The sequence below is a fragment of the Penicillium argentinense genome (assembly GCF_028826775.1).
Source record: "Penicillium argentinense strain IBT 30761 chromosome Unknown utg000001l_segment0_segment0, whole genome shotgun sequence".
Taxonomy (NCBI): Eukaryota; Fungi; Ascomycota; class Eurotiomycetes; order Eurotiales; family Aspergillaceae; genus Penicillium; species Penicillium argentinense.
Genome location: NW_026622660.1, coordinates 473,174 through 720,382, shown reverse-complemented (window position 1 = coordinate 720,382; position 247,209 = coordinate 473,174). Strand labels below are relative to the sequence as shown.

Here is a 247,209-nt window from a genome sequence, read left to right as displayed (position 1 = left end):
TTGACTAGTATTAATTAAGTTTAGCCAGGGTACCAGCAAGATCCTTGCATTACATTTTCCTAATTAGGTCGCACCCAGAACATCTGTAACCCGTTTGGGCGTAATGTCATTTTCAGTCGATACGAAGCGTGGCTTGTTTTTATGTGGCAATCGTCCAATCAGAGTGCTGCGTGCGAATCTTCAGGCTTTATGTTTACTGGAAGCTTACAGTCGCTATTGCTCTTCGGGATTCATACTTTTTGTGGTGCGGCTTCTCAAGAACACTATTGGTAGGATTTTGGTGGCTGAGGTGGCTTTGGGAGCGAAGGGTTTAGGGCACTTCCTCATTTTGGTGGTGATTTAGGGGCTGATTGACGTGGTTTGTAATCTTGTTGCACTGATTCGAAATGTGGGATTAAGAGATGTAATTTTGTCAGTTGCTCTTCAGACCTGGATTTCAGGAGTTGGGCGCACCATACACTGTAAAAACCGAGGGTCTGGCGATGATCAAGCTTGAAGGAGGCTCGGCGGTCAATGCTGCCTGAGGCTCCAAAATGCAGTTGGAAGGCGGTGGAACCGCATATGTGATGGCAACCAGTGGATGTAGATGAACAAGTCTGATTTCGAGTACAACCCCTGAGCTAACAATTTGTAAGGGGTAAAACAAATTACTAATTTATGATGTTTATCCAGAACCACCCACTAATATCCTGTTGAAGTTGAGGATGCCCTGGTAGTGATATTCAGGGGGTGGCGATCAGGTTATATTGTTGATCATGTGACCCATGAGTCGAATTGGCCACCGACTAATGCCTAAAGTGGACATCTAGTGCGGCGACAAGGTTGGTCACATAGAAAGCGATTCTAATGATCATTGACAGGAAGTAGGTTGAATCTCTATTTGTGCTTGGAGGCAATGAACGTCCTAACTAGCTCGAACTTACTGGCAGGGCATCAAATATATGCTGAGCTGAAGCGTCTGAGCGTTTTCCGTCTTACGGCATCAGCATCAATAGCCAGTCCCTCATCGTTTTCTCATTAACTCTCAGCGGTCAGCCCGAGTTATCCATCAAGTCGCCTGCTGACTGATATACCACCCTTACCCCTCATTGGGAATTGTCGCCACGGGTGACATCGTCGGGAGGCAATTGCGCTGAAATTAAGACGATTTAATGTTGCAACATCCAGAATCGCTCGAAGGCTTTGAACGAGGGAAGAGATTCTCGACGGTCGGGGCAGAGTGTTCGTGTCCGCTCAGCTAGCTAGTCATTAGCCTTTGCAAGGTCGCCGCCATTTCCGAGCTGCATGGCCAAGGCATCGTGTCAAGTTCAACTTGAATGCACGCAAAGCCCTTATACTCCCAGGGGCAGCTCTTCCACCGCGCCCAGAAGTTTTGGCTTTCGACCATGCACACAGTGCGGCGTGGAATACAATAACAGGCATCCATCTAGGACATAGAGTGTCCGAAGAACTGGATGTTCCCAAGAATGCTGACGTAGAACATCTTACAGCTACCAAACACTCCCACGAAGACCATCGTGTTACTTCACAGTATTCTGCTTGATGCATTGAGCCTTGATACGTTTGCCATCTCGGCAGCACGTCCCGACGCGTCCTTCATGAGGCAAGATGTCGTGATGCTTCAAACTTATTGATAGGCTCTATATCTAGGTATTTGTGAAGCTCAATATACACAATGCTGGTTTTCGTTCCTGTTCCCTGAACGATATGGTACCCCTTCTACAATCGTTACAATAAAGGATATGTTATGGGGGAAGTCACACTGCGAAGAGCGATTTTGCCCTGCATGTCCACCCACAGTCGACAGTAGCTGAACGATTATCTTTGTGCTGGTAGATGTGAGACGGTATTGAATAGAAACATCTGATTTAACTAATCTAGGTACCCTAGTACATTCGACATAGACCTTAAATGACACTCGGTACCGAGGCTGCCGTAGTCTCTCCTTCCATGATCCAACTCTGCAAGGATACCTTCCAACCTCCAATATTCGCTCATAATTCCCTCACAGCAAGAAATCATTTCTGAAAGAATAAGACAGTTGCTTTAGACAAGAAGTGCCGCCTGATGAAAGAAGAAGAAAAAGTAAATTCGGCTCGGCGGTTTTGCGTCAATGAGGTATGACGGGTAGGTTCACGGGACTTTCAGCTGTGAGTGCCGCAGATGAACTTGCTCCAGGTTCCAGGGGTGGCAGACGGGAGGTTGAGATTGCCGAGCTAATACGTGAACTTTAAGCGGACGATGTTCTGCTGTTGCCACTGCTCCAGACCTCATCCCCAATTGGCGTGTCGGCAATGTCCGATTTGACTGTATCCAGGGAGTCCGTCCAGAGGTTGAGACCATTGAATAAAGTCATATTGTTATCGTAGAGGCCCGGAATCTTGTAAGTAACACTTGGAGAGCCACTGCCGGAGCCGGAGACTTTGACCTGGGCGCAACTGTATAGCCTGGTCAGATCATATGTGTTACAATAGTTATAGTATCACCTACCTATAAAAGAACTCAGCCTCATTGTTCTGCGCACCATGGAGACCGACATGTTCAGCACGAACGAGGTACTCGCCGGCTGGGGTATTCTCAGGAATCTGGAATTCGAATTGCGACATTCCGTACGCACACCAAGCATCCGAAGTGAGATCGCCGCTTTCCTCACAAATAGTCGTTTCCCAGATCTTGAACCAGTCACCATCCCCCTCGTACTCCTTCACATTGCCGGTAGTTGCCTTAGACATGTCTGCAAAACCAGATAGTCAGCTTCTAGGGTATAAATAAAAAGAAGAATTTGCACATACAGACTTGACCAGGTCCAGGGTGCGCAATGGTACCATCGTAGAATAGCTTCATGCCAATAGTGTCACCAGCAGCGACATCAGCGACCTCGGTCTTGGCGGCATTACTAAAAGAGCCCAAATTGCAACGAAAGTCGGTATCGCTAGGAGTCAGATTGTCGAAAGTGGAACTCCACTTCGTGGGCATGTAGCACTTGTCCCGAGTGGTCTCGCGGATGTACTGCCAATCCTCAGAAACTTCATTGTCCAGAACGAGTTTGCTGAAGATATAGTGCGCCGAAACCGAGTGCAACAGTGCACCGGTGATAGTAAGAAAGGAAGCGAAACTCTTCATGTTGATAAAGAAGGAAGGTTTTAGCGTAACAAGCAATAAAAATGAAAGAGTTACTGCCAGCAGAACTTGGAAAATAGGACGAAAGAACGTGGTGTTTTCGAAAGGAGGTTTGGACTGTGGATACTTCTGGACATTTATGCCCATGTCAAGAGTGCATCTTGGATTGTCTCTCCAGCGAGAATTCCGATTCTCTGAAAACTCCTTGAAACAAAGTTGATTGATGTGGCTCCGAGTGGGGCCATATTGTCCAGCTTTGCAGGGGGGTATTAGCAACGCCAAGATCGCGATGTTTCATGGCTTGTTTTGAATATCAAACGCTTTTCAATGTATCACAAGCATTTTGCAGGGAATTATTGTCAACGCAACACGGAAGCAATAAATTGAACGGTGGTTTGAGACTCCCTACCGCTTGCGAGAATGACTCGAACTCAGCTGGCTTTTTTTGGGTGATTTTGCAACAATTCTAGAATTGAGCTTGAGGGAGAAAGAGGTCCTGAAAAGAAGGAAAAGCTCGGTGGGTTTCACATTAATGTTGGCCCTGATCAATTCTGGCCCATGGTGGCTTCGTTATGTTGGACGGCTCTTTTACGGTTTCTGGAGAGTGGACTCTGTTTTATTTTTGGATGGACTTTATTCTTAGTCTCAGACTGGTATATTTAGTTCAATTCACCAAGGGAAACTAATTGGCATGGCCGTCAGTCTAGATTCATGGCCTTTTGCTGCCCGATTTTATTTGCGATTTTTGCCTCAAGTACAAACTGTTCAGTGAGCGACCTAAGAAGCAAGTACCTTGAACCGCAAAGCTCACCAATTATCTCCGATTCGGTTATTTCGAGTCGCAGTAAAAGTTCATATCAAAGCAGCATGTCACTGAACTCAAAACGCGCTATCATGTTCGGCAAGTTGGGGTTCATTTATGTGGGTTTTCGGCGACGAGGGGGTGTGGAATTGTGGAGACCCTGCATTGATAGGAGTTTCATCGTTTCTGCGCGCCAGTTTTTGACCCTCAGCACACCCATGTTCCTCCCTCGATCTTTACCTTTCGTCTTTTTTCTCGATGTTGCGGTTATGGGGTCCGGGTGACGAGCCAAACGGGTCATTCGGCCACTAGCAACTATGGGCTCAACTAGAGGCTCCTTTCAATGCCCACAATGCCCCGAAATTAGTCTCGTATTGATCATCTATCTCGACACGCCTGCTCACGTGAGTCCCATCAAGGCCTTCTGGCTCATTACTTGACATCGACGATGCTTATTACCTGATGCTGGCCTTTCTGATGTTAACAGACTTACGGGTAAAGTCGTATGAATGTTCAAACTGTCAGCGAGGATTTAGGAATCAGTGCTTCCACACTCCCGCTCTCTTGGCTTTGCGCCCCAAATTAAGCTCCCATTCTGCATTCCCAACAAAAATTCCGTGCTCTTGTTCACTTCTCTGAAATCAAGAGCATCCTCATATTCCGATGTAAAGGTGGAGATATTAGTCTCATAACCTTGCTCCTGGACTGTGTCCCTAGCTCTAGAACCACGCATCATCTCAATGAATCGTAATCTCCATTCGACTCCACTCCCAGCCCTTTGCATCACTAGGTCCATCGCCGTTGCTCCATCCATACGCTTCTGCTCCGCATCAACATCGCCAAGCGGAATCCCAGCAAGCACTTCAAGGGCCTCTAGACCACTGTAAATGGCCAGATAGTGCCAGATGGTAGCATGGTCTTTGTCTGGGGCAGAGTAATCTGCACACCAAGCCTACAGCGCTGTAAACTATCTATGACCACTTGTCTTTTCAAAAGCTGATTTGGTGATAGGCCAAGTTTGCCCCTTCCAAAAGCGAATTCCGGCCACAACGAACTGGAAGGACCCCACACGCCTACGCAAGCTCAATGTCCCTCAATGGAATAGACGAATCAAGTCAAGCTCAAGGCAGGGTGTACCCCTATTAAAGGAGAAAGAGGCATATCGAGTATTCAAGACTGATAATATTGGAATGGCGTGACAAAGAATAGACGGGGTTCAATGGCGCCATTCTCTGCTATAGGGTATGCATTTCCAGAATCGGTCGGTTCTTCGCGGAAGCTCTCAGTTTTATACCCTGCCTACCCCACTTGTTTCATAACTCCTTGTGATGGAAAGTCATCTTGTGAACATTTAAATTCACTCTCACGCCCCAATAAATTGTCAACCGCAAAAGAAAGACGACCTTCCGTCTTTGCTTGTCATTAAGCTGACAACCTTGCAGCGCCTAAATGCAAATCGCACAAAGTGATCGTACGGTGAGTAAAGAGTGTCTTCAACTGTGACTAGGCTCTAACATAACGAGGCTTCCCGTCTAGATGATGACATTCTACGGGGGCCTGCCGAGATAGCTGTCAAAGAATTATTACATCTGAGAGCCCAGACTCCATGTCTCGCTAGTCTTCACCAAGGTTCTCTCAGTCAAGATGCTAGAACAATTCTCGGCAAGTGCCAGAGTGTACAGAGCGTGTTACAACAACCACCGATAAACACCGTGCTAGACGGTTACGCTCTTCACCATTACACCTTGCTTGTGGAGAGGTATTAGAGAGAAATCGTGCAAAGTGTCAGTTATAACACTCGTTTCAAGTTGTCCCTTATCGTTTCGCATTTCAATGCCCCGCCTTGCAACTCTTCCCAAGGGCATGTCGAATTGCATTTCGATGTCTCGTCTTATAAATCTCCCCAAAGGCTCCTCTCGTTCCTCCAAAGCCCAATCAGGAAGACGGTGTGGGTAACACTTCATGCCAGGTACCAGGATTATATTCGTCACCATGTCCTGTATGATGATTTCATACACTCTTTTGATTTTTTGCTATCATCTCAGCTGCCCTGTTTGCAACAGGCCGGAAAGCATCCGAATAGTCAACCAGAGTTTGGGACTAGCCGATACTTGCCACAGCCTCCTCAAACTCTAGCGAAAAAGAGGATACGATCCGACCCATCTTTACTACAGAGCTATTCCATAACGCCAGTCTATTCGAGCTTTTCAACTTCCCACCGCCTACAAACTTTAAGGACGGACATACACAGACAACCTTAACAACTGTGGTCGATCATATCCAGTTCACCATAGACAGAGCCTTGGCGCTCCAGTAGCGGGCAAGATAGGTGCCGCGTTAAGGTCAACCCACAGTCACAGTCAACCAGTCCACTACCGGAATTGCATATGTCTGTATCGTATGCCGCAACACAGAGCAATCCATCTACAGGAACAACATCGCACCATTCTTTGCCTTATCAGGATACTTCGTGTCAGGAACCCGGCGAAAGTGGAACTCGGCCATATCCTCCCACTCTGCTTCCACACCGGGGCGTCGCACCGTTCAAGTGTCGCGAAAAGAAGAGGCCTTTATATGACAAGTGCTAGGAATCCTGGAATGCCTGTTCGAGTGCACCTTGTCGCCTCGGCCCTCGGATTCATTATTGGTTAAATGAGTGATCTAGCCAGTGAACAGTGAAAGAGTCCATTTAAACTATCTGGGCTAGCTAGAGAGAAGGAAGGAAGAGAAGAAGGCCGAGTGGGTGGAGAAGTGAGTGGAGTGGGCGGTGGTGGGACCCACCGCCCTGGACACACCACTGCCTACCATTTTCTCAAGCAATTATTAATGGATATAGATGTTAAATTGAACTTCTCTTATGATACCCTCTGGTACTTCTGGTCTCGAAAGGCAACACTGAAGATCTCCTGCCATGACCTATCGCCATTTCTGTTTCCATCTAAGCACCCCTTCATCAAGCGCAGGGGATGAATTATTGTGACCGTCCAGCTCCTCGATATAAAACCAGATATAATGAGCTTGAAAGATCACATGTATTGAAACAAAACTAAAAAATACCATAATTTAAAGAAAATGCCAGAAAAAAACAAAGACAAGAGCACAAACACATATTGCCGGGCCAAACATGGCCTGTGGCAAAATAGGAACCTGTTCTGCCACCGGAGAGAACACCAAATCATTTGATAGCTTTGTCTCAGTTTCATTGATGCATGGCGCAGAATACTCATGCATAAGATTGCTCAAAAAGTGGCCCAATCGCTCAGTCACTGATCCAGAATGCAACCCAGTATCAAGCACGTCGGACACTTCGAAGGTTTCATGCTTTTGATTTGGGTGCAATGGACTGTGGTAGGGGTACCTCCGGACGCAGGATGAGCATAGATCGACACAGGCACATTTCCGGCAGACAGAAAGGGGACCAGATATCCACTGATCACACCTTGTGCAGGCAATTTTGAATATGTCAGTTTGAGGTACTGTCTTCTGAGACAAATGGAGCTGAAATAGGTAGTTCGCGTTGTCTTCATCATCAAGAAACAAAAGATAGCGACCTAATTGCCGCACAAGAGGCCATTCAAAGTTTGGTATAGATCGGAGAAGTGTCTCTGACATATGAAGAACTGATTGACGGAGAGTCGTGTACTGAGCGTGTTTGGGCGTCAAAAGTGTCTGAGCGCAATGGGGTTGAATTTTGTGCATCAGTATCCGGTGTTCTTGTACCCAGTCCACGATGTTTCTGCCATAGCCGTCCAGAATAGAAGGATCTGCACCAAATTCGAGCAGTGTGACAGCAGATGTGACGTGCCCTCTGTAAATGGCTACATGGAGAGCGGTTCGTAAAAGCTTATCCCGGTTGTTTATAAGTGAGGCGAGAAGCGGAAACCTAGGTAGGATGTGTATCACATTGCTTGAGGCAGCAGTATGGAGGGGTGTCTGTCCAAGATAATTTGGAAGTAAAGGATCGGCACCTGCGGTAAGAAGAAGGGGGATCTGATTAGAATGACCCTTATAAAGAGCCGCATGCAGAGCACTACCAAATCTACCACCCTGGGCATTGACATCGGCGTGAGCATCGAGCAGTATTTGCACTATGTCAGTGCTTCCTTTATAGGCGGCAGCCTGTAGGGAATTGCCAAATCTACCACCATGGGCATTGACATCGGCGTGAGCATCGAGCAGTATTTGCACTATGTCAGTTCTCTCTCTGACAGCGGCAGCCTGTAGGGCATTGCCATATTCACCACCCTGGGCATTGACATTGGCATGAGCATCAAGCAGTATTTGCACTATGTCAGTTCTCTCTCTGACAGCGGCAGCCTGTAGGGCATTGCCATATTCACCACCCTGGGCATTGACATTGGCATGAGCATCAAGCAGTATTCGCACTGTCTCAGTGTTTCCTTCATAGGCGGCAGCTTGTAGGGCATTGCCATATTCACCACCCTGGGCATTGACATTGGCATGAGCATCAAGCAGTATTCGCACTGTCTCAGTGCTTCCTTTATAGGCGGCAGCCTGTAGGGAATTGCCAAATACACCGCCCTGGGCATTGACATCGGCGTGAGCATCGAGCAGTATTTGCACTATGTCAGTTCTCTCTCTGACAGCGGCAGCCTGTAGGGAATTGCCATATTCACCACCCTGGGCATTGACATCGGCGTGAGCATCAAGCAGTATTCGCACTGTCTCAGTGCTTCCTTTATAGGCGGCAGCTTGTAGGGCATTGCCATATTCACCACCCTGGGCATTGACATTGGCATGAGCATCAAGCAGTATTCGCACTGTCTCAGTGCTTCCTTTATAGGCGGCAGCCTGTAGGGAATTGCCAAATCTACCACCATGGGCATTGACATCGACGTGAGCATCGAGCAGTAATTGAACTATCTCAGTGCTTCCACTGATGGTAGCGGCCTGTAGGGCATTGCCATATTCACCACCCTGGGCATTGACATCGGCGTGAGCATCGAGCAGTATTCGCACTATCTCGATGCTTCCACTGAAGGCAGCGGCCTGTAGGGCATTGCCAAATACACCACCCTGGGCATTGACATCGGCGTGAGCATCGAGCAATATTCGCACTGTCTTAGTGCTTTCTCCGAAGGCAGCGGCCTGTAGGGAATTGCCATATTCACCACCCTGGGCATTGACATCGGCGTGAGCATCGAGCAGTATTCGCACTATCTCGATGCTTCCACTGAAGGCAGCGGCCTGTAGGGAATTGCCATATTCACCACCCTGGGCATTGACATCGGCGTGAGCATCGAGCAGTATTCGCACTGTCTCAGTGTTTCCTTTATAGGCGGCAGCTTGTAGGGCATTGCCATATTCACCACCCTGGGCATTGACATTGGCATGAGCATCAAGCAGTATTCGCACTGTCTCAGTGCTTCCTTTATAGGCGGCAGCCTGTAGGGCATTGCCAAATCTACCACCCTGGGCATTGACATCGGCGTGAGCATCGAGCAGTATTTGCACTATGTCAGTGCTTCCTTTATAGGCGGCAGCCTGTAGGGAATTGCCATATTCACCACCCTGGGCATTGACATCGGCGTGATCATCGAGCAGTATTCGCACTGTCTCAGTGCTTCCTTTATAGGCGGCAGCCTGTAGGGCGTTGCCAAATACACCGCCCTGGGCATTGACATCGGCGTGAGCATCGAGCAGTATTCGCACTGTCTCAGTGCTCCCTCCGATGGCGGCGGCCTGCAATGCGTCTCCTCCTATAGCAGATACTCCAACCATAGCTCCCTCGCGCAGGATCCAGTCGATGAATTCCAGATGCCCACGACTAGCTGCCTCAATCAATGGTGTTATCCCATATTCATTTTTTGCGTCGCAGTCTGCGCCTCTTCCTCGGAGAATTTTGCCTGCTGTTATATGGCCCCGTCGTGCTGCTAGATGTAGAGGCGTGTTCCCGCTTTCGTCTTTCGTCTCAACATTATCATTTCCTTCTAACACAAACTCTATGACATCAATCAGGCCTGATGCTGCAGCCATATGTAGGAGAGTTGTGCCGTGTTCAGGACATTCGGTGTTGTGCCAATCTAAAATACCGTAAATCTGGACCCAAGGACCAATCACTTGCTGCAGGACATCCTTTTCATTGTTTAATACACCCGACCGAGAGCTGGCAGCCTTTCCCGCATGGATGAAGAGGTTGATGGTAGCATAGGCCAGTAGTGGGTGATCCTTGATGATGTCACTTTTTCTTGAAGGATTATTTGACATTCTCCAAGCCGTCTTTGCAGTGGCTAGGTAAACTAGGCATGATCGGTAGAGATTTGCCTGGCATCGAAATAGAATCTGTTCACTTTCAATTGATGAGGTGGCACCGATTTGATAAGACATATGTCGAAATCCTTTAGTGCGGAAAAAGTCATTGACAGACTGATGCACCACCTGTATAGTCTCAGGGCCATCCCCGCTTAACACTAGCTCAGTAAGTCCACCAGAAAGAGCATTGATTCTTCGCTTCATATAGTCGTCGCTTTTGACAAATCCGAGGATATTCTCCCATGCTTTAGGGTGTGGCGATATCTGGGCATTCTCAGCCGCAAGAGCATAGCGCATTTCCGTCACAGTTAGGGGTCGTTCAGCTAAACACACCCACTGGAACAACAGGAATGACTGCGCCCGATTCCTTTCCTGTATCACATTGTTGAGAATGTACACATACACCTCTTCTAGGTCGGCTGGAACCTCACGCAACCAGGAATGAATGTCGTTAAACGATTCGCCTTCAGTGATCCTGCGCCTAACGAGGGGCATTAAGAGATGAATCCATTGGAACACACCCTTAGATTGACAAATCAAGTCCTCTACCACAACTTCTCTTTTCTCTCGATCAAGACTGTCTCTGGCCACCAGGCCAGCAAGGGCGTCCTTGACGTAAATAGCGATATCATCATGGTTATGTTTTTCAACATGTATCTCAACAGCCCGGGCATCTTCCATGATAGGGTAGTGTCGACATGAGATACAAATCTGAACGGCTGCTTCCATTTCTCCTGCAAGGGTGACAATCTGATGAAAATATCCTGCTAGATACTGAGCGGACTCGGATCCCGCCTCATCGAGAGCATCCACAAAAACCATCACCTGCTGCCGTTTGGCCGATAGCAGGATCATATTTGCCAGTATCTGCTCTAGCGTGACCCGTGACCATTGCCAGTTATTTTCACTATATCCATACCGCCTGCATCGCTCCTCGTAGATCTCCCGAACTTGAGGACGCACGGTCTCATCATGGTAGAATATTTGATTGACTAGCGATCGGAGCATTCCGAGGGGTGTGCGTTGTAGCTCAGTGCCTCGAGCGCTAAAGAAAAAGTCGAGCCGGATGCCTTGACTCCCGTCATGCGATTCCTTGAGTTCGTCATGCAGGAATGCCATTAATGTCGATTTCCCCGCACCTGGTTTGCCTTTAATCCAGAGCATACCGCGAGGCTGGCTCTTCCAGTCCTTGAAAGCATCTAAGTCCAGAATCCACTGGCAGGTATTGGTATGGCATGGCTCGATATTGTCTCTTCGATCTAGCATCTGCGGGAAAGCAAGTGACCTGAGCACACCTGCGACTTAAATTAGCGATAGCCCCTTTGGATGCGACAGGGCGAGACCAACCGCTGTCTGTACTCTGCTGGTGGGTTTCCTGTCGGCCCGGGCCTGGGTCCCGCTGTCAGTGGATTTCACTTCGCTTCGAAAGGGTAGCATGACACATACCGTGTTGGAGATTGATTTGTCCGTAATTGATGCCAACCTGAGGGCCCTTATTCCCGTCCCCAAAGGATATCGAGCCCATGGTCAGAAGAACGTGCACGTCATGTGCTGTTATCGGCAGAGCGCAAATTCCAACTCCCAGAAAATGGAGGCCCAACCCAGCCCCCACTCAGGTGACGATCAGCCGCAGTCTTGGCACGGACTCATGGTTTTGGGGGGCCAACAAGGCACCCTACAAGCATCTTCCGCAAAACACGTTACCTTACACGCCCGTGCCAGGTCATGAGCTGCCGACCATATAAGTGTGTGGGATTTGACACCCAGATGAATCGACATCCCCGCCTTCATCACAAGGGCCCGGGCCAGGCTGAGGCGCAGTTCTTTCCACAAGATGTCCTCTCGTATATCCAGCGAATTCCCCGGTACGTCCGATCAGCGGAAGGCCTGGCGCTCTCATCGTGGCAAATCGCCGTGTCGCTCAGACGAAGGCTCCATCGCAACTAGGAGCACTACCGGCTTCAGCACGGATGGAGAGTCCACCCCACATCTGAACGGTCGACCGCCGTCGTTCCGTGGACCCCTGTACGAAGCTAGTAGTTCATACCTTCCGGGTTCAGCTCTCAGCGATTCGCTGTTTCACCTCCCCATCTGACGAGAGTGGCATGCACCATCTCCCTACGAGATCGCCCACCCCACCCTCGAGCCAGCCAGTTGCGTCTAGAGTTTCTCCGGCCGACCCTGAGCTCCAGGATAGCGCCGCCCGTCGACATCTCCTACTCGGTTATGATCACACGGCCATCGTCACCAGCCCCAGCCTCAAGGCGCCAGGCTCTGCACTTTTTATGTGAGTACTGGAGAATCTAAGCTCGCTGCCTAACGAGTCGATTTGTATGAGACTGGTTATGTTTCTCTCGAGCGATTCGCCTAATATCGCCGGGTCCTGAAGTATGCAAAGAACTAGTCATAGCAGAGGAATAAGCCTTTATCTCTACGCAAACACCCACAAGCTGACTGATCACCTTCCCTTCCTGCTTTGCTTGGGAGTTGCAAGTGACTAGCGTAAGGATCTTCTAGGCAGCTTCTCCATGAGGACATATCCAACACCAAAAGTGTTCTTTTCCCAGCCTTTCGTTGAAGCCTGAGCAGCCTTCACCCATTCCCACAAACCCTCGATTTAAAGAAGAGGTCTTACTGTCTACCGAATGGCAGATCAACCGGTCAACGGCGTCGGCTGCGGCAACTGGTGTATCGGACTGCGTTTCGTGGGATGGTCGGCCGACGCGGATACAATGAGGACCGGACCCGGACCGGACCCTTGCGTGAATAACCGCTGGTATGGAACTTGGCGATGATTGTGAGTGACGAAGTGGCGAATCTCTTGCTGCCGGACTGGCTTGGGGCGCTCGCGATGATTGACTAAAGAAAACCCGTGCTCCTCGTGCCAATGATTTTTTTACCCCCTTTATCAATCGGCATATATATTCTTCGCATATCGAACATAATAACCCGTCGTCATAAACAGGTATATCGGAGATGTGGTCGCCGATTGCTATGAGCGATATTGGGTGGCTCTTCTATATGATCCCACTGCTGGACCATCGTTTGGATATTCTGGGCATAAGAACGGCGCAAATGGTGATCAGTGCTGATTTAATGATTTCAAATTTGGTCCCTCCGGACGGCACTTGCATTGATGACAAATGGCAACCCGAAGCTCAACATTGACAACATATATATCATGGGCTGCGGGACAATCGGGCATATTGGATGTGGACATGTATTGTGAAAGATCGTGGTATATGATCTGGTACTGGCCAGGGCTCACCTATGTATGACGTGGCCGACTGGATGTAAATATAATAAAACTGCTGAGAGTATTTGATGGGAGCCAACCTCACCCTGAAATTTCCCTGGAAAATATAAATACCCGTGTGGGTTAGGAGACACTATATTATCTGAGAACGTATCTCCGCCCAACTGAAGCCCTTCAAGAGACGAGCGCCCGAGATCAATAGCTTTAGAAAGACTACCTATTATACTAGCCTCGCTACACACCAATAGGCTAAGATACCAGCCTACAATCACACAAGAAACCAGAGAATGTAATAATATTAATAGCCCTTAAAGAACAAAAAAAAAGCAGAAACACAAAAACAGGAAAACTGGTAAGAAGAAAAGTCACACCCATTCACCACCACGAAATCACCATGAATATTTCGTGTATTTGTTCAGTCAACCAACTTTTCGACTAGAGAAGGCTCAGGGATTTCGCCAGCATTTGACGAGATATACCGACGCTCGTGGCGGTTCCCAAGCGTGCATTGGAAATATGATCATGCCATTGGCAATTAGCGCATGCACCTTTGAAGGTGTCAGGAAGGCGTACAGCGACGGGACGCGTTTTTTGATGGGGTTGACCGCTCGGTGGTAGTTGACCGCTCGGTAGTGGATTAAATCACGTTAGGTTATCCAGTCACATATTCTTCTCCCTTCAACCCTTCGCCCTGACAGTCCGTTCCCCATGGCAGATCCCCTGCGGTGCTGACTGAAGTTTTTTTGTCGCTCGATTATGTGCTAAATTTTGAAAAGCAATGGAGGAAACAATCGCTCAACTACGACGTCAGCTCGACGAAGAGAGACAGGCGCGTGAAGCAGAGGCCAAAGCGCGAGAGGAGGCAGAGCATCGCGAGGAGGAGGCAAAGCAAGCGCGTGAAGCAGAGACCAAAGCGCGAGTGGAAGCCGAACAGCGACTGCAGCCCAATACATTATTCAGCCTTCTCGATCGCTGCCATCGTTCTTTGTCTCAAGCGATACGCGTTGAGTCTAATGCGGCCCTCACGACCCAGGGCGATGCGACCGACCCAGTCAATCGGCTTTACCCAAAACGCATTGTCCCCTGGCTTGACTTCCCACAATTCCAAGAGCAAATCTGGCAAAAGTTTGATCGCATGGCCGCCTTTACCTCGCACCCCCTTTTCCTATCTGATACTCAAATAGATGTTTTCGTTCAGAGAATCCAGAACTGGCCGATTTATTCGGAAGCGTCCCTTCGAAATTTTGAGCGAGACACAGTGGATTATTTTGTCGAAATGGTTATTGAGGCGTTGCGAGATAATGGACATCTTCGTCACGAGTTCGGAATCCGGGGGCGAGTTGCTTTCTACGACCGTGTGAGCCCGTCGAAATCTTCACAGGAGAACAGCATAGAGCAAATGAATCTCCAGGACATGCGGACACCCCAACACCCAGTGAACACTAGGTATGGAAGTGGCAGAGGAAGAAGGAGACAGAAGAGGACTAGCACTGCACGAAGACGCAATCGCCGCGCCGACCAGTTCTGTGTGCACCTTATAACTAATGACCAATATATACCAGCGTATGCAGTGGAGTTCAAAGCACCGCACAAGTTGACAATCCCTGAATTGGTAGCGGGTCTACACCAGATGGACCTAGCTCGCGACGTCATTAATAAGGATGGTGACACATTTGAATTTTATACCACCCGACTCGTTGCTGCCGTGGTCACTCAGATATTCTCATATATGATCGTCAGTGGAATTCGATACGGCTACATCTGCACAGGGGAGGCTTTTGTTTTCCTCCATATCCCAAAGGATGATCCCACAATTGTTCAATATTTCTTGTCTATCCCGAATCAGGACGTGCAGGCAGATGATAAATGGTGTCTCCACAGGACTGCTATTGGACAGGTGCTTGCGTTCACCCTTCAAGCACTAGTTGCTGAAGGTCCGTCTCAAGAGTGGCACGATACGGCACACAATAATCTGTCGACCTGGGAGGTCGAATATCTAGATGTGTTGAGAGAAATTCCTGAAACTCTCCGTAAAGACCCACCGGCCTCAAACTATCGGCCCTCGCGCTGGAAACAAGATTTGAAAATACACAACACACGCTCTCGCGCCCATTGTCAACCTAGCACATCTACACCGAAGCCCTCGTTGACGGAAGGCAGCAGTAGTGAGGAGGGATCCTCCTCACCATCTATCGCAGCAGTATCAAGCAGCCGATCGAGCCGCAGCCAGGGCAATATACATCAATCAACTAGGGGAAGCAAAAGGAAACAAGCTGGCCGGGACAACAAACAGACTTCTCGAAAAGACAGGCAATCTACACGACCATACTGCACTATTTCCTGTATCCGCGGGATAGTCAACCGAGATCCTCTGGATATGAAATGCCCTAACTGGAAATTCCACGGTCACCAAGGTCACTCTATAGGGCCACAGGAGTTCACACGCCAGCTTCATCATCAAATTACCCAAGATCGAAATCTTGGGTTCGAGCAGCTGCATATCTGTGGTCGGACAGGATACCTCATAAAAGCCACTCTCCTATCACACGGATATACCGTGATTATTAAAGCAACAACGGTGGAAAAGCAGCATCGCCTTCAAGTTGAAGTGGAAAATTACCAGCGCCTCAGGAGCTTACAGGGTCGGCAAATCCCCGTCTATCTTGGAGAGTTTAAGCCTCGCATTGCATATTGGTACCACGGCAAGTTAATGGCCCAGATGATGATCCTTAGCTACTCTGGAATGCGGCTTCAGCATACTGTTAATGATCGGAATTCCATCTTCCTTCGCCAGGAGCGCGAGAAAGCTCTGGCTGTGCTCCGATCGCACGGAGTTGTCCACAATGATAGTGAGTGGCGCAATATGTTGTGGGATGACCTCAGTCGCCAGTTAGTGGTCATTGATTTAGAGGACGTGAAATGGTTGAAAGGCCGCCAGTTCCTAAAACCAATATCCGGCGTGCGCAATACATCGGTGCTAGGAGAGCAGGCAAATACTCTTGTCTAGCTTAAGAGTTGCCTGCACATAAGAGAAGTTTTGACCTACACACCACCATGTTAGTCGACTTCATTGATATCTGTACTATCGGATCACGGGATGAGAAGAAGTATGTTTACAGTTTTCGCTAAGTTATCACATTATGCATGATATTTATGCGTTCCTGCAACTCGCACTCCGTACACCGAACTGGTTTGTTGGTATGATGAGCACCCTACCTTCTTGAGATGATATTAACCTTGTGTCGACGTCCGGTCATAGGGAATATCGGGCTGCGTTGGGCTGCAGACAGGAGGTGAAGATCGTATTGTCTTCATAATATTCAAGATCCCGATCATCCAGAAAGCGTACCACATCAAATTGTTTCGCGATCTTGAATATGCGCTTGAGCTCTTGTCCAATACATACGGGCTCTGTGGTCAACAATACGCTCGTCCGCGGAGATCTAGCTTCCCCTAGCACGAGCATTTGGCTGGACAGATCACTAGGTATTTGCCTTACTAGCTAATAAAAGTTGCAGGTTGAAAAATGTGCTCAGATCAAGAAGTGGAAGTATCTCGCTCCAGAGCGCGGATGCTAGGTTGGCCATACTAGTCAGCTTGAAGGAATAGTCCACGCTGAATTTCATCTTTCTCGTCTCCATGGACCTGCTCCTGAAGTTGCTCCGCCTCTTCCCAGCGGCCGCATAGTGAGTTTGCATCTGCCAACATCGCAGTACTCGCAAAGTCTTCTACTCGGCGTCTAGTAAGTTCACTCTGTTTTTGATCTCGATGCCATGTTCCATCTACGATATTCCTTTTGAATGTAATACCATGCACCCCAATAAAGTAGTGTGACCCATTTTAGAAGATAATCTTCTGATTCTGGCCTTTGAAACATCGCTGACAAAACATAAGGAAAGAGCAAGCGGCACTTCCCCCATTCTTCATACCGACCTGTGGGAAACTCTTCGAACAGACAATTTCTTGATGAGAGAGATGCAAAAATGTCAACATTTCTACCTACCACCTTCAATCACATAAAGCTATGGTGAGGGAGACGGGAACTTTCAAGGTCTCTGTTTCTAAGATGACTGAAGGTATGAAATGTAGGAGAGCTGGTGCCGGGGTTGCCTTAGTGGTTTTTGATGTGGGGTTTTCTAGCCCAGTAGTGTTTCCGCCCCACTTAGCCCCGGGCCTCCGATCGATTGGCCTTGGTGTGCTCCTCTTCCAAGCGCAGGATCGGTCAGCTGCTGGCTGTCACTGAGGGGCAAGGGCATTGGAAACACTGGTGAATGCGACCTCTGAGCTGATCCTGGCACGATCAACATATAGAGGTCGCTGGGAAATCGATTGGCCAGTAGAAGGAAAAGAAGATAATGTGATTACCGTAAAGGTAGACCTCGCAGATGCGGGGCTTTTCAACGTAACATCGATAAAGCAACACATTACATTCTGAGTAAGTCGGACCACATCGGCATCCTGGTCATAAGCTGTTGGTGGGCGTAGCTGTTTGCTGACCAATAACGCCGGGTTTGTAGCCGCCGTTGGAATGTAAAGTTTTCGGGTGGACCCATTAATTTTGCTTCCCTGGGCTAAGTTCCGGAACGCTGCCGCTCGGAAGGACTTCCCCGACACTAGTTCGCCCGCTTGGACCGTGACATAAACGAGCCTGTTGTCTTCTGGAGATCCTTTGTGAGATCATGCGTAATTTACAGTGTATCTAAACAGGTTTGAAATGGAGATGTAAAGTATGAAAAAGCAAAAAATGCAGACACATTCTGAGAGCGAGACCTGCTCGTCTAAGTACTCGATACGTAAATAGCAAGACAACATGAACCCCTATACCTCAAGTGCGCTAACGCCCCCTACCTTTATCCATCTTAAGCCGTTGCAATTGTTCTTTCAGAATGCGGATCGTTTCGTCTTTCGAATCGCCTTTCCTTCGACCTCGCGGGGATCTTCTTGACCTAACACTGATCCTCTTCACGTGGTCTGATCCCGATTCGTTGCCCTGTGTATCCACGTCGTCCTCAGAACGAGATCGAGCTCTTCCACGGTAGCGGGCCAAAGCAGGCATTTGCTTTCGTCTCCGATTGGAATAGCGCAGTGGGCCATCACCGTCAGTCTCAGTATCGGTTTCAATTCTAGTCCGATGTTTCACATTGCCATAATGTTTAGGCGATTTATTATCGTCAGGGTCAATTTCACCATCAGATTGGTCCCAGCCATGCCTACGACGATAGGCAGTTTCAAGCACTTTTGCTTTCTGGTAGATTACTTGGTCGCCTTGAAGAGAGGAGCCGTTCGTGATACGTCTGATGAATTGCCTGCCCTCCAAGGTGAAGATGCCATCTTTCCACTTGACCAAGGCTCGTGTTTACGGATACACGGAATGAGGAACCGGTTGGATGAATGACAAGGGGTCGATGCCTACTTCGTCATCGTCTTCAACCTTCCAACCAATGCGCGAATATCTTCGACATGCTGTCGACTAAACCGCCACTCCTCGCATAGGATTCCATTCTTCATGATTTCGACCTTTTGACTACCACGAGTCTTCGTCGTAAGGACCTTTTCAACGCGCTTCTAGTCATACATCTCGTGAGATCCAGCTGTGATTCGGTAAACTGGGGCAGAGCGATCTCCGTAGCGGACAAATGTTTGCGAGCCAGTGCCTTTAGGCCACCAGTAGAGAACCTTCCCCCCATTGTGCCGACATTGCTCCTTGATTGCCCTGGACTCCAATGAATCTAGGCTTGTCGGTCTTTTTTCGATTGAGATCTCAGGATCATCATCCGACCCCGCCCGAAAACTCATCAGTAGACTGCTGCTCTCGTCTCGCATCATCTCCAGTTTGGGGTTCGTCCTCCGATGTTTCGCTTTCCTCGTCCGAAGGTTCACGGATTATCGGATCAGGTCCGCATAGCCTTTCGCAACAGGAGTGGTGAAAGTTCCACCGCCTGGGTAGGTGGTGTCGTCGATTGACCTGCCTAAACCAGCCAGATTCTATCCAGATGAATCTACACTATCTATAGCTAATCGCTTCAGGTGTGCTCCATGTCCAGTTTCAAGACACCAAACAAACAAACTCAGTGACATTCAACCATCCGACCTAAAATCACGCCTCCGCACACCAACAACGCAACCATATGTAGCCTAGCTGTTTCTATCATGGGTGATTTGAGCAACAGGCTTGGAATTAGTCTAGAGTTACCTCCGATTCCGACACCAGATAGAGAGCATGAATGCGCCTGTTGGACGAGCGCTTTGTTTTATAAGCCGAACCCGCCCACAGAGAGCATTCGATATTACAACCCCAAGGCTCGACAAAGCCTTCCGTAGAGTCCTAAAAGTGGTCAACGCTCGCGCGATAAGTGGGGGAAGTTGGATCCTGGAGATAGCTTCTGTCTGGAGTACCTTGGCCTCCTGGCCGATCTAGTATGGCATTCGAATCGTTTGCCCCACCCGTCCTATTTTGGTTTAGAGTCATAGGCTAGTAAAAATTTGGGAGTTTTGTTTTTATTGCATGAGTTAGGTTGTTGAGATAGTAGGGCCGTTGATAACAGAATTCACTTAAATCACAGAAAGAAATATCACTACAAATAGTAATAACTGCAGTCTCGTTACTCAATACATCGGTAGTCATCCACACATATGCCTCCAAAAGGGCAATCATAGACAATTCAGAAAACTAGGCATTTTCGTGGTGGGTAGTCACTGCGCCTTGACCAAGTTTCTCGTTCTGGCGGATATCCTCTTGTGCACGGTCATGCTCCTCGGCAAACTTCCTTCCGTAGAGACCAATCCTATACCAGGGAAGATCAAACATTTTGTCGATAGTCTCGAGACTGCGACCCGCGGCCTCAGGCACAAAGAGCCAAACCCATACACCACCAAGGACGGAAACGACGCCAAAGAAGTAAAAGGTCCCCGCAGGACCGAGGCCCTTATCAACAAGCAGCATCTCAGGCAAGGCGCGGTTGACGGCGTACTGGCAGACGAAATGCATGGCCATGGTGATAGACGAACAGATACCACGAATGCGAAGAGGAAACAACTCAGATGACAACAGGTACTGGCCACTGTTCCATCCGAGAGCCCAGCCTGCACCAGAAATGTAGATAAACGCAATGGCGGCAGTCGAAGCTTGATTCTGAGATTTGTTGGGCGAAAAGTCAGGGTTGTTGGCGATAGGCACGATGTTGAGGAAAATGGCGATATAGAACATGGCAATGGTTTGTAAAACAATGCCAATGATAAGAGAACGTTTCCGACCGGCCATATCGACAAGGAATAGAGCACAGATTAAAGAAGCAACAAATTTCACGACTCCAAAGACCACAGTGGAGAAAAGAGACTGCTCCTGACCGGTGATGCCGACAAGTGTGAACAAATCAGGGGCGTAAACTGTAATGGCGGAGCCACCAGACCAGCACGCCATGTTTTGAGCGAGATTGGTGAGGAACAGACGGTACGAGTTCCTCTTGATTCCAAGAATCTCCTTGAAGAGGCCCTTCCATCCCATGCCGAGGGTAGCCTCCATCTCTTCCTGGAAAGCAACATCCATTTCGGTCATCTCATCAAGGACGTATGGGTGGTCGGCTGGTAGGCCACGAAGGCTACACAGAATCCCGAGTGCCTTCTCACGATGTCCCTGCTTGACGTAGAAACGGGGAGACTCCAGCACGAAAAGTGAGAGTATAAGAGTGATACCAGCAAACATTAGATGGATCGAGGTGGGAACAGCCTATTTGGAAAGTGTTAGTTAACCCATCGGGGCTATGGCTACAGAGACCAAGACCTACCCAGCGGTTGAAGGTATCCCCCATATGAAGCTCAGTACCCCAGTTGGCAAAATAGGCAAGCATGATACCTCTAATCTCAGCATTAGCATCGCATCGTGTGACACAGAGAGTACAATGATGGACTCACAGGTACACAGCACCAGTAAACATACACGTGCAAAGACCACGGATAGGAGCGGGGGATATTTCTGAAAGGTAGATGGGACCAACAACACAGGTTTGCCCAATACCAATACCAGCAATGAAACGACCGGCATATACGGCAGCCATATTGCCATTGTTCCCTATGAAGATGGCGATACCGAGAATCCAGAGGATACAAAGCTGACGAGTAGCCCAAACACGGCCAATACGATCGCAAACGATAAAAGCACTGCAATTGAAGCATAATCAGCATACGAGTCGTGACGGGGATTGAAAGATGAGGGCAATGTGTTTTCAAAGTGAATACTTACAGCAGGGCACCCGCGACACTACCGAGTTGAACCATCGAGGAAACAGTACCCTTGACACTGGCCAGCTCATCCTCGTTGAGATCATCAATTCCGAGAGACTGCTTGAATGAATGAGAATTGAAGACACCTGTGATGAGGCCCTCATCGACTCCACGGGCAGCACCCATGATACCAAACGTGAACACTGCAAACCATAGCCTCCAGTTTAGTGTTTCTTTAGGCAGACTTCCTGTGTTAAACTGGAAGACATTGATAGCAGCACCACCCGCCATGATGGGCGATGTTCTTCGTTTAGTATGGCCGTGGATCTAAACCAGGGGTCCTCAAAGTTGGAGGCGAACTAGGAAGAAAATATGAAGAAGATGTTCTAGCCGAAGAAAAAGGTGTGTAACAACAGGGGCACCGATCATTAAATATTAATCCCACGCGGCGGGGCTCAGATACCGACAGGTACCGGCCTCATGAATGGACCACTACTATTAGCGGGGGTGGCTCGGCAAAGAGCTACTTTAGTCTCGAGTATTGCATCAAACTACTTCGCACGATGTTGAGTTACAAATTGTCCGGTTATCGGGCAATGATATCATGGTCGCTAAGCTTAGAGTTCTGCGCGTACCCTACCTGGTATGAATTAGTTGTTCTTTTAAGTTCATTCGATTATTCCGATGCAGAGTTAATGAATATTACGACTACAAAGCACGCCCTTCTCAATTATATTAGTCAACTCCCTGATGAGAAAACTAGAGAGGTGAGCACTACCGGAGAAATCCCGAGCGACGTTCCCAGGAAATCAAGATGTATACCGAGAGAAGCCATGCTGCTTGGCATAAGTCCTTTCCGCGGCACCATTTGTAGGACACGAGGAAGCTTGCAAAGCGTGTCCATGCCAAGCCCCCAAGTGCGTTACATATTCTCTTCCAGGTTGGCAAGAGGGCCCTTTCTTCTTTTGGATAACTTACCGTTTCCACTAGGTTAGCAATGAGGCTGAGCTTTGGCCTTTGCCCTGCCAAAAGGAGTATCTTATTAGCATATCACTTTTATCTCCACAGCTTGTATGCACCCTGCACATGTCTTTATTGCACTAGGTGCTTAAAGGTATGTCTACAAACCTGTTTTCGGCAATTGAAGAGGTGGAGTTGGAGGGAGAAGCCCGTATACTGACTACTAGTAACCAAGTTTTACAAAGAGCTGAGACGAAGCGAGAATGAAGTGTAACTATGAACTGCAATAGGACTGCGGGCCTGACCCTACCAACAAAAATACGCTTAGTCTGATAGGACGGGGGCGGGGGATAACCCTCTTCAAAAGATTCGAGACACCCGCGACATCAGAAGTCAAAAATGTGGGCTGGGAATTAAGGTCCCATTGCCGCCGTCCACTAGGCAGGGCCTGGGCTTCCGGCGTTTTGGCTCCAACCATCTACGGTTCGCGTGGTGGCGTCCCTCCACGGAGAAACACCGAATTCTACCCCAGCTTGTCCCCGCCACCCGCCAAGGACTACTTCCCCAACTTCGTCTTGGCGAGCGAGGGCGAAGGCACGTGGTCGCGGGATGTCCCCAGTTTTCAGCCTTCTCCTGTCGGGCGTCGGCTTTGATTGGTAAGTCGCACAAACTTTCACGGCAGTCCGAGCCAATCTGGTGGCGTTGGTTTGGATTAGTTCCCATCACCATCGGGGCCTGGCCGAAAGCTTCTTGGCCGCATCCTTCTATCGACTTAAATCCCCTTGATCTCAATTGACGGAGGGGATTGTCGGACTAACTCGGGATGTGGTCAAATGCCTCACACGATAAAAAATAATACGTGTCTGAATTAAATTTTTGCTCTGCGCCACAACGATAAATGGACGGTGAATCAGGCGCCGAATATCGCTACTTTTTGAGGCCAGGCCATTTATCGCCGTCCCATCTTCATGTAAATCAGAGAGCGGACACTGCTCTGCTCGAATTTCCCCGTTTGTGTTCAAACACCAAGCTAGGTGGCCGTACTGTCACTACTAGATCCCATTTTCGCCTACCATCTGAATATGCATGTCAAACCAACCATTCTCCAGCTTGTGCATCTTTGCGCGATTCAAAATCCATTCCATCTTGCCATAAGTATCAGTACGGAAATCGAAGTCCATACTCATACTGGGTATTGATAAGAGAGAACACCATCTAGCTCGCTCTTCTGATACTTCAAATGGATTGGGGGTAGGTCAGGTGATGCCTTCGCGGAGATTGAGATCGAGAACCGAGAAATAGCGAGGGAACGGGCGGAGACTGCGCGGTCCACGTCTGATGTGATTGAGTATTCGGATGCCTCGGGGTTTTGAAAACGTTTTGAAAACCATCTAGGCGCGGCCGTGGTCGCACTGGATAAAAATCTGGAAGTCGTGGAATCCGAACAAATGCAAGTCGGGCCGATGGACCGTTGGTTAGTTCACGCGACAGAGCTAATAGGCATCTTCTACGCCATCGCGAAGAGAGTGTAGCACTGCAGACTAGGCCTCTCCAAAACCGACCCTCCGCCCGAACCCCACGAAAATCGAAAACCCGTGGGTTGGGTCGGGTCTTAGTCAGCAAATCCGTGGGCGGGTTGCCATGTGGGCATCCCAACCCGAGACCCAAATGGGTACCCGGTATAGCCCAAAGCCGCCCGTCGAACCGGATGCTATGTAACATTGTAATCGACAACCCGCTTGCGGCAACCGCAGAGCCTCGCGTTTCCCACAGACTGAACGGCAACCGATATACACAGGGCGACTGCTACATATGCCTACTAATAAATGCTTTTCCTTGGCCAGTCGGTTGGAAACCTTCTCCATTGGCGTCTCGTTTCTACGACATGACTATCTTCTCGAAAGGGCGAATCTCAGGCGCGGTGTTCGAACTGCAAAATAGGTACCTAACCTCACCGCTCTATCTTGGTCAGCATACCAACGGAGCGATACAGATACCATACAACTCGGCCACTAGCTTCAGGGAGCTACGGGGTTTTATGGTTGGTAGCCTTCGCCGAGAATCGTATTCTCCACGGGTCGGCGCAGCTTGCTAAAACGGGACAGTTCGGCATTCGACGAGATAAACCGCGAGTATGTTGAGATTAAGAAGATACGCAAGAGCCTTAGTTTCAAGGAATCTACAGAATGCATTTACCGGGAGATAAGGCTTCTAAAAGATATCCAGCACGACAATGTAAGCATGCAACACCATGCTAGAACAATCAAGATGCTAATATCCATACAGGTAGTTAATATGACGGATACCTTTATTTCTCCCTCGCAGCATGTGTACGTGTAGTAGTGCTAGTGTCATGACTTCGGTTTCTGATGGCTGCGGCAGATACATAGTGACAAGTCTCATGCGCACAGACTTGCAACGGTTACTTAAACAAGGGCCTTTAGAAAATGGGTAAACTCAGTTCTTTCTCTACCAGGTCATGGTACGCACATGCCTTGAAGTGGCCTACTTTTACCGACTATCTACAGCGCGGACTCAAGTACATCCATTCAGCAGGCATTGCTCACCGCGACTTGAAGCCGAGTGTGATCTTTCTACCCTTATCCTGTATCTTATTTCTTTTGTTACCTGCTATTTCATGCCTAGACAGTTCCGATCCTTCCCGATCGGCGCTGCTACCTGTATAAAGACCTGGGTGCTCCCGACCCTGGTCCTGTTCTGCCATGCCCTGACCGCCCCTGTATATACAGTGGCACCGCAAAAGTACTTTTGTCAATCAGAGGATGTTTGTACGGGCTATGCTAGGTATGGCCAATAGGAAGAATTATGTTGGTTGATGAAATGAGCGACCACCTTGCTGACCTGTTGAAATGGTCTCGGAGCTAGTGTACTGCGTGTTACGACACAGTTCTTCTAGTATGACGCAATTTACCATACAAAACAATGGGCAATGTGGGCGAATGCTGAAAAGCCATATCCAAGAGTGGGGTTATCCCCGTATAGTTCTCCTTTCTGGATTAACAGCCTTATCCAGTCTGATCATGTTTCCTTTTCTTAGGTGACTCTTTCCTTGGGTGCCAGCAATGAGTATCCATAAGGTGATAGATATGCTTAGCAGCTCCTTGCCATCGAAATCAAGTAAACAGGACGGATGGGTATATTTAAAACTGTTCAGTTCTGTTAAGTGGCCTTGAGTATGCGAATGCTGTGCTGGTGGGCTTATGATAAATTGGAACATTCTTCTCGAAGAAGAAAGATTCTTGTTTCCCAGGCAAAAGGGACAAAAGCCTGCGTTGATGGCAGCGTTGCGAAAGGTCAAAGGATCACAGCGAAGTAGTGTTATCGGCTTTTCAAGATGTTGAGAGCAGTGAGTCTCCCACTCGCCCGCATCTGTGAACCGGATATCACATTCAAAGCACATTTCTGTGAACTGCAGCTTATTGTGGCGGCTATAATAAGCTTTGTGGCATCTATAGAGGTAAAGCTATTATCAGTGTGGTATATAATGTAGTGGGGAGACCCCTCCCCCTACTACATGGGTGCCATCCAGACTATGTGACATAGCCGGCAGTATACAGTGGCCGGATAGCTAGTTCTAGAATACACCTTCTTACACCTCCCCGACCTGACCCCTACATTTGGGCTTCTCGCTGTTTCCTGATTGCTACGCGTGTGTTTTGTGGTGGTTTTTCTGCTGAATCGACCCGCACGTCTCAGCGCGTGCTGCCATCGAGCGTTCCCCTCTTCAATAACTAAACAATTAGCTTAATATTGATATTCTCTTCTGTAGAGTCTTATTTATTAGGACTCTACAAATATATTTACCGTTCAAGCCAGAGCTCGCTGATAGCCATTTTCTGTCCGCGGTAAGACATAGCGACGTATTTCCTTATTGTCGATGTCGTCTAAATCGATTAGAGCAAAACCTCGATCGAGTGTCATTATCAGGAAATCAAATTATCAAGGAGAAAAGCGATGTGAATAAAAAGATTTTGGTAACGAGGAGCGAAAATCCCCCATTCTTTGTGTCAAAAAGTGCTCGATGGGGGTCTCGTTAATTCTTGCCCTGGTGAAAAGGCGCGAGTGTACCTTTTGGATGCCAGTTCCGGTGGTTCAGGTGAAGAGGTGAACAGACCCTGAACCCGGGCCAGATAGGGCGGCGAGCCGTCTTAGACAGAATCGTGGGCGCTAGGTGACCACCGACATACAAACGCTATTGTATGTTTTATGTTTTTGTTTTTTAAACACTCTATTTTCGACTCATGTCTTTCCATCGGAACTTTTCCACCAATTTTTTGAATCTGAATTGTATTCTACGTATTCTACATTGAGTTGACCATTCCCGGACTCAGACTCTCCATATCGGTCTTCTTTGCGTTTGACTCCTGACAGTGAGAATGAGATATGGTGTATCTTGATGGAGATAGAAGGGTATTAAATTTTGATCTAATAGTCGCGAATACCTATGGGTGGTGAACTGTCACGTGCCATGCGCCTGAGGCCTCACAGCAACGTGTTTGTGTAACCTACTTGTCCCAAGCCCAGCCTCTCTTCACCTCGATCTGTGCCCATACACTTGCTACGCATTTTTCATCTCGTAAACAGACAAAATGGCAATTAAAAAAAAGGTGGTCACTGTCTTCGGAGCGACTGGACTTCAAGGCAACTCTGTCACTTGTTCACTCTTAAGAGACCAAGTCTCCAACTTCCAGGTCCGGGCGATCACCCGAAATCCCGAATCTGAGAAGTGCCAAGTGCTGCACAAACTCGGTGTTGAAGTTGTTAAAGGAAATGGGTGGAACAAGGATGACATGCAGAGGGCCTTCTCTGGTTCCTGGGGAGCGTTCGTGAATACCAATTCCGATGATCCGGTAAGTCGCTAATCTATTATCCTCATTCCTTGTGCTAATAGCATCACAGATCTTCAGCCAGCCCGATGGGCCTACGGAGTTTGATCTCGGAAAGATCGTTGTTGACGGTATGGTTGCCGGTGGAGTGAAGAACCTTGTTCTCAGTTCCATGAGGCCGGCTGGAGAAGCAACCGGGGGAAAGATGAAGATCAAGACAATGGACAGTGAGTGATACTACCATTGCTAGAGTACACTAGCCAAAGTTGACAAGATCATATGTCATTCAGTGAAAGCCTCTGTTGCGGAATATGCTCAAGAAACGGATCAATTTGAAACGATCGCCTTCATCCATACAGGGTGGTATTTTGAGCTGTTTCTGTCTGAAAAGATGGCCAAGCTTCACCAAGGATTTCCTTATTTCCCCGATGCCGAGGGCTACTTGAGTCTTCACTTGCCGAAGTGGGGAAATGACAGCGGTGCGCCCTTTATCGCGATCGTGGACGACTTTGGTGACCTCGTCCATGGAATTCTGCTTGACCCGAAACGCTGGAATGGCAAGACAATTCAGGCTGTGAGCGATATTCAATCTCTGCCTCAATTCGTCCAAACCTTCTCCGAAAGTATGTGGATATTTTCAGAACCACCCAGGGATCTCTCTGACTGTTTCCTTCTCGTCTAGGTACTGGAAAGAAAGCACGCTATGTCCCATTGCCATCTTGGCAAAGCCTTGGCGAAAGCATTCCTGAGATGGAAGATGGCAGGCTGCTATTTGCTTATGGTGAAGCCACTAACGGCCGTTACTTTGTTGAGGACTCTTGCACCGATGTACCTCTGGAATTGAAAAGGCTCGCTGCTACTGCTCAAGGAAAAGATGCATCAACTGTAAGTTTGGCATCATTGAGTTCGTGGTTTGCCAAGAAACTTGGCACATCTCAGGCCTGAGAAGAGGTTCACTGCGATGTACATCGATGCACTCACTATTCATCAGAATCCCGACGCGTGGTCCTGGTTAGACCTGCGCAGAACCCATGGGCCCATGGGCCGAAAAATCGATTTTCTGCCCATTCATGGGCCGGCCCATTCGGCCCATTCGACCCATTTTAGGGCGAAAACTAGTGTACATGTGACTTTCATAATTTATGTACTTTACGCGTGCTCTTGGCTGTAATGCCTTGGTAACAAGAATGATTGATTGCTCTTAGTTATATACGATATTCAGTTGAAAGAGGGCATTTTGATATTACTGTAGAAATCAACTATATCTCATAGCCATCTAATAACCTTGAACGCTTTCGAACCTTTCCCTGAAACACGCTGTGTTTTTGCTCAGGCAAATCAGGCTCCTCAGGCTCAGACTCCCCCTCAGGCTCTTCGGCAGGCTCATTAACACTCCTTCGCCTCTTCGAATCATATTGCGCAGGGCCTTCTTCATTATCACTAATCTCCAGAATGCCCTCCTGCGTACGCTCATCCATCTCTTCTTGTTGGAGTTCTATCTCAGTCTCAGTTGCGTACTCCCGAACGAAAGCAAGCTGCTCCTCTTCTAGATCAAATCGAATCCCACACATAAGAAGCATTAGATCCTGAATAGTACTCGATTGTAGTGAGCCACGGCGATAGTGGCAGATATCACGCGCGGAGTTAAAGAGATGCTCTACGCCTGCGCCAGTGGCTGGGACGGAAAGGAAATCTCGAGCGAGAGCTGCGAGTACTGGAAATCTGTGTTCATGATCTCTCCAGAATTCGCGCGGAGGCATTGATACCGTGCCTGTTTAAGGTATTTAAATTAGAAAGAGTGTTTGGTTTAAGAATAGAAGACCACTTACTACTCTCCAGATACTGAGTGAACTCAGGGACTGGGGCAGTAGGCCGACTACCACAAGCGAGTAGTAGATCAATCTCACTCGTAGGCTTCACAGTCTGTAAACCTCCAGTCTGTGAGAGAGAGCTATATACACTATCCTCGTAGTGCTTAACTCGGGCTTCGAGAGCTTGTCTGTATTGGGCAGCAAAGACTTTCTCGTCATCCCGCCAATCTGAGGTCTGGAAGAATTCAAGCTTATACTGCGGCGCCAAAATAGTCCCAGTTGAGTATATATCACTAAGACCTTCAAGGTCAGTCATCATATAATAATCCCTGAGCTTACTTTCGGCTGCTCTCAGAGCATCAAGCATTTGTCTTTTCCATCCGATCTTCTTCCGTTGTAGCTGGCGGATCCGGCTCTCAAGATGATTAAAGAGACGATTGTAAATACTGAAAACAGTATGAATCGTTATGTCTTTTGTTTTTGAGAGAGCAGTTGTGAATCTGTAGAAAGGCTGGGTGATACAGATCAGGTAATCAACCCGCCGCCACTCATTTGATGTGACCTGAAGATGAGAATGATGAAATTCGGAGCAGAACGTATCAAACACAGGTTGTAGTTTCTTAGCCCGGCGGAGCATTAAGAAGGTCGAATTCCAGCGCGTCCTGACATCCTGGATTGGGAATAATCGAGGTGTATTAGACTGGAGGTTTTGGAAGGATTCACGGCGCTGGGGGCTTGCATTGATGAAGATAGCGAGGTTTCGGATCTAAACAATTGTATAATTAGTATATGTTTGATAGGTAGAAAGAATAGTTTGAGATCAAACCTTCTTAAGTGTATTCGCCATACTATACTCTCTTGCTGTTTGGCGAGCTATTTTCGTATGCTCTTCAGTCCAGACCGTATCGACATTCTCATTCACTGGGTTGGCTTTCATTTGACCAAGGAGCTGCTTTAGGCTCAACTGAATCACATGGGCGAGGCATGGTACTCGGATAATAAGAGTATCAGAACGAAGGCCCTGAGATTGAAGAGAGTCTTGCAGAGATGAAATAAGAGTCGAATTGTTAGACGCATTATCAATTGTGACAGCTAACACTCGCTCTTTGATCCTATGCTTTTCAAGCAGGTCTAGAACAACTGTGCTTAGATAAGCCCCAGTATGAACACCAGACAGAGGCTCAAATCCTAGTAAAACCTCCCGATATTCCCAATCAGCGTCAATAAAGTAACCAGACACTGCCATAAAGGCCTGTTGGAAAGGGGAAGTCCAACAATCTAAGCTTATTGAGAGCTTTGCCTTTGGTGGAAGCTTCTGAAGTATTTCTTTCTGCTGATCTTGTGCTTTTGTTTGAATTCGACGCTGTAAGGTTCTTCGAGAGGGAAGGCTTATAGCTGTTGGCGATTTCTGAGCTAGTTGTAGAAGCTTAAGGAACTCGGGATGTTCAACAGTCGTAAAGGGAAGTCGTAAGGTAGTAATTGTAGAAACTAATTGGTGTTCCCAACGGGACTCGCTGAACGGCTCTGGTGCGATTTTTGCCTATTAAGTAGCAAAATTAGCTTTGATCTAGGAATAAATAAATGAGAGACTTGCCTGCTTCTGTAGTAGCCGCCGGATGCTTGATTGACCCTTTGTTTTACATATTGCCCGTTCTAGGTGTCTTCGTAGAGCAGTTGTTCCTTGCTTCCCTGCCGTCCCTGCTTTGGTATGAAATAGAGACTTCGGATGGTTCAAAATTGCTCCGCAGTTCTTGCACATCACCTTAGGTTGTCCAGTAATAAAATGGGCAACCTGTTCGAAGTCGGCCCATATATCTGCTCGCTGGCCCTTTCGATCCCAGAAAGTAGATTGGTGCTCAGAGTGCCCACTCTGGGTCTGGATCCACCAATCCACGAAATCCTCTTTATTCATATCTTCGCATAGAACGTAGGTTTGTGCTGGATCTGTGGAGCGTCTGAGAGAGGTGGGAACAGAGAGAGGGGGAGGAAGCTGCGTTTGGCTTGCAGAGTGCTCGGGCGCGACGCTATCCGTTAAAAGATAGGATGAATCATCAAATTCCCCACTCTCTGAAAAGGGTACTGAGTAGATATCCGATAGTTGAGACATGATAGTTTGGTAAGAAAGCTCAATAATCCCAACGTTAGAGAGAAATCATCGTTGACTATAAAGAGGAGATAGGTTGGCCTATATTTAAGCTAGAATACAGAGTCCGTAGATAGCCTGGGCTATCATGCCAGGCGCAGAAAGCCCGGGATAACGCGTCTCCAATGTTCGCGATAATTGGCTATTTAGTCACTAAGTCCCACATCTGAATATCTTTTATTAGTTAGTCCCATGGGCCGGCCCATGGGGCGGCCCATTTGCCTTCGAAATTCGTGCTACGGCATCCCCCGCAGTTTTTATCTCATCGACAACTTTTTTTTCACCCTTCCACGTTCACTATATAAAAGATTTAATCCATCCCTACATCTAATTCGTAAACAAGAAAGCATTTAAACATACATAAAGTTATATTTTATTATACGATACTTTAAAAAATCAAGCAAAAATGACCTGCGTCGAGATTTCAGAAAATTAACATCAAGAGCAGAAGGACAATTTGAATTAATTGATCGTGAACACTTCGATATATATATTCAAGTTATTACGCTGTGCGTAATCTATTCTGTAATTCGGTATAAGATTTAAGACAGCTATAAATTACGCTAGTAATTCTGGATATTTTATATATTGAAGAGGGGAACGCTCGATGGCAGCACGCGCTGAGACGTGCGGGTCGATTCAGCAGAAAAACCACCACAAAACACACGCGTAGCAATCAGGAAATAGCGAGAATCCCAAATGTAGGGGTCAGGTCAGGGGGGGGTGTAAGAAGGTGTATTCTAGAACTAGCTATCCGGCCATCGTATACTGCCGGCTATGTCACATAGCATGGATGGCACCCATGTAGTAGGGGGAGGTCTCCCCCACTACAATATTTATTATGCAGATTTGGGGGCCAAATCGTGGGCCGACTGACCCATTCGTGGGCCAGCCCAAATGGGCCGACCCACGAGGTTTTTGTCCATAGGCCGGCCCATGCCCAGGTCTAGTCCTGGTTATCCTCACGTTCTAGTTCGCTGTCTATATGAGCCCCTTTTATCTGAATTCTGATACATACGACCATAGGGTGTGGAGAACAGGGCTTCCCGTCCGCTCAGCCGTACTTAAGCCACACGCCGGCAGGTTAGTAGTATGGTGGGTGACCACATGCGAATCCCTGCTGTTGTATGTTTTTGCTCTCATAATTTTTTTTGGCTTATTGTCCTTTTGTCTGATAATTTTTGTTTTCATCTTATAGTTACTTCATTAGGCTCTAATGCGTCTGCGTCTACGGCCTCTGATTGGTCTGGCGCATTGCACGGAAACCATCACGTGATTTGATGCGACAATGGCTGTTCCATATTGGATCTACACAAAAAGGATGCAAACTGCGTTCGTATGGCGATATACTTCCTCAAAATCCCGTTCTAGGGGGTAATTCATTTATTACCAGCGGCATATCCCCCAGAGTGCATTGGGAATTGCACATATTCGTTCGCTCCCATGTTTCAGCACCTAAATCATTACTCGTTGCGCAATCTTCCCAATCGCCAGCCACGTCTGCACACAACACAGGAACCATAAAGTGGTCATCGGTCGCATGAGCATCACGATATTGAGGATGTTTCATCAACCTTATCATTGAGAGACGCAGATTTGGACACGAATCATGTCTTCTGACGCCTGTCTGAAGTCCAGGGCCAAATTTCTGGGGTGACTCCTGGCCCAGAGTATCGCGGTAAAGTACCATCGGCTGCCATACGTTCCGGTACACACTGTGTACGGCACCACCCAATTCCAATAATAAAATAGTTCTCTTCTTTAAGCGGGCGAAGCGTTGCCCCAATTTTGGCATGATAGTGCAGATCGAATCGAGCGTTCATTGACACTATAGTTGTCGGCGGGCAGCGACTGGAGTCTGGGAACATGCGGGTAAGGATTGAAATGTGTTGTGAATACATTAGGATTTGTTGTTCTCGGATACATTGAACCCATTAGCGGCGAGCATGTCAATACATCGTTTTGCGGTGGGTATATCCGCGCTGGGGATCCAGTTTGTGTACGTCGCAAGGTTCACATAGGGGCAGAAACCCTTGAATGGATCTGGATTTGTTGCAACTTCAATTCTGTCTCCAAGAAAACCCCAATGGGCTCCCAATTTAATTCCAGATTAGTGTGTCCCTATACTCGATTGATATTTCTCATACCATTATGATTTGGCCCATGACACCATGTGCAAGGGCCTCATCGCCACATTTCTTCCAGTATGACCCAGCATCGCACTCCGCCTCGATCATTCGTGTTGGCCCATGAGGAAAGAAATGGACGGGTGTCAGTGCTGCGCGGTATTAGCTTGGGATTTTTTCGATCCATCTTACCAATCTTCTGAGCGAGTATGATGGAACAGTGCCATGCCACTAGAGAACGAGAAAAGACTTGATATGTCATTTCAACCATCATTCCCAGAAGTGCGGCACGGCGACAGCTTTGAATTGTTTGCTAATGACAATAGTTCGTCTATTTTTGGACTCTGGGTAGAGAGGATTCAATTAGCAAACACGATTCGCGGATGCCGTCACAAATCCACTTGTATACTTGGCTGCCCGCCCCACAAATTGATCTGAGCGTTGCATTCAAGGATGAACATGTCTCGATGCCTCCAGGGTCCAGAACCACTTTCTGTGGCATTGGCCAACACCCGACATAGATGTAAAACACATCTGCCCTATGGAGCCTGCTTTCCAGAGTGCCTAGTCTTTAATCGCACTGAAATTTGCCGATTCAATGCGTCTGTACACAGTAATTAGTGAGAGATAGCTGAATGTGGTGTCGGGTGTCACGGAAGGATGGCTGCATCGCCGCAAAGTCGTTCCTTCCTCCGCTGCGGGCTATGGCAAACATCCTTCCACCTCCCGTTTGTTTACCCCGTCTTCTCCATCCCCTCTCGTTGACACCTCTTTCCCTCACCCTGATCCAGATTTCTATTTCGCATTTTTTCGTTTTGATCGCTCAACATGCGCATCTCCGTCAGGCTCGGCATTTCGATGCTGGCGGGGTATGCCCTCGCCGCTGTGCCAAACATTGAAATCAAGGCGAGTCTTGCGTGCAACTGGAGACAAATGCGATACTAACATGCTGCTTTCCCAGGGGTCCAAGTTATTCTTTTCGAACAACGGAACTGAATTGTGAGACTACATACCCCCCCCCACCCCCTCTTCCACCCCATCGTCAGTGACTGCCTGGTAACGTTTCAACAGCTTCATCCGAGGCATTGCCTACCAAGGTGTGTCATTCAGAAAATCATTCTCCCCAAAGCCAGGGCTGACAAGATCGCAGAGAACTACAGCGGCGGCGGAGCAAAGGGAACGGGTCAGACCAGCCAAGAGAAATACGTCGACCCGCTCATCGATGCCTCCAAGTGCGAGCGCGATATTCCATACCTGCAGAAGGTGCGCACCAACGTCATCCGTACCTACGCCATTGATCCTTCCAAAGACCACGACGACTGCATGAGCAAGCTCGCCGACGCCGGCATCTACGTGATTAGCGACTTGTCCTCGCCGGACATCTCCATCAAGGCTGATGACCCCGTCTGGACAGTCAATGAGTATAAGCGGTACACTGCTGTAGTCGACTCGCTCCAGAAGTACGACAATGTTATCGGTTTCTTTGCAGGCAATGAAGTCGTCAACCGTGCCAACCAGACCAACTCCGTTGCCTTCGTGAAGGCTGCCGCGCGCGACATGAAGTCCTACATCAAGAAGAAGGGTTACCGCAAGTCGCTCGGTATCGGATACGCTGCGACTGATCAGAAGGAGATCCGTCAGGGTATGACCTCGTACCTTAACTGTGGTGATGATCTGGCTAGTGCGGTTGACTTCTACGGTTACAACATCTACGAGTGGTGCGGTGACAATACCTTTGAGAATTCCGGCTACAAGGAGCGGACCGACCAGTACAAAAACTACTCGATCCCCATCTTCTTCTCCGAATACGGATGTGTCACCGGCGGAAAGCGCAGCTTCAGTGATGTTCCCGTGCTGTACAGCAACAAGATGAATGATGTCTGGAGTGGTGGCATTGTTTACATGTACTTTGACAGCGGCAAAGATAAATACGGCCTTGTCACTGTCTCCGGCAGTTCCGTCACTACTGCATCCGACTTCAAAGATCTATCCACCAAAATTGCAAGTGCTACTGTCACCGGTGTCAACAGCGCCAATTACAAACCGACCAAGTCTCCCCAGTCCTGCCCGACCGTCGATGAGACCTGGCTGGCCAAGGCAAGCCCCTTGCCGCCAACCCCTAACTCCGACCTTTGTGACTGCATGGTCAAGAGCCTGGATTGTGTTGTCAGCGAGGATCTTGATGAGAAGGATTATGGTGAGCTCTTCGGTCAGGTTTGCGGCTATGGAAAAAACATCTGCGATGGCATCGCCCACAATGCGACCACTGGTGAATACGGTGCTTATAGTGTTTGCAACAGTAAGGACCAGCTGTCCCAGGCCCTCAATAGCTACTACCTGAGCCAAAACAAGGTCTCCTCTGCCTGCGACTTTAAGGGCAAGGCGAAGACTCAGTCTTCGAGTGGATCCTCGGATAGTTGCAAGTCGTTAATCAGCCAGGCTGGTGGCACGGCTGGGACTGGGACTGTGACGGGTGGTACAGCTGCAGCGACTTCGACTTCCAAGGGAGCCGCGGGTCATGTGGCCTCGCCTACGCCGGTGCATGTGAATGGATGGCTTAGCTTCGGTCTTCTCGTCGCGGCGGCCATGGTCGGTTCTTTGATGCTTGTTCTTTGAAGGGTTCCGTGATGATTCCATCACGACTTTTGTTATTCAATCTTCTTTTGTTTTCGCCATTCAGACCTAGCAAGGGGGCTTCTAGGTATTTTACTAACGCCAAAAATCAATGAATTTGGCAATTTGCTTTCTACGCACATCAAGCTTGCCTCTATATCTTGTACACGGAAGCTGACACCACCAAAAAGATACTAGCATGACATCTTGAGAGGGTCCCTCAAAGCTGACAGCTAATTTTAGATCGATAGCTCTACGATAGGTGGGCCTCCAAGCCAAAATCCCAAGCTAATCCGCAGACCTGGCCATAAGCCAACGATCGTTTCTTTTATTCGCTCGCCAAATTTGCCTGAATTTTCTGTGTACCTCTACCCATTGCCACTCAGCACATCATCATTGCCATTTAGCCTCCGATTTTCCGGAGCTTCCAAGAATTGGTACATGCTGGCCACCAATCACGCTTGGTGTGAAGTAAGCCGCTTAATTGTCCCACGGCGCGACCTTTGAGGGCGGCTTACTTGCATATCGAGCTCTCTACACTTTGGTAAACGTATCAATTTCCTACTACGCATGTCATTTGAAAGTTGTTTACGATTTTCGTGAGGCCAGATTATAAGTATCAGGCATTATGCCGTTGCGACGAGCTTTATTCCTGAAATCCCGCTCCAGTTCTTCGGGTTCTTCAAAGAAAAATATATATCCTCTATATACCAGGGTCAAGTTACACTTAGCAAGACAACATGCCTCTTCCATCCAACCCAGAGACCGTCGAATCAGCTCGTCAACTCGTTGACGTCTTCCACAAATTCTTCGGTTCCCATCCCAGTTTCAGACCCGGTACGCAGAACTTCGAATCCCCACCTCCACAGACAAATAACAATCAACCCAAGCCCACGCAAAAGGCATCCTACTCAAAGGAACGTTCGAACCAACCCCAAACGCCTCAACCCTCTCAACGGCCCCGCACCTTCAACGCCCAAGTACTCCCATCATCGCCCGCTTCTCCAGCTCAACTGGAATCCCAGATATCCGAGACACAAATCCGAACGGAAACCCCCACGGCTTTGCTGTCAGATTCATGCTCGAAGAGACGCCCCGCCGTGTACACACTGACATCATCACGCACTCGACACCCTTCTTCCCGGCCAAGGATGGACCCGACGCATTGGCGTTCTTCACGGCGCTGGCGAATGGGACTATTGTGCAGCATCTAGAAACTCATCCTGCTGCGAAGGCGTTTATTCAGGCGCCGAAACCGTTCCCTGTTTCCTTTGCGACCGAAGAATACTTTGGTATTCATGCATTCAAGCTTGTGAATGGAGATGGTATGGGGACTTTTATTCGGTATCGCATTTTGCCGAGGGCAGGCAAGGCTCATTTAAGGGAGGAGAGGATTGAGGAACAGAGTGGAAATTATCTTTTTGATCAACTGGAGGCTACTTTGAAGGATGGGGCGGTTGAATTTGATCTTGTTGCCCAGGTTGCGGAGGAGGGGGATGTTACTGATGATTGTACGGTTCACTGGCCTGAGGATCGGGAGATTGTTACTTTGGGGAATATCTCATTGGAGCAGATTTTGGAGGATAATGCAGATGAGCAGAAGAGGATTATTTATGATCCTGTGCCTCGAGTGGATGGGATTGAGCCTTCGGATGATCCGCTTGTTGATGTGCGGGCTGCTTTGTACTTGATTAGTGGGCAGGAGCGGCGGGCTGCTTAGTTTGTTTCAACGAGTATCGAATATCGAATATCGATAAATGGTATCAAGTATCCAACGCTGTTCTTCAACTTGCTTTTTTTTCAAATGGTATAGAGGATGAATGAGACATTTTCATTCCAAATGATCAGATGGTATGACTACCCGACTAAATACATCTTCAACCACAGCCAACCGCATCCGACAAACACAAAGCATTCGAAAGCAGCGGACCTCAGCGAGACTAATAAGATGCTAAATTCTGTTTTTCTCCCACATCACAACACCAGAGACTGTCTCACTCGGCTCTTACTGAATGAAATATGCGATAAGATCTAGATGATCACGTAATGTAAGCTCACTCTATGCTTAAAGAGGATGAGCTCCTTCAGTCTCACTGCCTGCACTATAACCCGTCGACCATCAGAAACATAAGGAAGAATGCAGTAAGACGAACCGAAATCAGGTCCTACTGTACTAGGTGACGCTTATATGATTAATCGGTGGTAAGTGGCATTTCCTCCCGGACGTTTTACCCCGAACATATCTCGCTAATAACATGCAGTCTCCTCAGCTCAGATCGGGCCGGAGTACCTGTTGACGGCACACGATCGCCTATGACGCGGAAGGGTTATGCGAGTTGCGTTACTCGCATTGCTAAAACGCAATTTTGACCCGTGTTTGTGATTCATTGTCCAATCGCTTCCCCTCATCTTCCAGACTCGCGCTGTACCACTCGCCCTGGAGGCTCTTAAGCGCAGAGCATGACCGCGAGGCTCCCAAATTCCTCCCTGTGTTGCGTTCTAACACCCATATGCACTTACCAGACGACTCTTAAAATATCTTCGTCCCTTCGTTCCATCCCACCGAAGATATCTACTTTTTCCGGCAGCAGAATTCACGGAACGTGACTGTTTCCCTCGACCCTTGAACATCCCTGTCATTGAAAAGGCAGGCTGCGACAACTTTGACCAGATATGTCGAAAATAAGGATTAGCCGCGAGAGTTACAAGGTAGGATGGATCTGCCCACTGGTGGTGGAGCAAGTTGCATCAATGCAGATGCTGGATGAGCAGCACGGACGTCTCCCACAGCCGAACAGCGACGCAAACATTGACAACTTAGGCGGTATTAATGGCCATCATGTCGCGATTGATGGTCTTCCAGGCCCGTTAATGTGCCCTGCAATACTGTCGTGACTCAAATGAGGATGACATTCCCAAACCAGAATTTGGTCTCTTGGTAGGGATCGATGGCGGCGTACCAAGAAAGACAGACCACAGGCCAATTCAAACACAGAGTCTCTTGCACGTCCAATAACAGCCCTTCTTAAAGCGACACGGCAGATAGATGTGCATCGCCAGCTAGTCGATGATGATCCGATTTGTGGAAACTTGAAAAGAATCAACACTAGCCACCAGAGGCTACACGATTATGAGTTTTCTGGAGCCGCGAACGATCTCTTATACGCATCGGACTACGAACACCAGAAGAAGGGTGAGTTTTGTCAAGGTGCTGGGTGTGAAGCAAGTCGGCGGATTGAGCGATCAATACATGAGGGCGGAGAAGATTCGTCTATCGTTGTACACAAAGGCATGATAGCTTCCGGAGAGATGGTTACAAAGAATTCCCAGAAACCAGACCAATTAGCGCGAGAGTATAGAGTCCTATGCTTGACTTCATATACCTGGGTTATTCGGGGAATTTCGATAATTATGACTCGCATAAAAGGGACGGGTACACAGCAGCCGTCGCTGCGGCATACGCAAGAGAAATATTCTGCTATATGGCTATCGAAGAGTCGAAGTAAATCACTTCCCATCCAAATCAGAATCACAAATAAAGTTATTTTCTGAATGCTGACACAAATGAGACCAGATGAGCCAGAGAAGTCAGAGGCAAACTCAATTCGAACCGCCACGTTTCTTCGAGCTGAGATCTTAACGCTGCTCTTGAGAAGTGGAGCCAACCCTAATATAAAGATGGTTGAGGACGTGACATCATTACATCAGGCGGCCGCGGGCGATTGGTCAGAGGGTGTTGATATTTTGGTCGAATCAAACGCGTTGATTGACTCCAAAGATTTACTTCTCCTTGAGACACCGCCTCATAAAGCCGCACGAAATTGCCACTCGGACATGTGTCGCATTTTGATCAAATGTGGTACCAACTCCAAACAGCAGGATATAGATGGTTAGACTATGAGTCGATCTTGGAGTGCGCGAAACAACATCTAGATGATTGGAAGATAGACCATGCACAATCGGCCTGGCTCAGCTGAATGAAAATATCAAAGAAACGCAGAGATATTTTCTTCTCTTCCATTTTACTTTTTTTCGTTGCTTTTTCTGGTACGTTGCTTCGTGCCCCCTGTCAAGTCTTCAAATGGCATATGACCTGCTTGCCTATATTTGATATATGGACAAGAGCTATGGTTTGGTCGATTGCCCTGTCATTTTATGTTGGAATTGTTTTCGTTGACTGGCATTTAGTTAGATTGGATGAAAATCAATGTGATAGGTGCAACTGCACTTGCCGCAATGAAAGCAAGGGACCGCCGTAAATGGAGGAAGATCGGCACACTTGGAGCCCCTTGCGTCGACACACCTCAATCACAAAATGAAACATCTCCTCAACTCACACTTGCAAGCTCCCTGAGAAAATATCAACAATGACAGCCCTCCACAATTCCGTCGAATGGTATAAAGATCAGGTAGTCTTCCTAACGGGAGCGACCGGGAATCTGGGAGGATGTCTGCTATACAAGCTGGCCGTTCAACTGCCAACGAAAAAGATATATGTTTTGTGTCGCGGCGGAATGCGTGATGCAATAAACAAATGGGAAGCCTCCATGCCGGAACAGATCGATGACATCCTTGATACTGGAAAGATCCAATGTCTCGTGGGAGATATTACCCGCCCTAGTCTAGGGTTGGGCACAGCAGAGCTAGAAGCACTGCAGAAAGAAGTCACCGTGGTGATTCATTCGGCCGCAAACTTTTCACTCTTTCAGGATCTACCCGAGTCTATCAGGGATAACTGTGTGCCCGTTGTCGATCTTGCTCGCTTGTCAATTTCTTTCCAGAAACTGAAAGCCTTTTTGCATATCTCAACTATCTCGAGTAAGAGTTTCTTGCCTGGTGGGACAGTATTAGAGGATGCCGAAAATCTGTCACCCGATGAAGACCCCCCGGAAAAACAACTCGAGGAGGTTCTGAGCACTGGGAAGTCCCCATACACGAAACAATTCATCGCCCCTTATGGGCAGTCGAAGTATCTGGCTGAGCAGATATTATTAAGCCTTGATACGCCTTTTCCAGTATTGATCGTTCGTCCAACGAATATCGGACCGGCTATCAAGGACCCTTGTCCATTTTATGGGCCGGACGGTGCAATCCCTCTACACACTTTCTTCGAACTTCTATTCGAAGCGAGCGAACGTCGGAAGTTTGAGGATCTGGCTACATTGCCTCAAGATATCATCGTCGACGAGATTCCGGTCGATATCGTCGCAAATGTCTGTCTACTTCATCTGGCAATTGGCACAATCGGAATCGTGCAGGCTGGCTCTCAGCTATATGTACCTGTGACTTTTGGTGAATACATGAATCAGATTCAGAAATATGCGCCTCCTTCACTGGTCGAGAAGGCTGGTAGGATCCGAGTGGAGAAAAATGTTCATTTTGCAAACCAGGCAAATGATATGATTCAGCATATATGCCGGGATTGGCAGATCGATTGCGAGCGATCGAAGCCTTTCAAGTCTATGGAGGGACCTATCGGTCTGGCCCTTCCGGGGCATGACTTTGAGGTTTTCTTTCAGCGGAGGATTGCAAAGCGGGCGCGAAATGTGGAGAAGTGGATTGATAGCCTGAAGCAGACGTGAGAATTGGGTAAATGAAATGTATTTCTCAGTAGAAAAATTTGTCATCTTGAATGTTAAAAACAATGTACTACTCTTGCATAATATCTTCAGGGGCTCCGAATACATCCATGGCCCACTTGGTATTCTGCTCCGTCGCGATAGCGAGTGGTGTCTTTCCATCCTTGTTTGCAGCCACGGCCAGATCAGGAACCTTTTCCGTAAATACGTTTGCTGTTCTTCGGTACCCAGGTTCCGCAAATTTGTTGGAAGGCTGGCAGCCAGCGATATGATGGAAAACGGTCCATCCAGAATTGTTGTCCACCGCGGTCAGATCCGCCCCTTTCTCATAAAGCGCCATTGCACGCTTGATGACGCCTTCCTCCCACACATGAGGAAACACCACCACCACGGAACGGGAAGGAAGGGACGATGGAGGCATATCCGCGAACGCTTCAACGTGCAGAGGAAAGAAGCAAGTTGCGCCCTGCTGGATCGCCACGCTCCATATCAACATTCGGCATCTCCAGCCATGGCTGAACGATACCACCATTTGAGAAAATGTTACGCAGGATGAACTTATCCGTATGGCAAAACTAGAAAGGATCGGCTCCGTGGGATAGCAGGCGGTGGATCATGTGGATCGCGTTGTCGCGACTGTTGAATTCGTTGAAGTACTTCATGGAAATGTAATGAAGCGGATGCAGAATAAACGTCTTAGGTACGGGTTTCTTTGCCATTCTGTGAGCATATCAACGCGGTTGTGTGCTAGACAAACTCGTGGTGTAGACGTCAGGGTCCATCTCTAGAAGAGCAGATACTACTTCGGGGCTGAAGTTGACAAGCGCGCCAAATAGTTCCATGGGATGCTCGGTTGATGGATGTGCGCCATGGTCAATCAAGAGTGGAAAAATAGACTTGCTATGTATGGACGCAGCAAGAGGTGTAAATCCACATATTGCTGCAAGAATGTTCACAATTTCCAACTGTCTGTAGCCACCGAGCTCTCCTCTCAACACAGCGTAAAAGAGTGGCGTTTTCTCTTGGGGAATTGCAGGTATTCGGATCGGGACCGTGCTGAAGCAAGTATTTGATAGCTCCTTCGTGCCACCAATGCTCACCCCGAGCCAATCGGTGCAGAATACTATCACCGGGATGTCAAGATCTTCACCGGTCGCATCAACCGTTTCTATCTGGATATTGATGTCGGAACCAGCGTCAAGCAGCTGAATAACTTTCTTGACCCGAGACGCATCCCCCGGCTGTTGGCGACGCTGTGGAGTAATCACCGGGCCGTGAAGAGGCAGAAAGTTGGGCGGTCCCCTGTCGGTTTGATTGGATTTTGACTTCAAGGCATCTGCACCGTGCTAAAAGAGACGTTTGACGAGTGCTGAGCCGGGCGCGCTGACGGCTAGAAACAGTGGTGTCTTCTCTTTATGTGAGACATCAATATTGCAAAGCCCGGTTTCTAACAGTGTTTGGGCCACCACCAGTTTCGCCTTCTCTCAGGAAGTAGATAGAGCCTAGGCGACTGCTCATTTAGAGTATTTTGCCTAATTCTGCCTGGTATTGTCCGAGGGAAAGTATTGCCGTACATTTTGACTGCACCGAGTGAAGCCGCAATCTACCCATCGACCCGCAGCCCCAAAGAGCGATCAAAGTTGGGCTGAGAAAGAGCAATCTAGTCTAGCTTTTCTCGACCGTTGCCTTCAAAGTGGTCGCTGATCACGAATGACCATGTTTTTCTCGCTTTGGGCTCCTTTGTCTCTTGACGGCGAGGGACGAGGCAATGAATGATGATGGGTGGATGAATTTGGAGAGGTTCCGCTATTTATACAACCGATGCGCTGTCACGTACGCTTGTGCCTGAGGCTTGACGTGTCAACGTATTCCGAAATTACATATACCCCAAGAGCAACAGAAAAGTCCAAAACAATCACTCGCAGTACTTGGCACGTAGATGCTCGATCACCACAGTTCCAAGGTTGCCTACAGTGCCGGCCTTCGTGATTTCTGCCAAGCTAATCTCTAAACCCAAATTGCGACGCGCCCAACCTCGAATTTCAATCGACATGAGCGAGTCAACGACAATCTTGGCAGTTTGCTCATCGTCCAAATCCTCCGCGTTCGTCATGTGTTGAGTAATGAGTTTTCCGAGCTCCCTGCGGATGAAGTTCTGAGTGTCGACCTCATCTAGAAGAGATGGATCATGCTCTATCTTGAGAAGAAGCCCTTTCAAACGGTCGCTCGAAGCTTCCGTTCGCGTGTTGAGCTTCGATTCGAGATTGTAGTACAGACCATATCGTATGTCGCGACCCCAAGGGGTTCGTACATCGGGGTGTGAGGTGGGCTTTGTGTTGTTCAGTCCCACAATGATAGGACTGGAGAATTCTGCCCGGGATTGACGAATGGCAAGTTCCATGCCCTCGATTACCTCGCCTTCACTGAGCAGGCGTGAAGCACCTGCTCGAACACTTTGAAGGATTTTAGGGTTGCGGCTGACAAGACCAACATCTTCAACTGGCCCAAGGGCAAGTGCCGAACATGGCAACCCTAGCTCTCGGCGAAAGGCAGTGAATGCGTCAAGGAAGGTATTGGCAGCGGCATAGTTGGCTTGTCCTATATTGCCACAGGCTCCGCAGAGTGAACTCAGAACAACGAAGAAGTCCAGATCGATTCCCTGAACAGCGTCATGCAGATTGAATGTTCCCTCGACTTTCGGGGACAGCGAAAGAGCCCATTCGTCAAAGGTCATCTTGCTGAAGGTCCGATCCTAAAATACCATCAGAGCATTAGCCATTGCAGATAAGAGCAGTGTTGTCGAGTGGTATTCTTACATTGAGATTCATCGACATTTGGATAACCCCTGCTAGTGGCCTCGTACACTTTGCCACGGCCCTTTGGACGTCATCGAGCTGCGACACATCGCCAGACACACATATTGCCTCGCAACCTTGCATTTCAAGATCCGTCAAGAACACTTTATCTTCTTCAGAATTTCCAGCGGAGCGTGAGAGATAGACCAACTGGCGAGCACCATTCTCAATCATCCAAGTCGAGATAGCGCGTCCGAGTCCTCCTAGTCCTCCCACCAAAAGGTAAGACCTCTGCGATGAGAACTCAAGCTTGAGCTCATCGCGCACGAAGGATAGATCGTCAGAGTAATTTGGCATTTCGATCAAAACCTTGCCCATATGGACACCCTGCTGCATGTATCTGAAGGCTTCCTGAATTCGATCGGCTGAAAATTTAGTCACAGGTCGAATCGGCTGAACTTTCGCTTCACGGTTCAATAGCATAGTTTTTGAAAAGACTTCCTGCAGTACTTCGGGACACTCGAGAGCCAGGGACAGAAGGTCGACCCCGAAAAATGACCTGTTCTTACCGAACGGAGCCATGCTGAGTGTCCCATTTGTCAAGAAATCTCTTTTGCCAAGCTCGAACATCTTCCCGCGAGGAGCGACGCATTCCCATGATGCATGAAGTAGATCACCGGCCAGAGAGTTGAGGACAATATCGACTCCGCGACCATTTGTCTCGCGCAAAATATCTGTCAAGAATTCTTTGCTTCTGGAGTTGAAGATTCGATTTCGGGGGATGCCAAACTCGCTCATCAGGAATTGAACTTTTTCTTCCGTCCCAACTGTCGTAAATACCTAGATCCAGACAATTAATCTCGTAGTCCAGACAAACATAGAGAGATGACTAACCTCTGCACCTATCATCTTGCATATCTGTATGGACGCGATACCGACACCACCACATGCCGAGTGAATGAGAACGGTCTGACAAAAGGTGTTAGCTACACATAAGGAAGGGCTTGAATGGTGCTTCCTTACCTGTCCTTTCTTCAGTGAGCCAAGTTCGATCAACGAGTAGATGGCTGTGAGATAGACAGTTGTCATGGTAGCAGCTTCTTCAAGGGAAAGGCCATCTGGGATTTTGCAGCACCGATCAGGGTGTGAAGTGATTCGGGATTGCAGCATGCCGGGATAAAATGCCATCACCTTGTCCCCGGGTTTGAGATCAGTAACATTGCATCCGACACGACGGATAGTCCCACTCCCCTCTAAGCCAATTTCGGTTTTGTTCCCAACAAGGCCCATGGCGATCAGAATATCCTTAAGAATAGTTAGAAGAGACGATATCCTCTCTGGAAGATGACATACCCTGAAATTCAATCCAATATATTGCACATCAATCTCAATCTCATCATCTCGGAGGTCAGGCAATGGGATAGCACACCACTGCAGAGTATCAAGGATACCGTACGTGCTGATATCAAGCTTTATCACCCTGTCCTCACTGGAATCCACCAGACTGTCTTGGGTCTTATTGGGAGCAGCCCATTGGCATCTCCCAACATGAACGGCCTCGTTATGATAAGAGAATTCGTACTCAGGGTCCATGTCATCCGCTGTTCGAGATGTATGAATTTTTTCGAGGACTTTGCATAGTGAGGCGGCCGCAGCCCGGTCAAATACATCTGTCTCGAAAATGGACAAATCGATGCCGATCTCCTTTCTGAGCGTTCGAGCAAACCCGAAGATTAGTCCATAGCGCGGATCTTTGCAGCTAAACTGTGCGGAACGAGTGACCCAGATGCTCCGACATTTGGCATTGAGAATGTAGTGTTGCAGTCGCAAAAATCCGTCCTCCTTGAGATCATACAGAAAGGGGCCGTCCAGGTCAAGCATGAAGACAATTCCTTTTCCACGGGGAGGTTCTTCGTCTAGTGTACTCCAGGATACGTCGTAGCCTTCTTCAAGAAATTTAGCTTCAACCTCACTGGCCCAGAAGCAGCTGGTGCTGTCTCCTACAAGGACAATCCCCTGAGCGTTCGACTGTGTAGAAACACTAGATAGCATGTTGAAGCTGAACTGAAATGGTGGCTCGATATCGTAGCTGTATGCGTCGCTTCCTGTGAATCCAGCTGCTCGTAGCTCAGAATCCCACCTGTCGGGTGAAATATAAGGTCTGTCATGTCGATTGTCGTCTTTACCAATCCACCATCCGGGGAGAACACCCTGCAAACCTGTCAGTAAGGCAGGGGCACTTTCAGTGTACTTTGAGCTCAGGGGCTCATTTACCATGGTATAGTCAATGATCAAACTCTCAGGATTCAGCTCGTTCAGAAGCAGTTTTCCATTGGGCGAAAGTAATTTATTCACGTTCTGGAGAGTGTCTCTGAGCACCGGAGTCGCATGAAGAACCTAGTTCTTGGTCAGCAGTACAAAAGTTAGCGGCACTAATATTACGAACTCACATTTGAGGCAATAACAAGATCAAATGTATGTGGCTCAAATCCTTGCTCTTCGGGGTCGCGAGAGATGTCAAGAACCATGAATTCAAGTTGATGATCGGCATTAAACTTCTCCTGAGCCGCAACCGTGAAGCCCGGTGAAATATCCGTGAAAACATATTTGGAATACAAACGTACACCCTCGGGTGTTTTGAGATTTTGCAACACTTGTTTTGTGGCAGCTCCGGTTCCAGCGCCGATCTCGAGGATGCGCATTCGTGGGTTTGCATGTCCGAGAAGTTGCAGAGGGTATTCCCAAAAATTTGTAGTGCCGATACCTGCATACAGCCTCTCCAGCCTGTTATCATCCATCAGGACATCCAGCGCAGATCTTTTGCCAGGTACAAACTCCGAATAATTCTCAAAAACAGCCTGGGAAGCTGCAGACAAGCCGGAGAAGCCATCCTTGTGGTCCCATGTCGCACAAATTTCAAGAATCTTGGACTGTCTAGCCTCAGAACTCAACGCTACCAGTTCTAACCACTCGGGACAGTTGTGGTAGTATCCAGTTCGTACCCTGGAGGCCGTGGTAGCTATCCAGTCTCTGTATCGGATCATGTGCGGCTCGTTTGAAGTTGAATAATCAATTTTCTCAGCTGTCTCGAGGACGTATAGGAGAGCGATTCGTGCAGCATCCTTTGACATTTCAAGAACCTCTCCAGCTGCATGGGGCTTAGTAACCCAAAGCTCAGGTGGAGTCAAGTCGATCGCGGGAGACCACTTTATTTGAGACATCAACGGAATGGGGTCCTTTGCAATCTGATCTTGCACACTGAAAAATGCAGCTTGGTCAAGAGATAACAGAAGCTTTCCATCGTTTGCCCTCAAGGTTGAGCTTCCAAGCAACGAACCGATTGAGCTGTGGGTCATCTGGCTCTCGAGTGGCATCTCTGTTGCGTTACCTGCAACGTAAAGCTGTCCTATTGCCGCAGGTATAGCAAGTCGATCGATCCGGCGTGAGACACCATTTGTCAGAGCAACACTCATGAGCTGCAGGCATTGATCGATGACAGTTGGATGGAGGGCATATCTGCTTGAGCAATTTTCAATTTTGTTTGTGACAATCGCATCTGCTTCCAGTTTCACTGGATCGGCGGCGATTGAATCTAGCCCTCGGAAAGACTGTCCATAGTTCAGGCCACGCTTGTCTAGCGCCCGGTACCACTGTTGGGTTTCAACAGACCGAATTCGCTTCTTGATATCCTTAGGGGACGGGGCATAATCGAAATGAGGCCGGACTTGTCCTTGGCACTGCTTCGTCCAACCAACACCGTCATGCGCCGTTATGGTGAAATTGTACCAGTCCGAGTCGACAAGGTCTGTAACTTTCACAGGCCTGAAACTGGTAATAATTTCAGTAGCCTGATCATCCTTCAACAGAAGTGGGGATTTCAACACGAGATTCTTGATGGAGTAATCTTCCACGTCAGCGTGCAGTTGCCGTACTGCTTCTCCTGCCATCGCAACGTACGCTGCTGCCGGAAAAACCACGTTCCCTTGCAGAACATGATCCCATATCCAGGGCACATCTTCGAGATGAAGAATATTTCTCCACGAAGGCTCAAGGTCCGAGGATTCTGCTATCCTGGCACCCAGGATTTCATGGTGTGCTGATTTTCTCTGCCTCCATGCAGTTGCGAGGCGGCTTTCATGCCAGTGGCGTGTCGGGTGCTGCCATGCATACGAAGGCAAACTGGAAAGTGTCTCCCCAACCCCGCTGACAACGTCCCATTTAACATCCATGCCGCATAGGTGATTGCACCCAATTGTGTGAAGAATTTGAGACCTTGAGTCTTCAGCGTGGCGAATCATTGTTGGAATGTAAACAGGATCTGTTTTCAAAGATAACGATTTGAAGATTTGCCGGAGTGGACCAGCTAAGGCAGAGTGTGGTCCAATCTCAACAAAGCTGTGCCTGGAATTGGATCCATCGAGTATCAATCTGATCGCATCGTTGAAGAGAACCGGGGACTGCAAATTTCGTCGCCAGTATGAAGCACCCAGTTGACTCGGGCTGCTTATGGTTTCCGAGGTCACAGATGAGAAAAAGGGTAGCATTTCCGTCTGCAGTTCAATGTAGCCGGCGATCTGATTTTCATATATCTTCCCTGGATCGAGCATATGGTCTGAAGCATGCATTAGATTTCAGCTCAAACTGAAAGAGGTACACAGAAGGTATATAGACTTACGCGAGTGATAGGCAGTCTTGACACGGAGTAGCCGGCACAGTGTCTCCGGTAGGTCTTCTTTTATCCGTCCACTGATTTCATGAATGGCATCAATATCCCCGGACAGTGTCACGCTTTGGGGGCTGTTTTCGCAGGCAACAACGACAGAATCACTGAGATAAGGGGTGATCTCGCTGCGTCCGACACCGACAGCTAACATCGCACCCTTGCCATCCATTGATTCGGTTGCGATTCCACGGTAGTAGGCAACCGCCATTGCGGATTTTGCGGTTATCGCCCCGGCTGCATATGCTGCAGTAATCTCACCGCTGGAATGACCAACAACGGAGTCCGGTTGAACCCCCATGCTTCGAAGCAGGTTAACAAGTCCGATTTGCAGAGCTGTGCACAGAGGCTGAGATAGAGTGGACTTATTGACGCGGCAGTTCGGGTTCATGAGCTCCTCTGAACCATGTGTTAGTAAAGACATTCATTTGACCCTGGTAGTTGAACTTCACCCTGTAGGCTCCACGAAGGAGGATTCTCCAGTTCTTGCAACGAGCTGTCCAGCTTTTCAATATCTTCGCGGAAAGACTTAAAAGTCTCAATTAGATCCTTGCCCATTCCCGCCCATTGAGCCCCTTGGCCAGTGAAGACAAATGTGAGCTTCGTGGATGTTTTTTGGCCTTTTTGGAAAGAGCCTGGGTCAACTGGCTTGCCGGGTGATGCCACAGCAAATGCCCGATGCAGTAAATGCTCACGTCGTACACTAAGTGTATAAGCTAGATCATGAAGGGTATCGGGGTTGTCGTTGGCATAGTGAGATATGTCTTTAATTCGTTGCTGAAGAGATTCGGCACATTTCGCAGATACAACAAGAAGGCGCGCGCCCTCGGGCTGCGAAATTTTCGCACTATGATTTCGTCTGTGGCTTTCAAAATAGCTCTCTTTGGAGTCCAGGACGACATGAGCGTTTGCTCCACCAATCCCAAAACAATTGACACTTGCCCTCTGCAAACGATCTGTTGGCCATGGCAGAACTGATGTCGGGACTTCAAGCTTGGCCTCGTCAAACGGAATTTTCGGATTTGGAGTGTCAAAGAAGATGTTCGGAGGTATTTGTTTGGTTTCTAACGCGAGCACAGTTTTGATGACTGAGGTTATGCCCGAGGCGCCTTCGGAATGGCCCACATTTGGTTTTACCTGAGACAGTTAGAGAGTATTCACAGACCGGAGATGTTCACTAACTCACTGATCCAATCACTGTTCCATTGTTTTTGAACAATTTTGCAACGACAGAGGTTTCGGCTGTGTCACCGATAGTCGTTCCCGTACCATGACATTCGAAAAACGCCGTCAGTGAGATGTTTTCAATGCGCGCTTTCTTGTACGCTTTTCTGACCAGGCGCTCCTGAGATAACGATCCCGGCGTAGTGATGCTTGGGGTTTTACCGTCGCAATTTGTTGACGTAGCTCGAATAACCGCTCGGATCGGATCGTTACTTCTGATTGCATCGTCGAGTCGTTTGATATAAATTGCATTAATTGCTTCCCCTCGGCCATAGCCGTCGGCCTTCGCATCGAATGTCCTACACATGCCACTCGGAGACAAAACCATGTTCTCAGACATTGTCGTTGTCATGGTGGGAGCAAAAATGAGATTGGTACCTGCAACGATGGCCGATGAGCACTCCCCCGAGTACAGTGCCTGACAGGCTTCGTGGAGGCCAACCAGGGATGACGAACATCCGGTCTGCAGGGTCATGCTGCGATTGGAACATTAGAGATGATCACAAGAAGCGTAAAGGAAACGTACCTCGGACCCTGGAAGTCATATTCGTATGAAACTCGATTGGACAGTGCAAATTGGCCAGTTCCGAGGACATGATAACGATCCACGTTTTGGGGATCCTTGCTGGCCAAGTCCAGCCAGTCTTCTCCATATACTCCAACAAAGCAGCCAACCTCCTTGCCTCGCCATTTCGTTTCTCCAGCACTCTCGAGACATTCCCACACAATTTCAAGTAGCTGTCGCTGCTGGGGGTCCATTCGCGCGGCCTCTGCTGGCGTGATGGAAAAGAAGTCTGTATCAAAGCATGCAGGGTCTTCTTGGAGGAAATAACCTCGTCGCGTTCTGACAGAATGAGGCTTGGATTCATTGTAGAATGACTCTATATTGTACCGATTTTCTGGAACCTCACACAGTCCATTTCGCTTCTCAATCAAGAATTTCCAAAACTCGTCAGGTGAACTTACACCACCCGGTAGTCGGAGGGCCATGCCACAGATTGCAATCGCTGGAAAGTTTCCTATTTCGGGGTTTGCGTATTGTTCTTGACCCCCGATCTCAGGTTGGTGAAGCTCGTCATCTCTGCAGAGTGAAATATGGTTCACGGATTCGGTAGGTGGCTGCCCACTAGCAGTACCGAGCTTCGCGGATATTTGGTTCATTCCCATGATTTGCTCAAGGGAATTGGCTTCTTCAATCTGATCCAGTCGTAGTGAGGCCATCTTGGTGCTCGTTTCGGCTTGATCAAAGCAGACGGTTGGCGGTGTTCTAGTAGGGCCCAGTCTTTACCCCTGATCAAGCAGTGATTATTTGCACAGACGTCGACATCTTAGGGATGTGGGGAAGCCACTATTATCATGGCTGCAGAAGCATTCGACGCGATGGACAGGTTCACGCAAGGGGGTCGGTCAAGAGAGCTGAACTGGGCGATCCACCCGGCCATCCGGCCCCAAGGCTTTGGTATGATACATCACACCTTCGACCAATGAAATGACTGCGAGAGGTCTCAAAAAAGACGGCTGGACCTCTGTTGGTAGATATTCATGCAGGCCTATCTAATATATTGAAAGGTACAGCTGACATGTGTCAATAGCCTGTTTGCTCGTTGGCTGCCTGAGGCATCAACCGCCCTCCTTTTCACGTCCTTCCTTTTTTTATTCCCTGGCTCTCTCTGATAGATCATTTCCGGAAAGGCCTTCGTCGATTTATTGTCCGCATATACGAACGTCTCCCACAGCTTTGGAATTATTGTTTTCCAACCCTTCCTTCTTGCAGGCAACTATGCGCGGCGCTACGCGACACGCAAGTCTCGAACCATTTTTTAGCTTCTTCCAACTTCTAATTAAACGGGTAACAATCAAGCCCTAGTTCCCTGTGCATGTTAAGCTTCGAACATGAATCATTCAATCATTGACGAGAAGGATCGTCCCGCCCCTAGCGACGATGGAATTCCTGCCGAGATTTATTTATTTACCCCTAGATACGCGTGAGAAATTAGTCAAAGGCACGAATAAGTGCTCGCCGGATCTTACAGACTTTTGAATCCCGGAACCTCGCCGCTCGTTTTCATCCAAATTCGTTATATCCTACTCGGCACATCCAAGTTTTGCGATACTGTTGGAGCTATTCCTCTTCACTATGCTTGTCACCCGAGTCCTCGCCGTCGCCGCTTTGGCAGTCACGAATGTTCTGGCTATTGCAAACATCGATCAGACCGTGTCGGACATACAGGAGATCACCCACAAGACCAGGGTCGTCAAACGCGCTATCGAAAACTTCAACGGCGGAATTCCTAGCGCTCTAAGGGTTGCAAATGCCATTTACAGCGCCCATGCTGCTGCTGAAATGACGCGAAAGCACATCGGGAGCTCCGATCCATTCTCTGATGAGGATGGTGACAAGACCATGGATGCATACAATGAATTTTATCCAGTGCTGCTCGCGACATTGCAAGCTGGCCAAGAAAAGGTATGGTCTACAAAATACTCTCATGTTGAAATTCTTAGGAAATCAAACTAACTTATGGTTACTAGGCACCCGAAGTGAGAAGGTCCGGCTTTGCGTACTTGACGCAGGGTATGGTCAGCAATCTGTACAACGAGAAGACTCGCGTCGAGGAAGCCATGCACAGTCAATTGTCGAGCAACCACAGCCGCATGCTTGAGCCTACCATGCACCAGGTTGACATAGAGTTCAAGAAAACCTTGGATTCTTACCAGGGATAGATCAGTCATGATGTATTACAAACCGATGTTACACAGTTATGTACGGTAGCCCTGCAAGGGGCAAGCATCTCCCTTATCGGTTCGCTGGTAACACAATGGCGATCTCCAAACAGTGCTTTTTCAATTTTCTTTTTCCTCGATACATGATAGCACTTTTTGAATGATCCTTAATTACATTCCGGCTTTCACCAAGTATTCAATCTCATGAGGAAACAAAATCATCAATTCCAGCATGAGACATTTATCCCCCATCAGACCCAAGAAAGTCCACGATTTTACGTGGCAGTCTGAGCTTCAGTGGTACTATGAATATTTTCATTGGGGCCACTTTTTCTTTCTCGTCTGTCCAATCATCCCGCTTCCACTTGTTGTCAAATTCGTTGATCTGAAACTTGAGACGGCTATTCTGACTTTTTGCTCCCACATTGTGTATGGCTTGGCCATTACCGCCGGTATGTTGAATCCTTCCATTCTTTTAGAGATAGCAAACTGAAGTGTTTACCAGGGTATCACAGACTGTGGGCGCATCGGTCATACGCGGCATCCGCTTGGCTGCGATACTTGCTTGCCTTTATCGGGGCCGGCCAGTGCCAATGGTCGATCCTGTGGTGGTGTCGTCATCATCGTGCTCATCACCAACATACAGATACGGACAAAGATCCATACAATGCACGACGAGGTTTCGTCTTTTCTCATATCGGTTGGTTGATCGGACACAACCCCTCTTCGTGGGGTAAAGTGGATGTTTCCGACTTGGAACAAGATCCTGTTGTGCTCTGGCAACAACAATTTTATGTGCCTTTAGCCATCCTCTCCGCTGTCGTTATCCCTGTCTCTATTGCCCATTTTGGCTGGAATGATGGGAAAGGTGGCTACTTCTACGGCTGTTGTATCAGGCTCTTTATTAGCATGCATAGTACATTTTTAGTCAATTCGCTGGCACATGCAACGTGGGCTGGAACTCAGCCATTCTCCGAGTCAACGACTGCGCGCAACGTCCCATTGGTCGCTCTTCTCGCAGGGGGAGAAGGAAGCCATAATTTCCATCATGCCTTTCCGACAGACTATCGGAATGGAACAAAATGGTTTGAACCAGATTGGTCTGCTCGACTCATCAAGTTGTGTGAAAAGCTTGGGATTGCTTGGGATCTCAAAATGACCAAGCCATCTCATATAACAGAGGTTCGATCTCGCAAAGAACGGAAAGGTGGTCTACAACGAGGATCTGAGGGCCTTTCGGCTAGGCTAACTTCGCACTTGCCGAACATGGAATGGGGCACTTTCGCGGAGTTATGTGCTAGCGGTCGTCGTTTGATATGTATCAACGGCGTTGTCCATGATGTGTCGCATTTCATATATGACCATCCCGGTGGATCTCAGCTGATTGAAAGTTCAGTTGGCAGAGATGTGACAGAACTATTCTACGACGGCTCTCATCCTCATTCTCAAAATGCAAGAGAGATCCTTGTCGGAATGCAGATGGCCTTGATTCGTTCTTAATCGACCTGTGTATTGTCTATATTAAAATATGTACTTGGGAAGGATTTAACACAACGCTCAATAATATTCGCACATCACATAGTCGAGGTCAGCCAATGCGCACTGACTCGCGCATTAAGGAAACTCAGATGTAATTTAAACATGATTCTTTCAGGAATCATCTCTAATATATTTCGGATAATATATGGCTAACCACTTCATGTGAGTGGCTCTGAATGACCCATGCGTCCGTTGTTAAGAGCTCCGTGATTATAGCTCGTCAATGAATAATGGAAGTTTCTGGGGGTATTTTCATTCTTCATCATGTCTTGGTAAAGAAGGTGAGTTGAGACTTCCTATAAGGTTGCCGTCGGCTCCAGACGACCAGGTTAACGCTATCATCACGTGGTTCTGAACACCGGCACCACATTAGATCGTCAGTAGCTCCACACTGGCACCTCCCTCTCTTTCTCTACATATTGTTCTCCATCCACGTGCATATCACCGGTGTTTTTCGAGCGCAGGAATCTTTTCTTCATCGAGCATCCGTAATCTCAAGATCTCTCCCCAAGCTGTCTCCTGGTGTCTTACCATCCGCCGTCGCCTCTTGTGTCCCGGTCCCACGACCAGGTTGTTTCGCAAAGGCGAGTTAGCTCCTAACAGCTTGAACCCTTGAGCCAAGACCGTGACTCGCGAGACATATTACAACAGACTGGTCCGACTGAGTTCAATAGGTCGTGTCCCTTGACCGCCCCTCTCTGTATCTTGATCCACAGATATTATATCTGTTTACCGTTCTCCAGGCCGAGGTACGTATCCTCATATACAACTACGCCTTCGAGTCCCAGGCAATTCCTCAAACGATTGCCTTTGTGATCCTTCAAAATGGGACTGGAAACACTACCGGCCTGGCTTGAGGCAGCGCAGTGGCACGTCATTCGCCCTCTCTCAAACGTGCCAAATCTACTTCGAAGCTTTTCTGCTTCCCCTGCAGTTCCCGATGAATATGGATGGCTCGTTGCACCTTGCGACTGTGCGTAGCTCGCTTCGCACATATACATGGATCGGGCTTAGAGAGGAGTTTTGATTTAACGGGTCACATCTCAGCTTCAGACCCCTCACCTTCAACTTTGATGGCAAATTGACCGACCAACGAAAAAAGTCCGGCCCAAGTCGTACCCCTGTGCCTCCCAAGCTAAGGCCCATTGATTCCGAAGTGCCTTCAGAAGCACTTCTGGAATTCAGAATTGACGGTCAGCCTGAGCTGATTAGGGATGGATCTGCGGGTGAATACTATGATCTTCTCACATGGAAACTGCGGAAATTAGAGAAAGAGATATGCTGACTTTAGTGGATCGTCCAGCACTTTCGTTCATTAGAAAAAATGTCATTTTATTTTTGGGAGTGTGAGATGTACAGGATGATCGAGAACGGGTGAGAAGCAGGTGGTATTAGCTATATGCTACTATCTTCTGCTATCTGAGAGAGAGAGAAGAGGAAGGAAGAGAGAGCGTGGGAAGTGAGAGAAGAGGTACAGAGTCAGGTGACTGTGGTGACTAAGTGGGTACCTGATGTATGTACGCTCAATTTTCGACCAAGAGGAGCTTTCCTCATTCAGATATTGTCTGTTGCAACCTGGAGAGTTTCCTGGCTTTCCGGATCCAAATAGGATATTCAACCCATTTTCAGCTTGCCTGAAACGTCAAAACAGGAATAGGCCCGTGCAAAGTCGCGAAGAGGGAGGTCCCGAACGGGAATGGTAAGATTGCGGCCCGGAAGCGCTCAACCGTGGATAGATATCCGCGCCCTGTACGGGAAAGTATGACCTTCTCCCAACACCAGTTCTCGACAGCTCAACCTTGTCCCCATTCTTTTTGCACAGGTACCAGTTCACCCAAAAGACTTGCTTATTAGAGGGAAATCGGAATTCGTGTTGAAATCGACTCATCAGGTATGTAACCGTCTACCTGCTAGTCAGCCCATCGTCTGAGGTTCTAGCGATGTCTAAAAAATGACAGTAGAACACGCAGGATGTCTTACCAATACATCATAACAAATGATGGTCCGTACATCAAGAAGCTACCCAATGTTCTGGAACCTACTCTACCTGAAAATCCTGTTCCTGTCACAACAAGCGGAAGGGTGGAAGACACCCTGACCGAAGAAGAGCAGCGGAAAAATGCTCGCAGTAAACGGTTGAAGAAATGGCGATATGCCGTGGGCATTGTCATAGCTACCGTCTTCTTCGTTGGTCTGATAGGATTCATGGCATACGAAGCCTGGGATCACATGGTCGCTGAACCTCAAAGACAATTCAAGGCCAGCTCCATGGGTCCCAACGACACGATTACCGATATCAAAACAGATATTCTGAACAATGGACAAGCCTGGACGGAGATAAGCGCCAGTCTGTATGAATTTCCGGAGGCTTCTCCTGCTTCTGAGACTACTCGCCGACGCAGGTCTTCCTCTCATCAATGATGATGACTCTCCAGTCATTTTCTCGCGGAAAGTACTGCCAGCCTGAGACATCTGTTATGGATGCTCATGAGGAAGTAGAAGTTGTTGAAGATGGTATTGACGAGTGATTTGTGAGTTTGATGACTAACGTTTATTCTTATATGTCGGCCCATACTTTTATGTCGCACTTGAAGTTTCTGAGAAGCTTTTTATTTTATTTTATTTTTTATTTGATATTTTTGTTGATTTTTGGGCGACGGACTGACTGCCTCTTTGCTTGCTTTGTGTCGATATCAGCAGACACTGGCCATTGCTGTGTTATTGATGATTTCAGCTGATTGGAGTTTGATTTCTGTTTTTGTATCACAGATTCTGTCATGAGAATAGCAATACCAACAATATTCTTACAGAATGGAGTTGTTCTGCCTCGGGTGGTCATTGTATGTGGCCACTTGTTGTCTCGGGACCCGCGGGCCACGCACAGGCACGTGCAGCTCGCGATCGCCGGGCGGTGCTGTTACATACCGTAATGGTTCACCGCATATACTGCCACCAAATTACACCTATATACACGCACTTAGCTACGCAAATCGGCGGTCTGGACATTTCCATCGCGGTCGGCAGAGCGTGGTAATACAAGGTCGACACAGCTTTACCGCTGTTTACCGCAGACGTTTCACACCCCTCCACAAACATTCCCGTCCTTAAAAGGAGCTCCCTCGCTTCACCGTCCTTCCTGTCTTGCTCCGAATCTCCACAGGAACCCCTCGACGCCTCGACGAGGGCACCAATTGATCATGAGTGCGACAGCCAAGGACGTCGAGCTGTCTAGCGACATCGACTTCATCAAGACTCCCGCCGCAAAGCCCGCCGAGTTCGAGACCGGCCAGGACTGCGGAATTGCCCTGACCAACGTGAGTTTGCCATTGGCTCGTTTTCAGCCCAATGTGAAGCTTGCTAATCCCTCCAAAAAGTCCGCAGCTATCCACAATGCTCCCCTGCCCGCAGATGGCCCCGGAAACGAGAGCTTCTCCAACTACGTTCTAGGCGGCACCCTCGTCGGTGTCCCGGCTTTCGTCACCTACCTGCTCGGTGGTGGCTTCAAGACCTGGGTTTTCTTCGCTATCGTCCTGCTGCTTCCTATTCTCGTCGCTTTCTGGACCTATGCTTCCAGCTGCAGTCCCCGGACCAACACCAAGGTCAAGCTTCCTGGTCGCCCTGTCGAGCATTACATCACCTTCAAGCGCGAGGAGGACAAGGCGAAATGGAGTGGAAAGAACAAGGTCCCCCTGCAAACCTTCGCTGAAATGTATCTGGATGGTCTCGTGGACTTCAATGGTGATGTCCTCGAGGTTCTGGAGTACCGCCACGACTGGGCCAACTTCACCTTCACCTGGGAGCTGTTCAAGTTCATCGTCTTCACCTTCTTCGTCGATGTGATCTTCCACACCAAGGCTCAGGATGAGGAGCAAATCCGCCCCAACTACGATCGCGGTAACGACCACTACGCTTGGTTCCTTGGGCCCCGTATGATCTACACCTCCGGTATCATCTCCGATACCGAGAAGGAGGAGACTCTGGAAGAACTGCAGGATAACAAGATGGCCGTCGTCTGTGAGAAGATTGGCCTGAAGGAAGGCGAGACTATGCTGGATATCGGCTGTGGCTGGGGTACCCTGGCTAAGTTCGCCAGTCTCAACTACGGCGCCAAGGTTACCGGTCTTACCATTGCGGAGAACCAGACTGCTTGGGGTAACGATGCTCTTCGCAAGGCTGGTGTCTCTGACCAGCAGAGCCGCATCTTGTGCATGGATTACCGCGATATTCCCCGTACCAAGTACGACAAGATTACGCAGCTGGAGATGGGCGAGCACGTCGGTATCCGCAAGCTTACTACCTTCTTCCGTCAGTGCTATGATATGCTCAATGATGATGGTGCCATGTACGTTCAGCTGTCTGGTCTGCGTCAGGCTTGGCAGTACGAGGATTTCATCTGGGGTCTCTACCTGAACAAGTACATCTTCCGTGGAGCTGATGCCTCGACTCCTCTGTGGTATTACGTCAAGTGTCTGGAGCAGGCTGGCTTCGAGCTTAAAGGGTAAACGATCCCGCCAATCTTCGGTTGATCAATTACTAATAGCGAACAGAATTGATACCGTCGGTGTTCACTACTCCGGTACTCTCTGGAGATGGTACCGCAACTGGGTCGGCAACGTCGAGGCTATCAAGGCCAAGTACGGTCCCAGGTGGTACAGGGTGAGTGCTTTTTACTCTTTTTCTTTTGTGACAGTTACTAATCCCGTCTCAACAGATTTGGGAGCTCTTCCTCGCCTGGTCCGTTATTGCCTCCCGCGAGGGTATGGCTACCTGCTACCAGATGGTCGTTGTCAAGAACCTGAACTCGACTCACCGTGTCAACGGCATCTCCTCCCAGTTCGGTTTGGCCGGTGCCCTGGCTGCCAGCAAGGCCGCCGGCAAGAACAAGTTGCCTTAAACCCCTCGTCTTTGACAGGAAGTGGCGAGTAAGAAATATCCATAGTGCGTACCACTTGTTCCTCGCGCGGTGCGAACGCGGTGATGATGGAAGTTTCTTGTAAAATACAGTAAGTACTATAGACATGACGCAGTTACTCGGAATGAAATGAATCTTTTTTGGGCAAAAGCTTATTCTGGCGGACTACTCGTAGTGTGGAATGTGGCTCGGACTACTAATCGCGGAACAAAACATCAAGTGCAAAGGCAGGCATAAATAACCACCCTTTGTACCTCAATCCATTGTTAATCAACCACAGACTCGAAGACGATATTAATCCCACTCTTCGCCCACCCTCGAAATTGTTCTTGACATGCGAAAAACCTTCGCTCAAAATGAAAGAACATAAAGAACTATATACGCCCGAGGACCTAAAACACTCAACACCGTCAGTCCCCCAGCCCTCCACGTCGGACTAAACAATCGACTCGCTTCGCGCTACTACAAACAAGCGCCCCGACAAAACCGAATCACACACCCCAGAATCCTGTGCCTTCCGCGCAGCCCTCATACAACTCCCCAACAATTCAGTACACAAAACCCTCGAATCCGACCCCGACCTCTCCGCTAAAATAAACTCCTACACCTCTGTCACCCAAAAATAAAATCCCTTCTAGAGAACCAAATCGGCTCCTCCCCCGACCACACGAGTGTCCAGAAGTATTCATCTCACATTAGCCCCAGCGCAAATCACGATGTTATCCCCCGTACAGAGGCGGATCCGGTAACGGCTGCCATCCTAGAGGATCGTGAAGCATGTCTCGACTGTCTTTTCGAGATGGACCTTGTAAATCGTGGCTGCGTCGCGTATAATGAATATGGATGGTCCATCCTCACTGCAGCTGTCAAGACAGATGCGAGGATAGAATTTGGTACGATAGGAGATTTGGTGAGTCGATTCTGAAGTTTGCGGCAACTGCGCAGTAGTCTGCTTTGAGTGATGATTGTCTTTGGGAGATTGTTTTTTGGTGTGATAGTCTCACCGACTCTGAGATTCCGGAGCGTGTTGCGGGAGAAAACTGGATTCGCTTGATCGGTATCCGCCTTGCCAGATGTCTTCGGTGCATGTTGCGAATCGGCTTTTGACATTGGGTGTTGATGTTGCGAGGTTGGCGAGGGGACCGAGGGGGAGGTCTTGTTGACATGCTGCGGTAGTTTGTCAGAATGTTGTGTTTCTCACTTAGTTGAAGCTACGCTACGCTGTCCGGAGGCTGTGAATGTTCCAGATAGTAATGGGATCATCACGCCGTTGGTGTACGCTTTTTAGTTGGGGAAGAGGAGGTCTGTTAGCTGGTTTCTTGCGGAGTCGTCTACTGTTGATATCACGGGTAAGGAAACACATAACGTAATCGGTAAGCGAGCCGCGCATGTAAGCCAGTCGCGCACCCACCCCAAAACGCGTCTATGAATTAGCACTTAATTCATTCAACCACCCACCATGCCACCAATTCGTGCCAGAGGCTCTACAAATTCAACAGAGCAAGAGGGTAGGATATTATTAGCCATCCAGGCTATTAAAAATCAAGAAATATCCTCCGTTCGCAAAGCTGCGCGCATTTATAATGTGCCTGAAACTACACTTCGCGATCGTCGTCACGGCACCACAAATCGCGCGATTTCTCGCGCAAATTCGCATAAATTAACAGAAATCGAAGAGGAATCACTTCAAAAATGGATACTCTCTTTAGATGATTGCGGAGCAGCGCCCCGGCCATCTACTGTACGCGAAACTGCGAATCTTCTTCTCGCGGCCCGCGGAACTACACCAGTTCAAACCGTCGGAGAAAAATGGGTTTATAACTTCGTAAAACGACACCCAAGCCTATCATCCCGATTCTCAAGACGTTATAATTACGAACGTGCGAAGTGCGAAGATCCAAGAATCATTAGGGAGTGGTTTGATCTTGTTCAAAAAACCATTCTTCAATACGGCATCGATCCCGACGATATTTATAACTTCGATGAGACTGGTTTCGCGATGGGATTAACAGCGACCGCGAAGGTTATCTCGAGGGCTGAATACTACGGTCGGCGATCGCTTTTACAGCCCGGAAATCGCGAGTGGGTGACTACAATCGAGTGTACGAATGCTTCAGGGTGGGCGCTCCCTCCGTGTGTGATTTTTAAAGGCAAAGTTTTGATCGAGGGTTGGTTCGATAATCTTCCGATAGACTGGAGATTCGAGGTTAGTCCGAATGGCTGGACTTCCGATGAGATCGGCCTTCGTTGGCTCGAAAAGCTCTTTATTCCGTCGACTTCTTCGCGGGTGAAGGGAAGGTATCGACTTTTGATACTCGATGGTCACGGAAGCCATTTGACTCCGAAATTCGATGAACTTTGTGAAAAAAACGATATTATACCAATCTGTATGCCTGCGCACTCGTCTCACCTTTTACAGCCACTCGATATCGGCTGTTTTGCCGTGTTAAAGCGCTCGTACGGTCGGATAGTTGAAACGAAAATGCGGAACGGAATCAACCATATCGACAAACTTGATTTCCTCGAGGCTTATCCTTCCGCTCCGATACTATTATAAATAGCTTCAGAGCAGCTGGTTTGGTACCTTTTTCACCCGATCAAGTGATCTTAAAGCTTGATATTTGTCTTCGAACCCCGACCCCCCCTCCGAGCCGGGATAGCGAATCAAGCCAGAATTTTACACCAAAAACCCCTTTTACCGATAAACAAGTACGTCGGCAAGCTTCATCAATCAAAGCTTTACTTCGTACGGGGTCTCGAAGTCCACCAAGCCCATCAGATCGAGCGTTAAACCAGCTTATTAAAGGCTGCCAACTTTCGATGCAGAGCGCTACTTTACTAGCGGAGGAAGTCAAAGGATTACGGGCGGAAAACGAGAAGAAGAAACAAAAACGCACTAGATCTCGCAGGCAGATGCCTTCCACTGAGGGCCTCTCGGTTTTCGAGGCCTCTGCATTAACAATGCAGTAGCAGCAAGCAATTGAACCCGCTCCACCCCCCGGGGATGGAAGGCCTTCGGAGGGTTTACAGCCACCTACGCGGGCCCAGCGAGGATGTGGAATATGTAGGCGCCCGGGACATAGAAGGGAGACATGCCCAGATAGACCAGCAAGTTAGCTGAATTAGATTAATAGCGTTTTTGTTGAAATAAATGCATTTAAAATTAATAGGTTGCTTAAGGTGCGCGACTGGCTTACATGCGCGGCTCGCTTACCGATTACGTTAATGTGTCTGTTAGATCTGTGTTGAATACGGCGCTCGAACCCCGAAATGAGAATTGTGTGGTCATTCTCTCTGTCCGTAACGCACTCTGGCTATGAGCAGTTTTCTGGAGATATTTCGGTTATCGTGCATATGATTGAGACGATCATTGCGAGCCTTATCGCGGGGGGAACGAATTTCGGTATCCGAGTCAAGAATGGATTCATCAACAAATCGTAAAGACAGGGTCTCTGGACAAAATATAAAGACTGGATGGTGCCAAAATGTCAGATTTTCATTGAGAATGCCCCAGTGAGACTTTTTCACAATGCCGACCGAGTATCGAAGCTGCGTCAGAAAGGCTCAAGGGAACAGGATGGGGTTTTGCAACATTGTTTGACGATCAATTCTGTTACGAAGAGTGAGGCTTCGCTCGGGTGAGAACTTCTGGTTACCGTATGAGGCATTGTTATTAATACTATAAGGTGAGTGCAATGATCGAATGCACTACCTCAATTACATGCGCCTGAGTCTAAATCAATTTCATTCGCGACAATCATCTTCAAAACTTGGTTGAAACCGAATTCTATACATAAACTATATCATCACCTTCATCCACACTAGTTGTGATCATCTCCCTTAGTCTCAGCGAGACCCAGACATTCCGCCATATTAAAAAAAATATCAATAGAATTATAAACTCCCCCAAAGAGCTCCTGGCAAGGGCCCTGAGCAAACACAGGCACATCGGTCAAAGAGTGGACGCCTTCGTCCGCGGAGACAGGGAGAGTACCGTTAATCAGGAATCCAGTCACGGCATCCTTGTAGTTGGCATAGTACCCATTCTTTTTATCCTTGGCTGCTTCCGCCGGAGTACGCGGACCCTCGTTGTGAACCTGGTAGTTTTCGCGGTGGTCGGGAAATGCGACGACGCCTGCGTGCAGGGTGTAGCGTGGGTCCCACCGGGCTGGAAAGTGGACGCCCTCAGAGTAGCGCAGAGACTTGGGTCCGTCGACTGTGTATTGGGAGAGACCAGAGTTCTGGTAGTAGCCGACTGCATTGCGCTTGCTGCGGTCGTCTTCTTGTGCGTCGAGGTAGTCTGTATCCACGGAGCCGGTTACGTCAAAGCCGTGGCCGTGGTCGGCAGTCACGACGATGAGGGTATCCTCTAGTTGGTCGAGTTCTTTCAATTTCTCGATGGTTGCACGAACGGTGTCATCGAGCTCGAGGAGTTCGCCAAGAGACCGGTCGTAGTCGAGGGTGTGCATTTGCTTGTCGATGCTGGCTGCCTCAGACATGAGGAAGAATCCGTCGTCGGCGTGGCGCTCGTGCAGCACGTCAATTGCTTTTAGTGTCATGTCCTTGAGACCTGGGAGGTCTTCAGCGTCTCGCTTCGAGCCATCGGGGTAGTTGCTTTGGTTTTGGAGGTTGGCCTGGTAGACGTTGCGGTCCAGCCAGGTGGCGAGATTGGAGGTCTGGAAGACACCTAAGAGCTTTTCGTCGCTGGGCGCATTGTGAAGGGCGGTGTTGTTCCACGCAACGTTGTATCCCTTCTTGGCGAAGAGATCGTAGTAATCGCGATGGCTGTCTTCACTGGTAAGGAAGTTCTCCGCGCCAGCTCCGAGAAGAACATCAGGTCCATCCCAGTTCGTCCACTCGTACTCCGTCAGACCCTCGTAATAAGCTGTGATGACATGGTCATACTTTCCACGATCACTGGTGTGGGCAGCCAGTCCGGCAGGAGTCGCATCGGCCAGGAAAGCAGTTGACACAATGCCAACACCGCCATCGGGGTATCGACGGCGGAATACCTCGACGATGTTTTCGAATTTTGGGTCATCGAAGGGGTCGCTGGAGGAGTCGACGTAGACATTCAACGCATTAACTGTGGTCTTGTGGCCGGAGTACAGCGCGGTGGCGGAGTTGGCCGAGTCTGTGATGAACGAGTCCATGGAGTGTGTCATCTGGTGACCCAGGACGGGGAACTTGTCTAGCGCCATCTTGGTCATGTACTTCCCGTTGATACTGCGATGAGCCATGAGGCGTGCGGCAGTAATCATGTTTGTCGTCATGCCGTCTCCAACGAACAGAATGACATTCTTTGCGCGCCGCTTGCTAGGCAGATCACGCACGACCCAGTTGGCTACTGTCTTCTCGTTGCCGTAGTAGCTGAGAGTAGCTTCGTACTCTCCGGGCTCGTAGAGGGCCACCCGTCTATAGGCCTTGGCCGTGACATTGACGAGCGAGGGCTGATTCGCATCCTGGGCGAAGAGATCTGACTATGGGTTAATTGGCTGATCAATAAGAACAGAATTTCGAAACCATACCTTCATACCAAGTGAAGTTCCACCTCTCCAGCTCAGGCTCCTCGACTTTGAAATACTTGGCAGCATGGATGGCATGACCACCTTTTTTCGAGATAGTGAACTTGAAGTCTGCATCCGGCTCCCCAACACGCGCCTCGGACCCATTAATAGGGGAATGAACCTCGAGGCGGATATCGAAGAATTGACCAGGGAGGAAATCCGCCCTGTTCATGCACTGTCAGCAGAAGTAGATACCCTAAAAAACGGGGTTCATACTGGTCCGGGGGAAACACGCAGCCCAGATCGGGACACCCACCCAGCCGTTGAAAGGTCTGGGCTGCCGTGTATGAAACACTGCATGCCACTGCTAAGATCGACCGGGCCCGCATGATGATCGCCTAATCAGATGATGTCGAGGACAGAGAACGTGAAAGCGAAAGCAACAGACACAGGCCTCTTAAATAGATCGGCCAGACTAAACGATTGAGGCGCAAGCTCAACATCCTGCTCGCTTGATTCACGGAAAACAGCACCACGCGCCAAGCGACTGCCGTGCGAGGGAAGCAGGTCCAATCTCCGACGCATCTTGGCCGCCAGGAATCCGGTTTTCCGACTGGAAGCTGCACGCCCAATGCTCGCAGGTCACATCGCAGGCGTTGAATAGCAAGATCAAATAGGATAGACGCACTGTCTACACGTGCGGCACTGCCGAGTGATGTGTGGGAGGCTTGGGAGTCTTGGAAGTCTTGGAAGGCTTGGAAATATCTCTTGGCTGTCCGCCCGGTGGAACCTTGTCTCGCGGCGAGACTGGTCCGGTCGGGAAGGCTCTGGTATCCCCCTGTGGGATATCGTCGGAAGCCGACTGGTAAGCGGATATTTTGTGGTATTTGGTCTGACCACCTTCCATGTGGCGACAGGGGTTGGTTGGAGGTCTTTCATCGCATGGCAGGCGTGCCTTTGGCCCCGTGCGTCTCCGCCTCTTGGCATGCCAGCCTCGCGGTATACCTATCCCCTGGCCTGCAATGAAAACACTCAATCTCGATGAGTACCTGGGTAGAATCGACTTCGGAATTGCATAAATTTAATTCTTAGCCAGTATAAGCCTCTAAGACATAAGTGCCTCTATATTTAGTGAAACATGGGACATTCATCGGTAGAAAAGCAACAAAGCTACCTAATCCGTGATACACTTTCGGTTCTGCTGGTTTTGAATTATCACGTTGCGTCACGTCTTACATCAAAAATATGGAACATTTAATAGTCGAGTTCGCTCTCTTCAGCGATAAAATAAAAATCGGTGTCAGGACATCAAAAAAGTCTGGGCGAAGCAAAGAACTTAAGTGAGGTTACATCCCGACGGCCGTGACAGCATCGCGAGACAAGTCGATGACATCGGGACCCACACTACACTCTCCAAAGTTCACCACGCCTCGCGATATTTATGTTTAAAATTTCAAGTGCGTGCAACTCCGATAAAGATCCCAGTCATTGATTCTTGCGATATCTTGTAACTTCGGAGGTACTGTGAGAATATTGAATCTGACAATCCGTGATCTGTTAACTAATGCGACCTCACAGATCCCTCGATATGCAGTTCCTTTCCATCACCGCCATTATCATGGCTTGCGCCACTATTGCAATCACCGCGCCCGTGGCTAGAGAGGGCTTTATTGCTGAGGTTGCCGATGTCGCCTCGGGAAAGCGAAGCGCATCCCCTTCGAGAATGTCGGTGCCAATAGCCCTGACGGCATCGAGATTGGGAATATCCTTTGAAAGGAATCCCCGGTTAGGAAAATCTTTCAGACGAAACCGAGGAGCTAAATGGGTAAGTGAATACTGGAATAACTTTAGTTATTACGTTCTCACAAGGAGATAAGACCATAGTTCAACATCAAGACATAATAGCGATAATAGTCGAATCCAATGTCATACTCGTACTTGTGTCGTCCTGTCTTCTTTTATTCTCCAATTCCACGTTCATGCCAACTCAATTTCAACAGAGTAGATACATTCGCAATCAACTTCGTGCTTTCCAGAACGCTGGGGGAGACATCGCCACCAGGAATATTCATCCATCGGGTCAGGAGATCATGCACATGTGGACCAATGTCCAGGATGTCGCGGGATATGAGATGTCCTAATGCGGGAACTCGAGAGGCGGCAAGGGTGATGAGTATGACAGATGCCATTCTAGTATCATCAGCTTTCTATTTTGACGGTGTAGAGCCGAAGAATCATCTCACGATAAAGAACAGATCCAAGTATCAACCATAATCGTATGTGGTAAACTTCGCAGATTCTGCGCATGCATCCAGCACGCTTCTAGACAGAGTCGTGATCCTTCATATACGATCGGTGAGCATTGTTCCAGTCCGGCTTTATTTGACAGCGCCCACGTTAGATACGGGCGATAGATCACGCTTTTGCAGGTTAGGTAGCGTTGGCGGAGAAAGGCACCTTCGGTGGAACGTGTTGGCTCGAGGTTCACGACGAATTGGAATTTGAACGGGAGAAGGTCTTTCCACTCTTCTAGCTGATACCCGAGCTCCGAGACAACGGATGGGAATTGTTGGTTGTCGAATCCTACACCTGCATCGCGGGCGTATAGAAGATCGTGGACGCGGTTCAAGAGTCGACGCATTGATATGCATGCGAGGAAATAGAGGGATGATTGTTCTTGGTCAGCTTGGGACTCTTGGGTGCAATATTCGCTTGGGAGGGGGATCGACGATTCGATCTCGGCGATCCCGGTTTGAGGAAGGGCTGACAATTCTGCGAGAAAGTCGCTAAAAAGAAATTAGATGACTGATAGTGCGTTCATTATGTACACTTACCTTTCGAGGATGTAGCAAGACCAGAATACTCGGCGAAGACACTCTGCCTGCGCAGGATTTTGTTCCTCGACTTCGTAGGATAGCAGAAGTCTGCATTTGGTTGCGGCTGCACTGATGAATGACCACGCTTGAAGGGGCCTCTGAAGAAAAGAGAAGTAGAGCCTTTGCTGGGCGTTAGAAGAGGAGGACTGCAATAAATTCGTGCAGATCTTATATCGAGAGTCATACCCAGCAAAGAACAAACATTGAACCGCCTCCGCCGTGAACTCGGCTTGCACCAACGAGATTCTTTTGAATGCACAGTCAAAAAATAGCGTACCGAGTATTCGCTGCTCGTTTTGGAATTCTTCAATATTTCCATCGTGAATTTCCTTAGTTGCGACTGATTGCACAAGGGCGCTCGCACACCCTAGCGCCATGATTAGCAATGCCAGACAGGATTCCGTAGTCTCCTGAAAATTGCCATGAATTATGTGTGCTTCCAGTTCACGAGTTTTGGATCTAGTCATTGTTGGATACCAGAAGTTAATTCCACGCTCGAAACATCGGATAACCCTTTCCACCTCTCTCTTGGTACAATAAGGCTGGCTCATGGGGGATTGTGGCATAAATGGATAGCGCTTATTCTCAAGATGGAAAACAGAGAATTTGCTCTCTTTAATTAGATTGCGAAACTCGGCGAAATGTGGCCATGAGAGTATGGACTCGGTCGTCGACGCGTGAAGTGGCGATATGATTGCGTTGGAAACGTGATCCGGAGACCCTGCGGCGCGATTTGCATTGCTGACAGTACCTGGAGAAATAGCAACTTGAGGGGATGTTACAGAAGCAGCATTTTCCGAGCTGCGGTGAGATGATTGTGCCTGCCGCCATTGAGTAAGAGAACAATTATACACGGAATTGTGACAAACCAGCTGTGCTGAGAGCTGCTGTAACAGGTTTTCAGTCCGTATTGCAACATCTAGAATCATGTCGCTTTTGCTCTTGCTGCTTTACTTTAGTCAAATGCTTTTTAGATTTCTGTTTCATGGGTTTGGGACACACTTGACGGCTTCAGCTCCATATACACAGGCTGTCTCGCTTTGGACGCAGGTCGTGCATGACGGTCGTCGTCCATCGCACCTAATGACGACCTGCATCAGAATCCGAAGGTTTATTGGCGAGAACAAGTGAAAACGGGCATATCAACCTCACTTTTCGATATCGACAAGGATCGCACTGCATGACAATAATCAGTCGGTTGTCGAAAAATCAGAAACCATGAAACCATACCGCTAGGGAAGTCCGCTTCCGTTTATGTCTCTCATCCTCTTGCCCGGGGGAGAGCATTTTGACGACAGGAATGTGAGGAAGTTGCAAAGAGAGGAGGTGTAGAACTCGCGGCTGGGCTGCACCCCGCATGCCGCTAAACCCTTTACAGATTTGCTGCGTGAGAACATCAACCACCGTTCAGTTCAAGGCCATAGGGACATTTGTTCTTAGCCAGGGTCATATTTACGAACTAAATATCTGTCTTTGAGTACAGCAAATTCAATCTTCTGAACTTGAAAAACCGAGGGCAGTGTGGGCCATCTAGCCTGCACTGCTGCTTTGAAACGCTAACTTCCCAACAAACTTGTACTCCCTCCTTCTTCTTCCTCCTCCTCACAGCACACACCACAGCAGCGAAAAGTCCCTTGACCCCTACGCAACAATCATGAACGGGTAAGTGCATCTAGTTCAAAGTTTCCTACATGCTTTATGATGGCACTGCCGTTGGGAAGGCAAAGCAGGGCGATGCAGATGGTGGGACCCTCCAACCATCATGCACCCCTTAGCTGCCGGCTCTCTCATGTGAACCTTCCCATCGGGATATATTCCCCTCCGGATTTGATCTCCCCGAGGGCTTTTCTCCTTGGGCTGAAACGGATATTCCTTATACTATCAACATCCCACTTCTGGCGACTCAATTCCAAACTCCGGTACGTCTTCAAATGGTTCCCCATCCGAAACCTCGTCACTACAGCTCGCTTCTCTCGAATTCACTCATTCCAACAAGCACAAGCAGAGCAAAGGCCACCTATAACCTGTGTGAGAGCATCGATATACCGCAATTTTGTTGGTGGTACAAATCGAAGGCGCGATGATGCCGGAGCAGCGGGCTTTGTACAAAGCCAAGCTTACTCGAGGGACGAATTACGGGCAATGACTGAGATGGACCAGGCGCTGATGAGAGACATCCTGTACTTTGAAGAAGGGCTGGGAGAAATGTACTGCCTTTAAGTGAAAAATCTCTGAAATCCACGAAGAAGCGTGAAAGTTTCAAATGCATTTGGAAACTTTTTCGATTCAGGCTACTTATTCAGGGAGCACTCCTTGAAATCGCGACGTCATTCAAAATTCCATACCGCGAAAGTAATTAAACCTCTGCTCGCACATCGCGGCCATCTGAGACTTCAAGTGTTCGCAGAACAGTGCCAATATCGCGTTTCTCGAGACTCTTCTTGACAGGATTCGGCGCAGAAAAGACCTCTTCAAGTTCCTCCAGGGTGCGCTCCTTAGTCTCTGGGAACCAAAAATAGATGACAACAGTTTCGATCAGGTCCCACGCAATAAACACCGCGTAGAAATAGTATTTCAACTTCGCAAAAGCGGGACCAGAACTGTAGGAGATAATTGCGCTGCTGATGTTGGACAGTAAATTGCCGACGGCAGTTCCTTTGCACGTGTGTTGGTTGACAGCGTCTCGGCGATGTACATACTCTGCAGCGGCGTCCACCCGAATGAGAACACGATACCGAAGAGATAGATGAATGCGACTGACGTATTGGCTGCGCTCGCGTTGTCGGGGTTGTCAACCGACATCTTTGACGTGCCCAGGATGACAGCGAAAGCGGCAGAACAGAAGAGAAGAGAGTAGATCATCAGCGGTCGTCTTCCAATGCGATCGGTAAGTCCTGCACCAGAAACAGCAGCGAAGAGACAGATGACCGGGTAGATGGCGTTCAACATCAGTTGCGTGTTAACAGAGTCAATGCCAGCATTCTCCACCATGACAGGGAGATAGTAGCCTGTCAGACTGTTTCCAGATAATTGACCGAAACAAGCCATACCGGCAACGCAAATGAACCGACGACGAGCTGAATGTGTATTGAATAGCTCGCGATACTCCCACCACTTCTTACTGCTGTCCTCCACAGTCACAGAAATCTGATGCTGCATCTCCTTAATCTGGAGTGCGACGATTGGATGACTCGAGTCACCTTCGCCGTGGTACCGTGCGAGAACTTGGATAGCCTCGTCCACGCGATCCTGTGCCATCAGCCAGCGCGGTGACTCGGGTAAGAACCAGATGCTGAACGCAACGATCACGGAGGAAATCAGTTGGCACCAGATCGGGATCCGGAAGCCGTTGGATGCTGTGATTTTTTGACAGCCATAGACGACCCAGCTTGCGACAATAGATCCCACGTACCAGGTGCAGTTGTAGAGGCCTGTTAAGGTACCGCGCCACACTGGATGCGCCATTTCTGAGACATAGCATGGGGCACTGACGCAGCAGAAGCTGACGCCGAAGCCGAGGATAAACCGACCTGCGAGGAACATTCCGTGGTTCACGGCCGGTGCTTGCACGCATGTTCCTACGATGATGATTGCTGCGCCGATAAACATGCCTTTGCGGCGACCGAGGAGATCGTTGGCGGGGCCCGAGAGAAGGACGGCAGGGATCGAGCCAATATTATAGATTGCAAAAACGAGGCCAGTTCCAGAGGAGGCAGTTTTCCTGATACATATTGTCAACATCGATGTCGGGGTGAACTTTCGAAATCCGTTTTCTTACATATGGAAGTACTGCTGATATGTAGTCATTGCATTGACGCCTCCCATGAGAGACCCATCATACCCATTCAAGCAGCCGCAGAGATAGGCGATTGTCAGGCAGCCATAAAGACGAAACATGTTTGGCGTCCATGGACTGCATTTGGTAGACTCGACGGCCTCGGCTAGTTGAATCGCCTCACTCGTTTCTTGCAGGGTGATTTCTTTGGTTTCCACCCCGTCCTTGCCCACCTCGACGTGTTCCCGGAGTGGTTTAGATGGATCCATGTCTGCGCTTCCAAGATGAAAACCCGAATGATGATTGTCGCAACCCGCACTCAACTATTGTAGTCATAAATTGCGGGTTGCAGTGCAGAGCTGGTGGAGCTCAGATGATCAGCGGTGCATGGGGTTATTTAAGATGTTCGTATGGTGTCCTGCCGCCTGTGCTGGTGGCATGAGAATCCGGGGTGGAACGAGATCCATGGTCACTCAGTACGAGGCAAGCCTCCAAATCAAGGCTTTTCGCGGTGGCACGCATGCTGGACCCGGCTCGCGTTTCCCCGACTGGCTGACGTGTCTCGCCATTGACATATTTTGGCGCTTAGCCAAGGGGTCATGTCCTTTCCTGAGCTGCCCGGCTTGCGCTAGCATTCCAGTCGAATACAGAACTCATGCTGAAGTAAAGCCACGAATGCTCTCCCCGCTCCCTCGGTTCCGACATCCCCGAGTTTTATTTTTGCAAACAAAATTTGGTTAGCGCCTTTTGGCGTCGCGGGGTATTTAGCCAAGTCCAATTAGGCCGTCAGAGTATACCCCACTTACTGCCCTTTGGCTTTGGGTTTTTTGGGGGGAAGGGGGGGAATACTTCTTTCGTTTTTGTAAGACATGATGACACATCTCCAAGTTCTGTCGGTCGTTGAAGTCTAGACAGACTTGAAGACAATGGGAAAGCGCGTGCGACTCATCCGCATGTGTAGATCACGTGGAGATCCGCCTCGAAGGCAGCTACCGTGCTAATCCAGCAAAGGCTAGAACCGCGAAGAGGTGTGGGCCCATCGCTAGATCTACTGGGCCTTTTCTAAACAGATCAGGTATCGGTGTCCCAAACAAAGATCACATCAAGTAGTTATAGATACTTGACCAATAGAAGCTCTGGATTGGGCTCCAGAATCTGCAGAATGGTCGTCCACTACACGTAACCAGACTCATGTAGTGGATTTGGTTGAAAACAACAAATTTGAAATTCGACGACCGGCCAGGTTGAACTCTTTAAGAATGTCACACATTCCCAAGTCTTCCAAATATCTTCTCTGATTTCTTTTCTCCTACCTATCCACCAACACAGCATGGCAGAGATTCAAGATTACACCAAGGCCCTGGAAGTCCTTCAGGAGTATCCTTCGCGCGATGGCCTCCACGTCGACACTCTCCTCGACTCAGACAAGCGCGGGGCATTGACTTACAATGACTTTCTCATCTTGCCGGGATACATTTGTATGACCAACCTCGAAAGTTCTCTTGTTATCATATTTCTAATGGCATCACCAGCTTCGCCGGCATCCGACGTCGTGTTGGATACAAAAGTGACCAGACGATTCACCCTGAAAGTACCCCTCCTGTCTTCCCCGATGGACACCGTGACCGAACATAACATGGCAATTCACATGGCTCTTCTCGGGGGTCTCGGTGTTATCCACAACAACTGCTCACCAGATGAGCAGGCTGAGATGGTTGAGAAGGTGAAGCGGTATGAGAACGGCTTTATCCTAGACCCTGTCGTGCTTTCTCCCCACGCGACCGTCAAGGATGCGAAACAGCTAAAAGCAAAATGGGGATTCGGGGGTTTTCCAGTGACTGGTAAGTGGCTTTTGAATGCTCTAATCAAAGACAATTCCCTTTTCTGAGATTGCTGACGATAATGGGCTATCACAGAAAAAGGCACACTCCACTCAAAGCTCCTCGGAATTGTTACAAGCAGAGATGTCCAGTTTCATCGGCAGAATCAAGACCCTGTTACAGCTGTCATGTCGAGAGAACTTGTCACTGCGCCCGCAGGCACAACACTCATCGAGGCAAACGATATTCTCTGCAGCTCGAAGAAGGGAAAGCTTCCGATCGTGGACAAAGACGGTCGATTGATCGCCCTGCTTTCGCGGAGCGATCTGAAGAAGAACATTCACTATCCACTAGCATCAAAGACCCAATCCAAACAGCTTCTCTGCGCGGCTGCTATTAGCACCCACGACGCAGACAAAACCCGATTGCAAAAGCTTGTGGATTCCGGCCTCGATATTGTTGTCGTTGACAGCAGCCAGGGAAATAGCAAGTACCAGACCAATATAATCAAATACATCAAGCAGACATTCCCCAAGCTTGACGTCATCGGAGGTAATATTGTGACTCGTGAACAGGCTGCGGTACTTATTGCTGCCGGTGTCGACGGACTGAGGATTGGAATGGGTAGTGGCAGTGCCTGCATCACGCAAGAGGTCATGGCTGTTGGCCGCCCCCAGGCTGCGGCCGTCCGAAGTGTATCTTCATTCGCCGCTCGATTCGGTGTTCCTACCATCGCCGATGGCGGAGTTCAGAACCTGGGACATATCGTGAAGGGCCTTGCATTGGGCGCTTCGGCGGTGATGATGGGGAGTTTGCTTGCCGGAACGACTGAGTCTCCAGGTGAATATTTCGTCAGCAATGATGGACAATTGGTGAAGACTTTTCGTGGAATGGGGAGCATTGCAGTAATGGAGGACAAAGGGGAGAGCGGCGCGAATGCTGGTGCTGCGCGATACTTTTCAGAGAATGACAAAGTGAAGGTCGCGCAGGGTGTGGCGGGCTCAGTCATTGACCGCGGCTCGATCACCCAGTATGTGCCCTATCTTGTGGCTGGCGTGCAGCATTCCTTGCAGGACATCGGTATGGTAAGCCTCGAGGCTCTTCACGCTGGGGTGGATCTTGGAAACGTGAGGTTTGAGATGAGAAGTGCAAGCGCACAGGCAGAGGGGAATGTGCATGGCCTGTATAGCCACGAGAAAAAGCTGTACTCCTCTTGAGCTGCAACTGAATGTTTGAACTAGGCCCAAATGAGAAAAGTATTTTACTGGGCAAGACAAATATCACTCAGACCGAATAGGAATACCAAGTGCCCGAACCGAATTACTTTACTCTTCTATTTTTCCAAGCTCAGGTCACCGACATGAAGTTGATTGAATAAAAAGGAAATCCATAGTGGAAGCTGCCAAAGAGTTCCAGAGAGGCAAAATCTGCCCTGCATGCTTCTCGCTGCACTATTCCCAAAATGGCAGGGGGTTAGCCAGGGCGTCTCGGGGCTATCGGGACCGAACTCTGGGGTCAGATCGAGCCATTCAACACACCCCTGCTATACCTGGGAGCATTGGCAAGCGGGGTAGGAAGAAGCAAATTCTTGAACTTGATTAAATGCTGGGTGGTCTACTCCACATCGATGAAATGACTTGTCCGGTGGGCGAGACCCATTTGGTGTTGTGGACAGCGTCCATGCAACATGCGCGATCCACCCAATATTGCCTCAGCTCCATTGAGAGCGCATCGTGTATCGTATGACAAGAGAGGGGAAGTGAATAAAGGACGAGTCGTCCCCGCTCCGGGGAAAATCTGCTTGGGGCTGTTGGGAACTATTCCACCTCATTTAAGAGCGCCAGCCGCACGTTTCTCCGACACAAACAGACCCTCCAGACTTGTCCAAAATGAAGGATACTACTATTGAAGACGGTACATTCGAGAAATCGAGTCTCGGGGATAAATTCACGGCTTCTAAGCATGACTGGGAAAACCCGCGCATTTTCCAGCGCAACAAGCTCCCTCCTCGCGCCTACTTTCTCCCCGACACGTCGCTTTCTCTGAACGGGAGATGGAAGTTTTATTATGCCCTGTCGCCGAACTTTGCTCCGACAATATCTTCCCTACAGAGCGATGCCCCATCTGAATCCAAGGACTGGACAACCATCTCTGTTCCTGGCCACTGGCAGCTGCAGGGTCACGGAAGTCCGAATTATACCAACACCATTTTCCCGTTTCCCTGTGACCCGCCAAACGTGCCAAGTCAAAACCCAACAGGTACGTACCGAAGATCGTTCACCGTCCCACCTGACTGGGACTCGTCGGCGCAGATACGACTCCGATTCGATGGAGTCGATAGTGCGTACCATCTCTTCGTGAATGGTCATGAAGTAGGATATGCGCAGGGGAGTCGCAATCCGTCCGAGTTCGACATTACAGACGTCGCTTTTCGCGAGGGAAACAATGACCTGGTTGTTCGTGTTTATCAGTGGTCGGATGGATCGTATATTGAGGATCAGGATCAATGGTGGCTCTCTGGTAAGTCAAAATGAACTTTGAATGTATAAATCAATACTGATAGACGCGTATTTTCCAGGAATCTTCAGAGACGTTACTTTACTTGCGTTCCCCGCTGTAGCCCGCATTGAAGACTTTTCTGCAGCCACCGAGTTCGACCAATCTTACAATGACGCTGTCTTGAACGTCACCGTGAGCCTATCAGTCGATGAGCCAGTCCTGTTGGAGGCTATTTTGAGGTGTCCTAACAGTCCACGTGTGATCGGATCGACGCAATCTTCAAGAACTAAGAGCGGAGAGACTTTTCTCACAATCCCCGTGAAGAGTCCACAGAATTGGACCGCAGAAAAGCCATACCTTTACGATCTCCATCTAAATCTGCAAACTGAGAGCGGCAAGAAGTTACAGGAAATCAGACACCGTATTGGATTCCGTCAAGTGGAGATCAAAAATGGAAACATCACTGTCAACGGTACCCCGATTCTCTTCCGAGGTGCTAATCGCCATGATCATCATCCACTGTTTGGTCGGGCGGTCCCTCTCTCCTTCCTTCGAGAAGACCTTCTCTTAATGAAGCGCCACAATCTCAATTCTCTGCGTTGCTGCCACTACCCATCCCATCCAAAGCTCTACGAACTATGTGATGAGCTTGGTTTGTGGGTCATGGATGAAGCGGACCTGGAGTGTCACGGCTTCTACGATGCAGTCGCTCGTCCCCTTGACATTCCGGAGTCGATGGATTATGAAGAACGGAAGAAATTGACCTTCGACAAAGCTGCACAGTATACCAGCAACAACCCAGAGTGGAAGGAGGCATATCTTGATCGCGCCAGACAGATGGTTCACCGCGATAGAAATCATGCATGTGTGGTGATCTGGTCTCTTGGGAATGAAGCCTTCTATGGGCAGAATCATCAGGCTATGTATGACTACATCAGATCTGTCGATCCTACCAGGCCGATTCACTACGAAGGAGACACTCAGGCACAATCGGCCGATATGTTTTCATATATGTACCCGTCGGTCAACCGCATCGAGAAATTGGCTGTGGCGGAGGGAGACAGTTTCTCGAAGCCGATCGTTCTTTGCGAGTACGGCCATGCAATGGGCAATGCCCCTGGTGGTCTGGAAGAGTACGTGAAGGCATTCCGGAAACACCGTCGACTGCAGGGGGGGTGGATTTGGGAATGGGCGAATCATGGCCTGTGGGATGAGAAGCGAGGTTTCTATGGGTACGGTGGAGACTTTGGCGACTATCCCAATGATGGATCCTTTGTCATGGATGGTCTTTGCTTTAGCAATCACACCCCGACTCCGGGGCTCGTCGAGTTGCGAAAGGCTTACTCACCTGTTCACGGGTGGTACACCGATGGCTCCATTCATGTTGAGAACCGATACGACTTTGTTGGACTGGACCATCTGCAAGCGGTCTACCGCGTGGAAACTCTTGATGAAGAGTAAGTGCATTTCATCTGCTGCGGGATCTGCAAACCGAATTAATCATGCCGATTTTAGGTCTTCTATCATTTCCACCGGTCACCTCGAGCTTCCGATGATAAATCCTGGGGAACGTGGGAGCATAAAATTTAATCTGGACATACCCCAGATCTCAGAAGGAGAGGTATGGCTCACTGTTAGCTTCCAGAATACCAAGTCCACAGCCTGGGCGCTCAACGGACACGAGGTCGCTTGGTTCCAGAGTCCTCTAAGGGTCCAGCCCGTTGCGCGTCCGTTATCGCCTAAGTTTCCCCTCAAGCTCGATTCCACTCTCTCCGTCTATACTGTCACTGGACATGCCTTTGAAATTGAGTTCTCTCGTTCCACCGGTGGATTACAGAGCTGGATCGTCAAAGGCAATCAGCTGCTGGACCCCGATCTAAAGACAGGAACTGCCTTGGGTCCAGGCTTCTGGCGTCCACCCACAGACAATGATATACCCTGGGCTCTCGGTGAGCGACGGCGTTACGGAATGGACGATATACGATCTCAACTTCGTTCCATGGAGGTTTCCCATATCGACAGCGGATCTAATGTCAGTATCATAACCACAACCTGGCTAGGACCTCCGGTTCTCGCTTGGGGATTCAAGGCAGAAACTATATACACCATCACCAATGATGGTACTTTGAACGTATCACTACATTTACAACCGCGAGGATCCATGCCTGCAGACCTTCCGCGCATGGGCTTGGATTTGCATCTGGGCGACGCACTGGATAATGCCAAATGGCTTGGTCTTGGACCAGGAGAGACCTACGCAGACAAGAAGCGGTCGCAGAAATTGGGGATCTACAAGGCAAATATAGAACAGCTTCATACGCCATATGAAGTTCCGCAAGAGGGTGGAAATCGATCGGAGACTAGATGGTTGCAGCTTAGTGATCAATGTGGCTGGGGGGTTAAGATCTTCAGGGATTCGGTGGACACGGATAGGGATCCTGCTACTTCGTTTCAGTGGGCTGCATCTCGCTATACGGCGGAGCAGATTGAGGCTGCTAAGCATCCTTGCGATCTTGTTCCTGGAAAGAGGGTTCTTGTTCGGATTGATGCTGAATCTAGTGGGGTTGGCACAGGGGCTTGTGGTCCGACTACTTTGGAGAAGTATCTGGTTCCTTGTGAGGAGCGGAAGTTTCAGTTTTCCTTTGTGCCCTGCTTCACCGAGGGGTACTGAGATATGGATTATTCTGGGTTGAGATAGAAATTGAATACAGTGTCATTTATCTGATCTTTGAAGTCGACGATATGATTTTTTAAATGCCCCATACCCCCAAGGGATCCGGGCCCGACTCTCCTCGCGTCTCTTGTAGCCTTTTCACGCGCCTGACGAGAGTCCCCACACATATCGGTCCAACAAGGGTACAGATGGAGATCGCCCAGATGATGACCAGGTAAATTTCAGACGTACCACTAGAAGAACTGTTTTCGAACATCCCTTGGCTTTGTGCGAGAGATGCAATGAGGTAACCGACCTCGCCTCTTGCAACCATTGCCAACCCGAGAATCGAAGGCGGGTACAACGATTTTGGCTTTGGCGGGAATGTCGCTGTTGAGCTTCGTTCCGGAGATGATGTCTGAGGTTCGCCCCGGCTGCCAGCCTGAATGGTAGAATCCTGACGAGTTGAAGAGCCGCGTCCCTTGCTCTTTAAGTTCTTGGTGTCTTGTTGGTTACTCGAGGTGTCTGAATAGCCTTCGGATGACTCAACGCGAACCTGACCCGTGGTATTCGGTTGTTCGTTTTTCTTTTCGTCGCGTCTTGCCGGTCTGCAGATGAGACGGATACGGCCGAGAGTGTTTTTCAATCCCGCTGCGATGTTTGAGACGGGGTGTAACGAGAATCGGACTAGCCAAAGTCCGGTAATCATTTTCCCCAGCATCATCAGAAGAGAGTAGATAAATCCACGCCAAACTACACTTCCCTTGAACATCTCTGTGATAGGAATCGCAAACCCGATCGAGGCCTAATTTTCGCGTTAATACTGAATTGTATGTTCAGGTTGACACACTCACGAAGAATAAGGGTGTCAGGATCCGAGTGACTGGCTGCTTGTAATACTTCTCGTAGACCTTTTCGCCGGTTGGGGCTTCGCTATCCTGTGCGCTTGGGGAAGATTCATTCGAGGATTGGGTCTGGGTGCTGACATGACGGTGGTTGTTGTCTTGGGATTGACTGTTTGAATAATCTGGCTCTGTCGGTGTAGTTTCTCCAGTCCCAGTTCCAAGTGGCATCCTGGACTCTTTAATCAAGTCATCAAACCATGTAACGGTGACACCTGCGAGATAGGCCGCAAAGAGGCTTGACGTGCCTGCGTAAGTGGCACCAGCAACTGTTCCCACCAAGTAAGCTGTTTGGTACAAGAATGCAAATTCCATGGTTCGCATGAAATCGGGAATTCTAGGTTCGGCAGAGAGAATCATAATGAAGATCGGCCTGATGGCAAATGCACACAGTAGAAAAATGCCAACTGCAAACCCAACTGACACGAAGACAGGTCGGATAACAGTCACTGCATCGAAAGATGAAGCATTTCCTCCAAGATTTGTGATGATTTGGACCATCACGAGACCGACGACATCATCTAGCATTGCAGCACTGGTTGTCACTGTACCCAAGCGTGTTGAGATCAATTTTGTCGTAGACAGAATCGTGAAAGTGGTTCCGAGGCTTGTCGCACTAAGAGCTGCTCCTGCGGCAAATGCCTGTAGTGAGTTTGCTCCAACAAGCTCCCTGAGAATAAAAGACAGACCCATGGGGACTCCAATTCCAGTGATCGCAACGCAAAGCGAAACCATTAGGTTCGATTTCACTGATTTGATTGAGGTTGACAGACCGCCTTATCGAGGATTAGTTATGCAACCAGGCTGGACGAGAAGAAATCACTTACCCTCATATACGAGCATGATCAACCCAAGATACCCTAACTGTTGAATGACGGTTTCTGCACCGCGATCGAGCCATTTCGCACCAGGGGTGCCCCACAAGATGCCGATGAATAGCTGTCCGATGAGTCCACAGTAAAGAAGTTTGTCAAGGCAGACGTTGACAAGGTTCAAAACCACCAGAAACCCAGCCTGGTTTAGTAGTGTTGATATTGACGGCTCATGGTAGGCTAATGCCGTATCTGTGCTCTCCCCGGCCATTTTGCAGGCAACTTTGAATAGGAACCGTGGAGGTCGAAGAGATGCAGTGGTCGCGGCCGGCGGAAGCGGAAAGGCGGCGGGAAGGTCTTGACTGAGTCATGTGGTTGTGGCGGAGACATGGATCAATAGTCACGGGACTTGGGGGCTGGCCGACCGCCCTCGCCCAGTGACGCACAACCCTCCAAAGTCCAGTGACTATTATACACGAGTGTAGGAAAAAACAATCGCGGACCCATCTCTGCACAGTACACGGTTCGAAGGTGCCACCTCACATAAAAGCAAAATTAGAGAATTTACAGAAAGTCGCTGTGAACAAATTGAAGCCCTTTTCCCTTCCTCAAAACTCCCGGACCATATAATTTTGCGCCAGTTCCTTCAATTCGTTCTCCAGAAGTAAGGTCTTTTTCCTCGGGGGCATTAGGTAGTCGTCGGAACAAAGAAGCAAATGGGATAATGAGAGAAAAATTGCTGACCGTTGCTTTGGATCCCTCTTCGGACCCGGAAATAGTGATGTCTTGGGTCTTCGACTGCTCCTGGTGTCGTTCCCATTTTCCTATTCTGATATGTGGTCTGTTCCGGTCGACCATCCTAGTGATCACAATATTCGCAGAACCTCTTTCTGGATTGATCCAGAATTTGACGTCTCGTCGGATCTTGGCCTTGGACGTGGAGACGTCAACTTCCAGGGTAATGGTAGGTCTCCTTGGATGGCCTGGTGGGTGTTTTGCTGGGCCCCAGCCATACCTGGCCTCTTTTCCCTGGCTTACTAGCTCTGGTTGTTACTTCAGAAAAAGATGGCACTTTTCATTTTTGCTAGCCCCATGGGCCGTAAAGCTTCGCGAAGCATTTCATTAAAGGCGCCAGCGCTTCTGCGTGGGTAGGTGACATCATCTTGACCAGAAGCAAATCTTCGTTGACGTCGAAGGACGAGCAAGTGAACAACTTGTCTCAATGATAGGGTCCAAGGAAGTGTTGTCCAATCGTGGGATCCATCTTGAACAAGACATACTCAGTACGGTCTTCGTTCGGCTTCGAATTTTGGAAGCGGTCGGATTCGAGATCGCGTATCTGACGAAAGCTTTCTTGGCCTTTATATTGGTATCTCCTGATTGAGGAATGTAAGTCGCTCAGGAAATCGTGGGACGACTCGAATAATTCATGGCTATCGCGTTGAGAGCTAGGAAAATTGTTGTTTGACAATTTTTGAAGGTGTATGGGATGGATATCAGCTGACTAGCCTTTGTAATCACAAGTCAAACAGTTATAGCGACCATAGCTGTTCCTGTCAGGATGTCGGATACGTGTATCATCTAGTATCGAGGGACGGCCAATTGATGCATGAGATGGATTAACGAGAGTGTGTCTGTGTGTGTTCCCATCTGTTGAAAATGATCCAGGGGCTATAAACTGCGTATTACATCACAGTTCTTCCGAGAATGACCCGAATTACCATACAATTACTATTGCAATGTGGGTGGATGCTGAATAACCAAGAGCAGTGGAGAATCCACAGTATTTTACCTCTCTCAGAGTTGACACACCCCCCAGCATCCGCTCTCATTGCTGAGGTTATTCCAACAAAGTGTGGATATCCTCCATTCCCAGTTGTTGCAGGAACTCGGTGTGTTTCTGTCGTGGGAGCTGCTTTGTTAGGCCGTCCGCGGCCATATCCTTTGTTTCCACCCATTCAACATGTATCCGGCCAGTTTGAACCTCCTGTCGAAGCCAGTGATGGTGTATGTCGACATGACGAAGCTTCGTACGTAAATGAGGTATTTCCCTGGTGAGTATACCAATCGTTTGCTGGTTATCGCAATTGATCGATAAAGGGTGTTCAGGATCAAAGCGGATGGATAAGAATAGGCGCTTCCACATTTCCATGGTCTTCGCGGCTTCCGAAATCGCTAGCAGCTCTGCTTCCGTGGTGCTAGTGGTAACCGTACGTTGCTTGCTGGCACGCCAATCAACTGCTCCACCAAACATCTTGCAGATATATCCTTCTGAGCTCTTCCTATCTCTGTTATCCGCAAATGATGCATCGCTGAAGAAGGATACTGCTTCAATGTCTCCATGTGGACGTGAGCGATACGTCAAAGCAAGAGAACGCGTGTGATATAGATAGGTAATGACCCTGTTGATGGCGTCAAGGTGCTCAGGTCCTGGATTTGTGAGGAATTGTGCAAGCGCAGAGGTTGCTTTTGCTGCATCTGGTCTGGTGATTGTGGTAGCATATTGCGTTGATCCAACTTTCTGCTGATACTCATGGATCTGCTGTCGAGTTGCTTCTCCTTCATATGGCTTCAGTGCCAGTGCTGAGGGCAGTGGAGTGTCAACTTTGCGGCCATTTGTGAGATGGTACCGGCTTGCCATAGAAGAGATATAAGAGTCCTGACAGAGCCAGAGTGCTTTCTCCTGCCGATCTCGAACAACTCGGATTCCAAGAAACCACGCTGCTTCTCCCATGTCACGTAGTTCCCACTGCTCATTAAGCTTCTGGCGCAGTTCCGTTGCGCGTGTGCGCTGGGCTGGATGGTTGACGATGATGATATCATCCACATAGAAGAAAACAATGATGCCGTTTGTGGAGAAGAGGCAGAGGTCTTCCTGTACAACTTGTAAGCCAAAAGAAGTCAGGACCTTAGAAGCTTCTTGTTGCCATAGCCTTGGAGACTTTCGTAAGCCATAGAGAGCTCGCTTGAGTTTCCAGCACTGCCTCTGTTCCTTGAAACCCTCTGGCATCTCAGTGATGATCTCCTCATCAATCCAACTATTAAGGAATGCATTGACAGCATCATACTGGTAAGTGTCAAGGTCAAAAGCAGCCACTAATGAGAAGACTGCTCGTGCAGTGCGTGCAGCGAGGGTTGCCGAGTATTTCTCCTCTGTGGTAAGTTTCTGGAGATCTCCTCGCACGCAGATTCTGGCCTTGAGCTTGCTGAGATAGCCATTGCTATCAACCTTATAGTTGAACACCCAACGGAGTGGTAGAATCTGTATGCTGTGGTCATTTGGTCGTTGAATGACCTCATATGTGCCTTTCCTCTTGATTGTCTGAATTTCAAGAGCACAAGCTGCCAGGAATCCCTCTCGGTAAGGATGGTTCATCATCTCCTTCCAGTTTCCTGGCTCTGGAGGTAACTCATCCTGATGCACTTGCGCGTGTGTGCGGGAGCTGTTTAATCCAGTAGCGAAGGCTGCGAGTACGCTATCCTCTTCCTTCTCAGAGATAGCTTGAAAGCTGACAAAGTTGTCATCCTCTCTTGTTCGTCGTTTTCTCGTTCCTCTCACAATGTTTCGTTCTGAAATGTCACCATCGATATCTCTAGGTGCTCTGGGAGTCTCCTGTGCGGGTGATGCAGCTGTGAGCTCATTTTGAAGCTGCTCAGCATGGTCATATGACTCCCGTGGCGGCGAGCTAGGGAATGTTCCTGGTGGAAGCGAAGGTACCCGTTGCTGTGATGCTGATGGCGTTGGTGAAGGTGTAGCCATCTGTCGTCCCTCCTTCTGCTGCGAATTTGTTGCTTTTCCTGCTGAATGTCTTGCTGCTTGTTCATGCATGTTCTCAGCAGCGCTTTCTCTGCTTCCTGCTTCATTTGAGGAAAGAGGGACTATCTGGTGTTGTATCTCCTCTTCCTCATCCTGTTCAGTGATCCAAGGCATTGATTCAATTATATCGCTGACTGGTGGTTTGTCTAGTTCTCGTGGGTTGAAGAACTGGTTCTCATCAAAGACAACATCTCGCACTGCCCGTACAGCTCCTCTCTGTGGAAACCATACTCTCCAGATATTTGAGGCTTCATAGCCAACGAGATAACCGATCTCTGCGCGAGGCTCCATCTTCGCTGCATTCGGGATGCCCTGCTTGCGTACATACGCTCTGCATCCATAGATTCTGAGGTTGGCAAGGTTGACTCGTGGTGGTTGGTCTTGCTGGACATGAAGTGCTTCCTGGTATGGGACAATCCACTTTCCATCTCTCATCCTCGTGGGCGATCTGTTAACTATCCAAACAGCTGCTTTGACTGCTTCTGGCCACAGGTCTTTCGGAAGACCTGCATCCTGCAGTAGTGCGCGTGCTATAGTGACTATCACCCCCCCAGATCGCTCCGCGAAGCCATTTTGCTCTGGCGTTCCAACGACGCTATGCTCAACAACAAAGCCTTCCTCTGCTAGGAATTGCTCTACCGTACGACCTGCTGAACGCTCATTATCATAGCGAAAGGCTCGGATTGGTAGGTTCCACTGGGTCCTCACATATGCACAGAAGAGTGTCACAGCTTGCTGACAACCACTTTTCTTCTCGTGAGTGAATGCTGCATGGAATCGAATTCCATCCACATAGAAATGGGATAACCAGCGATCACCATTATAGGCAGGGTCAATTTGAACAAGGTCAAAGTGTATTCTCCCAAATTTCCCGTATGTGGCTCCCTGTGGTCTTCTTGATATCTGACGTTTCGCAGAGGTGATCTGACAGACCTCACATCGTTCAGGGTTACCATGAGAGTTGTCTTCACTCTTTCCATCAATTTTGACTCCATCCACCATCGCTGGCAACAGTTCAATCTTCTGGCTATATGCGTGGCCTAGCCGACGATGCCAGCGCCTGGCTGATGCTGCTGAAATGAGTGGCTTTTCTGACTGCTTGGTGGCAAAGGCTGCATCAGAAGAGCAGTATTCCATGAAGTATAATCCCTTTTCCTTTCGCACATGTAACACTGGACTGTCGCTGTTGTTGACAATGGCTTTCTTGCTAGGATTCCACCAATATCCTTTATCCTCAATCTTTGAATAGGATATCAGATTGGTATGGAAGCCCGGGGAATAATGAACATTGGTGAGCTCTACCACTTGAGGCTCGCCAGTTTGAGGGTCCTGGCCTACCATGTCCACAGTGCCATACCCTGTAGTAGCCGTCATAGTATCACCTGTTTTAACAGAGCTTTCCCCTTTGATGAACACTTTGAAACGCCCACGATCATTACAGATATGCAGGGTAGTGCCTGAATCAAGAATCCAGCGATTTCTGAGCGGTTTGGCCACCTGATGCTGACCAGTTGATGCTGCAGCTGCAATGAAGAAGCTAAGCTTCTCTTCTGATACTGCTAATTGAGCCTGCGCTGATGGTGCTTCCTTCTTTTTCTCCATCAGCTGCTTGATCTTCTGTTGATCCTGAGGACTCATTTGCTTGATAGCATCAGTTAAGCGCTTCGCAATTCCTTCTCTTGGCTTCCAGTCGTCACTTCGCAGGGTCTCATCAATATACCAGCACTCTGAGTAGTGGTGTCGAGGGTATCCGCATGGGCACTTCGTTCGATAAGTCTTCTCTGTTTTCCCAGTTGGCTTTGCCTCTTTCTGACCATCCAGGGTTGCGAAGGCCATCTTCGGTTGCTTCTTTCCAGAAGTGAGTGCTAGATCTCCACGGCGGCTACGATAATCGGCAATAACCTCATGAAACGTAGCAGTCGTGTTCATACGAAGCTCACGTCGCCATCCCGAGCAGAAGGTGTCATCTAGCCCCTGCACAGCATCTAGGAAGTCACGAATAGCATCATCTTTCTCAATACAGTCAGGAACCTTGGCAGCTTTTGCCTCCTCATATAAGCTTTCCCACTGTGTGAGCCACTGATCAATGCTAACATCTCTCGCAGGTTGCCTGATCATCAATCTCCACGCACGTCGGAGCTCCTGTCGTCGATTCTCAGGCTTTGGCTTGAATGTCTCTGCCAGTTTCAATAGCTTCTTCCTTGGAGTTTCCTCATCGACAATAAGATAGTGAAACTCAGTGGCTACTGAACGGGTAATAAGGCTATTCATGCGCGCCATAGCCTTAACAAGCCGCTGTCGCTTTGTTTCCTGCCGCTCATACAGCTGTATCTGCAACTGCCATCTCCTTAACTCATCATCAGTGAGATCCATGATATCCTTCTCTCTACCGCGATGGTCCACAGGCATCATAGGTTCCCGATGTGCGATTGGAAGCTGTTCAACTTCTTCGTCCGACTTCTCGAGGTCAAGATAATTCCACACATCTTCAGATATGGCTGCTGACCTGATATGTCCTATCCAGATCCTCCACTGCGATTCCGCCCGTAGTTTCTGATCGGGTGGGATCATTGCCATCTCCTCTCTTTGTGAATCGGCCATCCTGTCTTCTCTCGCGATGATACTGATACTGTGTTGATACTAGGTTCAAGGGTACGGGATTGCTGCGTTGAGCGCGGGGCGAGGTTCCAATTTCTCGCGTGATGCGTGCGTTCAGGGGTATCCCGATCGTGCGAATCGCTGCTGCAGTGCTGCCAGGGGTGGTACGCTCGCAGTTACACGTGTGCGGCGCGGCTAACCGGGCTCATAACTGTCAGGATGTCGGATACGTGTATCATCTAGTATCGAGGGACGGCCAATTGATGCATGAGATGGATTAACGAGAGTGTGTCTGTGTGTGTTCCCATCTGTTGAAAATGATCCAGGGGCTATAAACTGCGTATTACATCACAGTTCTTCCGAGAATGACCCGAATTACCATACAATTACTATTGCAATGTGGGTGGATGCTGAATAACCAAGAGCAGTGGAGAATCCACAGTATTTTACCTCTCTCAGAGTTGACAGTTCCTCCAATTTTAGTAGGACTTCGCGCCTAGATTACAGAGTTTAAACCGCAATGTGACCGCCCTACATGGTATAACAGCGTAATAGTCACCGACACAGTTGCCTAAACAGTCATAGGAACAGTCATCTGAATTTCATCTGAATGTTATCTCAATATTCATCCGAAAAGCCGTCTAGCATCACCATACCTGATCTTGTACGGTAGATGAGGACCTCTTAATGAAGGTGCTTCTTTTCATACCTTTCGGCTCGACAGAAATGAAAGCTGTTGGCGGTCGGGCGTCACAATTTGTCAGTGCCGGCGATAAGATTCGTTCCCCGGATGACGCTGACGGCGATCTCGCCAGGATTCTTCGTCCTCTTGGCGGAAATATCGGAAAGTTCTTGGCTCCGGCGATCAGGCAACTTGATGACATTTCGCGTTTCATTGGTGGGATCCTGGGAGCCGGGACCCATCCCTATTCCTAAAAGGTAACAGCTCCAAAGTCACTTTTGATTCACCACAGCCACAGAGAACCTTAGTGAAGGCTGGATTACAGCCAAAGGGAAATGGGTGCTGGGGAAATTGATCATATCATAGAATCAGTTTAGACCCAGCAATCTAAGTGGCGAGGCCTTTGTCGACTAACAGTGGCGGAAGGTAGGGATTATATCCTTTTAGGTCGTCCCAAGCCACATAAATTGGTCACTAGTCACGTAGATGCGCCCACGTCTTAGCCAGTCTCAGTTACAAAACAAGAAGACACCTTTGTCCTCCTCAGTTAGTCACATAGGTGCATTGAAAAGACTAAAAGCAAAATTTGGCTCTGAGAAATGACATTTGTAAGTATTCGCTTCACCAGACAACTGGTGGCGATAAATCCATCCCAATATCATTTTTTTCGATTGCAGCGGAGCTATACTAGGCTTAAAGGCAAGGTTTCGCAGTGGCCGTGTAGGCTTAGCTGCTCGGACTTAAGCATCTACAGTTGTATATCTTTGGCAGGGTGACACTACACACTCTTAGTCTTATGCAGACAGTCCCTGCCCACAACCAGTCGGTTCCATATCAAGAGGTCTCCATAAAGCAAGCACAGCGTCTCACCTTTATTGACTTGAATGTTATACGATGTTGGCTTCGTGTAGTGTGCTCAACTTCAAAGGCAGAAAATATCGGACAGGAGGGGGGGGGGGGGGGGCATCTTGGTGATCAGTCGCACTAGGATCTCAACCTACAGGTACAGTAGTGCGCATCACGGCATAGATATCAAGAATTTCCACTCTATGATTATGGAAGTTGAAGCAAAGTTGCACTTACCGGATCTCATTGAATTTGGCATACCGTACTCCATACCCTGTGCACTATATTGTCACCAGTATCTTTATCCTTGAAGTGCATATCACGGAAATTTGGCTTCACTGGCATTTTGCTCGCGATCAGTGAGACACAAGGCCCGTTCCTATGCGATTTTGATGCTCTTGAGGTTCTTCCACCGGTCGTGAAGAAACACGGACTGACAGAGGCCTAGTGTGCCTTGAGATGGCTATCTCATCATTCCTAGCTAAAGAAAGAGCTGGGTGACGGTATCGCGATTGGATCAAGCAGTGCTAACCAGTTGAAGGAGAACATGGAGTGCCTGAAGGGTGGCCTTATCCCCAGGAGGTTGTCAACACCCTAAACCAAGGATGGGAGGTCATTCGTGGCAAGGAGCTTATGTACTGGCACTGATTGTTTCTCGCTGGATTTGCATATAAGCTACAACTCAACATGCAATTAAATTTTACCCAAGGAGGATATGCTCGTGTAACGCGTTGTTTGTGTTTGGATGGAGTGAGCTAAACAGAGTGCAGCTTGCCGAACGTTGTATTCGTAGCTATCTGGCTAACTCAGGAAGGAAGAAGGAAAGGAAGAAGGTGTGTGTGACGGAGAAGGTAAGGTGTAGCCCGTCACCGCCCAGGTCCCGTGATTTCAAGTAGTTTGTTTACTATATCCCCATTGCGCGATACCAAGGCGGCGCCATTCCTACCCGGTCTGCATCCACCCCGCTACTGCCCGAACGTAAGCCATGCGTGCTTAGCCCAATAGCCCGGTGGGTTTTCTGAGCCAAATATCTACGCTATAAAGAATGAATGTTGGAAAGAAACAGATCTCCATAATATGATTGGATCTTCAATCTGGCTTTTCTGTTCGTAGTACGTAAGGCCTCTTTGGGCTTTACAACAGGTGAAGCGGTGACAACTCCAACTCTCAATAGCTCATGGCGGAGTGAACGAGTGCCTTCAAGAATGATTGTTAATGATCGGCAGAGATGACATTCGCCAGTCTGTCTCCTGCCGATAGTCTATAGACTCGAAGCCGACTGAGCCGCAGACTCATGAACAGACGCAGGCCCTTCTGCGAGAACAAGTGTTTGATTTTCTAGCTTGATCTGTCTATGTGGGGGGAGGGGTGGGGTAGCAAGGACTATGGCATTCGCTGAATGGTATGGTTTCTTGATGGCTGTGTGATCTTGGCGAGCCGGAGATAAAGTTGTATCCCGGAGATACTGACACTGAGTGGTAATAGTCATCAACAATCCTTCTCCACTCGTTGATTATACAAAGCATTCTAGGGTCCTTCCTAAGCGAGGTGGATGCCTCACTCCGTAAGAAGACCTTGAATTTGACAGCTCTGGATCCTAGGCAGCCAGGTTATGGAGGAATTATGGGTCTTTTCACATTGATTACCACAAGAAAGCGTTGCCTTTCGGCCTTGTCCTTCGTCATATTCGTGGCGCAGCATCGGCTTCTTTTGTCCAGAAGCCTTGAAAATATACGTCAAGTCCAATGAAATTTATGTCTCCTGTAACTTTCTTACTACGGAGCACCTGGCTCTTGAAACCTCGTACTCAATATCTCTTATTGGAACTGCTAAGAGTTTGGTCATCTAGAATGGCATCTATACTTGCAACTTTTCTCTCAATTGCGAAAATTGCGCTAGCTTCTGCTACTATTTGTGAGTGCAACGCCGACTTTACTGTGAGAATATTGACTTAATTCCGGCCTGCTTATTAGTCAGCCCATTCCAGCTGTCAAATCCCACCATCTCCTTCGTCTCGAACGACGCCTCTCATGGCTGGGCTACGGGCATCAACTTGTTCAATATTACCGTCGGTATTGGACAAGATGATCCGCAGCTGAGTTTCATTTTAGAAAAGAATCATGACCTTATCTCTCCGGATGCCCATATTCAGTATATAGGGTCTTCAAAAAATGCGCAGAATATACATTTTCCTGATTATATTCTTACGAAGGGAGCAGTGTGGATACAAGAGAGAAAGGGCAAACCTTGGAAAGAGGCTGGCTGGGCAAGGCTTGCAGTGATTCAGACGGCAGAGAATCTGCTCTTCGATGGGACTTTCACACTTAAGTCCGGTCAATACGAGATTCAGATCCAGTCTAACGGCAACGGTCGTACAGGTATGGTAGCTCACCAAGTTGAGCAGGCCTTCTCTATGAATGATCAAATATTAGATCGCACTATCTGCGCCACACGGCCGGCGTTCTCCTTCGAGAACCGACAGGAGCAAGCTTATAATCCGACAAACCTTATTGGAAACACATCTGGCTGTCCAAAAATAAGAATGACAGCGTACATTGGCCTAGTGACGGACTGTTCGTACACATCAAGTTTCAATTCCACAGACGCCGTCCACCGATATCTTCTGAACGTGGTCAATACTGCCTCGATTGTCTTTGAGAACAGTTTCAATATTTCTCTCACAGTTCAGAATCTTACTATCAGTGATACTGAATGTCCAAGCGATGGCCCGGGCTCATCAGCATGGAACGCCCCTTGCTCCACTGGAGACTTGAATTCCCGGCTTGAAGACTTCTCACAATGGAGGAGTACACTCTATGACAACAATGCGTACTGGACGCTATTTTCCGGATGTGCCGCACCGTCAGGTGAAGTGGGTGTGTCCTGGGTTGGTGCTTTATGTACCGAGGGCTCTGGTTCCGGATCAGGAGCTAACGTTGTTGGCCGGGCACAAACTGAGTGGCAGGTGTTTGCGTAAGTGCTAGTTCTTCTATAATTGGCTCAATTACTTGACTAATACAGTGATGGAAGGCACGAATCCGCTCATACTTTTGGTGCCATACATGATTGCACGTCTTCGGCCTGCGCATCGCAGTCCCAATGCTGCCCCCTTTCTGCCAATACCTGTGACGCTGGCGGTCAATACATAATGAACCCAACGTCGGAATCTAGTATGACTCGTTTCTCGCCCTGCACTATCGGAACTGTTTGCTCTGGCCTTGGGTCCGGCCAGGTCGATGCTCGCTGCTTAGTGTATGATGATAGGAACAGCACGGCCGTGTGTGGAAATGGCGTTGTTGAGGTAGGAGAGGCCTGCGACTGTGGGAGTGGAGCCTGTAGTGGCTATGACAGCTCTTGCTGTGATAATATGACGTGCCAGCGGCGGGGCGGAAATCAGTGCTATTCTTCCGGTAATCGAGATGGAGGTGGAGAAGGAACTTCCGGAGACCGGACCTACGGCAACGGAGTACTTGCGTGGATTCATCATCATATGCAACTGTTCCTTGGGCTTGTTATTGGAGTTGGTGGGGCCATATTGCTCGTAGTATTTGCATGGTTACTTCTATGTTGTTGTCGAAGAACGGCTTGAAGAATGGGGTTGCGAAGAGTGACTTCACGTTTCCATCATAACTTCATACGTTTGGCTTTTATCATTGGTGCTCTATAAGAGGTTTTATGTTTCATACGCCTTATATCAGGGCAATGAACATATTGATGTCAGGCTAAATGTATAAATAAATCAAGTGAAATATAAATACATGGACTGAAGTATGAAAGGGATGACGGAGCGAATAGCAGAGTGAGCGGCACACTACTCTCTCTAAGCTTTGTTTCTCTTTCATATAATTTGCCGATTCTCCAAGTAGTATATATCCAAAATGCCACCCTGTAACAAATGCCTACATCGGTCAGAATTTTAAGGGAAGCGAATGACAACCTTGTGCTCCAGGTGTTCACTGTAGCGGCGGTAGTATTCCGGAGCCTGCTCAATGTCAATAACAGAGCTGACAACGAAGCTGGGAGAGGCGCGTTCGTTGGCGACAATGTCAACAAGTGAGTGGGCGTGCTCGAGGGGCAGGACAATTCCACTGCCAACGGTCAAGGCCTTGGACCAAAGCTCAAAGACTGAGATGGGGACGGTTGCAGGGACAGTGCCGGCGTTAGGGGCACCGCGAGTACTGTTCTGGCCACCAGTGTAGACACCAGCGATGGCAATACCTCCTTGCTGGGCGGCAACATTCATGAGTTGGCGAGGTACCAGACCATCGGCGCGAGCTCCGGTAGCATTCACAGACTCAAACCCAACACAGTCAAGGGCACGAGTGACACCATTGGGCTCCTGGGCCAAGATCTGTTCGACTGGGTCGGAGGCATTGAACATGATTGGGATAGCACCGATAGACTCAGCGAGGCGGAGACGGTCAGGCACCTGGTCCACGGAGTAGACGCGAGAAGCACCGCGTAGCAAAGCGGAGTAGGCGGCAAGGAGGCCCACAGGTCCGGCACCGAATACAGCGATACTGTCACCGGGCTCAAAACCGCTGTAGGTCAATGCATGCCAGCCAGTGGTAAAGACATCGGAGACCATCAAGTAGTCCATCTCCTTGGTGAAGTTGCCAGTTTGGTTGTCATAGGGAATCGGGATAAGGGACATATCGGCAAAGGGAACACGGGCATACTCGGCTTGGTTGGTAATGTCAGTATCTATGAGAGACCAATGGGGACTGAGCTAAAATACACCTTGCAGACCACCATAGTTCTCATTACCCGAACCGAAGGAAAGAGGGTGCTCCTGCCCATAGTGACCGTCGTGGGCGTTATCGGGGATAATAACGTATTCGCCGACGGTAAGGGACGAGACAGAGCTACCAACCGACTCGACGTAACCGACAGCTTCGTGTCCAAGGCCCCAGGGAATATTGTCGGCGCCGGTGTAGCCATGGTAAAAGTGCATATCGGAGCCACAGATGGCAGAGCTGGTAATGCGAACAATGGCATCGGTCTGGTTAATGATGGTGGGAACCGGTACATCAATAACGGACACGTTGTTGACTTGGCCGGCCCAGGCCACCGACCGCATGGTAGCGGCAGCGATAGTTGCGTTGAGGGGCATTTCAGCGTGAAGGCGGATAGAGACAAAGATCGAGTGCCTTTGCTACCGACAGGCATTCGATACTTCGGAATAAGTAAGATAACTCGAGACGGGAGCATGTGCTCTGGACTTTAAAGATATCTCCGCCCTCGACCCTGTACTGGAACTGGGTTATAATAGTCTCCACCCTATCCTTTGCTTGATGACAATCTTGATCCAATTTTCTCATCCGTAGCTCCACTGGCTCTATTATTAGGTCGAAAAAACGTCATGCAAGGATCCTAATGTTGAGGAGGGAATTGCCAATGATATGATTTAGCCAATGGCTGCGTCAAATACCATGAACGGGCCCGCCAAGGAAAAATGACCGAGCCGGTTAAGCAGTATACCATAAACTCCGTTGACTCCGGGACTTGATTACTCCAACACTGATTACGGGCATATGATCATACTTAGCAGTAACATAGCCCTGGAGAAAGCGGCACAATTTGGCCAATCGCAACCTCTGTCTCAGCCTCCCGACTTTCTGCAGAATCCAAGTGATCCAAGCGGAGCGCCTATCGTTACCATTATAGGACTTTGCCAGTGAGAATATGTCGATCGGAGAGACTGATATTAGAATCAGGAGTAGGATGATTCAGCAGATACCCAATCTCCTACCTGTTTTGTATGGTAATCGGGGTATTCTCGGAAAAGGCAGCGTTGTAACACACTTAAAACCCCTGAATAGATGGTATCCTGAACGGGAGCCGACAGATAGTTCTTCAGTCAATCAATCGATCGCTGAGATGGTTCAATTGGCCCCTCGCGAGTACTAGTCGATACCGATATCCGAAAGTCCGACAGAATGTTTTGCATGAGCGGTGCAGGTTGATTTTGGAAGCATCCGGCTTGGTTGCGGAAGGGGAATGTAAAGCCCTCATCAGTTCGGTTCCCCATTCGATTGACCTCACGACGCGGAGTACGCAGGATGAGCCTCTCAAATTGCCTCATGTATACCATGCTTTGTGCATTAAGAGTCGTAATTTCCCATTTCCCAGTTCTATCGAATTATTCAGAACTATGGACTTGCATTCATCCTTTGAAACGTGCACTTCAGTATCCTGGGACACGTCTAAATGCTATCTGGATTTTGCGCTGGGGATTGTATGCTGGAATAATGCGGGATAACGTGCAGTTGCCCGGCCTTTGCAGCATGCAATTGGTGCTGGCGATCTTCGTTGTTGTTGTTTAGAGGAAGGTTGATCCTTATCTTGATCCAAAGAGATTATGCTAGGCTATATACACGACATTACGCTCAAGTTGAAATTTTTTTGGTCCTTCGTATAGATCGCAGGACTTATTACTGATTGTGCGGGTGTTCTTCACCTGCACAAGCCGCAAAATACAACACGGAAAAGACACATGCAGCGCAATTTCTTTTCATGAAAACTCGCGCTTTTACATGTTCAAAACTACTGCACATAATAAGCAGTAGAAGAATGCGCACCTGCGAGTTGCTGAAAGTTGAGCTGCCGATGAAGCAGAGGGTGTGGTTGGAGATACTGCCGAAAACGACGTTATGGCATCGGGAAGCACTTTGGTGCAGTCGGTCAGCTGGTTGATGTTGTTGACACCAAGAAGGCTGAGACGCACATATGCCGCAGAATACTGTGCATTCCAGACTGTTTGGCCAAAAGTCTCATCCTGGAATGGTATTTAAAAGCTAGTAAAAATAAAACGATGAAGATATCAACTGACTGTGAATGCTTGAAAACGTGAGGAGATGCCGTTAGCCTGAGAAATCGCTGCGTCGCTTTGAAGTCGGAAAACGCCGCTGTTTCATTGGATTATGTTAGACCAAGATCAGAAGAGGGTTTCAACCTCAGAAAGACTTACCGGGGCGGATCAGTCAATGCCATCTCACGGTAAAAATTCGTATCCCATACTCCTGGTGTTGAATCAAGCGGCTGACCCGCACGAGAAGGATCAATATAGAACTGCTGAGCAACTGTATGCGCTCCGAGAAGTGCGGCAAGGCCTTGGGGTGTAATGGTTTTGTTCTGAAATAATTCAATCAGGAAAGCTGGATCCGACGCGTTGTTACTTGGTATGAGGCCAGGAAGGTTTGCTTCATCACGATCATGGCGTCCAATCAAAGTCAACAACTTGGGACCCAAAGGACAGGTCACTGTGGCGACGTTATGCATGAACTGCACCAGATCGGCAGCCCCAATGCCATATCCTGAATATTTACTTAGCAGCTGCAGAGCCTTAGTTCGAACACCTTGAAGGCCATCGTTCTCGGGTCGCTGGATCTCATCGGAACTTAGCAGAAAGCTACCATCAGCGCCCCCCGTATCGCTTGTTCTCGACCATGCTCCTGCATCATGAAATCCTAGTCTCACTGAGGCTCGAGCAAGTCCATTGCATGTGCCGTTTTCATTTCGGAATAGCTCGACCAGTTCTTGTTGTATGAAATCCCAAACACAACATAAGTCAGCCTGGCAATTGGCGCCTCCCAGGTTGCCTGGGCGCTCATAATTCTTTCCGCCGTTAATTCAAAGTAGACACAAAAGGTATGGTTAAAACCAACCTTTATCTCTTGATATTCACATAATCCCACTCCCGTGATACAATCGCGCACACGTCTTCCAACCGTAGTCGAAGCACCATCTACCAGATCTCCAATCAGGTCGCTTGTCGCAGGGGGCAATTGTCGGCGTTCTATTTCATTCAAAAGAGTCGTCATGTCAAGAAATCCCGACACAATGATGGGAAGTACGAAGGAGCACAAAATTTTCATTCTGCGTTTGAAAAAAAATGTGAAAGTTATGGGACTACTGTAGTCAACAAGGCTCCGTATTTATAGTCATATTAGTAAGATCGGCGTTATCGGTATTCCAGCACCGCTGGTGAAAAGATACATTGGATACAGTATGATGCCTGCGCCCTTGTGTAAAATGCCAAGGTTCCTAATTTGCGCCCGAACAAGCACAGGCTAGGAGCTAGACCTAAATTATAAACACATACATATATCAAGACATATGCTCATCTCTTGAAGGAGGCTTGCAGTAAAACAAAAAATTTACATAGCGTTAGCAATATTCCTTCGTGCCTCGGAAGTGTACTGAGAAAAACTTTGAATGGTGACAGTCAATACGGTTGGTGTACTCAGTAAATGAGCTTCGCGCGGCGGGGTATTTGAACCAGGAATGCACCAATAAAAAATCGGGTGTCATCAATCCACTTTCACTGAACTTTGTTTTTCGCAGGGTCTTGGCGCGTCGTTATATAGCCAAGAAAATGCATGCGGCCCACATCCATGTTATCAGTAGGGGTTCGGAGAAAACGGTCTTCTTTGTTTTGCTTCGGATTTAATTTTGTGGGTGATCTTCGTTGCAAATTTATTAGTGGTTTTAACAGCGGTCAGCTTTCACAGATCTTTAGAATAGTTCATGCACATTTTATCCTCTGGCCAACACCAGCCCGTACATAACTCGCCATATCGGTTGGTATACTATGAGCTTCGCTTTATCATTTGATATGAAGAATAACGTCCTTTGGTGTTCTCTACAGCCTTTCTCAATGGTCTCGCCATCCAAGGTTTACCCCCGTTGGGGACCACTAGGTGCTATAGTATATCCGCTGGGATACTGCCTCGAGAGACCGCCCCAAAAAAACGAATAGCCCAGTACAAGCCCACAGTGCCATTGCTCAGGCTCGTCTAGATAAGACTTTCCTTGGACTTTGTAACGGACCATGCATAGCCATCCTGCGTAGATGGCTGGAGACGTACGTGGTTCGGGGCTATGAGCAGGCCCAGTCTTTCATCTATCATCGGCATTAGCCCTTTCCGTTCGATTCTGTCCACAGCTTGCGAGGGGAAATACAGATATGGGCAGCAAGGGCCTCCCGACATCCCTGCCCCTCTTGATGGAGCGTTTTTCATTGCTGGTAGGGGTCATGGCGCGCTCCACCGGTGTCGAAAATAGGATCCACAGAACGGCCAGCAGGGGACCGTCCGGGGACGATTTGAAATGGTCTCGAGCTTTGTTACCCTCCTTGTCTCGCCCAATGCTGTCAGAAAGATACAGAGATGACCATGCCCTCGTGATTATCTCTCCAAGACCGTTCATGGCCCTTGCGACACGCTCAGGAGTGGCAGTTGTTCAACGGTGGATCAAAGGCGGTTGCACGGCCCCATGTGTTGGTAGACGCAAGGCCAAGCTAGCGGTCACGAGCCTTGAGACTGTCAAGCTCAGGATTAATTGTGCCTTTCCCGCATGTCCGATATTCCCTGTTCGCAAGAGTGAACTTCTTGCACCATTTCTCTATATCTAAAGATGGCCCAGGAAATGGGTAGCATTATATCATAACCAGACCCAAACAAACTTTCGAGAGGATCTGAAGAGAGAAATGTTCGTAATGCCATTCTCCGACTTAAGTGATGAGACCGGCTCATTGTGCAGCTCGACAACAGCTAGACCAGGGGCGGGGAATTTGAAGGGGCGCGTATACATGCGCGTTGTTTCTCGGACACCTTCTTCACACCGAGGCCATGCCACAGTCAGCGCGCTAGCTGAAGCGCCAGTCAGCGCGCTAGCTGAAGCGCCGACCCAAAGGTGATTTGCGCGTGTCGGCGAGGTTTCTTGATGATCCTTATACCTCACCATATCCGGAAATAGACGGCACCGTTGGCCGCTATTCCCGACCAGGGAGCAAAGCTACTAGACGGAATATCTAACCCAAACCTTCCTCTGGCCCAAGCCACGTCACCCTGCGATTGCCTCGCCGTGAACAGTATCTTGATCTAAAGAAGGATTGACGGACGCAGATCCCCAACCCTAACACCGAGTACGAAGAACAGAAAGCCATGGAGCAAGAGAGGACCCGGCAGGACTGGCTGCGGCGACTTCGGCCTCAGCCGCGAACAGATTCTCCAGTGGAGAAGCCCGCAAGCCCAAGAAGCAGGAAGAAAAAAGACACTCAACAGCAGTGTGACTTGAAGGGTCAATCCTGTGTTCCAGAAGCCAAGCCTAAGGCATTTTGAGTAGCGTTACTGCGGAATTTCCAGGCGCAAGGTTCCAGTCCGATCAAGGCTCTCACCTTGGATCTGTCAAAGAACACGACGGCTGTCATGCGTGTGGCTACTTTCGGAAGAAAGTATCATTCTCTCTCATAAGCCTTGAGGAGAAATTTTCCATAGTTATTATGGGATCTACGTCTCATCATAAGTTTGGTGGCTTTCCAAAATCAATTCAAGACCATCTATATGAACAGTTGGCCGATGCCCACTTTGGAACCCCAGATCATGTGGTCGGCCACTGGCCTCCTAATCGAGCGTGCTACTGTAACAGGCAAAAAAGCGACAGTTTCAATTTATTGAACCAGCTTTAAAAGACAAAAAACGCCGACTTTAAGAAATACAAGTTGGTGTTGCTGCCGCGTTAAGCCATATACTTTCAATCTCAATTTCTTTACTCGTTTTAATCAAAGCTCACCATGGCAATATGAAACTCTTACTTTTTGCTAATAATCTGGTTTGAATTCGGAGAGATATGAACAGAGAAGTAATAGAGGCATAAGCGGCGTGCCTTCGCCTAGCTGGGATGTAGTTCGGACGGCGGATCGTTCTTACTTTCGGTGAGGCTGCAGATCCTATATACAAGAGTGCTCAGATACTGCGTCTCTTTAGAGGGCTATTTCAAAATCAAAATAAGTTTCCTAAAGTTCCTACAAGTGATTCTACACTCTCGCTGATCGGTGGCTCGGTGGCAGGTGGGCGGTATTTAAATCAAGCCCCCGTCAGCACTGAGTTTACGCGCAGCTTCATTCTTTTACTCACAGAGGCTAAAGTATGAGCAAGTAATCAGAGAATATCGGCGTGTGATAGAGAGAGTGTGATGATGAAAAAGTGGAACCACGAACGACTTGATCAATGTGTGGGTAGCCAGCTTTGCTGATATATACTCGTATGTTGAATACAACTTTCTGGTTCTAGAGATCAATCAAAACATATTTCCGAAATCGAGGGGTGACAGCTGGCCACTCAATAAGGCGAGGACTGAGGCCCACTGTGTAGATGGTAGGTCGCGGATTACTACAGAAGCGTACTGGATGAGCATTAGAGGTTACGATCCAAACCCTTAAATTGGATTTAGCGTAGATCACGAAAATAACGTATTCAGGAAGGCGGTCTTACCCCACACCCGCCACGCTCTCATCGTATCACGGCAGAATCAACATAATTTGCCAAGGTTGCAGATGAATAATTCAACAATCAGGGTAGCTAGAAGTAATAAGACTGGATATTTATAGTCTTTGAACCTGTGGAAACAAAGTAATGTAAAATATAAAGCCAGACCTTGAAGTAGTAGGTTGGCTCAAGGTCACGAGTGCAGGTATTAGAAGGGCACAAAGTTAACCTACCTTTCGGGATGTCTCCGATGCCAATCTCCATTTCCAGGTAAACAAAAACCCCTTTTCGGGCCTTTTCAAGCGAACCGATCGTAGCCATCAATCCTACCTTGCGGAAACGAGGGTGCGGGCCGGAGCGTTTCGTTCATTCGCAAGTGGGAAAGTGGGTCCAGTCTCATTGCTGACTCGTCCAATAACATCCGTGGCTTGCTACACTGACCCACCATGTCATCAACCACGATATAGATGTCGCCGGATCGGAGATAGTGTCGGTGTTAATTCTGACTGTGCAGGCTAGGTACTGAAGGAAGTGCCGTAACGATTGGAGGCTGATCTCAACTTTCAAATATTTCCGCCATAGTTATCGGGCTTGCGTTCCTTCTTCCGGATTCGATTGAACACTTTCCAAGGCCGCCAATATTCGACCATCTTACTCGTCTTCTCCTGCAGTGTTCTATCTTGGAGCTACGACCAGAAACATGTACTACTCAACAACACTCGGTCGCTTTGTGCATCTGCAAACTGGCGTAGGACAAAGATTAATCAGAGGAGTCTCTAATGCATGACCCGGGCTACGCACCACTCCCGCCATCTTCCCACCTAGTCAAGAAACTCATAATGCCAGGAAGTGAAGTCCTACCACCACATGAGCCTACTGAGGCTTTTACACACTTGATCTTATCTCCAATATATTTGTGTGTTCACGGCTTAAAGATAGGAAATGATAAGGCTCCAGGTCCCTCATTGGGCTTCATTTTAGCCACATATAATGTCTACAGGTTTGCGACAGAAACCTAGATTACGTGGTTATCGCATAGTCTTGCGGCAATCTTCTTCATAGATTCTATGGTCATGCAACCTTTATCCGCAATGAAAGTGATCAATGCGTCTGGCGTTTTATCTAAATGGAATGGTCTGGATAGATAGTCCCACGTCCTATTTTTACATAATTGGAAACTTACTTTGATAGGGTAGATTAGGCTACCAGGCCCTGAACATAAAAGGCCCAAATATCTGCTGTTGTAAATCAAAACTATGTCTCTGGATACATAGTGGGAAAGGAATTGTATTTCTCATGATGTTGATCTCACTCATTGCGACGACTCTTGTCGCCAGCTTGGCCATGGCCTCGTCTTTTCAGATCCAAAAATGGCAAGATCCTAACACCGGATTGACTTGGATCTATAAAGACTCATCCCTGCCAAAAGTCATGCAAGTGGTTGATCAGCCGTTTATTGAGTTTGTTCTAATCTTGTATATAGGCTTTACAACACCGGTGACGGAACGATCCTATCAGGGTCGACCTATGGACGCTTGGACACCATAGACTATGGGGGTGGCTCTGGTGGACTGACTCCTGAAACGCTCATTAGTAATGTCAGCGAAGTGCTCGACATTGCTCAACTAGCCATCCGTAACATAGGCGGAGGCGGTAGTGCGGATGCCAATTCGGACAGATTCTTGAATATCTCAATGGATGCTCACCTGCGACTTTGTTCCCCTGCCTCAGACATCGTTGGTGCTGTTATGATTCATGGAACAAACACATTGGCAGAGACTGTATTTCTACCGCTCATAATTTGTCGTTGGGCATTTTTCAGTTTGGCTAACTGTACCTAGGTCTTTGGCGTCGATCTCACTTTGAATTGCTCCAAGCCATTTGTCGCTACAGGGTCTATGCGTCCAAATTCGGCTATCTCACCCGATGGCCCCTTCAACTTCCTTGACGCAGTCAGGACAGCGATTCACCCAGAGGCCCGCGATCGCGGAGCTCTGATTGCGTTCAACGATCACTTAGTATCAGCTTTTTATGGAACCAAGACTAATGGTAACTCAGTCACAACTTTCTTGGCCATGGACCAAGGTTATATTGCTCAATTCTTAGCCGGTCAGCCATATTTTTTCTATGGAGCATCCCTGCCAAAGGCTCGACACTACTTCGACCCTTTCAACCTCACCATGCCACTCCCCAAGGTGGTAGTTCTATATGGTCATCGTAGGTAGATATGAACTAAACAAATGACCCTGGCGTGCTAACGCTTTTACAACAGAGGGATTTGACGCTGGCCTACTCTATGCGGCAGCAGCAGATGGCGCTAGGTAGGTTGAAGTCTCTGCAGCTCACTGCACAAGTGCTGACGCTTATTGTGTAGAGGAATTGTGATTATGGGAGTCGGTCCTGGCGGTCTCAGTACGGCAGCCACAGAGGCTGCTAATAAACTCTTCGAGAAGGACGTCGTTACCGTCGCATCCCTCCGCCCCTTTTTCGGTGCAGTTGTTCCTTCACCTCAACCAGGAAATATGTAAGAAGACACAAATGCGTATTCCAAATATGATTCCAAAACTAACAATTAACACAGCATCAGCTCTGGGTTTATGCATGGCGAACAATCACGCATCCAGCTACAGCTAGCCCTGGCATCAGGTTACGGATTTAACGCTACCCGCAAGCTTTTCGAGGGAGAAATCCGCAATGCTGTCTACTCACCCGCCACGGCCTATTATAATGCGACAAGCCTTTGAGACCTCCGGGATGTGTCTCTCCTGTACAGAGGCCAGACATTTATGTCCTAGGGAGGGCTTGTGTTTCAACTATGCAGTTTAAAAATCAGTCGAAGAGATAATCGGTCTTCCGCGAGAAGTGATAAAGTTATTGTCGGGATATATTCTCCTGTCAGAACAAACTGGTTGTGACCCACTGCTAGCGACCGATGGATAACATCCCTTGCTTGGTGTACGCATTCTTGCGCTGGGCTGTGGCTTCGGTGTTGTGACCGCCGAAGGCCGGCGTGTGGGATTTAGGGGTGTTTTTCCAACTAGACTGAACACACACATCTATCAACAGGAATCAATTGACTTTTGCTTTGGAGCATACACACTGTCCACTTAACTGTGTACACAGTACCTAGCTGGTGATACCAACAAATTTATTTAAGACTTATTACAACCACAGCCTTATATACCAATTTCTTCTTTATTAAAATATATTAGCCCTAATTAAAGAAAGAACTATATTCTCCATAATAAAATAATATATATTAAGTAGTGTAGTGGGGAGACCCCCTCCCCCTACTACGTGGGTGCCATCCAGACTATGTGACATAGCCGGCAGTATACAGTGGCCGGATAGCTAGTTCTAGAATACACCTTCTTACACCTCCCCGACCTGACCCCTACATTTGGGAATGTCGCTATTTCCTGATTGCTACGCGTGTGTTTTGTGGTGGTTTTTCTGTTGAATCGACCCGCACGTCTCAGCGCGTGCTGCCATCGAGCGTTCCCCTCTTCAGTAGGTAGTGTAGTAGGGGATCTGGTGACATGTTGGACTTAGACGTTTTCGCATGGCCGTCTAGTCTGTTTGGTTTGTCTTAAAGAGCTTCTACAGAGAAGCAAGAAAGCAACAGAGAGAAGAACAACAAGAGGTATGCACGAAGTTCGAAGCCACGCATTATTTTTATTTCCATGGAGTTTTTCCCTTAATTTCTGTTTTCCTATTCCTGCCGTCTAGCACGACGTTCCGTCGGTTCATTCAATAAATCAACAGTATCTCCTGCTGCTAGACTCACACTGGACTTCTTCGCTGTTGGTGTTTTGTTCTACCTAGCCTATGACTCTGTCCCTTGATCTCTCGTGTCTCGACCTGCCTGTGCCGACTGCGCTGCCTTGAGCTTTCCCAGTTCAGTAGTTATAGGTCGGGATGGTGAATAAGCAGCCGGAAATGGCTGCCCATTTCTGCTCACGTGCTTCCTTCAGATTCGTTGGCTCTCGGTGGCCCATCAGTAAGTTGCGGCCCCTCAAATAGTGGGTGGCTGCAGGGGTCGTAACACCACGCTGTTGAACCAGTTGGGAAGATATACCGACGCTGTCAATTTGATCAGACCCTCGTCCGAGTTACTGCCCAAAGGAAGAGGCATACGTGCACAGTTCCCATCATGAATCTCCCAAGCGGGAGGCCTTCGTAGAAAATCACCATCTTTAGGCTACTTCCTTTTTAGGAATCTGTTTCCATTTTCTATCAATAAACCAATGCAAAGGCTCAATTCGCCTACACCGATCCCCCTCCCTCCGCTCTTTTCCCGGAGCGGCCGATGGAATTATAGTGGCCTATACTTCTTCCCTCTCAAAAGCCATGACTCTGGGAAGACATTGCACACAGTGTTCTCAAAAGGGTCATAGGCTAGCTTGGCTTTGCTTCTACTCGCTCTCTTAAAAACACAACCCGACGTAGCTGCTATCTGAAACCTTCAGGCGTCAAAAAAACTTGAATGACACGGGGTTCCCATTCAACGGCTTGCAGCCAATGCCAGTTTGGTTTGTACTTGAAATCACGGGACCTGGGCGGTGACGGGCTACACCTTACCTTCTCCGTCACACACACCTTCTTCCTTTCCTTCTTCCTTCCTGAGTTAGCCAGATAGCTACGAATACAACGTTCGGCAAGCTGCACTCTGTTTAGCTCACTCCATCCAAACAGTTTGCGTGGATGAAGGACATCCGGGTTGACCATAGAAGACAAACTCCCCGCCATTCTCCAATACTAAGAGTTGAATTCCCGAACCGCCATTGCCCAATCCGTTGCTGCAATCTCCAGAATCACCAGAGAATGTGATAGACTTTCCGGTACACCTTGCGTTTTGGTAGACCACAATGTGGTACATATTTTCGGATCGAGAGTTACAGCATACCGGCAGTAGTAGCTCCATGCACCATATCGACGATGTTTAGAGAAAAGATACATGCGGCAATCGAATATGATAGAGTACATTTTGGCTTAGCAGGGCTAACCGGTAGAAGTTTTTCTTCCAATATGGGCGGTGAAGTATCCAAGAGCTATGGGTACATGTGCTTCATAGCCACATTCGTTAGCTTGTGTTTCATACTGGCCTCGTATCTCATTAAGAGGCAAAAGGGATAAATCAAGGCGTTTTAATGACTCATTTGTCGCCAGGAAAGCCCAGTGTGCTATGAGTCTATTGCACGCCTGGACATAAATCGACTTGGATGTTTGAAGTGACTGAAACTTTTTGTTGAAGACTGTCTTCAGGCATGGGATGTCGCTTTTATTTTTTTTTTATTTCGGTTCCTTTCAAAGACTGGTGACGAAAACGCCGCTTCTCTTTGGGATCGCAAGCACTTTCCACCTCTTGGACACTCTGAACACCTTTAGTATCTATTCTTGGTCAGCATTCAGCATAGGAGTTTTTTTATTTATAAATTATATCTCAAGTCATTCAAGCTCTTCTATGTCGATTAAGAAGTGGTAAGCCCATGTCTGCGGAGGTCTGGGTAGTTAAAAGGTTATCCGTGCCTTACTGCCACCAAAACCGCTTCCCAAAGCGGATACCTACGGGTCGCATCCTGGCGAGGGCTAATTCGTGCTTACAACTGGCGGGGATCCGGAATTAGTTGGGCCAATCAGCGCTCTCAATAAATCTAGTAGATCTAGTACTCTTTGTGCCTACTTTACTCTCGCCATCTGTAGGTGTCAGCTTTTAGTGGCTATTGTGGGTCCTGGTGATGACACGAAGTCCCACTAGCTGGGAATGAACAAGAAGGAAACACAGTCTTATTGATGGACGTTCGCAGGAAATTCATTTGATATTCAGATTCATTCGCCCCTCTCATACTAGTGCATAATTGCGGCAGGATCACTCATGCCGTATCCACCAAAGTGGTATAAGTATACACAACCCGAAACCCCCAAGTTTGGTGCCCATGAAGGCATTTTTCACGCAGTCTCAGACCATTTATCAACCGTCTAGCATCTGCAGTGAGAAAAATGGCGAGTGCAGAGGCTATACCTGGCGTTCACGTGCTTCTATTTGGTGGCAACGGCCGAGTCGCGCGGGCCATGACGAAATTGATGGTGGCCCGGTCCTGGACGGTCACCAGCGTGATTCGTAATCCCCAGCAAGAAGGGGACATTCTGCGCCTGGGAAACAAGGAGCAACCCTCCCGTCTAAGGGTGATCCATTGCGATTTGCGGACTATCAAGACCTCGGACGAAGCGTCCCATCTCCTGGAGCAGGTTCGACCCAACTGTATCGTCTTTGCGGCAGGTGAGTATTTCGGAGGATGGCTCATTTCCTTTCCTGCTAAGCCAGGGGAGTAAACATTTGAAAAAAAAATACTCATAACTCGGCAGGTTCATTTTCCAACCCGTACGAAATTGATCGCGACGTTGCACAGCGCATCATGCAGGCGTCAAGCCGCGCCGACTATGTGCGCAAATTCCTGATGATTTCGTTCCCCGCTTCACGCCGCAAACCCGCACCCTGGTGGAATCAACGAGACATTCGCGACTATCATTCAGAGTCCAATTCATACCCTAGTGTCAAGGATGCCAAGTTGCAAGCAGATGAGTACTTAATCGCAATGGCCCGCCAGAGGGAGCTCCGAGGCGGGCCTAGATTACAGGCCATCAGCTTGCGACCTAGCTGGTTGCTGACGAGTCCGGGAACGGGCAAGGTGAAGCTCGGAAAGACACAAGCGCTTGGCCAACTGCCTATCGGCGATGTTGCATCCATTGCCGTGAGCCTGTTGAGCCGGAATGATGCCAATGGTTGGTTTGATCTCGTTCAAGGCGACGTGGAGATCGATCAAGCGGTAGAAGCGGTGGTACAAAACCAGATCAATTGCATTGAAGGGGAAGACTTGGAGAATATATACAAGCTTGCGGTAGAATAGAGGCGCGTGATCAATTTTCTTAAAAGAAAGACATGCCTCTCGATGCCCTTATTGTAGCCTGATATCACTTCCCTATACTTAGTGTCGTTGGACACTCTCAATTTTCCCAAATAACGGCTTCTCCCCGCGATGAACCCGCCATGCGTCGGTGGAACTGAAAAGATCCCAACAATCTTGAATGGCCCAACCCCAAAGTCGGATAAATGTCTCGGTAACTTCCCAGCCCGACGGATCCCATGGATCCCGCCAAACGAGAACACCCGTTTCGCCGATTCCCGATCCCCGACAGAGGTTCTGGCTGGAAGAAGGGGGAGGCCTCTGCCCACACATATCGCGGCACAATTGCTCATCATCCATCAAATCTTGCGCCAGGATCAAGTTATCTCGCATTCGCGGGAAGGGGATAAGGTCCAGCCACGGATGATGGGGAATCGTCCACTGAATCATGGTCGGTGTGAGAGCGGGTGGTAGAGTCGCCTCACGCAAGTCACTCGCTTGTGAAGGTCCCAGTACGGTAAAGCATGACTGAGCATCGTCTTGAATAGCGCTTGAGCTGTAGCCTAGAATTTCCAAATTGGCATGCAATGCTCTGAGGACGTTGAGTCTCGTCACATTTAAGCGTAGATCTACGAGTGGTGAGCCACCCATGCGTTCGGCGTGGGCAGTAAGGATTATTTCAAGTTGCCGGAGGACAAGATTCGCATCGTCTGTGGTCGGGCCCAGGATGCGCAGTGTATCCAAGATCATCGAAGCGATGTCGCTAGCGACCGGAGTCGAAGACCCGGGATTTTCAGCTTTGGCCGCTCGTTGACGTTGCCCTGGCCCATGATGTTAGCAGGGGACTCCATCCATTGAAGCTAGCCTAGCCAATCATGGGCTGATCATGAATTCATCTCGACAGCACTACTCACTGCGCAATCTTTGATTGAGTCGGTTCTGCAACTTTCGTCGCCGTTTTGGATCCGTGACTCCTATCCAGCTGTCCCGTACTGTCACCTCCATTTCGGGCGGTGGGCGATGCAGGTGGGACGTCATAGCGGAGGAAACCTCAATGACGACACGGGATCTGTGGAGAGGGCTGTGCGAAGGATGGCTGATAGCTGATAGCTGACTGCTTTATACACGGGGCATAGGAAATAACAAGATCAACAGATAAGTATCTTATTGTGGATAAAACAGCGATGGATCTTGAGGAATAGTAGTGAGAGCTTTACGGTGGCGAATGAATGGAATCCAAGTCCGGTAGATGGAGGGAGGTAGCGAATCAAGCACTACAGTGACTAAGCAAAGCATCCCAACTCGAACACCGCTTTCACCGCCCATCTACGGTAATAGCAGTTAACATAGCTCAGATGGTTTAGTCGGAGGTAGAGCACCTGGCTAGGACTCCGCCGCGTTGTGTCAGAGCTACTATTGAGGGCCATGGTTGGTATGGTGTACACCATATTAGATTGACGGGCTAAGGACCTTGGGGTTAAGGGCGGGCAGAATATTATATAGTCAGTGATTATCAGTCTGGGGTGCTGCGACTTTTATTTAGTTACTGCATTTATGTTATGGAATCGACTCGCTGTTCAAGAACCGAAAAGCAGCATCCATTCACCTGATAGATGGAGATTGGCATCGGAATCGTCCCAAAATGAATGGCAGCTCTGTGCCCCACTGGCTAGTCGGAAGTAGCGAAACAGACACCGCGCCCCGAGTTCCATGGTCCACCATCAGCTGTCAGCAATTAGCGCCAATCCATAACCTTATACCCAAAGGAGGCATTTTAGATTGGGGTTTTGCAGGAACACTGTTGTGTTCTTTGGTTCATATGCTCTCGCAGCCTTCGTCGTATTTTCGGGCTTGCGGTACTAGACGAGCGGTCATTCCGACAAGTATTGACGCATTGTAAGACCGAGTGTAGGGCAATCCGCTTCAAAATCAGTGGAGCAAGGCATATAGTTTCTACTAATATTTCCCTCTTTCCATGTAAGTTGACGACAGAACGATAGGACACGAACAGGTGGTGGGTTGGGTCTAGAAAGAAAAAGATCCGAGTCAGAGGGTCGCTCCCGTTCCATGGTTGACTCGTTCAATCACATCTTTCATGTCATCGACCACTTGTGGATTCCGCAGGATCTGAGATGGTGTCTATTTCCCAGTTCCAACTGCACGGGCCACTAACAGTGGAGTTACCTGGATGGTTCGACCAAAGAAAAGAAACGAGTCATCACGAGGCAGTCAAAATTTGATTGCCCACAATCGAGGACGCCACTTAAGATTCATAGTTACATGTAGCCAATGCCCTTTCTCGTGGGGTTGGAATTGTTCAAATGTGAAATGGAAATCAGTGTTAAAGATTAGTTACAAAATATGCGGTGTTCAGGTGAATGTCTTCCATGGGCTCGGGTGGAGCTATTCTGGTGCTATAAAGGCATGCCACCTCAGCTAGTTAAATGTGTCAAATGCAAATTGATGACGAGGGGCACTGTAACCCCACTAGAACCCCACTGTAATATCCGTGGATATCGCGCAGTCTCGACAACTCACAGGTGTTGAGTTAAGGCGGCGACAGCCTGCCAAGCATGAGACTGCAATATAAATATAACCTGTTCGACGGCCGCCACAAAGTAGCGCAACCAAGAGACTCCCTTTCTTGTGCTACCAGCAAGTATTCAAATCGCCCCATCGGTGCTCTTTTTCTTTACCAGCCTCTTTCAAGACCCTCAATACTCTTCACCATGGCGTCTCTTTGGGCTCCTGCACCTGAACCGGCCACCGAGTTGGGACGTTACCGCGTTCTCTCTTCCACTGCCGGAATTCGGGTTTCTCCGCTTCAGCTTGGAGCCATGTCCATCGGCAATGCATGGGCAGAATCTATGGGCTCCATGAGCAAAGAGGAGTCATTCAAGCTTCTTGATGCGTTCCACGAAGCCGGCGGAAACTTCATTGACACGGCCAACAACTACCAGGATGAGCAATCGGAGACGTGGATCGGAGAATGGATGGCCCAGCGCAAGAACCGTGATCAACTGGTGATCGCGACCAAGTTCACAACGGACTTCAGATCATACAGTCTAGGCAAAGGGAAAGCCCCAAACCACTGTGGCAATCATAGACGAAGCCTTCATATGAGTGTTCGTGACTCTTTGACGAAGTTTCAAACCGACTGGATTGATATTTTGTACCTTCACTGGTGGGATCAGACCACGTCCATTGAAGAGATCATGGACAGCCTCCATATCCTCGTGGAACAAGGCAAGGTCCTCTACTTGGGTATCTCAGATACACCAGCATGGGTCGTGACAGCGGCAAACCTCTACGCTCGCGCTCACGGAAAAACACCTTTCAGCATCTATCAAGGAAGATGGAATGTCATACTTCGCGACTTCGAGCGTGACATCATTCCAATGGCACGCCATTTTGGAATGGCACTTGCCCCCTGGGATGTCATGGGCGGTGGAAAGTTCAAAACCAAGGCGGAAATTGAACAACGCAAAGCACGGGGGGAGGGCCTCCGCAGCATTTTGAGTCCGGATCAAAGTGAAGAGGAAGCCGCAATGAGTGCAGCACTTGAAAAGGTGGCCAATGAACATGGGATCAAATCATTGACCGCGATTGCTCTGGCCTATGTCATGGCGAAGGCGCCAAATGTGTTCCCTCTTGTTGGCGGTCGTAAAGTCGAGCATCTCAAGGACAACATTCAGGCTCTCAAGATCCGGTTGACGAAGGAGCAAATCGAGTACCTTGAAAGCCAAACCTCCTTTGACATTGGTTTCCCAGGCAACTTTATCGGTCCGGATCCCAAAGTGACCGGGAAAGCATCTTTCCTCTTGGCTGCCAATGCTTCGTACTCCTTTGTACAGATACCCAAGTCTATTACTGCTCCAGAGTAGGCTGGCTTTGGTACAGACAGACAAAACTCTGAACATAAGATCGGAATCTGTTTCTTCAATAACCATATGCAAATCCCGTGAGAGCTTCAGTAAACTCCAACTGGAAGAGATGGAGTAGAAGATCGGTGTGCTGGGTCACGTCTACGGTGGACAGAGTCAAAAGCAGTCATTCAGTAACCAATCAATCAACATCAAAAGTAACTAATACTGATGTCTTTTCTGCTCACAGAATCCTTGATTGTCTATCCAATGAGCCCTCTCTTACGGTCAGAACAAATCCTGATAGCAACTAAATGAGCAGAGGAGCACTTTCCCAGTAGCTTCATAGATTTCCCTTGCCACGTACAGTAAAGCTGTGAAGCAACGAACCCCCTCACATGACAAAACAGTCGTTTCTCCCGAAGCTCGAATAACAACGCATCCCAGATCCTCCGGGGTCTCTTAGATGTCAGTGATGAAGTGATTGCGAAGAATCTCTTGCGCTACAGATTATGTTCACGACATCGAGTTGTCTAGATGCATTCGTGCAACTTCAGCAATCTCTCTATAGCCCCTAAGTTGATGATGTAGCAAGCACAACGAGGGAAATCGTTTGAATTTCAGAGCTAATGTAAAGAAACTTCCGGCTTCTTCGAATAAGTGACCATACATGCTTAGTTACACATTAAGCCTGCATCGCCGTGCCTTCGAATCTACGTCAAAGATTCAAGCAGATTGCCTTTTATGACAACACGTTAGATTTTGGCTGAAACTACTAAACGCAAGAAATCGGCCACATGACTTGGGTGGCTAGTCTGAAGCAATAGAGAGGCATCTCACCCTGATGGAGCGGAAGGATGGTGCGAAATGACTTATTTGATTCACAGAAGTATCACGGTGATTGAAGAGACTGATCTCTCAGTCATAAGTAGCTAGCAGAAGACAAATTTGCTATGCTCACCTATGCACACCCGTGCTTAAAAGGCAATTGCCTGCTTGGGGAGATATGGCTCTTCCAGAAAAGAGATTTCCTTCTCTGTCAGCTCAACCTTGATTGCTTTGACGGCCTGATCAATCCGATCGATGGAGTCCAAGCCTAGGATTGGTGCGGAGCCTTTCTGAGCGAGCACCCATGCGGTAGCCACCTGAGCCATGCTGATACCCTTCTTTTCGGCAACTTGACCGACACGGGAGACAATTTCCTCCGCAGACTTGTCCTCCTGGCTTCTGAATAGGGCCTTGAGGAAGACATCCTGCTGCTCACGTTTGTCCGAGCGATCTGTCCACGCATGAGCCAACACGCCAGCTGCCAGGGGAGACCACGGAAGGAGCCCTACGCCAGTCGCACGGCAGTAGGGGAACATTTCGCGCTCTTCCTCTCTGTACAACAAATTATAAAATCCTTGCATGGAGATGAACTTATGCCAGCCTTTTTCTTCGGCGATATTCTGGAGCATCTGGAATTCCCATGCAGCCATCTATCTCCCGGTTAGAATCCGTCAACAAATTCCATATAATATTTCTGTGACAAGAAAAGAACTTACAGAACTGGCGCCGATATAGCGAACATTTCCACTCTCAATCACATCGTTTAAAGCTCGCATAATTTCTTCCATAGGAGTATCCCGGTCAAGACGGTGGATTTGCAAAACGTCAATATAGGTGCCAAGTCGTTCCACACTTCGTTCGACTGCATCGAAAATGTGTTTTCGTGAAAGTCCAACTCGATTCACTCTGATGCCGTCGTTGATACCAAAGTCGGCGGCGTTCAAAGGACCTCGGGATTCGTCCACCTCGTGAAAGCATTTGGACATGATCACGACCTTCGATCTTGGGATATCGTACTTTTTCAAAGCAGCTCCGAGGATTTCCTCCGATTTTCCGTTGGAATAGGTGTCGGCAACATCCCATGTATTGATACCCTGATCATAAGCGTGTTTGATAAGAGGAAGTGCAGCGGTTTCGTCAGTGATCCAAGGCTGCCAGTTAGGATCACCGTATGTCATACAGCCAAGCACAATTTTGGAGACCTTAAGGCCCGATTTCCCGAGTCTAGTAGGAATTTCTTGTTAGCTCGAGCAATCTGCGGGGAGGGGAGTTGGACTTGCTTGATATACTCCATGTCGCTTTGTATGCTTATGAGCAGAAAATTGATAGATTTCAACTGATCTGTGCTGAAGATCAAGCTTCGAAGCAGCGACGCATCCAGCGATCTTTATATAATTTGGAGCATCTATTTTGCCACTAATCATGAAGAAACGAAGAAGTATCCGGCAGCGCTAATTGATGACAGGCAAAATTACCTCATCTGTCCCCATACGATCATGATCCAGCAAAATCGGGCTAGCCCTATCTGACAAACTGAGGGGGTGGTCAAATACCACTAGGACCCTTCGGGATAGGCTTATTCATCGTTCACCCAATTCTTCCTAGTATGGTTTCATAACAAGCCACAGTTCGATTATAAAGACCCCTGAGATCGCTCAATCGATCTCAGCAACCTTCAATTCATCATCTTATTCTATTGGGACATCTTCAGTACTAGCCAGTACATCAATTCCTCATCCTGACACTATCTAATCGATCCGTTTCCGGTACGTCATGCAGTGGTCGTGCGTTTTTGAGTCTTAGCCCATCGGTTTCATGCTTACCGTTGATCTACTCCAGAGACCGCAGGTGGGATTACTCACGAATTCTTCTAGTCATCTAAGACCCTTTGGTCAAGCTCAAGTTATGCTTATTGCCAGAATTTGCCCCCTTTGGGAATAAGGTTACACTCACGCTAATTGCTGACAGCTGCATGGAGTGGGACCATGGGTCGCTTGAACGCAATCGATAAGAAAACGCCATATACCTAAGAGACTACCCGGCAGTCTGGCTATCCACGACACCCCTCATACCCCTTTGTAGCTCATATCCGGCTACCTATTCAAGTGCGTATGGGAGCGTGGGGCTGATAAGGTCTAGCCCTTTTGAGTGAAGGCGGTCGGTTCTTTTCGGACCCAAATATTAATAACCCCTTTGAGCTTGGTGTTGTTGCATGTGTAAGGGAGTTGTATTATCTAGGTTCTGTGTGGGTCACGACCCAGTCTCATAGATAGAGGCGTAACCCTAATGCATGAGTAGTGCGTATCAGGGTGACCGCACAATACAGGTGCTCCAACAAAAGAGTCACGGTCGAGTGACACCGAATTCCGGAAATGCTGTACAGTAAATCTGGGTTACGCTCTTTCGCTTTCTGTCGAGCTGTCTTCTTGGACCACCCTTTGCGATGCAGGGCATCGCTGATCGTGGACTTTGGTACAGATACTTCGAATTCATCAAGAAAGAAGAGCTCCATCTCATGAAGGTATAGATCCGGCTTTTCGAGTAGATGGTCGCACAGGGCTCCAGCATAATCGGAGTGATGCTCCGTGGCCGTCCAGGTTTCATAGGAGGGGCTTTGACACTATCGAATAGTCGCAGGTTAGACCGGATCCTGATAATGGCGCGCTTGCTGCAGCCTGCAGCTTTCGCCATATAATTGACAAGACCCAATGCGAAATTTGAATGTTTTTACTGGAGGTCGTTGTCTATATGAATAAAATTATTCGTAGCTGCATGGAAGCACAGGAATTCAATATAGTTGCAATGTGTGCGAATCTAGCTGAGCTGGAGGTACACAAATTAGAGGCTCTGAGACAGATCGCATAACAGGATCAAACTCTCGACATCAAGAATCATGACACAGAGATAAAACCAAAGAACATGCACACAAAAGAAAATTTTAACAGCTAATGCCGCTCGGTCGACCGTATGGTCCATTATCGGTGCAGTAGTAGTCGGGGTGCTGCCGTTCAAGCCCTTCTAGCTTCACGGAAATCCTTAATGCTGAAAGCTTTAAGTCTTGCATTTCCCATGTCTTTCTTCCCTGATCAAAATGATCAGACACCTTGTCTTTAAATATTTCCACAGCCCAATCTTAGCCAACAATTCGTCGAAGTTACACTCATGTCCAGGCGACAAGAGAAGGGATCAACGGGCGAACCCAAATTTCAACGATTGAGGTTCAGCAACCATTCAGCTGCGTACACATCTGCCTGCTCGTTGCCGCTCCGAAATCGAGTTTTCGCTATGATTTCCTCGGCAAGTAGGTCAGAAACCTTTAACAAATTCCAATCGCACTCGAAAACCCTGTGCTTCACCACCAAGACTTCGTAGAACTTCCCGTCGTGTTTGAGCTCTGTGTTTTGTTTGCTGCACAAAGTTTCTTTATTTGGAACTCTTTGGGGAAAATTGTGCATCTACCAGCCGCGGCTCTTTCATTTCGACATTGTGGGGTGGACTATGGGAAGACGTATGTATGTGATGTAATGCAGTAGATTTGCCAGATGTTCTTTGAGTAAGTATTTCCAGTAGATTTGGACTTCGTGGTAGAGGGAATAGTCGAAGAATTTTTCATTAGGGAACTTCTCTCCATTTATGCCGTGATCTCCAGGCTTAGATTAAGTGCCTGAATTTGACTTGTTTGAAGTGATAATCGGACTTGCCTTTTTCATTAAGCTCCAAAATATCATATCACCACAGCAGATCAACTCCCGAGAACATCTCGTAACCAACCACTCTGACCTCACACATCATTCTGAGGCTTGGGTAGAGCATGGGGGTAGAGATCCCGGCACAGTGTTGGATGAACTGATTTTTGATATAGTTTTATGTGAAGCATCTCTTCAAATCATTTGGTCTTAAGTTGATTTGGGCACCGAAGGATGCGGGAGTGCCAACATAGTGGCTCGCGAGGCGGATTCAAGGCTATATAAGCTAGACTATTCCTTGTATTAGAGAATTAATACTGGCATTGGGGCTGCGCCTTCACCAAGTTTAGTAGGCGATTGTCCGTCGCTATCTGTAACATGTGAAGCGCATATATAGACATGGGGGCTGCTGGTAATGACTGGCTTCTACCAAGCTAAATCGAAATGCGTTGTTTCGATTTCCGGTATTTTATTATGTGATAGATCTCAGCGGCGTTAATTTCACAGATTACTGACAGCGCATTGAGTGGTAACAAGATAACAACTACAGAGACATTTGATAGTATCCCGTTACTATAGTCTGAGTTGGTAGAAGGCGCTAGAAATGATCGCGACGTAGCAAAATCATCTGAAATATCGCCGAAAGTTTACAGTATCTAGAAGGGCTTAGTATTTTGAGGCCGACAGAAAGCACGAATTCGACGTAAAGACAAAATGAGGACATGCAAAGAGGAAGCGGTTCTCAACATCGGCTATTGGGCTGCTTTTCACTCTCCTCTTGGACAAATATTTGTTGCAATTATTGCCAGCTCACAATTGGAACGCCTATTTATGAGAGATTGCTGTGCAGGGCATCATGACTATAGACTTTTCATACCGCATTTCCAAGAATAAGGCGCTGTCATATTTTTCGAGTTTTAAACAAAGGAGAAACCAAGCTTCCAGTAATTTCTTTTCAATTCCTTTCGATGCACACCTCCTCCCGAATCACGATTCCATCGTTATTGTTCACATTCTGACCAACAAGAATCTCCTCGTCGCTCCGATTATTTCGAGAAATATACGACTCGGTGTGACCTTCCTGCGTTACGCTAAACAACGTATTGTCTTTGGCCAAGTTGCGCATTCGGAATCTCGACGAGTGGTTGAATTCTTCTTGTTTGATGTATCTGCTATTCGAGGAGTTGCCGGGCTTGGATCCGTGAAAAATGGTGCGGTAGAGGGGGCGGACGGTGGGGATGCCGACGCAGATAAGGGTTATGGCGAGCTCGACGCCAGACCAGATGATTAGGTCTACTGTGTCCTCTGAAATTTGGAGTTAGTTGGGTTCGAACTGATAAGCGTTTCGGACGAGAAAAGAATTAGGGATGAGTCAAAATGTTCACACCATTGGAGCTCAGGCATATAGAGAGATGCGGATGCATAAGAAGGTAGCTCACTTACCAGTGTAGTTACTGCTTGAGAGCCCTCCAAGATCGATAGTTCGCACGATTCCACAGGCACATGCTCTGACAGTACGAGTTAGTCTTTCATCTCAATGAATATTCTTGGAAAGAACTTACATGAAGCCGAGACTCAAGCTGATTGCGATCGACATCTTCTCCTTGAACTTCATATTGAGCTTCCAGATGAAGACCCAGGGCAACGCCGCAAAGTAAAAATCAACGGCAGCACACCATGCTTTTTAAATTAGTATTCAAGCAATATAAGAGTGGGAATTTACTGAACCGTGAAACTCACATCCAAGCAAAACAGCAACCGGCGTGACAGAGACAATAGTCCGACCAGGAACACGAGGATCGTAAATGGACTCCGACGGAAGACGTTGAATCCAGAAAATGATTGCAGTCATGACCGAGACAATCGACAGGCTTACCATCGATATCCAAATCGAGATGCGATGCCACTGCTTCACCACAATGCGGAGTAAGAAGATACCCAGCGAGAGCTTCGCTATGGCCATTCCGAGAATGGCAAAGGTCTGCCCCACCATCTCCATGTAGACGGCGTTAACAGCCGAGTCTGGATCCAGGCTTGTGATGGGCTGCCCGAATCCGTGGACTCCAGAAATGGTCATGAAGATGGTATATAGGAGTAGGAATACCTGGGCTTCCGTCAGCTTTTGGCTTTCGTATCATCGGGCGCATGCTGAAATTAGGAATGTTTCAACTTACCCAAGCAAGATTGAAAACATGGTCGTCAAGTCCGACAGCCTTGATCACGTAGACTCGCGTGTACATTCGCAGAGGCACAAGGATGAAGGAGATGAAAACCATCACCCACATCACGGCGATCGCGTGAATACCTTTGCCAGCCAGCATTTTGGATTCAGTTTCAAAGTCACTCTTGAAAAAATTGGAAAAATGAAGCCGAAAGGTCAATCAGCCAAATACTTCAAAATCCATGAATCTCGCTGCAACAAGAACCCATGAAGCCAGGCAATGGCATTATCAGATATAAATGAATCCATCGCCATGGCGGACCCCTAAATCTGCACAGCGATGCCTTGAACAAGAAAATTGTGAGCTATCACCAGTAGCGCCTTGGCCCTGTGCAGAAGTACAAGCGAGGGCGGGCTTGAAACAGTCAACCGAATTTCGACGTCGCTCATAGCTCATTCTGGCATGGCGATGCCGGCCCATTCTGCGGTTCGCTCGTTTGGAACACGAGCTCGAACAGAGGCGCTTTTTAGCTTTGACTACGTTGTGCTGCCTCGCTCGTTGAGGACCATACCAGACGCCCAAGGCAATGTCCACACGAGCCGACTAAAGGCGCTCTGTCCGTGCATTCGACAGGTCAACTGTCAAACCGGCGGGAGGCCCGCGTGGAGGTGGGCGAGAGGATTCCGGGCTCCATCGACTGGTCATTTAGGACAGGTCGCTGTGAATTCGAGGGCGTGTGGTTGGTTCGGATCGTGCGCGTCGCCCCGTCTTTCGCGCTAAGCTCCACTGTGTGTACTTTGGCCGGCCGCCGGTGCGTCGGTGGGGAATCTAGACCGAGACAATGGTCGATCTTGCTTTTGGGCTGCGACTGTGCACGAGGCATCGAGGGCCACGGGCCTGCTGGGGGCGGCGATGAAGAGGATCGGCGCCGCCAGGGGACACATAGTGGAGTCTGTCCAAACGATCCCCACTCCGCGTGCCCGGTATATAGTGCCCATCGTGGATTTTCCCCAGGGGTTGTTTGTTGTTTCGAACTCCTCTTGGTTGATACGTCGACTTTTCTATATACGATTCTACGTGTACTGCTCGAAAATGAAGCTCGAATTGGTCTCGGAATTAGGGACGTGGGAAAATGCTGTGCTCGCTGTATACGCCTTGTTGGCGGCTCTTCCGCTATGGTACTTGACAACCTTTTTCATCTCCCCGTTGCGACGATTTCCTGGTCCTCCTCTCGCAGGTGAGCTGTTCCTAATATTCCCGATCGGATCTTATGCTCAACCTTTTGCCTGATTAGGATGGACAAACTTGTGGCGGATGTTTCACGTCCGACAGGGTCGGTACCATCTAGTCATCCATGAGTTGCACAAAAAGTACGGCCCTGTAGTACGCATCGCGCCCAATGTGTTGGACCTGGATATTCCGGAGTTGACCAAGACAATCTACAATACCAAAGCGGAGTACCTCAAGGTATGTCCGTCCCCATTCACCTCATCCTGAAACACACTGACGAACTATATCAGACCGAATTCTATCACGGTAGTAGCGCCAAGAGCAATGGCAAAATCATCTATAACCTCTTTAGCGAGTGTAAGCCAGACGTTCACGCGTTGCATAAAAGACCCATCTCAAAGTACTATTCCATGAACGGCGTGCTCCCACTGGAAACCCATATTGACGAGATGATCGCGTACTTCTGTCAACGGCTGGAGGAAAATTTTATGGATGGATCCAACGCCACCGAGTCGTTCAGACTCGAGGACTGGATTGCATACTGTAAGTGGTCCTGATCAATATGTCATGGCTGCGGTAGTGGGCCGAGCTAATGCAGGCAGATACCTGGGACGTTGTTGGCAAAGCCACTTTTAGCCAGCCCATTGGATACCTCGAGAAAGGGTATGACTTTGATCATACCCTGAGCACCGCCGATACGGCCATGGACTACTTCACCATGGTTGGTCAGATGCCTATCCTGGATCACCTGCTTGACAAGAACCCTGTTTGGAGGATTGGTCCACCGTCTTTTGGTAATATCACCAACATCTCGATCCAGCATCTGATGGATCGGCTTCAGGGAAAGGATACCCACTACCACAATCCTAGCAAGCCGGACTTCCTCGATAAGTTCATTGAAGCTAAGGAAAAATATCCGGATGTTGTCGATGATATGCAGATTGTTTCGTATCTGATGATCAACATGATTGCGGGCGCCGACACGACTGGTATCACCCTCAATGCGGCCCTGTATTTTTCCCTGAAGAATCCCCGCGTTTGGAACCGACTGCGCGCAGAATTCCCTGCTCGATGTCCCTCTGATCCACCAGTGGTATCGTACAAATCTGCGAGAGAGGTCCCGTATCTGGATGCTGTCGTTCGTGAGGCAATGCGGTGCCATCCCGGCGTTGCGATGCTTCTGGAGCGATACGTGCCGAACGGCGGTCTGAATCTTCCAAATGGACAGCATGTGCCAGCTGGCGCGGTCGTCGGGATGAACCCTTATGTCACGGGACGCAACAAGTCGGTCTGGGGTGAAGACGCTGAAGAATTCCGTCCTGAGCGCTGGCTTCGTGATCAAACGCGCGAAACAGAGGAGGCGTTCCAGAAGAGGCTGCAGTTGATGAATAACACTGACCTTACCTTTGGTGGTGGGAGCCGGGTTTGTATTGGGAAGCACTTTGGCTTGCTGGAGGTGTACAAGGTGATCGCTACTCTTGTCTCGCGCTATGATGTTGAGTTGGTCCATCCCGAGCGGGACTGGGAGACCCATAACAGCTTCTTCGTGCGGCAGAGTGGGATCGAGGTCAGAATGTCTCCTCGTGGGTGTTAAATTGTCATACGAGAAATTTTTGAATGAAATCTTTCTTTGTATTGCCATTGAACGAATCGTTGCCCATACAGGGTCTTGACAACAATGTATCTCAGCTTTGTCAACATCCACTTAACGTCCGCCTGGCACAGAAATAAGTAGAAGCAAAACAATCCTATCAGTCCATCATTAGTCAGCAATTCATGAGAATCAACTTGAGTTTCTAGAGCTCCATGGCCTCGCTACCGTTCTTGAAAACAAACTCGATCCGGCCTACGAATTTGATCGGTCGAGGTAGCCTGATATATGTTTCTCCAAGTTTCAGCGAAAATGGATATGCATTCGACACTCGCCTAACCAGCTCGCCGACATACTTAATCGAGACTGATTCATCCCTTAGTCTGGCCATCGCATGCGACAGCTTTCCCTCGGGGATGTGCGACAAATCAGCTGCTTTGTCTGTGCATCCACGCACGTTCGTCAGGAGAGCAGCGCAGTTTGCATTCGCAATGATAGCAGTCATATCAATCTCAACCATCTTGTCACGCAACGGGGCATAAACACCATTGATCAATGTCGCGTAAGTCTTAGATGGATAGACTGTGGCGGGAACGATCGTTTGGTATGCTGAATTCTGTACATTGCGTTGGATTTGAAGGTTTTGACACAGGCCGTGAAAGTCAATCATCCCCTCTAATCGAGCTGTCTGTTCGTTGCCAAAGTCTAGTTTCGCTGATTCGGGCAGTGCTTTGGCGTATCCTTTGGGGTCTCTGCCATGTTGGCATGGATGTAACCGACTGTGTTGTGTTTGAGAATATTAATGGAGCCCCTTTCGCCTGACACGGGCACTATATTTATCGTGATAAAAGATGTAATTCCCATCACGGCACCGATATCTGCTGGGCCCAGCTTCGAAATAGCGGTGTCACCGTTCACGAGATACCGGTCCCCATCATCTTCCGTGTATGACAATGTGGACTGGTTGTTCGTCATATGGCCGCTCGGAAGGAGCCAAAGTCCGGCTTGTCGGTTCCTTCGGCGTTCGCGGCGGTCTTGACCATCAACCATGGCACAGCGCCGATGAAAACTGCTTTCTTCACGCGGCGCGTGTACCGTGCTTGCCGAGGTATCGGGTCACTTCAACTCCGCCATGCGAGTGCCCGACCATCACGGCGTCCTTCCCGTTGAGTTTCTTGAAAAATTCTTCCAGGTCGTCGACGAATGTCTCCATGTTTCCACCCTCCCATGTCTGGGTCGAGCGACTGTGGCCGCGTTGGTCATGGGCAGTCACTCGGTAGCCATGATAGGCCAGGAAGACCATCTTTTTCGAAGTTGTCACTGCTCAATGGGCAGTCACGAGAGAACGCCACTATTTGACCCTTGGGGTTGCACCGGTTCTTATAAAAGAGCTCGGCTCCATTTCGGAGTTTGACGGTAGGGCATTATGTAGTGTTAGAGGCTGAAAGTCCAAAAGGATTGGTCTAGTTGCGCGGATTGAACAGCTTTCAAATCTCATTCAAGTTCTGTCCGGTATATAACCGTCTGTTTTACGAATCGCCACAAATGCACTTCTCACTCAACCGGCATGGCATTGCGATTATCTTATGTCGATTCCTGAATGAACCGTTCGTACCAAAGTCAATTGCTCGACGGTGTTTGGACGAACAGTCTATTGCCCCTGTCTACCGACCCATCTGCATTGAGAGAGGGTGACATAATGATGTCGGCCTGCATCGAATGGAGTCTGCAGCAAGTGATGGTCTCACAACATTTCAAAAAGTGGGCGGACGATGCTGGCCGCAGCAGCGATGCGGATTTGTTGGATCCAAAACTAGCCTCCGCGGCCAATCACGGGATCGCCAACCGGCGTCGGACCGATTGTTGTCCCTAGTGTCACGTGACAACGGATTTGTTGACTGATCAAGTCCGGCTCCACTTTGCGCCTATGCCCAGGCCATCAATAAAGGCACGACCCGCCCTCGAGGCAGAGCCATCTTCCTAAAGGTTGTTTTTTCCTTCTTTTTTTATTTTGTTTCTCCTCAGAGACATCAGGAACAATGTTATCGCTCAGTATCCCGTCATATACGCAGCCATCCGGGTATCAGCTCTCAGAGCTGCCAAATCCCAAGCTCGGCGACGCGAAAGATGTGATTGTCAAAGTCCATGCGGCCAGCATCAATCCAATCGATGTCAAGAAGGCCAGCGGTGCGCTGAAAATGGCAATCAAGGACGCGTAAGTACACCCTAATATTTCTGCCGGGCTGTTCTAACAGATGTAGATTTCCGTTTAAAATCGGCTACGATTGCGCTGGCATAGTCACAGAAATCGGGGACGGCGTGAGCCAATTCAAAGTTGGAGATGCCGTCTACATCCGATTGCCAGAGGCTTGTCGAGGTAAATTCAGAGACAATCTATTCTTCATGCGCGACAGTTACTAATGAAGAAACTTACCAGGTTCGTGTAGCGAATTTGTCAAGTGCTCCGAGGATCAGATCGGACTCAAGCCTAGTTCGCTCTCGTTCGAAGATGCAGCCTCAATCCCCCTGGCCGCCATGACTGCACTGCAAGCTCTCAAGAACTACCACGGGGATTTGGAAGGCAAAACCGTTTTCATTCCCGCTGGCCGTATGTACCCATGACTGCAACATTTGTATCCCTTTTGCTAACGAACGTTAGTCAGCGGGACGGGATTATTCGCTTGCCAGTTGGCGAAGAATGTCTTCAAAGCCGGCAAGGTCATTACCACACTCTCAACCTCAAAGATTCCAAAGATTAAAGAGCTCCTCGGCGAATCAACCGTCGACGAAAGTATGACTTTTTTATTTCAGGACCTTCAATGATCTTTGGGCCATCTGCTAACTCTTTACGAAGTTGTCGATTACACAAAGTCCGACCCCAGAGACGCAATCGAGCATGGTTCCGTGGACTTCCTCTTCGACACAGTTGGATTGGCCATGGAATACCTCTGCTTGATGCGCCCGAAAATAGGCCAAATCATATCCGTCTCGACCTTGCCATCGGGCAATCAGCTGCAGAACTCTTCTTTGATGGACGTCCCTCATCGTCCCACTCTGCCAATCCACATTCGGATGTCTCTTAACCTGATGGATCAGGTCAGGAAATTCCGTGCTCGACGTTACGGAGTGAACTATGCCTACATGAACTTGAGTTCTACTGGCAAGGACCTGAATGAGCTCAAGGGGTACATAGAAGACGGTCGCCTGAGGACTGTCGTTGGGACAACAGTCGATCTTCGAGATCTAGAGGCTGTCCGAAGCGCCTGCCAAGTTGTTTATAGCGGGAAAGGCGGTCTTGGAAAGTTGGTAATTCGAGTCGCAACGGAGTAAGGTGCAATTCCATACGCAATAGATTAGTTAATGCTTAAATCAAGAATTCATTATCAAGTTCGAAACTCCCTTCCGTGGCTATAGGATCGTTCCATCTTCGAGTAATCAAAGGATATGGGGACGAACATCTCCCGAATAGTGGACTACAAAAGATTGCTCGCCCAATGGCGGAGCCAGGTTACCATCGTCCATAGACAACACGAACAAAAAAAGTAAGAATCCTTATGAAGTGAGTCACGAGATGAATTTGTCTCATCAGGCGGTTTTCTCTTCATACTTAGTCCACGTGGATTGATTATTGGCTCATGTTTCTGGAATGAAGGGCGCTCACACTTTTTGTTCGTACTCAGTGTTCGAGCACCTCGCTCGTCTTTCAAAAAGTTTTCTTTCATCTTTTATCGTCAATGACAACGGTTGGGAGGAATGTTCTATATTGCGTCCAAATTATCGAGCCTCTTGTTTCTGGTGATATAAGCCTTGCACTAGAATTACCACTTGGTTTGGTTGGTGATACTTGTCGCAAATTTTGGTCCGAGTGTAGGTTTACATTGCAAGAAGCAGTTGTCGGAGAATTTCGGTGCGTTCGGTTGCATCCTTCTTTTCTGGCTTATCTTCGCTTTTATTCCTTCTTCTGGCTCTTTTCCTTCGTTCATCTAGACCTTGCTATGATCCCATTTCTGGATATGTGTAAATATACCATCTCACAAGTCTCCTTTTAATGAGAATATAGTCGTTCGCCGGATACTACCCGACGTGAACTTGTGCTACGGAGGCTTGCCCGAGCCGAAATTTGGCTGGCACCCAACTGAGGCTAGTTTGGTATCTGAATGGAAATTTCACAGAATTGTAGGGCAATCCTTTCCACCAGAGCGATAGGCTGAGCTGATCTCCGCCTCCCACCAGAATCAATAAATTCCTCATCCAATCTCCCTGCCGCCCACCATCCATCATAATTATCGTCCTGTCCCTCATCATCCGTTTGCTACTGTCTAACCACATTCCCACAATCATCCAAAAAGACACGCAACAGTCTCTCTCCATCAAGAGCTTCCTGACCCTCGACGAAAAGATGCGCCACGACACAAGCCGCATGGTACCAGCCATACCGTGCCAAGTCTCGCTCCCACTCCCCTTCTTCTACGTCACTATCTGCCAACAATTCTCTTAGCACCTTTAAGGCCCTGTTCCGCCTCTGTAGATGCGCATCCCCACCTTCGTTCATCATTCGTTCGGGATTAATTCCAGTGTACGGGCAAGATCGCGTCCGTTGAAGATCTCTTTGTCGTCGAGAATGATCCCATCTGGACAGACGAAATCCGAGTCTTCGTTTTTGGTCCAGACGGCCTCGTACTTCTCTTCGTTTGCTTCGTCGTAACAGAGTCGGAGCCAGAGTCCTTCCCCGAGGGATCCGAAAAAGGCCGCGTAGGGTCGTAGAGCTTCGAGGCGCGCGGGGTGGAGAATCTCGCTGATTTGAGCCTCAGTCGGGTGAGGTGATGATTCACCAGCACGGATATTGTAGGGCTGCTCGGCAGGACCGCGCGTTAGTTTATAAGGGCCCTGTAGGGAACTAAAATGGATACTGAAGCATGCATACCTCTCGTCCTTGGCTTCCTAGCTGCGAAAATTGCCGTATGAGGCGCGTGTGTCGCGCAGCGGGCAGTTCGGGTGTTATTCGTGAGGCCGGATGAGGGGTGTCCCATTCTGAGAGGAGGTACACGTCCAGCGGGTGCGAGCCCCAAGGTGGAGGCTCGGTATCTCAAGCCCAAGGATCTGGAGAGGCATGCTATGCTGGTGATTTGCCGTGTGCGTTTGCTTCCGTGGGGAATTTGCGGATGGAGAACGAAATTATGCCCCAAATTCGGATCCCGGCATTTTACCTCATTGGGCGTATATAACTCGGAGAGCAATCCAAACTCGCGCTTCGACACCGAGCTGATTGCAAAGGAGATTTCCGAAAGAATCCGAATGCTTGTAATTCTTGCTCCATTGCCTGAAACTTTCATTATACAGATCTGTCGGACTTTCGGATATCGGTTTCGACTAGTACTCGTGAGGGCCAATTGAAATATCCCAGCGATCGATTGATTGACTGAAGAACTATCTGTCGGCTCCCGTTCAGGATGCCATCTATTCAGGGGTTTTTAGTGTGTTACAGCGCTGCTTTTTCCAAGAATACCCGATTATCATACAAAATAGGTAGGAGATTGGGTATCTGCTGAATCATCCTGCTCCTGATTGTAATATCAGTCTCTCCGATCGACAAGATCTTAATATCACAGAATCATATATATCACAGGTTCACCTTCTGAAGTTCAGCTTCGGTCCATTCCCAAAGCGCTTTGCCCATCTTCTCGCTCCGCACATACTTATTATGTTCCTTGCGAATTCCAACAGGGACATAATAAGCGCCATTCTCAAGATCCATCTTCTTTGCACCAGCAGCCGCCCAAAGCTCATTATAAGCACCCTCTGCCACAGATGATCCAAAGAAGCTAAGTGTCTTGGATCCTAGCGCAACAAGAGACGAGCGCTCGCTGATTGAGCCATAGAGATCTGTCAGAATAATGCCTGGGTGTACAGAGACTGATGTAATTGAGGGATGACGCCGGCTGAGTTCTGCTGCGAAGAGGATATTGGCAGCCTTCGAGGCACCGTACCGGGCACTCGTGTCGACTTTCTTGAGTTTCTTTTGATTCAGGATTGTCTCGAAGCAAGGTGCGTAGTTGTGTCCGATTGATGAAAGTGACACGACCCGAACGTCGGAGTCGGGCTCTTCGGCTGTTTTCAGCAATGTCGGTAGGAGAAGTTTAGTCAATAAGAAGTGGCCCGTGTGATTGGTGCCGAGCTGGATCTCATGGCCCAGCTCGGTTTCCCCTGGTGGGAGCGCCATGACACCGGCGTTCAGCACCAGGATGTCAAGTCTATGGGATTGCAATTTAAATTGGTCGGCGGCTTTCTTGATTGACTCGGTCGATGTGAGATCCATCGGAAGCCATGTTATTTCGACGTCGTTCGATACTGAAGATTTGATTGACTTGATTGCCTCGGTTGCTTTGGATTCCGACCGTGCACCGAGGAAGATCTTGCTTGGGTTGTGTTTTGACAGTTGCAAGATTGTCTCCTTGCCCAGGCCAGCATTTCCTGTAAAGCTTGTTAGCAATCTTGTTCAGGCTTACGTTTTGTCTGTTTCAACGCAGAATGAAAGGGGTTCAACGCACCTCCTGTCACCAGAACAACCTTCCCAGACAAGTTGGGAATGTCTCTTTCGGGGTTAAAGCTCACTCCTCCGAAATAGTTGAACGGATTCGCGAACGCCGCAACAAATCCTGCCATTTTTGCGGGCGTGTTGGTCAATTGACGAATTTGGGAATGATTATCGGGATTAGATTAACAGAGCAGTGAACCCCGAGCCAGGTGGTAGTGACATTGTGCATTAATATTCTGCTTCGGATCAATTAACTACCCGAATATCGCCACGGAAGCTTGCTGGAAGTGGAGCCGGCCGAGCTTGCGAAACGAACTCTTGAGTCTAAAGCCCCAAACTCAAATTTAGGATGCTGACTGGAAGTGACTGCATGTGAAAAGTCACGTGGCCTCCATTCTTGGATCAGCATGGTCTCATTTTCATCGAGTGTTCACAAGGTGATGAATGGGATATTCTGAGGCTGGATTCTCTTGGGGCATATTTGCTTGCTGTTTGATATATTTTTTCTGTTAATTTAGGCCGGATTCGAGGCATACACTTTCCCCATCCGATTTGTCAGAGTCATCTGACACCTCATACACATTCCATTTCAGAAAATCCGCCAAAGTAAATCTGTCGCAACCCACCCATTGCTTCAGGTTTAGAAACTGTTTCGCACAATCTCAGAAGCCCCCAATGTTTGGCCGATCTTCAACACTTAGCGTATTGCGATACTAGTGATTAAGATCATAGATCTCATCAAGAACGACTCGGAGTTCCTCTCAGGGCTCGCGATGCAACAGTACAAGGTTCAAGAAATCGTCCAAGGTTGTGTCGTGTTCTTTTGCGTCATGTAGCTGATGTCTCCGATGCTCTTCCGCATGGCCGATACTCAGATACCGCAACGCACGCAGGACGCGGAGTGCTCATGTAAAAGACAAAGCTCACCCAGCATTTCTCGAGACGTAGATATTTGGGCTCCGTTATTTTGTCAGAGCGAGGAGGATCCTCATTCGTCGGCATCGAATTGATAGCCTCGTAGTGTGAGATCGTCTAGTTTTGGTATGAGGAAGATGCTTTTTTATTTAAGAAATGTTGGCACTTCTTGTCCCCATTCACCACAATCAAATGTCACTATAGAAACAAACATTCGTTAATGCTCACTACTCAATCTTTTTCTTTCCTTTAATCATCATCCACAGCCGTTAACGGGAGACTTACGCGACCGAAGTCTCTTCCCTATTCTGGATTCTTCCGGTTGCTTCAAAGATGCCCCTTTAATGTAGTCCGCGAGCAGATTATATTTCTCATCTCCCTATCCCACATTCAAAAACTCCCCCTCAATTAGAATCTCTGCAGATTCTCTAGTTTATCTAGACATGGCGCAATGCGACAAGGTGACTGATCCGGAGCATACACTGTGACATCGTGTACGAGACTGGTGTACTTCTCCAATACGGTGCGCACGAATTCGCTCCCCTTGTTTCTGTTAACATATGCCGACCGGTCTAGATGGAGAGTCATAATGGCGTTGAGTGAGCGACACGTTAGTGCAGTGAGACACCATGGGGCCATCGACATTTTCTATCACAGCATCCAGGAGTTCTTTGGCCTGTCTGGATAGTAGTGGGCCTTTCATTGCGTGACTTTGATTGGCATTGTTCAACACACCAATGCTGGGTACAGAGGACGATGATGCTGGTTTTCTGAGTCTGCTGCCCTTAGTGAATCACGGCGCTAAAATTCGGCTAGCTCTAACGTCAGAAAATCTAGTTCAACAATCGTTGCCAAAGGGCCGATCAGGTGTAGGGGTAATCAAAATGGAATTGGAGACGGTTAGAGAGCTTCACTCTCTTCCTACTGGCTCTGGTAGCATATATCACAAGTCCGGTAGATCCCCACGAGTTTGGAACATCACGCCAATCCAGGGACTCACAAAACAGGCAGTCATAATAAATTACTCATGCAATCGCTGGCCAAAATACTCCCACATTAACCGAGTTCCCCACGGTGTCAAAACATTTGCGTGTGTCCCAAAGATTCAAACAGACATTTCAGTAGAGCGGCCGCGGAATTCATCGACGTATCAAATCGGCCATAGGCTTCACAAGCTCAAACCACTTGGAATTACATGGCGAGCATGCTTCGACCTCCGTCAAGGGTAAGCCGATCGCGGACACGGAGGTGAATATGTTCGGCTCCCATTCGGGAAAGGCATTTCTCTCCCTTGCGCTCGTTCTCTTCCTTGCGCTCTGGGGTCGGGGTGTAAAACCAGACGTCCAAATCTCTAGAGTCTTCAGTGTATTTCTCCGTCTTGTAGCCCTCTTCAAAGTCGTGCTTTTTCTTCTTCATGATGATCACTGCGCTGGGACAGAAAACGAGAGCCTCGCCAGTAGGAAGGCTAACGATCTTCTCAAATAGCTTGCTGGATGTGTTGGGTTGTTTCTTCAGCGCAGCACCCGCGATGTGCCTCTCAATTGCTGCAAACCACGCAGGAGACGAAAAGCGATGTACAATCGTCACGTTGCACAGGTCGAGCAGGTCAGAAGCGATCGTTGGCTCTTGGGTGGCAACGACGACACGAGTCCCGAGATGGCGTTGTTGGCGAATGAGTGATAGCAGCGTATCGGTCAAGGCGTGGGCTTCGGGATATTTGCCAACTAGGTACTGAAACATGCCAGAACTAAATTAGCCACAATGTCTGTAGAACTTGGGGGGAGGGGGCGCGGCACTTTACCTTGTGGGCTTCGTCAAGTACCAGAATGCGACCGATTTTCTGACGACTTTTCATGAAGAGCGAGATACAGATGTTGAACAGCGCACAAGCATCGTCAGGTCCCACGAAGGGGCAGCTCAGATCGACAATTGTCAAAGTACCCTTGTCAAATCTCCATAGGTCCTTGACTTGCGCTTTCCAGGCATCGAAGTTTGCAGGCGGTTGGTCTGAAAAACCACCGGTCGATGTTGCTGGAGAAAGGAAGGACTCCAGGATCGAGAGTCTGATTTTCAAGGGAGCCAGCTGTCCATCTTTGAAGGGTGCCGCGTCAATGCGTTGTCTGAATAAGGTGTAGTTAAAGCCTTGGCGGCCCTGGTCAGCAGTAGCCATTTCACGCAGGATCTGCAGCACCATCTGTTTGAGTGGTGATGATTAGTCTATGTATGTTGGACATCGCCATCGTGTACACATACCTCCATATAAAGCGGACAATCACTCTTGTTGTCGACCCCCATCAATGTTTTCATCATGGCAGTTGTGAGGCTTTCCGGGGGAATAAACATTGGCTTGACAGTAATCGGGTGATGCTTAGGGCTCAGACCCTCAGCCTGGCTGTACAAGTCCTTCATGGTCACAAAATTAGTCGGGGAGACCAAGATTCGAACCGGGATTTTAGCAGAGCAGAGATACGCTGCTTCACACAGCTGAGTGCTAGTGAATCCCGTGAACTTGTCGTAGTGAAAGACCAGCCCCGCAAGAGGGGAAGTCAGATTGCCGACGGGCAGTGACTTAATAAGACAGTTCTCCAAAATACAAGACAGTGTATGGCTCTTTCCACTGCCTTGCGAGCCACAAATCATTGCAGCCCAGGGGGCCGTCGTGTTTGTATAGATAAGCGTGTCAGTGTGGTCTGCCTTGGTTGTCTCCGTGACTTCACTCCCGATCAACCCATATTGGGGAAAGACAGCAGGCTGCTCAGAAGGATTTGCCTGAATAGTGGCATGCGCCGCGTGAGTAAAGATCGGGGCCATCTGGATCTCCTCAGTGGACTTCTGGCTTTCGAGACGCGTCTTGGGCTGCTCAGCCTCACTGGCCTTGATGAAGCGGAGATGGCCAGCTGCCTGGTCCTCCAGGCCTTGAGCCATGGACATGGACTGGTCCTCCATGCCGCCGGCGGAGAAAGTGGATCAAGCTGTACAGGTTGAAGCAATAAAGTAGCTTTGTAAACGCGAATGGGTTGCGAGAGTTTAGTGTGGTTGGGGTGAGGGGTGTGACGGTGGTGAGAGAAGCGAGAGTAAGAAGAGGGGTGGGAGTGGGAAAGTAGACGGTGCGAGAAGAAAGAGCAAACAAGTGTCAAGGCGGCGAATGCGCTCTCCTGTTGCTGGAAGTTGCCGGTGAGGCAGACGCGTCGTGAGGTCACGAGACTTGCAGTAGATGCGAGCACCACGGGCAACTTGAAGCCATGATGCTTCTTTCCCTCTCCAGCTCCCTTTCCTGTTCTCATTCCTACTCCTACTCGCCCTATACAGCAGCAGAATCGTTTTTTGTCTCGCTTGCATCATTCCTCTCTTCTCCGAGTCTTGTATTGCACGAGACTCAGTTTTGCTTCTACATTCTCTCAATGTCTGCCTCAGACTCGATATTTCCGACGATGTACTACATCCCTCCAATGGCGGCATTAGTGGCTCGGCGGGTTAATAAGCACTGGTGGGCCAGAACTTTATCGCTCAACTGCATGTCGAGTTTCATAATCCAGGCTGTCGACAGATCGCAGGGTCACACAGCCGCGCTTGTCCCCGATCCTGCATAGCATGCGTGCCCTCATCCGTTTGTTGCTTTGGGTCAGCCTTCGGGCGACGACCTGGTTTCCAGCCCAGCAACAGTCATTGTCTGCCCGGCACAAACCGAATATTGTTTTTGTCTTGACAGACGATCAGGATACTCATCTTGGCTCTTTGGATTATATGCCTCATGTGCAGAGGCATCTCCTGAATAGCGGTACATACTATCGCAGCCACTACTGCACGACCAGTGTCTGTTGTCCGTCGCGCGTAACACTATGGACGGGCAGGCTGGCCCACAACACCAACGTCACTGACGTCAATCCTCCATACGGTACGCTTCGAAGTCTTCAATATCGCAATTTCATGATTCGAGCGTATTAACACGCTTGCAGGTGGTTACCCCAAATTCATCTCCCAGGGCTTCAACGAAAACTACCTCCCCGTCTGGTTGAGGGAGGCCGGATACAATACCTACTATGTCGGCAAGCTGTTCAACGTCCATACCGTCGACAATTACAATTCTCCGTTCCCAAATGGTTTTACGAGCCATGTGAGTAAGCTAAGAGTCTCAGTGAGGGCAACCCTTCTAAACATGTGGTAATATAGGAGTTCCTCCTCGATCCATACACATATGACTATTTGAACAGTACATTTCAGCGGAATTATGAGGCCCCGAGAAGCTACGAAGGAGAGTATGTCACAGACGTCCTCGCGCAGAAAGCATACACGCTTCTTGAAGAGGCCGCCGAAGCCCAAAAACCCTTTTTCCTCACAGTCGCTCCAAGTGCTCCGCATTGCAATGTGTTCATGAATGGGACAGGCCTAGATGAGCACCCCTTTTTCGATTTTGGCGCGCCAATTCCTGCGAAAAGACACCAACAATTATTCGACGATGCGAATGTTCCACGAACACCCTCATTTAATCCAGAGATTCCCTCGGGTGCAAACTGGATCAAAACGCTGAGACGCCAGAATCAAACTAATGTCGAATACAATGACCATTTCTACCGTAACAGACTCCGAGCTCTGCAGGCTGTTGATGAGATGGTCGATGGCATTTTCTCTCGCTTGGAGGGGCTTAGCCTCCTCGATAACACATACGTTGTTTATAGTAGTGACAATGGCTATCATATCGGGCAGCATAGGCTCCAACCGGGAAAGTCTTGTGGGTTCGAAGAGGATATTAATGTACCCTTGATCATTCGTGGACCAAGTGTACGCGAGAATGTGACCACGGACATTGTCACGACGCATACTGACCTGGCCCCAACATTTTTCCGATTGCTCGGAATCCCCTTGCGAAGCGACTTTGACGGCGAGCCAATACCTGTGACGAGGGAGCAGATAGAGTCACCATATCTCAAGAGGCAGGAACATGTCACTGTGGAGTATTGGGGATTTGCAGCTGGCGAAGGCATCTATGACTGTATGTATCGCTGGGTTTCTTTGATCGGGCTCTGGCTAACGATGATGATCACTGAACAGTTGACTTGTCCGCTTACAACAACACTTACAAGGCCATCCGGATCAAGGGGGCCGGGTACAATCTTTATTATTCAGTTTGGTGCAACAATGAGCATGAGCTCTACGATCTGGATGTAAGATCTCGACATTTTGACCTGGGAGCCCTCAAAATCTGACCATTAACAGACCGATCCACATCAAATGACGAATCTTTTTTCGGAAAATGAGAAAGTCTCCTCGTCACATCATATACTGGGGATAGGCATCCCAAAAGTTGTTCCAAGATTGGACTCGCTGCTACTGGTTCTCAAGTCCTGCAAGGGCAAAGTATGCGTCTCTCCGTGGAAGGCGCTGCATCCTAATGGAGCAGTCAATTGTTTGAAAGATGCGTTAAATGAGGTATATGATCATTTCTACGAGGTGGAGCAAAGTACAAGAGTTGTTTTCGATGAATGTGTGCGTGGGTACCTTCTCGATGCCGAGGGCCCGCAATTCGACTTTGATCGTGACGGGCAGGGAAACAATCTTATACGCGATGGCCTACTATGGCACGAATGGGTCTGATGAATTTGCCTGAATGTGAAATGACAAGCGACATGGTTTTTCGAAGACATGGACATTGTAATATGAGCGACTCGGCCAAGTGAATTGTAAAATGCACTTTCGCAGTAGCTGGGAAACTCCCGAGCGGGGTTGTCAAATTGGGGCCAAAATACCACCCAACCATGATCAAAGTAAGCTGAAGCTCGTTAGATCAAGCCTTTCGAACGTCACATGATGACTACTGGCTCAACGTGGTTTGGGGGCCTAATCCATCTCAGCCTCGAGGCTTGCATCCAAGGTAACGCCGTTTCCCCGCCTTCTCTTCGCATCGCTTCCAATGCACCTAAATTCCTCCAGTCTCCCTCGGCGCTAGCTTCAACCTACGCGATACAATGGCGACAACAGAATATCTCGAGAGCGTTTCACCATTTCCTTTCCATGTCCCCGTGACCCCTCTGCCAACAGTGTCTCTTCACGAACTAGAAAATAGCCGCGACCATGAGGTGACACGCTTATTCGAGGCATGCCAAGAGTGGGATTCTTCCTTTCAGATCTGAAGGGATCTGGAAAGGGCAGAGATATACTCAGAGATGACAAGAAGATGTTTACTCTCACCAACGAAACATTTACTCTCGGCCAGGAAATTCTAGATACCTACGCATATAATCGGCCCCATGACCTGACTGGATATGTTTGACAGATCCTCCCAGGGATTATTATGAGTGATTGACTGATTTGTTGTTCAGGTACAAGAGGAAAGGCAAGCTCAAGACGGATGACGGCAAATTGGAATTCATGGAACTATATTCAATCAAGCAGGATTAAATGCTGGATAGCCCTGCTCCCCGAAAGAACGCAGACCACATCCAAGCAAAATGTGCAGAGGATCAAGATTTTTTGGCACTCGTACGAGGTTACCGATATCATACTTTCCCAATTAGACAAGAAACTCGGACTCCAGCCCGGCACAGGGCACAGGGCCCTCTGGATCAGGAATCAGAAAAATCGGTCCGGTTGCTTCTCAGCCAGCCGCAGTCCCGTTCCAGCGCAGATACGATCACTCTTGGAGGTCATCTGGATCAGGAACCATCACCCTACTCTTCAACGTTGTCGGTGGGCCTTCAGATTCTTCCCGCGGGCTGCGAAAACAAAATGGAGAACTGGCAATATGCCAAGCCAGAGTCTGGATGTATTGTGAACACTGGAGATACTATCGTTGAGTGGACTGGGGGTCTTCTACGCAGTTCGCTTCATCGTGTGGTTGCGCCGCAAGGTGAACGGGGTTCAGTTCCGCAGATTAGTGCTGCTTATCTGGCTCGAGCGCGGAATGATGCGTCGATGCGCCGCTTCGAAGTAGTATTTTTCCTTCATTGAAGGGGATTGGTGATGAAAGGAGGGCTGCGATTGTTTGCGCTGCGTGGAGAGCGCTGCGAGTCATGCGTAGGGAGCCGAAACCTCAGACGAGAGGTGAAAAGATATGTCCATGATCGTACTTCTTCAAGAATATTTTACGAGCCAATAAGTTTCATAGCTCCTAGCTATTGGTAGCTACTATTAGATACAATCCCATTGTCCAGTCGCAATCCTATTAGCTATTGATGGCTTCTACGTACCTCTGCTCTTTCTTGTAATATTCGAGGAATAGATCATGTCGATCTTCCATATAACCTAGCTGTTATGGCGGCATCATAAAATATCCAGCCCCAACCTGCGTGGCCCAAAAATGTTGATCTCTTCCTTGATAGGGGGGATTTCCTCGTGGAATCAACCTTGTAGGCGGTGCGATCATCAGAACGTGATACGAACATAATAACTCCGCATGCGCTACACTTTATATCAAGGTAACAGAATATAATGCTTTTCTGTTTCAGAACTCCTTGAGCACCGATATGCCGACACAGCTTGATTTCCTTTTTTCGTCTCGGTGCGGCAAAATTCGATCAACAAGAATCTGGTAGGTAAAATGAAAGACAATCTCATCTGTCTGAATTAGAGAAGCGGATATTGATGGTGTGTAGGGTGTTCTTCCACATTGGCTTTCGTATTTGCATTGATGTCAATCTGTGATTTATCTTTCGATATGGTCGCGATCGAAGTTTGCGTTACAGAGCTCATGCCCGATGTTTGTCAGTCTCCTGGTCGAGAATCTGATACATGGACAGAGAACGATCATGCCTGATCACACACAGTAATGAAGACGCTGACGACAACCATCCGTTCCTTTATACCAGCCAAATTCATTTCGAGCACGTAACTTCAGACACGCGACACAATATGTCCATTGGCGGGAACTGAAAAACAACCAATGTCCGACTAGAGTTTCCGACTGGACTTTCGAGCTTTTAAAGAAGCTCTCGAGCCCTTTTAATGTTCATAGAAGCCGCACTGAAATGATCTGGATATCGAAATATGGGCTCGTTGAAGACATGCTAAAACTGCTGGTAGAATATCTTGCAGCTCAGTGCTAAGCAGACCTGCCAAATGGGAGGAAGGAAAGCGAAAATTCTTCCATCACCTCCGCCGGAAGATCAGAGATAGATGGCTCTCGCTTTCTGCTGTTAAGTGAGCCTCGCCTGAGAGCGACTGCAGCTGTCCCTGAGAGATAAGTTATGCAAGTTCTGAGATTCGTTGGAAAAGACATGATTCTGTGTGCGAAGAAATTATGAGAAGGTTTTAGGTGACAAAACTGACTCGTAGTAGGGACTGCGGAAATAGCATCAACGTCATTGTGGCCACGAGATCGAATGTTTACTAGGCCCTTTGTATACCGTGGGTTAATTCTGGGGTTCCGGGGCAAATGTGGGGATCGTCTTCAATCTGGTATGACGACATTACAAAAGCAAAAATGCCCTCAGAACCGGCTAAAAATAGATTAACAGCGATTTCGAGTATCAGCCGGATAAATCTGCAGCATATCCGGCTAAGGAAGGTTATAACGGCCAGAGCTCACTTTCTGTTTTCACCCAAGTTGATGCCCTGTTTTAATTGATGGCTGATACAATACCGACAGACGAAAAATCACTAGAGACACGAAAAGATTTCATATTCATAACCCTTATTAAGAGGCTTTATCGACGGTACAAGATTAGCAGTGGTCCATGCTATTAGATAGCTATTCAGATGCCTGTTCGGATGGCCGTTCAGAAGACTGTTTGGATGACTGTTTTGAGGATTGTTAGAGCATGTACGGTGGTAATATTGAAATACAGATCTCTATAATCCAGGCATCAAGCCCTTTTGAAATTAGTGAGCTTTGGCCGCTATAACCTTCCGTATCCGGTTATCATTGTGCCATTTTGCCCCCTTCGAGACTACGTATTCGCCTAGTAATATCTGTTTCTATTTGGGTGCTTCTTTTGCGTGGATCTGTCTTTGCCTCAATATCTCCTACTTCTTTATTTTGAGAGGAATTAATCACTTCGACGACATGCTGTTACTGGACATACCACTCTCTCAAGCAGTGCGACTGCTACATTGATATACTGGGCTGGTTGGATCGTTTACTGTCGATTCTTCCAACCGCTACACTCCGTTCCGGGGCAGTTCCTTGCGTCATATAGTCGGGCTTGGGTCTTTGACGGCATAGCACGAGAAGACATGCAATACAGACAGCGTGCCCTGCACAAGAAATATGGTATTTCGCAATCAAATTTCTCATTATCCTCCAGTGTGCTGATATCGCAGGACATCTGATTCGCATTGCACCAAATGAATTGCCTGCTCTGATCCCAGCGCCATCAAGGTATCGACTACCCTGACCGAGGAAAGAAATTAAGATTTATTTGACCAGCCTATCTATGAAAAAAGCCAATCGTTGTTAAGGTGAATTATGACTTCCAAAGTCCCACTCGACGCGTCCAAAATAGCTAATCTCATCAGACTGAGTTCTATAATGCGTGAAAGCCCCCATACAAAGGATATCCGGGCTTTTTCAGTCGCGCGACGAAAAGGCACATGCAGAACGGACGCGTATTGTGAATAGTGCCTATTCGATGGCCAATGCAAGAAGCAATCAACTCCTGCACGAAGGCTTTTTGTGATGCTATGCGATATTTGGCTAGAAGCCAAAGTGCGGTTAATCTTTCGGTTTGGATCAATATGTAAGTTACACAATCAGAGGGTTTGGCATTCTAGCGCAAATACTTAAGCTCTTCGGTGCTTTCTTTACTAATTCTCTTACGAAGGTATGCGGGCATCTGATGTTCTCGGTGATTTATTTTTCGGGCACGACTTCGACTAAGGGAGCGGACGAATGTTGGTGGCCACATGGAGGCCATCCAGCACTTATGCCTTCATCATATCCTGGCCGGTTTTGTCACTTCTTATCTTTCCAAGTTGCCTTTTCCAACTCTGACTCTCTTCTGTCCGCTATTTCGGGGAACTATCGACGCGATCATGAATCTGCCAATCACCTCGAGGAAGGCAATGAGTAAGCGCATGGGAGAGATACATGTGAATCATGACAGACGCGATATTCTTCAGGAGTTGATGGAAATCAGTGCCGACCGAGGAGAAAAGCTCGACTACAATAATGAACACATCTATGCTGAGCCCCATAGCTTCTTGTGAGATCTGATAGCTTATATCTCCTGGTATGTGCTTGCTGATCAACAATACGATATATAGCTTCACCGGGGCAGACACCATTGCCATCGCGATATCAAGCATCGTCTGCCATCTGATGTGTAATCCGGCCGTCTATCAAAAGCGCACCAGGAAATCGATGATGCGGTCATAAGTGGACTAATCTCCATGCCTGTCAAATACAATGAAGCGATCAAGCTCCCGTATTTACGTGCATGCATTAACGAGGGAATGCGGCTGCACCCCAGCGTCGGATGCGCAGCATATGGAAAAGGTGATCCTTCACGTCGGGGCTGGAACTCGCGTTTGTATTGGGGAAAAGTAGCTTTCCCGAGCACTCCTAGTATGTATACGACACTCGTCAAATGGTGTTAATTCTTGCTTTTTAGACTGCATTGAGATTTACAAGCTTATCCCACAGCTTCTGCGGGAATTTCACATTTGACGAATCAGGAATTGCAGTCATGCAAATACTGGTTCAACAAAGTGGTGGATGAGTATGTATGCATTGAAGAGTGATAAAAAACTGAGTCCGTCAATAAATTTGATCTTTCTGCTAAAGCCGTCAAGCACCAGTTAGTGACTATTTGGATTATTTTTAACAAATAGAATCCGGTTATATATCGAAGTTGTAAACGTGGAATTACATCCTCAGAAAGCCGCCTGTTGCATAATTCTGGCCGCTATAAAACAACGCAATGTCCCATAGTAAACTTCCAGACCTTTTTAATTCATTTCGCATATCTACATCTTTATGATCTATTGAAATAGTAGAATATAGATCGCGCACCGAAACAGAAAGCGGTGAATACATTCTGCCGCGGCATCGCGCAGTTGGCTCCGTCGGCGTCTCGCAACCAGCTTTACGAATTACTTTTTCCAGCTTTCTCCCCAAACGTCCACCACTCTCTTTCACCCATTCTTCTCACCTCGCAGCTTGCCCCAGTCTAAGTCGACGACTGCGGCACAGCTTCACCACACCTTTTTCCGCCGGCCCCGCTCCCACACCTTTCTTCGCCTTGAAAACAATTCATCGCGCGCCCTTGTGATGTCGACCCTCTTTGGCGGCGGCGGTGCATCCGCGTCCGCCGGTGCGGCGAACACCACAGGCGACATCTCAAAAGATGTAGCGCTCAATCAGCCTCCCGAGGACGGTATCTCGGATATGGCATTCTCGCCGGCTTCCGATCATTTGGCTGTCGCATCGTGGGATAAGAAGGTCCGCATCTACGAGATCAACGAGCAGGGCCAGAGTGAAGGAAAGGCTCTTTTCGAGCATGAGGCTCCTGTCTTGAGCTGCTGCTGGGCTCCGGTATGCTACACTTATGATTTTTTTTTGCTTTTTCTGGCTTCAGCGATTCGATTCCTCTCCGGTTCGAGCTTTTGTTCCGATCCCTCAACTAACTTCCTCGCGTCTACAGGATGGTTCCAAGGTCGTCGGCGCCGGTGCTGACAAGGCGGCTCGCATGCTCGACCTCGGCGCTGGAGCAACTACCCCCGTACAGGTCGCTGCGCACGATGCACCCATCCGAAGCTGCCATATGATTCCCAACCCGACAGTCGGCGGAAGTCCGCTCCTCATCACCGGCTCCTGGGACAAGACTGTGAAATACTGGGATCTCCGACAGTCCAACCCCATTGCGCAGATTGATTGCCAGGACCGTGTGTACACAATGGATGTCAAGAACAAGTTGCTCGTCATCGGCACCGCAGACCGCTACATCAATATCGTCAACCTCGACAACCCTACCAAATTCTACAAGACCATGCAATCCCCTCTCAAGTGGCAGACAAGGGTAGTCAGCTGCTTTGCTGACGCCAGCGGTTTCGCCGTCGGTAGTATCGAGGGCCGCTGCGCTATCCAGTATGTCGAGGAGAAGGATTCCGCCTCCAACTTCTCTTTCAAGTGTCATCGTGAAACTCCCCCCGCCAACCGCGACATCTGCAACATCTACTCGGTCAACTCGATCGGCTTCCATCCTGTCCACGGAACTTTCAGCACTGCCGGTAGTGACGGCACTTTCCACTTCTGGGATAAGGATGCGAAGCACCGTCTCAAGGGTTACCCGACCGTTGGCGGCCCTATCTCAAGCACTGCTTTCAGTCGAACCGGAAATATCTTTGCCTACGCCGTCAGCTACGACTGGAGTAAGGGTTACTCGGCTAATACCCAGCAAACCACCAATAAAGTCATGCTGCACCCCGTCGGTCCGGATGAAATGAAGCCTCGGCCTGGCGGTGCTCGCAAGCGGTGATTGAATTGAAGTACGAATAGGAGATGGGTGATGAGGGAAGCTTGGCGTTTTCGCTTTCTCCAGAGCGTCCTGGAGCGACCGGCGCTATGAGCATGTAATGAACCTTTTTTGTCTACCATACTGGCGTGTTTTATTTAAGAGAATTGCAATCGGGACTTCTCGAGGTTGATGTCTGTCCACGGTTAGTCCGTACTCTCATCCAAGTCTGCAGCTGCCATTGGCTGTGGTGGTGGTAGTTACTCGTAGCTTGTGCGACCTATATACTCCAGATTTATGGCTAGGGATATGTGGAGCCATGTGTAGGAGACCAGTCAAATGGCCAGGTAAATGACCGGGTAGACAATCAGATAGGTGACTGGGCAAGGAACACAGTAGTAGAATGCAGTTTTCAAATTACCAAGACCACAATTAAGGTGTTATTTCAGTGTTATTGCCGTAATTGGCACCAGGTTTGACCAGGGTTATAATTGTACGTGTATTTAGATTGCAAGGAGACGTCACGATGGGAGATATAAGCGCGGCAATCTTCTGTTCAAAGGCCTCTTTTATGCTATAGGGCCACTCGAAGCTGAAGAGACAGGGACTCTATAAGTTATCATACACATAAGAACATAAAACGACAAGATATGAATAAGAATGATCAAGAAGTATTCGAAAATATCAAAACCCATACACCCCAAGCTATGCTGTTTCAAATCATGAAAGACTAGGCTGCCCACGTTCTCCGGCCGACGGGTGAGTATCATTGTCATCGTCACTGATATCACCAACAGCATAATGCTCACGGTCGATGCCAGGTGAATGGAGGTCATCCAATTCCGACTCATCAAAGTCACCCGCTTCGACATCGTTCGCGGAGCGCTTATTGCCGAACCGATCCAGAACCGAACGGGGCATTTGCATATCACTCGTTTTCACACCATAGTAACCCTTGTGCGAGCGACGACTGCGCCAGATAAAGAATCCCCAGATTATGACGCCGATAATGACAACCACGAGAATTGCCTCGCCAGACTTGGTGTACGCATGCATTTCTGTTTCCTTGATCTTTTTCTCTTCCTGCTGTTCAGCGGCCGTGCTGTTAGCCTGGCCACCGACAGAGGTCTGTGGCAGTTTTTCGCCGTCAATGCGCGAGTCTGCGGGTCGACCACCGATACTTGCAATGTCGACCTTCATGAAGCGATCGAGCATGTCGCGAGTTTGGCGGGGTTGATCGTAGGGGACCATGTGGCTGGCGTTATAGAACAGGACGTATGTCAGATTTCGAGCGTGCTGGTAGATACCTGCCGGTTCATCTTCAAAGGTCCAGTCATGGCGAGGAGCCCAGACGCCTGGCGCAGTCTCGAATCCGGTACCACCCTTCCATTTCATGTTGTGAATGAGGGTCTCTGTTCCAAGGTGATTGCAAATAAGGTCCTTGTCACCGCTGAAAAGCAGAACGTTGACGCCCGATTCAAGCAAGCCGGGAAGGAGCTGGACAGCCGGAAGAGACTTCTTCAGAGTCATAGCTTGGCTGACGGTGCGAGTGCACTCTTGCCAGCCAGACATCTTTGCAGCATTGATGTTCAGAGCAGCAATGACGTCTTTGCGCAGAAGGTAAGGATTCACGTTTGTCAAGTCACTCGGCCAATTCATTCCGCATGATCCCGTTACGTCGTCCTTGCGAATGTCGTACATGTTATAGCATTTGCCATTCTTGGCCGTGAGCTGGAGAAAAGCTTCCAAAACACCCTCACACTCGGAGAGGCTAACTGCGTTCTTCTTCTCAGGCGACTCCAGTTGCGTAAGACAGTACGAGTTGAGCGCGTCCATCTTCGTGTAGATCTCGGTCCCGTGCGTGATCAATCCCTCACGTTCAACGAAGTCAAAGTACGATGGGTACTGATCCGCGGGCGAGATCCAACCATTGCCAATGAGCAGGCCCTTGAGTGGCCACGTCGTCTTGCCCTCCTGCTTCGCGATTTTGTTGCGTTCCTTGACAGCCCTGGCGATGTAAGGAATCGACTGGCCAGCCCACGATTCACCTGCAAAGTAGAGCTGTGAATAGTTAGCATCACATGTCCCCCGCATCGCATGGTTTCAGCGAAAACTTGTCACAGGTAATTGGGTAACGTACGTCATCTCTCTCATACTCGGGGAACAGTTCGAAGAACTTCTCCAAGAAGGTAATGAAATGCCCCGCCAAGGGCTCCAGGTCATGCAAGTAGCTATCCGTCGCTGCATAGCTGAAGCCCGTACCAACAGGCTGATCAACGAACAGCAAGTTGGCGAACTCGTCCCAGGATCCTTTGTTGTATTCCAGCGTATGATCATCCTTCAAACGATAAGGCCCAACTTCCATCAGCGCACCATCCATCGAGCTGCATCCTGGCCCACCATTCAGCCAAATCACGGTCCGCTGTCGGTTTGCAATGTGGCGGTTTTGGAAATGCCAGAAGAAGAGGTTGCCGTTGATTTTGGGGTCGACCTCGATGTGCCTGGATCAATCATTGGTGTGATTAGATACCACTCCATCTCGCACTCCCGCGGAGCGGAAAGCAGAAAAATAGAACTCACCCAGCGTGCATCTTCAGCAGAGGACCATCTGACGGTGCGCCCGGCAGATCATGTACATAGTAATCGGCGGCCGATTTGGCTGTCGCCAGCGACGGGCCAAGTAGAAAGAGCGCCCATGATAGCAGGGCCAAAGCGCCGCCTCGCTTGGAACCCGCGAGGCAAGGTATGAGGAGCATTTTAAACGCTGGCGAGAAACGTGATCATAGATAGAACGAGAAGGATGGGAAGATGTTCGGAAAGGGAGGCCCGCCGCGGACAATGCGCAATCACGCGATCATCGAAATTGGTTGCGGATACGGTTGAAGATGGTGTGCCGGATTGCGAGAAAGTGGCGAAGAGAAACGAGCGCGTCGGTGGAGGTGAAGGTTGAGGTGACGGCGAGTTGCGGGCGTCAAAGAACGAGATGACGGTCGAAGAGGCTGGCGTGGCCTCGAGCAAGCCGTTTCGGTGAGGTATTGGTATTACCAGTATTTTATTTGGAAACGCGGCCTGGAGAAGAGTCATACGGGAGACGAAACAGTACGGGACACGTCAAGGCTTTGGCAGCCCCCCTGGCCTGTTCGGGGGTTTTCTATAGACCTCCAGGGATCTTTCCATTCGAGATTCCTCTCTTGCTTACGAGTTGCGACGAGTATTTAATTGGTATATATGATCGATCGGGCTGAATCCATGAACACATAATATACTTTTGGTATTCATCTATCCCTTAAGAGCTGAATCCTAAGGGGGTGCCTCAAAGGTGGAACACAGGCTTCAGCGGAATTGCAATAAGTGGCCGGCTAGAGCAGACTAGAAAAGATCATCGACGCCCTTGTCGGCGTCCTTCTTAATCAGATCCACCATCCCCTGAAGAGTCTCAGCGCGGTTCCTCTGCGTTTTAGCGTGGGAGGGGCACTCACATCGGGCATGATTGGCTGCCCGGCGGCATCTTTCACATAGCGGAACGGCATTTCGGTCCGCTCGTGCTCGTTGATTAGGATTTCGGGGTAGTCGACATAGTCGATCTTCTCGAGGGGCACTATCACAATCCATATAGTGAGCATGAGACGTAACTGTGACATCGGGGAAGCGGCGATGCCCCGAAGGTCTTCGTATAGAACGCACCCTTTTCATGCACGACGATGCGCGTCACCCGCACGGCCGTGTCGGTTGTCATTTGCTTCGGGCCCAGGCGGCGGCCGACATAGCCCTTCTTCCTCAATTCGGAGGTGCGATCTACAGACGCTGGGTTAGCGGTGTCCGCGCCAGATACCGCACCAAGGCTCGAAACACACTCACCTCGAGGCGGATCATCGCCTGTAGTCACGCATGGAATAAACGTCAGATTAGCCTAGTCAAGTCCGAATTGCATGCCGCATTACGGAGGATCCTGGATGCGGCCGCATCAAGCATGAGGAAATTGAAATTCCGTACCGAGAATACCGCCAAAGAGGAAGACATCGAACGTCTCGCCGTCTTCCGGGCTCAGCTCGACCGGCGCGGCGGGGTCCAGCAGGCAGACCCGGTCTTTCTTATCAGCAAAGATCTCCTCGACGCTGCGCTGCTCGACTTCGAGGCCCTGAGTAGCGGCCAGGTCAGCGGGCATCTGCAGCTCGGTGGGCACGGAGCTGAGCAGGAATCGCGCACCACGAGCGTGGGATTCGCGAGCGATAGCGGCGTATTCTAGAGCGGACCACGGCCCCAGCTCGGGGTCGAGGTGCTCGACCACAAAGGCCCTCGTCTTCTGGTCCGTCATGGCGGGGTGGATGCGAAAAGTGTGTTGGCGGAGACGGAGAGCCTTTGGGGAGAAATGTGCGGATGCGGCCCAGCAGCAAAGCAGCGCAGCAGCACAATACAATTATACAATGAGTAGAGCTGCTGCAGAAGCGCTCGATCTACTGGAAAGGCCTTGATTCTTCGGCAGTTTCCCTTTCGTGGGCTGCTTGGAATGCAACAAATTGCTGGTTGAGAAAGATCGCAGAGGCCCTTGATGACGTCGCAGCCAGCAGAACACGCAACACAACCGAACACAAAGACGAGAGGGGAGGATAGTGTGCAAAATGGTTATCTTAGTATATATATTCTCCCTCAGGCACTCTGGTAGCGTCCCATACATCCCTCCTGCGCCTCGCCGACGTCCGCTCGATTCGTGTGCATGCTGGGCTGCCCCGCGTTCTGCCATCTCCACCGTCTTTGGTCATCGTCGACTCTTCCGAACTCTCCTTGTCACACTACCCCCGTCCACCTCGATTCTTTCGCATCGCATTTTCCATCATGAATCCCCACCAGAAGAATAAAATCGACATCAGCGTGAGTGCCCCTGTCACCCCCTCTCCGATGAATAGCGACTGACCCGTCCCCTCTAGGCCATGACCTCCGACGAGCAGCGGCTGTTCCGCATGTACGGCAAGATGCCCAATAAGAAGGACCTGCTCCAGAACAAGCTCAAGGTGAGCAATCTACCCATGCCATTCCTCCTGCAAGCAAACCAGCGAGCTTCAGAAATCCCCCAACCCAGCTCCTTCACTCTACTCTCACTGCTCCCGCCGCACTATGATCCGACCCATTCTAACCTCACATCCCACTTCACAGGAACGCAAATACTTTGACTCAGGTGACTACGCCCTCAGCCAGGCCGGCAAGGCCTCCGAGGTCACCAGCATTGGATCGCGACACCCAGTCCCCGAGAACATTCCTCACCTTACCGCCACCTCGCCCGGTGCCAACAACCCCGCCGCCACCACAGGCAACGGCGGCAGCGTCAGTGCCCAAGGCCAGCAGATCCCCGGCAGCATCAGCGGACACCCGGGCTCCGTCGGTTTCCAGAGCCGCAGTCCTGCCAAGGAAGGTAGCTACCTTCACCGCGGAACCAGCATCAGCGAGGACTCGGCCGGACCCGGCGAGCTGGAAGGCCGCCAGGACGAGAAGGATCCCAGCGTTAGCCCCCCGCCGGCTCGGGAGGGCCTTCCCATCCGTCGGTGATCGTGGTCGCCAATGAGGTAATAGGCTGTGGACCACTGTCCAAGCTGGCCGTTGCTCCTTTGTTTTATTTTCGAATGCATTGCATGGTTTTGATTTGACGGGTGCGGGAATTTATTTGACACTGGTTTTTCTTCAAAAGCCTGGCGCTATGGGAACGAACATCTCTTTTACTTTCTTTCCGGGTACTGCAGGACAAGGGTGAGATGGGAATGGAAGAAAATGCTGAAAACACCCAAAAAAAAGACCCCCGAGTTGAATTAGAGACCGAAGCACAGACTGGTTGTGGTTGGTACAGGCACAGGCTGAAATTGGTCTTGTTTGTATCTCTTCAGAAAGTCGCGCCGGTCCCATTGGATTTGATGGTTCATATTTTTGTCCGTTTTCTGTGCCATTCTTCATGTTCATAATTACGTTCCTCCTCTGTGTTTACTGCCCTTTTTCACTGAATGTCTTGCATCCAATACTGTATCCATTTTTGACATCTTGTGATTCGGCTCGAATCCTGTCTTATTTTCTTGAATGATAGAAGACTTGTAAGGTGGCATATCTTCGATTGTATCGAACAAAAAAGGAACATCTCTTAGTTCCCTATCGGACTTCAAATTATAATTACGAATACGAGTTGGCGGAACACAGGCGGAAGCTGAACTTTCTAATTGAAACCCTACCATTAATGCTGCGCATCCATATCATATGTACAGGAATGGGGAAAAGAGAGGATCAGGTCGACATCTTACTGTAAGCAAATGAGGGATATGACAGGGACTAAGATCCGATGTAGAAAGGGCTCAGCTCGAATTTGAGTACTGGAGGCAATGGTAGAGAACAGCCAGATGAGAACGATAAGGGCAGGAAACGATAAGAGGGTATAAGTGCCAAGATCGTACCGAGCCTAGTGTTCCGAGAGTGGACAGATTGAACTGAGGCAGGAATAAGAAAAATGAAAATATAGCGAAGGAAATTGCATCTGGTATCGTTGGGTCATGAAGAGGGAGACGAGCAGTCTCCGAGATGAAGGTGGGCAAGGTGAGAAACACAAAGGAGGCGGGTAAAAGACACAATCCGAAAAGTAAGGGAAAGGGAAATGTAACCGTTCCCCCGTAACAGGTGGAGACTGAACTTGGTGTCGGTGGTATCCGTGTTCCTCGGGACATGGGGATAGGGGCTGGTTATACATGCACGAGAAGAAAAAGCGAGGCATCACAAAGGCCAGAAACAGGAGGAGTCCAAATCGGCCCGCGTATAGCGTCAGAGGAGGTGAGACGTGGGAGAATCGTCGAGCATGGGATTGAGGCTGCGACTGGAACGAAGGGAGATGGCTTCCATTTCAAATAAGCCCGAGGCCACATGGCACCGGGATATGTAAATGGAACTCCCCTCCCCACGAGTATCAACGCTCTGCTCTGTTCTGGCCAGACCCAAGGAACTGTGCACTGCGCTCCGGGGAATAAAAGATGGCCGTCGTGGCGTTTCGTAGCTGCATGGCCAGCGGGTGATTAACATGGATCGTGTACGAACGACACGACCCGGGTTATATCTGTCACTGTGGGAAGAAGACTGAGCATGGCTCGGGAGACCGAAGGGAAAAGTGTGGTCATCGTTAATGCCAACGCCACAATGCAGCCTCTACCATATACTGGAGGGAGCCAATCAGTCGGTCTTCCAATGACCAGCCAACCCGTTGTCAAAATCGTCATGCTCGCCGAGCCAGAGTTCAACAGCATAGAGAGCCATTGTGCATGCAAGATTGATCCATCGCCATAGGTTACCTCCGCCGCCACCCTGGCTACTCCACCACTCGCCGCTGCCTCCCATGGCCTGTGACGCAGACGCAAAATGTTGCATCAACAGACTGGTGTAGACCGCAATGAGAATAGATGGCGCGAAGTAACTCAGGAACCCGAGGACTTGCCCAGCCGCGTCCGAATCGTCAAGCGAAGCCTCTTGGGAGAGAGCACGAGCACCAGCCTCACGCACAGCGGGAATGATACGAGTTGAGGCATACAACACCAGAAGTCGGTAGGCGAGGGAGATCAGGACGGAGGGAGTCACGGCGCTGAAGACAGCCGTAATGACGTTGAACAACGCGTGGATGATCGACGGCAGGAGAGATAGCGCGTGCATGAGAGTCGTGTACGAAGCCATGATGATGGGCGGTAGCGGGGGAAATCACCCGCCTGTGAAGGCGACGGGATCTGTTGCTCGACCGGGTTCGAAGGCTGGTAGTCTGTGAAGATCTGGTAGATGCACAGCACGATGTAAGCGAAGAGCAACGAGCTCTCGACGGGGTTTCCCCGTCCACTGCCGATTCCCCAGGCGCATAGAATAACGGCGCATGTCACAGAAACGCCGATCAAAGCCGCATCCACGTTGGAAATTTCGGGGAACTGGAGGACGCGCCAGAGGAAGTAGACGGAGCTTGAGATGACAGTCGCGGAGAGAACGAGTAGGCCGATCTGCAAACACAAATTAGCATCTCTTCCGCCGCGCGAGGGGACAAAGGAAGGCAAAGGGGGCAAAACACATACCATCCAGCTATCACTTCGGCCACCGCGATTCACGAGCCAGCGGGTGATTTGGCCCGCGGCCTGGATCACCAGCAAGCTGCAGAAGCCCTCTGCCAGCTGAAAGACAGGGGTCGACCATCGCAACAGCCTGTCCCAGTTGCCCAGAGTGACTGTTTCCACCAAGCCATCGCGACCAAAGAGCCACTCTTGAATCGAGCTATCTTGCGCGCGATTTCTGGGAAAGGTGCGCTCGACCCAGCCGCCACTATGATCCGCGTCGACGGAGAAGCGGTTCAGGGACCAGATCAACAAGATGGGGATGAGGATCCATTGCGTGGAGCGGATGACGACGACGAGCGAGGCGCGAATCCAGGAGCGCTCGGGGGTCGTAAGCCTCAAGAGCGAGAAGAGGAAGTAGAAGGTGGCCAGGGATAGCGAAAAGGCCAGACCACACGTCTTCCCGCCCACGTCAAAGGCCAACGGGATAGACGAGACGGTGACGGCGAGGAAGACGGCCGACGAGAAGACCCGGAAGAGCCACATTGAGAGGAGCGCCGGGCGCGCAGGAGAGACGGAGGTGGTGGTGGAAGAGAGAGGGGGCACACGACTCTATTTTTCTTTTTCTCTTCTGGAGCTTATCGCCCTGCCTTCACGTGCTGGCAATGCGAAGGGCGGTGGGGGAAGAAGTATGCATACGCTTTGCAGACCTGACACTTCACGACCAAACGTTGGCAGGGCAGCAACTGCGCCGGGACTTCGATGCTGGTCTGAATGGTTCTAGAGTGCTTACCCACTCACAGGGGGAATTCTTGGGACTGGCGGTCAGAGCACCGGCGATGGTGAGGGACAAGCGAGCAAGAGGTGAGCTCATCGCGGGTAGAAATGACTACAAGTACGGTGGCTACGAGGAACAGGCGTTAAAATGACCAGAAATACTACGATGGTTATCTGGCACTCCCCAGGTACTCGCACGAGGGCACCAACCGATCTGACTTGTAGGGCAGGCTGATCGATAACGCCATGGCGCTACTTTGAAGGGTTTGTATAGGTACTTTATTCAGTATGAAACCGACGGTGGGGAATGAAGTACCGCTACTTCAATTTTGAGTCGCTGTCCGCAAACGGCGAGGTAGCTCAGCACGTGATAGCTCCCAGCCCTGCCGCGGTGCCCTATTTCCCGATATGGACGCCGGCGCGATAAGACGGACCAGCCATAGCAAAGCAAATCATCAATTGTAATCCAGTTGTTTTCTACTTCTAGACCGACTCGTGGATGCTGCGCAGTCTGAACTTATTCAAAATGGCCGAGACTGCTGCTAAGAAGCTCAAGACCTCGTCCCCCTTGATCGGGACACACAAGTAAGCGTGCGCTGCTCTACCTGTGAAGCTGCAAAGCTAATACCTGCACGTATAGCGGTCACTTCCACGCCGACGAGGCGCTGGCCGTCTACCTGCTGCGTCTTCTGCCCGACTACGCCTCGTCGCCGCTGGTGCGCACTCGGGATCCCGCCCAGCTCGAAGAATGCCACACCGTCGTCGATGTCGGTGGAGTCTACGACGCCGCCATCAACCGCTATGATCACCACCAGCGAACCTTCTCCACCTTCTTCCCCAACCACGAGACCAAGCTCTCGTCGGCGGGTCTGGTCTACATGCACTTTGGTCGCGCGATCATTGCCCAGCACATGTCCCTGCCCCAGGACCACGCCGACGTGGACCTGCTGTACGAGAAGCTCTACACGGACTTCATTGAGGCCATTGACGCCAATGACAACGGCATCTCCGCCTACGACCCTGCCGCCGTCTCGGCTGCCAACCTGAAGAAGCGCTTCAAGGATGGCGGTGTTACTCTTGCCTCTATCGTGAACGACATGAACAACCCCGATGCGACCAGCCCGCCCGGCGAGCCCCAAGACGAGGATAGCCTGTTCGGCCGCGCCAGTACCCTCATCGGTAAAGTTTTCGTGCGCAAGCTGCACCAGGCTGCCAACTCCTGGCTTCCTGCCCGCACCACCGTTGGCAATGCCTACAAGTCGCGTACCCAGACCCACTCCTCCGGCCGTATTCTGGTGCTGCCTCAGGGCGGCGTCCCCTGGAAGGAGCACCTTTATAACTTTGAGAAGGATTCTTCCATTGGCGAGGATATTGACCCTTCTGCGCAGGTCTATTACGTGCTGTACCCTGAGAGCGAGGCTCCCGACGCCAAGTGGCGCGTGCAGTGTGTCTCCGAGTCTGAGGGTAGCTTTGTCTCCCGCAAGCCCCTTCCCGAGGCATGGCGCGGTGTCCGGGACCAGGACCTGGATGCTGTGATGGCCGCCGAGGCTGAGAAAGCTGGCCAGGAGAAGCTTCCTGAGGGAGCCGTCTTTGTTCACGCCAGTGGATTCATTGGTGGTCACAAGACCAAGGAGGGTGCTATGGCCATGGCTGTCCGTAGCCTTGATCTGTAGGGAGCTTTACGAACTTTTGAAATGGCTTGGGAAAACAAAAAGTTATGCGTCATGTGTTGATAATGACAAATTTGAGATGATATGAAGACAGAATTCCAGCATTTTTTTTTTTGAATTGCCAAAATTTACAGCCGTTAAACTTGGACATTGTTGCTTCCACACTCCCTTTGTCTCGAACCACACTCCTGTCATGGCTTCGCTCAGATAATACAGAACAAGAACCTTGATCAACATGCTGCCAATTTCGACGCCTAATACGCCCTCGATTATGGTCTTGATAAGGCCAGCATACCAAAACCATTGCTCAGTCACCTAATCAGGTCAGCTACCTGGTCATCTACCCGGTCACCTACGTGATCAGCTGTCTGGCTAGCTACTCTACGGAGTGATGTGCTATCACAATGCCAAATGGATGGACTTCGGGCCAGAATAATTTTGCGCGGAGAGCAGAAAATTCATTTTCTAGTCCAATACCCAACACCCAAGTCGAAGAACTAGCTGATATCTGAAAAGTCAGGAAAGGGGTGTGGCTGTATCAATTCCGTTGAATTATGCACACTTGCAGGCTCTCCGCAATATATAGCATTAAATTCCGAGGTCTCCGTTTCCTGTTATATAGATGATGTCAAACATCGAAATAGTATAGCCGAGTGTGTTTATTAAGTGAACATGTTGTTCAATGCAAACATCAAATGCCGCCTTCTTGTAGTGGTGTCTTCGAAAGAAGGCTTTGCCTGTCTTCTGATGGGGTGAGTCCAGACTCGAACGCCACCAGCAGATATATGTACTATCTGACGGGCACGGAGTGATCGACAGAGCTGTGTCACGTCGAGGCATATATAGGATTCCAATTTCCAAAATGCCTGGAATGCACAGAGCGTCGAGTATTTGTCGGAGGAATCTCGGCTTATCTCGGATGGAGGCGGAAAATGGCATACAGTATACGCGCAAGGGAGGCTGGCGAGCGATCCCTGCAATACAAGGCGTGCTCAGTGACGGACATTTAATGCACTGATGTCTTCAATGCTTCCGGTCCCATCTCCGGGTTTCTGCCCGTCTTTGGCGTTTGATCCTAAGGTGTCTTCGTTTTCACCCATTGCCCGTTGGATGAGCTTGGCTTTCACTGCAGCACCCTTCAACCGCTCGTCCATGTCGTTCACGGCCTCTTCGGTATTGCTCATATCCAGAGAAGCTGGATCGACTAGTTCCATCAGAGTCTGCAGATTTCTCGCGAGTCGCGCGCTGTGGGGAGGTAGCCGGGGCATTTCTGCGCAAATCGACGGATCAAGAGATAAAGAGTCGTTTTTGTCCGATGCCTGCATCAATGGCTGCTCAGATTTCGCCTGGATCTTGGAGTCCGCTAGTCGCTGGGCCCAGACGAGAGCTTTCCCATACAAACGGCCCATTTCGACGAACTTCTCGAAGCTTTTCTCCACGGCGAAGACACTGCCTTCCGTATAGCCCGTATGGGCGCCATCGGCGATACCCAGGTCGTAGCCTTCTTTGTAGAATTGCTCCTCCAAATCCAGGAGACTATCGAGTAAATTGGACTCCATGCTCACAGTGGGAATGCAAGGGGCGATGAGTCAAGCCGCGAAGGACAAAGAGGTATCAATTTTTTGATATGCGGGGCGAATGTCACGAGATGCCCACTTTTCGATTTTCCCGCCGCAACCCCTCCACGATCTTATGCTCTGCAACTCCCCAACCGACATGGCATCAGACCCAATTTTGCCCAAGAAGGGCGAGCGCAACATCCTCGTGACGAGCGCATTGCCCTATGTGAACAATGTTCCTCACCTGGGCAACGTCGTCGGCTCTGTGCTGAGTGCCGATGTATTCGCGAGGTATGACTCAACCCGACACGACCCCACTGCTACCACCATCACCGATGATGCCCAGCCTAATGCGCGACGATTAGATATCACAAGGCGTGCGGACGCTCTACACTATACATTTGCGGTACGGACGAGTACGGAACGGCAACGGAGACAAAGGCGCTGGAGGAGAAGGTGACCCCGCAGGAGCTTTGCGCCAAGTACAACAAGATCCATCAGGAAGTGTATGAATGGTTCAACATCGGATTCGACCACTTTGGTCGCACCCCCACCGAGAAGCACACCGAGATCTCCCAGGCTATCTTCAAGCGTCTTTACGACAATGGATTTCTGGGCGAGCGGACCGCCGAGCAACCCTTCTGCGAGCAGCACGGTTCTTTCCTGGCGGACCGCTATGTCGAGGGTGAATGCCCCCGTTGCCACTACGACGATGCGCGCGGTGACCAGTGCGACAAATGTGGTCACCTTCTGGACCCCTTCGATCTGATCAAGCCCCGCTGCAAGCTCGACGGCGCCACTCCCGTCCGTCGCGAGACAAAACACGTCCACCTTCTCCTCGATAAGCTCCAGCCGGAGGTTGAGAAGTGGTCCGCCGAGTCAATCTCGAAGGGCGACTGGCCCAAGAACTCGCGCGTCATCACCGAGTCCTGGTTGAAGGAGGGTCTAAAGGACCGTGGTATCACTCGCGACCTGAAGTGGGGTGTTCCCGTTCCTCTTGATGGTTATGATAATAAGGTGCTTTACGTCTGGTTCGAGGCTTGCATCGGTTACCCATCCATCACCGCCAACTACACTAAAGATTGGGAGCTTTGGTGGCGCAACCCCGAGGATGTGCAGCTGTACCAGTTCCTGGGCAAGGACAATGTACCCTTCCACAGTGTGATTTTCCCCGCCACTCAGATCGGTACCCGGGATACCTGGACTATGAACCACCATCTGAGTGCGACTGAATACTTGAACTACGAGGGTGGCAAGTTCAGTAAGTCGCGTGGTGTCGGTGTCTTTGGCACCAACGCCAAGGATACTGGTGTGCCTGCGGATGTTTGGCGGTACTACCTGCTCAAGAACCGCCCGGAGACTGGCGACACCCAGTTCGAGTGGCGATCGTTCGTGGAGAGCAACAACAGCGAGCTGTTGGCCAAGCTGGGCAACCTCGTTAACCGAGTGATCAAGCTTGTTACCGCCTCTTATGGCGGTGTTATCCCCGAATTCACACTCCCGGAGAACTTCAACCCCTTCCTCGAAGAAGTTACCACTCTTACTCGCCAGTACGTTGAGGAGATGGAGAGCGTCCACCTTCGTGCTGGTTGCTCCACCGCCATGAGAATCGCCGAAGCCGGTAACGGTTTGATCCAGGCCAACCGCCTCGACAACTCTCTCATTGCCAATGAGCCCGAACGCGCCGCGGCCGTCGTCGGTGCTGTGCTCAACCTGATCCACCTGCTTTCCGCCGTCTTCGCCCCCTACATGCCCGCCACTGCCCAGGGAATCCTGGAGCAGCTGGATGCTCCGTTCCTCCTGGTCCCATCTCTGGATGATCTCAAAAACGGCTGGAAACCCACCAGCCTGAAGGGTGGTCACAAGATTGGCAAGGCCAAGTACCTGTTCTCTCGCATCGACCCCAAGAAAGCCGATCAGTGGCGCGAGGACTTCGGTGGTTCCCAGGCCGACCGGGCTAAGAAGAATGAGGAGGCCGCCAAGGCCGCCGCTAAGAAGGCTGCCGCTAAGGCTAAGAAGAAGGAAAAGAAGGACAAGAAGAGCGTCGAGGCTACCGCCAAGGGTGGCGCCGAACGCCCCAGCGCGGATGCCGACGCTGTCGAGAAGGTTACCGATGGTGTTGCCCAGGTCACCCTCCCAACCTCTTAAATGTGGAGGAAAATGTATGCATTTACCTGAAAGGGTGCTCGTAGGAGTGTTCATGGAGAGAAGTTTTCCTTTTGTGGCGTACGACATTTATGAATTCTGGTCATGGAGATAGATTTTTGGGGATGAATTTATCATGATGGAATGGCTTTTTTATTTTCTACAGTTTAAGCCGTACATTCTCTGTATACAATAGTTGAACCTCAACCTCGCTCGTAAACAAGGAACTTTCATCTTCACTGGCCCTTTTGCTACACCGACTTTCACCTCCATAGACACTCTGGGTCTGTTCCAATTTGTTTACATGGACCGTGGCGCATCAGTCTCCAGTTGGCTAACCAGACAGCTGACCAGGTAGATGACTAGGTAGATGACCAGATAGATGACTAGATAGGTGACTGAGCAACGAACATGGTAGGTAGAATGCATCTTTCAGATTTTTAACACCATGGTGGTAGCACTATCTAATTGTGTTTCCACGAGAGATTGAACTTCAGCGACAGCCTCGATCTCATCGACTACTACCTGTCTTTATATTGTCCCTGGCAAAAACGACTATACCACTGGGGCTTGCGGTGTCATCCTTGCAACGCTAGGAAAACACCGAAAGGGAGATGGTGTTTCTCAGATCGATTGATTCATCACCGTACCCAGAGATCGGGATAAAGTTGGGGGTTCGAAATTCGTGGATCGCTTTGAGCTTCCTTTTTTTTTTTTTTTTTTTTTTTTTTATAATCGTCTGGGTTTGTGCCTGTCTGTATTTTGATTTGTTCACCTTTAGGTGTATACATTATTCAATATACCATGATTCCATCGCATTCGTGCTCACCGCTGGACTGTCCAGACCTTCACACTACCATCATCCGCAGTAGTTACCAGCACCTCCTGCTCCTCTGCCTCATCCACAGCCCCCCGATCCGCACGCTTCGCCCAAGCAGCATGGTTAATCTCATAAATTCCATGCGCCCCATCCACAACAGCAATAATCGACCATTCCGTCTTCAACATGGGAGGCTCCGTCTCCATAGCCTCCGAGTCTGTGGCCGTCACAAATCGCTCTTCGTACAGGACAATTCGCCCATCCGCACCAACAGACGCAACAAGTCCCGACCTCCGACTCCAAGCCACGGCATAAATGGCTAATTCATGAGCATGCGGCAATACTGCATCTTCTTCCCAGTTCTCATCCGCCCCCGTAGGCCGAATGATACTCGGAATCCCTGTCGCCGCAGACGAGGACATACCCATTTGGGAAAACTCCTTTGGAAGCCGGCGCCAAACTCGAATACTGAGATCATCCGAGCAAGACAGGAGACGCGGTCCGGATAATGAGCGCTGTGACCGCCATGCGCTGGTCAAAGAGGAGGTGTCCTGCTCCGCTGATGTACGGGGTGTGTTTTCGGGCCCTTCCCAGTCTAAGAACCATACTGTCCCGGAATGGCCCTTGATACAAGCAACCTGTCCCCAATCGTCGAGGTCCTCCCGCCACAGTCGAATCGTGTCGTCGTATCCTCCGCTGGCGAGGCACTCTTCCGTCGGGTGCCATGATACACACTTCACGTCTCCGCTGTGCTCCTGCATCACTGCTACCGTCTCGAAATTGTTGTCGCCGTCGTCCAGGTCCTCCCAGATCCAAATTGATTTATCCCGCGCGCAGGTCGCGAGTAGCATTCCAGATGGTGACCACGAGACGGATTTCACTTCACTGTCGTGTCCGTCCAGGAGGACGGCAAATCGCCATTCCTCGTCTTCTTCGTCGCTGGCTGCTTCGCTCTCTTCAACTTCGGCCGCATTGCTCTCGTTCTTCCCGTAGTTATCCCATCGTCGCCAGATTCCGACAGTCGCGTCGAAGCTTCCAGTCGCTAGCACGCTTTCTCCGGTGACATGTGGTTTCCAAGCTGCGGTTCGCACGCTTCGTTTGTGTCCGCCTGATATTGTGGAGAGGAGCTTGAAGTTTGTGAGCGAGTATACTCGCACGGTCTTGTCGGAGCTGCAAGTTGCGACGATCGGGAGAGTGGGGTGGGGTGATGTTAGCCAGGTTCGCTCGAGGGAGGGCGGTGTGAGGTCGGAAAGAAGGGTGATTTGTGATTTGGCCATGGTGGGCGTGGTAATTCCCTGTGGGATCTGAGGGGAGGAGGAAGGTTGGAGTCGATTTAGGGTGGCGGAGGGGAAATTTCCGCGGTGTGGGGTTGGCTTGCTCGGGCGAACCGCCTGAACGGGATTACACATGCCCACATCGTAGATCAAGATAAGGCCATTGGCGAACAGATCGCATGTTTTCCACACAGAAAAAAGCAAATCCCATAATGAATACCTTGGGCTGTGTATAGAAAAAGGAAAGTTCCATGGAAACCCAAAACTGGGAATCTTTCCATCCACAAAATTAAGCTCATCCTGAACTTACAGGACGAATCTTGTCAAACATTTCAAAATATAGATTGATGCAACCACATCTGCTGACTTCTCCAGAATTTCTTGGCTAGTAGTCAACCTCAATATGACAATTTTTCAATGTTTGATACCCTCTTTTCGATCTCTATTATGCATCTTCTATTTCTGAAGATAATTATTCCGACTTATACCTGGTCACCTATCCGTCATCTACCCATTTACTAGTGCGACAAAGATCTACCACCCTGACTCCTTCAATTGCAGGCTAGGAAATGAGCTAGGGACCAGGCAGCTAATATCAAGAGTATTATTACGCTTTAATACTCACTGAATTCGTACTACAAAGGTACGTAGTAGAAGAACGAAGTGAATCTGCATTAATGCCTAGAACATAACAGCATGCAACATTGAAAAACCCCACCATAACATATTCAATAAGCAAGCACATATAGAAGATTACCCATGCTTCTTCCCACGCGAGATACAATGGATCTTCCCACTCCATACGCTTTGGGCTTCTCCTCGTCATCGTAATCTTCGTACAACACTTCCAGCACCGATCCACTGGCAGCAATATTCAGGTAGATAGAGCGGTTCTCCTCAGTGTTACCAATACAGACGACAAAACTCCTGAGCTACAATAGCAGGGAGCTTAAGATCAAGCGGCACGTACGCCCATTCCCATCGATAAAGGGATGGATGTTGACGAAGATATGGGCATATTTCGATGTTATGCCAGTACGGTCGATTTTGCTAGTCTTGACGGCATTTTGAAGGTCCGAATTTAAATCGCGTATCATTGTCTTCATCTTGTAAGATAATTGGGAATGGTGTGGAAATGCATGAAAGCCAGCGCTGACTTCATGAGAACGGTAGGCTCGGCTGTAATCCGTCCATGGAGTATCGGCTCTACCAACTTTACATGCGACGATGCGGCGGGCCTCGAGGATGACCTCTTTGCTGAGGTCTTTCTCGCGCATACAGGACTCGTTGATCATGGATGCGGCTGCCTTGGCATGCTGAACAATCTCACGACGACTACGCAAGACACCGTCATTTTATGGGAGTTTCTGGTTTAGGCGTTTCTTTAACTCCAAAAGCTCTGCATTGGTCTCTTTAATTTCCTCGGGTATCCTTTTTCCTCGAAGAATTGCCATGCATAGCTTCTGGGTAATCTCAGGCCGCTGCTTGCGCGCTCGATCAGGTTAGATCCGTAGATCATGCGCCAGAGCATTGCAGGGTGTGGTCTTCGAAGACGGCTTTATTGGAAATCCGTGAGCTGTGACTTGAGAGAGGCTGATATCTTTTCTCCAAGTGTGACTACTTCGGATAAAATGGTCTCGGGATCGATTTCGTTTGGTCCGATCTGGTGGTTTGAGGCGTTCATGACAACAGTGAATTTGATCTGGATGCCGTGCATGCTGCCAGGAGAGACAGTCCCGTTACCTGCGCAAAGTTTAGCTTGCATGTAATTTTGTATAGATTTGGCGATGTTCATCTTGGGCTGGATGCCGATTTGAGAAAAGAGTGACATTTGGGTTGGAAAGAGCGGGTGCTTCGACTGCTCCGTTGGGGAAGTTATCTTTCCTTGCAAAAGTTCTAGTGAATATGTTGAAGTGCCAAGCTTTCGATAAAATAAGTCGAAGGGTGGGATTGCTCAAGAAGAGGGTGGAAGGGAACTTTGATTACTGGCAAATATGGAGCGTTGGTGCCACGGATAGTTCGAAGATCTAGACATCCCAAATAGGATTAGTAGTATATCCAACGTTCGCACCACCTGGTACACGTTTTCTACATGATATATGATTTACTCTTGGAAAGTGTTATTCATGGGAAAGCAAGTCGGATTCTTACACGCCAAATTCATTACTTCATATATCCGTGGTCAATTTCAATTCACATTGACTGGCAATCTGCCCTTGTATCCAAGCCAAAGCACCGAATAACAGAAAAGAGGAACCAATGTCCCAGGCCCCATTATAAATAGTATATCTCTAATGCCAATGCTCCTGCCGAAAAAACAAGAAACAAGAAATAAACGCCATCTACTGCGAGGAAACACCTTCTTCATATAGACGATCGTAAACTGCTCCATGACAGAGCCAATCCACCTCCCGCACCTTCTCCAGCTCATCCACAAGCTTTCCAACGTCATTCACAAACTCGGGCATACCGGCTCCAGCCAGGCTCTGGCTGGCGGTTGTGGTTGCTCTCACACGCTCCGAGGCACTGGAGGCGCTCAGGCGCGAGAGAATATGGCTTCGTAGACGGGAGAGAATTAACCGGGCAACCGGGTCTGAGAAGCTGGGTGCAGATGGAGCACTCCCATTGGGTTCAGTTGCTGGAATTCTGGAAGTATTCACGTTGACTTGTACACTGGCCTGCGGTGCGGCGGTAGAGCTGGCCTTCGCGACTGGTGCAAGAACCCGCCGGATGGTGGACGCCAGCTGCGCGCTAGCGTTGGGCGGCATCGGGTGTGTCGATTCGAGAATAGACTGGACACGCTCGGCACTGATCTCGTTGAAGTCGAGGGACATGATTCGGTCCGCCTCAGGCTTCCACTGGGACCGAGCATCCCGCTTGAGTAGGTTCTTCGCAGTCAAGAGGATGGATGCGGTCGCTACGATTTGAAATGCCTTTGCGTGCAAGCGTTCCAGTCGCTGGTGGTCCAAAACCAGCGTCTCTGGAATCAAATCTTCGGAGACTATTCCATTGCTCAGAACCAGATCTGCGAGACCATGAGCGTACACCCGTGTAGCAGGCGGGCAAGGCTCGCCATGGATATTCTCTGGGTCTCGCTTCTTCATTTCGTCGACGATCATCTTGCGGTGAGTTCGCCAGAATCTTCGAGTCTTGCCCAGGCTGATTGACCCATCAGCAACGCCTCGATCGAACGTCCGCTGTTCATAACCAGGCGCCTCTTGTATCAATTGCGGCGCGGCAACCTGAATCATAAAGTTCGTGTGGTCCAGCGACAGCAGATCGATGATACCCATCAATCTGGCCAAGCGGTCAATTGCATCCCCGGAGGTGTCTTCGGCGAACTCTTTGACAGCCGGATCGCGGTATGGAGCACAGAGACGTGGCAAAATGGTGTTCATAAAGTCGAAGAAATTGTCGTAGGAAAATGAGCCCGCCTTGCACTGGCTCTCGACAAGCTTTGGATCCAGCACCTCGCTGATCAGTACGTAAAGGGAATTGCCGGGCCGCAGTGATCGAAGCAGTCGGTCTTGGATCACTGTGGCCATGGCAACAGTCCAACCAGTGCCATGGCCAGCCTCGACGTCCTGTCTCATTTGTTCGCACATATGCTCCATGATGCTTCTGCGAGGACCCGTGTAGGACGATTCCTCGATCTTGAATTCTTTGTTGAGGAGTAGCTCATGGACCAGCTCCCGGTTGTCCGGAAGGGCCGTGAGGATCTTGGTGAACCGCTCATGCGGCGACGTCCGCTGCTTATCCAGCTCCTGGAGAACGGCGGCATCGATGTTGTTGAAGGATTCGCTAATGGGAGATGTGACACTCTCAGTTAAGACGTCGGTCGATGACGCCGTAGCCACCTCGGCCGATCGAGGAATGGCCTGCTTGGAGGACGACCGCTTCTTCTCTCGCTTGGCCTTCTTGAGCGATGTGCGGATCATTTGCATGGCCCGGTCCGATCCCGCGAGCCGCTTCAGTCGGGCCAGAAGGAGAATCTGGTTCTGTCGAATGCCCTGGCGGTAATCCTCCGCAACTCCGCCGGCCTGGTCGTCCTTGACGGTCTGCCAGATGAGCTCCAGCTCGATGAATTGCGCCAACATAATCTCAATCAAAACGGTTGAATCATGTGATTTCCATGCATGGAATGCAGAGAAGAAGACATTGTGGGACTCGCACAGCATTTGAAGATCCACCGTGATCACAGATGGAGAGCAGCAGCCAGATGAAAGCAGCCCAGTGACCTGGTCGAAGACCACCAGGAGCTCGCGCGCCTTGGAAATGAGATCCTGCTCCTGCTCGCCGTCTCCGCTCAGAACCTCCGCGGGATGCGTGACAATCAGATATGTGCTGAGGAACGTCCGCACCGCGCCGCGCTCGCCCAGCGCACCACCTTCCATATCCTGCAGTCCACAAAGCCGAAGAACCTTGGTCATGGTGTTCAGAACTTCGCGGTTAGAGAGCAGGGCTCCCACTTCCTCGAACGACATTTCCCGGACTCGTTCCACTGAGAGATTCAACCCATTGAATTCCTGCATCACAGCCTTCGCATGGTGGGTTCTCCAAACCCGTTGAATCTTGCGGGCCGCCGCATCCTGGGTAAGCGACTTGGTCACCGCGCGGGCCATCTTCTTCTCCTCCGCCGCAGGCAGGCTGCTGGTGCGCTGGCGCCGGTGAGTTTGCTGGTACAGGGTCCGTCGCTTCTCAGCCTCGGCAAACTTCTCTGCCATCTCCAGCCGTGCGCGCGCGAACTCCGCGGCCTGCTTCTCCCGCTGATCCTCGGCCTTCTTCTTGGCCCGCTTAACCTGATCCTCACACTTAGCCGCAATGTCTGCAAGGAGGCGTTCCCGGGCCTGTTGAGCTGCCAATGCTCGCTCCTCAATGTGCAAATTCCGGGTGGCCGCCTTTGCGAGCGCGGCACGCAATCTCACCTTCTCAGCATGTAAGGCGCGGTCGGCCAATCGCGCCTTGCGGGTTTCCAGGATGGTGGTCCGGCGCAGGTGCTGGGCGATGTGGTCCGCGCTGGTCGAGCCATTGGACGAGGCGTTCGAATGGTGTGAATGGAGGGAGGAAATAGAGCTGCGTCGCGACGAGGCGGTTGATCCGCGCCGGACCTTGCTGCTTCGACGGTAGAAGCGAGCGGCGATGTGTGGCGGCAGAGTCAGCTGAGGTGCGGGTTCGCCGGAAAGCATTTCCACGTCCGGCTCGCTCACGGTTTCCGGGGAAAGGGGGGTCGAGCCAGCATCTGGAAGTTGGATCTCGATATCGGAGTTGCGACGCATCATCGTCTTGGTGTCGAGCCGCAAGCCGCTTGCGACGCTGTGCAGGGGGTCAAGAAGCCCAGCGGGGCAGCAGGCGACTGATAAGCGATTGATTAGACGGTGGAGCGCTGTCAACAAAGAGGCGCGCCACGGTGATGGAGTGACGGAGTCTCGGGGAGCGAAGCAGTGCAGACACACGTGTTGCGCCCCTTTGAAGTCTGGGGATCTCGATAGGGTCGGGCAATCTAAGAAGCCTGAAACTGAGGACGAGGCGTATGCTCGTGCCAGGGCGGCCGGGGTTGCGGAGGGATCTGTGCTTCGTTTCAGAGTGCAAGAAAAGGAGTTTCATTCATGGTAAAGGAAGGGAGAGAAAGAAGGAGCAGAAAGGGATGAAAGGCGAGCGCCTCAACAGACTCGCCAGCACGAAAGCAGAAAATAGTCGAGACTATCGCTAAAGCAGATGGAATCCGATGGCCGCAAGCAGAAGGAGGCGCGCTTATCTAAGCCGTATCCCCTGAAAAGCCCGTGGAAGCAGAGTGTGTCAGAACATCTATTCTAGGTATTTCTCATTATTGGTCATGTCTACAGCTGTTGTGTCGGGTATTAGTGACCATCCGTCTTTTCTGTTGCTGTCATCGTATTGTAGTCGATGTACTCTGCGTGGTCTCCATAGTGCCAAGGACACAACGGAGTTGTATGCAATGTTTAGTAAGAAACACGCTAAGCCACGCGGTTGAAAGCGGTTTAGTCGCTGTTTCAGGACGACTGAGACGATCAAAGCATGTTTGCTCTTTGATCGTCGTGAGGTCATCATCCCCGACGATCGATCACATTCTGTGTGGTCCGCCCTTCAGCCAGAGCAAGGAGTCAACATCACATCACATAAGAAACAGTAACGTAATCCACAAGCGAGCCGCGAATACAACCGAACCGCGAATTTTCGCGTTCCCCAACTACGATTTTCGAATCAACATTCATCAACGCGTCTTTTTTCATCGTTTTCATACAAAATGCCTCTATCTAAAGAAGCTCGCATGCAGATGGCTATTTCTGCATATAAAAAGCAAGAAGTCAAATCAAGATTGAAAGCTGCTGAGATATTTGGCGTACCTGAAACCACCCTTCGCGAGTGGCTTGCTGGTATCAACCCACGGTCGGAAACACGCGCCAACGGCCATAAATTAACAGCTCTTGAAGAAGAAGTCCTTACCAAGAGACTGCTAGATGCAGATAAACGGGGCTAATCAATTCGACAAGAGTTTCTGCGTGGAATGGCGCAGATTTTGCTTCGTGAGCGTACACAGGATTCTACTGCCTCTATTGGTGTCAACTGGGCATATACCTTTGTCAAACGCAACCCAGCGCTGCGTACACGATATAACCGGCGCATATCATACCAACGTGCAAAGCAGGAGGATCCAATGGTCATAAAGCAGTGGTTTGCGACCGTACGCGAAGCTATTCAAGAACATGGCATCCATGAGGATGATATCTGGAACTTTGATGAAACTGGCTTTGCAATAGGACTCTGCTCAACCTCTAAGGTCATCACTGCGGTGGAGCGTAGTGAAAGACCTCGGAGAGTTATTCAGGGAAATCGTGAATGGGTCACAATCATTGAATGTGTGAGCTCAAAGGGGGCTTATATCCCCCCATGGATTATCCTAAAAGCAGGATCTCAACAAGCTGCTTGGTATCAAGAATCTGCTCTTTTTAATAAGGGCTATGCTATTGCAAGAAGTCAGAATGGCTGGACAACAGATGAAATAGGCCTTCACTGGCTAAAAGAGATGTTTGAACCACATTCTAAACACCATTCAACTGGTGCAAAGCGGTTGCTTATTCTTGATGGCCATTCTAGCCACCTGACTGCAGAATTTGATGCTTTCTGCAAAGAGAATGCAATTATCTGTCTCTGTATGCCTCCTCATACCTCTCATCTTTTACAACCGCTTGATGTTGGTGTGTTTGGCCCACTAAAGCGCGCATATGGAAAACTAGTGGAAGGGATGATGATTGCTGGCAACAATCATATTGATAAGGAGGATTTCTTATCTCTCTATCCACCTGCTCGCGAAAAGGTGTTCACTAGGGAGAATATATGCAGCGGCTTCAGGGGTGCATGACTTAAGCCACTTGATGAAGAGCGAGTCCTTGAAAAGATTACTTTCCAACTTCGCACACCAACGCCACCTCTTGTTGAAGTCGAAAGCTCAATCTCCTCTGCTTTTCAAATACCTCAGAATCCTCGCCAACTTGATCACAAGGTCCGCAGTCTACAGAGAAGCCTTCAAAAAAGAAAGCTTTCTAGCAGTCCAATATCTCATATTCAACATCTTGAAAAAGCTGCACAGATGGCAATGAACACGAACCTTCTTCTTCAACAGGAAATTAAGGTTCTACGGGCCGAGAATGAGCGGAAAATAAAGAAAAAGGCAAGGAAGCGTGCTATTCTAGGTGATGATCTTGTTTTGTTTATACAGGAAGGTCAGAATCGGATCCAGCAGCTTGATATGCAGCTTAACGAGCAGGTTGATGAGCCTACACCAAGGCCTCGCAAGCGAGCTCCACAACGCTGCAGTGGCTGCGCGACTATTGGACATACTATTAGGAGTTGTCCTAATAAATAGCTATTCATTTGTCGTTTAGATAGTCCAGTTTGATTATCTTTTCGTGGTTGAAGAAGCTTCAAATTGCATATATACCAGATAATGTCCCCTAACTTTTGGCGTTCTCCTTCCGTTCTAGTGCTCATCCCCTCGCCGCTTTTGCTCACTGAGTAGTATTGAGCACGCCCCTGAGCGAGCAGCCTGACCTGGTCAGGGTATTTGTCGGGGCACCTCACTTTTTTCGGTAGTTACCCACCTGGTCAGTCTTTATTATGTAATCGACCTTATTTGCTCACTGAGCCTATCTCGAATTGCCTACTACGCCCGTTCGAGACGAATGGCCCGAGTAAGCGGGCCCAATAAAACGCGACACGCTAGCACAACCCTGTTTACGTTTTTTTCCTTCAGTTCAATATCTCCTATCCCACCAATAAAGAGTTGGCCTCGTATGCACCTATACACACCGGATTTTGCCCGCCACAAGGACACGCTGTCCTTAGTCACCCTGACTGATCACTGGTCCTGATCGTGTAAGACTGCCGTTTACACGTTCCTTCTTGCTCCTAGGAGCTTATCGTGCCGCGTGTTCTGCTCCTGGGAACTTATCAGCTGGGGACGACACGTGACTCCTGCAGGTGTTGTCGTTCTTGAGGGTTCGGTTGGCTGTCGTCATCCCTCGCAGGTTGCTGACGGCTTGTCCGTAACAATAATGCTATTGCTGCCTATTCTTAATAGAGATATGTATTTAAACAAATGCTCCCTACACTATTTTTTTACACCCTTAGAAATTGACCTAACATACTAAATGAGGCGAAATATTTAACCGAGTAAGATGAGTGTAATACTAACCTATTTATCTTTTGTCTCACTAATCATAATTCAAATAGAAAAGTTTCAACCGTTTCACACTAACAATCTGACCGCTCAAGTATAGTGTTTAACTACTCAATTAAAGTAGCAGACGACAAGTAGGCTGTAAGAAACGGCCGCAAGTGAGGCCGTTTTTGGCCGTCGATTTGCCAGGGTTTTGCCACGGAGTCCTGAACCTAATAAAATAAACTACTACGTGGATATCTGTCAAAAACCAAGCTTTGAATTCAAAGTCCTAATAATACATGTAGTGATAATGCTTAGGCTTCCGGAAAGATAGGGCGGTAGCATATAGCAAGGTCCTCAGTGGAGCATTTCTTGAGGATATCACATGCTCAAGCTATTGGAAGGGCGTAGCGGCAGCACGTAGCAAGATCCTCAGCAGTGAATATAATATTTCTTTCGTTCGTGTTTGGGGCGGGCGGGCGGCGCATGACGGATTCGAACTCTAGCTCTAGTGGAGCATTCTTAACACTTCTTGAGGTAATGGTAATCTCTTTGGCCGCCAAGTGAGGTCGTAGCGCTGTTGAGGAGACTGTTTGAGGAGTCGTATGATCAGATAGCAGAGAGTGCTCGACCTCTGCCTGTAGTCCACGCATGATTCTGGGGGTGGTAGGTCTGAGGTGGTAGAGTTTCAAGGTGACTCTGCGCTCGGGGGATCTCTGGATATGAAAGAGTATAACCATGTTGACTTGGTAGCCGGAATTTGAGAACCACCAGTGTGCATCAATTCGTAGTTGTGCCTCTGATTCAGAAAGACCAGTTTCAATAACGAGCGAAGGCCAGTCGTTATCTTCAGAAGGATTTCCTAACGGAGTGAGAGACTCGTCGGCTTCTTTCTCGCATGAATTTCCGCAGTACCGGGAGGCCGAGTTCATAGTGTAATCGTCTGAATCAATTCCCATTTCGAATAATTTCAGCACGAGTTTATTTGAAAATGACCGTGTCACGCGCTCATGAGCTTTTGAGGGCATAATTCGAATAACCCCTTGCTGGTGCTGTGTGTCGAGAGTCAATCTGTAGGGAACCTCAAGAGGATTTCGATCTCCACCGATAAGCTCCTGCACTTGTCGGGATAGGTTCAACACGATAATAAACTGGTTCGAGTAAGACGTGTCGGAGTTGATTTGATGATAGACATCGTTCGCAGTTTGTCGAAGTGTAGAAATGGAGGGGGCAGACAACACCACAGCACCCGGGATTTCGAATGGCAGGTGCGAATCACAGTCCCTCGCTGCCTCGACCGGTGAGAGTGACTCGGGACTACCGAAAGTCTTCGCGGACTCGGCGTCCTTTGTATCCAGGGAGGAGGAGGATTCTGTTGATGGGGACAGAGGCAGCATGTTGGCTGAATTGGGGGGGGGGAATAGGGTGGTTGAGGAAACCGGGAGGAGGCAGAGCTAGAGAAGCAAGACGACTATTGATGGAGGACTAAGGCTGAAGTAGAAATGTTGCGACAGGAGCATGAGCACTTTCATGTGACGTCAGTCCAGAGCAGGCGGTCAGCAGCAGTGGTAGGTGCTGACTTGCCGTCGGGTAGAATACCTAACTTAACGAGTTGTGACAGTGATCAATGAGTTTGAGCCCGTGGTGAGATTTACTCAGTGAGCCTGAGCCTGATCGTCCTCATAAAAGCGGCGGCAGCCCAGACAGGAAAGGCCCACCCGACGGACAAAATCCTGTGTATATAGGTGCATATGCGTGGTAAAAATTCGCGGTTCGGTTGTATTCGCGGCTCGCTTGTGGATTACGTTATAGCGACAGATAGCGACAGATAGCGACAGTTATGGTCATCATACTAGAAACTTCAGCAAGAACAATACGGCAAGAAAAGGGCCCTTTTATTCTATTCTGACTGAAGGTATATCTCAAAATGAGAACCCCACCTAAACCGCGTCAAAATGCTCTCATACTTGTAGATTAGAACCAAGCTACACAATACAATGACTCGTTTGATCAACCAACTCTAGATCGTACCTTTTAGAGCAATGATCCTCTACAAGTCGGAATTTCAGAAAGCAAGCCGCAGTCCAACTCGCATCTGCCCTCGGCCACCTCGGTTGGCTCGAAGATAGTAAGGGATAAAACAAAGATCCTTCGGTTCCCCCGCAATAGCACCCCCAGACTCAGCGACGATCCTATCCTCCCATTCAGAGGTATCTAAATCTCCGTAGACACCTTTCTCCGCAATGAGAGCGACATAGGAATCTGGCTCAGATCGAGTTTCTTCCCGCAGAGGCACGCTTGAGTCGAAAATTGTCCGCTGCGGATTGTCAGTAAAATGACTCGACCAAGACTCGTTCCGAGTGTATGCATAATTAGGTCATTACCTTGAAATGATTCTTTTCCCACGGGTGATCAACATCTTCCACACAATACACAATTGGGCCACGCATGACGTATGCCACAGGCTGCATCGTTAAGGGATGGGGCCGAACAACGCGTGGCTGCATGGGGCAGGAAAATCGGAACTGTGCATGCGCCTGTACCCAGGCTGGATCCAAATAGACATATCCATCCCGGATGTCGAGATTGTCGGGACGAGGGGTGATCTATTGTACCAAGTCAGCTAGGCGGGATGCAATGATTTTCATAGTCTTGCTAGGAAACTGACTTGCCAGGATGCTGCCCAACCTGCAATTCTCAGTCGCAACTCGAGCTTGATCTGCGGTCCTTCGGTCTTGACGTCGAAGGTAACATCGCCATCCCAGGGCCAGTCCGTTGTTTGCGTAATCTGGACTGTGGATTCGGCAGTTTGGAGGTTTAGACTCGCAGAAGTGTACAGATGCACGTTGACAACTACAAAGTCATCCTGCATGGAATGGCTCCAGATATAACCTCCCAGAAATCCCAGAGTTCGGGTCACATTCGGGGGACAACAAGCACACTCGAACCACTCATGGCGCTGAGAAAGATCTTGATCTGATGACGCCAATTGATTCACGTAAGTAAATGCTTTACCATCCAAGCTCATTCCAGTCAATACCGCATTGTAAAGGCAAAGCTCCATCATATCAGCGTATTCGCCTTTCAACTCGAACTAAGATGTTGTGAGCAGTCGCGAATAAAATTTATCCAGTGCGTCCCCGGAATGGACTGTCTGTACTTACCTGCAACAAGCGTTCAGCCAGCATCATGACACCGATTGCTGCACAAGTCTCTGCATAGCATCCGCCTTCGTCTGTTCCCTGGGGAAGAAAGTAATCACCACCGAATCCTTCCCATTTCTTCATCGCGCCAATGCCACCAGTCACATAGGCCTTCTTTTCCACCATATTCGACCATAGTCGATGAAGGGCCGGTAAGAATTTGGCGCCAAGCTCACTGTCTGGCTTGAAAATTCGGACAAGGTCGGCTACTGCGGTGAGGAGATACATGGCCCGCACTGAATGCCCTTCAATAGTCTCCTGGTCGGCAATTGGTACATGTGCTTGCTGGTACCTGCTTGATTGTCAGAGCCTGAAATAAAGATACAGGAAGCCCTCAGGGTGATCAGCTCATACCAGTAGCTTCTCGCAGCAGGAAAATACATGGGCAGGTCATGTTCGCTTTCTCCTCTGGCCTCTGCCTCCACGTCGTAGTAGTGCCGTTTCTCTTTACCGCCGTGGGGGTTTCCTCGTTCTTCAATGAAGAATCGTGCTAGGCGAAGATGCTTCGGATCTCCAGTCAATCTGTGAAGACGTAAAAGAGCCAATTCGATTTCGGGGTGGCCAGGATAACCGGGAATCTGTCCTTCCTGGGCCCCCAGCTCAGCAGCGAGCAGATCAACATATTTGAGAATCGGCGCTAGCATCTCGTCGTTTTTGTAAAAGAGATGGTGGGCGAGAGCGCCTTCAATGAGATGGCCGGCATTATACCTGCGACGGGCCCTTGTCAGCGATCATACCTCAGGTCCAGCTTTTCAGTGTGATATATGTATTTGGTCACTCACAGCTCATGCATATCGCGCAAATTGGTAAAACGCTTCCCTGGTTCCACCACAGAGTAATGGATATTGAGATACCCATCAGGATGCTGCGCACCACGGATCATCTGCACTAGCTCTCTCACGGCTGCATCGATTTCTTCATCAAATTGATCTACCAGCAGATAGCAGGCGCCTTCGATCCACTTCGCGACATCGGAGTCCCAGAATTGATGGTTGGGAATGGGATAGACGGTGGGAGGTTCTGCGTAGCTCGGATGCCATTGTAGTTTGAACGCCTCGTATCGTCCTGTCTGCTTCAGCATCAAAAGCTGGTGCCGTAGTGTTTGCGCCCGAACCACTTCGCGGCGACGCGCCCAAAATGATCCTGGGATGAACGTCGTCGCGAGGAACCTTTCTTGGGGATACTCCATTGTCACCTTGTCCAATCGACAAGATCCAGCCCCAATCGCGCACCTAACCTGAGCATTCGTTGCCCTTATACATCCCGAGGCTCGGAGAGCCCTCCCGGGCGTTTTCACGTTCGGAGGCGCTGCGAGTCCATCCCACCGTCGCGGTCCAGTTATCCGTAAGGAGTGTTAGGAGGGTTCCCCGGGTGGGATGGCCAGAATGGCAAGACTCCGGCGGAGACGCTCCGGCGGGGAAGCCGATGCCGGGCCCGGTATTGTTCGCCTGTCAATATCCTAAGGTATGCACTCCCCCCGCAGAGGCCGATCGTCATGTACTCCAGATTTTCGGTCCGGATGTGGGGTACTGGAACTCCGGGTTTGGCACTGAGCTTGTATATATACCCACGACGCCGATCACACCCTCGCTGCGTGGGACCTTGTGCTTGGCTTCACGTATAGTCTCGACGTAACACATTCTGCGACAAGATGAGTATCGTGGAGAAGTTTCTTCCCAAGGATGACCGGTAAGGACTGCTGTTATCTGGATGTCGAAGTGTGAAATATCAAACTCATTTTGCACTCGCTAATCCCCTCCCAGCTTCGCGGCACTGCTTCTCTATGGCATGGTTTTCTCGACCTGCTTTAATGGCTATGATGCAGGCATCATGACGGTCATCTTGGCCGATAAGCAGTTTATTGACTATTATGACATCGATGACAACAAATCTGGTTTGGTTGCGACTATTCCTTGGGCTATGACTGGTAAGTCCTTTCTTTCTATATACCCAGTGTCTGGGATGTCTAGGCCCATTTTTCTACCCAAAGTTCAACTAACACTACATAGGCCTGGCACAGCTATGGCTTGGTGGTTCACTCGCAGGATGGCTGGGACGTTTATGGGCGTTGCGAATCTCCATCTGCATTATGATCATCGGAGTGTGAGGGAGCCATAGATCACTGGCCAGGAATGCGACGAACTGACATGAATGAAGGATTGTGCAGGTGGTCCCTAATAGCTTTGGTGTCTTGATCCTAGGTCGACTCCTGACGTGAGTAAGCCCTTAGCTGCGTCTCTCATCCATGGATATAGTCACCCCGTCTAGAGATCGCTGTATTAACCATTCCCAGTGGCCTAGGCTTCGGCTGTGTTTACATCGCTACCAACCTCTATGTTGCTGAATGCGCCCCCACCAAGCTGAGAGGAAGCTTCGTCGGCACCGTCTCGCAATTCGGATACCAACTCGGAACTCTCATCGCCTTCTGGTCTGGGTATGGCATGTCCTTCCACAAGTCTCCTTACAATATCGCCTGGCGGGTATCCAATGTCATTCAAATCCCCATCGGATTGGCTTTCATCTTCGTCTCGTTTTGGTACCCGGAAAGCCCTCGGTTTTTGCTGGAGAAGTATCCGGAGACGCCCGAAAGGTCTTTGAAGGTGCTGTCTCGGTTGAGATCGGGCGCGCCTACCGATGAACGCATTCGTGCAGAGTTCCATGAGCTAGTTGCGAGCCACGAGTTTCGGAAGAGATACGATCCTGGGTATATCGGGCTGCTCAAGGATAAGAGTATGCGGAAACGGCTTGCTTATGGGTTCTATGCGGCGGGTCTACAACAGGTATGCTGTATTTGGATCATCTACCCCAGGGAGTCGAATGGGAATAGTACTTACGTTATTGGCAGTGCGGTGGTATTGCTTCCTTGACTATGTATGCCACTCTGATATATCAAAGTCTCGGGTGGGAGTCTGGATCTCAAGCGTTAGCCATCAATGGCATCCAAGCTGTTCTACAATTACTCATTGTTCTCGTCAATACTTTCACCGTGGAACGATTCGGGCGGCGTGGCCTGCTTCTTGTTGGATTTGCTATCCAAGCTTTGGCGCTTTTGGTCATGTCTTGCCTCACGACTGCCTTTCCCTCAAATGGCAATAAAGCTGCAGCAGTTGTGGAAGTAGCCATGTTGTTCATCGTCGGTTTGACGTACTGTTGGTCTAACGGTCCAATTGCAGCCGCAGTGGTTTCCGAGATTTTCCCACAGCATGTGCGCGATAAGGTGAGTCGAATCTAATGAGATTGCTATGGCTCCATCATACCAGCTAATCATACTGACATTCCGAAGGGATTCGGTCTTTCGATGCTGGGTCAGACTTGTTGGCTCATTTTGTTGACGCAATCTTGGCCCTCGTTTAATAACAAGGTCGGAGGTCACAGCTATTGGTTGTTATTCGGTCTTAATGTTGCAGCCGGAGTATGTTAGATCAATGCCCGGGAGAATCCCTCGAGGTGGCTAATCATAGTCTCAGATCTCCGTATACTTTATTCTCCCTGAGACAAAGGGTGTTTCACTGGAGCGAATGGAGAAGATATTTGGCGGTCTAGACTTTGTCGAGGCCGGTGAGTGCGAAGGTGGTTCTGAAAAACGTGAAGCACGAGCGATGGAGAACGAAGAGAAGATTCCTATTTCTCATCTGGAAAATTCTCCAAAAAGCTTGCAAACCTTTCAGCCCGAAAGATCGCCTGTATGATGTCGATGTTGCTAGCTCAGAACGGTGTCTGGTGACCCTAAGAATAAGTGTCAGATGCAGAGAAAATGCTTTCATTTCGTCGTGAGGCTAATGCAGGCTTCTAAATTTGACATATGCAGGCGCCTTGCTTTAGGCAGGCTTTTCTATAGGCATGCCTTCTGTTGAACCAATAACAGCGGCAAGTGTATCCCGCAACACCTAAGCCGCTAGGGCGTCATGTCTTGTCGGCCCCGGTTATCTCTCTTCCTTGAGAATGGAGTAGCCCGAACTGGGTTAGACATGGCCCAAACAGAGCTCCGGGTCTCCAAGAATAGAATCGCGATCGAAAATCGATTGCGGTTCTGGGATGATGCTTCGAATTATGCGTCGGGCGGGTCATTGAACCGCATGCAATGACCATCCGCCTTTGCAGTCTAAGCTTGCAAAGTAGTGTGCGGTGCACTGGCGGTGGAGGATCAAATCGATGACGAAGAGTACTGGTTATGGGTGATAGAAAGGACCGATGCTTGGGTATATGATGAGCAGTCTATAGTGCCTAGATACGTTTTGGATCATCGGTGGCCGAAAAGGTCGATAGGCTCAACCCCATCGTCTTCGTCGTCGTCGTCGGCTTCCTCTTCTGAACCGGAGGAGATCGAAGATTCTGCGGCATCATCGTCTTCTTCTTCTTCCTCCTCCTCTTCAAACTCTTTAGTTTCTTCGGCTGCTGGCGTATCGCCTGCGAGGAAGCCATAACGGTCTCTCAGCTTTTTGCTTAGAAAGTTCAAAGCACCATAGTCTGTATCGCCCTCGGATCTTAGTGGGTTACCGAAAAATGGCAAGGACGACGGTTTCTCTGATTCGCGCTCTGCTGGAAGACCAAAATAATTGGTGACCACCGGTGAGATTGCGCGGCCGTGGGTCATATTGTAAGAGACGAAGCGGTTGTCGGGACCCGTGGTGTTAGGAACACTCAGACGAGACTGCGAAGGCGGGGTTGCGTTCATGTGTAGCGCAGCCAAGGATGTCGATGCTTCTTCACCGGCATGCAGAGACGATGACCGTGTACGAGAGGCTGGTTCGTTGACACCTTCTTCTTCAAGAAACGAGGATATGTCACCCTGCAGGAGGCGAATTTGAGCTGTATTGTAAGACTCGCACAAATCACACTTCAGTCCCAGCCAATGGTACTTGACAACTGACTTGGCACCGCAGTCATTGCAATACACAAGGCCTTTTGTATCAGTGAACTCCGCGGGCATCGGTTGACTTTCGATTGTTCGATCCAGGTTTCGGAACGTTGATTCCATATTGGTGATGGTCTTGCTGCAAATTGGACAGCGAAAAGACGTTTTGGAATATTCAGAAAGGCACTTATGATGAATGCTGTGACCGCATCGCATCACAACGACAGTCTCTGGCGAAGTAAACATGTAGTCACCACAGATGGGACAGTCGCATTGTGTGGATCTCTCAATGCATCGATGAGTATCTTCAATAGATATAGGCAAGCATACACAGCATGTCTAAAACTTATTTAGCATTGCGAGGAACCACGCCCCGGGTTGGGCTCATATTGCGAAACGCGATCACTCACCTTGCAATGGAAAAAATCCTTCCCAAGTCCTTGGCCGATGCGACAAATGCCACAGTCATGGCAATGGTAGATGCTTTTCTTGCTGTCATTGTCCCATAATTTGCAAATATCACAGTAATACTGTGCAGTTGTTTCCTCGCATTTCCGGCAATTTTGTGCTGCGGGCTGAGCATGTCCACAGAACATGCAAAGCATGTTTTCTGTTTCTTTGCGAATCAAATGATGATCCTCAACCTCATCATGGCAAAATCTGCAGGTGTACCATTTCTTGCAAGTGAAGCACTGCAACTTGACGTTTCTTTGGTAATGCTGGCAGCCCAAAGAGGCTTCCTCCAATTCCTCCGTATCCGGGTCCTCCTCACCAGCCTCGACCACAGGTGATTCCGGTTCCACTCGTGGGACGTAGGTTGGTTGCAAGTCCTCGACTGTGAGCGAGAATTGGTTCTCGTATTCAAGGGTTGATACATCCAAGGTGGGTTTTGTCGGGCATGGATCTGGCGAGAGTCTCAATACTGCTGGTGTTGGCGGACTGGCAGGATGCTGCATATGTGGAGGGCTTAAAGTCGGAGATTTCGGTATGGTAACGCGGCAAGATTTATACTTCTCCGTCATAAGATCATGAACCATGCGTGCTTTCTCATTATTGTCGAGATCCAAATCCCGAATCGCATGGATCTTTTTTCGAAGCCATCCCATTCCATCATCAGCGGGTAGTGACATCTGGCCCAGCTCATCTATACCGTTCGGGGCCTGCCCCGACTCAGGTTGCGACTCGCGCCTCGAGCGAGCATGTGTACTTGACAGCTCATCCTGTGAACCTGCCAACTGGCCACTCTGGGACTGGATGTTTATCCGGTCTGTGGTATGCGAATCGACAGATCGGGCGTTATGGGAGGGATAATTTGCGGTGACCGGGATCGGCTGGCTGGGGAGGTCGCTATTGTGAGGCATGGGTTGACGGCGCTCCGGCTCCGAGCTTCGGCCATCCATATCTTTCAGTAGAGTTGGAAAGAAGGGAGGTCCACGCAGAGACCCTGCATTTGCGCCAAGCAAGTCCGATGCAGCACAATCCTGGGCCGGGTCGCGAACGGGATCTCCGTCGGTGGGCGGCTTTGTTTGTGCCCGGGAGGACTCTGCCTGGTCCTGGGGGTGGGGGAGGGGGGAGCGGATTCCGAGTTCGACCAACAGCGACGTGATGAAGCTGCTCATGGAGGGCTGACACGGATCACATCGGATACAGTCACCGGCCTGGGACGTGGTAAGAGTGAAATCGACATCGAAATCGAAACCGCCTGAGGGCTGTTGGCTGTTGGCATGTGATGTCTGCTGAATCATCCGCGGATCGGCGCTAGCAAAGTTACGGTTTGTTGCCTTTCCGCTACTGTCTCGTTTCCACATGACCAGGGGAAGGGTGGCCACTACTTGAAGATCGGCCCAGCAGGCCGAAAAACGTCTTTGACTTGAGGTTTCTTTACTGACAGATAGCCCGCATAAATTGTCGGTGCCATTGTTGATATTCTACTCTCGACCGATCCAATTCCCCCCACAAATTACCGATCTGCAGCTTCCTGCAACCTATCTGATTATGTGTCGACCTGCAACCAATTCCGGTATTTGGGGGAAATTGGAGGAATTGTCCGAGGCTCAGGGCTGCCAGACTCGGATTCTGCAGCCCCCCTCCCCCTCCCCTTCCCTTTTGTTTAAGAGGGGCTTCCCATAGGTCCGGCGATGTAGATGACTGTGGTTGGGCATAAAATGTGACGGCGCGTAGGTGGCGACAGAGTGAGACACGGTCCATGATGCATGGCCGCAGAGGAGGATGGGATTCCAGGATGGCCGAGCTCAGGCGGCTGGATAACCCTTTCGGGAGAGCTGCTTTGTCGCCTCGTTCTGGATTCGTGCCTGAGGGAGGTATGGGCGCCCAACGCAGGATGTAGGGGGATGCGGCAAATCAGGCTCGCATCACCGACGGATAAGAGGAAGGCGAAAGACCAAGAAGCAGTATTATCTCAGGCACGTTCCCAAGCTTTCATTCAATCGCTCGAGTGTCAGATCGAAGTGTTGGTGGGCGCTTTTACGTAGTCGGCTTTCCATGTTGCCGAGTCCCAAATTGCGAAGACTGTAGACCAAGTCAGAGAGGCACGGTTATGATCCTAATGCTCCACCACTCCGCAGGTATCGATGGGGCCATGGCCGACTTACATGCGCGAGTCCTTTCCAATGGGAGTAGTTTCCCAATATCGAGTTACCAGCAGGTTTTTCACAATCCGGTGTTCGAACCCGATCGTGTCTGCTGCACGTTCTAGGAAGCGTAGAGTGTTGGCAACTCGCGACGCGTCGAACTGCTCGCGCGGTGTCTCTCGAAAGGCAGTCCGCAGAGTTGCCCGTAGCACGTAGCGGCTCGGTTTCGAGTATCGGATGACCTTCAGGCCCTGGCGGTAGAGATGACGGTAAGCATGAAGGACCGACAGCGGATCCCAAATTGCCTGGGCGGGAGCAGCCATTGCGTTTGAGTCTTCAACTCGGGCAAAGCGTCGGCGGAGGGCATGCGGAGGTCGCAAGTCAGCGTAGGCATATCAGGCCCGCACTAGTCCCCATTGGGAGCATGTGACTTCGACTTTTGGGCAGCGAGCTCTTGCACCTTCCCCCACCTGCTTCGCTGCTCTGGCTTCGTCGCTCTGGCTTCGTCGCGCCATTGCGGAATTTCAATTTCGGGGAGGTCGTGGTCCTTCGGAACGTGCGCGTCTCGACGCCGTTGCCTGCGATCTTCCCCAGGACGCGCCCTTAACTCTCTCTGCCTCTTCCTCTCCCCAACTCCCCCAACATCGTCACCACTTTCCCACCTCCACATTTCTTCCACCTTCTCCCACTTCTCCGCTCCCGACATTTCACGCTTCCGGTTTCGCAGTTTCTCGCGCCGATTCTCAAATCGCCTCCGATCCTTGCGAGCTCCTCCGACTTCGTCCCCAGAAAGAATGCTGTGAAGGGTTGGTTCTCTGTCCAGTTGTGTCAGTGGAACCGACCCAGAAGCATGGCCCGAGTGAAAAATAGAACTGCCTCGTCCGCGGCCTCGACCAGGCACTCCCCCGGTCGGGCTGTCACTGAAAGAAAGGCCCGAAAGCATCAAGCTTTCTGGAAGGGCTATCTAAAGCCAGTAAAGGAGCATCGGCTTGCGAGTTCGGTATGTTTTTGCCTACATTCTCCGAGCTTCGGTTTGGAGTGGGGAACTGGTATCTCACAGAACTATAGATCTATCTTGACGTCGAGCCACCAGCAAACTACACCTTCGTCGCGTCTGGGACTCCCCTCTTGACCAAGACTTGCAAAAACAGATGTCGGGCAGAAGGATCCCGTATCTTTGCGGTTTCGGTAGGAGAATCCCGGTTTCTATTTCTCGTCCTGGACTACTTCTCATCTTTATTTAGACCTCACACGACAATCCAAATTTCGCTTTGACGCGTCTGTCGATTCAAGTGCATCGGGTCGGATATCACTTCCCCACCGCGGTGGTCAACCGGGTCTGTTACGATTTGGGCCTTTATCTCACGGATTCAGGCAAGGCAGTGCCACTTAACACTCCTACCGCCTTGGAGGAGCTTTCTGATACAGATAAAGATCAAGTCACGCTCAATACTGAGGCAAGGGACACGATCCAAGACATGTTCCCAAATATCCCTGCGGATGATTTGAATCAAATTATCAAGCGCTCATTTCAAAAAGTAAGTCCATCGACACTTGGTAGGCCAAATGGAGAAATGTCGCAGGTCTCTAATTTCTACTACTCTAGGGCGGTGGGAAAATAGGTACCGCGTTTGAACACTCGTTGAACCGTCGAGTGCATCTCGCTGTGGTGGCCCATATTCGGCATACTTACACCGATTATGATTGGATACTCGAAAATCAATACGAGTGGGTTGATGCAAGAAAAGTGACGGAACAGCCCACTCTCGCCAAGCTCATGGAATGGCGCGGGAATGACGAAAATGGACGCGAGAACTCCTTTGAGGATGCATGGAGCGAGGACTCGCTTGAGGAAGCATTGCGTGAGTTGAACAATCGCGATGTTGAAACCCATGATCAAAGAGAGCGGCAGAATCCTATTGAGCCCGACAAGATCCAACCTCGACCGATCAACGCCAACGTTGACAGACTGGATCCCAAACGCAAACCATCCGAAGAGGCCCCGTCTGAGTTTCAGTTCGTGTCCAAAAAGCCCACCAAGACTGGCGATCGTCGAGGCTTCTACCGATATCAGGCGTGTATGGACGCACCGGCCTCCAATTCCACCGTAGTAGGAAACATCGATCAGTCCCGCATTGACAGAAGACACCCCGCGATCCCTGAGCCCGAAAGAACCCACTCTACCGGGTACCGTGAACTTACGCTCCAGACTGCGGAGGTAGCCTCTGGAATTGCTTCGAACTGTGGTCGAGTTCGTCCTTTGAGCCCTGGTGCACCATCTTTGGCCATCACTCAAGGCGGCCAAGGGCCAGTACTACTAGTAGACACCCAGGACAAACGTGCTCCTTGGGAAGGTCAACAACGGGCATTGTCCCACCAGTACCACTTTGGGTCGAGCGGAAGACTTGCACTAACAACACAGGAGTCAACTACTGGTGGTACATACAACTTCGCTGACAGCCATCTCTTGACTCGGAGCCCCCGTGCCTCGTGGAATCTCTTGCCCTCAGCGCCCCGTTCTAACGCAGTCCCTCACGCGCGTACGGAGTGGGTTCCAACCGCCCTGTCAGGCCATGGCGCCGGTGCGCCTGTGTCGGCGAGCGGACATCAGGAGCAATTTCTCACCAGGGAGGGCCAATTCAGACCTTGCAGTGAGGGCGCCAACCCTCCTCAATCCAGGCCGGGAAGCAACTTGCACACTCAGGACCGCCCACTGCCCTCGATCGAGACTGCTCATCCAGGGCGAGGACTGGAAGATCGTGTCACGCCCAGCATGAAACGGATGGCCCTCCGGACTGTAACCCCGGAATGTCTTCCATCGTCGCGGGCTGGCAGCCCTGATCCTAAGAGACGACGACTGGCTTACCCCCCACAAGGCTCGGACGATCTATCGTTCTCACACTTACGCCAGGATTTACATTCCGAACCTCGTATCGCACGACCCATGGGGCCAGTTTCCTATCCTGATGGACCGCCCTTCGAGTATCGCGTGCAGAACGGGCAATACGTCAAGATTCCTCGTTGGAAACCTGTCGATGAGTTCCATGAAGTAGTTCGTCCAGACTATCTCCTGACCACAGTTCCTTCTACGGTCTATGAAGAGAAATCGGGGAAGTATCGCCCTTATCCAGCCCCGGGAACCAACGAGTTCATCTCGAATAACCGTTCCTCCGGACCTCCTCCAGGAGTTTCTCGTCTCGGTCCTTCTGGTCCTGCTTACTCTGGTGATAATGGTCAAGGCCGAATTCCAATCCCAAGAACTTCTCACGCCCTTGAATTTGGTGGTCTTCCAGCTTCTTCCACTGCCTCGGATGGGAGGCTGTATGCGGACGGCTTTGTTCGCTCCATTGGCTTCCACGAGGTTCCTCCTGTCGGATATGTTCAGCGCCCACGAGCCCAGCAACGCATAAGGGAAATTCCAGCTCCAGGCAACTTCGACCAATCCACCTGGACCAAGATCCCCGATCCCGTTGTCTCCAACAGTCCCTCTGTCTCCAGGGAGATATATGCAGAACAAACTTCTTCGGTACAGTTCCAGCCCCCAGCGTCCTTCGTGGGCAGCAGGACTCGCGACCCGATCTCCCATGTCTCGGATCCTGTGTCTGATGACCCCCAATCTCGTGGACCTCCCCGGCCATTCATGGAGGCCCCGGAAGCAGGCTCGGCTCGATGCGGTAAGATAGGTCCAGCCAACTCTCATCCGTCTATATCGCAATGGGAGCTTTTGTCAGATTTGTCTCTCAGGCTAACATCGACCCAGTAACGTTCATGACCCCCGTTCTTCCCAGATGCTCGAGCATAATCGGCCGTTGTACGTGCCGCGGGTTTGAATCACAGACTCTTGCAGCACGGAATGCCAAACGGACGACCGTTATCTTGATGCCATGGTTGATTGCGGATTGCGATTTGCGATTTTTTCACATATTGATACCTTTTTTTTACTTTCTGAACTGGCGTGGGCGGGCGTTGCCGAGTGGTTTTAGGTCGAATGGTTTCGTTTGCGTTCTCCTCTCTTGAGGTGGAAACTTATCTGGGGAAATTTTTTTTTTCCTTCGCATTTTTCAGCGCCCCGACATGATTATGATACCCGGCTATTCTTATGACAGCCCATCCACATCGTTATGGCTTTCAATACCAGCTGATGGCACTTTTCAATGCCGACATTCCGTTTCTTCAATTCTTATGATAACGTAGTCACTTTAGAATATTCTTATACCGTGTTTACTTACTGATCTCTGGGCCATTGTACTCAGGATGTAGTATTTGATATGATAGAGCCCGAGACTCCAACGGGGAGTATGAGCAGGGTGGTCTCGCTTAAAATAGTCATATTTCCAGGGTTCTTGAAAGAAAATTCCAGTCCCACGTCGAGTCCTCCAGCCGCATGGAATCGCAGCTGAAGCCTGACGCTGGGCTTCACTGTCTTTAGCCCGTTGCCGTCGGCCCACTCCCACGTCAAACACTCATAATCTTGCCATCCGCCTCACCACTGTTCACGGTCTTGCCGGTCTTCTTGATAGTGGCCAGCACGGTATCGTACGAAACGGTCGGTTCGGTAGTGATGTTCGCGGTCTGCGACTCGAGATTGACGTCGAAGCTCTTGACACCTGTACCACATTCGTCAGCAGTGCGCCACGGGCATTCGCACACGCGAAGTCGATTTACCCTCCAGCTTCTTGAGGACCCGCTCAACGGCGCCAGAGCAGCCGCCACAGCTCATGGCGACGTTGAACTTGTACTGGTGTTCGGACATGGTGGGGTTGTTTTGGGGGGTGGTTGCGGAAGAAAGGCGGAAGGCGAGTTGGCGGTTTTGGAGTTCGCGAGTGGGTTCGACTGTAAGGGGGGATCTCGTCGGGGCGATTACTTCTTGCGGTTGTCGTCTACGATTGGCTTATAGCAGCAATGGAGCAGTAATTACGAAGGACATATTGGTCATGTGCGTCCCCTTTGAGCTGTGAGCGATTTCTGCGATTGGCTTGTTGCCGGCAACTTGGGACGCACGCAATACTCTACGATTCTGGTGATGCCGATGTTGATAACACTGGGACAATCCATATTGGGAATGCTAAGCGCGATCCTTGATCCTCGGGCTCTACACTAAAACCCGGCTGCTCGCCGCTTCTTTTTTGCCTTCAGGGCCTTGCTGCCCTCGCGCGCACCAAACTGGCCCCGCTCAGCCTGGGTCATGGGTGTTTCGTCCACTGTCGGCTGACTGCTGGTAAACGGCAGTGAAGGCGCATTATCGGGCTGACTGCCCCATGTCCGGAGTATAGGCGCAGCGGGGGCCGGGGACAGGCCTAAGGCTTGTGAACCAGCGACTGACTGGGAGCGTGATCGTTTCCGACGCAATCGCTGACTAGGCGTGGCGGAGCGTGAAGCCCGTTTGAATTCCTCGTTCTCCAGCATCTCCGATGTCTTCTGCCATTCGTAGGTCGACGGGTCAACACCAGGCTGCCATTCGGAGAGTAGATTGGCTACTTTCCGGGGCAGCGGGCGTTGCTCTTGAAACGTTGTGAACGCTGCGAGGCTGCTGTAGGGTTTGTCGTCCGATGTCCCAGCTGAAGATGCCCGAGAGCGGCTCTGCGGTGTCGGCGTTCTCTGGTTGGGTGCGATTTGACTGCTAGGAGGCTGCGAGGACAGCAATGAGGTCACGGTGTCTTGCGATAAGGTGGCGGGCGTCGGTGCCAATTGATCCTGAGCCAGCAATTCAGTGGCCTGGGGCAGATTCCCAACACCAGGCGTGTTTGAAATTCGGACAAGGCGTGCCAAAAAGAGATCGAGCGCAATTCCACGAATCATTTTCTCTTTGAACACACGGGTTTGGCTGTGTATGCCATCCGGACCATGGGGAAGACTAGTCACCCAGTCTGCAACTAGCTGCTCATAGATTCCCAAGTAATCCATATCCGAATGTCTCCCTGGTTGGATGATGGGCATGCCATGGAACAGCTTAGAGAAATGAAGAGGTAGAATCATGAACCGATATTCGGCCTTGGGATCCGGAGACTTGGGCAAAGCGGTAGAAACCAGCCGCGCGAGATCCTGAGCCCCCTCGTCGATATCATCCAGTACAGATCGAGCTGTACACAGCTCAACCCTGGGCGTAGCATATTAGCTTTGACTGATCAAAATGAGAAGGGCCACAGGCCATAGCGAATGAACTCACATTGTCTCACTCACGTACCAGTCTGCAAGTGTCTTGAGTGTCTTGTTGGCAAGCTCTTCAACCATTCTGCTGAGAGTATTTCGAGGTTGAATCTCTTTAGATGCACCCTGGTTTGCATCGCCATTTAAACGTACCAGTACAATGTCATAGAGAGGTCTCCAGTCCATGGTCCTTTGGAACTGGTCATCGGCACCTGCGTGGCTATTGCGCCAGACTGCGCCGCGCTGCCAGTTTCCGGTACGCGGGGGAGCGTGTGTAGACTCATCCCAGTCACCAACCACGAAATCATCGCCTTCAACCTCACTTTTGGGCATACGATGAGGGTGCACCATCGACCTCAGGCACAGGAAATTGCCTTCGCGAACTGGGAGGTAAGTCACGTCATACTTGTCTGCTTTGATGTTTGGACCCCTGAATAATGCTTCGTGGACAGCCGAAGACGACGACGTATCGGTCCAGAATACCTTAACGAGAGTTAAGTCGTTCCTGTACTTTGCGACTTCCGGGCTTTGCACCGGAGCAACCATATAGTTGACTTGCCGAAAAACGAATGTCGAGTAACGTGAGCTCGCTCCGAGAGGAGAAGTTCCTGCAGCAGATGGAACATCGAGTCGGACGACGTCGGGAATGGAAAAAGTATTTGTCTCTTCATCGAGAGAAGGAGCTTGAAAAATCTGTACAATGGAGGAAAGACGAGAGTAAAGGATAAGATACAGATCTGCTTTCGTTAGTAATCACAGCATAATGTAATGAGGTAAATGAGGGGATGAAGGACGTACTGCCATTCATTTGCAGATCGCTGAAGCGCAACGTTGTGTCCTCGGGATCCCGGAAATGACGCCAGGTCAAACGGGGGAACAATGGTGGCCGCACTCCCGTCTCGTTGAAAGGCGCCGTTGCGAGGTCGAACCAGAATAGGCGGGTGGTTGTGAGAACAAAGAAGTGGGATAGGTTCTGAGGGCTTCTCTGCACATCAAGAACCCACTCTGATTTCTTAAACAAGTCCAATTCAACTGAAGTGGATCGGATCTGTTTCCCCCCAATACTATAAAGCATAACATGGCGCCGGTCGGATACCACTATGGTCGAATAGTCTGCAATCCACTCAATAGATGCCCAGCCATCGTAGCGAGGACCATCTGGGGTTTGAGTTTTATGGGAGCCGTCCATCCATGGCAACGATCCTCTCTTGAGACAGCGGGCAGGCCAGCTTGGACTTTCATAAACTTCCCACGTACTCCAGTTCCCCTGGATGTCGATAATGGCGAATTGACGAGGATACCAAGGGTTGAATGTCACGTCGGCATGCGGTAAATTGCCGGTATGTGTGATTAGTATCTCCACCACTGGGTTTGGGTCCAGGGTAGAATTTCGCGGCTTTGCAGCGCATGTTGCAAGATCATCCTCTGGCATGTACACCGGATGTGTTGTACGTCGATAATAGCGGGGGCGGAAAATCACAGTTGATTGAGGTAGACGGGCAGCCATCCAACAAGACTTCTCCAGTGATCGTGAAAAGCAGATCTGTTGAATAGGAGCCCCGTGTCTCGACCATTCAGTGACTTCCTCATCACCAATGGAATCATCAGCAATGGAAGGAACGATCAATGGAGATACATCCTGATCTAGCGTGTCAACATGTTTTCCCAGGGTTCGAAATGAAATTGTGTTCCCGCACTCTCCGGTCACTGCTGCGACAACTTCCATGCGAATGCGCGACGCTTGGTCTGTAATTTTCGCTTCTCCCAAAGCAAGGAGTGTAGAGACCAGTGGGTCGTAACGCTCAGCGGTATTTGTGATTGTTCTCGAAAGCGTATCATTCCAGAGCGAGGACCAGTTTGCTGCAAACTCAGGGAGCGTTTTGGGGATTAGGTTATGTTCTGAGGCTAGACGAGGGTTGATGTGCTGTTGTGGTTGAGCTGGTTTCACAGGCGAGAGTACCGTTGTTCGTGTGTTCCCAGTATCGACGAGTAGCGGAGGCTGTCTGAATTGGCGAGTAAAGGTCCAGGACCGCGTCTCTGGTAAATAGGTGGCTCTCCCCACGTGCCCATAGTGTAGAGCAACGGTGCGATGTTCATCCATGGGATCTTGTTTTGCGCTTCGCGATCTGCGCAAGACCCAGCCAGGACATGTCGATGATGAGCTGAATCCGGGGTCACTGAGCGCAGGGCGACGACTGCGAAGATGAAGTCAAGCACGTCAAGTCGAGAAGTTGCTCCAGAGGTTTCGAGGTCGAAAGATGGATGCCGCCAAGCGAGCTCCAATTTTTTGGAGGGCTTATCGATAAGCCCTCCCGTTGCGGCGCAACCCAAAACAGTGGACGATCCCCGCCCGTCAAACGTCCTTTCCAACCCATCGCAAGAGTGACAACCCTGGCCCTCACCAAAACCCAATAAATCTATACTATAGTGATCTGTACTATGGCATCTTCAACATTCGATCCATCGCTCTCCACGAGTGGCATGCGCCCGCCCCTGGCCTCCGCAGATGCGCCTTCAGTGGCAGACTCGTTGCCCAGCATCAACTTCGGTTTCGATGATTTGCGCAATCGCATGGCGCAGTTCACGGCAAAGTTCGATGCTTTCATAGAGCGTGGCCGCAAGCAAGTTCTCGAGGAGCGCAATCAGTTCCACATCAACCTCGCCGAATTGCAGGGTATGACAAATTCCTGTTGTTGTGTTGTTTTCCGTCTCCTGATCCCCTAACTCACCACAACACAATCTACAGAGGATGAACGGATGCGACAGCGAGATATCGAAATTATCACCCTGAAAACCCAGACACACGAGCAAACCCTTCAGAAGGAAGCCGCCGAGGCGGCTGAAATGCACAGTGCAATCAACTCCATCACAGGAGAGCGTGACTCGCGACTTGCCAAACGCGACCGCCTCAAGCAGCAGATTGCAGAGACCCAGAAAGCTATCAATCAGCGGGTGGAGGCACAAAAGGCCCACGCAAAACATCTTGACGCGCAATCAAGACTTAATTCCCCCGAGCTTGACTTCTGGCAGGATTATCTTTGTTTACGCATCGAGGGGGCGGGTCGAGAAGATCGGTTGAAGTTTGTTTACAGTCACCTACTGGAAAAGGACTGGGAAGCCGAAGCTTGGTTTGAATTGGGAACTGCCAGTCGCGATTACGAAGTGTTTCACACCCGGCCCAAGGTAGATCGAGATGCACTGGAACGAGAGGTCGATCTTGTCAATGATGACCGAGACTTCGGGGCCTTCCTCAAGCGGATGCGCAAGTTATTTGCGGAGGCTATGAACTGAGTGTGGAATTCAGGCGTTGGGAATATCCTTTTGAAATGAATTTTATGAGTTCTACCCTATGCACAGGGCACTGGCAATTGTGTTCATTGCGGTCATCAAAGTTTTGAAGGACGTAGTGTAGACGACGCGGTAGGATGTTATCAAAAATAGTCACCATGAGCTCAACCTCCCGTGGCCTCCCGATAAAATGCGATACTTCGGTTGGCGCCAGCAGCCGCAAATCCTTCTGACCTATTGGCCTTGGGAAGCCACTTCGCACTCCAAACTGCCCTATCAGTCTCGGAGTGGGTGGCCACACAAGTCTTAGCGTCGATTGACCAGACCTTGACCTTACCATCGAAGGAGCTATAAAGCTGTCAGCAGTTAACAAGAAAGGTAGAGCCCAATCAATGTCTACTCACCTACTCAGGAGGTACTCTCCAGAGTCGCTCCAGGAGAGGGACATGATCCATGCCGCATGACCCGAAAAATTGGCAATTTGCATGCCAGAATATGTGTCGTAGAGCACAATTACTTTCGCGTCTCCAGCAGCAGCCAGGATCTTGCCCCCTGGTGAGAAAGCAACGGCACGAACAGATTTCACCAGACCTGTATTCCATTCGGTTAGTTTTGGTGCAACTTTTTCTCATGCTGGATCATATCAAAATACGCACCGGACAAAGAGAACGGCATACGGCCATCTTCGGTCTTGAACATGTAAACGGCACCGTCCTCATGCCCACTTGCAATGAATCTGCCATCGGCCGACTGTCGACGTTAGTAGAGCTCATCGGATAATTTGAGGAGAAGAGGAGAGAAAACCAACCAGATCAATGCACATGCCAAAGCTCCCTTTAGTTTCATGGTCTCGAATCTGCGTGGCTGTCGCACTCAGATCCCATACTCGAATATGGCCATCTTGAGCAGCCCCAGCCAAATACTGCCCATCCTCAGACAAGGCGATTGCCCATGCATCCACATCGGTGAGGTTTGCTGCGGGAACCGAGATTAGCACACAATAGAAGCCATCGTATTGAGAGAAAGAGAAGCTACCTGAGATGGCTTTGTCTTCCGACCAGTAGCCGTCGCTACAAGCCCAGGCTTTGACATCTCCTGCAAAGCCAATGCTCACGGCACGGAAACCCTTGGCATCGGTGACAATGTGGTGGCAGCCGAGTGGGTGGGCACTTTCGAGCGACTGCACCAGTGGGAATTGAGTGTCAATGGTGGAGTGGACCTGGATGGATGAGGCTCCCGATGCTGAAAGAACTTGACTGCTGGTCACTGCCAAAGAAAAGATGTCGGCGGGGTGCGCTGGATCTTGTTAGGACTGAATGAGCCATTGGAGATGCAAATAGAGACGAGTGCTCACCATTATCGGCCGTGCCCCACGCCAGATATTGTCGCGACTGCAGAAAGTCAGCTCAATTCCTTTGGGGATTAGGGTACCTGATCTGCTCTCACCATGCTGGGTCTTATGGAATTTTTTTTGCGGATGTGGCAAGTGTTGAAGTTGTGAGCAAGGACATTCGGAGCAAGTCGAAGCTGCAGTTCCGCCTTCGCGCCGCTGGCCGGGGGAGAGTGGGAGGGTCTCCGCCAGTTGGCGACAAGACAAGGCACGCCTGAGTCGGTCAATCTCCCTCCCTTCCTTTTTTCCTTTGGAGAAGTGCTTTACAGGTGTTAATTCAGATGTATACTTGAATCTGCTTTAATTTATTCAGGTCACTGGGACCAATTCTTGGAAATACAATATATCACAGGTGAATCATATTTTGCCAGGTAAACCAACGCCAGGTGCCATGCAGTGGATCATAGCCACATCCCAAATTCTAGAAATACACACGATGCGCCTGTATTTTCTACAGCGGTTTCCATCGCGTCGGGCTTTATTTTATAGGGAAGCTTTCGGCTTCGTTCATGGATCACTTTTGGTTGTTCACGCCGTCTGCGCCGATTTCCACGACTGTTTGATCTCTAGCGATGAAATGTTAGTTTCTGAAACCCCGGAAGTTTATGGAAATTAATTGATCAAAAAGAGCTTTGCGCAATAGAATTGTGCTCAGTAGAATTGTGGCTCCCACTTCATAGAGGGAGGGATTTCGCAGAGTCCAATGTCGCCGCACACGTACCTTTAACACAGTGAGGACACAGTAGGTGAGCGCGCTTGATCTGACCGCAACCTGGGCATTTGTTAAGGCTCTGTAAGTCTTTCAGAGCTTTGCCTGCCATTTGACGGTGACGCTTCTTCATGTGCGAGGTCTTCTTCTTGGGGACGGCGCGAAGGACGGATTCCCAGAGATCGGCGAGCAACGGCGGGATGGTGATAGCGATGGGGAGGGTAAATGGAAGGGCGGGGATGAGCCGCGGCATCGCGGGAGCGAAAAGACGCAAGGCCATCGTGAGGTCGAGTCGGAACGCCGAGCAGTCGAGGTCGGAAGTCGGAGAGGTACTTGGAGGTCGACGAGGAAACTGGAGATGCTCGGTTTTGCGTCTGGAGGGCGCTAACCTGATCGGGTAAGGGCCACCCCTGAGTTCGATAGGAAATAACAATCGACCTTAAGGGGCTCTCCAACAATCTTCACCCGGGGAAATCCTCACACCTTGGTCCTTCCAACCCCTCATCTTCCATAATGGCCGCCGCTACCTCCGCTGCTTCGGCTCAGCAGCCCACCGTCTTCCCCCACAGCCATGTCGGTTTCGACAGCATCACTTCCCAGATCGAGCGGAAGCTGTTGAAGCGTGGTTTCCAGTTCAATGTCATGTGTGTCGGTATGGACTCAAGATGATCTCTTCCTTCTCTTTGCGATGACTGTGGTGACCCCTTAGCACAATGACTGACACCTGCGTTTTTAGGTCAAACCGGCCTGGGCAAGTCGACTCTGGTCAACACCATCTTCGCATCCCACCTGATCGACTCCAAGGGTCGCCTTACCCCCCGATGAGCCCGTCCGCTCCACGACTGAGATCCAGACTGTTTCGCATAGTACGTGTGACCCGTGTGACCCATGGGAGAATCCGAGAAGACTGCAAGCAAGGTGCAATGGCTAACGGAAGAGTCAATAGTCATCGAGGAGAACGGCGTTCGTCTGCGTCTGAACATTGTCGACACACCGGGATACGGTGACCAGGTGAACAACGACCGCTGGTACGCAGGAGCCCATACAAACTCAATAAAAAGATTCAGGAGCGAAGCTAACGTGGCACTAGCTGGGACCCCATCGTCAAGTACATCAAGGACCAACACTCGGCATACCTCCGCAAGGAGCTCACCGCGCAGCGTGAACGTTATATCCAAGATACCCGTATCCACTGCTGCTTGTTCTTCATTCAGCCTTCCGGTCATGCGTGAGTGTCCCTAGCATCCTCGAGTTCTCTTTTTCATGACTATGAATGCTAACGTGATTGCGTGCCATCTCCAGTCTCAAGCCCATCGATATTGTTGTCCTGAAGAAGCTGTCCGATGTCGTCAACGTTGTTCCCGTTATCGCCAAGGCTGACTCTCTGACTCTTGAGGAGCGCCAGGCCTTTAAGGAGCGCATTAAGGAGGAGTTCACCTTCCACAACTTGAAGATGTACCCATATGATAACGACGAGCTCGACGACGAGGAGCGCTCTATCAACGCCCAGATTAAGGTAAGGAACCAGAAGTTCCCGCCTCCCGCGACGTTATTCTATCTGGCCTTGTGTCTAACGCTTCAGTACAGGAAATCATCCCCTTCTCCGTGGTCGGCAGTGAAAAGACCATTGTCGTCAACGGCAAGCAGGTCCGCGGTCGTCAGAATCGCTGGGGTGTCATCAACGTCGAGGACGAGAACCACTGCGAATTTGTCTACCTGCGCAACTTCCTGACCCGTACCCACCTGCAGGACCTAGTCGAGACCACCAGCCAGATCCACTACGAGACCTTCCGTGCCAAGCAGCTGCTGGCTCTGAAGGAGAGCAGCGCTGCCGGTGGCCACTCTGCCGGTGGCAGTCGACCCATCAGTCCCTCTGCGGACCGGGAGCTCAGCCGTAACTCGCAACGGGCGGCCATGAACGGCTACTAATTGGAAATACTCACCCTGGACATTGTGGTCGTCTCCTCGATCCATGGTGAAGTGTGCGCGTCCCCCTGATGCGCAACGATAGCAAACAGACCCTCGGGCAAGGTTCTCATTCCCACCTCCGAAAACTCACTGTCCCTTTCGACGCCAGCAGGCCCTTGCAGATATCCCCTTGTTCTTTTCTTTGCGTCTACCCGTTTTCGTCTCCGACATTCTGTATCCCCCCGGTATTTTCTCTCTGCGGGACCGGGGCTTTTTCCTTTATTACCTAGCATTCGTCTGGCCGGGGAAAAAGAGTCTGGCAACCAGCGCTCAAGCTATCTGGTTTTTTTCCATGTACTTAGTTTCCTTAATTATCCCTCATGAGAAACTTATTATTCTTGGGCTAAGGCTTTGACTTTAATAGTATTTGCTTGTATCGCTAGAGATGATATCTATATGAGAGCTCTAGTCTCTCCATCTTTCTCACGTTCCTGATATTTACTGCGCCGCGCCGAACCGACCACCATCCACAATGAACTCCTTCAGTTCCCCATAGGCCTTCTCCAGATCATCATTAACGACAATCTTATCGTGAGCACCCGGCTGCTTGGAATACTCCAACTCGTTCTTCGCCTGAGCAAGTCTCTTTTGCAGGCTATCCTCCGTCTCGGTGTTTCTACCCCGCAGACGCTTCTCCAATTCTTCTAGCGATGGCGGTGCCAGAAAAAGAAATCGAGCATTGAGATCCTTACGCAGCTTCACCTGCTTGACACCCTGTGTTTTTCCAATCAGTCAGTATGCATAGATCCCTCACTCCGCTTTTGTCGAAGCGCGAATGGTCTAGACTTGAACACACCTCCATCTCGATGTCCAGAATGCAAATTCGTTCTTTTTCCGCAACAGTCTTGATAGCAGCGACAGATGTACCGTAGTGGTTGCCACCGAACTGAGCATGCTCAATGAAGCCATTCTGTGCGACAAGATCCAGAAACGCTTCCTTTGTCGTGAAGTTGTACTCGCGTCCGTTTTCTTCGCCGGCGCGAGGGGCTCTGGTAGTGTCTAGATAATACACCATATTAACAATTTCTTCTCCCTTTTCTTTCTATTTGAGACTATGAAAGGCAGAAAGGGTGTATCTTACGGGAAACGCTGAACCCGAACGTATCAGGGTACTCTGCGAACAGGCGCTTGAGGAGAGTGCTCTTTCCGGTGCCTGATGGGCCTGAGACCACAACAGGACGGAACTTCTGGACTTGGATTTGTGTGTCAGCTCATTCTGAACCTTGGTCGTGTGATTGTGGAGCTGAGGGGAGTCAGGATCATTGCAAGGGGTAGTGCCAACTGCTGGAAGCGCAGCACCGAGTACATACCGGCGCTGGACTCCATAGTATTTGCGAAGCGAGCCGCACTGGCGAGATATCTTGAGAAAAAGGCTGGCAGAGCACGCGGCACGAAATAATGCATGGAGAAAGTGGAGGGTTAAGATGAATCCCACATTTACGAAAAGTCCGGCAGAACAAAGGCGGTGACTTCCGATCTTATTGGGGGAATGTCTAGTATATAATCGGTTGTTCTATACACAAACAAAATGATATCCACCCGGCTATGACTGCGGCCCCGGGTGACTTCCTCGTCGCATTGCGTTGAGCTTGCCTGCCTCGGCTTCTTGCTCTAGAAAGTTTGACCACAGTTCCGCCAAAGTTTCCTTGCTCGATGCCCCGTTGTCCATAAATTCGGTGGCTAGGTTCGGCGTGCTTGGGGTGCGAAGAGGAGTCCCGGGCACACGCAGTTTTCCTGGCATACTCGAAGTACCTGGTCGTGCGAGACCCGCTTTTTCTCGTTGCTCTGCATGGCTGAGTTAGCAGGCGGTTTCCGACGGTTTCATTAACAGTCAGTCCCATGCAAGGTAAGCAACTCACCATCATCCCAACCCAGAAGAGCTGCAATTAGCTGCAGGATCTGGAATTTCTTCGGGTCTGACCTATCCAGTGAAAGGAAATGTAGAAGGTGGTTTGTTACAATATGTCTTGACAATGAGGGTTAGAAAAATTCGTCCGGTATCATGTATGGCATTCAAAAAGCCAGGCCGAACATACCGATCCACATTATCTTCAGGCTTTCCCTTCTTCAAGAAACGCAATGCCTTCGTCAGATGGTCGTTCAGTGTGACGGCTTCATGTCGAAGCTTTCCAATCAAGAGGTTCTTCTCTTTGACCTCCTTTTCAAACGGTCGAACTCGTTCTAATTCCTCCTGTGCTGTCTGGAGATTCTTATCTGCGTCCGTGGCTTGCTGTTGTGCTTCGCGGAGAGATCGTCTCAACTCCTCGAGCTGTGAATCAGAGCTCTCCACGAGCTCCCGAAGTTCTTGCTTCCGAGCCGTTTGGATCTCCTGCAGGGCTCGCTGAAGGCCATCAACCGTGGATTGTTGGCTGTCTCGGTCACTGACGGCTTTCTCGTAAGCGTCGCGTAGATTACCCAGTTGCTCCTCGAGATCTGCTACTTTCTCGCCCAGATTCTCGCGGATTGATCGCTCCTCCATGGCAAGGACTTCCCAGTTGTGCATGGCCTCCTTCGCTTGCTCGAACTCGGATTGAAGATAAGACTCCTGCTCCATCAGCTCATCTTTCTCCTTAAGCCAGTTCTGCTGTGACAGGTTTGTTCGGTCGCGCAGTGTTGCGATTTCTTTTGACTTCTCGGCAGATTCTTCCGATAGCGAGACTAATTCCGTCGACTTCGATTCGATCTGGGACTTGAGGTTTGAGTTCTCGTCTTCCAGTTCCTCAATCTGGGAGCGCGCTAGGGCCAATTCTTCCTGTAAATTGTATCAGTAAGAGTCGCAGTTGAACCCTGCGGGCCTGCGAAGAGCATCAACGCACCTCGTCCTCCTTGAGTCGTTCTCCTAGCTGAGATTTGATTGCATTCACTCGTTCCATAAGTTTCTGGAATTGCGTTTCTGCCTGCTCCTTCTTTGTCTCGGTATCGTCCAATCTCTGCTGCAGCGCCTCCATCTCCGCCCGGTGTTTTAATTGGATTTCCTCCAGCGATTTCCGCATATCGGTCACTTCGGCACGTAATGAGTCTCGATCCCGCACCAGGGCGTCGAACCGGTCTTTGGGCTCCGCGTCGTTCCCGTTCGATGCGGGGCCTTCGGGTTCTGTAATTCCATCACTGCTCAGTTGCTGGTTATCAGCCGGTCGGCTTGGAATACTGCTGGCGGTCGTGTCGGGGTTGTCGCCGTCGCCGTCGCCGTCGCCGTCGTCGTGAGGCTTCGCTACCTCGTCGTCTGCGGCATCGGTCTCGTCCTGGAACGCTCAGCAAAGGGGACAATGGCGGGCGGGGAGTAGAGCACACACATGAGTCGCATCATTTCCGGCCTCGGCGGTATTGGGTCGCTGGTCCTCGGGCTGTTGGGCGTTGTCCTTGGCCTTTGCGCCCTTCTTTTTGTTCTTCTTCGACTTCGTGCCTGCGTCGGGGGTCAGCTCAGCAGGAGTATTAGAAGGGTGATGCTCCGCACCTTGAACAGCAGACGGGGGATTGCCTTCGGGCATGCTGGCGGGTGTCGAAATGGAGGGGAAGGGATGGACGAGGGAAGCTGTCAACACCTCCACTAGCGCGGCTGGAGCCTTCCGCCCTGCGGGATCGCAGCGATGATTAATCTGTCACATCCACAGCATATTTCCATAGCAATGTTGATCGGAGTCTTGCTTGTTTTGGTGAGTGTGGTTTAATCAGAATGCGTTGTATTTGAATGAATATTCCGAGTTCTTGTTTGTCGCTCAATTGGCCATGTCTAGAAATAGGCTGGTCCCTTGCATGTACAGTGCTATTACTAGGACTCAGTATACACCCCGGGGGATGTTCCAAATTATTGCACCAACAACCAGCCGCGAAATTGAAATATCAAAAGATGTTTGACGGATACAATGCCAACGATCTGGCCCGCACTCCTCCGCTGCATCGTTTTGAGTATTCTCATAGGCCTTCGCCTTTCAACAATCGGGCCGAGTGAACTCCAATGCAAGGATTCATGTCTTTATATAAACCCACCATCGTATATGGTAAGGTCGCGATCACATAAAATCGTCCAGGAAGTCTTCGCCCCGGTTCTGGTTGCTACTCTCCAACATATTCTCCTCGCTGAACATGTCATCATATGCGTGCTCCTTCTGCCACTTCAGCTGCTCTCGCTCTCGCTTCTCCAGCTTGTCCTTCTCTTTCTGCTGATCGCGAAACTTGCGCTCGTCATGTCTCTTCTTTTTCAGTGCCTCCTCCTTCTCGGCGCGAAGGTCCGGGAACTTCTCCACGCGAGTCTTGTTCAATCGGTTGATAATCGGATTCTCGCGAGTTCGCACCAGGACCTTGCGGACGAGCTTGGGGTTATGGAAGGAGACTTGGCCAGTGGCCATTGAGCCATCCTTTTGCAGATTTGACCATGGCGTATAAATAATGGTGATGTTGTCCTTTTTGTTTCCTGTGCACCATATCGCATCAGCCTCCGTTGGTACTGGTACGTTCTGTAGACCAGATTCGTCCTACTGACCCTCGATGGAGTTTGCCTTGGTGAGCTGCGCGCAGTCTTCTAGCAAGGGCTCTGCGATATTGTCCCATGTTTCTCCCTCGCGTAGGCGGACGTAAACATGAGCACTCGACAGATTGTCAACGTGGAACTGTGAAAGCGGGCGTTAGGGCGTTCGGCGAAAGAGGTTCGACGGGGAAACCACCAACCCTATCATAACCAACCTGTTAGCATTATGATCCTCAATATGAGATGCCCATGACAGTGGGGTGTACATACCAAACGTCTTGGTCCAAGCCGAACTTGATCAGATCCTCATCTGGCGAGACCGTTAGGAATGTTCCCCGCAGGGCCCATTGGGAGGGGCATACTCTCGAACTTGTCCTTGCCGACGTAGATAAACGCGGACGGAGAGACCACGTTTGATGTGAAGTAGTAAACCATGGCGATCGACCAATTGACCAGGAGACGCCGGGGCGCAACACAGGATCCAAGCTGACGTCGAGAGTGGCTGGTGGGGAACCTGTTGGATTTGACGCTGGAAATATTTATGGCTTAGTCAGCCGTATAGATCGGGTCTTGCACAATTCACATCACAGCTATACCAGTACCTCCCCTAGAGGTGCCCTAGAATGCCCTTGGGTGGGTTGTCAATCAGAAAAAGGGCTGAAAATAGTGCAGTATTAGTAGGTGCAGTACTCTAGACAATAGTAAAGGTTGGGGCAGTGACACGCATCGACATGTTTCGACAATATATATTTGATCAAGTACTAGATCCATAGATGTATATCCATCCTGAGTGTGCAATGTAGGCTACGTATGACGCATGACGCATGTTCACATATATACGTCAATGGCATTCTACTACCACCACAGTCGAGAGTGTACCACAGAGATAGTACCATCGCATGCATGGAGAGGCCTCCTTATCAGATGATGTAGCTCGGCTCGGGCAATGTTGCATACATAATAATAGTTCGATGCTTGCTCGGGGGAGTTCGCCGGATTAGCAGCATCCTGATCTACACCGGACGAGACAGGATCTTCCGCGCGTCCATCCCGATGCAATCTCCAACGTCGCAAGGCATTGCCCTTGCAGATCGTCCTTGTCTTGCCCTCCATTATCCACCGCTGTGTATGAGCTAGGTAGGTAGAACCTCGGGATGAACGTGACTTCTCGGTGTACGTCCGGCGCATTTAAAGTTGGAGTGGAGCTGCCAGGCACAATCTCTGTAGGTCCTCTTTTAGGGCTTCGTCAATGAAACCGCTCCCGAACACGAGAATTTCCTGGAATCCAGTTTGTGTCGGCAGGACGTGGGCCGATGGACTTTCATTCCGGCGCAATATCCCGTCTGGGATCTAGTTCCTCGGCTGATACCTCTCAACGCTGCTCTCTCCACCCCGGCCTTTCCAACACCTACGCAGTTCTCCAACTCAAAGCGAACTACTCGATGGGGTTGTCCAATTTCCCAACGGCCCTCAATTTCCTCGGTGACCTGGGAGGGGAGTGACATGTTGCTCACCTCCCATCGGCGCTACTGTATCTCACCTCCCGTCGGTTCGAAATGCACCGGCGGCTCCGTCAGCTGTGCGTCTATACCAGCGAGACATTCTGAAACGGACCAGGAAGCGCGAGATCAACAGATCGATCCTGATCTTTCTGTCCTACGAGCGGAGCGGATCAAGGAACGGGAATGAAAACAAAGTTGAAAAAAAAATTTAAAAAAATTTGTCCATGTTGTGCGGACGGCGTAGAGGAGCCCCGTTGGGCAACGGAGCCAAAGGGCGTTTTGCTTCATCGAGGTGCCGGATGAATGGAGTCCATGATGCGTCTTGCGTGGCCGGCAGCTGGCAGAGAAGCTTGAAACCCACCCCGATCAGCGATTGACTCCCGAATTTCCGAGCTAGTCCCATGAAGCTTCTCCGCTTGACTCAGGAGCTCAGGGCCGATGCCAGGGCCCACAAGTCCACGAACCCACGAACCGACAACTCGCCGCGACCTGCCGGAAGCACACGCAGGCGTCCTCCGACACAGGGGGCCTGGGACTAGAACGAGCGTGATTCGCATGGCGGACCGGACAGCCCCAGTCAAACCCGGTGACGGAGCAGGAGGAGCCTCACCTGTTGCCAGCGCGCAGCCTCAGCGAGGGCCCCAGAGCATCTCCACTCGCCTGATGCACCGGACTTGCTGGGCCTCTGGGGGGCATCGTTCCCACCATCGAGTCGGATTGGCCGCGCCTCTCACCTACTGGGCTTAAGCGATATGCCCGACCCTTGAACCCTATGGCGCCTCGACGAATCACCGCGACCAGCGCCGTGGTCTCGTCTCGATCCTCCCTGGCTAGTTCGATCCTAGCTAGAGCATGTCATATTTTTTGCTCCGAAAAAACCGTTACGCCAAGGGCCCTGGTGGGAAACGCTCCCACCACGGGCGAGCCCGCCCATGGCAAACCACCCCATCCACCAGGCTCTCATTCCCGAGCCCTTTCTTAATATTGCTAGGCCCTTGCTCTTCCTTCCTGGTCGGCCGCAGTTCGGCCTGTCAGAGGCCCGGGGTTTCTAACAAGGACCATCACGTCCGTCGTCATCGTGGTTCTCGTCCTCCTTGACGGCGGTTGGCGTTGCGGTTGCGGTTGCGGATGCATAGTTCTGAATTCTTCTGTGGAGCCCAAGCGCCTCCCCTCTGTCTCTTCTCGTTTTCCCGTCGGGATGAAGATCGACCTGTGCCTGTCCTTGTGCAACGGGGCCTGGGTGAACTAGGTCCATCTTATTTATTGCTGGCCCGTTTCCCGTCACTCTTGAGCATCTCGGACTCCTGGGCCGGGTCAACCCCCCTCCCCTTTCCCCTGCTCCACTTTGGCTCCATTGAATGATTGAAAAGACTCGGAATACCCATCTGGTCGTATGCAGAATTCCACCATCCGGGCCTACGTTTTTCTTTTCCAATTCCATCAGCCCTTCGGGCGCATCTTCAATCTCTCCGCCGTCTGCGGCGCGTGTCTTTCTTTCCGTTCCTTTCCTTTACTTTTTTTTTTTTTTCTTCTTTTTCTTTTTCTTATCTTTTCTACAACGGCCCCAGACGATCTCAAGAAAAAAGACGCCCCACATCCTCTTGACATTCTCGGAATCTCCGCGCCGTTGTGTTCTCTTACTTCAATCCTTCCCGCTCCATCTCATTCTTGGATCTCGCCATGCCCGAATCGAAAGATCCAGCGAGCATTCGACAAGCCCTAGAGCGCGCTCGGAATTGTGAAGATGGCTCGGTGGACGCGCAGACAACAGCTCTCTTGGAAGCAGCCATCACGGAACTATGGAATCGAATCCAGGCCGAGCCTGATACCTACGTGCTAAGTCGGGACGAGTTCGCCCTCTTCAACTACTTCCTCGAACGCTACCGCGGTACGCCCGTGGCTCAACGGGCCGTGGCCCGGTTTTGGAACAACTACCATGGTTCATCGAACTCCGATGCCGCGGGCAAGAAATAAAAACAGTCGTCAACGCGACTACATTACTGTGTTGGCTCGCGAAATTGCAGACGGGGCTGAAGGGCGCCGTGCCTTTCTCTCTCTCTCTCTTCTCCCTGCCTCTCTTTCCCCGGGTGGGTTGCAGCTGGTTCTCAGCCTAATTCATGCACATCCTCGAGGCGGTCGAGATGATCCGGCTGCAGCCGGCGCATGCAGCCGCAAATCCCGACCAGACCGAGATTTCCCACGCCAGAGCTGAACGTATCTCATCACCAACAGCATCCGGAGCCTGCTGGCGAGAAAAAAAAAAGGGAATGAGGATGTGAGTGGAGGAGTTTCGACCGCAATAGGTGATAGATTAAGGAGTCCTTGGGCTCCGCTCCTGCCTGACCCCATGGTCGAGGTCGACATGACGAACAGAGAGGGGGTAAAGGGAGCAGGAACAGCGTGATGCAAGCCGTTTTTTCTCTTGCGGGCCCTGCTGCATCAGGGTACTTTGGGACAGTACTGGATCCCTGTCTCAGTCGGGAGCGCATGCATCGGGCAAGGCATCTCCGCATATATCTGGAAGGATCTGATTGAGTAAATCAGGAATGTTTTCTCTCCCCTAGAGGGCCATGACATGAATTATGAAATCACAGGAAATCTCGGCAATAAAGAAACCAATTTGGGAAAGCCAAATAAAATTGAGTGCTTGGCTCCATTTGATCCGCTTCTTCTTTTTGAAAAAAAGAAGGATATAATAAAAGAAATGAATGAAACGTCCATCTGCAACTGCGGAAACAGAGAGCCGCTGTGTGACATCGCCGTCGATGGGTCCATTAGGAATTTTCCGACTGGCTCAGTACTTTTAGTAGCTCCGCCATCCATCTCCATCGACACTATCTACTTCGCACTGGCGGAAACGGCGCTAGCGTGGATTGCCGCATTTAGGATTCTCTCCATCGCCTTGAATTTGGGTCACCCGCTCTTAACTCAGGTTACGAGGGCTACTCGACAAAGAGTGGTGCCATCAGTCAAGGCGTCGTGTTCCCAACTTACATCGGAGCCACAAATCTGCGGTTGCAGTTGCGAGGTGCAGGTGCAGGCGCAGGCACAGACAAGACGGTGAGAGGGCCCCTGTAGATTAGGCGACATCCACAGGGCTAGTCGACGTCATTTGAATATTGAATACTGTCATGCGTGGCCACGCACGATCAAAGTTGTGGTGATTTGGAGAGCGCCGTTGTGTGCTGTCTACCTCTAAAGTCCTAGTGCATGATGCCTCGGCGCGAAGTCTAGGAGAAAAATATGCTCCTGTCTGCTCCACATGGAGAGACATCAAACTCCCACTAATGACCTAAAACATAAGAAGCAGAAAAAGAAAGGATGGATAATCGTCGAGGCGCATGGACTCGAGTGGTCGATACAGGCAGGATTCCCGTTCAATAGATCGAGTTGTCCACGCACGAGAAGCTACCCCCGCCAATCCCTTCATGGAGGTTTCGAATAATGGACCGAATGGACGCATACATGCCGACCACGCACTAGAAAACGTTAACGTCACCCTTGGTACAACGTAGCGAATCTGGTGAGCTTACAAGGAGACCTGCTAGGGCCACAAGGAAGACGTTGAAACAATGTTGAATCCACTGTCTCCGCTTCAGCGTGTGGAATTGTCGTTCCAAGTAAAGCCAGAAGAGTCCCGGAAGTCCGAAGGTAAACCAAGTGCCGAATAGAGAGCTCTGATGATTTGAATTAGCAAACGAACCTCAAACCCAGTCCTTTCAAATTGGTGAAATATACCGCAAAGCCCAGCACGTCATTGAAAACGGGGATTCCCTCTGCAATAAGCCACGATGTAATCCAGAGAACCAAACTGATGCCGACCCATGCTGCCCGAGCTCGAAGTGATCGATGGTGCACGGAATTGGTTCCTCGGAGGATACGAACGTAGAGAAACTTGACCGCAACGTGGGCGTTCACCACGCCTCCAATCACAATCTATGGACCGAGTTAGCAAGCAGATCTGGCAGCTATTTCCTTTGCATTGCAATGCACATGCCGTCGGAATCGCGATGCCATATGAGATCTTGCGGAAGAGGAGTCCGGCAGAATTCAAAGCGGGCGACGACACAGACGGCCCGACATAGACATATATCACAATCGCCGAGACGGTGTACAGAATGGCCTCGCAGATTTGCAGCAGCAACACTGCCTTTGGAAAGTCTTCGATATCCTTGAGTTCCGAAAAGAGCGTGAAAAATGCGACATGCCCTGCAAATGCAAAAACGATATTGGCAAGCGCAAGACACGCATCATGGACTGCCGGAGCCGTAGGAATAACCGGGATATGGCTATGAGCTGTCTTTGTAACAGCCACTCCAATCATGCTGGTGAGAACCGCGCCGATGATACTGACGAAGCTCAACGCTGAGAGACGAGAGATTCTCTCCAGTCGGCGCGGAAGGGTCAATACGTATGAAACCAACAAACCGATGGCGGAATACAGGATCGTGCAAGTAGAGTGTTCCCCGAGAACGTTCATCATGATCGAGTAAGTTAAGATATGGCTCCCCATCGTGAAGATGAAGAGAACCAGCTGACTGAATCCCAAGACACGACGTCCAAGATTGCCCGCAAGAAGACCTCCTGCATCTGCCATGGAATGAACATGCGGGTATTTTCTCTTAAACTGTCCGAGAGTATAGCCGGTATAGGAGGAAATAAGACCAACGAACACAATGGTAAACACGCCTCTAGAATTGGTCAGCATGGTAGGTTCTTCCACCGCGAACAAGCTAGTGCATCCATACGGGACTAGACCGAGTGTTGATAATGCCTTTGGAAGTGCCAGGATCCCGAGAGAGATCGTTTCGGCGACCATGACTGATATACAGTTAGCTCCAGCGACAGGATGAGATAAGTAACAGCGTGAACGTACCCATACCGGCTTGACTACATAAGATTCCCTGTGTCAACGAACGTTATGGACATGAGGGGCGACAAGAGATTACTCACTACCAGTTCATGGTCTTGTACTTGACCATCGCATTGCACTCGTCGCCGAGGGGATCCTGTGAGGAAAGCGCTGTCTTCAAATTGTCATGGTCAGCAGGCCCGGCCGGGGGAACACCTCCAGGCTGGACTGGCGCCTCCATCGCAAAGACGAGACAAGGGAGGATATCAGATGTGAATGTAGTGGGGGAATTGGTGGATGTGTGAAAGTGGGAGATTTGGCGAGGATGCCGGAGGACGTCGACAGGGCATGAAAAGAAGCCGCTCCTGCCGTTTCGGGAGCGCAGCGGAGGCAGCAACCGCACTATTATATGAAAATTAAGAAAATATTTGTATTTGTACAAGTCCGCTTTATATACAAGGCATATCTAATTGGTGGCCGCTGGCGCCGCAGAAGCCTCGATGGGGGTACCCGGGGAGGTGACAGTGTCACTCTCAAGAATATCGGCAGGGGGTTCTGCGACTCAGCGTCAGTAGGCATTCGTTGGTGTGGCATCCGAGCAGGGCCAATGGGAAACTCACCGGTACGGGCAAAGCTCTTGTGAGCCTCGGCATCAAGGTCCTTGACACGACCGTTCTGGACCTCCCGTCGGGATAACTCCATGAAGCTCTTGGGGAGACCCATGGAAGCCAGATAGGAAACCGACTCCTTCCACTCATTATCCTTGCGCTGGGCGCTCCAATTCAGCTCCTCGCCCATCAGGTCAATCACGTTAGGGAGGGCTTCCAAGGCGGCCTCGGCGTTCAGGAAGGCGAGACGCGTGCGACGGGCAATCACATCAACAGCAGTCTGGGCATACTCATGACGAACAGCGTAACGGACCTCGCCGTCAACGAAGGGGTACAGAGCGGAGATACGGCGACCACGAACGGGGAAACGCTCGTTGGTTGGGCCGGAGAGGGCAGCGACTTGCCAGGCGCGGTCACCGTAGGACTGAGTCAGGTGCTGAGCAACATCGGTCTCAAGGCCGAAGTGCTGAATCAGGTTGATGAACAGAGTCTTGGAGTAGCCGTGGGCACCAATCAGACGGACCTGATGGGTCTGGCAGCTACCGTCTAGAACAGCACCGTCGGCAACAAGACCGCTGCCACCGACACCACTGATGTCCGGCATGGAGTTCATCTCACGGGGCTTCAGGTTGAAGGCGTCAATGGCCTCGTCGACGGCCTCCTCAGCCATCTGACGGTAGGTAGTCCACTTACCACCGGCACAGGTCAAAAGGCCGGAGGGTGAAACGGATATCAGGTGGTTGCGAACCAGGGCCTGGGAGCTGGACTTGTTGGGGTCGCGCACAAGGGGACGGATACCGGACCAGGCGGCCAGAACATCACTGCGCTCAACATTAATATCGGGAGCCAGGTAGCCACGGATCTCCTTCAAAATCCAGTTGATGTCCGCCTCCGAGGGCTCGGGGTGGGGGTAATCTCGGTCGGGGCGTCGGTGGTACCGGCGATGGTGTTGCCCTGCCACGGCAGGAAGAAGATAACACGGCCATCGGAGGTGGCAGGATCGATCAGACCCATGTTCGAAGGGCTGTAGTAGCCGGGCAGAATGACGTGAACACCGGAGCTGGGCGCGACAATCTCCTTGATATCGGGCTCATCCATCTTGCGGATGGAGTCCGTGAAGGGACCGGTAGCGTTAATGATACCCTTGGCGCGGATGGTGAACTCCTCAGTCTGCTCGCCGTCCTTGCTGGGGATCACGTCCTTCAGACGAGCACCGCACAGCTTGCCCGACGCATCCTTGGTCAATCCAGTGACCTCCATGTGATTCACCACGGTACTGCCGTAAAGCGCAGCGGTCATGGCTAGCGAAACGTTCATGCGCGAATCGTTGTGAGCACCGTCTGGAGTTTGTTAATATCATTTTATCTTTTCGTGGAGCCAGAAGCCTGCGATTATTGCGCAGGAGATAAACTCACCATAGTAGACCATGGCGCCGACAACATTATCTCGCTTCAGCATGGGGAAAGAATCAATGGCTTTGGACTTGGTCAGGAAGTAAGAGCTCTCAATGCCCTCGGAACCAGCCAGAAGGTCATAGGCCTTGCAACCAGCCCAGAAATAAGGAGCCTGCCACCATTTCTGCAAGGGCACCATGATGGGCAACCATTGCGACAGGTGAGGCGCGGTGTTCAAGAACCAGCGACGCTCGCGCAGAGCCTCCTTCACCAATTTGTACCTGCAAAGAGCCGAGGTCAGTATAAGCTCCGGAGGGCTGCGGACCCTGGCTGCGGGTGTCCGCAGGCAGCAAGAGAGCCGGAGAGAATGGATTCAAAAAGAACGAAACTCACTGGTTATAATCCAGCTCCCAAACAGCCTTCTCCAGGTATCGTACACCACCGTGCACCAGCTTGGTACTCTTACTGCTGGTTCCGGCACTGAAGTCATCGCGTTCCACCACTGCAACCTTCAATCCCCGTGTGGCGGCATCCAATGCGATACCGGAGCCGGTGGCACCGGCACCAATGACCAGCAGATCGTAGGGTTCATCGTCTTTACTGCGCTTCAGGTCCTGGATCTGCTCCAGGCGAGACTTAATCAGAGGGAAGCTGGGCGGTACGAGCTTGCCCTCGTGGTAGCCAGGGGGTGGAACAGCGGGGGCTTCGAGACCGGGGATGTTGCGAGGACGGTAGGAGATGTAGAGAACGCCCGCTCCGGCAGCCGCGGCCGCCGAAGTGTAGAGCAGAGGTCGCAGGAACTTGCGCGAATGACGAGCGGCCATTATCCGGGCGCTAAGAGAGATGGAAGCTGCTCGGGGTGGAAGGTATGTGTAGACGGGTCAATTCGTCCGAGGAAACCTCCTAATGATATGAATAGCGATGGGTGGGAGTGGAGGGAAGGGGAGGGCAGAGAGATTAGGAAGGGAAGATGGATGCGGGAGGGGAAGGGCCGCAATTAGTCCGTCTGAGTCAAGTGACGGGCAAGATTGGCGAGATCGCTACACCTTCTTCCACTGGAAACCGGTTCCCCTTCCTTTCCCTTTTTCGACCGCCACACCCTGGCCACGCCTGTCGCGCAACAAGGTGAACACGCCTGCGGCTGCGGCTGCGTCATTCGCGGCCGCGTTGGTGTACGCCATTGGCAGCCACTTGGCGGTGGATCAGCATGACGGCGTCCATGCACACAGGGTACTGCTGGCTATTCTGGGTATTCTCCCACCAATGACAGGCTCGGCCCAGAGCTCGACAGTGGCCCTCGAGTCCACCCCGAATACATGTGACGCGCAGAGATTTCTGCTCTCCTGACAAGGGACACAAGCTCGGCACGCCTGGGATCGCCCGGTGGACATTCCCGAGCTTTTCAGCGGGTCAAGCTTCCCCTAAAAAAGAAGTACTTAAAAAAAAAAAGGAACGAAACCACCCTATTTCACGAGGGCCTGGGCTTCGTCAATCTCTGCATGAGCAGCTGACTTGCGGCTCGATCCACATCAGATCGCGGCCCCGGTTTTCAGGGGGACGCGACTTGCTTTGGTCGCAGATCCACCCACTTGGCCAGGCTGACTGGCTTGATGTTGTCATATCGCTGTCTTTGCCCGGTTTGCCCACAATGACCTTGTGCTGGGCCACATCGTACACCCTCGATCTCGACCGGGTGGGATGGAGAGAGAGGCCCACCTGGGGGACCAAATTCCAAGTTGGCAAACTCCTTGCAGGGTTTTGGCCTGGAATGTCATCACGGCATTCTCCTGGGAGTGGACCCGGACTATCTTTTTCTCTGCTTTAAAGCTGATCCCAGGTCCCATGAACGCCAAAGTGGAGGCAGCTTATTCTTATCATGTCCAGGGGAGATATATTCGGGGCCATTGCCACTAGCGCCGGTCCCGCCTGCACGGCTCATTCAGACGATGCGTTCAGGGTTCCTGCAGATGACCAAATCAACAATTGATTCATCTCCAGACCGTAATCATGATCGTCTTGCTCTTTGCCTATGAAAAGAATAATCACCATAAGTAAGTACTACATGGACCTGTTTGGTCTCAAAGAACAATGCGCGATTCAATTGACTTGCCGGAAATAAAGTAGGTAGCTTTATGTGAATTATGGTACGGAGGGAGAGGAACATTAGATATACTTGACGTTCTGGGTAGCTATCGACATGGGATATCGACTGGTCTACGGAGTCCTTTACCACGAGCCATCATCGCGCAGCATTTCCGGGGGCGGTCAGGCGGGCGGAGCAATTCCGGAAGAATTACTGGCAGAAACACCAGATTTGGATTCACCGCCTACTAAATCCCATTCCACTCCGACCAGCCAGCACCGTAACACGATGAGGCTAGGAGCAATAAAAGTGTTGGGTTGTATTTCAGCAAGCAATCACGAAGATATCCCTCAGGCCAAGCTCAAGGGATTCAATCCTGAATGTTCACTGCTCAAGAATGAACGAATCGATGCACTGGGAATGCTAATCTGAGTGCGGAACTCGGCCTAGGGAAGAAAGTGTGGGGTAGCAAGTAGACGACGTCCGGGGAAACCAACCAGTCCGGCACGGAAATATTCCATTCAGTACATCCCAGTATGTAGCACGCTGTCACTGTATCCCTGGTATATTATATCTCGCCGCAACATCGACTCAGTCTGCAACATACCTTCATCACCTTCATCATGGCCATTGCAAGCTTGGTGGCCTCTTTGCAGGCTCGAGTCCTCGAATCGCCCCTCCAGGCGCTGGGCATCACCGCACTCCTTGTGCCCTTTTTCTATGTCATTCTGAATGAATTTATTCGTTCTTCAGCCCGCGTTCCCGGGTTGAAAGGTCCCACTGGTCTCCCCTTGATCGGAAACCTGGCCCAGATTCGAGTCAACGCCGCGGAGCAATATCGTGTTTGGTCCAGGAAATTCGGTGCGGTCTACCAGATTCAGCTGGGCAATATTCCCGTCGTCGTGGTCAACTCGGCTGCTGCGGCCAAGGTGCTGTTTGGCCAGAATGCGCAGGCGCTGAGCTCGCGACCTGAGTTTTATACCTTCCATAAAGTATCTTCGCCTCTTTGCTTCATGGACATCCTGCAGGCTTCGTGAACTGACGGGCGACATCAAAATCTAGATCGTCTCCAACACCGCAGGCACCACCATCGGAACCTCGCCGTATAGCGACTCGCTGAAGCGCCGCCGTAAGGGTGCCGCCTCTGCGCTCAACCGTCCGTCAGTAGAAACCTATGTGTCGCACTTAGATGTCGAATCGAAGGCATTTGTGGAAGAGTTGTACCGGTACGGCAATGGTGGCAAGACACCAGTTGATCCCATGCCAATGATCCAGCGACTTAGCCTAAGTCTAGCCTTGACCCTGAACTGGGGTGTTCGTGTGGCGTCGCAAGAGGAGGACCTTTTCGATGAGATCACCCATGTCGAGGAAGAAATTAGCAGGTTCCGCAGTACGACCGGCAACCTACAAGATTACATCCCACTCCTCCGGCTGAACCCGTTCAGCTCCAACTCAAAGAAGGCTGCTGAGATGCGACTTCGTCGCGACAAGTACTTAGGCTCTCTGAACAAGGACCTCGATGATCGTATGGAAAAGGGCACCCATTCGCCCTGCATCCAGGCCAATGTCATCTTGGACAAGGAGGCGAAGCTCAACTCGGAGGAGCTCACCTCCATTAGCTTGACCATGCTTTCTGGTGGTCTGGATACGGTCACCACTCTGGTCGCTTGGAGTATTGGTCTGCTCTCCACACGCCTCGATATCCAGGACAAGGCTTCCAAGGCCATTGAGGAATTCTATGGAAAAGGCGAGCCCATGTGCTCGGCCGACGACGATCAAAAGTGTGCCTACGTCGCAGCTCTGGTCAAGGAATGCCTTCGGTAAGCTCCCCATTGTTCCTGAGCGCCAATTTATATGCATGTCTCCACATGAACTGTGCTGACCATCCTCCTAGATACTTCACCGTTCTTAGGTTGGCCTTGCCCCGAACGTCGATACGGGATATCAACTACCAAGGTGTCGTGATTCCGAAGGGTACCGTCTTTTTCCTGAACGCCTGGGCCTGCAACATGGGTAAGTGGCACAACGCCGGAACTTGAGGAACCCGCAACTGATGACCTGGCATAGATCCCGACGTGTGGACCGATCCGGACGAGTTCCGCCCGGAGCGGTGGTTCGAGCAGCCGGACGCGCCACTCTTCACGTATGGGATGGGCTACCGGATGTGTGCTGGTTCCTTGCTGGCCAACCGTGAGCTGTACCTTGTCTTCATGCGGACTCTCAACAGCTTCCGCATTGAACCCCACGACAATAATGACTGGCACCCCGTGCGTGGTAACTCGGATCCGACCAGTTTGGTCGCCATCCCGCAGAAGTACAAAGCCCGGTTCGTGCCCAAGGATTCCATTGCGTTGGGCAAAGCCCTTGCGACATCGTGAGTGGAGGAAAGCGACAGGGTCACGAAAATGAAAGGAAGAATTGGAGGGGAGGAAAAAGCACCCGAGACGACAGCCAGCGCGCCAGCAGTGGCCCCGGTGGATCGCATCGGGAGATGATCAGAAACAGGTGGAGCCAGTCATTCCACCCGATGCCTCTGGGTACTTCACCCCACTGCGTACAGCACATCTACATACTACATAGATACAACTCAGGCAAAGGCTGGACCAAGTCAATCGATGATCGCTCCAGAGTGGGCGCCTGCATTTGATTGGAAAGGTATTGGAAATAATTTACATTCTGCATCGATCGTAGTCCTCGCACGTAGCCATAATCCAGACTAGTAGCGAAAAAGAAAAAAGAGCCACGCAGTAGGAAGCATCAAATCCATTGCCCGGGCATGGCAACATTCTGGTGTGGTGTATGGGCCCATTAGACCCTTGCAACTCCGGTATATCACAGTGTAAGAGGGGTATAGAGGTGTCGTGAAGAGTGGGGGTTTCAAAACCCAGTTTCAGCTCCGGTTCCAGTTGCAATTCGGTAAAAAGGAAAAAAAAAAAAAAAAAAAAAAAAAAAAAAAAAAAACAATATCCCCAAAGAAACAATCCAAATTATTTTTGCACGAGACGCCGTTGTTTTCCGAGATATGCAATGTTTCGCTGAGGGGCCAAGTACCCCAAGAGGCCAACAGGAGACGATGAGGGGCCGTGAAGATGGCGATGTAGACTAGGAGTTTGTTGTCGGGATTGAGAATTTGAGGGGAGTGACGAGGTCGAGGCGCAGAGACCAATGGTCTTTGTTAAGAGGTGGTCATGCGTCGTTTCAGGTCCCGCACCGGATCGAAGCAACTCGCGTAGTCGCGCAGCTCATCTTGAAGCTGATCGGAGATGGTGGAATTGGAGGAGTGACTCTTCAAGGAAGAGAGGGAGGTTTGAGAGGAGGAGGCTGACAGGCTGCGAGCCGCTGGCGAGTCAATATTGGAATCGAGAGTGGATGACCGCGAGTGCGAAGCCCCCTCTCGTGATCGTGGAGAGAAGGCATCATTGTCATCGGAGGCCGGTCGATCGAGTTCGGCCAGACGGCATGTTTGGGAGCAGTAGGGACCACCAGCGGTTTGACGGTCACAGACGAGACAGAAATCGAGAGACCATTCGGCGGACATAATGAAGAATCAAAGAGACTGGGGGTCCGCGGGCAAGATGTAGTGGGGCGGGGAGTATACTGTAGGTGTATACAGTCGATGAAAAGCGAGAAGGAGAGGGGAAGACGAGAGTAAATAGGTCGGCACTGCACGAGCGATCACGATCACCATCACCTCATCGTGCTCCACTGGGAGTGGGACAATCATGCCACACCCGTAGGCAAATGCGCAATGAGCGACGGGCAATGGGCAGCGAGGCATGCGGGACTCCACCACGGTACTCGGTTCCTCGCGACCCTCTGGGTGCGCGGGGGCCCACCCCGCCGCAGGTACTCAGTACCTGGCTACTCAACAGGGTCCTCGGGCCTGCACGGTACTAGTACAGTACCCGACAGTCATTGTAGTCGTGTACCAGGCACTGCTGAATATGGCGTGGCTCGGGCGCTTAGGCAAAAAACGAGAGGGCCTGAGTGAATTCCTGCAGGAACCTCGAACGGGCAACCATCATCGGCTCCACCGTGGCCTCGCGGGCCTGTCATCTGCGCACATGCGATCCGAGCGCGAGTTTGGCTGCCCATGGCGACTGCGACTACTGCATGGTGGAGATCCTGCAATCCCCCCTGGTTGGTCCTACGATGCTGTACGAAAGGTGCTCGCAAGGTGGTCTGTGCCGTTTCATATCTAACCACCCCGGAGGCCGCTTCCCTCCAGGGGTCCAACATCCGCAACGTCTGGGGGGAAAGATGCAGCGGGTCTCAAACTTTGTCGCACTCCATGCACGCCCCCCTTTCGATAAACTCATGTACTTAGCTGCATGGCCGACCGTCACCCAGTCACGCGATGAACTGAGGAATGTGCGCTTCGCAAAATGCGGGGGAAGGTTCGTGCTCGGCCGTCGCCCTATGAGCTACCGCTGAATGATCCGCCCAAGGTTTATCGTGGCTCAGGTGGCTCAGGGGGAGGTGGAAATAGTCAGAACAAAAAAAAAGGTAGAAGTGGAGAGAGCCAAAAATGGTACCCAACAGAACTGCAGGGTACCTGAAGCTGGTCGGCTGCAGGTTCGTCAAGACCAGCCTGTGCTTGTTTTTTGGAGGCGAGGCGATGGGGAGATGTGGCAGGCTGAGACAGGGCTGGGAGGTATTTGAGTCGACTGGGATCGCCGGAGAATTGCTGGGGATCCACAGGCATTGCAATGTATGTCGCTTCACTCGCCCGTTTTCTCGCGTGGTTCGGCCGGGATGCGAACCAAGGTGGCTGGCAGACGAGTTTCACTCGAGGACTCATCGGCCTCCTCGGCTCCGGCGTCGTAAAGCCCACTGGCTTGCTCTGCACGCATGGCGTTAGCTCCATTCTTCCAGTGCCTTCTCCTGATAAGGAAATCGTTGATGCTTACTGGACGCAAGACTGATAGCGCGGAGAACATTATCCCAATTGGCAAGCACGCATGCAACCGCTACAATCAAATTAGAGGGGGGAGAGGGACAATCGTAGATAAGGGCATCGATAATCACCTTCCGTGCCATCCTTCAACGTGGCAATCTTGCTCTCGAGCGCCTGCATTTGCATAGCGAGGGTGCCGCTCAAGTCGCGTAGCAGTCGTAGATTCTCGAGCTCGGCCTTTTTCGCCGCGATACGCGTCGACAGAGCCGACGATGGCTGTGAGGGGGGTTGGCGAAGCCCAGCACCAGGCATCATCGAGGTCGGTCGGGACGAGTACGCCATTTCGATGTCGAACAAGAATGTGGCGCTCCTTCGTGGGGAAGAGTTACGATGCGCAAACAAACCCACGCAAGAGGATGGTGTGGATCCCGTGACGGAGGAGTCCGCTGAGTCATCCCGGTATGGGCTAGCCCCGAAGTGGACAAACGTCAACAGCCGTGTTTACCTTCGCATCTGCGTTGTGACTATCGGCTATTGGCGACCGCGCGACCTCCACCACGCCCTGCCCATCGTGCTCAATCTCGGTGCCATCTCATCATGGCCCGCTTGAATGACTTTGCGGCTCCTGTGGAGTCTGTCGACGCCTGTAAGTTACCGCCCCGTGTCTGCTCGACAGCACAAGAGTCTAACGCGATGCTGGCAGTGAAACGGCGATTCGTGCGACAGAATCGTGAGATTATGCGAGTCAACTCTATGCAATCAATGCGCATTCGAAGCTTGGAATCCGAGGTTTCACATCTCCTCAGTGAAAATGTCTCGCTGCGTGGGCAAATCATCACTCTGACGCAAGAAAATGAACGATTGAAGGCCGCCAAATTTCTCCAGAATGGTGTCTATGAGATGAAGACGCGCTTAGATACAAAAATTGCAGAGCTGAACGGCCTTGTGTCAGAATTGGGAGCACTTCCCCGCAAGGCTGGCAAGCTGCCCCAAGGAAAATCATTCGATTCGGACCGTCCTAGGACAGAGGCGCCACCTCGATTGAATGATCCGGATTATAGTGCAGATGTTGACGACGGAAAGCTACCTGCCATCATGGAGGATAAATACTACCCTCGTCGGACCTTGGAGTGAGTTTCTCAATGCCCCTTTAACGCATGTCTGGCCACCACTAACCAGTGCAGGCCTCAAGAAGCCCACAGCATCGTGGAAAGCGGTTCTTGTCTACCAGATTCCCCCGGAGACCACCACCATGAAGAGCAACGTCATGAGAGTGAACATTCTATGTCCAGTTCGGAAGAAGCTACGCCTGATTTGCAGGAAATCCTTCCTGAAAATCAGGCCGGTCACAGCGAACAGACAAACACCGAAACATTCCTCCCGCCAACACTCGAAACACGGAGGAGGAAAAAGAAGAAGCCGGAGCTCACAGCCACCCCCGGAGAAGATTTTGTGAGAACTGGACATGCCACGTCGAACGATGAAACGAAGAGCGCAAACCCTACCAAATTAGGCTCCAAACGCAAATTCAGCCTGGATGATGATGCAGTTTTATCCGATCCAGCTCCCGAAGACGATGATTTTCAGTTCAACCGATTGAGTCGCAGTCCAAAACAGTCAGATCCCTTCGAGTTCATAGGGCATGAATTCTCACCCAGTAAAACACCAGTGGGCGTGAAGCGAGGATCTTCCAACTCCAACACTGCCAAGCGGAAGGTTCTTGAGCCAAGTAAGAATTCCCCGGCTTCAATTTATGTCCAGCCACGATGATCTTTTCTAATCCCTCAAACACAGAGAGCTCGAATACCACATTAGGCTCGCCCAAGAAGGCTCGCGCGGCTCCGCAGCCCGACATCAAGCCTACGCTCCGAATCGGAGGAAACGAGAACATGCCTTCACCTCAGAAACCAAAAGATCTCGAAAGCCACAAGGCCAAATCCCTGTCCCAAAATCCCCGAGTTCGCCAAGTCACCATACTTCAAAAGCAAAAGCGCACTAGCCGATCTATTGAGACGGAGGAAACGACGCCATGTCAGCTTAAGACAACGGCGCCCAGAGATTCTCCCGTGGCAAAATCGGGAGACAATTTGCCCGGGGTTTCCGATATGAGTGGTGCGTCGCGTCCTTCGCGACGTCGTGGGACGGTGGTCAGCTATGCCGAGCCGAACCTGCGAGACAAGATGCGTCGACCAACAAAAGAAATGGCCGATGCTGTGACAGGGCGCCGGTCGTCTAGTTTCCAACTTGCCCGGGACAGCCTTGACCTACCATTGAATGAGCATGAGTCTGCCGGGTCGGTCTTATCGGACGTCGTTTCCAACAATGGTACTTCTGAACAGGTACCAACGCAGGTATCTCGCCGTAGGCGAAAGGTGTCTTCGACAAACAAAGACGAGGGTGTCTTCAAGTCTTCAATGGACCAGGACGATGATTCAACGGTTTATACAGAAGTACTCGGCTCACGACGACAGTCTCGACGCCATTCATCGAACCCTAAAAGTACCGTTGACTTGGAAGATTCGCTGGATTCAAACTCTCCGAGCAGTGCGCAAATGGACAGCAGCTTTGATAACGATGAAGCCGCTGGCTGGAAGCAGCCTCCCACCATCGATGCTGGTCACCAACGGGAAACAAGAGTTGTAGCTAGGAGGAGGAGCATGATGATTTGAACTTCGTTCTGGGAGCATGATACCAGGTCGTAATCAACACAGACTTGTGGGGGATGGGGTTGTTAATAGAAAAGCTACGATCAATGAGGGGATAATGATAATGGAGCTTAGGCAGTATAATTGTACAATATTGTATAGTCTTGACCTGTGGTGCAACCACGCTCCTTTCGTTGGCTTTCGTGTCTATTATATGAAATGATTATATGAAATGATAGGTCGTTGAAGGCAAATCAAATCTTGTGCAGGTCTTGATCTTTTCTCTCCCTCGCCATGAATCTGTTGCGCAGTCACTTCATTTTCTATGGAGTGGTCTCATTTCGGGTTTATAACCTCTAACCAGTCATTTATCTCGTTACCTCTCCGCTCATGAAACCCCTGGCTCATTTATGTGGCATGTAGGGGAGACAAGTGGGACCATGCCCAGGCAATTCATATACAGAGCAGAGAATGTATTGTTTTCTCCTGATAGACACTGAAACCAGAAGAGGTATAGGAGAAAGCAAGGGGGCATGGATGCATAAACCGCCTTAGACACGAGGAATACCCATTCTATTCTCTATTGCCAAGTACTCTATTACATATCGTCATTCCAGGATAACTCCGGATTCTATCTGCCTCTCTTTTCCGAAAGACTTGCTCCAGCGTCGATTTTATCTCTCTTCATCTACGTAGGTCCGCCATTTTCAACATGCCCCCGCTCGCTGCCTTCTTCTCCCATATTATAAGTCGGTAATTAGGAATCCAAACCACCAGGTGCTGCGTTTGTCCGTTTGTGTGCATGTCGGGCAGGAGATATTGCCGAGCTGATCAATCTAAATTTATAGGGGCTAACCATGATGGAGAAAAGGCACCATCTTCCATGACTGTTCTTGGCGTGTGCGATACATATCTTTTTATTGAACTTATCGAGTACCAAACTGATCTGGCTCTGGCCATTACCAAGTAAATTAATCTCTGCGCCGGCTTGACTCCCGATAATCCTGTGGGCGCTACCTTCCAGAGAGAAAAGCAACGAAATCTACCAGGCGTTTGATCCCGACAAGAAACAAGGCGACGAATTGCCTCAGGCTAGACTCGAAGCGGCATGGAAAGGTCAGTGCTCAAGTCTGATTTGAAAAAGTGTTGTCGAACACCTTGTGGTCTCGCAACCTCTCCTATCCGAAAATCGAGGATACAAAGAGTCAATGTGTCGAGAAAGACTCTTTCAGGAATAATTTTCTCTGGTATCTTCCAGCGGAACACCCTCGAAGAGTCACTCTTTGGTATCATAAGAAATAGGCTGCCGCAAGCGTATTGAGCTATAGCATTGGCATTGTGGGGAAATGAAAAGACAGTGGTCTCGAATTGCCTGAAATAGCTTCCCTCGCTCTTGCCTCGCTCTTGCCTCGCTCTTGCCAGTTTTCTTAGTACGAGGTCCACGCAGACACTTTCACTCCCTCGCTCGCCAACTCGCACCATGATCAACAAAGACCCAGAAACCACGATCAAATTGACCACTGCCATCGCCCTGGACTACTACCAGCAAGGGGAAAAGACGCTAAACCCTTATAAATAGCCATGGCATTGTACAAAGTCTTCGATCCAAAAAGGCAAAAAGTAGAAAGAGGTACTGCACCGAGATCGCGCACCCTTTTGCCCCGCTGGGTCGGCCTATCTGAACGCTGGGATTCCGTACATGTAGGCTGGAGGCTCAGATATTGCGATGACTCTCATGTCAATCTGTATGCGGAGGTGTGTACTTTCCGACCATCGATGTAGATAGGTCGGTTGGTCCCGTTCTCAGATTTGGACATTCCCGGGCATTGGATGCAGGAGGGCCGAGGTCAAGTCTTGTATCCGGCCATGTTGTAATTCAGGAGCCCTGCGAAGGCGGCTTAGATGGCTTGGGCATTTTCTCGTATGCGTTCGGACTCGGCTTTCTCCGCTTCTGTTTCGTTCGTTGAGGCCCATGCCCCGCACAGCAATCTGCTTGGCCCTCAACCGGTGATTTTTCCGGTCCATCGCCGGTGGGTTTGCGGCCGCGGGAACGGGAATGCTTTGCTCGAAGTCTGCGACGATCGATTTCGTTATCACTTTCACTGTCGCTGTCTGACGAGCTGGAGGAGGATTCGGATTCTGAACTGCTTTCGCCTACTGGCCGGGCTTTGTGGTAGATACAGCAGACTGGGAATGTCAGACTCTGGGGCTCGGCGGAAGGAGGAAAAATTTCGTGATTACCCTTGGAGCTCTTTTTACCCATCCCCTCATTATCCACGACGTCTTCGCTCCATCGAATGTGGCGGGCTGTGGACGGCTCACTCGTGCTGGATGTGTCGTCGCCCCTCAGTCGTAGCGTACCGGAAAGTCGGGCGACGGATGAGTCTCGAGATGTCTCGGTTGTGCTTTGAATCTGCGGATTGCTGCCGGGTTGGCGAGATCGTGACATTTTTGGGGTTCAGAGGCTATGCTGAAAGAAGAAGTATTATTTATGTGGGATCATGCGAGGCGGCAAAACTCCGTTGGGTGGGTTCGGAATACCGAAATGATGCAACTGATAAGATCTCACCGCCTTCGTGAGCAGGCCAACGGGTGTACCTTGGAAGTACTACCATGACTATCCCAAACGCCCAAGGTCGTCGAGCTATAGGAATGAACGATTGATCGATCATGTCTATACCGGTACGAACAGAAGCGACGGAATAATCACTGATAGAGTTCATTTGATTTGAGATTTTTTCGGGGGCATTTTCACGAAGAGCTATCTGAAAAAAAACTATCAGACATGAACACCGGAAACACTGGTGACGAGTACAAAGGGGGATCAAATAATTGCATTATTGCATGATTTTATGCCACAAAACACGGCCTAGAATGGAGGATTTTCTATGGGAAATGCGCGTTGCACTTGCTCTCCTCATCCACAATCTAGAGCTCGTAAAGAGACCAGCCATCAAGGCTGTCATTCGCTGCTGAAGTCGGATCCACCGTCTGTCCGTGAGTGCCAGCCGGCACGGGTGGGGCGAACTCGGTGCGGAATTCTTGGTCCAGTCATAGTTCATCCTCCTGGTCCATCTCCGATGGCTTCAGCAAGCCTCCGACTTTCATGGCTCGGTTACGTTCGGCAGTCTGCGCATCGCGCACAGCCTGCTCACGCTCTTCCGCATAAAGATCTGCATTGTCGTCGGAGAACTCCTTCAGGGAGATCAAGAAATCACGAAGGTGAGTCTTGAACTTGTTCAAGTCGTCGGTGTAAGCAAAAAGCCCGATGACGAACTGCTTGATCTGAACACTGTTCGGAGAAGTTTGGGTTAGCATGGCCTTGAGGAGACTAGGAGGAGTGGTCACAGAAAGGACCAGTATAGCGACTTACTCTTGGAGGTTTTTGAACGCGTTATGTAGCAGATTGGCGACGTATTCCTGAAGGAAGTCCTTGTTCGAGGTTCCCACAGGTGCCTGATCGGGCGTATATATGGATTCTTGAATCTTGCCGGATTCGACGAACAGGAACATGCGAGACAAAAGCATGGCTTGAGACTTAAAGCCTAAAAAGACAAAGTATTATGTTAGCCGATACCAGTTAAGAGTAACATGAGGAGATGGGAAGGCAGAAGGGAGATACTAACCAGCCTTGTGATCGCTGTCAGTCAAGACAAAGAACACATCTTGGAGGATTGGGATGTAGAACTGGCGGAAGAAGATAGTCGACGTTTGCAGGTCAGTCTCAGCCATGTTGTTCATCAATTCCAGGCACATGGAAAGTCCAGTATTCTCGACCTCGCGGTTGTCATGCTTGGATGCCCACATGCAAGAATCAATGACAAACTTGAACTGCGTGGCATCGAGTTTCAGGAGTGCCGGGAAGCAGTACAAGTTGATGGCCTGGAGGAGCTTGAAAAATTGAACACGATGCTCCGGATACTCGTGGAAATCCTTGTTAATCATCTCCAAGGTGCAGCTAAACACACACTCCATGATGCTGGGAATTTTGTCTTCCATCAGGTTGTGGAGCTTGTGAATAATGGTTGTCATCACATTCAGAACCTCGGCCTCGCGTGCGTCAGGAACATTGCGGTGGTAGTCAATGAGAACTGCCTCAAGCAGAGGTGGCACCATGTTGGCGTTGACCATATCGGTGTCGTCGGACTTCTCCACATAGGTATCGATCAGCTTCAAGATTTCCTTTTTGATGGTGCGCAAACCCCGAACTTTAGGGGTCTTTGGGGCAATGAGTCCTGTGATGTAAGGGTCAGTATATGAAATTCACCCGCAGCCTGAAGAGAGTAAGGGTCATTACCATCATTCGCCACTGCGTCATTGATGAGCTGACTCGAAGCACGGTACATGTTCAGCATGTCATGATAGATGCGGCCGATTTGGGAGTAGAAGTATGTTCCGATGGAAGAGCATGCCGCGACATTGGTCTTCATGATGTTTCCGATGATCTTGATTGTGTTTGAATCCTGGAGAATGGCGGCATTCTGGTTGGCTTCGGCGATGATCTGATCCCAAGCCGAGTTGGGCAATGCCATAAGATTCTCAATCAGGCGGTCCTGGAGTCCCTTCTGGCCCTGTGCAGAGATCATGTAGCCACACGCTTCGTAGAAGGTGTGGATTTGCTGGGGCGAGAGGTCCATGGTGATCTTGCGCATGTTTCGAACAATTTCCTCAATGAACGGCTCGTTCTCTCCGGGTTGAAGGGCCACAAAGTGACGTCGGCATTTGTTGGCGATCTTGATGAAAGTATCGCAGGCCATGTCCTGGACACCTGTGTTGGAAACGTTAGTAAAGACAACATAAGCGGAAGGGGGAGATTGCTTGCAGGTACAGACCTTCGTGGGTTTCGTGCATAAACTCAAAGAGCTTGTTCACAACAGTCTTCAAGAACTTCCAGTGGGCCTTCAAGAACCGCGGGTATTGGCCCACAATATACATGATGTTACTTGCCACAACGGCCTTGTTATCCTTTCCGCGCTTTTGCTCGGTGAGGCCCAGAAGGTCCTTAATCACGGTAACCAAGAATCGCTTTTCTGTTTCTTCATTCATAGCACCGGAAATCGATCCGATCGCCCAGCAGAGGGTGTTGCAGTTCACCCATGACCATTCGCTCCCATCGACTTGCTTGGCCAATTTGTCGATCATGATGGTCTCGGTGTCCACCACATCCAGATGTGTCAAGTAGACTAAGCACTCACGGATAGTCTTGTAGAGTTGAATGGTGTCGCTTTCCTTGACGAATTCGCGAACAATCTCACCCTCATCATTCTCAACAATCAAAACTTCCTCGGGGCGAACCATCTTCTCGATCATAACGGTACGAAGGTTGGACAGAACCGTCTCGTACTTATGTTTGCGGAGGGGATAGTTGGCGAGGGCACTAGGGTGGGGAGCACCACCATTGGAGAGACCACTGACACCCATGGTGACGAGCGGGTTGATGTCGGTGATAGGCAGTTGCTGCATCTCCTCGTACAGCTCCTGTACGAGCCGGGTCCAATAGTCCAAGCAGATCTTGAAAACCTCACGATCGTCGATCTGGCTGATTCGGATAAGGTAGAAATGGGCGTGAGTAAGGTAATCTTGGTTGGGAAGCTTCTCGATGAGCTTAAGGAAAGAAATACGTTAGTATATCTCCATGGAAAGAGCCGGGGAAAAGAGGATGGAGAGTCGATATACGCACATCCAAATGGGCACTGAAAAAGCTGGACAAGAAGAGTGCCAGGTTCGATACAAACTCTTGATCTCTGCCGTTGCTTTGGGCGTAGGTCTCCTTCAGATCCAAACTCAAGGGGATGACATTCGAGACCTTGGTCAGTGTTTCGGTAAACATGAACACCAGCTTCTCATCATAGTTGTACGGTGCTCCAATCTGCAGGCCTCCGATCTCAGTCAGACACTTAAGAGTTACATTGCGAAAGTCCGGAATATCCAAGAAACGAGTGAGGAGAGTGTTGATGATCGGGGTTTCGAAGATGTAACCCAAGGGAATCCAGTTAAGGAAACGAAGAAGGGTTTCGAGAGTTGCCTTGACAAGGCTGGTCTGGTTGGCGGTGTTGAGAACTTCCGAGCAGAGTTGGAAGATCGAGGCAAATTCCTGGGTCATGGAGGTCTTAAGATTTCTCGCCTTCACCGAAGTCATCTGGTCTTGAGAAAAGTCGAAAACTTCCTCGGACAGCAGGCGAAGAATAGCCATGTTGTTTTCGCAAATGGAAAGACTGGCATGGCAGGACGAAATAATCTCATTGATAAAAGTTGGCCAGTTGTGCGGCCATTCCTGCTTCAGGATGGAGACCAGGACCAGATTCAATTTGTTCAAGAAAGCGCGTTCGGTGCGAAGCTTCTCCTCGGAGCTAGAATTCTCGATAATGAAGTTGACGATGAAGTTGCGAATGCCTGTGGTGTTAAAAAGATTCAATCGTTAGCTCATGAGCTCAACCAAACCAAACCCCAATCATCAAAACATTCAAGAGAAGGGTCATTGGTTACCTTGGCATTGATCCCTTGGAAGGACCTTCCACCGGGTCATAATCACATCGTCGAGAACTTGTAGGGCAATGTCTAAACGCGAATTAGCTGGGCTGCACTTCGGAGGGGACGCGCCGGGCTCCAAACGTACACTTGGTTTGCGGGTAAGAAGCTTCTTGGAGAATGTTGCCCACGGTTACCCATGCATCAGGATTTTGCTTGAACTAGAAGAAAGGAGAACGTATTAGTACCAGCCGGAGAAGAAGGGGAATATTAGGGAGGTCGTCCGCGTCGAGCGCGGGCGGGCGGGAAGCTTACTTCGGTCAAAGATTGCTGCGCTTGTTTTTGCTGTTAAGAGAGGGTCAGCATTGCCAAATGAAGAGGGATATGAGTATAAATGATTCACTCACCACGTCACCTTTGCCTTCGAAGAACGCTTGGACAGTGTTGTCCAGCTCTTGTACGGAAACAGACATGACGCCTCAGAGATTGGCGATTTCGCCGGGGCCACGAGAGAGCTGTCCAGACACACGAAGGCCCCAGATCTGAGAAACGACAATAGAAAAATCCGAAAGAAAATTGGGAGCGGTGGCCCACGTGTGTGCACGGGGCGGAGAGGGGGGAGATGGAGGGTGAAGATTGATGGAGGGGGGGAGGTTGATGTTCAGAGAAGGCTAAGGCTGGTGGGGTAGCCACGAACTGCCACGGGCACGAGAAAGAGCAAAGGAGAGCAGAGGCGGAGCGGAGGGGTTTGCCAGCGCGGTAGTGAATCGAGGAGGGACGTGATTGGATATGTCCAGACGATCGAGACAGGGCACAGGCACAGGCACTCAGGCTCAAGGGAAAAAGAACGGACTTGGAGGGGAATCACGTTGTTACTGGCGGTGAGCGCGTGTTGTTGGTCTTAGTCAGCGTACATCATACTTCCCAGCTCCCGACGACCATCGTCCACTACAGAGGGAGCGCCTACGGTTCTACCTTGCCAAGAGCCGAGCAGCAACGAGCTACATGGGCCCTGGGTACCAGAGACCCGTCTGATGCCGAACTGAGCGCCAATGTGAAATCACCGATGACTAATCCGCGCGATGCGCCGGTCAGCATACCAAGTCCCGAGCCCAGCCCCCGTGGCCGGGTCCGTACACGATGATAAGCGATGCATAACCGCCCAACCCGCGCGGTGTTCCCAAAGGTTGGCGCCGTCAGCCGTGCCGCAACTCGGGTCTCCACCGGGGCACACGGGGCGCCTGGGAACGCGCGCCATTGTCGCTCCGGTCGCCTGGGAAATGATGGATGTCTCAGACCCGCGCACCACCACTGCGACACGGCGCTTTCGCCTTCCGATTGGCGGCCCCCGTGACGCCGTCCTTGCTGATCGCGCGCTAACTCTTCCCCTTTCTCTTTCGCCCGCTGGGGCCATTGGCCTTGTCCCGGTTTGGGGGCTTTTCCGATGGGGGTGAAAGGGCGGTTAACTGAACTTTGCCCGTCGATGAAGGGGAAGAAGCAACGGGAAGTGGACATCGTCACAGCCAGCGAGGAAGCAGGAAGTAGAAGAAGGTGGGAAGGGGAGGGGGGATGATGGGGGAGGGGGGCTTGTTCCCTCGGGGGTACTTTTCATGGTGTATAGCGGTTTCTTTTTTTTTCTTCTTATTTAGTTTCCCCCTCCCGTCTTCGCTGCCTTTTTTCCCCCTCCTTCCTTTCCCTTCCCCCCTTCTTCCCCCTCCACCATTCCGTCTTTCTTTGATCTACTCCAGTTTCTCCTTCTAACCCCACACTTTCTCCCCCTCGATCTGATTTCCTGGATGCTCGTATTAGACAATCCCCCGCCTCCTGGTTCTGCTCGGTTTATCTATTGATTCCCTCGGCCTCTATCAATCCTTGTTAGAGTGTGCTGGTCATCGGGGCGCTGAACCTATCCGCCCGGTCTCGCCCCACCCAGGCGAGATTACCGCGATCCCGTTCCCGGTTCGTGTAGAACACAGCACCCCAACCCCATCTAAGGGGAAAAAAAGGAAAACCAACAAAAGGGGATCAAAAGAAAAAAAGATCCAGATTTCAAAAACTAAAAATAAGAAAAGGGGAGAAGAGCATAAAAAACCAGCACCAAAAAAAGAAAAGAAAAGAATAAAGACGGACCGGAGCATTGACCTATTCAGCTCGGCGTTGAGCGCATCCTGCGACACTCGGGGTGTTTCTCCCTCCCCTCAATTGCCGCTTTTCGGCGTCTCTGAGCGGTTGCTTCATCGCGGGATCGTGGATCCCACTTGCACCTCAAGGGTTCCTTCTGAACTCATATGCTCGGTCTGATCCGAGACATCACTTGCTTGTGCGGGGGGAGAGACGCCCGAGACCTCGGATCATGACAGCCGTCGCAAGCGCTCCCGTGATGGACAACCACGAGAACGGGTCCGATCACAGCCCGTCGCGCTTCACGGCCGTCAATGGCAGGGAGTCAACCACCGCGCCTAAAGCTCCGATGAACAGTGAGCGAGATATCTCCGGTCAACGAGAGCTGCCCACTCAAGAGACTCCCGGTGTTCAAGGCCCGGACCATGACCGCGCCGACTCAGGGCCATCGCCCATCCCCAACAATACCAATCACAAACGGAAGCGATCGGAGTCGGGCGAACAAGATGTCCATCGCGACTCACAGAGCCTCAGTCGAGGTCCTCTGGATCGCCCCATCGACGGCCCACCCACCTCGAATGGTGCCCGTTCGGGCTCGGGCTCGGTCTCTGACATCGAACCAGGCCACTCGGTTCCTGCCTCGGGTCACCGGTCTGATACCAACGAAGCTCCCTCCTCGAATGGGCAATGGCCCGAATACGATTCACAATTAATCAGTCAGGCGCAGCGCGCCCAACAATTCGACCCATCAGATGCTCATTTGGCGGATGCTCTACAGCGCGAAGCCCAAGGCCAGGAGCGGGACTTGGGCACTCGCCTCATGCCATCCGCTCCGGGGTGCAGTCGGTAGCAGCACCCTCGGCCTATCCCTCGGAGCATGCCACGGCGGCTGTCCAGGTGGCTCCCAAGAGGAAACGTGTGTTCAGCAATCGAACCAAAACGGGCTGCATGACCTGTCGCCGCCGCAAGAAAAAATGCGATGAGCAACATCCTGCATGTAGGTCTCAAACGTTGGAAAGATATCGAGATACTACGGATATTTGAAGACTAACCTGTCCACATAAGGCAACAATTGTATTCGCGGTGGCTTCCTGTGTGAAGGATATACATCGCGGGGCATGTGGCAGAAGCCATCCAGCACCAAAGTGCCTGTTCCGTTACAATCGAAAGAAGGCTACCCAGAAATTAGTGCGCAGTATTTGCCAGAAGCGCCTTCGCATCATGATCGACCGACTGGACTGGCAGATCATATAGAGCGCAAGATGCGGCCGTCTGTCGCGGAAGAGGGGGATCGGACGGCCCAACAGTCACCTTGTCCGCCGCCGCCTCCACCGCAGCAGCAACAGCAGCAACAATCACCTGCGTCATCACATCCACCGCAGGTACAGCCACAGCCACAGCAACAGCAACAGTATACGACGAGCCCAACTGGCACCCATGCGTCATGGTCGAAACGAGGGTGGGCCAGCACGGCCCAACCCTATGTCTCAGAGCACCTCGCAAAACCCGATTATCGCGAAGTTCCTCCCGTTCACGAAATGTCATTGCGAGAGGGTTCTTCGAAACCGGAGTACGCGGTCGTTCCCCCGATGCGTGAACTGCCGGGTCCACCAAAGTCCAACATGGCGATTTTTCAGGGGGCTGAACAATGCCCGCTGCCCCCCGCGGCACCCATAGATACGAACAGTCCTCAAGCAAAAGCACGCATGGCCCTCAACATTGAGCATCAGCTATCAGGCCGCGCAGTCTCCAACGAAGAGACCGAGAAAGAGAAGATGATTCGCGGCGAATTGTACCGGCCATTTGATGTGCAATTGGTCGAGGAGCGAGATCGATGTAAACGTGCTCTCTGGCGGTTCAACAATGCATGTAATCCGGTAAATGGACTGAGTTCTAAGGAACAAAACCGTTTACTCAAGGAAGTTCTGGTTCCACCGTCAGATACCGTTGTGACTACGCCGCCGGGCGTACCTGTGCCGCGTTCCACCGGGTCGATTGGGCAAGGCGCGGTCGTCGAGAGTCCCTTCACCTGCAATTATGGATATAACATTCATATTGGCGAAGATGTAATGGTGTCTCAGGGCTGTCAGTTCGTTGACGACTGCATCATCAATATCGGTGCGCATACCTGGATCGGGCCCAACGTCACCTTGCTCAGCTCCATGGCTCACTCTAGCATGCAAGAGCGCAAGGGCACCCAAAGCCGCTACCAGGGTCGGCCCATCACCATCGAAGAGGATTGCTATCTTGGTGCTGGCTGTACGCTATATCCTGGTGTACACCTTGGACGCGGCGCGTATATTGCTCCAGGGGAGGTGGTGAAGACTCATATTGTCGCCTACGGCTTCCAAGGATATAAGCCAAGTTACATGTGAGCTTTGGAAGGGGTGCCAAGGTTCTATCAAGAAGCTTGCTCCGCGAAAATAATCGATTCAATGGCATGATCTTAATTATTTTTCTCTTCTCGCTGCGATGGAGGCCTGGCAGGCTGGCCTCTTACTCTATTTTGCAGATGATTGTGCCCCAGGCCTCTCTACCCTTTGTACCGGGGCGATGTGAACATGTTTTTATCCTGTCCTCTTCCTTTCTCTGCCCTTTACTTCCATTTCGTCTTCCCACATCAACCTTTATTATCATCATGCGATAGTACATTACAAATGTGAATATGAATAATGTTCGAAACTGAGTGGTGTTTATTCCTTTCATGATGGTTGAATGGTTTAGTAGAGAGTGATAGAGTAACAGCCGGCTCTCAAACAACAAAAGAAGTCATATGGTGGGTATCTCGATATTGGGAATCATGAATGGATCCTACGGATGAATCCAAGCGCCAGTCGCAATTGTAAACATACGACGCCACGGCAGTTCACCTCACAGCCAGTCCAGGAACTCGGGAGCGAAATAACTAACCACAATGCCAGCGCCTGCTCGAAGAATGCCCTCGGTGCTTTCAAATGCCATTGCTTTCAGATCAAAGACACCGGCTTTTGCACCGGCGTGGATCATCGCAAACTCACCGCTCACTTGGTAAGCAGCCACGGGAAGATCCTTAGCGAGGTCCTTTGCATCTCGAATGATGTCTAGATAACTGCTAGCGGGCTTGACCATGATGATATCAGCACCCTCTTTGATGTCTCGCTGGATCGCACGCCGAGCAAGGCCACGACCTCCTGGGGGAAGCTGGTAGCAACGGCGGTCTCCGAACGAGGGGCAAGACCCAGCAGCATCACGGAATGGGCCATACAAGCAACCGCTGAACTTGGCACTGTACGACATGAGAAGCACGCGATGTGCCAGGCCTGCCTCTATCAACTTAAGCTTAATGCCCCGAACTCTACCATCATTCATGTCGGACGGTGCAACACAATGAGCACCGGCAACGGCATAGGCCAGGGCCACATCTGCGATCCGATCAACAGATTGCGCGTTGTCCAAGGTCCCATCCTCTCGAAGAATACCACAGTGGCCATGCGATGTGTATTCACAGAGGCAGACATCTGTGGTGATATACAGTTGAGGTAGCCGAGATCGAAGAAGTCGAATAGCTTGAATGACAGGTCCAGCGGGGTCGTCTGCCGAAGTACCGAGCGCATCCTTAGCAGAGGGATGCAGAGGAACACCGAAAAGCATAACCGATCGCAGCCCCTTGCGAACGAGAGGTGCCAGGAACGGGATTAGTCGATTGACACCTCGGCGGTATTGGTTTGGCAGAGATGGGATTGGAGTCTCTTCATCTGGATTGTCGGTCACGAAAAGCGGATATATGAGCATTTCCTGGGAACAAATTAGCAAGGGAGGAAATGGCAGTAAAATAATGGGATTCCGCTTACCTTGGTCAGTTGACGCTCTGCTTGCCATGACCGACTCAATGGATGGCTGTATCCAGCGTGAAGCTGACTGGAAATATCCCCAGAGATGCTGACACTTGTGGCCGTAGTGCTTGTGTATGATCGAGCAGCGCGTGACTGGGCGTGCGAAACTTGGGAGCCGCGATCATCTGCATTGGAGTCGCGGAAAGCAATATCAGAGACAAGGTTAGAGAATGACATGTTGGATAATTGCTCGCGACTCGGGACAAATGGGAAGACAGAACGTCGATACCACGACGGAGACGGAGTGGCGGGTTTTGAAGGGAATTGTGACCAACCGAGGATCTAGCGGGTAAGGCGAATGCGCATCGCTATGATTGGTGGCGGTATCCGGGCGCGGTATCGGCTATTCCGGCAATTAGTCATCTTCTCTTTCCCCGCCCTTAACTAATTTATATCAGGGAGGTACTTTGGAAATTGTAATTAAAGGCTCATAAAAATTATAATAGAAACACCGACTTAACTCAGACCTGGAATTTCCAGTTTCCATAATTTAGTATTTAAATCGCTAATGACCAGAGCGCTGTGTTGATAGGTCTCTCTTTCCTGTCAAATCGAAGCACAAAGATCCGCATGCCAGAAGGCACTTCTGGTCCAATACCAACACCAACGGGCATTCCGCAAGGGTCGCCGATTTCGCCGATTCTCTATCTGATAATGCAGACCTGATTGAGAAATGCGGAAGCGGAGTGACCAGTAACGGCTGGGTGGATAATGTCTGCTTTATGAGTCATGAGTCATGACCAAAGGAGATAGCGAGCGAGAGACCATCAGGAAGGACCATCAGGAAGCTCAAAACTGCTTACGGGAAGGCCGAACAGTGGGCCAGAAAGCATGCCTCAGTATTCGACACAAAGAAGTACGCGCTCGTGCATTTCGTAAATACGAAAGAAGTCGAGCCTCGGTACACACCACTGTCACTGCAGGGGCACACAGTACCTGCGACAAGGACGGCGGAACGCTATCTGGGCTACTGGCTTGATCCCAGCTTGGAGTTTCAGCATCACCGCGAAAAAGCAATTTCGAAGGCAAATGTGTCTCTCCAGGCGCTACGAAGCTTGGCTGGCTCAACGTGGGGTGCCTCTCTTTCAAGCTATGCGCAGGATCTACCAAGCGGTAGTCATCCCACAGATGCTCTTCGGAGTATCGGCCTGGTACCACCCAATGGTGATCAGCAAGACGAAGGCACGAATAATCAGTCAACCATCCAGAAGTGGGCAGCATGCCTGATCAGCGGAGCTTTCAGAACGACAGCAGCGGAGGCACTGAACACAGAACTACACCTACCACCAATTGCGATCCATATGAACAGCCTTGTAAAAGAAACGGCTTTACGGTTACGGACTGGACCAGCATTCGCTGTCCCACCAACAATGCTACGACGCCGACCGGTGGACGAGAGAGATTGGTCTGGATGGACACCGATGGAGGCGCAAGCCTGGAAAACGGGCGGATGCCTTACGACTCCCCCGGGAACTTTGGCGAGGGACTGGGAGAGTCGGAAGGCATTCGTCCAGGCACCATGGCAAGCGCCGCCAGAGGTGTTCATCGAGGACAGAGAGATGGCAGTGAAAACTCACGACCACATTCTATCCAAAGACCCAAGAGAAAGACCCTTGATTCTCTACACCGACGGGAGTGGGATCGAGGGAAAAATTGGAGCAGCAGTAGTCGTTGATCTCGAGGATCACCACGCTCACAGCCAAATGGGCGGCGAATACACGTCCACTGTATACGCTGCCGAGCTCCGTGCCATCGAAATGGCACTCAAATTAATCCTGGAGGCCACGGAACCGTGGGCGGCACAGGCGAGAAACGGGCTTGTCATCTTTGCAGACAGCCAAGCGGCATTGAAGGTGCTCCGCCAACCACGGATGCCATCAGGACAGGTCTACCTGGAAGAATGCCTCCGCCTGGTAAGGCAACACGCAGCCAATGGCCGTCAAATCCACCTCAGGTGGATACCTGCTCATCAAGGAGTGGCCGGCAATGAACGTGTCGACCGACACGCAAAGGAGGGCGACCCAGGAACCAGAAGGACCACAAACCCCAAACAATCATTATATTCGCCTCGCAGCTGCAGCTAAAAGCCGCATTCGCCGCCAGGCAAAAATCGAGTGGGAAAGGTCATGGTCATAGAGAGAACAGGTCGACCGACGAAACGCTTAGTCGAACGACCAACAAAGACCCTGGAATACTGGTCCGACCTGCGGAAAGCGACAGCGTCCATTCTGATGCAGCTTCGTACTGGACGAATTGGCGTTGCTGCCTACTTGACTAGCATCAATCGGCGCGAGCCAGCGAAATGCGCTTGCGATCTGGGGAACCAGACGGTCAATCATATCTTGCTTGAATGCCCGCTACTCTAAGACGAGCGCAACTGGGTGAGAAACACTCCGTCCGACCGCGGAGTTGCTCTTCGACGCGACGAGCTCCTGACGCGGCCAGAGGCTCGCATAATTGTGGCCGAATTCATGGTCCGGACAGGTCTCTTAAATCAGTTTCAAGCAGTCGAACCATTGACTCTCGGCACGGAAAAAGGCGACGAAAAAGGATGACCCCTCAGGACAGTGTGACGGAAGGAGAAGGATGGTGCTCGTTAGGAGTGCAGTGCCAGGTCCACTGTACTCCCTTGATGCAAGCGAGCGCAGGAGCGGCAGCCGACGGCCCAGAAGGCTGCGCAGATGAAGGCGGTGGAGGATGAAGTAGATCAGAGAATGAAGTCTGCTTGTGGAAAGGAGAGTGGGTGGAGGGGAGGCGACGTTCGTTTTGGATTTCCTTTGTTTATTTTGTCTATTTTGCCATGCCTGCACACACCCCCGGGCGACCAATTAGGGGCTTGCGTTGCAACCCATGGAAACAATCGTTCAGTGGGCGGGCGACCACCTTCAAGCTGTCGGCAGGCCTGACAGCACTCCCGCATAGCAGCATATATTTAGAGCAAGCTACATCAGGCAAATGAATTCATCATCATCATAACAATATATTTTAAATTGTTTTTAATAGTTACTTGTATATAAACTTTTATAACTTCTGTCAATATTCTAAATCTTTAATTAGTATTAGACTTCATTATTTGCAGAGTTTTCCAAGTTTCTAATCATTATTAAATAATTATTTATAATCATATGAACTAATGAATAATAACGTGATCCACGGCCGCGCGAGCGACCCCACCAAATTTGAGAAAACCTTCAATTTTTGACCACTATTAAAACCACAATAATAACATAAGTTTAGCTATTGAACACGTGTAGGGCATTTAGGATATGTATGACCTTTTATCCCACAGCTAGAACATGTCACCTGCCGCCGAACCAAGGGGGTAGAAGGTAAAGTAGGCTCAGTAACCAGTTTTGCAGGCACCTCCGGTAAAGATATATCTTTGCTTCTATCTTCATCCTCAACCACCACATCATCTTCACCACCCTCTAGACCACCAAAGATGCCTTTCTGGGTCGTAAACTTATGTTTAATCTCTCGTTTTTTGGCCTGTTTCTTGTTGGTAGCTTCTAATTGGGTACAGCGATGCTGGAGAAAAATGTGGCGGTGGACTACTTTTATAGTCATCCTGTAGGTCTTCTCAATCTCCTTTTTTGTTGGTGAAGAAAGAAAAGAAGAAGAAGACTCTAGACCTTTTTTGATCCGAGATTGCGATTTTGTGAATCTTGAGAGGGTCCAAAGAGTATTTGGATCTCTATCACTGCCAGAAGGGAGTGGTCGCTGGGAGAGGATCTCCAGAGGAGGAAGAGATTCCAGGTGCACATTTAGCTTTTCCAAGACTTTATTAGCATCAAATGGTGCTAATCCAGTAGCCAAAAAGCTATTCTGTATAGTGGAAGACTTAAAAGAACCCATTCTCGCATCTGCGATTAGTTCTAGGAAATCTTCCTTGTCAACGGTGTTAACTCCGTTCCGCACCAAAGTTGAAACCGCTCCTCCATAAAGTCTCTTTAAAACCGAGAAACAACCCACATCCAAAGGCTGTAAAAGATGAGAAGCATGCGGAGGCATACAGATTGCGATGATTTGGTGTTCTTCACATATTTGGTCAAATTCAGGTGTTAAATGACTCCCATGACCGTCAAGGACCAGTAAGCAATATTTTCCCACTCTTGTCCCAATATTTGGGATAAAATGATGTTTTAGCCACCATAAACCAATTGTATTGGTAGTCCAACCATTTGGGCTCATAGTTAGACGAGCTCCTTTTTGATTTAAAAGGAGGTAGGGTCGTAAATGCTCTGTTTCCTTTGAAAATGAAGAGTGGAGGGAGAACACTTCCAGAAGCTCTTATACACTCAATCGAAGTCACCCACTCACGATTTCCGGCTTGCAAAAGTGCTCTTTTTCCATGGTATTCCGCTGAAGTGATAATCTTTTGCGTTGCGCCAACACCCATGGCAAAACCAGACTCATCAAAGTTGAAGATATCGTCTGAAGCGATACCCCACTTTTCCATCGTCCTTTGAAGCAAATCAAACCATGGTTTAATAATCCGAGGGTCTTCTGAAAGAGCTCTCTGATAGTCGTATTTGCGTGAAAGTCGAGTAGAGAGATTTGGGTGTCGTTTGACAAAATGAGAAGGCCAATTAATACCAGTGGTACAGGGGCCTTTTTTCCGTGCACTAAGTAGAAGATTGGCCATATCTCGCAACGTAGGCAAAGTAAGAGCTGCACCTCTTGAGTCCATATCGAGTAGCCAGTTTTCTATCGATTGCTCTTCGATTTGAGAGAAAATATGGCCAGATGGCCTCTTTTCAGTAGCAGATTGGCGCCAATTGATCCGGGCCTTCAAAGTTGAGACAGGTATCCCAAATGATCGTGCAGCAGCTGCAGCAGAGGGATATTTACCATCTTGTATAGCTTTTATAGCTAATAAAAGGCGACTCTCCTGCTCTGTCAACTTCTTTTTTTATCAGAGCGTTTGGGGGGGGCATTGTTGTTGTGGTTGAAAAAGATGGATTATTATTGAAGTGGATTTTTGATGGGGTCGCTCGCGCGACCGTGGATCACGTTAGATTCTAGTATGATATTTAATATATAATTTTTATTCCTAATAAATGTTAATATAACTGAATATTTTTCATAGTGGATAAAACCAGATAGGATAATAACATATAAATATTAATTCGTAAGATATTAGTACTATATACTTAGTTGAATAGATTGAATAGACATAATTAATATGTAGATGTCTGCATTCGCTGGTATGCGATCACAAAGCAAGTTGACTGATGCTAAATCATATAACCAGGAATGTGTGGAAGAAGAAGAGTGAGATCAGTCAAAGAGATAGAACTGTCTGATTAACTAGTGATGTAACTAAGTAGTTATATATAGACCGAAAATAGAACAAATAGTGCAAACAAAATATGCAAGTGAAAAGGGGCACGAGCAGGGGTAGTTCGATACATTAAACGCCATGCATCTAATGTGGCTTCAATATATTGGACGCCACCCATAGGAAAGGTTCAGTATTCAGAACTTCGGATGAACTATCGGCCGTCACTCCCAAGGGTAATGACGTGTGATTTCCCGACAAATAATATAGTTGTTTCCTTTCCCCTTTCGAACCCCCCATTTAAGTATTAGACTATAGTGTCATTTTTATCACGATAGTCTATATTTTATTATCATTTCTACTATTATTATAATTATTTAAATTAATTCAATGATTAACTATAAATTATAGATAATCTATTGAAATTTTTAGAATAATGTTTAGAAAGATATCTTAAAATAAACTTAAATACTATTTTTTTACAATTGTTTAATACTTATGCCTTAATCTAATTAATATTGTCTTTGATTATCTAACGTAATTCACTGCCGGCTCGCCCACCTGCCTTATTATAAAAGTTTGAATTGGGAGATCTCAACTAAAACACTGTTATTGATTTGAATATAGCGATTTTTACATAAATTGATCCTGTGCCCAATCTCCCTGCACCTACCTACTACATCTTGGCCAGGCCGTCGTTTCCCGTTGATCTCGCTGAATAGGTACATCGCCCTGCACATACGTCACCTTTAACTAGCTGATTTAGCCGCTGAGCTAGCTAGAGAACTCCTTCAACTGAAAGGCCCCCTTCATGCGGTATTTGCCGATTTGACTGTGTGCGATTCTAGCCTTTCTTCTTATTCGCTATGCGTAGATTAGCATTTTCTTATATTGCGTATTACCACTGCGCACCCTTTAATACTCTGATCTAGTATAATTTTTGATAGGACTGGAGGGCTAATTGACTATTATTACTTTAGTAGTCCCTTAAGCGACGAGGCTTGCTTTTATAGCTAAATAGTAGTTCTAGGTATTTTAGTGTAAATGTTGGAAGTCCTTTGAAAGTAGTTCAACACCTGACTTCTAAGGCAGTGATGTAATCCTGATCGGCTCACTGGGGAATAAGAGAGTTAGCTCGTGTGTAAAGGGGAAAGTACGAAATTTACCCCGCTTTCGCTTATATTGTTTGTCTGCTTGTTTGCTTCTATTTTGGTCTATTTATATGAGATTGATTCCAACGTTAGCTAGTTAGGCAGTTGAAGGTTCTCATCTCTGAATATTAGCTGTTCTCACCCATCTTATCTTTCCACGTCAATCGAGGTCCAGCACATGACTAAGACGAGTCATAGACCCCGATTGCTGACAGTTAATTAGCTAGATCTAACTACCTTGTCGACCACTTAGTAGTGTAGGTGTTTAGAGTGAGATATTGAGCTCTAAAAGCACCTGGTTTAGGTCAATTAGAATGAGACTAGTAGTAGTAAAGCTAATTTAAATAATATGATTCAAAGGCCTCCGCACGCGCCTTAAGGGTAATCTGTGAGGAGATTAAATTTATTAGTATAATCTATATCTAACACGAGCTAGATCGCTCACGAAGCGACTATACGCGCGTTTAAGTATAGCAAAATACCTTATCTATCTAGAAGTTATAGTAGATATAAGGAATACAAAGGTATATAAAGCGATATAATATTATTTTCTGCGCAGATTCGATCGAATTAAGATATAAGATAGCTACTATAGATATTAAGGACTAACCGGCCCCACGTAATTTTTACCAAAATTACTGGACCCTCGCAAGCGAGGGTCCGACACCCAAACAAAAAATGACACCCACAATATAAATCTCTTCAAAAAGCTACACTTCCACTTCGGCATCCTCCCACACCACCAACATGCCTCGTACAAACAAAGAAATTGAGGAACTGATTGAAAAAGCGCTGGAAAAACTACATACCCAATCTCGGCCAAATATCTCGAAAGTTGCGCGTGAATTTGATGTACCCTATCAACGGCTCCGTAGCCGCTATCGGGGCAAAAAATCACTATTTGAACGTGAACCTAATGGTCGGAAGCTTGATCCTGCCCAAGAGAAAGCTTTATGTGGCTGGATAGACTATAATGATAGTCTAGGAGTACCAGTTAAGCGTACACAAATTGTGGCAGCTGCAACTTCAATTTTGAAACTGGCAAACCCATCCTCACCACCACTGAGTGAAAAATGGCTCAAACGCTTCCTACAACGACATCCTAAATACAATATCCGACGTCGAAAAAGCCTTGATATTGAACGTCTTCATGCACATGACAAATCATTGATTCAGGAGTGGTTTCAAAGGTTTCAAAATGCATTTGATCTATATGGTGTTCAACCTGAAGATTTATATGATTTTGATGAAACAGGCTTCCAAATTGGTATTGGAAAAGACCAATGGATCATTACACGTGAACCTAGGCGAAAAATTGTTTCTGGAAATCCTAATATTGTGTGTGATAATCTGGTGGATTATAATCATCCTGAAGTGCCAGAATCCCCCTCAACCAATTCATCCAATTCAACAAATATCAGCACACCAAAACAATTCAACGATTTCAGAGACTTGAGAGCAGGCTTTTGACGTTGAACAAGGATATTTCTCATTATGAAAATATTGTCAAAAAGCTCTCAAAGGGGGCACAATCATGTGCATATCAGCTAGAGGAGGCACACCGAGAGATTGAGACATCAAAAGCTGCAACTGCTGCACGCCATGCACGTTATGGTGTATCAAGAACAGGTTTTATCAAGAGGCATTATTTCTTCAGCGAATGTGGCAAAAATGAAGCAGGATAAACAAAAGCTGACTGATTTGGAGGCAATTGATAAACTGCGGCCCCAGTGGAAGAAGGTTATGATTGAACTAAAACGGCACTGTAGGCAGTCAGGACGCCGTTTGAAGCGCTGAATTTTTTTTTTATTGTTCGTCCTATGAATACACATAGTGAGACCTCAATTACTAGTAATTCTAATGTAAATGTGGGTAATTTGGGTGTCAAAGTCGGATGCTGTGATAATTTATATTGTGGGGGTCGTTTTTTGTTTGGATGTCGGACCCTCGCTTGCGAGGGTCCAGTAATTTTGGTAAAAATTACGTGGGGCCGGTTATTTATCCTTCTTATTGATTACGCGTTCAACAGTAATAAACCACTGTCGTAGCGATTTCGGATCTTTAATTTAGGGCACGTTGATAATCGTACTGTCTCAAGAAGCGTGTACGAAGCGCAACTCGACGTTCGATAAAGGTTAATACCTAATTAATGCTGACAGTTAATAGCGAGATTAATCCATGCGCTCCTAGGAGAATATTAGCTATTGCAGGCACAGTAGAGGCCCCAGGGGCTACTCTGCGCGAATCTATAGAGAATATTTATTCAACTAGCGACTCCTCTTCTAAATAGTACTTTATGACCGTTTAGGCGTATATCCATGCAGCATATTACACCCTCCGCGCGATCGCGTAGGGTTGACTGAGGAACGTTAAATTGCTTGGTAGCTATATAAACAGATTTGATTTGACCTTTTTAGATAGCCTAGAGGGCTAATAGGATCCTGCGCTCTTAGTCGATTTTCGACGAGATTCAGTGCGTTTTAGTGGCATAGTAGGTGGTTGAAGAAGACATGTAGGTAGGAAGCGCGTATTTAGAGTGAGTGGGCGGGCTGGCCGTGAATTACGTTATAATATAATACAATCGTACGTCTATTCGTAAATGTACAAATATAGATAGTCTTGTCGTAGATTTAACCTAAAAAGGTGGAAGAAAGTATCCGATTATTATTATTATTTATGCTCTTGATTATCAAGTTGATCTTAAATTTACTATGACATTTCAATTACTTGTTCTAGGTTCTTTCCAATTATATTACAATATATCAGTTTTTATACTAAGAGACTTACTCTGTTATTTATATATATCAATATACCTAAATTAATATATCACTTTTGATATCTAAAGAAATATATAATTATTTAATTAAAAAATAATCCTAATGATATTCCCCTAATAATTAAATATTGGTTTTTTAAAGTTTTAATTAAATTATATCTTCAATAATATTATATCGTTCATTATATAGATAAGAAGAGAGTTATCTAAGATGTTAAAGATAACATGTCAACATCCAGTCATGTGCTGGACCGAGGATACTTTTTAAGGTTGAGACAAATCACATGACTATTCACTCGAGGACGGGCTCTGTCTCGAAGGGTCGTGTTGCGGGTTCAGATTCACTTAGAATTCGCCTGATCATCTAGCTATGATCAGGAACAGTCTTAAATACATAAATAAAGATGTAAACACAACAAACAGAAGTAACGTATGCGGTAAGCAAACAAGCGGTGTAAAGCGGGGTGACTGATATATCTCATTCATCTGCGCGATGCTCCTCGGATGAACACGCACTCAATTATCAACAAGTTATAAAAACTTTCAACATTCAATTTCTAATCTATTTCATATCCAAGATCTCTCTATACTATATTAATGTTTAAATTATTAACAGAGATTAATAAAGAAAATCTATGATCATTACATATAGATAGACTGCGGCAGTATCCGCAATATCCATTGGATATCCGCAATCCATATCCAAATGTTGCGGATATGGTCAGTCTTCCCATATCCGCGTGTGGATTGCGGATATCCAATGGATATCAATCAAGGCAATAATGCCAAGCCTCGTGACTTTATTCGGTCTGCATTATTATGCTGTCATCTCTTGTGGTTTTCAGGTAATAGCACTGTAATTCATTAATCTTAAAAAATGTAGTATATTCTCAAAAAATCAATAAAATTTATTTATACTATTATACATCAAGTTGAAACCCATCTGGTAATCTTGGTTGCTTCCGAATCCGCCCTGGCCGTGCCTGGGTGCCCTGATGTACTGGCATCTCTGGAAGGTCGTCATCCTCATTATCGAGGACATCAGATGATCTTTTTTGTGACTGTTTGCCTTTTCCCTGTCCCCATCGTTCAACAGTCCTATCATCTGAAATCTCATCACAGCCCTCCACCTGCTGTGTATCCTCAATCCCAGGCTCTTGATCCTCTTCCTCATTATCACTGATCGGCTCTAGGGTTTCAAGCTGAGGCATTGATTTCCAAGTTTGATCCAATAGCGCAGCCTCCCCATTAGAAAGATGCTCTTTAAGAACACTGAGCTCATCTTGCCTGACATCAAAGTTGGTTGCGAACTGATGAAGCATTAGTTCCCGGATTGTGTCTGGCTTTAACTGACCGCGGCGATAGTGGTAGATATCACGGGCACAATTGAACAATCGCTCCACACCAGCACCACTGGCAGGGATAGAGAGAATATCCCGTGCCATCCTTGCAAGGATAGGGAATTCATTCTCATGGTCCTTCCAGAAAACTCGGGGCTTCTGTCTCTCAATCCCCCGGGCAAGATATCTTGCGATCTCATCATCTTCAGGCTTTGTGAGCTCCTCGGGTAGCTGGCTCTGGGAAGCACAGGCAGCATCAAGATCACAGTCATTATTATCATCAACAGCCTCACTAAATATATCATCCAATGCTGTAGGATCTGAGTTATGGTGAAGTAGCTCTTTGTATCGATTGAACTCTCGTTTCAGAACTGTTGTGATATGTCGTATCGTTAGGAATTGATTCCGTTAGGATACGACATATCACAACAAGAACTTCATGATAATGTTGCACATAGTCAATTTCGCCTTGCCAATCACTTGATGAAAAGTATCGGAGTTTCTTTGATGGGCAAAGGATTGTTGCAAGAGCATAGATATCACCGTAAGGTTCATGATCAGTGGCAGTATAATACTTCGAGAGCTTCTTTTTTGCAGTCTGGAGAGCCTGGAGCATGCGCTTCTTCCAAACAACCCCTTTATTCTTGAGCTTGGCCTCGGCATCATCAAGGTGCGAGAATGGCTTGTTGTAAATACCATAGATATTATGGGCAGTAATATCTTTACTCTTTGATAACATGCTGGTAAAGTCGAAAAAGGGCTTTGTGAGAAGAAGAAGATATTCAACCCGTCGCCACTCTTCTTGATCAAGCCTGAAATAGAGATACTGATGATCTGCACAATACTGGTCATAGAAAGGCTGTAGGGTTTTGGCACGATTGAGCATCAGGAAGGTAGAGTTCCACCTAGTTTGGACGTCTTGGATAGGGATTAAGGCCGGCTCTTTGGTTTGCAGAGCCATGAATGCCTCCCGGCTTTGTGGACTTGCGTTAATAAAGACTGCAAGACCCCGTATATTTGTTATTTGAATTAGAACAGATCTATAAATATAAGAGTAGGATAGACTTACCTTTTTTAATGTCTCTGTGATATGAACTCGGTTGGAGCCATGCCTTTTGGTCTGAAATGAATGGGTTTTGTCATCAGACCATTCCAACTAAATCTCTTTGTTGGGCGGTGTTGCTTTCAATTTCCCAAGGAGCTCATTCAAGCTGAGCTGGATCACATGCGCAATACATGGAACTCGGAAGACCATGATATCCGACCGATATTGTGACTGAAGGGTATCTTGGATATTCATCATCAAGGTATTTTTATTTGTTGCATTATCAGTGGTCACTGATAATACCCGGTCAGATATTTCATGATCAGCCAGTAGTTGAGTAACAGTCTTGCTGAGGTTTTCACCAGTATGAGATCCATGAAGAGGCTCAAATCCAAGGAGGACTTCACAGTAATTCCAATCTTGATCGAGAAAGTAACCAGTAATAGCCATAAATGCCTGCTGAAATGGAGATGTCCAGCAATAAAGAGCTATTGACAAATTACTTCCGGTCGGAAGTCTTCCAATGACCTCCTTCTGGTTGTTTTGGACTGTCAATTCAAGGCAACGTCGGATACTTCGCGCAGGTGGAATTGTGATCTTGGTTGTGGCTTGCTGAATAACCTCGACTAGTTCATGAAACTGGGTATGCTCGATTATTCGGAAAGGGAGATGAGCAGTGGAGATAAAGTTCAGAATAGCTCTTGAGAGGCGTTCTTGGGAGAATGTATGGCTCTGTTGAAACCTGGGCTTTAAGATAATATTTAGATTAGTATTAGTGGTAAGAATCAAGATCATAAGAGTCAATAGTATACCATCTGCTTGATAAGCTGATCAATCCCGGGATTAGGGCTTCGGACACAGGAGCCAGTCTTAATATGCGCAGTCATTGGCGATGATCCTGCACGGCGGAATCTTGGATGACCAAGAGTACAGAGACATGATTTGCACATCACCTTTGGCTTTCCAGTCTTCTCATTTGCAACTTGCTGGAAACTCTCTCAAGCTTTCGATTGGGTTTTTGTCTCCCAACGAATACTCTCTTATATCAGGCTTCGATCCAAACTCAGTAGTAAGCCACCAGTTTACAAACTTCTTTCGGGATTCCTCCATATGGCTGCTGCTAGAATCAACAGGGTAGAGGACCCAATGTTGTTGAAGAGGAAGGCCAACACGGGTGAGGGAGGAAGGTGGGGTCAAGGTTGAAGGTGCAGTTGGAGTTAGATATTGAGATGCAGATATTGATATTATTTCGCTGCCAATAAAATCAGAAATATCGTCACGGTAAAGTCGATCCGAATTCAGACCTAAGTCTGAATCAGTATAGGAGCAGAAGGATTGAGACATTTGTTGTTGGAACATATCTCAATAGTCTATACGTTGTCTGTTGAAGCAGAGATTGGGAGAGACCTGGAGGAAAGTGTTGAGATATGTGATTGTCTGATTGAATCTTATTGATTGACTTGAGGAGTGATCTATTACAGGGGCCAGATGCCTCATATATCCGTTCCCAATCCCTGCAATAAGGTTCAGCCACCGTGATACTCAACACTCCCACTCGATGGCAACCACCGTCAAGAGTGCCAGCGACTATCCATCACGGTTGCGGAGGGCCCCGTTAAAACCTTCAAAAACCCCTTTAAAGGAAAAGAAGGAAAGGGTACCCATGAGACCTAGTTTCTGGCCGAGATCCGTCGATCGGGAGGTGTCACTCGATGCCAAGCCCTCTCCGAAACCATTCAAATCGTTCTCGCGCAAGAGGCTTCGTGAACCCATCAGCAATTTGCTCAGTAGTTGTAATGTATTTCAGCTCCACTGTTCCAAGGTCTTGGACCTCCCCTTGCCACTTGCGTTGGATTTCCATGTGCTTCGTGCGGGAATGATATTGCGGGTTCGAGGACAGGGCGATGGCTCCTTGGTTGTCACCATAGATAATCGTTGCGGCTTTTCCTTGGCTCATGTTCAACTCATTGAGGAGTCTTCTCAACCAGATTGCTTCTTTGGTTGCTTGTGTCTGGCCAAGAAATTCAGCTTCACAGGTCGAGAGGGCAACGACACTTTGACGCTTTGATTGCCAACTGATTGCTCCACTCCCGAGGTTGAAGAGATATCCAGCTGTTGACCGTCTGGTGTCGCGGCATCCACCCCAGTCTGCGTCTGTAAAGCCTTTCAGCATCTGGTGATGACCCTTGTACGTGAGCCTGAGGTTTTTCGTGCCGTTGAGATATCGCAGGATGCGTCGAGCGAGTTTCATGTGTTGTGGTCCAGGATTTGCTAGATACCTACTCGCCACCCGGCGGCGACCAGCAACAAGACGACGCTCAACAAGGTCTAGTTTCCTGCGAGTCATCGTCACTCGATTGAGACGACGCTGGTGTCTGCGAGTCTTCGTCACTCGACTGGGTTAGCACTCGTGAGTTATCGTTACTCGATCGAGGCAGTATGTGCGAGATATCTTTCCTCGACTTAGGTAGGGCTCGCTCTGGCGGTGCCATCGACAATTGGCGCCCAGAGGCGGGCACGGATGCTTGCCGTATGCCTACCGACGGTTGGTTTAATAGTCCCACCGTCTCACTCCCCCTGCGGCAGCAGCCATTGCCTCAGGTGAGCCGTCTCGTCTGGCTCCCACATCTTCTATAGTCTGTGTGGAAGGAGCTGTAAGGACTTCGTGAAATTCAGCATTTGGGGTCCCAACGATTCTTCCGTCTTCCAGCAGGATACGGTAGTTGGTATTTCCCTCATAGCCTAGCAGAATGCATGGCCTGGTTCTTGGCTCTGTGAGCTTCTTCCTCTGCTTGGGTGGGATCAAGTATTCCCCTTTGGATCCGATCACTCTGAGTCGTGATAGGTCCGGCTTGTCGCCATACCAAGCTTGATACGGAGTCATGTTGATCTTTGATGACGGCGACCGGTTGGAGAGGAATGCTGCGGTTCGAGCAATTTCTGGCCAGAATTTTGGTGGTAGTCTCGCATGTGCTAGTGTGGGCCCAACCCGATCATAAATTGTCTTATGGGCTCTCTCTGCAACCCCATTCTGCTGGTGCTGATCAACGCCTGTGACCTCGGCATGGATTGCCCGTGTGAACAGTATGAACTTCATCTCTTCTCCCACTTGCTCAGGGATTCGGTCGAGGCGTATTCGTCTACATTTTCGTTCAGGGCGTTCGTTATGATCAAGAAAGAACCGAAGTGATTCCACAACAAATTCTTGTCGTCGTGGTATAGGGATAACCTCAAACCACCCCGTGAAGTCGTCGACGATGGTGAGCCAATAGCGACTGCCATCAAGACCCTCGTCAAATGGTCCTGCGACGTCAATGTGAAGTAATTCCATGGCATATTCCCCTCTTCTGCTCCGCCCTGACCGGTTGTGGGGCCTTTCAATCATTCGTCCCTGGAGGCATGGGTTGCATGGCTGACGTGGTTCCATATCCCGGATGCCGTGCGCCTGCTTCTTAAGCCGCTGTAGGTTCCCATCGCTCAAGTGAGCTAGCCGGCTATGCCAAAGAGTCATTTGTGGACTGACATGGTAGGAGGGAAAGGTGAGATTCGTCCATAAATTGAGTGCGTAGACCCCATGATACTGGCTGGCAGTGTATAGATTCTTTCCACTTGACTTGTTGCGAATACTAGCACTTCGACTTGAGAATTCGACTTTTGCTCCTCGTTTGAGAAGCTGGAGCACCGATACGAGGTTTGCGTGTGAAGATGGGACGTAAAGGACATTATCAAGCACAAGCCATTTTCTTCTGCCTCGTACATTGCATAGAACATTGATTGTTCCCACTCCTGAGGGAGTCGTGGAGGTATCGACGCTTCTCAGCGGTGGTCCATGGTACTTGTCCATCTGTACGAATCTCGAGACGTTATTGCAGACGTGTTGAGCGCATCCACTATCGACGATCCACGCGTCACGGATCGACAAGGTTTTTGTAGCCATCATTGTTGGTATGTGGTCGAAGAAGGCGAAATTACCTTCAACGTCCCTTCCGAATGCTTTATTAACATCTTCTCCGGAGGTTTTTGTCGCCATGAAGGTGGGCTTCTTTGGATCCTTCGGGCCACCGACATCATCATCATCATCGTCGTCATCCGAGGGCCGACGCTTCAACGGCTTGCGTGCGCCTGTATGTGGATTGCCTGGCTTTGACTTGTGGTTCTTTCCGTCTTTCTTCTGATCTCTCGGTCTGGGGTTCTTGCTGAAGCACTCAGAGTCCACGTGGTAGGGTTTTCGGCAGAAGGAGCAATATGGGACGTTATCGATCTCGATTCGACATGTCGTTCCGTCAGATGCTGGTATAACTTTCTTGTCACCTGGCCCTCGGATTATAGCGAGAGCAGGAAGCGCTTGCGCCTCGGTTGGTTGTTTGCTCAATTGTCCCTTCCTATGTTCTTCCTCAATTGCCTTGTTCTCGATGTAGTCGAACGTGGGCGCCGCTTTCGTGATGTTACCATTGGCATCTCTTTCATTAACAAGGTCCATTTGCCGAAATATATGATCACGGAAACTTTCATACTCATGGCCTAATGCGTGCATGAAGAAGAATGTTCGCTCAATCTCCGAGGTCACACAGTCAGGGTCAAGGAGAAGTTTCTCAGCATGGATCTTCCTGATCTCGGCTCCGAGGGCTTGAGCGCTTCCGCATTTCTCTCTTGTGAGTGACATGTACCGTCGCTGGAGGTTAACGTATGTGCCAGTGCCTTCTGGTTTGAAGTTGTCTTTAACCGCCTTTAAAAGTGCGTGGACTCGAGAGATCTCAAAGGCGTTGATCCTTTGTGCCGCATTGTAGGTCAGCTTTGCCGTGATCATCGCAGAGTAGAATTTTTGGCGATGAGTCCATTGCCGTGCTTCTTCTTCTTCTATCGGTGGAGTCGTTTCATCATCGGCGACGGCAGATATCCGAATGAACTCATTGACCTTCTGATTCCACTTAAACCAGTCACTGGCATTATCCAGTGTTGGGATGCCATTGTAGAATGTATTCAATCCAAATTGCTCAAATTTCGCGATGTCAGTCATGGTATAGATGGACGCTCCTCTGAGCTGAAGAATTCTGCGCTGGAGATGTCGTCGGATAAACTAGAAATATCCGAGGAACCACGATCTGATGAGTTGAGGGAACGCGTTTCTAAGCCAAAGAGCTCTAGGCTTGATGCGACACTAGGCGGGCTCGAGACGACGGAAGGGCTACGGTCCGATGAGTCTGGCGTAGGTGTGTGGGACAACGGGACGTAGTCTCTGTCCGGCAGCCCGTGCAGGTTCAGGTGGTACCTGTACGACTTGGAGAAGTGAGGGAAACGGCGCCGGTCAACTAGATATCGCGGTTTCCTTTGTGGGAAGGTTGTACGTCTGTTTGGCCGAAGGTTGTAGCGATGTGCATTGCTGCTTTGGGCTACAGGTTCGTCTCCAGCGAAGGTAAGATCGAGGTCTCAGTGCTGCCTTTCGCCTGGGAGAATGGACAAGAAATAGGATGATGAGGATAACTTGGTTCCTGTTCAAGGCCAGGACGCGTAGATTGAGCGTTGGGGTCACTGCGAGAGTCTCTTGTAGTATTGCGAGGGGTGGTGATTGGAGCAGCGCCCTTTGATGCTTGGCGTACGCGGTCTTCAGTGGATAGGCGCCAGTAGGCTCCTAAGAGTGCGCTTGGCGAAAGCGAAGGGAAATATGACTTCTGGATTTGTTTGAAGCCCCAGCGATGAAGATATCGAAGGTGCGAAAGAAGATTCAGCTCCTCGTTGGTCCACTTGTGTCTGCTTTGTCGTTTAGTGCTTCTCCTTGGAGGTTGAGATGACCCTTTTTGAGATCGAGACGGTAACCGCGAGGAAGCAGATCTTGAGCTCGCTGCAGAAGGTGACATTGTTTCATCTGCTCTTATGTTTGTGCAATAAGGTTGCGTCGACAGCCACTAAATGAGGGGTTCAATTCCCTTCCATCTTGGTGTTGTTTCACTTGACGAATCACAGAGGGCGTCACTGTGATATCTTGTGACGATGTGATATCTGCGATAGTGATAGTGTGATAGTGTGATGATGGTGTGATGCCTGGGATTCTCTAGTAGAGGAAAGTCCATCCACTTCATCTCATCCAGAGAGTTTGAACTCTTGATTTCGATACTCTTTCACCATGTTACTGAATCAATGTGGTCAGATCCTTGAATTGATCAAGTTTTCACTTAATGGGGAAGCTTAGCTGTAGATGGCTGTCAAAAGGCTGTCGGTTTGAATTTCTGCTGCCTAATTGCGCCCAAGGTTGCGCCACCCGGGCTCATAACCTGTTGAGATATGTGATTGTCTGATTGAATCTTATTGATTGACTTGAGGAGTGATCTATTACAGGGGCCAGATGCCTCATATATCCGTTCCCAATCCCTGCAATAAGGTTCAGCCACCGTGATACTCAACAGAAAGCTTGTATACATGGGGCTGGAGAAGAATTTCAGGGGTGTCACAGACAGAGCACAAACTCACGACTTGAATATGTGTTTGTGGTTAGTGTCCTGATGATTGCCCAATGCTAGATAAACTACTAGTGCGGATATTCTGCGGATATCCCATGGATACTGCGGATAATTTGCGGATATCCGTTGGATATCCGCAGGAGCGGAAGCCATATCGCTTAAGTCCCGAGAGTCAAGACTTCCGACTGTGGTTTCTCTAGGTTTTTATAAGCAAATATTTTTTAAAAATTAGTTAGAAAATATTGTAGACCTCGATGAATAATATGGTTTTAAAATTGAACCCGATAGATAATGGCATTATGCTTTTGTTTAAGTATTTTTCGTTTAACAAAAAGATGGACAGGAGGTATATAGGAAAACACCTGTGAAATATATAATCACTCCGTAACTTACAAAAAAAAAAAACCAAACTTTGTTTTTAGCCCCAGTACAAGTAATCACTAAATTCAAAGCGACAAAACATAAGAAACTTTCTATCAATTAATAGATACAAGATCATTTCTTAAAATTCCATTAAGCGATGGGATGAGCTGGGTTGTTGTTATGGTTAAGCAAATACTTCTTTCACCTAAGCGAGAATATTTTATGCTATCCAAACGCCATGTGACTATCTCTTTTCAGATAATTCAGCGAATTGTATGCTAGTGCGGATATCTTGCGGATATCCTCAACTTGGATATGGATATGAAGTGATATCCAATATCCGCAGCATTGCGGATATGGTATTGATCTAATATCCAATGGAGCGGATATGCCGCAGTCTACACATAGATAATGTTGGAAGTCAAAGCAGTTTGACACCTGACTTCCCAAGGCTGTGATGTAATTCTGATCGGCTCACTGGGACTTAAAAACTCAGAAGAGAGTCATCATGTGCATAAAATGAAAATACAAGCTTTACCACGCTTCTTGCTTACTGTGTTTGTCTGCTTGTTTGCTTTTATTTTAGTCTATCTATACAAGATTGATTCCAAAGTTAGTTAGTTAGGCAGATATTCAGTCAGACCCTGAGAGACAGTTTCTCTCAATCTCATCATCTGTTCTCGCCCATCTTATCTTTCCACGTCATTAGGGTCCAGCACATGACTCGCTTTGTCATAGACCCCGAATGCTGACAGATAATTAGCATTTAATCTCAAAATAATTGTAACTAAGAAATATTATTAACAATTAAGTAGAAATTATGAATTAGTTTAATATACAATAATTCTGTTGGTATTCGGGGTCTACGACAAAGCGAGTCATGTGCTGAACCCTAAATGGGATAAAAGAAAGATGATGAGAACAGATAGATTGAGAGAAAACTGTATCAGAAAGAATCTGTCTATCTAACTAACTAATATGGGATCATTCTCGTATAAATAGACCGAAATAGAAACAAACAGGATAAACATGGTGAATAAAAAAGAGGGGTCAAGCGGGGTAAATCACTCATAAGAATAGAGAAATTCGCCTTTCTTCTCATCCGGGGGGCCGACCCTCCGATGAATCTAGAGTCTTGTCCAACTGATCAGGTGAATATGACCGCATCCTTAACATGTTAACTTCTAACAAATATTATGTATAATAAGATCTTTTTAAAACATATCACGTTTTTAAAATCAAAATATAGTTTAATATAATTTTAACTAAACTATGGTTCTACTCATTAATAAAGACTAAAAACTTTTTTAAACAACTATTGTCGGGCAATCACACGTGATTACCCTTGGGAGTGACGGCCGATAGTTCATCCGAAATTCTGTATATTGAAGCCACCTTAGATGCATGGCGTTTAATGTATCGAACTACCCCTGCTCGTGCCCCTTTTCACTTGCATATTTTGTTTGCACTATTTGTTCTATTTCGGTCATATATATCTACTTAGTTACATCATTACTTAAACAGACAGTTCTATCTCTTTGACTGATCTCACTCTTCTTCCACACATTCCTGGTTATATGATTTAGCATCAGCCAACTTGCTTTGTCATCGCATACCAGCGAATGCTGACAACTATTTATACAGCTAACTGCCTAAAATATATTAATAATAAGTTAAGATTTCTCTAGTATTAGAAACCACGAAAGAAATCTTAAAGAGTTAATATTAATTCTTACATTGAATTTAATTTAATATACCAACGTCTTTCAAGATAACCTTCAAAAGAATAGATTTTGCTAATTTTTCTTATAATTCAAACAATTTATTGCTGCTTTGTATTTCTGTCATTTATTATCAAATGAATTATCTATAATTATATCTCAGCATAATCATCTAAATTTGATCCCTTTTACTATTCTACATTTGGCATTCACAATCTTATAAATAGGAATTTATGAGTATAATTTCTATAATTGTATAATTCCTAAAATAAATATTATATTAATCATTTAAGTAGTACATAATTCAAAAATTATCTACTACTTAAATGATATTTAAATAGGTAAGAGAAATACAAAAAAGTAATTAAAAGACCTTAATAATATATTATATTAGTATTTATAAATTAGACACTAAGATTTTATAAACTATAATTATAGAATTTACTCTAGTCTTGGCAAGAAGCGGCTAACTAAAGGGGCAAAATACCACTAGCCCTCGAGGATATTAAAAAGTGTCAAATCAAATCTCTGCGCATAGCGGTGAAGCTATACGATACACCGTTCTCTATGCTATAGGACCGCGCTGTAGGTGTATCCTCACACATGGATATACACCACTATCAGCCAAAATTCACTCAGCTCAAAGAGGATTTGCTTAACGTAATCGGTAAGCGAGCCGCGCATGTAAGCCAGTCGCGCACCCACCCCAAAACGCGTCTATGAATTAGCACTTAATTCATTCAACCACCCACCATGCCACCAATTCGTGCCAGAGGCTCTACAAATTCAACAGAGCAAGAGGGTACGATATTATTAGCCATCCAGGCTATTAAAAATCAAGAAATATCCTCCGTTCGCAAAGCTGCGCGCATTTATAATGTGCCTGAAACTACACTTCGCGATCGTCGTCACGGCACCACAAATCGCGCGATTTCTCGCGCAAATTCGCATAAATTAACAGAAATCGAAGAGGAATCACTTCAAAAATGGATACTCTCTTTAGATGATCGCGGAGCAGCGCCCCGGCCATCTACTGTACGCGAAACTGCGAATCTTCTTCTCGCGGCCCGCGGAACTACACCAGTTCAAACCGTCGGAGAAAAATGGGTTTATAACTTCGTAAAACGACACCCAAGCCTATCATCCCGATTCTCAAGACGTTATAATTACGAACGTGCGAAGTGCGAAGATCCAAGAATCATTAGGGAGTGGTTTGATCTTGTTCAAAAAACCATTCTTCAATACGGCATCGATCCCGACGATATTTATAACTTCGATGAGACTGGTTTCGCGATGGGATTAACAGCGACCGCGAAGGTTATCTCGAGGGCTGAATACTACGGTCGGCGATCGCTTTTACAGCCCGGAAATCGCGAGTGGGTGACTACAATCGAGTGTACGAATGCTTCAGGGTGGGCGCTCCCTCCGTGTGTGATTTTTAAAGGCAAAGTTTTGATCGAGGGTTGGTTCGATAATCTTCCGATAGACTGGAGATTCGAGGTTAGTCCGAATGGCTGGACTTCCGATGAGATCGGCCTTCGTTGGCTCGAAAAGCTCTTTATTCCGTCGACTTCTTCGCGGGTGAAGGGAAGGTATCGACTTTTGATACTCGATGGTCACGGAAGCCATTTGACTCCGAAATTCGATGAACTTTGTGAAAAAAACGATATTATACCAATCTGTATGCCTGCGCACTCGTCTCACCTTTTACAGCCACTCGATATCGGCTGTTTTGCCGTGTTAAAGCGCTCGTACGGTCGGCTAGTTGAAACGAAAATGCGGAACGGAATCAACCATATCGACAAACTTGATTTCCTCGAGGCTTATCCTTCCGCGCGAAACGAAGCCTTCCGCTCCGATACTATTATAAATAGCTTCAGAGCAGCTGGTTTGGTACCTTTTTCACCCGATCAAGTGATCTTAAAGCTTGATATTTGTCTTCGAACCCCGACCCCCCCTCCGAGCCGGGATAGCGAATCAAGCCAGAATTTTACACCAAAAACCCCTTTTACCGATAAACAAGTACGTCGGCAAGCTTCATCAATCAAAGCTTTACTTCGTACGGGGTCTCGAAGTCCACCAAGCCCATCAGATCGAGCGTTAAACCAGCTTATTAAAGGCTGCCAACTTTCGATGCAGAGCGCTACTTTACTAGCGGAGGAAGTCAAAGGATTACGGGCGGAAAACGAGAAGAAGAAACAAAAACGCACTAGATCTCGCAGGCAGATGCCTTCCACTGAGGGCCTCTCGGTTTTCGAGGCCTCTGCATTAACAATGCAGTCGCAGCAAGCAATTGAACCCGCTCCACCCCCCGGGGATGGAAGGCCTTCGGAGGGTTTTACAGCCACCTACGCGGGCCCAGCGAGGATGTGGAATATGTAGGCGCCCGGGACATAGAAGGGAGACATGCCCAGATAGACCAGCAAGTTAGCTGAATTAGATTAATAGCGTTTTTGTTGAAATAAATGCATTTAAAATTAATAGGTTGCTTAAGGTGCGCGACTGGCTTACATGCGCGGCTCGCTTACCGATTACGTTACTGAGTATATTTTCTTTATAAATTTATGTAGAGCAGCACGTAGGCCCTCTACTATACATAAGAGAGAGCTAATATTCTACTCACTGCGCGTAGTGAGACCCCTCTGACTACTGTGTGTAAAAATTGGCTATTAAGCTTTATTTAACGCCGCAATGAGCTTTATATATACTTTTAAGATACTAAATCTATTAGCGTGCCCTAAATAAGTATCTGAAATCACTATAATGCTAGTTTAATATAGTAAAATATATAATTAATAGGAATAGTATTTAACTAGAGGATATGTATTACTTTAATAAGACCAGATTCATAATAGGCCTTATATTAACGCAGAGGGCGGTTATCTAGGTAGATTATTATAGTCAGAGATCGATTTTATATCTAAGGAATCGTGAACAGGTTACTATAATTAGCATGTATGCACTGATAGTTATTCGCTACAGATATATATAATATTTAAAGTTATAATCTACATCGCGGACTAGTTTAATAACCTAAGAGATTAGCGAATTACGTTAACGTACAGCTAGACGACTGATTAGATTAGCCCTAACTAGCTATAAAACCTCTTTGTTCTATTAATAAATTCACGAGTCTTAGGTAGGTATGTAGGTATTAGCTATTAATTCGTAATAGCTCTCGTAGCTATCTTATAACACAATGTAATCGAATTTGCGCAGAAAATAAT

At 49.4% G+C, this 247,209-nt stretch overlaps 77 protein-coding genes across 77 annotated transcripts; 32 read left to right on the top strand and 45 right to left on the bottom strand.

Moving 5' to 3' along the window:
* Positions 1 to 2,230: 2,230 nt before the first annotated feature.
* On the bottom strand, positions 2,231 to 3,123 carry N7532_000212 (lytic polysaccharide monooxygenase auxiliary activity family 9 protein; the record flags this gene model as incomplete). The annotated part of the gene is made up of 3 exons (XM_056612716.1): positions 2,231 to 2,438; positions 2,491 to 2,734; positions 2,793 to 3,123. 3 exons carry the CDS (start codon positions 3,121 to 3,123, stop codon positions 2,231 to 2,233), a joined length of 783 nt encoding a protein of 260 aa, XP_056479940.1.
* Positions 3,124 to 7,620: 4,497 nt separating this feature from the next.
* N7532_000211 (uncharacterized protein) lies at positions 7,621 to 11,720 on the bottom strand (the record flags this gene model as incomplete). The annotated part of the gene is made up of 4 exons (XM_056612715.1): positions 7,621 to 7,686; positions 7,745 to 11,490; positions 11,543 to 11,584; positions 11,642 to 11,720. 4 exons carry the CDS (start codon positions 11,718 to 11,720, stop codon positions 7,621 to 7,623), a joined length of 3,933 nt encoding a protein of 1,310 aa, XP_056479939.1.
* A 2,509-nt stretch (positions 11,721 to 14,229) lies between these two features.
* Positions 14,230 to 16,458, top strand: N7532_000210 (uncharacterized protein; the record flags this gene model as incomplete). The annotated part of the gene is made up of 1 exon (XM_056612714.1): positions 14,230 to 16,458. The coding sequence occupies one exon, from the start codon at positions 14,230 to 14,232 to the stop codon at positions 16,456 to 16,458; it is 2,229 nt and encodes a 742-aa protein (XP_056479938.1).
* Positions 16,459 to 20,121: 3,663 nt separating this feature from the next.
* Positions 20,122 to 21,962, bottom strand: N7532_000209 (Major facilitator superfamily domain general substrate transporter; the record flags this gene model as incomplete). Its single annotated transcript, XM_056612713.1, has 4 exons — positions 20,122 to 21,177; positions 21,236 to 21,305; positions 21,363 to 21,608; positions 21,691 to 21,962. The coding sequence occupies 4 exons, from the start codon at positions 21,960 to 21,962 to the stop codon at positions 20,122 to 20,124; spliced, it is 1,644 nt and encodes a 547-aa protein (XP_056479937.1).
* Positions 21,963 to 27,241: 5,279 nt separating this feature from the next.
* On the top strand, positions 27,242 to 28,423 carry N7532_000208 (hscarg dehydrogenase; the record flags this gene model as incomplete). Its single annotated transcript, XM_056612712.1, has 4 exons — positions 27,242 to 27,502; positions 27,552 to 27,705; positions 27,838 to 28,101; positions 28,161 to 28,423. The coding sequence occupies 4 exons, from the start codon at positions 27,242 to 27,244 to the stop codon at positions 28,421 to 28,423; spliced, it is 942 nt and encodes a 313-aa protein (XP_056479936.1).
* A 4,363-nt stretch (positions 28,424 to 32,786) lies between these two features.
* On the bottom strand, positions 32,787 to 33,333 carry N7532_000207 (uncharacterized protein; the record flags this gene model as incomplete). Its single annotated transcript, XM_056612711.1, is given in 2 exon segments — positions 32,787 to 33,147; positions 33,164 to 33,333. The coding sequence occupies 2 exon segments, from the start codon at positions 33,331 to 33,333 to the stop codon at positions 32,787 to 32,789; spliced, it is 531 nt and encodes a 176-aa protein (XP_056479935.1).
* Positions 33,334 to 34,386: 1,053 nt separating this feature from the next.
* N7532_000206 (glycoside hydrolase family 72 protein) lies at positions 34,387 to 36,174 on the top strand (the record flags this gene model as incomplete). Its single annotated transcript, XM_056612710.1, has 3 exons — positions 34,387 to 34,443; positions 34,520 to 34,557; positions 34,719 to 36,174. 3 exons carry the CDS (start codon positions 34,387 to 34,389, stop codon positions 36,172 to 36,174), a joined length of 1,551 nt encoding a protein of 516 aa, XP_056479934.1.
* Positions 36,175 to 36,911: 737 nt separating this feature from the next.
* Positions 36,912 to 37,891, top strand: N7532_000205 (catalase family peroxidase; the record flags this gene model as incomplete). The annotated part of the gene is made up of 2 exons (XM_056612709.1): positions 36,912 to 37,008; positions 37,062 to 37,891. 2 exons carry the CDS (start codon positions 36,912 to 36,914, stop codon positions 37,889 to 37,891), a joined length of 927 nt encoding a protein of 308 aa, XP_056479933.1.
* A 2,647-nt stretch (positions 37,892 to 40,538) lies between these two features.
* Positions 40,539 to 41,753, top strand: N7532_000204 (male sterility protein-domain-containing protein; the record flags this gene model as incomplete). Its single annotated transcript, XM_056612708.1, has 1 exon — positions 40,539 to 41,753. The coding sequence occupies one exon, from the start codon at positions 40,539 to 40,541 to the stop codon at positions 41,751 to 41,753; it is 1,215 nt and encodes a 404-aa protein (XP_056479932.1).
* A 67-nt stretch (positions 41,754 to 41,820) lies between these two features.
* Positions 41,821 to 42,171, bottom strand: N7532_000203 (uncharacterized protein; the record flags this gene model as incomplete). Its single annotated transcript, XM_056612707.1, has 1 exon — positions 41,821 to 42,171. The coding sequence occupies one exon, from the start codon at positions 42,169 to 42,171 to the stop codon at positions 41,821 to 41,823; it is 351 nt and encodes a 116-aa protein (XP_056479931.1).
* A 1,494-nt stretch (positions 42,172 to 43,665) lies between these two features.
* On the bottom strand, positions 43,666 to 51,710 carry N7532_000202 (Fum1p; the record flags this gene model as incomplete). The annotated part of the gene is made up of 11 exons (XM_056612706.1): positions 43,666 to 44,502; positions 44,567 to 45,385; positions 45,440 to 45,514; positions 45,569 to 45,850; positions 45,899 to 46,756; positions 46,820 to 46,942; positions 46,996 to 49,157; positions 49,221 to 49,664; positions 49,718 to 50,402; positions 50,452 to 50,965; positions 51,016 to 51,710. The coding sequence occupies 11 exons, from the start codon at positions 51,708 to 51,710 to the stop codon at positions 43,666 to 43,668; spliced, it is 7,494 nt and encodes a 2,497-aa protein (XP_056479930.1).
* A 916-nt stretch (positions 51,711 to 52,626) lies between these two features.
* Positions 52,627 to 53,213, top strand: N7532_000201 (cell wall mannoprotein 1 family protein; the record flags this gene model as incomplete). The annotated part of the gene is made up of 2 exons (XM_056612705.1): positions 52,627 to 52,956; positions 53,022 to 53,213. The coding sequence occupies 2 exons, from the start codon at positions 52,627 to 52,629 to the stop codon at positions 53,211 to 53,213; spliced, it is 522 nt and encodes a 173-aa protein (XP_056479929.1).
* A 232-nt stretch (positions 53,214 to 53,445) lies between these two features.
* Positions 53,446 to 54,713, top strand: N7532_000200 (acyl-CoA desaturase; the record flags this gene model as incomplete). Its single annotated transcript, XM_056612704.1, has 2 exons — positions 53,446 to 53,665; positions 53,719 to 54,713. The coding sequence occupies 2 exons, from the start codon at positions 53,446 to 53,448 to the stop codon at positions 54,711 to 54,713; spliced, it is 1,215 nt and encodes a 404-aa protein (XP_056479928.1).
* A 2,010-nt stretch (positions 54,714 to 56,723) lies between these two features.
* Positions 56,724 to 57,173, top strand: N7532_000199 (uncharacterized protein; the record flags this gene model as incomplete). Its single annotated transcript, XM_056612703.1, has 1 exon — positions 56,724 to 57,173. The coding sequence occupies one exon, from the start codon at positions 56,724 to 56,726 to the stop codon at positions 57,171 to 57,173; it is 450 nt and encodes a 149-aa protein (XP_056479927.1).
* Positions 57,174 to 57,949: 776 nt separating this feature from the next.
* On the top strand, positions 57,950 to 59,646 carry N7532_000198 (uncharacterized protein; the record flags this gene model as incomplete). The annotated part of the gene is made up of 3 exons (XM_056612702.1): positions 57,950 to 59,250; positions 59,300 to 59,408; positions 59,464 to 59,646. The coding sequence occupies 3 exons, from the start codon at positions 57,950 to 57,952 to the stop codon at positions 59,644 to 59,646; spliced, it is 1,593 nt and encodes a 530-aa protein (XP_056479926.1).
* A 3,839-nt stretch (positions 59,647 to 63,485) lies between these two features.
* Positions 63,486 to 65,560, bottom strand: N7532_000197 (alkaline phosphatase; the record flags this gene model as incomplete). The annotated part of the gene is made up of 3 exons (XM_056612701.1): positions 63,486 to 65,140; positions 65,193 to 65,395; positions 65,448 to 65,560. 3 exons carry the CDS (start codon positions 65,558 to 65,560, stop codon positions 63,486 to 63,488), a joined length of 1,971 nt encoding a protein of 656 aa, XP_056479925.1.
* A 13-nt stretch (positions 65,561 to 65,573) lies between these two features.
* Positions 65,574 to 65,756, bottom strand: N7532_000196 (uncharacterized protein; the record flags this gene model as incomplete). The annotated part of the gene is made up of 1 exon (XM_056612700.1): positions 65,574 to 65,756. The coding sequence occupies one exon, from the start codon at positions 65,754 to 65,756 to the stop codon at positions 65,574 to 65,576; it is 183 nt and encodes a 60-aa protein (XP_056479924.1).
* Positions 65,757 to 67,129: 1,373 nt separating this feature from the next.
* Positions 67,130 to 68,976, bottom strand: N7532_000195 (fungal specific transcription factor domain-containing protein; the record flags this gene model as incomplete). Its single annotated transcript, XM_056612699.1, has 3 exons — positions 67,130 to 67,361; positions 67,415 to 67,957; positions 68,006 to 68,976. The coding sequence occupies 3 exons, from the start codon at positions 68,974 to 68,976 to the stop codon at positions 67,130 to 67,132; spliced, it is 1,746 nt and encodes a 581-aa protein (XP_056479923.1).
* Positions 68,977 to 70,403: 1,427 nt separating this feature from the next.
* Positions 70,404 to 72,091, bottom strand: N7532_000194 (uncharacterized protein; the record flags this gene model as incomplete). The annotated part of the gene is made up of 3 exons (XM_056612698.1): positions 70,404 to 70,702; positions 70,747 to 71,768; positions 71,826 to 72,091. The coding sequence occupies 3 exons, from the start codon at positions 72,089 to 72,091 to the stop codon at positions 70,404 to 70,406; spliced, it is 1,587 nt and encodes a 528-aa protein (XP_056479922.1).
* Positions 72,092 to 73,152: 1,061 nt separating this feature from the next.
* On the top strand, positions 73,153 to 74,859 carry N7532_000193 (uncharacterized protein; the record flags this gene model as incomplete). The annotated part of the gene is made up of 3 exons (XM_056612697.1): positions 73,153 to 73,300; positions 73,355 to 73,663; positions 73,739 to 74,859. The coding sequence occupies 3 exons, from the start codon at positions 73,153 to 73,155 to the stop codon at positions 74,857 to 74,859; spliced, it is 1,578 nt and encodes a 525-aa protein (XP_056479921.1).
* A 672-nt stretch (positions 74,860 to 75,531) lies between these two features.
* N7532_000192 (putative beta-galactosidase) lies at positions 75,532 to 78,812 on the top strand (the record flags this gene model as incomplete). Its single annotated transcript, XM_056612696.1, has 3 exons — positions 75,532 to 76,162; positions 76,221 to 77,598; positions 77,657 to 78,812. 3 exons carry the CDS (start codon positions 75,532 to 75,534, stop codon positions 78,810 to 78,812), a joined length of 3,165 nt encoding a protein of 1,054 aa, XP_056479920.1.
* A 79-nt stretch (positions 78,813 to 78,891) lies between these two features.
* Positions 78,892 to 80,779, bottom strand: N7532_000191 (cation:proton antiporter; the record flags this gene model as incomplete). The annotated part of the gene is made up of 4 exons (XM_056612695.1): positions 78,892 to 79,599; positions 79,649 to 80,069; positions 80,121 to 80,472; positions 80,524 to 80,779. The coding sequence occupies 4 exons, from the start codon at positions 80,777 to 80,779 to the stop codon at positions 78,892 to 78,894; spliced, it is 1,737 nt and encodes a 578-aa protein (XP_056479919.1).
* Positions 80,780 to 90,301: 9,522 nt separating this feature from the next.
* N7532_000190 (Peptidase M12B ADAM/reprolysin) lies at positions 90,302 to 91,428 on the top strand (the record flags this gene model as incomplete). Its single annotated transcript, XM_056612694.1, has 2 exons — positions 90,302 to 90,365; positions 90,425 to 91,428. The coding sequence occupies 2 exons, from the start codon at positions 90,302 to 90,304 to the stop codon at positions 91,426 to 91,428; spliced, it is 1,068 nt and encodes a 355-aa protein (XP_056479918.1).
* Positions 91,429 to 92,367: 939 nt separating this feature from the next.
* Positions 92,368 to 93,564, bottom strand: N7532_000189 (glutathione-independent formaldehyde dehydrogenase; the record flags this gene model as incomplete). The annotated part of the gene is made up of 2 exons (XM_056612693.1): positions 92,368 to 93,155; positions 93,192 to 93,564. 2 exons carry the CDS (start codon positions 93,562 to 93,564, stop codon positions 92,368 to 92,370), a joined length of 1,161 nt encoding a protein of 386 aa, XP_056479917.1.
* Positions 93,565 to 94,997: 1,433 nt separating this feature from the next.
* Positions 94,998 to 96,064, bottom strand: N7532_000188 (heme peroxidase; the record flags this gene model as incomplete). The annotated part of the gene is made up of 5 exons (XM_056612692.1): positions 94,998 to 95,000; positions 95,089 to 95,229; positions 95,284 to 95,359; positions 95,422 to 95,850; positions 95,931 to 96,064. 5 exons carry the CDS (start codon positions 96,062 to 96,064, stop codon positions 94,998 to 95,000), a joined length of 783 nt encoding a protein of 260 aa, XP_056479916.1.
* Positions 96,065 to 101,020: 4,956 nt separating this feature from the next.
* Positions 101,021 to 102,465, top strand: N7532_000187 (asparaginase; the record flags this gene model as incomplete). Its single annotated transcript, XM_056612691.1, has 6 exons — positions 101,021 to 101,181; positions 101,205 to 101,502; positions 101,563 to 101,938; positions 101,994 to 102,042; positions 102,096 to 102,245; positions 102,303 to 102,465. The coding sequence occupies 6 exons, from the start codon at positions 101,021 to 101,023 to the stop codon at positions 102,463 to 102,465; spliced, it is 1,197 nt and encodes a 398-aa protein (XP_056479915.1).
* A 3,256-nt stretch (positions 102,466 to 105,721) lies between these two features.
* N7532_000186 (uncharacterized protein) lies at positions 105,722 to 106,629 on the top strand (the record flags this gene model as incomplete). Its single annotated transcript, XM_056612690.1, has 2 exons — positions 105,722 to 106,001; positions 106,088 to 106,629. 2 exons carry the CDS (start codon positions 105,722 to 105,724, stop codon positions 106,627 to 106,629), a joined length of 822 nt encoding a protein of 273 aa, XP_056479914.1.
* A 78-nt stretch (positions 106,630 to 106,707) lies between these two features.
* Positions 106,708 to 107,376, bottom strand: N7532_000185 (DUF3425 domain-containing protein; the record flags this gene model as incomplete). Its single annotated transcript, XM_056612689.1, has 1 exon — positions 106,708 to 107,376. One exon carries the CDS (start codon positions 107,374 to 107,376, stop codon positions 106,708 to 106,710), a length of 669 nt encoding a protein of 222 aa, XP_056479913.1.
* A 1,979-nt stretch (positions 107,377 to 109,355) lies between these two features.
* N7532_000184 (aryl-alcohol dehydrogenase AAD14) lies at positions 109,356 to 110,510 on the top strand (the record flags this gene model as incomplete). Its single annotated transcript, XM_056612688.1, has 1 exon — positions 109,356 to 110,510. One exon carries the CDS (start codon positions 109,356 to 109,358, stop codon positions 110,508 to 110,510), a length of 1,155 nt encoding a protein of 384 aa, XP_056479912.1.
* A 956-nt stretch (positions 110,511 to 111,466) lies between these two features.
* N7532_000183 (aldo/keto reductase) lies at positions 111,467 to 112,611 on the bottom strand (the record flags this gene model as incomplete). Its single annotated transcript, XM_056612687.1, has 3 exons — positions 111,467 to 111,967; positions 112,034 to 112,541; positions 112,607 to 112,611. The coding sequence occupies 3 exons, from the start codon at positions 112,609 to 112,611 to the stop codon at positions 111,467 to 111,469; spliced, it is 1,014 nt and encodes a 337-aa protein (XP_056479911.1).
* A 3,347-nt stretch (positions 112,612 to 115,958) lies between these two features.
* N7532_000182 (uncharacterized protein) lies at positions 115,959 to 117,324 on the bottom strand (the record flags this gene model as incomplete). Its single annotated transcript, XM_056612686.1, has 5 exons — positions 115,959 to 116,308; positions 116,447 to 116,511; positions 116,566 to 116,683; positions 116,744 to 117,107; positions 117,178 to 117,324. The coding sequence occupies 5 exons, from the start codon at positions 117,322 to 117,324 to the stop codon at positions 115,959 to 115,961; spliced, it is 1,044 nt and encodes a 347-aa protein (XP_056479910.1).
* Positions 117,325 to 118,257: 933 nt separating this feature from the next.
* Positions 118,258 to 119,989, top strand: N7532_000181 (cytochrome P450; the record flags this gene model as incomplete). The annotated part of the gene is made up of 4 exons (XM_056612685.1): positions 118,258 to 118,402; positions 118,460 to 118,632; positions 118,686 to 118,938; positions 118,998 to 119,989. The coding sequence occupies 4 exons, from the start codon at positions 118,258 to 118,260 to the stop codon at positions 119,987 to 119,989; spliced, it is 1,563 nt and encodes a 520-aa protein (XP_056479909.1).
* A 202-nt stretch (positions 119,990 to 120,191) lies between these two features.
* Positions 120,192 to 121,036, bottom strand: N7532_000180 (uncharacterized protein; the record flags this gene model as incomplete). The annotated part of the gene is made up of 2 exons (XM_056612684.1): positions 120,192 to 120,738; positions 120,810 to 121,036. The coding sequence occupies 2 exons, from the start codon at positions 121,034 to 121,036 to the stop codon at positions 120,192 to 120,194; spliced, it is 774 nt and encodes a 257-aa protein (XP_056479908.1).
* A 28-nt stretch (positions 121,037 to 121,064) lies between these two features.
* Positions 121,065 to 121,289, bottom strand: N7532_000179 (alpha/beta fold hydrolase; the record flags this gene model as incomplete). The annotated part of the gene is made up of 1 exon (XM_056612683.1): positions 121,065 to 121,289. The coding sequence occupies one exon, from the start codon at positions 121,287 to 121,289 to the stop codon at positions 121,065 to 121,067; it is 225 nt and encodes a 74-aa protein (XP_056479907.1).
* Positions 121,290 to 122,025: 736 nt separating this feature from the next.
* N7532_000178 (NADP-dependent oxidoreductase) lies at positions 122,026 to 123,316 on the top strand (the record flags this gene model as incomplete). Its single annotated transcript, XM_056612682.1, has 5 exons — positions 122,026 to 122,201; positions 122,248 to 122,363; positions 122,424 to 122,594; positions 122,646 to 122,777; positions 122,841 to 123,316. 5 exons carry the CDS (start codon positions 122,026 to 122,028, stop codon positions 123,314 to 123,316), a joined length of 1,071 nt encoding a protein of 356 aa, XP_056479906.1.
* A 1,221-nt stretch (positions 123,317 to 124,537) lies between these two features.
* On the bottom strand, positions 124,538 to 125,319 carry N7532_000177 (uncharacterized protein; the record flags this gene model as incomplete). Its single annotated transcript, XM_056612681.1, has 2 exons — positions 124,538 to 124,873; positions 125,194 to 125,319. The coding sequence occupies 2 exons, from the start codon at positions 125,317 to 125,319 to the stop codon at positions 124,538 to 124,540; spliced, it is 462 nt and encodes a 153-aa protein (XP_056479905.1).
* A 287-nt stretch (positions 125,320 to 125,606) lies between these two features.
* On the bottom strand, positions 125,607 to 126,649 carry N7532_000176 (uncharacterized protein; the record flags this gene model as incomplete). The annotated part of the gene is made up of 2 exons (XM_056612680.1): positions 125,607 to 126,457; positions 126,535 to 126,649. 2 exons carry the CDS (start codon positions 126,647 to 126,649, stop codon positions 125,607 to 125,609), a joined length of 966 nt encoding a protein of 321 aa, XP_056479904.1.
* Positions 126,650 to 128,627: 1,978 nt separating this feature from the next.
* Positions 128,628 to 130,382, bottom strand: N7532_000175 (uncharacterized protein; the record flags this gene model as incomplete). The annotated part of the gene is made up of 3 exons (XM_056612679.1): positions 128,628 to 129,167; positions 129,238 to 129,630; positions 129,690 to 130,382. The coding sequence occupies 3 exons, from the start codon at positions 130,380 to 130,382 to the stop codon at positions 128,628 to 128,630; spliced, it is 1,626 nt and encodes a 541-aa protein (XP_056479903.1).
* A 645-nt stretch (positions 130,383 to 131,027) lies between these two features.
* On the top strand, positions 131,028 to 133,028 carry N7532_000174 (sulfatase family protein; the record flags this gene model as incomplete). Its single annotated transcript, XM_056612678.1, has 5 exons — positions 131,028 to 131,331; positions 131,393 to 131,550; positions 131,607 to 132,426; positions 132,486 to 132,598; positions 132,651 to 133,028. The coding sequence occupies 5 exons, from the start codon at positions 131,028 to 131,030 to the stop codon at positions 133,026 to 133,028; spliced, it is 1,773 nt and encodes a 590-aa protein (XP_056479902.1).
* Positions 133,029 to 138,639: 5,611 nt separating this feature from the next.
* Positions 138,640 to 139,846, top strand: sonA (putative nuclear pore complex protein (SonA); the record flags this gene model as incomplete). The annotated part of the gene is made up of 2 exons (XM_056612677.1): positions 138,640 to 138,903; positions 139,013 to 139,846. The coding sequence occupies 2 exons, from the start codon at positions 138,640 to 138,642 to the stop codon at positions 139,844 to 139,846; spliced, it is 1,098 nt and encodes a 365-aa protein (XP_056479901.1).
* Positions 139,847 to 140,542: 696 nt separating this feature from the next.
* On the bottom strand, positions 140,543 to 142,578 carry kexA (serine-type carboxypeptidase kexA; the record flags this gene model as incomplete). Its single annotated transcript, XM_056612676.1, has 3 exons — positions 140,543 to 141,883; positions 141,963 to 142,323; positions 142,403 to 142,578. 3 exons carry the CDS (start codon positions 142,576 to 142,578, stop codon positions 140,543 to 140,545), a joined length of 1,878 nt encoding a protein of 625 aa, XP_056479900.1.
* A 613-nt stretch (positions 142,579 to 143,191) lies between these two features.
* N7532_000171 (SAM-dependent methyltransferase) lies at positions 143,192 to 144,137 on the bottom strand (the record flags this gene model as incomplete). Its single annotated transcript, XM_056612675.1, has 4 exons — positions 143,192 to 143,248; positions 143,302 to 143,420; positions 143,507 to 143,698; positions 143,816 to 144,137. The coding sequence occupies 4 exons, from the start codon at positions 144,135 to 144,137 to the stop codon at positions 143,192 to 143,194; spliced, it is 690 nt and encodes a 229-aa protein (XP_056479899.1).
* A 518-nt stretch (positions 144,138 to 144,655) lies between these two features.
* On the top strand, positions 144,656 to 145,363 carry N7532_000170 (endosulfine family protein; the record flags this gene model as incomplete). Its single annotated transcript, XM_056612674.1, has 3 exons — positions 144,656 to 144,691; positions 144,748 to 144,831; positions 144,974 to 145,363. 3 exons carry the CDS (start codon positions 144,656 to 144,658, stop codon positions 145,361 to 145,363), a joined length of 510 nt encoding a protein of 169 aa, XP_056479898.1.
* A 1,650-nt stretch (positions 145,364 to 147,013) lies between these two features.
* On the bottom strand, positions 147,014 to 148,413 carry N7532_000169 (ICE2 family protein; the record flags this gene model as incomplete). The annotated part of the gene is made up of 3 exons (XM_056612673.1): positions 147,014 to 147,419; positions 147,554 to 147,819; positions 147,892 to 148,413. 3 exons carry the CDS (start codon positions 148,411 to 148,413, stop codon positions 147,014 to 147,016), a joined length of 1,194 nt encoding a protein of 397 aa, XP_056479897.1.
* A 757-nt stretch (positions 148,414 to 149,170) lies between these two features.
* On the top strand, positions 149,171 to 150,317 carry N7532_000168 (MYG1 family protein; the record flags this gene model as incomplete). The annotated part of the gene is made up of 2 exons (XM_056612672.1): positions 149,171 to 149,229; positions 149,285 to 150,317. 2 exons carry the CDS (start codon positions 149,171 to 149,173, stop codon positions 150,315 to 150,317), a joined length of 1,092 nt encoding a protein of 363 aa, XP_056479896.1.
* A 989-nt stretch (positions 150,318 to 151,306) lies between these two features.
* N7532_000167 (Yae1 family protein) lies at positions 151,307 to 151,873 on the bottom strand (the record flags this gene model as incomplete). Its single annotated transcript, XM_056612671.1, has 1 exon — positions 151,307 to 151,873. One exon carries the CDS (start codon positions 151,871 to 151,873, stop codon positions 151,307 to 151,309), a length of 567 nt encoding a protein of 188 aa, XP_056479895.1.
* A 157-nt stretch (positions 151,874 to 152,030) lies between these two features.
* On the top strand, positions 152,031 to 154,021 carry N7532_000166 (methionine--tRNA ligase MES1; the record flags this gene model as incomplete). Its single annotated transcript, XM_056612670.1, has 2 exons — positions 152,031 to 152,164; positions 152,239 to 154,021. 2 exons carry the CDS (start codon positions 152,031 to 152,033, stop codon positions 154,019 to 154,021), a joined length of 1,917 nt encoding a protein of 638 aa, XP_056479894.1.
* Positions 154,022 to 154,843: 822 nt separating this feature from the next.
* cia1 (iron-sulfur cluster assembly protein CIA1) lies at positions 154,844 to 156,115 on the bottom strand (the record flags this gene model as incomplete). Its single annotated transcript, XM_056612669.1, has 1 exon — positions 154,844 to 156,115. The coding sequence occupies one exon, from the start codon at positions 156,113 to 156,115 to the stop codon at positions 154,844 to 154,846; it is 1,272 nt and encodes a 423-aa protein (XP_056479893.1).
* Positions 156,116 to 158,454: 2,339 nt separating this feature from the next.
* N7532_000164 (IQ calmodulin-binding motif domain protein) lies at positions 158,455 to 161,391 on the bottom strand (the record flags this gene model as incomplete). Its single annotated transcript, XM_056612668.1, has 1 exon — positions 158,455 to 161,391. The coding sequence occupies one exon, from the start codon at positions 161,389 to 161,391 to the stop codon at positions 158,455 to 158,457; it is 2,937 nt and encodes a 978-aa protein (XP_056479892.1).
* A 3,790-nt stretch (positions 161,392 to 165,181) lies between these two features.
* N7532_000163 (uncharacterized protein) lies at positions 165,182 to 166,189 on the bottom strand (the record flags this gene model as incomplete). The annotated part of the gene is made up of 1 exon (XM_056612667.1): positions 165,182 to 166,189. The coding sequence occupies one exon, from the start codon at positions 166,187 to 166,189 to the stop codon at positions 165,182 to 165,184; it is 1,008 nt and encodes a 335-aa protein (XP_056479891.1).
* Positions 166,190 to 166,857: 668 nt separating this feature from the next.
* On the bottom strand, positions 166,858 to 169,184 carry N7532_000162 (glycoside hydrolase family 127 protein; the record flags this gene model as incomplete). Its single annotated transcript, XM_056612666.1, has 6 exons — positions 166,858 to 167,109; positions 167,177 to 167,398; positions 167,461 to 167,886; positions 167,957 to 168,287; positions 168,350 to 168,703; positions 168,778 to 169,184. 6 exons carry the CDS (start codon positions 169,182 to 169,184, stop codon positions 166,858 to 166,860), a joined length of 1,992 nt encoding a protein of 663 aa, XP_056479890.1.
* Positions 169,185 to 169,646: 462 nt separating this feature from the next.
* N7532_000161 (uncharacterized protein) lies at positions 169,647 to 171,817 on the top strand (the record flags this gene model as incomplete). The annotated part of the gene is made up of 9 exons (XM_056612665.1): positions 169,647 to 169,684; positions 169,759 to 169,922; positions 170,005 to 170,098; positions 170,153 to 170,209; positions 170,289 to 170,775; positions 170,841 to 171,212; positions 171,279 to 171,407; positions 171,463 to 171,553; positions 171,804 to 171,817. The coding sequence occupies 9 exons, from the start codon at positions 169,647 to 169,649 to the stop codon at positions 171,815 to 171,817; spliced, it is 1,446 nt and encodes a 481-aa protein (XP_056479889.1).
* A 418-nt stretch (positions 171,818 to 172,235) lies between these two features.
* On the bottom strand, positions 172,236 to 174,658 carry N7532_000160 (RING finger and CHY zinc finger domain-containing protein; the record flags this gene model as incomplete). The annotated part of the gene is made up of 2 exons (XM_056612664.1): positions 172,236 to 173,189; positions 173,261 to 174,658. The coding sequence occupies 2 exons, from the start codon at positions 174,656 to 174,658 to the stop codon at positions 172,236 to 172,238; spliced, it is 2,352 nt and encodes a 783-aa protein (XP_056479888.1).
* A 606-nt stretch (positions 174,659 to 175,264) lies between these two features.
* Positions 175,265 to 175,764, bottom strand: N7532_000159 (uncharacterized protein; the record flags this gene model as incomplete). The annotated part of the gene is made up of 2 exons (XM_056612663.1): positions 175,265 to 175,379; positions 175,463 to 175,764. 2 exons carry the CDS (start codon positions 175,762 to 175,764, stop codon positions 175,265 to 175,267), a joined length of 417 nt encoding a protein of 138 aa, XP_056479887.1.
* Positions 175,765 to 175,847: 83 nt separating this feature from the next.
* On the bottom strand, positions 175,848 to 176,147 carry N7532_000158 (uncharacterized protein; the record flags this gene model as incomplete). The annotated part of the gene is made up of 1 exon (XM_056612662.1): positions 175,848 to 176,147. The coding sequence occupies one exon, from the start codon at positions 176,145 to 176,147 to the stop codon at positions 175,848 to 175,850; it is 300 nt and encodes a 99-aa protein (XP_056479886.1).
* Positions 176,148 to 176,291: 144 nt separating this feature from the next.
* On the top strand, positions 176,292 to 179,204 carry N7532_000157 (DUF2293 domain-containing protein; the record flags this gene model as incomplete). Its single annotated transcript, XM_056612661.1, has 4 exons — positions 176,292 to 176,441; positions 176,510 to 176,629; positions 176,686 to 176,979; positions 177,048 to 179,204. 4 exons carry the CDS (start codon positions 176,292 to 176,294, stop codon positions 179,202 to 179,204), a joined length of 2,721 nt encoding a protein of 906 aa, XP_056479885.1.
* Positions 179,205 to 179,896: 692 nt separating this feature from the next.
* On the bottom strand, positions 179,897 to 180,194 carry N7532_000156 (copper metallochaperone ATX1; the record flags this gene model as incomplete). The annotated part of the gene is made up of 2 exons (XM_056612660.1): positions 179,897 to 180,048; positions 180,107 to 180,194. 2 exons carry the CDS (start codon positions 180,192 to 180,194, stop codon positions 179,897 to 179,899), a joined length of 240 nt encoding a protein of 79 aa, XP_056479884.1.
* A 344-nt stretch (positions 180,195 to 180,538) lies between these two features.
* On the bottom strand, positions 180,539 to 183,689 carry N7532_000155 (uncharacterized protein; the record flags this gene model as incomplete). Its single annotated transcript, XM_056612659.1, has 3 exons — positions 180,539 to 181,538; positions 181,608 to 182,325; positions 182,387 to 183,689. 3 exons carry the CDS (start codon positions 183,687 to 183,689, stop codon positions 180,539 to 180,541), a joined length of 3,021 nt encoding a protein of 1,006 aa, XP_056479883.1.
* Positions 183,690 to 184,027: 338 nt separating this feature from the next.
* N7532_000154 (kinetochore Spc25 family protein) lies at positions 184,028 to 184,879 on the top strand (the record flags this gene model as incomplete). The annotated part of the gene is made up of 2 exons (XM_056612658.1): positions 184,028 to 184,262; positions 184,335 to 184,879. The coding sequence occupies 2 exons, from the start codon at positions 184,028 to 184,030 to the stop codon at positions 184,877 to 184,879; spliced, it is 780 nt and encodes a 259-aa protein (XP_056479882.1).
* Positions 184,880 to 185,040: 161 nt separating this feature from the next.
* Positions 185,041 to 187,255, bottom strand: N7532_000153 (SKI complex subunit WD repeat protein SKI8; the record flags this gene model as incomplete). The annotated part of the gene is made up of 9 exons (XM_056612657.1): positions 185,041 to 185,224; positions 185,281 to 185,467; positions 185,533 to 185,626; positions 185,685 to 185,851; positions 185,912 to 186,172; positions 186,231 to 186,267; positions 186,323 to 186,527; positions 186,799 to 186,832; positions 186,988 to 187,255. The coding sequence occupies 9 exons, from the start codon at positions 187,253 to 187,255 to the stop codon at positions 185,041 to 185,043; spliced, it is 1,437 nt and encodes a 478-aa protein (XP_056479881.1).
* A 233-nt stretch (positions 187,256 to 187,488) lies between these two features.
* Positions 187,489 to 188,904, top strand: aspD (septin aspD; the record flags this gene model as incomplete). Its single annotated transcript, XM_056612656.1, has 6 exons — positions 187,489 to 187,627; positions 187,712 to 187,780; positions 187,871 to 188,003; positions 188,066 to 188,203; positions 188,278 to 188,491; positions 188,563 to 188,904. The coding sequence occupies 6 exons, from the start codon at positions 187,489 to 187,491 to the stop codon at positions 188,902 to 188,904; spliced, it is 1,035 nt and encodes a 344-aa protein (XP_056479880.1).
* A 477-nt stretch (positions 188,905 to 189,381) lies between these two features.
* N7532_000151 (guanylate kinase) lies at positions 189,382 to 190,347 on the bottom strand (the record flags this gene model as incomplete). The annotated part of the gene is made up of 4 exons (XM_056612655.1): positions 189,382 to 189,657; positions 189,740 to 189,942; positions 190,025 to 190,135; positions 190,254 to 190,347. The coding sequence occupies 4 exons, from the start codon at positions 190,345 to 190,347 to the stop codon at positions 189,382 to 189,384; spliced, it is 684 nt and encodes a 227-aa protein (XP_056479879.1).
* Positions 190,348 to 190,486: 139 nt separating this feature from the next.
* On the bottom strand, positions 190,487 to 192,431 carry N7532_000150 (putative Golgi matrix protein; the record flags this gene model as incomplete). The annotated part of the gene is made up of 5 exons (XM_056612654.1): positions 190,487 to 190,728; positions 190,803 to 190,909; positions 190,980 to 191,695; positions 191,760 to 192,185; positions 192,237 to 192,431. 5 exons carry the CDS (start codon positions 192,429 to 192,431, stop codon positions 190,487 to 190,489), a joined length of 1,686 nt encoding a protein of 561 aa, XP_056479878.1.
* A 522-nt stretch (positions 192,432 to 192,953) lies between these two features.
* On the bottom strand, positions 192,954 to 193,843 carry N7532_000149 (uncharacterized protein; the record flags this gene model as incomplete). The annotated part of the gene is made up of 5 exons (XM_056612653.1): positions 192,954 to 193,354; positions 193,424 to 193,550; positions 193,602 to 193,623; positions 193,679 to 193,718; positions 193,771 to 193,843. 5 exons carry the CDS (start codon positions 193,841 to 193,843, stop codon positions 192,954 to 192,956), a joined length of 663 nt encoding a protein of 220 aa, XP_056479877.1.
* A 2,747-nt stretch (positions 193,844 to 196,590) lies between these two features.
* N7532_000148 (uncharacterized protein) lies at positions 196,591 to 196,884 on the top strand (the record flags this gene model as incomplete). The annotated part of the gene is made up of 1 exon (XM_056612652.1): positions 196,591 to 196,884. The coding sequence occupies one exon, from the start codon at positions 196,591 to 196,593 to the stop codon at positions 196,882 to 196,884; it is 294 nt and encodes a 97-aa protein (XP_056479876.1).
* Positions 196,885 to 198,287: 1,403 nt separating this feature from the next.
* On the bottom strand, positions 198,288 to 202,588 carry N7532_000147 (glycerol-3-phosphate dehydrogenase GUT2; the record flags this gene model as incomplete). Its single annotated transcript, XM_056612651.1, has 12 exons — positions 198,288 to 198,389; positions 198,444 to 198,587; positions 198,649 to 198,846; positions 198,992 to 199,601; positions 199,659 to 199,731; positions 199,787 to 199,800; positions 199,864 to 200,164; positions 200,273 to 200,317; positions 200,383 to 201,324; positions 201,381 to 201,710; positions 201,786 to 202,045; positions 202,158 to 202,588. 12 exons carry the CDS (start codon positions 202,586 to 202,588, stop codon positions 198,288 to 198,290), a joined length of 3,450 nt encoding a protein of 1,149 aa, XP_056479875.1.
* A 1,882-nt stretch (positions 202,589 to 204,470) lies between these two features.
* On the top strand, positions 204,471 to 206,225 carry N7532_000146 (uncharacterized protein; the record flags this gene model as incomplete). The annotated part of the gene is made up of 4 exons (XM_056612650.1): positions 204,471 to 204,839; positions 204,910 to 205,667; positions 205,742 to 205,860; positions 205,915 to 206,225. The coding sequence occupies 4 exons, from the start codon at positions 204,471 to 204,473 to the stop codon at positions 206,223 to 206,225; spliced, it is 1,557 nt and encodes a 518-aa protein (XP_056479874.1).
* A 797-nt stretch (positions 206,226 to 207,022) lies between these two features.
* Positions 207,023 to 207,385, bottom strand: N7532_000145 (uncharacterized protein; the record flags this gene model as incomplete). Its single annotated transcript, XM_056612649.1, has 1 exon — positions 207,023 to 207,385. One exon carries the CDS (start codon positions 207,383 to 207,385, stop codon positions 207,023 to 207,025), a length of 363 nt encoding a protein of 120 aa, XP_056479873.1.
* Positions 207,386 to 208,568: 1,183 nt separating this feature from the next.
* N7532_000144 (DASH complex subunit DAD2) lies at positions 208,569 to 209,086 on the bottom strand (the record flags this gene model as incomplete). Its single annotated transcript, XM_056612648.1, has 3 exons — positions 208,569 to 208,690; positions 208,758 to 208,817; positions 208,876 to 209,086. The coding sequence occupies 3 exons, from the start codon at positions 209,084 to 209,086 to the stop codon at positions 208,569 to 208,571; spliced, it is 393 nt and encodes a 130-aa protein (XP_056479872.1).
* Positions 209,087 to 209,341: 255 nt separating this feature from the next.
* N7532_000143 (shugoshin family protein) lies at positions 209,342 to 211,413 on the top strand (the record flags this gene model as incomplete). Its single annotated transcript, XM_056612647.1, has 4 exons — positions 209,342 to 209,390; positions 209,448 to 209,874; positions 209,929 to 210,473; positions 210,539 to 211,413. The coding sequence occupies 4 exons, from the start codon at positions 209,342 to 209,344 to the stop codon at positions 211,411 to 211,413; spliced, it is 1,896 nt and encodes a 631-aa protein (XP_056479871.1).
* Positions 211,414 to 213,265: 1,852 nt separating this feature from the next.
* On the bottom strand, positions 213,266 to 213,838 carry N7532_000142 (PPP1R11/YPI1 family protein; the record flags this gene model as incomplete). Its single annotated transcript, XM_056612646.1, has 1 exon — positions 213,266 to 213,838. One exon carries the CDS (start codon positions 213,836 to 213,838, stop codon positions 213,266 to 213,268), a length of 573 nt encoding a protein of 190 aa, XP_056479870.1.
* Positions 213,839 to 214,440: 602 nt separating this feature from the next.
* On the bottom strand, positions 214,441 to 218,330 carry N7532_000141 (exportin CRM1; the record flags this gene model as incomplete). Its single annotated transcript, XM_056612645.1, has 10 exons — positions 214,441 to 214,720; positions 214,763 to 214,934; positions 215,016 to 215,624; positions 215,687 to 216,157; positions 216,222 to 216,993; positions 217,070 to 217,782; positions 217,876 to 217,947; positions 218,006 to 218,078; positions 218,173 to 218,202; positions 218,265 to 218,330. 10 exons carry the CDS (start codon positions 218,328 to 218,330, stop codon positions 214,441 to 214,443), a joined length of 3,258 nt encoding a protein of 1,085 aa, XP_056479869.1.
* A 609-nt stretch (positions 218,331 to 218,939) lies between these two features.
* N7532_000140 (uncharacterized protein) lies at positions 218,940 to 219,311 on the top strand (the record flags this gene model as incomplete). Its single annotated transcript, XM_056612644.1, has 1 exon — positions 218,940 to 219,311. One exon carries the CDS (start codon positions 218,940 to 218,942, stop codon positions 219,309 to 219,311), a length of 372 nt encoding a protein of 123 aa, XP_056479868.1.
* An 899-nt stretch (positions 219,312 to 220,210) lies between these two features.
* On the top strand, positions 220,211 to 222,353 carry N7532_000139 (uncharacterized protein; the record flags this gene model as incomplete). Its single annotated transcript, XM_056612643.1, has 2 exons — positions 220,211 to 220,820; positions 221,044 to 222,353. The coding sequence occupies 2 exons, from the start codon at positions 220,211 to 220,213 to the stop codon at positions 222,351 to 222,353; spliced, it is 1,920 nt and encodes a 639-aa protein (XP_056479867.1).
* A 496-nt stretch (positions 222,354 to 222,849) lies between these two features.
* Positions 222,850 to 224,027, bottom strand: N7532_000138 (porphobilinogen synthase HEM2; the record flags this gene model as incomplete). The annotated part of the gene is made up of 2 exons (XM_056612642.1): positions 222,850 to 223,752; positions 223,809 to 224,027. The coding sequence occupies 2 exons, from the start codon at positions 224,025 to 224,027 to the stop codon at positions 222,850 to 222,852; spliced, it is 1,122 nt and encodes a 373-aa protein (XP_056479866.1).
* Positions 224,028 to 231,029: 7,002 nt separating this feature from the next.
* N7532_000137 (uncharacterized protein) lies at positions 231,030 to 232,079 on the top strand (the record flags this gene model as incomplete). Its single annotated transcript, XM_056612641.1, has 3 exons — positions 231,030 to 231,620; positions 231,704 to 231,896; positions 231,940 to 232,079. 3 exons carry the CDS (start codon positions 231,030 to 231,032, stop codon positions 232,077 to 232,079), a joined length of 924 nt encoding a protein of 307 aa, XP_056479865.1.
* Positions 232,080 to 233,978: 1,899 nt separating this feature from the next.
* N7532_000136 (uncharacterized protein) lies at positions 233,979 to 235,359 on the bottom strand (the record flags this gene model as incomplete). The annotated part of the gene is made up of 2 exons (XM_056612640.1): positions 233,979 to 234,769; positions 234,879 to 235,359. The coding sequence occupies 2 exons, from the start codon at positions 235,357 to 235,359 to the stop codon at positions 233,979 to 233,981; spliced, it is 1,272 nt and encodes a 423-aa protein (XP_056479864.1).
* Positions 235,360 to 247,209: the final 11,850 nt, after the last annotated feature.